This window comes from Lytechinus pictus, chromosome 3, assembly GCF_037042905.1.
Source record: "Lytechinus pictus isolate F3 Inbred chromosome 3, Lp3.0, whole genome shotgun sequence".
NCBI lineage: Eukaryota > Metazoa > Echinodermata > Echinoidea > Temnopleuroida > Toxopneustidae > Lytechinus > Lytechinus pictus.
The window spans coordinates 38436037-38724394 of NC_087247.1; the positions used below are offsets into that span (position 1 = coordinate 38436037).

Consider the following 288358-nt stretch of genomic DNA (forward strand, 5'->3'; position numbering starts at 1 on the left):
TCGAAACGAGACCGATGTCGTTCACTTCACCTAGACGTGAGGTCTTATCTTTATCTTTATTAATTATAAAGACATATTTATTGATCGGTATGCCATAGAAATAACAAACATATTCATGAATCAATTAATATGTAGGCCTTTACCTTGACTCACATTCAGGAATGGGGTCTCGAAGATTAATATCATTTTAAATGGGGATGTCATTTTTTTAACTGCGTCGCCCTTTAAATCGTAAAGGGGTCCTTGTGATATATGGTTCGTTCACCATGTTCACTTGACTCTTAGGCTAAAAGGTCGGGGTTTAAAATGAATAAATCCTTAGGCGGTACAGATAAGTCACATACATGTACATTTACAACCCTCCGTCCAGGTCATGTTGGCAATATTGGTAATAACCGCACTTCGCCTCTGGAAAAAAACATTGACAAATACTGACAAAAGTTTTGTAGGTGATTATACTGATCAATATCATTTCATTAGGTTAAATAAATCTCCAATTTCAATCATTAACTATGTCATTCGGGTTTAAATGACATTGTTGTAGGAAGGCTGATGACTAGATCGTATGTTAACGTCACATAACATGACCTCTTTCTCACTTTGACCTTAGCCTCCCTGGTGAATAAGCCTCGATACGAATGCTCTGACCGTCTGACATGACTGACGCATGATGGACCGAGAGAGAATATAATAAAAGGTTGTGGTTTGTGAAATCCCTTCTTCATTAATTGGTTCCGCGAATCTTCTTATAATATAAGACATGATAATCGTACTAAACTAAGCCAGATCTGCACTGAAATAAAATAATAGGCGTAATAACACAACCCTAACATGATTACATAGTGACCGTGTTTTTATGTTTAATTGACACAAGTTCAAAGCATTTCTTGTTTTTTTTCATAGTTTCTTTCTAAAACACAAATTACCTTCCTTCGAGCAGGGTGAGCTGTCTCTCTAATGAAAAATATATACTTCGTTATATTAAAGATATTCTGTCTAAATCATACCATAGAGGTCGTCCAATTTTCGAAAATAGCCTTAATCACTTTCCATGTTAGGCCTACATCGTACCCTGAACATGCTGAAGTCTGTGTTTCGCTCCCCGGGGCAGTGAACCTCCAAAACCGGATCGGAAATTGCCAATACTACTCCATTCATAAAAAGAATCAACATGTCATTTATAACCATGGATATAATATAGAAGAAAAATAGATCTAAACATACACAAATAGCTGGACCTTGATAGCGAGAGAGCGCACCACGGTGGCCGATGTTTTGCTATCAGCATGTGTTGTTTGTACATGTATGCATCCTACTTCAGGTGCTTGGAGCTTGAAAGTTTTGAATTGCAGTGTGGGGTCGATTACTTGCAAGTCAACATGGTCAGAGGCTGGAAACATAAAGTCTATTTTCATATCGTACCCTCCTTATTGTCAGCCCCGAGATGGAGGCCATTGTAGGTTGGTGTAGGTTCCAAAAGACAAGAACGATGCCGAAGGGCCACAGCCACAGGTCTAAAAAGAATTTCATACAGGCCTATGAGATTTGGAGGCCATTAAGGAGCCATATGAATACAGGGACATGGCAATGTGTTTCTCCTTTTAAAAGGAAACATGAACGAATGCAAAGAATACTGTAAATGTTTGCACTATCAGTGAGCCTGGTAAGAGGACAGAATGGAAAGTCGTAAACAGACAATTTTCTCCCTACACTACAAAAAAAGTTAAAATGTTCAAGAAAGCATTACTAAGAATGACAGATTACACAAATTATACTAATGAAAGATGCCTCCAAAAATGAATATTAGATTAATCTAAATTAATAACTGAGAATTACAACAGGTTGCAGATAAGCATCAACATAAATCATCGCTTTATACATTTCATGAATATTGGTATACGGAATCAATTAACAATAGCACTGGTAAAGTATCATAATGTGGAAATATACTTCATGTACTAGAAATCTTAATTCTTGACCACATTACTTCAATATAAGAATACCGATCTCTGTAAGTTAAATATTAATTCATAAACAAAGACTCATCAGAAATAGCATCACAATCTGAATGCCAGTTTAAGTGATCCTCTATCTAAAATCGAATAGTTATTCAAATCATTTGCCATTCATCAAATAATTTACATTTCGTACAGTTTTATTGCCATTGCAAACACTTCTTTGTTTGCTCTCTGTAATCAGATATCAATTTGACGACTCAATCATATTCAAAATTAGAGTACGGTCTTCAATTCTTTAAAGATAGGATCTGATAAATCTGTAAATCCATATGGCATGGCAAAACCTGTTCAATTCTAGTTGATCCAATAGGGGTTCCAATATCTTAATATCTCGAAGCAAAGTTCGTTATGCAAGTGTCCCCTATGAATAATACTACGAAATGTTCAATTAACTTCTTAGAAAGTCGTATTGGAATAAAATGCACCACTAATCTAAGAGAAATAAAGAACATGTACAACAATCAGAAAGTGATTAGTACGTTTCTTGAAAATTTGGAGATTGATGCATCGAGACAATGAAAGCAAACATTTCGATTTTTGAAAGTAATTGATCCTGGTCAATTAGAGACATATATTTCTTTTTTAATAGCAAGCATTTTATCATCAAACTCATTATGCATTAACATTGCTTGTTTTGACGGCGACTCCTTCCTACCTGAAAAGCGTTTATACTCATTAGAAGAAAAAAAATATGTTTAGTTTTCCGCCAAATTCATATTTCTCACAATAGTGTTTACCACTGATGGAGCCAATAATGATATCATTACGTTTTAAAAATTATGATGGTCATAATGATAATAATAATGATGATAATAACAACAATGATAATAAATTACAATAATAACAATAATAATGATTTTATAGCATTTGAATCTACTTCTTGTAATTTCAATACCATCTCGGAGGGGATGGGAATATGGGGTAGTTAAATGGGAGGGGGTGCATTTTACCCTGAACCTCCCATGAATCGTATATGCATGACCATACCACTTCTCCCGCAGAGTTTCTCGTTTACATTACCCACACCATGATCATCCCGTTATCATGATAAGAGAGGTGCAAAGATTGAAATACTGAATATTCTTCTTGTCTCTTAGACAATAGTAGATCTATCTCTGTATTGTATTTACTCTCGAGTGAATACCCCCATATCGCAGACAATAGTTTAAACTAACAATTAGCCAAGTGTTACATTACATATAATTTATAGTTGTATTTGTACAACCCCGAACTTTCTTTGATATACGTGTATGATACAAAAAGCTTGAATGTAGCATGTGAATGACATGGAAATGCGATAAACAACATATTGTCGTTTTTGTTTCTTTCAAATTCAAAGGCACGAATATGTGTGAAAATAATGAAATACAGTGCGGTTAATTCCCGAATTAAAAGGGGGGGGGGGTGAAAGAAAAATTACATCTTATTTTCATTTATTTTTTAAATGAAAGATGATAACATAACCTTACACGTTTATCTTCTGTAATAGAGGAATAGGTTTACATGTAATTTATAATAAGGGCTTCCTCTGTAAAATACAGTTGTATATATTAATTGAATTAACGCTTATTATAGAGCAATCCATCCGTCTTTTTACTGATATTTTCTTGGTAATCATTAATGTACCGAATTGTTGTTTTTAATTGACAAAATGAATGAAAAAAAAGCATATAAGGAATAGAATTATCGTAAAGATAAAATAATATTAGTTGTAGCATAATATTTTCTTTTCTTTCATGAATATGAAATTTTCTAGCTCAAGTTTGTCTCAAGGCTCTCATTTCTCTGATGTATGTCTTGCTGCACGCAAAACGGTCTAGTGTAACCCCATTTTAACGATGACCCAAGGCCTGAAGCTCTTGACACCACGATGACCCAGGCTTTCCTCGGCAAGAACACATTTTGAGCACCATGTTAGCAATCATCATTGTCAGTTTATCTGTCTTTGTCACTTGAGCTTATCAACAATGATCTAAATATTTATCAAAGTTTGAAAATTCCACGCTCCTATGAAGTGTGTATAGTGTCTACATCAGATGCTGAATTATCATCGAAAGCTGGTGATGGTTTCTTTTCGATGTTTATTTCGGAGGTCATGCAGCAAATATCGTGGTTCTGTAAAATATCTAATGACGTGTTTCAGGGATGACTACATCCCATGATGTCCTATTAAAAAAAAATTTATTTGAAAGTAGTTTATTTATGGAAAAGACCTACAAGTAGGTCACTGTCCTTTCGAGAACTATATGATTAAGGATAGGGTATTTCTTTTCTTGTTGTTCCTATCATCATTTTTGCCTTTGAGTTTGCACTGAACTCCAGCTCAACATCACATTAGACCATTGATTTATTTATGTAATAGTAACTTCTTTTAGGAAAACACAATTCAGATTAGTTAAGGAAGGTATGTCGATGTATAATAAGCATCGGTTCTATCTTCAGTTTTCTGTTTAAGATAATTAATTATCCCATTAACATAACAAAATCAACAATAATAAAGTCATTAGCAATAGAGGCCTACAGATAATTATAACCACGCAAGAAATAAAATCGAATAAAGTATGTCCTTCCTTTTTTTTTAATCTAGATATTTTGGCGTACGAAACAATAACATTGTCTAACGATGTGGCCTGCATATCGAAAATACCGCCATGTTCTTTAAAAAAATGTAAAATGTATGTAAGTGAGAGGAATTGCTAGATAGTCTCCCGATATAATTCACTCAAAATTCTTTCTTGAATGACGTTCTTCAGTCACATGTATTTTTTAGATGTCCATCTGAACATAAGTCATGCCACGTACATTATGAAGAAAAAAAATACTTCCATAAATTATCAACATCCGTTAAGAAATAAATATGTCGATGTCCCACAGAATAATGACATCAATTTTTTGAATGTCCATTTGTCTTATTCGCTCTTCAAATTTTAGCAAAATTTTGTCTTGTTTCGAATGTATGGCAATGTTTACATGCTTCTAAAATCTGTCACATAATGTGAACGATTTATGTGTGTTAGCTCAGCAATGTAGCACAACTAGCCCTATTCACACTAGCTCCCTTATAAACCCTTTCAATATACCTTAAAGCGATAATTTCTCTCCTTCGAATTTCTGTTATTGGTATTACTCTGTTCGTTCGTGGTATTTGCTTATTTGCGGAGTATCACTGTGACCATCATTGTTTCTAATATTAATCATTGAATATCAAATTGACCAAGCAAAATTTCTAGGATTCCCAGCCCCGCAGTCTGACTACCATAATATACCTAATCGGTTTCTTAGAAAGCACACTTTATCCTTCCAACTGTATTTCTTCCACTTATCTCTCTCCCTTTCTTTCTATCTATCTCTACTCTATCTTTTTTTTCTTTCTTTCTTTTCCTCTCTTCCTTCTCTTCGTCTCTTTTCTCTATGTCCTCTCTACTCTTCCTCTCTTCCATCCCAGTCTCTCCATTGCTGATGGCAGCGTTTCTCCCTACAGACCAATTGACTCAAAGTCTGACAAAAAGAAACCCGGCAAATCGACATGAAAAATGATTTTCTTTTTTGTTTTTGGAAAAATAAACAATTTTGAGTGGTATTGTGAAGAAATATTTCAGAGTTGTGCATTTTCCTGGCCTCTGTCATCACGTTGACGGCAAGAAAAACATCATTAATAACTCAACACTACATTTTTCCCCCATTCCGGATAATTGCGTTGCAGAACAGATAAATCGTTTTATACTATTGCACTTTGTATTGCTATCAAAAAATGGAAAACAAAATGTTTTGTTCCCTAACAGAATTACTTTTTTTAGTGGTGTAATGTGGCTAGCTTTGATACGTTTAGAAAAGGTAAAAAGGATAGAAAGTGTGCAATATAACTTTGTAAATTTCATGATATTTCCGGTATATTCCAGCTTTATTATGAACTTCAATTATTCTGAAACGAAAAGAATCGAAAGCAATCACAGATAGTAATTAAAGCTAACCGTTCTAAAAGTGATTATTAAGGAAAAAGAATTAAGATCTTTACAGAGAAAGAGAAATGGAAATAATGATCGATCGTATTTTGAAGTTCAGGCACTTTACTTTTTGACCCGTAACCCACCAGAGAGAATCACTGTCGAATCTTTGTTTTTGATAGCACGTATTTGTCACTTCAAAATAAACAATCTTACATCTTCTCTCTTCGTTTCATTAAAAGAGAAAGTTATGGAAAGAAAACGAATGAAAATATTTCCATCGAAACTATTGTGTTGTTATGAGAGTGCAACCGTTTTACCTTATATTACGTCTTGAAAATTGTTCTTAATAGTAGAGTGTATTGTACAGGAGGGGACGTAAATCTATGCAAAAATGCACAAGAATAAATAAATGACAACGTTAAAGTATATGACCGACCAATGATGAAAGAGATTGAAGGGTTGTCTACAGGGGTAGAGAGAAGCAGAAGTGACAAAAAGGATCGTGAGCTTCAAACATGGTAATATTTTTTCTCATAATAAATTTTACCCCTGTGACAAATCGTAATTCCCCCTTCAGAATGAAAGTCAAATTAAACCAACAGTCTCTCCAGATAAATCGATCAGTTAAACAATTGTGGTCCCTTTTGAATAAGCATCAAAATGATTTCCCGCATAATTATCACCACCCCATCCCCTTATATTTTGAACTTTGAAATAGATTTCCGGAATCTTACAAAGCTGGGGCAAGCTTTTGAATCACGTTGACAAATTCGCCATCATAATAGATGGCATAATCATGACACTGTTGTCAACTTCACGTCTTAGAGTACTTCAAAATGAGAATGGTTAAGGATGGAAATCATGGAATTATGTTAGATGAAAACATAAATTCGTGATCATCCCAAGTGACTTGTAAGGGGCATGCTTTATTTGGCCTTTCCTACAACTGATTTCATTTTTCTCTCTTTTTGGACAGTTCCTCAGTGTTCTCATTATATTTTCATCATCTTTATTACCTTGTTTATGTCTACTCTATCATATTTTCAGATTCATTAACTTCTAGATGTTTTTTCTGAATATTCAAGAAAGGAATAAATGGCTGAAAAAATTTGTGCTGAATAAATTTTATTTATTCATTACCATGTTCGTAAAGGCTTATAAAAAAAACACTTCGTATTCATGATCTAATTCTATGGCTCAACCTGTTGACAAAATTGGAAATGTTCTCACAAAATAAGCCGTATTTTAATGTGTTTTGACCAAATGGTTGTCCAAATCAAACGGGAATAGGTCAGGGGTGGTGCTATATACCGGGCCATTGGACATGATGGAGGCACATTATAGGGTATGACAGGAATAAGTTGAAATTAATCAGCCATCTTAGAGAAATCCCCTTCAACACCTCTATTACTTCATATTTCTCTTCTTATTTATTAAATTCATGATTTATCCCCTTCCTCACTCCGTCATTCCAGCCCTTTAATTCCATCTCGTTTGTCTCCCCCAAACTGTTTTTTCTTTCATCCACATCAAGTCCAACTAGGGAGATGGGAGTTCCGTTACCTGTTCTCTCCTCTTAAGCATTGATGGAATCCATTGCATGTCTACGCCATGTCCCCGGTAGCTATATTTTCACCTCAATGTTTGACTTGGATGTTATGTATACGGACTAACGGCTTATTCCGATGTTTGTTCTGGGATTATGAGCGCTGGTATATAAATCATTTTACATTTGATGTCAATTTTTTTCTTCCTCAGGCAATGTAAAAATGTGAAATATAAAGAATTCTATTAGGAGGGAATGAAGACATCTTGGGCGACATTTTCACACCTCGCTCAAGTAGGCTTACTACATGATGCTGTGAGGGAAGGGAATCGATACATCATCACTGTGAAGACCTCGAGGATGGATAGGGTATTATAAATATTAATGGCTCTCAATAATGTTTATTATCATTTCCATTTTCGATTTGCATTCTGTATGTCATCTTGGTCCTACCATTATACTGAAATGTCATATCAAAAGTAACAGAACACCAGAACACTTCGTAACGTTCTGAAGTTATACACATTCTTACCACACACATTCAACAAGTCAGTTACTATTTTTACGTTGAATGAAGATTATGCAAAAAAAAATCTTAAAAGGCAGGCCTATGTATATACACCTTAGTCAATTACTTTCAAAGTCTGTTAGACGTACGATCCTGCACTAATTTCGTTTCCTCTCAGAATAATTTAAATTCTCTGAAAAGTCGATTGATGAAAAGTGCATTAAGGTTGCAATGAATGAAATTACATTAACAAATTTCAGAGCTTCTATTTTCATTAAAAATCGGTAAAGAGTTGTAACCTTTTTTGACATTTCAACAATTACCTCAGATTAGAGCAATAGGAATGGCTGACATATCAAATTTCAGTCCACTGGTATGTATCATGCAGTATAATGTATGATGATGAAGATGTTTATGCCAGCGGCAACATGGTTTATCGTTGATGGTGAACTACGCGTGATTTATCTTCAATTTCATATTTCCGCTCGGAGACGTTCAGCTCCTGGGGAAGAACGACAGAAATCCATAAAAAAAATCTTTCTGCGAAAAGTTCACTAACATACTATATTATATCAGATTGTTTACCAATGTATTAGATTTGTTTAAAGAATAAATTAAAACAATCGTTATTCGAGGTGCATTCAGGATTGTATGGGTGATGAGGAAACTGTCTCTGGTGATGAGCATGTATAATGGGCATAGAGTCTGGGATAGAGGCCTTTATATATTTCAAGAAATGGTATTTTGTTGAACTCTTTTTTTTTGCCTTAACAATATCTTCGTACGGTGTTATTCATAAATGGACTATTCTAATTAGATAAACAAATTATTCAATAATTCTTTCAATTGTACCTCATTTACATTACATTTACACCTATCATGTTATTTTGAGGGATTTCCCCATTTTCAAGGGTTAAAGTCATGTACAACTCATTCCCAAATCGTTAATGTAAGAAAAAAACCTTCAGATTAAGAGATTTAAATTGTTACAATATATTCTGCTGGATTGTACAAGTCAAAAGAACACCAAAATTTTTCCCTTAAAAACCGTTTTCTAATACTTTGGAAAAATTCCAATGCAAATAATTCATGTATTTTCTTTTAAATGCCAGCTCATGTCTATATCTGAAGAATAATAAAAAAACGAAATGCAGAAATGATTTAACGAAAATAACATACTTCGTAATTTCTAGACCCCACAAAATCAGATCAAATTAAAACATCTGTGAACCAAAAATCAAACAGTTTCCTGTACTCGAAGGACTTTATCCCACTTTTTGGCTTCTCATTATCATAAAAAATTGGCAAAATCATAACATATGAATATCATAACCATTCTTGTTAAAACTTTTGACGAATCTGATGATACGATGTTGCCAATGTGTATATTAGATTCATGTTCATGGCTGCGTTGCAATGCTTTGGTTCATCCAGGTAATTGTCCATCCAGGAAGCAACAATTGCATTTGAACTACAGTTTTATTGACAATTTTAGTTGAGGGCGAGGAAAATAACTTGGCTTGTGATGCTTGCGGAAGTTTGTCAGATAAACCGTTCAACTGTTAATTCAAATTTGGAGATATGTATAAAGTAAAATAAAAGAAATAACACCTGATATCTTTTATTTAGGCCCATGAAGATCGAATTAATATTTCAGGTTTTTTATTGTTCCATTTTATTCAATGATAGACTTTACTTTCTTTTTTCTATTATTTAATATCGTACATACTTCTGTTTTTTCACAATTGTCAATAAGTAGCTTATCGAAATGTACAAAATATATAGATTGAATATATATATTTAAAAATCACAGATTCAGCTGATAATTCAGTCATAATTGCAATCCTTTAGATCATCAGACAAGAATGGTAACAGCTTTGTAAGCCAAGTGGTCATTCATTATCTATGAAAACGCAATAGTGTACAAGAAGCTCGGCTGCCGTGGTCTCCGTGGGTCGCATGCCGCTACGCTGTTCCACCCATGCGGCCTGCCCGCTGGATGCTCTTTGGCATGTTGTACGTTGAACCTCAATTTTTTATATGTCGCCTTTCTCGATAGTTAGTGTTTGTTTTCCATGCATATCGTCTTTAGAGCCGAGGTATTGTTAAGAATACGCTTGAAATATATCTCTCATTCTGTTTAAGGGACTTTTTCTACTTCTGACAGAGGTTTATCCATTACAGCATCTACGTGCCACATCCTCATGATGATCCAGGAGCAGTTGGCATTCTTGCCTCATTGCATTACCACTTTAGTCGAAACCTGGCATCGTAAAAGGCACTGTTGCAGAACTCTCCCTCACGCATGTTGATAATAATTTTAAACAACTGAAAACCTTAGAGTGATATCATTTTGTAAACTTAAAAGACAACTTCCGCCACATCCACTCTGAATAGTACCAGCTGTTGTTATACACGGCTCGAATAGTTCCTCGTTTACTACCCAGAATGCAACAATTTTATTATTCATTATGATAGCCGAAATGCCTTAAACAACTAAAAACTCTTTACAATATTCATACAACAATATCCCCCCCCCAAAAAAAAAGGTTATGCAAGCATGTATGTGTTTTTGATAAGGATGAAATTACCATGTGTTGTTTCTCACCAGGGGCCCGTAACACAAAGCCTAGCAACGATCGTAGAAACACTTTTCTACGATTGATTGCAAAGACTACAATACACAATTAATCGTGGGATTCAAGCGTACGATCAATCGCTAACCTTTGTGTTCCGGGACCCAGAAATTACTTTGGTTGGTTTTTTTTCGAAAATGCGTAGTTTCGTGTAGCACGTACAGGTTTATTGTACAAGACTCGACTTGTGCCAGTTGAGCCTCTTGGAAGTCCCTTTCCCTTTAACCTTGGCCATAATGTTGGCAGTCGTGATAGTCAAATCTTTATTACCTTTCCACCGCAGTCTGACACTCTTGTCATTAACTAATAAAATGACTTTTTTCCATTGTATATCTCATATTCTGACAACAAGAGAAGGATAATGTGAAATGTTACACCTTCCTAACGGGAGAATGTTAGACATTTGAGGCTCAGTAACAAGTAGGTCGCCATGTCTGATTCTTTATACCCTCTAAATTTGACATTTGAGAAAGCATAACACCCACAGGCACCTAAAATTGCACAACGCCCCACCCCCTCGAAAATATCTAGAAAATGTAAAATGGGACAAATATCCACGCACTCGCAGTCTACTGAAACGAGTTGACATCCTGACGAGATCCCTTCAAAGTATGGCTTACTGAAAACTTCTAAAAAACATCTCAATTTGGAGATATAACAGCAAAATGTGTCATACGGTAGCTAGCTAGACGTTATGCAAGTCATCATTTATTTTCTATAATCTTCTTAATATAACCATGGACCTGTATGATTGGTCAAACTAACCAACCAATGCGTTGGTGAAGTCATGCGCAAGAACTCACAAAAAAGGGTAAAGATAAAGAAAATAGTACAAATTTGATATTCATTATTTCCAAATTATTGATTATTATAGCGTATCAGGTTACGAATGATTCTAGCTTTCAAGAGGGAGGAGTCATACAAAATTAATATTCACACCGATATATATATATTTTTTTCATTTTTCATTATTATTATTCTAACTAATACTCATTAAGAATATATCCTGTAAGCACTACGATTGAGGCGTTGAGAAGGACAGTTACCCCTCCTTCTAACACTAACCGACCACAACTCATCCCATCTTACTCTGAAATTACAGTGGATGTGAACATGGTGAGTCAGACAATGATCGAATCATGATACTAGATTGTTTTCTTGCATGCACATCTGTGGAACATTACTCTTGAACATGATTCATAACATACGTTATCTCATTCCAACGGGTAATGATGCCAAAACAATTTTTTTCATCCAAATCCTTCAGGCACGGTAGCTCGAGCTCCAGGTTTTACAATACTCATGATGAATTGACCTTGGAAAATCTTTCGCAATCATTTGGAGAAAGGATCCTAGTAACATGCCAACAATGGTTGTAAGAACTATTACTGGTCTTGTACGATCAAGATGGAGAGATATAAAACGGGAATCTTAGTTTCATCCAGACTGTGGATACTAAATAACCATTTCATAGTTTTTGGCGAATTTCGGGGCAGAAAAAATATTCTTATTGGCCAATAGTGACGTCTAGCTTTGCCGTCCGAAACATCTGACAGCACAGTAATGGTAAACACATATTCTAGGGTGGGGTTAAGGATGGGGGAGGGTCAACAGAGGCAGTGGTCCCATCAAAGGATATGCGAATGAGGTATATGAACATCGAGCTAAGGATTTGGTAGAATGAGGAGGAGTAAATGGGATTTGGATAATGTCAAAACAAATGAGGTGGATTCCATTCTGCGATTTCATTTTTACATTCTTACTTGAAACATGGATCTATTATAAAATGAATTGGAAACCCCAAAGCGGTGTACCATGCACGCTGTCATAAAGTTTGAAATCGTAGCATGGGAGACGTCGTAATCTTGTCGTTATTAAGACTAAATGCGAAAATATTTATTTCGGATAAGAAAATTAAAAGCGACAAGAACATTGATCTTCACCGAATATGGCATGCGATCAAACATTTCTCCGCATCACCTGTTCTTGGTTTCCATGGTGATCGCCTCGTTGACCGTCTTGGCTCTAAACAATACTCTACGTGACATTCGGGAGAACAACATGCATGAACATGGAGATATCGACTAACCCTTCCTCATTAAAATATAGATATTTTATTAATCTCGCCGTCGCACACTGCGATTCAGGCCAGCGTACGCCTTCTTACCGCTGTCAAAATTGAGGTCGCGAATCTCATAATGCAGAGATTCTGATTCTATTATAGTTATAAAATTACAAAGTCCTTCTTGGATAAAAATGCCAAATCGAATCAAGCCATTTATCTGAAAACTATTTTTAATGACTTACAATGACAACAAGTCTGATAGGACTTGACTGTCCATTAGATTACGAAGAGTCAAAAGTCATCAGTCTGCATCAGATCTTTTAATATGCAGATAGTAAGTTAACCAAGGATTCGAAATCAACATCACCGATTCCACCGCTTATTTTTATCTTATTCGCAATCATATAGGTCAGACAAAATGGTCAGAGCTATATTAGCCAATCGATCAAATATTCCTCAAGAAATTGACCTTTTTGCGATCATACCATTAAGAATTCGTCAACATTTTAAACAAGTTTAAATATTGCCCACTAGCATGTCAAGGAAAAAAAGTGAACATTGACGCTGACAAGAATGATACCTATACTGTAGTGGAATCCGGAGTTCAAATCTGTCTCAATTGTTTTTGCAAGTGTACAATTCAGTAGCTGTAATATGTAATCAATATCGAACGGAGAACACAAATGTTATGAGTTAGCTACCCAAGTCGAGCCCAAGGACACACATAGATGTTAAAAGGTGGCATCATTCAATGCCAACATGAATAACAGTCAAAAGCAATCTCACATGGAGGTACTGAAAAACAAATGTGGGAAGGGGCGTGCAGCAATATCGCCAACGGTGAATTTGAATTACCATGTTTACGAAGCGTTTATTATAATGCGATTTGTAATAATTTTTTTCATATTCGTTAAAGTGTGTATGTGATTAGAATTGACATAAAAGTAATAAGCTTATTCTTCATGCGCATCTTTTACATTTGTCGATTTTGGTAGTCAGCAGACAGTATGTTCATTTAGAATGAGACAGGGAAGGGGTCGGGGCAGGGAGGATCAGAGAATTGAGGGAGATTTCAGCGGAAGTATTACGAACTGAAACAATATTTAATCCAAACCATTTACGAATAACCATTTGAGGCAGGTATGGGTAAACAACATTTATAATAATTTGGCAAATTAACTTACCATGAACATAAGTTAAAACAGAGAACGTACACGTTTTTCGTCGAGGCTATTGAGGCAAAACTAATTTCATTAAGTAGCAAAGCAACACAAAAAAAAAGTGTTATGTAGCTAACCGTATATTTTCAGAAAACGAAATTGATTTTTTTTTTCATGTTCGATGACGAATCTTGCCTCCCCCCTCCCCTCTTCGTTTTTTTTCATCTGTGCGAGAGAACAAGATTGTGGGATGGGGAAATAAACAGGATCTGATCCCAGGCAATGACACGGTGGCTGACGCTCAAATGTTGCTGTGTTCCCTGCCAAGAATTCCTCTTGGGATGTTGGGGGAGTTATAGAGCGTAAAGAAACACACCAGGTTGCCCTCGTTTCGAAGTAAAACATTCAAATGATAAGAGCTGAGGTACAGTCAAATATTCAGTGGATTTAGAGAAACGTCGAAAATGTTGCACGACACGAAATTTAATTTCGAGGTGATTTTTGTTTTCAAATAAAGGTCTATTTGAATTTTACGGTGGATTTTTTTATATGTTATTTCATTTTACTGCCATCAGTTGGTGTCGAGTTTACGGCCATTGGCATATTCAATACCGTTCGATTCACTTTTCCTTTTATATATGGGTTGTAACTAAATACTCAAATAAGTAAAAATTTGTGAAAAGTACTATCTAATTAGAGTTAAAGTTAAATGACTTAAAAAAAAAAAATCATAAACTATTGCCAGCAATGTCCCTCTCTTTTCTAGCTTTTTCTGTCTTCTTCAAAACCGCATATAGGGATGCATTGACATGCGCTGTATAAAAATGTTGGTATTATTATTATTATCCCACCATTTCATCAAAAAATATTTAAAATAAATGTACTAGACGTCAGGTACAACCAAGAAATCCAAAATGTCATTTGGAAAAATGTTTGTTCAAGACCTGCTTGGACTCTCTTACAAATTGACTTCGAATCTGAGACTTAACCCCAATACTATATGACATCTCGACCTTTTATATGTTTCCAGTTTGTCAAACCGAACTCGTTTTAAACTGCATGCAGCCTAAATTGTCACAAATAGACGGCTCTTGATTTTGTTTTGTTTTACCTCTGTCATACTTCGTTTTTTTTTACTTTAACGTTTTTTTTTATTTATTTTTTTACAAAACGATATAAAACAGTAACCCTTAATTGATAAGATTGCATCGCAATGTTTGACTGGAGATATTACCTACAATGCTACCAATCTTGACAAATCTTTGAATGCCTCTTTAAGAACTTAAGAAATTGGCTGCTATTACTGAAGCATTTTGGCTGCTATTACTCAAGCATTCATTTTGCTTATATAGTTTGCCACTGCATTTGTTTTGTCACTACTTTGTCTTATCCTTAAATTGTATTCATGTCTAAATTTTGTTATCACACTGCTATAAATTTGTCACATTACAATGTACTTCAATGTCATTCTACGATTATGTTTATGTATTGTAAATTCATTTTGACTTTACAATAAATGCAGAAACCCCTGCAAAAAAAATAATTAAATCCTGAACCACTTAATAATTTCCTTATCCTTACTCAGAATACAACAGCCTGATCATGTAGTTCATAAAATACCCATTAGAAAATTCTCTGCTTATCTTAACAACATGCATGCCATAATATTTGGACAAGGAACAACAAAATATCGTAAGCTTTGAAGGATACTTTTTTTTTAAATGAAGGTCAAAAGTTATCAAAGACTAAAATTGGCAATAATTCTTTATTGCTTGGAAGACTTTCAGTGAATACCATGCGCTTACAGAAGGGTGCCCATTGTGACATTGGCACTTTGGGGACAATTCCCCCTTTAAAACAAAACTGGGAGCATATCTCTGAGGAACTCTGACTGAACTAGTGTACCTGTTCTCCCGTATCCGATAGCATCTTAAAGTTTGCTTGGTGTAATCCAGGGGCAAGGACCAAGTGATTTGTTAAGTGAACCCTTGCTAGTTATTAAAGCCACTCTGGAGATTAATTCAAGTACAAGTACTTTGACCTTCACAGTGATGGAGATGGAACGCCATTTTGCAGTGTTTTGTTGGAAATTCTGTCCGATACCTCAAAGAGTTGTGGGACCATGGCATGCCATTGTTACATTATCACCAATGACCATTGGTGACAGTGTTTTAAATACCAGATTTTTTATACTCCTTCAGAGCTTTCTTGTTCTTCTCGTTTTTTATTATCGCACACATTAATATACTGAGTATCTTAAATAAATCAATATAAGGCCATCGACGACAATTCGTCGCTTGCACGTTTGATCGTGAATAATAGAAATGGAACCTGGATTTCATTCTTTTGCATACACTAAACATTAATCGATAATCGTAAGAGATTATGATATTTCTGAAATTAGACTTGTGAAATCCCAAGTCTCTGAATGTCAATGAAGTCGTACATCTCCATCTCGTCTTGTCATATCTTTGACCCTGGGCTTACTTCCAGATTGCATTCCGATATCACATTACCATTTCATGGTATTATATTTCTAATTTTCATATACATCATAATAATTCTTAACCCTCCACGGACACGCGGCCATCGGAACAAAATCTGTAGCCGACCCAGGCGCCTAAAGTTGAAACTGTAATCAATTATTCGCTGGTCCAGTTATAAACAAAGTTAAGACTGAAATATAGATTACTATGGTAACCAAAGATCATTTGGTATATTTAGTTTATAACTGGATGATAACAACATTAAACGAATGACAATTTGAAACTAGGTAAAAAAATACATTCGTCATCAAGGTAATAAGAACAAAAGAATTTGCCCAGTTTACGATGCATTACATCCAAATTGATGGGGGGGGGGTGGGTGGGTGGGGGTACCATACGAGATAGAATATAACGGATCATGACGATGGATCAGCGAGAGGGAAAGGGCTATATGCCAACTGCCAAATGAGACCTGATGTTTGCACCTCACCAATAATTATTTGTTTTCCAAAACCATTCCGTATTTAATAGATATTGCATGCGAATGAAATGAATGATGAAAATTAAGCACTCCTTTTCTTTGTGAAAATGGTCGGTTTTATATCAACTACTATTAAATCTGCCTGCTTTCTGGAACCATCGGGCATCTATCATTTTGTTTAAGCCACCATGTTACATGGTTTACCGACCGACAAATGAAAATTTCCTTTAGAAGGTACTTCCAAATAAATTTTGTGATTCTTATCTTCCTGTAATATTTGTTAGTGCATGGACAGGTGCCTTGAACGAATTAATTATTTCTATGCTCGAGCGTGGCGAGCAAGAAATTTTTAGAACGTCACATTGTGTATCTTCTATCTAACCATAATGATGATAATAGATTAGGCCTACTTGATACTTTGATTTACAGCAGTTAAGACTATTGAAATAAATATTACAGTAAATTATTACATTTTAAAGAAAGGTTTACCCAATATTGGGTAAAATGGGGACATGCATGTTGGTTGGGTGAAAATATATTTTGTAAATTTCACGCAAGGTTGCGTTGAAATAGCCCAATATGGGGTAAAAAAATACCAAGCAAACATGCATGTTCCCTTTTTACCCGCCAATATTGGGTAAAATTCAAAATTCATAAAAAAAATTGTATGTAATGGTGAGTGTGAGAGTGTGTGGGTGTGTATGGGTATCAGTCAGGGGCGGAAATCTCTCCCAAAAGGTAGGGGGGACACAGGGGCGGATCCAGCCTTCGCCAATAGGGGGGGGGGGCGGAAATTTGTTTCAGCCATATTTTCCCCGATCGGCAGCTCGAAGATGATTTTTGTTGTTTCTTTGAAGGGGTAGTCCTCATTAATCACTTCTTAGCTTTATTCTTTCTTATAAATTAATATATAATATCATAATCCTTATTTATATGATGCGAGCGCGAAGCGCGAGCTAATTTTTTTGGAAATTTTATGTATTTTTTCCTAATCTTTGAACTGATTCTGGGCAATGTTTGCTATCCTGAAAAAGATGTGTATGCAACTTAATAATTACTACGAACGCAAAGCGCGAGCAGAAATGAAATGATGGAAAATATACCTGTTAAAGTAGCATTTAACAATCAAATAATGCGAGCGCGAAGCGCGAGCTGAATTTTTTTTTGACATTTCACCTAAAGAATGGAAATTCTAAGCACTTTTTGTAACTCAAGCAGAATAGGTATATAAGTAAACAATTAATGCGAGCGCAAAGCGCGATCGGAAAATTTCGAGATTTTAGTCCTATAATATTTACTGAACGAGACACTCTATACATGCTTTGTAAATCCTGAAAAGGATGAGTATTAATAATGCGAGCGCAAAGCGCGAGCAGAAAATTTTTATATACGTTTTGAACTGGTACCTGTTGAAAAGGTACCTGTTAAGGACTGATTGCATTTAGCCATGAAGGCGTTACATATTTCAACAATTAAAAAATGCGAGCGCGAAGCGCGAGCTGGAAAATTTTGAACTTTCTAAAGAAAGAATTGAAAATTTTAATCAGTTTTTGTAATCGTGAACAGGATAGCTATATAATTTAACGATTGATGCGTGCGCGAAGCGCGAGCAGAAAAAAAAATCGAGATTTAGACCTAAAATGGGCCAATCTGTTCATGTTTTGTAAATCATCAAAAGGATGAGTAATATGGGGTCTTCCTACAATAATGATGCGAGCACAAAGCGCGAGCAGAAAATTTTTGATATTGTGATCTGAAACTGGATAATGATTTAAATTAGAGAACAAGTTGAGTATCTGAATAAACATGCGCGAGCGTGTTTCATATTTAGACCTAGTATCTAGGCATTCTAAATACAAGTTTAATCATGAAAATCATGAAACTTTGATATTCCGATCTGAAAAAAGTGTCAATTTCAGCTTTATATTTCAAGCCCTTTGTAGAAAAATTGTAAGGTGGATATGGATCGCACTTTATAAAAAAGAGCTGATATTATTATTACTTTGAGTTTTGACATAGGACCGGGACATTCTTACGACATGTCATCATATGACAATTATGACTATCTTCCTAATCCTCTTGCTAAACGCGAGATGAAACAAAAGGGACAATTTAATTATTAAATTAATATCATATTTATTAATGCCTTATGATGAGGGCGCGAAATCTGATTATATATTGGCATAAAAATTGGACATTTCACTTTTGTGATTATGAATGGGATGCATCAGTTAATATATTTTTAACCATTAATGCGAGCGCAAATCGCGAGCTAAAATTTTTGATAGACTGTCATGAAAAGGGGATTTTAAGTAGTTTGTTGTATAATCAATATTGAAACATTTATATAACTCGCCAATAAAAATGCGAGCGTGCAGCGCGCTAGCTGATACGTCTTGGTCTTGACAATCAGACCTGAAAAGGGATATTTTGAAAACTTTATGGAATACACGAAAATAATAGGTACCTGATAAATCAAAATTTGCGAGCGCGCAGCGCAAGCAGCAAATGTTAACATTCAGACCATAAAACTGACATTTTTACAGAGCACTTTTTAAAAACCAATTTGTAAATCACACAAAATAATGAAAGTTCGATTTCCGAGGTGAAACATGTTTTGTATATTGACTTCCAAACTTGATATTCGAACTCCATATTGAACAAGATATGTAAATCACCTAACAGGCAATGCGAGCGCAAAGCGCGAGCGAAAAATTTTATATAGTGGCACGAAAAATTCGTTTATTTTCCAAGTCTTCCCCTCATCTTATTTTATGCACTCGTCGTCCTCTTCTTTTTCTCTTCTCTTTTCCCTCCTTTTTTTCCTTCTTTCTTTCCTTTTTTTATTTTTTTGCTCCGCCAAGAGGGGGGGGGGGGGGGGGGGGGGGGGGGGCGGGCCCCTCGGCCCCTGGATCCGCCTATGGGGACAAGGGGCGGGACAATTTGACAAGCAAAAAATGTTATCATCGCCAAAGTAAGGTCATATCTCGTCCCAAAATACATGTTTTATTTCGATTTAGAATGATGTATTTCTTACCATCATAAAAGACCAAAAATAGTAGGGGGGACATTTGATATTGTGTCCCCCCTACTATTTTGAGTAGGGGGGACACGTCCCCCCTGTCCCCCCTGGGATTTCCGCCCATGGTATCAGTGACTATTGTCATCAGTCTGTCATAGATTTTGTATGCATATATTACGTCAAACCGATCTAAGAAAATTATGTTGAAAGATGCAATAGCTTGAGACATCCTCCAAAATAAAAAAATGGATATATCAATTTGAAAAAAATAATAAAATGAATTAAAACTTGTGCCAACATTTTTAAGCGGCTGGCATTGGCTAGATTTAAAACGTAAATCAAGAAAGCTATGAATACACCATGAAACTTTTTTTCTCTCTCTCTCTTACGATCACATTTTGATGTCTGGCTGTGTTGTCCAATCTATTACTTCTATCATTTCTGGATGTTTGCCTTTGCATAAGAGATAAAAGTCATAATTACTGTCACTTACAAGTTATCGTTAACCAATACTGAAAGTTGCCATGGAAACCAAATGTTTATATATGGAAAGACGCCTTATCAAACATAAGTAAAAAGAGTTTTTGGTGTGAAACTATTTCGGAAAATTCATGAAATAATTTTTTCCCCAAATGTTTCGCAAGTTTTACAAAATACAAATATCATTGTACTACTTTAAAAAATGAATAAATGTATTTGTTGTGTAGAGTTTATCCTAAAGTTGTCGGAGATTTCCATATGAAAGCGATTACAGGAAAACATTGCAATACCTTTCAACATATGAAATTACAAATCCAATGATATTTAAAAACAAAATCCGATAACATATGATTTTATGGAAGTAATGTCTTACAAGCACGTGTCTTCGTTTATCCTCTAATTGTTTACACTGTAAAAAAATATTGGGTAGATTTTTTTACCACCACGAGGGTAATTATGTGTCCAACCAATTTGGTGCAGTATTTTACCCAATGTGGGAAGCATATTGTCCAGTAAGGTTACAGAATAAGCAGCGACTTTAGAATGGGCAAAATTTTCATCACACTGGATAAATAAAAATACCCCAAAGAAGTGCCCAATGTTGGTTGGACACATAATTACTCTCAAGGAGCACTTTTACCCAATATTTTTTAGAGTGTAATATGTAGGTGAAACAATGGAATAACTTCAAAATTTGTTTTGACAACACCGTATGAGGTGGAGAGAAATTCCCAAAGTATAGAGAGAAACGTGGGGAGACAGAGAGTCAGAGAGCAACAGACATACAGACTGACAAAGTCATACACATTCATACAGACAGACAAACATAGAAAAAGAGTGGGCGAGAAAGACAGAGAGAGAGAGAGAGAGGGGGGGGGAGAGAGAGAGAGTGAGGGGATAGAGATGGGAGGAGTTAAGAGGATCCAGTCAATCGGCATCATATCTCTGAGATTAATGTGTGGCTGGTAAATGTCAAACTCAATTTCAGAGGGTCTGGTATATTTTGACCCCCTGCATTAACGTATCAGTTTACGAAAAGGGAACGCCAGAAACCAACAAGATGATCTCTTTACCGCCGTTTCAGTAAAGTATGACCATGTAATGGCCATAAAACAGATTGTGCAAATGTATTTCGTACACGTTACCCGGAAAACGTGGAAAAAGCTATGAAATTGTTTTCATGATACATACTTGCAAATGGTATGAGTTACGTACTCATACATAATTTTTGCTTTATACATTAGCTCTTGTCACGTAAATATAAACAAATCCCACTGAAATATGAAAAGTTAGCCCATGTGCAAACAATGACGCGATGTGAATATTGAAATATCACTAAAAATCCTTTCATAACGAACTAATATCACTGGAGTTGTTTGATCATAAATATATATTACAGGAATCAATTTTAACTTACATCAATAACATTTACATGGTTTAGCTGACATATAGATATAGTTTTTACTCATATTACTTGCCCAAATTCCATACAACCCTGTTTAAGACTGCAAGACATTCGAGAGTGCTAAATGCTCATTTATAAAACACATGTTATTATTATCATTGAATAAATTTATTGTTGTCCATACAACATGGCAAAACTCCAAAAATGTTCATGAATGAATCCCAAAACCTGAATGATTAGGATCTCACTGAGTCTAGATAATATACGTGGGGTAAAGTTTTAAATGGACATCCGGGGGCTTGGTTTATGGATATCATCCAGGATTAGCCGAGTGAAATACAAACATGTACATGTAAAGGTTATTTCGGCCTGCTTTGTGTTAATTTTAATAGACGGATTAGATATGACATGTTAGGTTTTTTTTTATTATCCTACACCATTTACGAAAAGTGAATGAATGGAGAAAATACTATCAACATCTTGCAGCGTGTTGTCAAGCTGTTTTTTTTTCTTGTTTCTCAGTTACACGAAATTTCCCTAACATTGATTTTAAGATAAACGAGGAAAAAAAGTAACACGCTGATGCAATTTACTCTTTTGAACTTATCATTGTGCATCGCGTACAAAATACTTTTTTTCTGAACGAAATCTCTTTATTTTGGATGGATAAAAAATATGTGTAAGTTCAATCAAAACATATCTGCACAATTGCGATCGTACAAACCCGAGGTTTGCGTCAAATATTTTGTTTGCATCACAACTCCTCTCAAAGCGAGAAAGATATTTATAGAATCTAGTATTACCATGACAACTAGCAAACTCGGTTTAGGTCTTGTAGTTTGATGTGACGTCACTCATATTTCAGCAATGCGATCAATTCCAACAAGTAGAACGAAAGCGTGGAAAAGCGATCAAAATAAATAATCGTGTGAAATTTGGACTATTTGTCACCTGATTGTCTGTTGCCAATTACATGTATCATGTTATTTCCAGCTCCATCCTAAATATTTTAGATCATTGATTGATGGTATCTTTGGAAGCCCAAACAAAATTATGATCAAATATTACAGCGCGATTTTTGACAATTATTGACAGTTCTATTTGATAAAACAGGGAAATGCAATTACAATCAATTAAAAATGGTACCGTGTTTAAGTTTATTTATTTTTTCATTTTTTTCAGATTGAGAAATACCTCAGGAAATGGACTTGACATAACAATTTGACTCAAAGAATGCAAAGAAAATGTGAATTATATATTGAACAAAGAGATTTGTTTGAAAGTAAATGCGTCAAAAAACGAACCTATTCGTAATCAAAGACATACATCATCAAATAAATGTAATGTTGCCAAAACTTAGGTCAAATTGTTTATGATTTGCCAACAAATCAATCGGATAAAGAGTCTTGGATGGTAGGTCGCAGGTGTGTGACTTACTCAGTTCAACTTTATAAGATATAGGAGGATAAGAGATGCTGTATCCATGGAAACACCTCTACATCCAACACATCACAGACCACACACATCATCGTATGAAAGATAATTTTCCGTTAAAGAATTCGAACAAACATCTCAAATGATGGCCTATGACTGGGGGGAATATTTCCGCTCGACCTCTTTATATTAATATTTGACGAAGGAAGTTAAAAGGGTAAGATGATAATAGAAATGTCATTTGATCCATCTCACTGACACTTGTGTCGCCAAGGTGAGAATAAAGATTAAATAAAGAAGATACCTCACCTCGTGTCGGGAGCAGACTTGTTATGTTTATGTTATTTAATGTTAAGTCGTTAAAAACACAGATAAAATGTGACTATAATACTTGTAAAAAGAAAACATTCATGTTGAAATATTGAAAAGGAATAGTAGTGTACACGGCAGCGCCCTAGATTTGATAATTACATTTGCAATAAATATAGGTTTATGATTATTCCTTCTACAGATCTATGGGACTATCTTCATATGTTAACTGATAAAAAACATGGGAATTGAGAGGGAATAGAGTAGGTATCTGGCTCCATTAGGATATTAAAGTAAAACAAACTTATCAAAAGCGTAATGGGGCAAACTTCGAGGGGACCGAGTTGCGGGTACGATGCACACTTGTAGGAAATTTGCGAGTAAGCGAATCGAGCGAGCACAAAAGTAAAAGAAAATGACCTGATATTAAAGAAAATTCGACTAAATTAATGACGCGGATAAAATCAGAATTCTTTTAGACTTAAACATAGATGATTTGTGAAAATGTCGAGGTTTCCAGTCCACCTAAACCATATGCTTCAAGCATGTCAATTTCCAAACAAAATCTCGACAAATCTCAAATTTCAAATAGTATAATTCATTGAATTTATCATTGAAGAAAGATATATGACCATGAAACTAATTTAGTGAAATTAATAAGGAGTCGAAAATCGAAACACACACCTGTTTATTCACCCTCGATAATAAATTGCTCAGTGGACCGTATCTCCCAGTCCTTATCAATCATAAATATGATTCTCATATCAAACTACTCTAACTTCCCTTACTTATTTTTCAACATTCAGGAAAAATGGTAATAAATCGAAAATTGGAAGCATGATAGGTCTTCCATGTGAGTTGTCACGACGTTCATTTCAATAAAACTTTAACGGAAGGGTTATGAATTAAGCTTAACATTTAGATTTATTTAAGGAAAAGTGCATTGTACTTGTTTGGATTTTGTGTTCATTCTGCGTCGAAGACTGCTCACATGTTAATTAAAACGTACACTTTTGCAATGTGGGTTATGTGCCAGAGACCTATCAGTTTACCAATTACTAGCTGCTAAATAGAATGAGAAGAAATGTAAAATTTTGTCCTGAATATGACATTCAAGTTGAAATATTGCAATTGGATATTTGAACCTGTAGTATTTCTCTTTCATTTTTTGAATTTCTCTCTCTATTATGAAGCCCCTACGGGCCAATAGAACCCATAAAAGCACCAATGTAATCAAATACATTGTGGTCTTGTCCTCTAGTCACGAAATGTCATCGTCTTCTTGTCTTTTTGACCAAGTTTAATTTATCTTCTCGTCCTAAATGATCTCGTCATATCGGTACACTTTTAAGCCTAAATATCTTCACTTTCTGATTTAATTTCGGGTTTCAGGCGATTTCACGTCGGCTTCATTTTATTAAGATTAAACGTTCCCAACCATGAAACCGTTATGTTCATAAAATAGCACCTGTTACGTAATGTACGTTTCATTCAAAAGGCACATCTCACACTTTAATCTAATTAATTTATTTTTTGTAACCATGGTAACAGTTATACATAATTATCAAATTAATGGCCATACGCACAGTAGGCCTATACAAAATAATTAACTATAAAAGTACTAAATTTTATTTAGTACACGTGTAAAAAAAATCGACAATGCATATAAAACAGCTTACATTTTTTGATAGAAATCATTATTTCTTCAACGTAATTAATCATTTTATATTTAAAGTCCAATACCCCCTTTTTTGTTATGATTGGTTAAACGCGCGATGATAATAAAGTAAAAACACACATTAATATTCTTCGAACGGAAATGATTATATTAATATCGAATCGGTAGCCGTCAGCTCTAATTGTGTTAATGCAGCGTCACAGCAAATGTATAAATTACTTCGACGTGCCACAGCAGGGACGGTCCATAACAAAAATTAAATGGATAATATCAAAGAAATATCGATGACAACCAGCACCAAATAGGAGAATTGTTAAAAGGTATATGATTTTGAGACCAATGTATACCATATATACAGAATGTCCGGAATTTAAAACAAAAAGGGGGCAACAGCAACACTAAACAGACGAAGTGAATTATGATGTTTCTATAGATGTGATGATGTCAACCAATATGACAATGACCAATCGGGATCATCGTTGCAAACGCACATTGGTCAACATATCCATCATAAACCAATCAGAATCGTTCTCTTAATCGAATGAAAATCGAAATTCTTTTTGTTGAGTGTCCATGATTGGATTTCAATAATTATACCTCCTACCATTGGATTCGGATTTGGTTGGTGTGATCAAGGTTAAAATATCGTCCCCCAAATTGTTTTCTGAGATTAAACAATAACATTTTTGGACCTACACGATCGAAATCGGGAAAGCACTAAAGTACATTTGCACGTAGGAAACAATTGAAGGTGGACAGAAGTTCATTCAAAGCGGAAATTGAAAAATAACATATTTGATATCAAAATTGTTTTTTAATATACTGAAAAAATAAACATCCTAAAATAAGACTTGTATTTTATATCAAAAGGAATGGACATATATTATGACTTGCATTCGAAGTTTTTCGAACAAAAACAAGTACGTTAGAATGATCTGCTATTTATTTTGGAGAATGATTTCTGCGATAGTATTTTTATATAGATAAAGTGTGTGGAAATGATAATGATTTGTCAAGTAATGCATGAGTAAACATATATATAAGACAAATTGTCACATTTTCAAAAGCCATAAGAGTTATTTCTATTGTCAAAATAATAGTAAATTATAACCTGCTCACTTAAACCATGCCATATCTACAACATATATTAGATTTGATTAAAAAATGTGACAGAAAACTCATATGTAGGTTTTTAAAATGAATTTAAGGTGGGTCTATATCATTCGAGTGATAATGATTGATGATGATTTCATAGTACATAATTGTGCATGTTTCCATTCCAAAGTTCATCACAAAATTAATGCGAGTTCCCTGAAAAAAATACTGATGTTGTGAAGACTCTACTGTTTTCTCTTCACGTTCTAATTTCACAGTTTGTGACATTTTTGTTTTTCATAATGTTAGTTCTGTCTCTCTAGAACTCAAACTATAATCATGGCTGTACGAATGATTTTTCGTGGGGCGCAAGATTATGGAATTTTCCGTAAACCTATTTAAGCGAACGAGCGAAGCGACCAGCTGTGCATGAAATATTTTTTAGCATATTTGAATTAAAAGTGAGCAAATTGGTGCACACTTGGGGGGTGTAGGAAAATATTGCATTGAACAAGTTGGTTCCGAAAATTTCGGGCAGGGTGGGGGGGGGGAGGGAAGGCTGTGTCTTCTGCCCCTCCTCCCCCAGTCCCCTGTACGAGGAGAAATGGTCATGAACAATATAAAATCAAATTAAAATAAGCCCAGACAGGGAGACAAATCAATGGGGGTATAGCTTGATTTTGAAAGGTTCCAAAATCAATATGATTCACAAAGAAATACTTGCTCCGTTAATCCCTGGTGGAAAAATCCTTCTTTATCCCCCAAGAAAACCTCTCTAAGCCCCCTTTGTATAACCTTAATCCATTCAACGCGTGCAGATTGACTGGGGCGCTGTTTGCTTGCAGAAAATGATCATCGGAGTTTATTATTTCATATTCACAAGAGAATAGAGACAAGTAGGTCAAGTGTGTTAAAGGTCTCGAAGAAGGGTAAGCTAAGCGACCGAGATATCCTAGAACCCCTTCAAAATATCTCTAAAATATTTAGAATAATTTGAGTCATCTCTAATAATGCCTTATTTCATAATAGATTTTGATGCGGAAAAAAGTTGGTTAGAAATTATCTTACTCTGAAAATGTCATTTAAAAGAACATTACATAAACGCACTTGTAGTAAGTTAAGTAAAAATTAAGGTAAACAGGTGCTCAATTTAGAGCTGGGTTGGGGATTACTGAAGACAATGTGCAACAAATATATACCCCCAAAATGGGGTGAAAACTACCCAAAGTCAATGTTACTCACGTTTTTATAATGAATGTAATAATGTTCCACATCTCTATTTCTCTCTCTCTCTTTCTTGTTAAATATATTTTCAATAAATAACAAACAACAAGCAGGGAAATCGATATGAAAGCATAGCGACGGGAAGTATACACGTTCAATCAAATGCATCAAGATCTTACATGCAAAAACGAAGAAAACAAAACAAAACAAAAACGGTGATAATGATATCTTATTCAATTTAGCCCTATTTATATGATGGAAATGTTTAAAAGGGCATTGCAGAATACAAGTAGGCTTCCTTCAGAGTCAAATATAAATGAAGAGAGAATATTGAACAGTTCATTTTCCAATCATGCCATCATGATTAACTTTCCCGATTCCATCCACCATTTTCTAAGCAATCAGTAATTGATTCATTTAAATATTAATCAACAAACAAACAAATCAGAAAGTAAATGTTATAGCCTACACATATATATATATTTACAAACTATTCGACATGGGAGAAAAATATGAGCAGATGCACAGTCACCCCAATAATAGCCTTAACAAATTATGAATTTGGAATAAAAATGATATCAAGACGTTATCGAACTTTCTGAACTAATTTATGAATATTGATGGAAACAATATTGGTCCGTATTTAGTTGGGGATGAATGACTCAAATTGTCTCAAGACATGAATGGTATTCATCCGATGTTCTTCATTTGACCTAAATGTCACCATGGTATCATTTGATCATGGTAAAATACACCACTGAAATATCAGTGTTTTCAAACCATGGACTGGCACCTTTTTATATGAAATTGTCGCGTAAGCATATCCCGGGGTGAGTTGAGCCTTTCATAAAGTTCACCAACAATTTCCCTGAAATATGAAGTTTATAATCTCCCGCAGTCACAAATGAATGTCACATAGTCTTATGACCAAAGACTCAAATGTGACTTTTACAAGAACTTTACAAAGACACGCACAGCATTTATTTTTAAATACGAATAAAAAAGTGTACATTATACAAAATCAGCAATCGTAAACGCAGCTTTTCTCAAGGTTTATTCTTCTTTTTTTGGGGTATAATTTGTATTCAGTTGTCTGCAATAACATCTGCACATGATTTCTTAAAGACGTACAGAACTTTGCAAAAGAAAGGTTTCTGTTTATCAAGACAATATTAAATAGATTTTTGACGCTGGCGTTGAATGCGTATACGCTTGTCCTTTACTGAAATGAGGTTTATATCATTGTTATTACAGGATACATTAATTTACATAATCCACACCAGTACTGTTGCAATGTCAATAATACTTATTTTAAAGTGCATAATTCATACTTGTGATTGATAATGATGTAGTTTATCATATGAAAAGTTAAACACTCTAACCACTGAATGTTATTACCTCGACCCCTAATTTTCGCAACCTCCCTGGTTCATGTTTACGCACCTTTGAGCTCGCGGCACTAATTCTGCGAGTTCATTCTTTTCATTCCATTGTAGCCCCGACAAAGCCCCTAAAATCATAATCATATCGGAAATTGTTCTTTTGTGGTGACCGACAAATAGCGTCAGAAAGAATCCATGGGCTTGTAGGTAAGCTTGACAGGTTCCAGTCCAATGCGATATTTGAAGATCCGATATCAAAGTTTTCTTTCCCCGTACACTGTGCAAGGTCTAGTAACGGCCAAAACTAGCGGAAATGTGAAATTTCCTATTTTTGTACTCATTAATTTGATTGGTTGTGGGATAGCCAACGTAATGGGTTTGTATCCTTGATTGGTGATGCAATTAAAGCTAAATATATAGGTCGCTAAAAGTAGAAACCAATTTTCTCGCTGTGACATAGCGTTGCTTTGCGAACATAAATCAAGTTTACGTAGTCGTTATTTATACGCATTCAGCTGTATGATAATGATGAAAATGCTTAACAGATGAAATATTGGTGTAAATGGTATATAGTTGCGATTATCATTCACATTTACTGTTAATTTCAATTGAAAAAAAACTTGTTCGGCCTCTGTTTTAAATAATTTGAAGCACATCTTTACACGATAGGTTTGATGGGGAAAACATTACTTTGTTTGATGAATGTAACTTCGCAGTGTAAAAAGAAACACCTCGCACGCTCCGTTACGTCATTAATGAGGTATGCACCATCACAAGCTGACAAGTGCATCCAATAAATGAAGCTGATATTTAATTTGCACCTGTTTCGTCAAAATTAAAATGACACCTGTCAAATCAAGGCTTATTCGATTGACAATCGAGTCAATCAGGATTGTATAATTTGTTTTTGTTCATGATTCTCGAGATACATCAATGTACTACTGTTCCTTTTGAAATCGACTACATACTGGATGCGGGATTTATCAATCTTTGTCTAACGGAGAGACGAATCAGAACAAATCGATCTAAGGATAGTGAAAATCTTCTTCTATTGTTTTGTAAACATACCTTTTCAGCTTTTACATCTCCTAAATTTGCTTTATTTCTGGGCTTGAGAGGGGGAGTAATTGTTTAATTCTGTTTGCCTCTGTTTGCAAGCAACACACTGACTATCGGGTGAATAGGTGGGACTACTAATAGAGTCAAGGGTCCTAAATGGCTGGTGAGTGGCTGCCATATTTACATTGACGCCTTGGCGATGAAATGCAAATGACTAATCCCCGGTACATAGTGAAACCATCCAAGCACCATCAAATTGTCTTGATGAAACACCTCTCTCTGTTTGCTCTCGTTGATTCATGGATGTCATCTTTAAACAAGATACTGGGCAAATGAGCTCTAAGTGGCATCGAACTTCTTTAAATAAGCCCTTCCGTTTTAATCCAAGAACAAAACTGTGATCATTAGAAGTGACTTCAGGGTTTCTCAAGAAGCCGGCCAAGTATAGGACTAGCATCAGATGAAAGGTCCTTTCTAATGACTGGTTTGAAAGAAAAAAATATCTCAGGAATTTGAGGTCATTGTCAATAGGTACCTATTTTGATTATGTTCAAGATGGTAACGTCGGAAGTTGAGTTCCGTTTAGTGTAAAAGTAATATCTGAAGTAAACGAAGAAATTTATTATTTTTAATTTGTTTCCAGAGTTTCATCGCCAAGCTATAGGTATGCCATGTCTACAGGGAGTAAGAGATGACTAAGAACAAATATAGCAATACGCGTGGCTCATAATTATAAAAACAACCCTCATCAAAGGAAACATCTTTACCATCTAAACATGATTGCAACGAAAGTATAATTCACTTGTAAAGATATAGTAATCAACCTCAAGTACTAAAACAGACAAGATGAGTCCTAAGATATTATTTCATTTTCTTGCAAGCTTACAAACCAATTATAGTGAACTATTCAAATTTCAGAATTTTAGCCAACATCATCCTGACTAATTGATTTCGTCATCATGGTCATCTAAACATGCTCAATGAATCTGTGACTCTACCCTATTACCGAAACCAGATGCTCAGCGGAAAGTCTTGGGGGTTTATTCTCGCCATTATTGATCTCCAAGGAATCTGCACAAAGATAATTCATTAAGATTTTGATATCGGAAACCGAAGTATAGAAATTGTTTTGTACAATATGGAAGGGTGGAAAGGGGTAAACTAACCTCTAAAATGGCCGAGGAGGGACATCATTTTCTGTAAGGATGGGAAACGCTGTTATTCCTCAGCCCCTTTCCACCCTTTCGCCTTTCATGTTTTTTAGAGTGTCTCTTTGGTTGTCACAAAATATCGCTTTCTTTCATCCGCAAGAAACGACCCAGTACATATACTTATATAGAGAACCTTTAAAAATCATAGGAGGTCTTTCATTGTTTCATCGTTAGGGGACACAGCACATAAAAACACTAGAAATGTCTGGGCGACCCTCAGACCAGAATGATCTTTTCAGCCTAAAAAAATCGGTCTAACATCGGAAACAGATTTCTTTCTACCATGTTCTCTCCCATATATATCCTAAGAATATGGCACTCGAAGGTGATCCGATTAGGCTTTAATGTCTCGATATTTGACTTTAATATCAATACGATGGCTTAATGAGGACTTAATGAAACACTAACAATCTATAACATCAATGTGGCTCTCATCAAAGTATTGTTCGAGAATGATTCCATGGTCAACGCAAGACTTCCAGACAAATACCACTTGACCGTTAGAAAGTGTCTCTTTATATACCATTATTATGTAAGATCGTGTGGTCATCAGGCACTTGACCATCAGTCGTCATTAATGTATCCTTTCCGAAATCTTTCGACTCGGTTGGGGTCCCATCATTATGGGAATTGCATGCTGTGATCTCAGCGGGGGAATGACTCTCCTTCAAATAAGATACTGTATAGAGATACAAAGATCAGCGTATAACTTTCTGGTGTACTTGGAAATGATATCATTTGATGTACATAGACAGGGGTAAGAGCTTACAAAAGACGCCAAACTTTGAAAATAAGGTTATCTGGATATGGCAGGTCGAATTCAAAGTCACATTGAATTTGATCTCTCCTTTATTCATATTTTCTTTTTGTTTCTTCATATTTATCTTCATCAACTTTAACCTGCGAGTGGTGGAAAATATGATGTCCTTCCAGTCAGTCTCTTGTTTTTCATATCCCCTAATTAGTATTGGGTTCGTGTGAGAATGATTTATACAAACAATCTCTCTGGCTAACTGTCCCACATTGCCCAATACTACTATAATGTTGATCTTTAGATCTTATATGACCCACTTGACTTCCATGACGTTCTTTGAAAATCATTCAAACTAAAGTACTCGACGGATCATTCAGACATATTATAGTACTTGACTTAAAGACGTGTGTCATTGTCATGGTCACTCTCAATGGTTACCATTAATAAATGGTCACTAGTAAAGTTCATTCAAATGGTTTAACGCTTGAATGTGACTTAATGAATGGCTACAGTATTTGTGGTCAATTCACAGGACGTCAACATTCCTAAGGACTTGTTAAGTCAAGTGGGTCCCTAAAAGGTTAAGTTCATTCTTTTTCAAAGAACAGTGGACAAAAAAGTGGACAAGCAGAGGAAAACATCGACATCCACTTTTATACTAGTTATAATTCAATAATAGCTTTAAGGGGTCATTCAAACGCGTTTCATCTATAATAATCAAACATCTCTCTCGGATCACAACTCCATCATCTGACGGCAGGATATGGTAGTTTTCTCTATCATGAATTATCATTGCGATTACAGAATAAAATTATACTGTTGATACGCTTCCGACTTATCAATTTCTCAGAAATATATTATAACTATGTTGCCAATTAGACAGCCATGGTGCTTACCACAAGTTGGATTCATCTTGACACTTTTAAGTGATTGAATTAAGGGGCATATCGCTTGCTTAGAAGGTGGTATCAAATTTACTGGAAATCACCTTTATTCCTGCTGGCAGAGAATGTGATCCAAATTCGATCAAAGACCGTGAACACCGTTCAAACCTCGGCGTCCACCCTTTCTGTCTTCATCTGTACTTTAAGGCTGCGTTTATGCGACCTCAAGCCAGAATCATGATTTGCATCATGATTTGAATCATGATTCAAAACACAAACATGAATCACAATATGACAGAATCAGCGTTTAGACGACCTTCATTCCAATGCTGTTTCTCCTCAGATTCGGGCCAATCCAGTGCGCATCACTAGTGCGCAGTTTGACAGAGGAAGTTTTTCGCACGTGTTTCGGCTCTCGAAAAATCATTTGCTTCCAGAATTCAGTCTATACCTCATTTTGTTTACTTCTATCATATAGGGTCCATATGCTTCTATTCATCTTGTTAGTTTATCCAAAATGGTGTTCGGAAGTGAATTTCAGGGTAGATCCAACTTAATGTTGATACTGTAGGCCTATACTCAACAACAACTGAGATCATTGTCTGTCCAGTTAATTCATTTACTAGAACTTGAAGTTGAAGACATGACCAAAAAATGAAAAGTAGTGGACGATGCGATGACCAACACAGAATTTGAACATGACAAGAAATGCATGCATAGTACATAATCATGTACATACAATGAGCATATAGAGCACCCTGAGCTTGGCAAGAGTCAAACCGAAAGTAGCCAAATGAGGTCATAGAATCATGATTGTAATCACGATATCGTTTATTCGAACATTTTCGTACGTGATTCTGCAGAAACGTCTTTCCAAACGCCCTTTTTTTCGTAGTTCATGTTTGTGATTCTAATCATGATTATATTCAATTTCGACTAAACGCAATCGTGATTCTGCAGAATCATGATTTGAATCATGATTCAGATCATGATTCTAGGGTAAAAAAGTGGCGGATAAACGCACCCTTATTCTCATCATCCAACCAACATATATCACCTTGCGCCATTAGCCTTGCTTCAAATTATATTCGTATAATCAACAATGTATTTCATTTTCGCGCTCGACCACATCAATACAATTAATAGCTCTACTCTCGAAGAATGAGACACGTTGTTCTGTAACATCACTTCCCACTCATTTTTATTCATGTTTATGTCTTTCTTCTACATACCCACGCATCTGCCAGTCTCGCCGATGATGAAAATAAATGACTGGGACCTGCCCTTAATAAAGCGATGACAGTAAACTATTAAATCACCATCAAATTAACACCCTCATGCATGTACATCGCCTTGTCTATCATGATCACCGATGGTGAAGTATTTAGAATGTTAACATGGATTGGTGGAGCCAATCTTGATGGTCTCTTTCATTTTGAACATCAGCATCATCTGAGTGCATCCTTATTGGTGTGAATCTGGAATGACACAGGTGCACATTCCTCTGTCACATCTTTCTCTGTTTACATTATCACCAACTCTACAATCACCCCTCTCAGAAAGATTTCATTCTATACAGGCCTATATTGCACATGAACATTGCATCTGCTTAAGCCCCAGTCACATATAGACACGGATCCTCAAGGATCAACACGGCAATGCCGGCATGATCCGGGGAGGTCCGGGATGGTTTTCCCCCGGATAGAGCGTCGACGAGCGTTGATGACTGTACACATGGCATATTTACACGGATCTTCACGGACCATGCCGGCAGAGCACGTCGTCTACATGGATCATCAGGTCGTCAACACGGACAAAACACGTCAGTTTCACGGATCAACACGTCAGCTGCACGGACCAACACGTCAGCTGCACGGACCAACACGTCAGCTGCACGGACCAATACGTCAGCTGCACGGACCAATACGTCAGCTACACGGACCAACACGGCAGCTATATTGACCAGCACGGCAGACAAAAATCTGCTATAAAATTGAGCTGATTTTTTTTTCATTTACTTCATTCTTTTTCTCTTCCTCGTCGCGTCAACATCTTGTTCTCTGGGTGAACTACAAAAACAACTCCAAACTTCCTTAAACAGGAAAAACGCTGTTTTATTTTTTATATAACGTATTTACTATTTCAACGTAGTTGTTAAGTGCTTGAAATCTTAAACAACATAGTTTAATTTTGGATATTTAATCTTAAATAAATAAAGCATGTCTATTTCAACTGTTTAACAACTACTGGAAAGTTCATAAAGCTAAACAGCGTTGTATAAAATTTAAGTCCAGGCAGCCACACGGACCTATAAGGCAACTACACGGCAGCTACGCGGACCATCCCGGATTTCTTTGCCAACATGCATGGCAGTCCACGGTTGACACCGGATGTTTTGTCTGCCAAAAACTGCCGTGTTGGCCTCCCGGACATTCAAGGACCAACACGGACACCTACACGGACCTCCAAGGATGCCCAAGGCGCCAACACGGATCTCTCCCCGGACCCCCCTGGATCAGATCCGAGATGGTCCGGGGTCTATATGTGACTGGGGCTTTAGGGGAAATCGTGAAATTCATGTTTCAAGCCTACCCCTGGCTAATCTATTAAATTGGTAGGTATATCCAAATTTGTGTTCAGAATCATTGTAATCTGATATTGTCTCACACATGGAAAATTTCCCCTTTTTTAAAGGAATCTTTCTTATTTTTACTTGAGCGAACTTGGAATTGCTAAAAAAGATATAAATGTTATACATTAGGAACTATAAGGGCGGATAAGTCCCTTAAGTAGTCAAAGGTCTACGCCATCTAGACCATGACTTTCTTCTGACACCATCCATCGTGTATACAATGAGATAGCACATATCTCCCAAATATCAACAATATTCACTCCTCAACATGTAAATAAAGATAAGGTCAGTACACGTAAATCATAGCACGTCTCATTTTATTTGATGTAACCGTGATTTACTGCCTGAAAATACCTTTATTTCATAGTTTTTTCATAAATTGGCAACCATTTTGGGGGTAGAGAATGTCTGGTGCAGTATCGATTTCTTCCCAGGTACATCGGTGAGAAGAATGGGAGTCAAGTAGTGAGGGTTGGAAGTATGGAAGATTGAAGGATGTTGGTTTAAAGTCATTAATGATTTGCGCGACAAACCGTAGTTGAAATTTTCAAAGGATCCCCGTAATATTATACAAAAAATGCGATTGGATTATTAATTAGCGTACAACGGAATGTACATGTTTAATGTTAATGTCTTAATTATCACAATTCAGTATAAAGGGGGTACTGACATGTTTGTATAGTGAGAAATTTCGCGCCTTTTAATAACAAACATTCAGTTGGTGAAGGAATGTCAAAACAATTTTTATCCCTTCGATGAACAAGTTAACTACGAGTTTTTCATTTGAATACTTTATCATTAAGTCAGATAATAAAAATTGCATAAAATGGATAGACACACTACACATATCAGCTCAAGATATATGGATTTCTTTGATTGCATTCTTCGTTTTGAAAGCCTCATGATATTAGACTTTGGTATAGCCAAACAATTATTAACCCTGAGGGCTATGTTAATGACGAGATCAAACGGTGTATATTAGAACTAATATCCATCAAAACGCATTATAAACTCATAATGATGACAAAGACAAAGTATGAAACATCGTTAAAATACTTCTTTATGACATGCATGGTATGCTAAGTTTGGAAGGGCCTGTTGAAGAGAGAGAGACTTGTGATAAATACCTGTAGGATACGATGAATTGTGGAGGGAAAGAAGTCGGGTAAAGATGGGCATTGGCATAAAGAGTGGGTATCAACAATCTGAACATGAAGACACTCTTATATCTTAAATCAAACAAACATGTTCTCTCACACTAAGATTAATAAAACCTAAGTTGCCTTTTAATTCACACCCCTGACATTGAATGATGGTGTAAAACATTTTTTAATCAAATAAGAAGGAAAGTGTTGACAGGGCCACTGAATTTATTTTCCTTAATATTCATCACTAAAATGTTTTATTTTTGACGTTTATACGTCATTTTCTTTCACAATTCTGCTCGTTATCTTCACCTCATATTACAAACATGATATCAATCTTTGTCTAATCTTATTTCTTTGCGGTTACAAATAGCCTTTCATTTACAGGTGATTGCGTCAATTAGTGTTAAAATTCCAAAGAGCTAATTTTTAATCATCATATTCACCCTTTCTTTCATTATATTTTTTGTCTTAATGGTTGAATGTGTGTGGGGTGTGGGTGTATGTGCTATGGGCTATCCTTACTTCTACGCTAATAAGTGGGCCACTGATAGGTTACCATTTAGGACAAGAGCAAATTGTATGCGATTTTCTTCCCCCAATTCCACCTGATTATCCTATTATCTTTGACACGTTTTATCCGCCATCATCGCCGTGGTAATCGGTGATGTGGGATCACTATTCAGGATGACGGACTGGTCGACATCTCATACACGACACCCGAGTCGATGAAAATATTTAGATGCCTCTGTGGGACAGGTGGCGCTGTATTTTGGGAAACATTCTTTCTTCGACTTTCATATCACTTTAAAAGACAGTGCTTGTTACATGTGATACGTCAGCTTTGGATACAGTGACCTACCGTAAATAGGTACTATGCATAACAGCCCTTTTCACCCCCTCGTGACGATTAAAAAAAAAAAAAAAACTTTTCTATATTGCACTACATGGAGCGAACTAAGATTCCAATAAGTTAAGGGTCACAGAAATCGGGTGTTTTAGTTATTCTTTCTTCATTTTCTGGCAAACCAACACAAAATCAAATAATGTTTCGAAAAAAAAAAATCTGACAGGCAAAACATACAAAAATATCAATTAAAAAATGGATGGTATATTTTTCATGGTGTCCCCTTTCATTCCTGCGCAGCCCCCTGGATCCGTGAATGGCATAACCAATATCATTTTGTAAAGGATATAATAAATACATAGTGCAAAACTTGTAATTCGTGAAATAAAATACACAAATAATAATTTATCATACACTGGTGATGGGCAAAAAAAAAAAGGGGGGGGGCTTGGTTCACGATCAATATAAAAGGAAAAGAGAACGAAAAGAAAATGGATTAGATTATATTATGTTATTTTTTGGCTTGCTCCGCTCAATTGGTATTTTAAACAGATGATGTCACATGTTTGTGCCCCCTCATTTTTGGCCTATTTCGCTACTGGTGCATATGTCTCCATGTCTATGATTTCATTAATAAATCTATTTATTATTCATATCTTTGATAAAAGTATGAAGATTTACAGCTTTAGCTCAAATTTACAATAATTGCCTGATTTGTCGTAAAACTGAATGAATAAAGGAAGAATGTCAAAATATGATTAAAGTGCCCTCTTTCCGTAAATTTTACTGAGCAACCTGCATCCATAATTTATGATTCTAAACATCAAACATGCCTGTAATACCCTAGAAAAATACTTGACAAGTACTAGAGCATTAAATCTCTATTCAATGAGGAGTTACCTCAATATCTTCAAATGAACCAGATAGGTTTTTTAAAGTCATTTTCTCTTAAAAAGGAAAAAAGACTCGAATAGTATCAAATTATTATAATATTAATAAGAAAAATGAAGACACGGGTGATAAATTGCTAAGTGAAAAGATTTGTTTTCTATTTCTTTCCACCAAAAACGAATCAAATTACCACTCTATTTCCTTACTGATCACAAATAATAAGTTATTAAAATGGCTTTTCTGATCGCCCGTTATAAACTGTAACAAGTCCATTTTCGATCAGCTTTATTTCTTCCTACACGATGTGTCCTTGAAAATCTCATTATGAACGTCAGGTGAAATTGGTGTTCATGTATTCATTGGGGAAAATAGATTGAAAATGTGTTTTTATTCAGTGACCTCAAAGCACTTTATCTCAATCAACAAAACTATCATATTTAGACTCAGCATATGGAATTGACTTTCAAGCTATTAATTCCTTTTGAAAATGAAATGATACAACTCTTACAAAATAAAAAAATGCTTGAAAAATGTTTATTTCTCTGATAAAACCAACATCTTCCCAACATGATTACCGGTAATCTCTTTATATGTATTATCTGTTTAATTTGTCATTTATTTACCAAATCAATTTTTCATAGATTTAAAAATAGTGTGATGTAGTAAAGTGTCAAAATGGTTTGAAATTTATAATCATATACCCCTGTGTGGGTAGAGGTGAGAAATTCCCATTTTTTAATGGATGAAATATTCCTTGATAGGGAAAATGTTTTAAAAGCATTCCCTTACAAAAGGCAGCTGTTCCCATCAATTAAAATGAAAATATTATTGTATTTTGTGATGTGTTTGGGGAATTATTGTAACTATTTTCTGAATATGTACAGTCATCAATTACTTATGACAATACAATCCAACCGATTTGTATTATTTTTTCAAGCCAACTGAATTTTGAGGCAAAATATACAACATATTCAAGAAAATGACAAATATTACTTTACTGTTCAGTTATTGGATGAATGGTCGAGTGAGCAATTTAGAAGAGTATTTAGAACGAGCAAGTGTATCAAAAGCTAAAGTGATTGGGTAAGACGAATTTCCGATTGACAGTCAGTCAACCATTATCAGAAAGCGAATGATTTATGCTTCAAACATGGAATAATAACATCAAACAATTTAGAAATGTTTTCCTGTTATTTACTTGTTTATTTATAATTCTTGGATTGTATTCATAAAGTGATTGGCAATACTTCAAATGTTATTGTCAGCTATTACAAACCTATCCATAAAACGTTGCCATACAGGTAAATAATTTCCAAATGCTCCAGATATGTATTACTTCTCCTTACTCACACCCAACCCCAACGTTGCCAGACGACAGTGTTTCCAGCCTTGAGGTGCAGGTGTGTAGTGTGTGTGTGTGTTTGGCTGATAATGACAAGCCAAATTTTACGCGCCTCTTTTCTTTTTTTAAATCTGCAACTTTGCTACAATTAGCAGGTGTACAATTTCATGAAAAACTCAGAATGAAAAACAAGATCACACACTTTGAGTGTGATGGAAACTAAATTAAGTACTGCCATCGCACCTCTAACATGAATCAAATACCAAAATGAATTTTACTTTATGATTTTATGTGTGATCCTTGATCGGAGCTTCATCTGTCGGTCCTACAACATTTGCAGTCTTACAATGGCATATTCACATCTAACAACAATAATTGAACATTGTATTTTGTATAAGGTATTAATAATTTTCCATAGTTACAAAGTTTTGGCTATGAATTGTCGAATGAAGTTTCATTTAATTACTAGACAAAATTAATTATCTATCTCAAATTCTAGGTAGCTGTAATGTTATATATCAAATAAAAAATAATACTATTTACATGCCCTGAGGACTACCACACTCCTTTCTTTGTGAGTATGGTCATGTTTGTTTGTTTGTTTGTTTTTTGCTATAATCACCTTCACTACCAACACCACTTATTATGCTTAACATCAGCATCGGTACTATCGTCGTAATGATTATCCACCTCTTTCTTCTCCTCGTCCTCCTCCTCCTCATCATTATTACCATCACCACCACAATCACCACCACCACCACCACCACCACCACCATCATCATCATCATCATCACCATCATCATCATCATTATCAGCACCGTCATCGTCATCATCGTCATCATCATCATCATCATCATCATCACCATCATCATCGTCATCAGTCATCATTAGCATCGTCATCATCATTATCCACGTCACACTCCTCCTCTTGTCCTTAACCATCATTGACGTCGTCATCATCATTGTCATGATTAAGAATGAATATCCTAATCTTTTATTTGTAAGCTTCTCTAAGAAGTGCATTAAACCAACCACATAAATACGATTATCCATGAACATGTACTATGCAAGCATTGTAGATATGTATTTATTCTTCCTAATATTTAGGGCCGCCCTATATTTCATTGATTTTTGTATGTAACTGCTGCTTTTTAAGTCATTCTCTGATTTTGTAACTGTTGTATCATTCACCAATCAGACTAATTGTTTGTAAATTTTGTGATTTGTTATTGATTTACTAATAAAACATAATTATATTAAAACACCCTTTTCTTATCCTTTGTTCTGCCACTCACTTTCTGTAGCATTCTACGTTATTTAAACATCTTCAGTGTTGTTTTATGCGCATGACACATTATGTCAATATTTATCTCATAACACTAACATTGTGTACTTTTCTGAGCGTCAAAACAAATATAACTTCAAGTGACATCGTAAGTTAACGGATCATTACGGATGTAACAAGCACACAATAACTATATAGAAGGTAGAACATACCTAATATCTTGAGAATGTTTTCTTCTGTCTTGACGTCATAGTTGATAGAAGCTCCCGAAACACTATCATGGCTCGCCTCAAGTTTTAGCCCTTCCTTGGTCATCATCCTCGATACATCGACAACGCCTCCGACATCAGACGCCACCTCCATATCTCTCGGGCTCGGATTCGTTGTCAGGTAGAACACATAGTTCTTTCCTGGAATGACATCGTCCCAGCACAGCCGTTGATCACCGAACCGGTCGATACGGTAAACGTGCGGATAATAGCTCCTGTATTCCGCTTGTATTTCGTCTTCTGGTAACGATGTTGCATTATCGAACAACTCATACCCCTTGTAGACATCGGCGACGAGGACATCGGCAGGGTAAGTAGAGTCCCATGCTCGTTGATGTCGGTGAACTCGGAGAACAGTCCCCGAGATGATCACATCAGCTAAAGCAGTCCTTTTCTCCACTGATATCGGCTCAAAACCGGGCAATTGCATTAGAACACATCCGTCAACCACAACGACAATTGAAATCAGAACGACGAAAAGAACACCTCCTAATGCTACTGGTGAAAGACTTCTAATTGATTTTCCGCGAGCCATTCTACTCTTTGGTCCCTGATCACTAGGTAGAGAAAATATAAAACAGAAATCCATATGTATTTCCAGCTCTATAGTTGACGTCTGACCGTGGCTCAGTTTACCACCTGTATATATTCTATTTTTCTGAGCTTATTATGATTTAAAAAAATCATCATCCCTTCATCTCGACGTTAATATTTAGCTTCAGGTTATCACAATCAAACAAATAGGAAAATATCAAGCGGAAATTTAGATCTCATCATTTTTCTCCATCAAAAAGTATCTACGATGGTGACTTTGGCTTAAAATTTGCTTCATGTGGTAAAGTGTTTCATGAATGAAGAGAGGGTTGACTTTTCTCTGTATTCATGAAAAGCTTAGTCCAGACTGATCCGAAAAACGGGTATTCAAGCTCTTGAATGAGACTTGGTTCTAAACTATTGTTCCTCTGAGCATCCGATATCTCCTCCCTGATATACAAGCTGTTCATGTTAGTCAATACCACTTGCTTTGATCCTTGTTTAAAACCCTAAATTTGAAATGACACGTCATTGTATACCTCTAGGTCCAGTCGACCTCAGTCCCATTCGCTGTCACTCTTGTGTACCCTCGATGAAAGAGCAATGACTGAATGAAATATTTAGGACACCAAAGCTCTGATCCCTGGAACGCTTGCGGTGTCTCTGCGCGATGCGAGAAGTGCACTCGACTGGACTGAAGTTCAACAACGCATCGTCTGCTTCAACGAAACAGCCACTCACAGTGCGCAAAAGTTCTCAACTAGTGAACGCATGCGCAGATGAAGACATTCGCTCTGTCGGCTGCGACATGCATAAGAAACAGCGGGTAACAATTGATAGTCAGATTCTAACAGTGGAAAAGGTAATGTCATGAATAATTTTATAAATCATACGGATAATATATATATATATATATATACACATATTTTTGAGTTACATACTCCGGTCATCAGATTTTAATCTCTGTTCCACACATAAAGTGTAACGTCTCCACTGAGCAATAAATTGGAAGAACGATGGAATTCGTTGTTAAAAATTATGTTTAGTTTTTATTTACTCTCATGAACATTTGAAATTAGGATATAACAACTACGAATAAAATTAAGCTTTCAAATATAAGTAGTTATCCATAAATATTTCACATAATTACTTTGTTGATATTTCACATTTTATACTTATATTGTCTTTTCTTCTTTTTTTGTTGTTGGCATGATCGATCGACATGAGGGATATTGTGAATAACCAACATCATCCTCGAGATACCGAAACTATATATTATATATATAAAAAAGATCTTCATTATGATGACGATTGCGATGATGATGCGATTAAAATGATGATGACGGTGATGATTAAGGTGATTATGAAGATGGTGGTGACGATGGGAACGGGCTAGTGTATAGGGGAGAAGCGAAAATTGAATAAAATTTTGCAAAGAGCTAGACATTCATAATCAAAGAAGGAATGTCCGAATTTGTCAGTCATGTCAATTGGTCTATTGGTATGCAAGGTGCGTTTGAAAAGTTCTATGACGAATATTACACAACTTTCATCATGTAACGAAGCAACAAAATACATTATTTCACAAAGCAAATATTTCATGCACTTTCCAATCTATATCTTCAAAGCATTGCATTCTAGAACGCCCCCTTCTTGTTCTAGTTCACTTGTCTTCAAAATGAGTTCCATGGACGACCCGTGTACTAAAAATTATGTGACACGAGTCCTGAAACTTTTCAGACAAACCTCGTATATACTAGGGCGGATGCAGCATTTACCTGAATTAGGATGAGGACACTTTAAAAAATGAGAAGTAAAACAAAATAATGTATTCACCGTTCATGGGGAACATTTCCATGTGAACTATCTTATGACAAGAAAAGGAAGAAGGTTATTGCCTCAAAACATAATTGGGGGAGGGGGGGGGGGGTAGGCAAGGCCCGTTCGCCCCCCCCCCCTCTGGATCTACACTCATGTCCATGACTTCATGAAGGTGTACCCCTGGTTCGTGAAGACGTTCATCACAATGCTTCTCTGTTGATCATATCTTGTTTTAGTAGTCCTGCTGTGACGTATCATCAAAAGGTCGATAATTCACATCTCAGCGTGGAATTCTACCTTGATTATTAGATCACTGGCAAATGTATAATGATAGTATCCTAAAATTTATGGAGAGCGATGGATTATAACAAAGCTGCACTATATATATATATATATACATATATATAATATATATAAAAATATATTGTGGAAAAGGATCTCTAAAATTATGTGTAACGTGTCATATTAGCGTGAACATCAGCACGCCTGGTGCACCAATCTAAGTTATAGGAATAAGAAAATTATTTTGAGCTAATTAAATTTCGTTGGGCAAATCCCAATGAATCTGAGGTATTACTATATTCGCCAATCTGCATGTTAGTCCGTCCAAGAAAGTGTTCCAATAAAAAATATAGCTTACCAGTAAAAAAAAGAAATATATATTTATCTCTTGTCCCATATGAGGCATATAATGGTAAATGTTCTGAAACTTTAACAACAGTGTTGAATTATAGGGATTTAAAACTTTCTTAATAATGCAAAATGAAAATTCATGAGATCGGGATCCAAATTCGACTGTCAGTTCACCAAGATATTTTTAAGCTGAGAGCCCACGAATGAGAGCCCAACACCAAGACACAAACCCACAAGAATCAAAGAAAATGATGCTTTTCGAGAAATGTGATTGGGGTGCATCGGTCAAGATCAAGAAAGTGTGCTTTCCGGTATATTATAAATATCGAATTTATGTATATTTATAATTCCTCCGTACTAATTTTTTTTTAATGCAAAAACTCGGCTCACGATAACCAGCAATAATTATAGGGAAAATGAGCGATCTTAATCGTGTTAATGGCAAACTTTTCCATGTGAATTCTCCACCATTCTTGTGTAATAATACTCACAGTTGTTTTGTGACTGTCAACTGACAACCCCTGCCAACTAACCAAACCAGTATGTTTATGTTTAGGCAGACGATCCAATGTGAGCACGAAATCGAGTACATACGTTTGCACTGTTGACGGCTACCGAATTTCATGGATAATCTTGCTGGCTCGTATCGATCTACGACTCGTAAAAAAAGAAATCGTATTTTTATTTTACTTCGTGTAACAATGTTCCCGGGATGTTTTCAATAAAATAATTAAGAAAAGTGAAACGATTCAATATTGCATGTTGCTTAATTATTTCCTGTTGTATTCACATACTCTCTCATTCTGTCATATTAATGTCGAATATAAAACACATTTCCATGATGTGAAATCCCTCTGTAAAATATTTTCTGAAGTTGTTACATTTTGTGAGTAATTATGACAGCCTGGTAGAATTGAAAATTGTAGACCCCCAAATACTAATGTGTTTGTCATTATATGTACATGTATATGTCTGACCATAAGTATTCGTAAAGATTGACAGACAATTAACGTAAAACGCTACAACAGTTTTGGTTTATATTTTACCACTTCATGTATGACAGGCGGATCGAGCTTTATACTCTGTAGTAAGTATAAAGGGTATTCTATTTCCGTGATCTTCATAATTTACTAGTCAATCAATAAGGCACAAATTTATTTTTCTTTAATCCAGGACGTTCACTTAAGATTGATGTATATAACTATACTGTACTAATGACAAGAAATGTCACATATGGTTGATTTATCCTGCCAATCTTTAAAATTCAACCTCAATACCATCTTCTATGTGACTAAAATGTGTGAAAATAGATCAACATTTTAATACTCAGGAACAATCGGACAACATGGAGGTCTTGAATCGTCAGGATTAGTCTAATTTTCAAGCAAATAATCTTCTGCTTCACGGATCATTCCCCTTTTGGAAGTCGGAAATGTGCAGTAAAGGATTCAATTGAGGATATCTACTTGAAATATGATTGACTTCCACGCAAGAAGCAGTACATTGAAAAATCAACGCTTAATGGTAGTTTTAGATGATATGAAATTGATAAGGGGAAGATAAATCTCCAGTAAAAGAAGAAAAGAAATATACTAAAAAGCAATAAAGAAGAAGAAAAAAAAAAGAACGAACGAAAGAAAGAAAGAGAAATAAACAAGTGAATGAATAAATAAATCAATGAATGAAAAGGTAAATGAATAGATGAGCAAATAACTAAGTGAATAAATAGAAAGTAAGATAAATAAATAAATAGATATATAAATAAATAACTAAATAAATAAAGTAATACAGAAATGAAGAAAGAAAGAAAGAAAGAAATAGATGAAGAAGAACAGACTTGACAAATGTGTTAGATTATACAATTTACCAGTATAATATTACGCAGCCTATACTACACCTCATAAAGTTAAATAATTCATAATAGGTACCGTACCATGTTTTTTCTTTCTCTCTGACCCGGCAATGACCTGCCCCCTGCAACGTCATGGCGAAGATTTTGAAGATTTTTTTTTCATAACTTAACAGGACTTTTGGAAATAATCAATAAAAAGGTGTTGGTTAGGATTCAAATAAAAACTATGGAGTTGATAAAGATGACTTATTGCACTTTTTATTCTATTCTTATTCATTCACCGAGAATTGATTGGGACATAATAGACCTATCTAGTGCCCCTTTGCGGTTAGACCAATGCACATACGAGTTAAAAGAAATGACATGTCTGTTAGAAAAGATGGATAATAAATGAAAAATTGCTCTTGGTTGTGATGAAAATATTGGATTTTATGAGCTTTTGTCAAAGTTCAGCTTATTTTGCCCCCAAATTCTGTGATTATCACAATCTTTATGTAAATAGAAAAAAAAATCATGGTGCCCCAGGGATTTCGTACGATATGACAATGCCATCCTCGGTATCAATTACAAAATAAATACAAGAAATGAATGGATCACGATAATTGTGTATCTACAACAATTTTCTGAAAAATTTTAAGATTTTCAGTAGTAGAATATCGTCAGTTCTCTAACAAAATCTAAATCCAACTTCCCTCTACACGAGGGCTTACATTGGTAGTTTAATTACCTTTTTTCACGTGCTTCTTCAAGGTGTTCATTTACCATCAATAATATCGAGTCCGTAATCATTGTCTGTATCCAGGCGCGGATCCAGGAGGGGGCCGAGCCGGCCCCGGCCCCCCTATTTTTTGACAACCTGCAGAAAAAGTGTACTATAGGAAAAACAGGAAAAGTAGGAAAGAGGTATCATACCCAGGATGTGTAATTTACAACCTCGTAACGGCCGGCCCGACCCCGAAAGGAAACAAGAAAAGGGTGAGGGGAAGAATTGGAAAAAGAACTTTATATAAAAAAAATTCGCTCGCACCTGTGCCAATGAATCCTATTCAAGAGGATTAAATGACACTTATATATCCAGATCTGAAATCAATTTGCACACAATATTTTAGCTCGCACATCAAGCTTTAATTATTTTGTTTGTTTTACACAAATTGTTTATATCAAAATTTTCAGCTCGCGCTGCGCGCTCGCATTGTTTGATTTGTGAGTTACCTATCCTCTTTGGAAATTCTTACCAAAATTTGTCAAAATGCTCAATTATCATGTCAGTATATAAAAAAAATTGAGCTTGTGCTTCGCGCTCGCATTTAATTGTTTGAGACACACAGCTTTTTCTGTATTTAAATAAAAACGCGCTTAGACTGTCCAGTTTTCAGGTCGGAATATCAAAACTTTTGAGCTCGCGCTTCGCACTCTCATTATTTAATTGGTGATACTTGTATCCTCTTCATTAATCACTAAAAACAGTCCTAATTGAGTCCCTTTTCACGTTACCATGATACAATTTCGGCTCGCGCTTCGCGCTCGCATTGTTTAGTTGGATACCTATCTTTTTCATGATTATAAAATCTCCTCAGAATCTTCAGGTCTAAGGACATAAAATATCAAAGAATTTGATCTCGCGCTTCGCGCTCGCATTATATATTAAGACCACATGAGATACCTTATCTTGTTTATAACAATAAAAACTAACATATATTTAAAACTTCAGTCTCTAGTTAGGACTACCCCCTGAACCCCCCCCCCCCCAAAAAAAAAAAAAAAATCAGATTATAGCGGCCAATCGAGAAAAATGTTGATGAAAATATTTTTCGGCCCCCCCTATTGGCGAAAGCTGGATCCGCCCCTGGTATCAGTATATGCCTTATCATGCATTTTTAAAAATCATTACTGGAAGGTAGGCCTGTTGTCTGCTTCAAACTAGTGGAAGATATAGTCCTTTTCATTTTACCCCATTTTGCAAAAGAGTCCTTCATGCATAACATGACACGACTTCATTGGGTGGAAAATGCCCTTGTGCCATTACCAAGACACAAGTTTACCTGGCAACCGCATTGGACTACAATCCTTATGGGCTATTCATTGTCATCATGAACCGTAACGCAAAGCATCTTTGGTGATGATTGCGATGTCGGAATGTAAGACCTAACTCAATTACAGAACACGACGTCACCGACCACGATAGGTCAAGGGCGATACTGACCGATGCAATCGAAGGTTCGCTTCTCTTTATTGCAGATATTAACCTTCTAATAGAGCTAAAGCAATCAATTGTGGCGTTTTGTTTGGTGGAGGGGGGGGGTACAACATAATTTAAATGTATTCAAGCTTCCTCCCTTCACCAGCAACTTGGTTTCTAGAATTGTTTAGAATTGAATATCACAGTGTTAAAGTTTGCGAACACCCAATTTGTTAATTAGAGTGACATAAAATCCAAACTTTGAGGGACAGACTATGGGGTAGGGAAAATGTTCTAGATAGTTGCAAGCGAGCCACGACGAATTTTGATCTTTTTCTGATAAGGTAAATCTCATTTTGTGACAGATTTCATGATATCAGACAAAAATGCAAAATTTGACAATTTCCGTTGTATTTCCTTTCATTCTTTTTTCTAGGTCTTGTTTGTTTGTTGTTGTTTATCACCTACATGTAGTTCTCTACAATTTTATTTCATTATTGTAATATTAACCCTATTGACACATCATTCTAATTTTCCTAAGCAGGGCACTCGATAGCTTAATATAAAATGTTTTATCAAAGACACTCCTCAAAATTATAACGCATCTAGTCTAAAAATTTTCTTTGAATATGAAAATAGAACAAAACTTACTATATTTTCAAATTCGATGCGTATTCCTTGGGTAAGGGGCGGATCGAGGATTTGCCAAAGTAGGGGGGGGGCACATTTTCCCGAGGAAACATTTGACAACCCCAAAAAAATAAACAAGTAAAAAATATATAGGTTTTTAACAAAAAATTAAGGATATTTCGTCCAGAAAAAAATTTGACAAGAAAAAAAGGTCTTGACTTTCAAAGGATGGGGGGGGGGGGGGGGGGGGGGGAGTAGGCACACTTCTGTTTTAACGGCATTTTTACATTACAATTTTTAATTGTGCCTCTAAAAAGGAGGGGGGCACGGGCGGGCTTCCCCCCTGGTTCCGCCAGTGATAGAATCAACAGCAAATTAACCTGATCAGAATTATACCAACTTCTTTTTCCATGATGAATTTTAACAGCATGTACGCGAGATAACATCTCATTGCGACATCTGATCCAAGTATAGAACGGGTGGGTGGTAGGTTAAGTCTCTCATAAAATTCCTTGAAATTTACCATCATCTATTGAAGAATACTTGCATGAACATCCAGTTCGGAACCCGATGCCTCGTTGGGAGGTAAATTGAAACCATACTTGAAAATTTCGGAATGGAATTTAGTCTTCGAAGCCAAAAGGAATGAGTGCCCCCCTTTTTTAATTTAATTCATATTTATTTTAAAACATTAAACCTTTGAAATAAATTGTTTGATAGGGGTGTAAACATCTGATTGATCCGTCAATAGCAACATGTCTTTTTTTTTAAGTCACAGGGGTGTATTCTTATGCCCAAACAACAGTAAATAAAAACACTTTTGAAATATTTAAAACTAGGTGATCATATATATATAATGTACTCACTCAGCCATGACTTCACCTTATGACTTATGCCTGTACTTATGAATAAACTTTTTTTGTATAAAATTGCTAAGTTTATCAGGCACATTAACATTCAGTTACTAACATACTAATATACCATGAACTTTACATATTTGTATTGAAGAGTTATAGAGAAAATGCACTTATGAGTATAAATAACAGACATGACGTTTCATGTCATGGAATTTTGATGTTCATAACAGTCACATTCTTTACTGTCCTATGAAATATTGGAAATAATGTTTGCAAATGTATGTTAAATGTCTGATGATCAAACTAAACAAAGGCTATTTGACATCTCATGAGCAATGCATCAAGCAATTACTAAAATTGAACACCATTTTTCAAAGGGATCAATATATTGGAAAACGTAGACCTGTAGCAGAAGGGGGGGGGGGTGTTTACAGAAAGGGAAGAAATCATCATCTTCATTAATCCTCCATACACTGATGCAAGACTATCAAATATTTAGTATTTACTGTGCAGTCTCTGCTTGCTTTACTTTTCACAAGTGACGAACATTTTTATCATGACTTGCACCCGTGATGGCGCTCTTTACAAGTTGAGGTTAGAGTAGATACACGGAACAGTAATGCAAACTCCCGATTCTAATGCCATCTTTGTGTCCAATATAATGTGATGTATCCTTCCAGTTCATGAACACTGTTCATCTTCTTAAAAAAGAATTTGGATATCCAAAAAGTAACTCACCCATGTTGCTACTCTTATTATAATTATAGAGGTATCTAGTCAAGGTCAGTGCCACATATCCCTGGCTGAGGTGTACTTTGTGACAGTTCAATAAGGAAAGGATCAGTTTTGGAATAGTTATAGTGGTTTTTTTTCTCAATGAGGAATGAGGAGTTACAAGTTTGGAGTGTGATGATATTAGTTCTCAGTTTACAAGCTGAAAGAAATAACAAAAGATAAAGGGTGAACAAACTGGCCAGTGTATCAAAATATTCATTTCTGTGATCAGATAGAGACATTATTTAAAGTGGCGACAGACAGTCAAATAAATAATACACAGCTCTTAAATTTAATATAAGAATGATATACATATGTATTTATTTTCTATTCAATATTTGATCAAAATAACATAACTCATGATGAAAATGAAAGGATAAGTGAAACATCTTATGAAATACTAAAATTTGAACATCACATCATGCATGATATATTAGTTATGGATAACATAATTGCACAAAGACCTATACATGTTATTTGTTGTAGGTCTGATTCAGAAAGTAGATATTGATGGACCAATACATGTCTCATTTATTAAAAAAAAAGAAGTCTTAAAATATAAGTTCAGCAAAAGAAATCTTGAAAAACAGCATGTTCTCAAACAGCCTCTAAAAGTAATCAACCTCTACTATTTCTACCCACAACTATCTTCTTACAAAGAAATGAATTGCTTGCTAGTACTTGTAGGCCAATTTCAATTTTATAGTTTCCATCATTGATGGTGGATTGCCTTTGTTTGGCAGGGGTGTTGTTTTCATTGACACAAACAATTTTTTTTCTAAACTGTGCACTGTTTCATGCTTTAAATATTTCTCTTTGACAGTTGAGATTTTATTGTGTGTGTGTTAGAATTTACATCAAGGGGTAATGTCAGAAATAGTTGATAAAATCTTCAATTATGATTTGGCAAACTTTATTTGATGGCCTAAAAAGAAAATTATTCAATCCAGAACTTTGAAGGTAAAAGGTCCCCCTCCCCCCAAAAAAACAACAACTTTGACACACTTATTCAAGCGTGAAGACACAATGGCAAGGATATTATGTATGATATTAACTTGCTACCTGCTAAAGTTTATGTACAGGGATATAAGGATAATAAGGAAACCATGAACGCGATAACATATACAGTAGAAAACCAATCATTTCACAATGTGACTTGCTAAACAGATAAAGTCAATTCATTTTGGGTGAACTTGTATACACACAAGACCGCTAGCCATGCACATACAGCGATTGCCAATTTCTTAATATATACACAGCACTCCAAAACATATTCAGATACAAATATATTATGAAAGGTATGAATGTATAATTTTATAAGTTGAGAATGTATCAATTGTGGTACAGGAAATAATGTACATTTAAAAGAAAATTGATAACTCTCCACAAGCCGAGAATATACAGCATCACATACATGTATTTTGAAAATATCATCATCATATTCAGTTACAGTTGAATGTTACATTTACTATCACAAACAACTTGAATATGTGTGTTACAAAATTCTATAAATCTACAAAATAGAGAATTCAAAAAGTTTTGTGTATTTCAATGATCACTCATCAGTTGAGTTTGTAAGGCTTTGTGAAGACTAAAAGAAGCAATAATTGATTTACTATAATTTTACGAATTTTTTTTTAGAATAGTAAGAATGTCAAAATTTAAAAAAATGGAAAAGGTCTAGTATATGAAAGTGCATCTGCCAGGCACTGATGAAAGTAGATCATGTATGCATGGAAGGTATGAAAATGTGGGGAGCATTGTTTTTATTGTAAATCAAATATCTCTCTACATAAACAGTTAAAAAAGGGCAGCATATTTCTATTTGTTATATGAATACACCACTTTTTCTCTAGGGATGAAGTTACCAACTTACAATGTTACATCAACACAATTTCAATGTGTTATGTTTGAATATATTTAACTGTGTTGTCTGCCAATAAAATGCAGAATGCAATTTGAGATCTTGCTGCCCTTTTGAAAGAATCTTGAAAACCATTTCCTTTGTTATATACCTGCAATAAGGAATACACTTTCATATCAATGGCTAGTATGACAATCTATTGCTCCCACCTACTTGGGGCATTACCATATTTTATCAGTCACTCCCTGACTTTATCTTTGTGACAATTAAGTTTAAAATCCACTGAATTACAAATTGCAATGATCTTACACGAACCATGTGGAGTCCAAACAAACATTTGACATTTATAGGAATACAAAAATCAATAGCATGAATAAGATATGAACAGTTCCCTGTTTGGTATACATTTAATTATCATGTTATACATTTTAATGTTTTCTTGACGAAATCATGTAAATTTCTGATTTGAAAATTCAATTTTGATTAAATTTCAAAATATACTTGCTTGATTTCTTTTTCTTTTCTTTTCAATTCAATACAAGTAGATGTTGGGATGGACTTGGCCTTTGATAAAGGGTGCACCGAAATTCAGTAATCATTGCATTAACATTTAATCCTCTCGTAGCTGACTATATGACTCTATATTACCCTTTCCTATTTGCAAATATTTCATCACAAATGTATGTCAACCCTGAACATCTCATAAAATAAACACTTAATATACTAATATATTTATATATAAATTTATTCTATAGTACATGACAGTGTAAGTGACTATATACATATGACATGATACGTGAAATCAAGTAAACCATGCTATTTCTTAATATTTTGCACTCTCAGCATTATACATGGCTAGCTACTTAGGGGATTATGAAATTAAGGAAAATTATAAACATTTATTTGAGAAGGCATTCATCCAGTCTTACTGACTACTACATGTACTACAAGAAAATGAACTATTTTTGACAGACAATGATAATGAAACAATTTCCCATAAACTGACATGAAATCACTGGGATACTCCTCTACATCCATATTCATATTGTGGTATTATACAACAAAAACTATTACCTTTCCCCAAAGATTTTACACTTAATAGATATATTCAAATTCTACTGACTATTACAGGTGATAGAATTTTCACTACTAAATCTTAAGTCATTTTTTATCCCAATATATGCACTGTGATTCACTAGTGTGCATGTGAACTGATATTAGAGCTTGACTCATCAAACTATTCATTATCTACGATGAAAGAATCACCTGATCAGCTTAAGAGGTCACATGATCACTTTTCCCACCTTCCCAATAGGGGAATGATGATGACTCTGTGGGTAGAGCCAGATCCTAAGATCACTTACTCCCACCAAACAGGGAAAGGATGATGAGGAACAGGTATACTATGTCCACATACAGGTTCATAGCACCGAATATGTATTCCTCAGGATCCAGCTCGTAACGCCGACCTCCAATCAGTAGCTGGGTGTCGTACGCAAGGAACTGTGTGGAACAAAAATGGTACAATCAAATATGTGACTCGGAATGGTACACACACCAAAAGCAATGACGAGTGTATTATGTAAATAATAACAGATATCAAGTGTGTGTTTTGCATCATGTTTTGCAAAATGCATCATAAATTGCCCCTATGCCCTCCCATATTCCGATATATTTCAATTCAACCAGAACTTTTTTTAGAGCCATCTCAATCTGATTTGATTGCGCATGCGCAATTGATGACAAATAAATTATCTCAGCGCAGCATAAACGTTCAGCCGAGTAAGGCTCAAACTGGGCCTGGGATCAAAATAAACAAATTACTGGCAAATAGGCATCACAATTACACAGAAGGTTTCATTTTGGAAAAATATAATTCAAGTAAGTAGTAATTAAGTTAGACATTATTGTTTATTTTGATGATTTTATGTACCAAACGAAAAGGTTGTATTTCTTTCCTTCACACTGTCTTTTCTCTAATAAGATTTTGCACACTGATTTTAAAATAGATTTTACTCAGGCTTAAATTTAAAGCATTATCTCCGCAGAATCCAAAAATTGTCATATTTCTATTGACTTACCATGGTAAATAACAAAGCTGCCAGCCACGCATAAACTGTATAGAGAACCTGAACAACAAAGATACAAAGAATGTTAGAAATACAAAAGTGCCATTACAATCAAATCATAACGGTTATATGTGTAGACCTCCTGATCTTTATTATGAAAAAAAAGGATGATTTAGCTCAAAATCATGAGAGGAATAGCACTATGAATTATCAAGAAAAATAAGCAAATTATAACAGAAAAATATGGTCAAGCTTCAAATTCTTTCCTCAAAAATGAAAATGATTGAGAGGTCTGTAAGTGATGCATTCCACTTGTAAGCAACATTATGTGAGGCATATTAATAAAATCTGTAACAATCAAGCCGTTGGGAGACGAGAAAAACAAAGGCTTCGAGTCTACCCAACAATAACTATATTTTACTAAATGGACAAAAACAAAAACTAGAGGAAAAAGATGACTGAGTGGAGTCACTAGATAAATCAGTACCTGGGGCATTCACACATATTGTGTCGCTTCAAAAATATGATGCCTGGGGCCAATGCTGAAATCCCCCCCCCCCCCAATTTTGGCAAGAATATCTTCTTTGGTTGTTTGTCAGATTGGTCCTAAAAAATGAAATTCCTGGTATTGTCTTTAAGTTTGCACCCCTCAGAAAGTGGTGCACAGGTGTCCCGCTCCCAAGATACACCACTGAAATGACTTACATTGCTGCGTGTAAAGATGGCAATGAATCCAAAGAGGAAAAGAGAGAGGCTGAAAACAAAGAGAAATCCTCCGCAGGATGTAAAATCAAAGCGTGTCTGGATTGCAAACAGACTCACTCCAAGAGTAACTCCCTACAAAAGATAAAAACATACACATATTCAATCATTATTAAATTCAATGGAAATGAGACAATGTATTCCATAAAGTCATGCAAGATGGTCACTCTTAATGATATTTTGTTTTTTTCTCAGTAAAATTTCACTACAAACTTATCTTTTGCATATCAAAAAGTAACTTGATATGGATAAGTTTGATCGTAGCTGGTGTGTATTATAATTAAAATATTCATGATTTTAATAGATTAATAAATAAAATCATAAAAGAAATGAATGAAAATGCACAGCATTTATAATGTTAAGAAACACAGACTGAGTATCTATAATGTTGGGAATTCATAAAATAATGGAGAAGCCAGAAGTTTATATCAAACCACTGAACCAACAAAATGATAAAAAAAATAAAAACTGTCCATGAAAACCCACAGGTTTAATTTTGATGAAATAGACAATTTTAAAGTGATTCTGCAGCCTGTCACATATCAAAGCAGGCCCAAAAAGACAAACATACACACACACACAGACAAAAATTGCTAAATTATGGTACGGAAATACTAGGACCTTACAATATGTTAGGACACGCGAGTGTACTTACCGCACAGATACCCATGCAGACCAAGACAGACTGACCAGCATTAGGACCATAGTAGCTGGATTAACAGAGTGGAAAATAAATTATGAAAATATATACTCATTTTACATCAATCAGAATTTAGATTAAAATAGTATTTCGTCTCTCTCTCTCTCTCTATATATATATGAATTATTCTACCTATAAATTCTAGACTATCATGATGCACCCAAGGTATTCGACACAAAAAAGAAAAGCCAAATAGAAATAAAGAATTACAACATTACATATTTGGTGTACTACTCAAACATTGGTTTTTCTTTCATTGGTTGCTTTTCCTTGCAACATAATGTACAAGTAAGACTGTACACTTAAATTTTATTTCTACATTTGCACTGTATAAGTGTATGGGAGAGGAATGGGTTGGGTGGTATCTGCATCATATTTACAGATTTTCTTACCTTGAAATAGTTCCCGCCATGTACGAAAGACAGAGAGTCTGATCAGAGAGTGAAAGAAAGATAAACAAATAAACAAATAATGCAATGTGTTGTTCACTAAACTATGCATACAGTATTACAATTGCTACAATTTCTCAATGAACGGGCTTTGATACAATTTGAATAATAAAATAAATGTATGCTTTGACCAATACTCTTTTAATCATGAATCTATCTCTTTGTGGTTTTATGGTGCTAATATGTAAACATATTTGGACATTACTCTGGATCATATAGAAGAACAATAATTGGATCATATGGAACAAAAACAATAACTGGCCATGGGAGACTGGTAAATTTGTGCATTACCAAATATATATGTGCAAGTTGCATCCTCACTGTGACATTATTTATTTGTGTTAATCCTGCAAGACTGGTAGGCTACAATGTACAAATAAACATTGGATTACAGATTGCACCCATTTAACTAAGACAACTTTCATAGTATATGTTTTCACCAAACTGTGTATGTATCAAAACTAGTCCACAGCACAGAGGTCTCTAATACCTCAGTCACATTTTCTCTACGGCGGTTGTACAACGAGTCGAAAACAGCTGTTCTCTTCAAATGGTTCAAATGGTTCTATTCTTACTTGCATGAGCCGTCGTAGGAGAAATGTGACTGAGGTATTAAGGACACCCACTGTGCAGGAGAACTCTGTTCCTCCAATTAACAGAAATGTTTGGAAGGGTAACTGTATTAAAATTGAGACAATGAAGATGAACCATCATCAGCTTCCTGCTAGATGCTAAGTGTGATGCATTACCAGTGGCATTAAGGTGATTTGATCATATACTCACAAAAGCTGCCAGTGCAATGACATTCCCAGGGTACTTCCTGCGAACACTAGGGCAGCAGGCAAGCATGAAGTACATCACCAAGAACAGTCCACTGAAAATAAATGAAAGAAAAAATGAGAGTACTCAACCCATTCAGACAAAATGGTCCCTGTGTTTGGAACAATTTAACAAGATAAATTAAATACATGCTCATTCTGTATCCCAAAAGAATTTTAATACAAGTATATATCGTAAAAAAAATATAGATTGTCATTATCAAACATGTGATTCACTGACATAGAGTAAAAAAAAATTCTTTGGAAAAAAGTATCATTAGAAATAGAAAACACAAATTAATTCCAAACAATTGCATTACTACTCTAGATATCAAACATAACACTAAACTCTTACTGGCTACCATAGCCATTTTTACTTTCACAAAAAGAAATATAACAATAGCATTCCATTGCAGTCACAGATAATGCAATCATTTGAATGTGAAGGAAAAAAAGCCAGTATCTGAAGTTTTGATAAATTGAAAAAGTAATTCACTTTCAAATATTGAATAATTCAAGTAAAGAATATGAACACACCCACGACGTGTTGGCATTTACAGTTAAAGGGTCAAAATAACCAAAGAATTGAACTTACTAAGAGCACCAATACAGCCAACTGTTAGTCCTCACATAGCCATTGACAGGCTCCCTGTATATTGACATAACATAAGAACTTGAAAATATGGATTTACTTAACTGTACTGAATGCACAGCTTCATGGCACATTAACAACTTGACTGATTTTTTTTAGGGTATCTCTTTCTTAGAATAATATAATAAAATAAATATAAAATAAAAGAGCATACTCAATATTAAACTGCGAGATTCAATTTATCGAAGTGAAGAGAAAAACTGTATGCATTTCATCATGAATATGCAATTAGTGATCTCAAACCCTACCTTCTTTTTTTTTCAGTTTGATAATATGGAATCCTAATTATTAATTTATTTATGCCTACCAATACAATTATCTCTCTTGTTACAGAAATTATGTTCTCATTTAATCTGTAGAAATCCTGTTTTTACAATAATGGAGCAGAATATATGAATAATTGTAACATGATATACTAAAATACAAATTACATCTTTCAAGATTAACATTTTGCTTTTTACTTTATTTATTAAAAAATCACATTATTTTCAGCGTGACCAACCCTTTAAGTTTACTATTCAACATTGGGATATTTTATAGCAAGTCATGAAGACTTATGGACTGAACTTCAAAAATCATACTATTAATGGTAGAATTAAGCTGATATATTCATACTGCCAATCTACTATCAGTCAAAATATATTCTTACTGGATAAAAAGCCAATGATTATTTGCATTGAATAATTTTCATAGTTTATCGCATCCAAATTTGGTATATATTATTTCCCTTTGGTACAACTGCAACATGTCTTTTGTGTCTTTCGCGGGTTTTTGAAAAAAATATTTTCCCAAAAGATAAACAAGGAATAACCAAGTTACACACATTCTGATAAAAGTAGGCAACCCGAACGAATCATCGTTAACATTTCATAAATATTAAAAGCTGATCAGCATTATTTAAAAATCAATTCTTCATAATGGAGTTAAATACATAATAAACTTACACAAAAACAAAGACGCAAATAATTCCAAAGGTCACTAGCAGCTGGATGAAGAGGATGAAATACACCTGAAAGAAAAAAAAGAAGAGATTAAGATGAATATTACCATAGCCAGTGAATCTGGAAAACAACCAACTAAATGTGAATGAAAATTTAAATGATTAAAAAAATATTTGGATAGTAATGTAAATGATGCGAAACAAAGAAAGAAAAAAGAAGAAGATGTCATATTTAACTTTTTGATTATTTATTCTAAAAAAATGGAGAGTGCTAAAATAAAAGAGACTCTTTAAAATAAATTTAATCATACCAGTAAGCAGGCATGAAAATTGGGTATGAAAAAAAAAGCTGAAAGGGTTTTGGAAATGTCGTTGACAAGACGGTGGGCGAAGCCCACCGGGCGAGCCGCTCCCTGCTAACGGGTGGGGTCCAGGGGGCAACGCCCCCTTAAGCTCCTGGGTTTTATCAATTTTACAACTCCAAAAACCTGTTTGAGTTGAATGATTGTAATGAAGTATTTATATGGATTTTTTGTCCAAAATTCAATTAAAAAAAACTAAAAAATACTAAAAAATAGCAATAGCACTTCCCTGGTTTAAAAAAAATTGATTTTTTTTTTTTTTTTTTTTTTTTTTGGGGGGGGGGGAAATTCAGCAAACAAAAAAACGCGGAAATCCGCGGAAACGCGGAGAATTGTCATGCCTGAGTAAGGCTTATTTTGCTTGTGATTTTGATGCTAGTTTGATTATCTACATTTATTCAACTAAACTTTTTGTAGGGGTAGACTGACTTTTACAATAAAATATGGACTTTCATTCTTTTTCTTCATTTTTCATAATAGAATCATTAGTAGAATATGTCACATCCAGGGGGCTCTAACATTAAACAAACAACCACTTGAAAAATTAAGTATTACAGTAAATCTGTAGCAAAAAAAGAAGAATAAATTAAAATCAATTCTATTGTGTTATGCATACAGGGGACAAGTGTCATCACCTTCTTGATGAAAGCAGCTCGGATGGCCTTGTTGTTGAACCCTCTTCCTGCAGAGAACCCTTCTTCTACATCACTACCGGGAGATCCACCTCCTCCTTGGAAAAAAGAAGATAGAAAATAGCCAACAAACATATATCACTAAATAAGTCAATCCAAGGGCTTGGGGCAGTGAAAAACAATAAAAGTGATTGGTAAACATTCTTAGATTTCTTCATTTTTTTATTCTGAGAACTTTAATTGAAATAAACACATGACATGTAGTTTGAAATATACAAGGCTTTCATTAGTCCATTGAACCTTATGCTGGAGAACTCTCACTTGGTCTTTGAAAAATTTGTATCACATAATGAAATCAAGACGTGGTCAACAGATTAATTAATACGATTTTCTCGCTCTCTCTCATTTGTGCTTTCATGGAAGACTTCCCCATGGATTGCTTAACTTACCATAACTTGCTGGTGGAGGTGCAGACTGATAGCCAGCTTGCTGTGGTGCTGGAGTAGACTTGGGTGGGTAAGCCTGACCAGTTGGTGGGGGGTATGCTGCACCTTCTGTTGGTGGGGGGTATGCTGCACCTTCCGTTTGTGGTGGGTAAGCTGCACCCCCTGCAGGAGGGTATGCTTGTCCTGTGGCTGGTGGGTATGCTCCACCCTGTGTGGATTAAATGAGTAATGGATTTCAGGATATATCATAATTAAACTTTGATTTGATAAAACTTGATTGTATAGAAAATAGAGAGAACACTCTTAGTAGTGAGTTATATGTGATAAGAATTTATTTCTTAAATATTGTTCATTGTAATCTCAGAATTTTGTTAGTCTGCAGTAGCGAGCCAGAACAAATATACATTTATTGTTATCATTTATAAGACACAAATACATGTGGTTCATTGTTGGAGGACTCAAGGCAGGCTTTCCAGTCCTCTGCCATGGCCTTGTAGTCAAGCGGCTGGGAATGTAATTGAGTGACTGGGTTTTCTTGGCATCGTGGAATGTCTTGCAGCCTCTGTCTCCGGTCCAAGTCAAAGAAAGGCTGCAAACAAATGAACCCTGTCTTCTTCCTTGCAATGTACTTTATAATATTTCCCAGAACAAGGTCTTGGCTTTGAATGTCGGTGACTCGACTGTTTACACTGTGGTTTAGACAATAGATATAATCTCTCACACAATATGAAATCCTATATTTCTATTCTACCCTCTTTTTCTTCTTGACAGCTACTTATTTAAATCAAATGTGATACAACTATTCATCTCCATTCATCTCCATTCATCTCCATTTTCTTAATCAATTCAAACCCCTGTGGGGAACCATGCACTGTTTTAGTTCTTATTTTTCATCAGTTACCATCTGCTGTACATACATATATATATATATATATATATCTGACCCAGTAAAGCACTCATCACATACAAATTACATAAACAAATATATATATATATATATATCTGACCCAGTAAAGCACTCATCACATACAAATTACATAAACAAATATATATATATATCTGACCCAGTAAAGCACTCATCACATACAAATTACATAAACAAATATATATATATACACAACAAAAAAAGTAAGTCCCCCCTAAATCAAATTGCTGTAACTTTTGAACGGAATTACTTTGAGATATGATATTTCGTAGGTTGTATTCTACACTCATTAAGCAACTCCTGGTGAAAAATGGGATTGATCGGTTGAGTCATGCATGAGTAATTAAAGATTGAATTAAAAATGACCATTTTTGAAAGTCACAAGAGTCGTTTTTCAGATTGTGCAAATACAAAGTTGGGCAAAACTTGTTTTTAGGTGAATTTTATGGCGTTATGCTGTTTTACTATCCATCATTTAGCCACTCCACACACAATTTTGATATCGTATGTTCATGGTTGAGTGAGCACAATGTATTGCAGGGGCCGCGGAAGCGGGGGGGGGGGGGGGGGGTTTCAGCCCCCCCCCCCCCCGCTGACCATGCAAAAAATCACAATCGTACGGTCATTTTTACATTTTTGTACATGCTTTTGGAAAAGGGGGGGGGGGGGTTTCAGCCCCCCCCTTTTCCAAAAGCATGTACAAAAATGTAAAAATGACCGTACGATTGTGATTTTTTGCATGGTCAGCCCCGCCCCCACTTTGAAAACCGTTCCACGGCCCCTGTATTGTTAAGTACTTATCATCATAGGGGTTTATGGTAGTATACTCTGCGTTGGTGTCTCCCCCGATTATAGGCCCCTCCCCCATTTTGAAATTCTGGATCCACCACTGATTTGTCCATACATTAAACTGATCATGAGAAATTGTTAGGAAAAGAATACATTTATGCAGTATAAAGAGTATTCATTCCTAAGTTTTCGAAGGTGCTCGCTCAACCATGAAAATGTTTAAAGTTCGGAAAGTGTGTGGTGATAGAAATGATGGACGATAAAACAACAGCAATTAAAGTCACATTTGAAACCGAATTTGCCCCCAATACTAGTATTCACTTTATTACCCTTTAAAATGAGTCTGTGACATTGAAAATACAAATTTTCCCACTTTGATGCGTGCTCACTCATCCATAAATAAACAAATCGATTTCATTTTTGCACAGATTTCTGCCCATAGATTGATAAACATTACTGTCATCCATAAATAAACAAATCGATTTCATTTTTGCACAGATTTCTGCCCATAGATTGATAAACATTACTGCCAAATGACATTGCTAAAGACAGCCTTGAAAAAAAGTTCCACCATATTGAATAAGGGGTTACTTATTCTTAAAGACCCTGACCGGTGTAAAAACAGTCATATATCAAAATAAAGGTAATGATTCATACAATACAAATATACCAAAAATATTACATATATCTCCTTCCATTTCTGACAAATATTAAATAAAAATCAAAGAAACTGCTCCTCCAAAGTACGCTTCGATTGAGCACCCCCACGTCGCCTGGAAATGATGACGTCACGTTGTGTCAGGAGGGTTGTGATTCCATAGGTTTGTGTACAAAAGCATTGGGTATTTTCTTCCATTTCCATGTTATGAATCCATATTTTTTTTTCGTTTTCAGATGAAAATGGCACTCAAAATTATTCACTGTTCAAATTGTTGTAAACCTACAACTATTCACTACCTTTTTTGTGATTTCTTTGTTTGGCTCTTATTGGGCCTAAATTGCTATGTCAGGAAAAGTTGTTATACATAATCTAAATGCAGATAGAATTGAAATCTGCGCCAAATAAGCAGGAAATAAAATATGGCAAATACTAGTTCAAAACTGTAGATTTCATAAATTCAAGCTTGTGGGTAAAAATATATGTGATATCCCTCTGTGATAGAAGTGGAGAGAATGAAATGCGTTATCTGGAAAGCAAAAAATCACCCAGTTTTTCTGTGTACAAACCTATGGAATCACGACGCTTCTTACACAACGTGACGTCACGGTCTCGAGGCAGGTGAAAAGCACAATAAAGCCTATTTTCTAAGCGGGGTTCGAAGCCCGATAATTGGAATATTCACAAGCAAAATACTCAGCTGGGAAGCGGTGAAAATGCATAAAGCATACCTTGCTGTATTTAGTAGCTTATAAGCTTTCGATTGGTATATAATTTATCAATTTCATTTTCGGGTCCGGTCTGGATCTTTAAACATATGCACCCATAATGTACACAAGTCTATGAGAGAGGAAGTCAAAATTTTAACAAATATGAAATGAGGGTTTGTTTCATGGACGGTTTTTGTTACTTCTGCCAACAGTTATTTCATGAAACTTCGCATATGGCTTCAGAGTAACACTATCCAAAAGGCACGCACACAAAAATAACCATTCGATACGGCACAGAGTGGGGCCAAGGCATTGAACTTTCTTCTCATTTGCATAATTTTCGAATATTGTGTGCTCACTGATGCATTAAACATCGGGATTTTCATAAAAATCAAATCAAATGAACTATGCAAGGAGGTTTGTGACAGATATCCATAGTTACAAATTGCATTTTTTCAAATAACGTAAAAAAGAGCTAATCACATTCCACATGTTCATTCAAGCGTGAATGTTTAATTAAACGCCTTTGAATCATTGAAGCATGTTAATTGGTCATGAAAATAACGAAAAAGTTGAGAAAATATCATTTTCAGTTACCAAAATGAAACAATACATGCCTATGATATTTGAAAATCATATTTTTTCAATAAATGTTCATTGAACCGTGAAACGATGAATATTGTTGCTGATACTCTTCCCAAAAATAATTGTCATCATATTCTATCATTTTTATTGTAGAAATGTGTAAAAAAATCCAATTATAGCAAATTTGGACTTGTGTTTATTCAACCGTGAAATTTAGCCAAAAAAGTTGTATCGTCTTTTAGAAAGTACCTTTTACAAGCCTTCTGACTATTTTTCATGATGAGAATGTGGAATTAGTTCCAATAAAATGGAATCAAAGTAATGATATTTGGCTTGTGACTTTTGAAAAGTGACATTTTTGCCTTTTGACGATGCTCACTGAAGCATGACGTAAAATACGTCCATAACATTTACTCAGAGGATAGCTTATAAAATTACCTACACGCTCATGTAAAAATATATTAAAAAAACTTGCATTGGTTCGGAAATTATTGATGTTTGTTTAAGGGGGGACTTACTTTTTTTGTTGTGTATATATATCTGACCCAGTAAAGCACTCATCACATACAAATTACATAAACAAAAATTTTTATGCATTTCAAATTATATTTCTAAGTAAATTTGATTAATTGCATATAGAGATTTAAGAGAAGAAAATGATTAAAGGAAATTAATTGCAGGAACCCTTGTCATTGGTTGTTCATACTTGAATGGATAGCACCCTCGATGCAACCTAAATCATTTTGATAGGTGATCATGTGGGTGCACTGCAGATGCTTGAGCAGGTACATGTACAGCAGATGGTAACTGATGAAAAATAAGAACTAAAACAGTGCATGGTTCCCCACAGGGGTTTGAATTGATTAAGAAAATGGAGATGAATAGTTGTATCACATTTGATTTAAATAAGTAGCTGTCAAGAAGAAAAAGAGGGTAGAATACATGAAACACTCTTGGGACATAGTCTCCTTATCAACTTTAAAGAGATTGATAATGAACTCACCTGGTAAGGGGCTCCTTGTGCAGGAGGATATGGGGTCACTCCAGGCTGTCCAGGGGGGTACTGCTGATCAGTAGTAGCCTCCAAGTAGCTGGGAGGGGCTGATGGCTCGGCCATCTTTACTCACTCAAATTTGTCTCTTTTTTCCCCCAACAGATACACTGAAATCTGAATAAATATTAAGAGAAGAATTGGTATTAAACACAAATAATGGCTTTCCAATGGATAAGGAAGATCTTTGAGGTGATATCATATTTTTAGAGCTTTTAAAAATAAATTAACCAGTTCCTTTCTCTACTGTTATGGAGATTTCAGCTTGCCCTTCCATGTTCCAATGAACAATCCAATTGTTGCTTGAGAAATACACCTTTTAATGCACTTTGTACATACATGTATATGATGATTTATCAGTCACATATACTTCCATTCAGATGGCTTTGTGGTACCCTTGTAAAACACAATGTTCTGTGAAGGGGGGTACATGTAGTGTGGATTTATCTGGCAATTTTATCACTGGACTATCAATTGCATCACCAATTCCCTGTAATAGCAAGAACACAGGTTGCAACTCTTGAATAATATCAGATGATCAATATTAATAGTGCTCAAATACATGGCTGAGAGCGGGTCTGGTTTGAAGCCACAGTACCTGAAGTGACATGAATGCAATTACATACAACTTCCTGATAATTATCACCCGGAAAACAATTGCGCAGTGCTCTAGTACAGCGCTTCTCAAACTTTTTTTACTTGAGGACTCTTTTACTTTGACTCTCAAATTTTTTTTGAGGCCCACCTACCCAAATTTTAAGAAAGCGTTACATGTATGATTACTTGTCTCGACCCAAAGATAGACAATGATTATAATGAACATATTTGTGCATATGACTTTCAGTAGCCCGGCCTTTGAGCCCCTCCTCCAAACATATACAACCATGACAACATAACAACTTAATAACAAGAATACTGAATACCTTCAACATTCGACACACATTGCATATGGTTTTGCATCACTGCCAGCCATAATGAATCCAAATTTAATGTATTCAGGGTCATATTTTCTTACATTTACATTCAGAGACTTTTCAATTTGTTTCCTCCCTCGCCCTTTTAAATCGCTTTTTTTTTTTTAAAAGTCAATTTTGATGAAAGTATGTTTTCGTTAAATTTGAACACAAAGCCCTGAAGCATTTCGAAACAAACAGTTCAAGAACTAAATGCATTCACAAAGGTCCGGTTAATGGGCGACAATTAACTAAATGCTACACAATATGCATACATGAGGTTCACATCAAAGTTAGATCGAAACCATCATACTGTGTATGCATATTGCAACATGCATAAAGCATGCTTTAGCTTTGTTTGACCCACGTAGACCGATCAAACATAACATATTCGGGCTGTCGGACAGGTCCAGGTCTGTGAAACATGCTATAGTCATGATAGTTTTTCTTCCTCTGGAGCTTCTCGCGGCCCACCGTTTGAGAAGCGCTGCTCTAGTACATGTAAGACCAGTCTTTTTCAGGGTCACGTATTTGGTTTACATCCATCATCTTCTATTCAAGGCTTTCGTTCCCCTTGAAGTAAGGTCACACATGCAATCACAGTTTTTCTTCCGTTGAAATTTAGTAGTTCCCAATGTCTTCACAAATACCTAAAGAAAAATAAAAATTTGATTTTAATCGATACGGAATAACGGGAAGAAAAAGGCATTAAATTTGCCTGTATAGTAATCACTGTAGTACACTTCTTTGGCTGCATTTGCAATGGATCTAAATGCATCATGTATAATCTTCAGCTCTATTGGCCCTGAAAAAATATGCATACAGTGTATTTGTAAAAGAGAAATTGTTTGATCCTTTAAAAACATTATGAGGACATACAATTTACTTCAAATGTGCACATGCCCTGTAATGTAGAAGTTCACATGTGCCCATGATGATCACAACCAAATATAATACTTTCCTGTTACTTTCATATTGCTGCTACAGTCCACAATGTAGAAACACGGATGTCAACTGAACTATCACTTTCAGTCAGATTATGAAATAAACTGATTGCTGAAGTGTAAACAGATACTCTGCTACTGGTACTTACATTTCATACTATTTTATTAAGTCTCAATCAGTTTAGATTCCAAAACTATAGCCAATTAAAAGAAAGTTGTAAACATAACCAAATATAAGTACTATTACCAGAGAACATTAAAAAAAATCACACAACAATTTATGGAAACACATTATCCCCTTGTAGACTGTATGCTATCACACACATTTTCTATAGATCCAATGCAGGCTTACATGTAGTCTGTAACAGGATTTCTGTGTGCAAGATGAGTAAAATAACATTAAAAATAATTTAAATAGAAGCCTACATAATTTGTAAGCACAATTGCCAAATCAAATACAGGTATGATCATGTGACTTGTGAAAATTATATATGTACATAGCTAAATTTATACAAAGTATATAAGTGAAAGATGTTGAAAAGTCCTGGGCATTGAGTTATTTGAAATTTTAAAGAGTTTTAAAGCCTGAATTTTGTTGAAGAAAAAAAAAGGTAAGATTTAACCAAACTTTATTACTAGACCTGCCAACCTTCTACAAAGAGAAAAGTATTCTTAGAAGGAAAATATTGGGGTTTTTTGACAAAAAAAAGTATTTAAAAAAATTTGTCTCAACGTAACAATCGCCAGCCTGTTGTAGTGAGATTGGTGAAAAACATGGGAAATGACTGTACTTGAAAAATTGATAATTCACCCTTTTAAACATGTGCTCGTAGGCAAGACTTTACTTGTTCTTTTCATGTAAGAAGTTACTAGTCTGACAGTGATTTTTACCAGTATGGGACTGTCGCGACTGCCGCTAGTGTCACGTGCTGTGTATAATACATACTCCATGATCAGAAATTTAAAAAAAAGTAACAAATCATACAAAAACAGTATTGGTGTATACATAGGAAAAAAGAGGAACATATATTCTAAAAAGGGAGCGGTTGGCATTTCTGTATTACCATATGACCAACTTTTTCTAAAATAAATTCCATGTACATGAATTAGGGGAATAGTATGGTTGCAAAATGTAAAATGTCATGGGGATAATCCACCTCAAACTACCTTTGCTTAGCACTGGAGAACCTGGCTATGGACAAGGGCACTCACACTAGTACAAGGTTAGTATATGTATACTAACCTCAACCGGACCGCGTTTGACCCTGGATTTCGAAGTAGTCAAACATCGCTTCATTGCAGAAGTAATATTTGCCGAAACTCCTTCTCGCTACTCACAGGGGCTCTTTCCGGTAAGTAGCAATACAATACTGATTCAAAATTTAATTTGGAAATAAAAATCGTACAAAAAAGCAAATTTGCTTACCTCGGCCTGGAAAGTGACTTCGCATGTCTCTTCTACGGAAATACAAGGAAGCCCATAGGTGGCGCTAATAAATTTCACAACCTTGATTCAGCTCCTCGGTAATTTTATAACTGTGTCTAAATTCTTTGAATGCGCAATTCTTATGATTACTTGACTAATTATGGGCACCAATAAATGAAATACCTTCAAAAACACAATTCAAGATTATTATTGGCGATGATAACACTTTTTTGCAAATAATTGAAAACAATGACTAATACAAAAATAGAAAAAAATCTATGTACATGTACCTGGAACGAAACCAGCAGTACAAGCTTTTAACGAACGTCAATAATATGGTCTACCAAAGTCTATACAATGAAAAGATTGGACACTTCACGGACTTCGCGTAATGCTTTGCGTCGATTTGCGTGTAAAATAGTTTAGGTGCCTAGTCTTTCCCTTGTCGTGTCTTTGATATGAATATAAATCGCGCGCCCTCTTTAGGCCAAAATTGAGGTTGCGGATCGGCAATAGGCAGCGACGTCAAGAGCAAGAAAAGATGAGGAACAGGGTGCTCAAATAAGTCACCAAATGGACTTCATATGGATCGCTAAGTGAAATGGAACAATTTTATAAGATTATTATACATGTAGAAATATCGATTCGTGCAATTGCATGGAAGTGGTTTATCTGGACTCCAGGAATCTCCAAATTCTGTGGAAGGATCAGCTCATAGAGAGAGTTGCATGCGCCGTCACGTCGTGCCTTGATTTTACCGTGCACGGCGGCAGCGATGCACCCATGGGTGGGACAAGGGTATTTACAGTGCAATATTGTGCCACTCAGAAGCATGAATAATCCAGCTCTGTGGTCGCGCTCCCATTAGCTTTCTTTTATTCAGCACAAGAGGGCGTTACGGCACTCTACATAGGATTATATGGACAGACAAGGATAATGAAGAATTTCCTGACAATTTTACACGATTTCGAAAACAATCATTGAAGAAAGGATAATATTTCTTGGATGTGAGTTACAACAGAGCTACAGTGGAACCAAAATCTTTGTTTGGTTCTTGACAATAATTGGTAAGTCCAACTTCAGTTTTAGTCTTTTCTTCATAAGTAAAAAATTTGCCTGGAAGCAGGCCTAGACACTGTACAGTCCCATCCCACCCCCTACCTTTCGCTGTATTGTATGGCGAATGGTCGGGGATGAGGAGTGTTATATTATAAGGGAGACATATTATTCACATAAGTATGAAATAATGAAACAAGGCAAACGCCAAGCGTTGTCTCGCCTGCATATTGCAGTCCTGAAGAGACTGCATGTCAAAACTATGCTATATGACTTCTGAGGCTGTCAGCAGTTTAGGGGGTGAATTGTGGTTTTGACAGTTTACATATGCATTAATGGTATAGGCCTACTTTATCCCTAGAAAATCAGATAACACTAAGAATGCTGTTAATACTATGAAGCTATAATTATTTCCATGCAAGTAAGGAAATGAATGTTAGTGAAAAAGAATGTAATTAATAATAATGTGAGTAAAATTGTAGAATTCAATTAATTATTAAGGTGTTATGGCAAACTTATTGTTTGAAAAAAAATGGAGGAAAGATTGTGCATGAAAGATAAATATAAAAACTTATTGTGTGTGATTTTTAGCCATCTTGCCTTCATTTTAGCAGTAGGGTTTTCTAAATTGATCTGTGTGCATATGATAAGTAAATGATGCAAGAGTGAAGTACTACAAGATAAAATAAGTAATAGGGTATGAGTAGGAAGTTTAAAAAGCATTTGAACTTGACCTGCACCTTCAAGAGATGGACCTCTGTTATGAATTTGGTGACCTCACCTCGAAGCTATAGAAAGTTATTGTGTGTACGACACAGCACAGTGCTAGTCATGGAAAGTTCATTGACCTTTGACCTTATTCAAATTTGACTCATATTCGAACTTGACCTGTGCCTTCAGGAGATGGACCTCTGTTATGAATTTGGCGATCTCACTTCAAAGCGTTAGAAAGTTATTGTGTGTACAACACAGCACAGTGCCAGTCATGGAAAGTTCATTGACCTTTGACCTTTGACCTTAATCAAATTCGACTCATATTCGAACTTGACCTGCACCTTCAAGAGATGGACCTCTGTTATGAATTTGGCGATCTCACCTCGAAGCTATAGAAAGTTATTAAGTGTACGACACAGCACAGTGCTAGTCATGGAAAGTTCATTGACCTTTGACCTTATTCAAATTCGACTCATATTTGAACTTGACCTGTGCCTTCAGGAGTTGGACCTCTGGTATGAATTTGGTGATCCCACCTCGAAGATATAGAAAGTTATTATGTGTACAACATAGCACAGTGCCCGTCATGGAAAGTTCATTGACCTTTGACCCTTGACCTTATTCAAATTCGACTCATATTCGAAACTTGACCTGTGCCTTCAGGAGATGGACCTCTCTTATGAATTTGGCGATCTCACTTCGAAGCGTTAGAAAGTTATTGTGTGTTCAACACAGCACAGTGCCAGTCATGGAAAGTTCATTGACCTTTGACCTTATTCAAATTCGACTCATATTCGAACTTAACCTGTGCCTTCAAGAGATGGACCTCTGGTATGAATTTGGTGATCCCACCTCGAAGATATAGAAAGTTATTATGTGTACAACATAGCACAGTGCCAGTAATGGAAAGTTCATTGACCTTTGACCTTAATCAAATTCGACTCATATTCGAACTTGACCTGTGCCTTCAGGAGATGGACCTCTGGTATGAATTTGGTGATCCTACCTCGAAGCTATAGAAAGTTATTGGGTGTACAACATAGCACAGTGCCAGTCATGGAAAGTTCATTGACCTTTGACCTTTGACCTTAATCAAATTCGACTCATATTCGAACTTGACCTGTGCCTTCAGGAGATGGACCTATGGTATGAATTTGGTGATCCTACCTCGAAGCTATAGAAAGTTATTGGGTGTACAACACAATTGTTGACGACGACGACGCCGACGGAAATAGTGATACCTATGTCTCGCTCCGCTACGCAGGCGAGACAAAAATTATGATTTTATGTAGGCATACTCGTGATATAGGCCCCGCTCGAGAAAAAAATTATAATCGATCATACCTCAATATCTAGGTTGCTAACTTCAGCTCACTATATATACTCGTGATATAGGCCCCGCTGCTGTGTTGAATGGCTGTCCGTTTGCGGGGCCTGTTTCACGAGTATAGTACTATAATCGTTATATAGGCCCCGCACTACGGCACTTCAGACACTCCAACACAGTAGCGGGGCCTATATCACGAGTATATATTAAGCTTGCATCCTAAGATAGTCGCGAAACTGGCCCCGTCTAATGCGCTTGTCCCAGCATTCGCACGTGTGTGGGGCTCGGATGACGGCTATAGTAGTATACTCGTTATCGATGCCCCTTACGCTGTTATATAATGGAAAATAACGTGGTCGTGGGGCTTGTTTCCCGCTACCGGTGAAAATTATCATGGGCGGCGGGGGGCCTTCAATTTATTTTCCTAGTAAACAAGGAAAGAATATCATGGGCGGCGCTGTAGGGGGCGGGGGAGGGGCTCCAATTTATTTTCCAAATAAACAAGGAAAAATATCATGGGCGGTGCTGTAGGGGGTGGGGAGGGGCTCCAATTTATTTTCCAAAAAAAACAAGGAGAGAGAATAATAATTTACTTCTTCGGAAATTTATTTGTCGATTTATTTTTGTATTAATACAGTTATTAACTTATTCATTTATTTATCAATCTATTTGTATTAATTAATTTATGTATTCATTAATCATTCAATTTATTGTTTTCAGTGTTTTTTTTCTTTTGTGATATAGAGAGTCAGAGGTATCATTCGTTTTTAATCATTTTTATGTGCGGAAGTTCATTTATTTCAATCTATTTTAATTGATCAATTTATATTGATTAATAAATGCATTTATATTTATTCATTAATCATTCAATTTATTTGTTTTCAGTTTTTTTTTTCTTTTGTGATGTAAAGAGTCAGAGGTATAACTATCATTGGTTTTTAATTACTTTCATGTGTGAAATTTCGTTTATTTATTTATCAATCTATTATTTTAATTGATTAATTAATATGTATTTATATTGATTAATGAATGTATTTATATTTATTCATTAATCATTAATTTATTGTTTTCAGTGTTTTTTTTCTTTTGTGATATACATGTAGAGAGTCAGAGGTATCATTCGTTTTTAATCATTTTTATGTGCGGAAGTTCATTTATTTCAATCTATTTTAATTGATTAATTTATATTGATTAATAAATGCATTTATATTTATTCATTAATCATTCAATTTATTTGTTTTCAGTTTTTTTATTTTGTGATGTAGAGAGTCAGAGGTAGGCCTATCATTCGTTTTTAATTATTTTATGTGTGAAATTTTGTTTATTTATTTATCCATCTATTTTAATTGATTGATTAATGTATTTTATATTTATTCATTAATCATTAATTTATTTGTTTTCAGTTTTTTTTCTTTTGTGATATAGAGAGTCAGATCGAGTTATTATTCGTTTTTAATTATTTTCATGTGTGGAAGTTCATTATTATTCCCCGTGTTTTTGGAAAATAAATTGGAGCCCCCCCCCAGCATTTCATTTTAATTATTTTTTTGCGGGGAGGGAGGTGTCATCAATAATCAAATTACATAGTTCTTGTATGATTTTCTCCCAATCTTTCACTTGACATAATGCTGCGAATGAATCCATTTATTCATTCATGTATCATAAATCTATTTATAATCACCTGGATGTAAGTAGTCAATATTTTTTTTTCAAATCGGCTTTCTTCTCTTAATAAATTCAATATTGAATCACTCATCTGGCTTCCTGTGTGTTATCAATTTGGTTTTTTTTCATTCCTTTCATAAATGCCTTCCCCCGGCTCCCCACTTTTCATCCATTTAAGATAAAAAAACAAAACGAATAGGTATATTCATTCGGGGAAGATTTATTAATTTTCTTTGGGTCAATTTCATTATTGCTTGAGGGATATTTAAATTAATCTATATTTTACTGAGACTTACCCCCCCCCCCGGTCCCCACAATTTGAGATTATATGTATATTATTCATTTTGCGTATAAAAGTAGGCCCTACTTTTAAAGTACGTTTTGGTTTTTTTTTACCTTAACACAATTTATTAATCTTTTGTTTTTTAAAAAGCTTACAATACCGTTTATTGATATGCCAGTATTTCTTCAGCTAACCTATTTTCTCATCCTGTATTCATTTTAAAACTGAAAGGGATGGTCCGGGTTGAAAGTATTTATAGCTTAATAAATAGAGTAGAATTCGCTGAGCATAATGCCGAAAATATCATCAAAAATAATATTGATCGATCGTCATTTCATTAATTCACCATCCAAATATTGCATTTTTTTTCGCCTATATGGTATTCATTTATTTACTAATTCATACACCCTCGCCCCCCCCCCCCATTTCCCGTTTTTATCAAAAGATTTAATAATTTCGGAAAAAGTGTCTCAATGTATTCTTATAATTTATTTTTATGTACGAATTATTCTACTATTTCCCTTTCTGTGATATAGTATTTCAGGAGTTTAATGTGTCCCCCAGATCCGAGATTTCGTAGCGGGGGGGGGGGGGGGGGGAGCGCAAATTTGAGAAGACAGTTGGTGGTACAGAGGTCTGTCTGGTTGAATGCGTCAGGAAAAAAATATACACACAGGTACGGGTTCAGTATTTTTAAAGGGGCGTGGATACAGGCTGGTCGGACACATTGCCATTCATGAAATTCAGAGTCGGCCAGTCAAAGAGGAAGAGGTAAAAGAGTTTTTTTTTTTTTTGGGGGGGGGGGTTGTGCTATGGAAGTTAATGTACATTTTACTTTAATTTTTACCAACAAGATATGCCTACCATGATTATACGGCCGAACTAAACGAGATAACTGTGAACATTTAAAAAAAAATTATAATCCATGTGTTAAAAGCTATGAATGGAGCACACTAAGCTCTCTTTAACCCTAAACAGCAAACATTTATTTAATATTTAATTACTAAACGGAAAATGGGAAAAGGACTTTACAGTGACGCATGAACAGGATATGAAAGAGGAGCGCGAGCTGAATTTTTTTCACACTTGAAAATAGGATGCGAATGCGATCGAAGTTCGAGATGAAGTTTGTTGATATATATCGACACGAAAAGGGTATGTTTTTAAGCACTGCTGACATGTAGGAGTGAGAGAGGGGGGGGGGGGGCATCTTGTTCAACACTTTACTTCATCTGTAAATATCATTATTTTACATTGATTTACATGTAGTTTAATTACCACTTACATAGCACCCTGTTGCTAGGCGACATCCAACAATTCTATAGGCGCTGTTTGTCATGCAGTTGCATCGTACATTCTTAGTTGACAGTGAGGTCATGAATCGTGGCATGTTCTGATATTGTTTTTTTTTATATATATAAACACAAATTTAGAATGAGAAACCAGATAAAGCACAAAAGTATTTCTAATTTCATTGTTTTTTTATATACAAATGCCAAATCACAACACGTTTTTCTCGTTGTGATTTCGTTTTTGTGTTTTCAAAAACCAAACTAAGGGGCTGATTTCCGTTTCCGCTTCTACATGATTGGAACAGAAAAACAAATTATCCATTAGTACCTTGATTGTGCAGGTTACTGGGCAAGTGAAAGTGACATTCACAATTGATCTTAGCAAGACATTCATTACATAAATGAGTAGAGTACTATTTCATATGATAAAAACTAATTTAAGTATGAGAATGACAATATTTGATTAGAGAATATCGAACTTCTTAACCGAAGTGCGTGACAATCAACAAAATATATATTTTCATCAAACGTTTAGTTTAAGAATATTTTTCTATGTTTCTGCTTTAATTATCATCAACTTTGCGTCAGGGTAAACTGCCCCCTTTAAGGGTAGGCCATTCGTGTCAATTAATAGACAACATTTTTTCCCCAAACAGTGCAAACGTGAACGAATAAATGAATATATGAATAAACCAGGAAATGAATAAGTTAAACAATACGAAGGAGAACTTGAAATAGTGATGCATTAAGCCTCTCTCTCCCACTCTCTCTCTCTCTAACGTTTCACGTATTGGCTTCAGTGAGGTAACAAAATATATTTGTTTATATATATAATAATATATGGTATACAGAGAGATCAAATCCATAAGTAAAAAGAGAAATTAACGATAATGGTTGGTCTTACATCAAATAAAACAAAAAGTTTAATACAAACAAATACATCAATTGTTTAATTTAAAGGACAAGTCCACCCCAACAAAAAAGTTGATTTGAATAAAAAGAGGAAAATCAAACGATCATAACGCTGAAAATTTCATCAAAATCAGATAAAATAAGAAAGTTATCACATTTTGAAGTTTAGTTTAATTTGAAATAATAGTTACATATGCACATCCAGGTCGGTATGCAAATGAGGAAACTGATGACGCCATCCACTCACTATTTCTTTAGTATTGTATTATATGAAATATGATATTCTCCCATTTTCTTCTCATTGTCAAGTGCAACAATTTCTCCCTGAACATATGGTTCATTCACGTTGGCCCTTATTGTAAAAAATGTGAAAAATGAAATATTGTATAATTAAAAAAAAAAAAATAGCGAGGCCGGAACTGTATCATTTGCATGCAAATGAGTTGTGCATATAGGGCCTATATCACTTTTTTGTGAAAAATAAGCGAAACTTTAAAAATATCACAACTTTCTTATTTTACATCCGATTTAGATGAAATTTCCAGCGTTATGCTAGTTTGATATATCTCTATTTATTCAAATCAACATTTTTTCTGGGGTGAACTTGACCTTTAAACAAAATATAAATTCCTTTTATGTAACGAAAAATAAGGTTATAACACCCTTCAACTACGACTAATTCAAAGAAGGTAAACGATAATTTTTAAATTCAGATTATACTTTCTTCAAATTTTCAAAGTCATTCATGCCTGAATGATCGAGGAATCTTCTAAGGATACCAGGTGAAAGAGAAGATATTCTAAGCTTTACAATGAGTGCCGTCTTCATTTTGTATAGCCATTATAACTTACAGAATGAATAGAAATAAATGAAAAATAAATGAAATGTATGGCCCTGTATCAACATAAGACCTCAGATAACAAAAAGATGAAAATATAACAAATAAATTAAATGATTAATGAATAAATATAAATACATTAATCAAACAATTAAAATAGATTGATAAATAAATTAAATGAACTTCCACACATAAAAAGAATTAAAAGCGAATGATACCTAACTCTGACTCTCTATATCACAATGATTAATGAATAAATATAAATACATTAATTAAACAATTAAAATAGATTGATAAATAAATTAAATGAACTTCCACACATAAAAAGAATTAAAAACGAATGATACCTAACTCTGACTCTCTATATCACAAAAGAAAAAAATAACTGAAAACAAATGAATTAAATGATTAATGAATAAATATAAATAAATCGACAAATAAATTTCTGAAGAAGTAAATTATTATATCTCCTTAATTGTTTATTTGGAAAATAAATTGGAGCCCCCCCCCCGCCTCCTGCAGCGCCGCCCATGATATTCTTTCCTTGTTTATTTGGAAAATAAATTGAAGGGCCCCCCTCCCCCCTACAGCGCCGCCCATGATAATTCTCACCGGCAGGGGAAACAAGCCCCACGACCACGTTATTTTCCATTATATAACAGCGTAAGGGGCCTCGATAACGAGTATACTACTATAGCCGTCATCCGAGCCCCACACACGTGCGAATGCTGGGACAAGCGCATTGGACGGGGCCAGTTTCGCGACTATCTTAGGATGCAAGCTTATTATATACTCGTGATATATAGGCCCCGCTACTGTGTTGGAGTGTCTGAAGTGCCGTAGTGCGGGGCCTATATAACGGTTATAGTACTATACTCGTGAAACAGGCCCCGCAAACTGACATTCTAAGCTATTCAACACAGCAGCGGGGCCTATATCACGAGTATATATAGTGAGCTGAAGTTAGCAACCTAGATATTGAGGTAGTATAATCGATTACAAGTTTTTCTCGAGCGGGGCCTATATCACGATTTTGCCTTTATGTAATAACGTAAGAAAACGGAAAATGGGGATGTGACATCATCAGCCCACCTAATATTATTAATAAATATTCATGACGACTGTTTTCACAAAATTATTATTTTATATTGCTAAACTTTATTTAAACTTCAATAACTTATTATTTGTTGTCCGATTTTGATGAAATTTCCGGCATTTTTCTCAGTGAATTATATTCTATGTATTAAGATATAAATATTTCCAGCCCGGACCATCCCTTTAATAATTAATTTGAATACATCGATGGAGCCCGAGTCAATAACTTCCCCTCAGGAGTCCGTCTTTATTTACAGCGTGTGCAATTCCTTTCGCACGCAGGTGAGTGTGTATAACCACGATTCCGTGACACATATACTTACGTATCACATGAGCGAAATCACGGTCGGAGTATATTCTATATACGGTACCGGTACTTGATTGTTGAGTGAGAGTAGATCACTGCCGACACTGGTACCTCAATCATTTACGGTAGTTTCAGTGTGGTATTTGTTTACCTTTCTTATTAATTCCTTCTCCTCAATTATCACCAACAATTACCCTAGCTGGAACTTCGAAGTTAGATAAATCAAACAGCAAATGTTAGACAATCATTGGCTTCGGATGTGGAGAGACAGTCTTCTCGTGCATGCACCGCCCGTATGCGTACGGTACTTCCGCCTAGCCTAAAAACTAGGGGCCGATTGCACGAAAGGGTCTTTCCAAGGACCGTCTTTCGTGTCGCCCATCTTTTATGATACGCCATGTGAAACGCATTTCAAATAAATTATCTGCAAATATATTTTATTTGTCCGTTAAATTAAACAATATATTTGTTTATAAAATGATGTGATATCTCATGAAATTGTATAAAATTTGATTTAAAAGCAAGCTTACGAATTTTATTTGTTTATCATAAATTTCAGAAACACCCCGCTTATAGCGCATCATAAAAGATGGGCGACACGAAAGACGGTCCTTGGAAAGACCCTTTCGTGCAATCGGCCCTAGGAAGCAATATGCGCAGAGCAGGGGGCGATTGCACGAAAGGGTCTTTCCAAGGACCGTCTTTCGTGTCGCCCATCTTTTATGATGCGCTATAAGCGGGGCGATTCGGAAATTTATGATAAACAAATAAAATTCGTAAGCTTGCTTTTAAATCAAATTTTATACAATTTCATGGGATATCACATCATTTTATATACAAATATTTTGTTTATTTTGACGGACAAATAAAATATATTTGCAGATAATTTATTTGAAATGCGTTTCACATGGCGTATCATAAAATATGGGCGACACGAAAGACGGTCCTTGGAAAGACCCTTTCGTGCAATCGGCCCCATATAGCCAGCCAAATCAGCACTAGCGCTAGCCAGAGCCTCGTACCGTACTATATACTCGGTACCGTGGCGCGCCATTTGATTGTGAGCGCGGCCGAGGTCGATCGAGAGCTAGAGCTAGAGCGGCACACACATTATATTACGGTAATACGGTATACCGGGGGAGCGTTTCATCAATATTTTCATCCGACAAGTTGTCAGATCTGACATCTTTCCATCATCATCATCATCATCTGTACGGGAGGGTAGGTAATATACTATATAGTCCTGTAGATCTCCCGGTCGTAAACACTTGATGCATAATTAAAGTCTACTCTAAGTCTAACCTAGACAGCTGGCAGCCGTCTGTTTCGAGGAGTTTTTTAACATTTTTTTATTTTTTTAATTTCTCCTCATACACAGACGGCTCGCTATCGTGCAGCCACCATTAGGGGACTTGCAATGCAAAATCCCCCCGTCGGGGCTCTTCAATTTTTGTCTTTAATAAATAAAATTTTTGAAAATTAACGCGACCAAAATGCAAATTAATATTCCCTCTTGGCATTAATTGCCAAAAAACAGAGAAAAATCAAGTTAAAAGAAACAAAAACAGTGACTTATCTCGGCTGTCGCGCAAATTCACTTCCCCGTTTTATCCGCTCTTAAGTACATAAACATATGGCCATTGAGTCCCCTGTACAGATCGCGCTAGAACTTCGGTCTCTGTATTTGGTGAGTGAAGCCAACGGAGTTCAGCTGAACAACCAACATAACAGAGACTGAAGCTTTTGGTCTAAGTCTAACCCAGAGAGCTCCCGCCCGCTGCGCGGGCGGGAGCCCAGAAGCTTACCGTGTATTTGACCATATTCAGCGGACTAGGGTGATTTATGGTCTAAATATTTCTCCAAATGAATTGTGAAAACAGAAAGTATACAATTACCACGATTATATGGATGAAGGTCTAACGAGTGGCAGTTTCCTGACATCTGGGCACAGACTGGAACCTAAAAAAACCGAAAAGTTCTGTCCTCTACCCCAGTCTCGATCGGCCATTTTGTTACGATTTTTAACAAAAATGGCCGATCGAAACGGGGGTAGAAGGAGAGAACTTTTCGTTTTTTTGAGGTTCCAGTCTGTGCCCAGATGTCAGGAAACTGCCACTCGTTAGACCTTCATCCATATAATCGTGGTAATTGTATACTTTCTGTTTCCACAATTCATTTGGAGAAATATTTAGACCATAAATCACCCTAGTCCGGTGAATATGGTCAAATACACGGTAAGCTTCTGGGCTCCCGCCCGCTGCGCGGGCGGGAGCTCTCTGGGTTACTCTAAGTCTAACTCTAAGTTCAGTGCGCGCGGGCGTGGATGTCAGACAATTTCAAAATGTTTGCTTGACCAAAAAGAATCTAATCCGTGTTTAAAATAATAATGAGTTGATGCTGGAGGACATTATAATACTAGTGTTGCAGGCAAACTATTCCAGGATTGAATCACTCTTTTACTGAAAAAGCTGCTGCGGGCATTCAACCGACAGTGAGTTGTGAACAGTTTGAAGGGATGACCTCTTGTTCCCTGATACTAGTATGAGACCTCATGAAGAGGGATTCTGTGTCGACTCTATCTCCTATACCATGTAATATTTTAAATACTTGTTGTAATTTTGTATCATGTCCCCTCATTCTCTGCGGTAATGTAAGGAGTACAGATTCAGTCTAACAAGTCTTTCAGTCACTCATAAGATAAGGAGTTAAATCCTGGAAATAGTCTTGTTGCTCTACGTTGTACAGATTCAATTCTTCTGTCATCGGTGATGAATCTAGGGCTCCACACAACACTACAATACTCCAAATGTGGTCGAACAAGAGCCTTGTACAGCCTACAGGGGCAGAAATATATCCGGTTTAATGTTCACAAATGCACGTTTGATGATGCCCAACATTTGGTTAGCTTTTTGGATAGATGCAGATACATGTTGATGAAATGTGAGTTCACTATCATCAATAAGAACACCAAGATCCCTTTCACAGTTGACATCAACCAGTGAACGATTATCCATAAAACGTTAGAGTATGAACGATGGATATTGTTATTTCCTATATAAAGAGTCTTACATTTATCAGAGTTCAGAGGAAGCTGCCATGAGAGTGACCATTTCTCAATGCCATTCAAATCATCTTGCAGTGATTGACTACAGTCAGGGTTTGGTACTCTGGCATAAATCTTAGCGTCATCAGCATATAATAGCGTAGAGCTTGAAGTAACGTCTGGCAGATCGTTTACATACATAACAAAGAGGGTTGGCCCGAGCACACTACCCTGCGGTTAGACCAAAAGCTTCAGTCTCTGTATTTTGGTTGTTCCGCTGAACTACGTTGGCTCCACTCACCATACATAGACTGAAGGGGATGGGGCCCCGTACCTACAGCCAACGTATAGTGAACTAGCGTTTTATAGATCGAGATTTTAAACTGTTTTTTAAGCAAAATTGAAAGTTTCATGGTTTCCATTATCAGGGAAATATAAATAACTTAAGTAATTGCATACCTTGGGCCGGAGTTATTGAAAAAAATCCTCTGGATGATTGAGAAATCTGTCATCTAAGACATTTTCACCTGACCTGACGGTTTTTCTTGCAAGTTGCCATCTTGAATGACGTCATTATCGTTATTAACTTAATGTCTCGAATCGATATATCGCGATTATAACTAGTACTAGTACTAGTATAACTAGTATCGTTTATCTTCGATTTCGTTCGCATATGGAGCAGATCGTATAATATCGAAAGCAATATCGATATCACATTCGTGATTGTTGACGTTCGTTTGTAATATTTTATAGTTTGGCTGCCATTTTGACCATTTTTATCGTGTTCAACCCAATTAAACATCGGTAAAGTATATTTTTCATGCCTTTTTCATCTATATCGTTTAAAGTATTTTGATAATTAAATATCAAGTTTTAAAAGTTTGTTGGTTATACATCCTTAGATTGTAAATTCGATGTGTAAAATTACATCAAACTTTGGACTGTGAATTGACAAAAGGGAGGGAATGAGAACACATGCGAGCCCACACGTACACCCTACCGTCGGTAAATGGGGATTACAGTAAAATGTCAGAAATCGTTGAATAAATCCCCAGAAACGACGGTTATTCCTGTCTACCCTGCGGTATGCCACTAAGTACTTCACTACTTGTGTCCAATCTGATTTACAATCATCAACAACAACACGCTGTAAACGTTCAGAAAGAAAGGCCTTGACCCATGTTAAAAGCGGATCACGTATTCCAAATGATTCAACTTTTCTTATAAGTCTGGTGTGTGGAACAGAGTCAAAGGCTTTTCTGAAGTCCAAGTATATCACGTCAACAGGATCACTACAATCAATACTTTTGGTCCAATCTTCAAGCTGGCAAAGCAACTGTGTTGTACATGAACGACCAGGTACAAATCCATGTTGTGCTTCACAAAACAGCTGTTGACGACTCATGTGCTTAACATTGGCGTCTCTCAGAATGGATTCCATAACTTTCACCACCACCGATGTGAGACTTATGGGCCGGTAGTTACTGGCATCCTTCCTGCTACCTTTCTTGAAGATGGCGGTAATATTTGCTGCCTTCCATTCTAAAGGGAGGACACCTTCCATTAGTGACATGTTGAAAATCATGGCAAGTGGTTCACTGATCTGGTCTACCAGTTCCTTTAATACACGTGGATGCAATTTGTCCGGGCCAGCTGATTTACTGTTCTTTAACAATGATAGCTTCTTTTTCACAGAAGCAGGTGTAAAAGTTACAGTGTCAAGGAAAATGCCATGTGAATACTCAATGGGAGCTGGTATACATGATGTATCTTCAACAGTAAAAACACTACTAAATTGTAGATTTAGTTCATCAGCTTTCTCCTGACTAACAGTAGCTGTTGATCCATCACTTTTAGATAGGTTGCCTATTTTGCTTCTACTCTTCGTCTTGCTGTTAACATATCTCCAGAAAGATTTAGGATTTGATTTGACTTCCGATGCAAGCTGAAATTCAAAGTTATTGCACAGATCCCGAGTCATATCTCGCAGAGAGTTTCGTGCACGAGCATAAACATCATAATCAACAGAACTCCTAGAATCTAAGTATCTTTTCCACAATCTCTGCTTCTTCTTGGAGAGTGTCAAAGCCTCATGAGAGATAAAAATGTTTCTTTTTTTACATTTACCCTTCACCTTCACACGTTTAGGAATATTTGCTTCCATGCATTGATGAAGTTTGGCAGAGAATTTGTCCCATGACTCATTACAATTTAGATTGGCAAGAAAATCATTCCAATTTACATCACATAATGATTTCCTCATTTCAATATAGTTGCCCTTGTTGAAATCATAAACAGAGTCCTTTCTCTCAATTTGCTGTTCATATCCTAGCATTGTGTTAATCAGCAGGCAGCAGTGATCACTCTTCCCCAAGGGATGTAGGTATTCAATGTCATGGATAAAATCCCGATCATCAGAGAGTACAAGATCAAGTACATTAGCTTGTTGCCCTTCCCTGAACCTAGTAGGTTTCGTTATGTGTTGGAAAAGGAAACCATCTTGCACTGTACATAGAAATTGATGCGCTGGTTGACCTTCACCACAACGTGGATGCCAATTAATCCAGTCAATATCTGGGAAGCACTGTTCCTATGGTAAATGTCGGATAAAATGGGACTTGTCGGATAAAACGTCCGACAAGTCCTTTCATGAAATGCTCCCCGGTACGTGCCCAAATCTTTCACGGACGTGGACATACCGGTAATTAAAAAGGTGATGGCTTCCAAAATGTTGGTTAAGGTTCAGTCTTTGTTGGTTGTGTTAACTGCCGTCTGCGTTGGCTCCACTGTGTGTCCGGACAGGTTGTGTGTCCGGCATGTCCGGACGATGAATTTTATATAGAAAGTCATTTGGAAAAATTTACAAGCGAAGTTTCCCAAGTTTCATCAATTTTTAGTCCAAAATGTTAGGAAATATTAATTATTGAGAACAAAATAGTGAATTGCAATCATTTTGATCCCTTACATACTTGAACAACTTGGTATCATCAGCAAAAAGATAAACATTACTTCCAGTCAGTAGAGGCGCACGGCCAATATTGGAGACTGTCTCCAATGTGGGAGATTATCTCCAATATCAGAGACTTTTGTAAAGAATTTGGGTATCCAATTTCAGAGACAGTCTCCAGTTTTAGAGACCAATTTCCTTTGTTTACATTTGCTGCAAAAGGATTACCTTGGCGGCAAATAAAAATGTGATAAGGAGATTCCTCATGAAAAATTACCCCTTTTCACCTTCTACTTTAAAAATTCACCATCTACTTTTGTTTTGATAAGGATTTTTGTTGTCAATCACACACAAAACAAATGGGCTTCTGACCTTAGTGAGACAAAATTTTGGGTGGAAAAAATCATGCTTTTGTTGGTGTTGTTTCTTTAATCCTTTTGCAAAGCAAGTCTCCAATGTGGGAGATTGTCTCCCCTATTGGAGAGTCTCCCATATTGGCCGTGCGCCTCTACTGCCAGTAACAACATCTGGGAGATCATAAGTTCATAACAAAAATAACACAGGTCCAACTCCAAGCATGCCGAGGACACTCCCTTGGCCTTGCGGAATTCCGCCATCTAACGTTACATCTCTATTGGCCTGACATGCACCAAAACAGGAAAAAATAAACTTAAAATAAAAGGGGAAAAAACAGTGACTTCGGCTGTCGCGCAACTACATGTACTTCCTAGTCATGCTAAAAATTGCTAGTTTATCTGAACTTAATACAAAAGCATACCGGTATGGCCATTGTCTTTGAGTCCCTGTACACTACAGTCTACAGATCGAGCCCGGGGGGCCACTAGTTACATTGACGAGTGGATACCATTCACGACTAAAAAAACATGTAAAAAGGGTGTTTTTTTCAAGGTAGGGCACGTTATGTACGTAACGTAATAATACGGGTGCAGGTGTCAAAAGCACTAAAATAATGGAAAAAGGGTATGGGTAGGCCTACTAAAAAAGTACTAGGAAATTTTGTGTTTAGGGTCGAATTTAATTTATAAAGGATTTTTGCCCCAAGAAGAGTCAACACTACGTGTTATGGTTGGCGCAAGATTTTGGAGGTGGGGCTGTAGGATGGGGGGTCGGGTGTCCGGACACTATGTTTTTGAAGCCTTCTTTTTTGTCTTTGGATTACACTAAAAATGTGAATTCAATTGTTGTAATCATCTACTATTTTGTTCTCTATAATATTACCTAACATTTTGTACTAAAAATTGATGAAACTTCGTTTGTAATTTTTTCCGAATGACTTTCTAAAATTGATCGTCCGGACGCACAACCTGTCCGGACACACAACAACTGGGTATACTAAACAAAACCCAATGATGTGTAGGTAACGCCGACGTCTGTGACATATATATCGCTGTACTTGTTTAGGGGGTAAATTCAGGGAATTTTGGCAAGAGTATCGTTTTGTTAATTGTTTCCATTTCAGAGAGTAGAGTAAACATGTAGATCTCTACCTCAAATATGCATGTAAATTATGTGATCTACCGGTAGATCAATGTGAGAATGATTTAGAAGGAGAGTGATATGATGACTTTTTTGTGTGTGTGATTAGAGATCTAGGCCTAGTCCATAGTTGGGGGTGTGGTCAATCCACGGGTGCGGTTTATAGTCAGTTACCTACGGTATAAATAGATACATGTTGAAAAAGAGAATCTTACGCTGAATTACATAATGATTGACAACTGGGGGGGGGGGGTGATCACAAAGATTCAAGTACGGTATGACTAAGAGTCTCATTTAGATCTAAATGCCAACACGTACATGATATATATGTATATTAATCAATACGCAGTAGTGCGCGTCCTCTTGGCATGATCTAGCTGACCCCGGGGGGGGGGGCACTCGACCAAAAAAGTGGTAGGGGTGTGCCGCGGGCGAGACAAAAAACGTGGGCCTTGGAGGGCTTATTATATTCACTCGCGTTCGTAATCACTCGCGTCGCGTTGGTAATCACACGCGATTTTGATTTTTGGCGATTTTTTTTTCATTTCGGTGCGATTTTTTTTCTAACGGTGTCTTCAATGGGACAAACACGCTGGGAAAATAAAATGAAATTGAAATTCGAGTTTCGTTTTAAGCCGGCAAGTGCCTTAAATAAGATGTACTCGACTACTGTTTTAACATAACAAACAAGCAAATCAGCCATGTGGCTCAACTAACTTAGAATAGATCCGGACTTCTACTGTGTCTTATACGAGGACTCCGAGTCGGAACTTGCCATATCTGCCACATCGATATTACATCGTATCATTCCCATATGCGGACATGCCTGCATGCAATGGTCCCAAGGCGGCCGGACCCGGCCGCGGTCGGACACGACGTGCATCGGTAGCATGGATCAAGCTAACGTGAGTCGAGCTGAGTTAGATCCCACGTTACATATGAGGCGCCGATTGTACCAATATTATATAGAACAATTATTTGTCACATAATCATTATTTATTAAATAATTACTATTATTTATATATAATTTACATTCTATTTGTAAATAATTACTATTATATAAAATAACATTTCTAATTATTTATATATAATTCCAAGTAATTCTTCATTATTTGTAAATAATAATAGTTCGACATTCTATTATTCATAAATAATGATTATTTGTTTTTCATTATTTATAAATACTGATTATTTGTTTTTCATTATTTATAAATAATGATAATTTGTTTTTCATTATTTATGAATAATGATAATTTGTTTTTCATTATTTATAAATAATGATTATTTGTTTTTCATTATCTATAAATAATGATTATTTGTTTTTCATTATTTATAAATAATGGTTATTTGTATATAAATAACGATTATTTGTATATAATGGCAAACTGTAAAAATCGTTTATAAATAATGATTATTTATAAATAATGGGATATTCAAACAAAAATGTTATTTATAAATAATGAAACACGATGAATTTTCATTATTTATAAATAATGGGAAACTCAACAAATTATTTATAAATAAAGAAATGTGCAATGGCATTGTTAATAGATAATTATCATTTACAAATAATAGAAAACTCGACAAACTTATTTATAAATAATAAAAAAACGAATTGCAATTATTCATAAATAATGAAGTATGCAGTGTCATTTTTTTATAAATAATGAAACACAAAAATTATTATTTATAGATAATGAAAAACAAATAATCATTATTTATAAATAATGGAATGTCGAACTATTATTATTTACAAGTAATGAAGTATTACTTGGAATTATATATAAATAATTAGAAATGTTATTTTATATAATGGTAATTATTTACAAATAGAATGTAAATTATATATAAATAATAGTAATTATTTAATAAATAATGATTATGTGACAAATAATTGTTCTATATGATATTGGTACAATCGGCGCCTTATATGTAACGTGGGATCTAACTCAGCTCGACTCACGTTAGCTTGCTCCATGCTACCGATGCACGTCGTGTCCGACCGCGGCCGGGTCCGGCCGCCTTGGGGCCATTGCATGCATGCAGGCATGTCCGCATATGGGAATGATACGATGTAATATCGATGTGGCAGATATGGCAAGTTCCGACTCGGAGTCCTCGTATAAGACACAGTCGAAGTCCGGATCTATTCTAAGTTAGTTGAGCCACATGGCTGATTTGCTTGTTTGTTATGTTAAAACAGTAGTCGAGTACATTTTATTTTAAGGCACTTAATTGCCGGCTTAAAACGAAACTCGAATTTCAATTTCATTTTATTTTCCCTGCATGTCTGTCCCATTGAAGACACCGTTAAAAAAAAAAATCGCCAAAAATTCAAAACGCGAGTGATTACGAACCCGCACGCGACGCGAGTGATTATAAACTGCCCCTTGGAGCGGGCTAATTGTAAAAAGGAGGGTCCTCGGAACATGCTTCGGAACTACAAATGTTTGTGAAAGCGGGGGTCCTTGGAATGGATCGCCAGCGTGTGATGAGTGCGTATGCATCCCTATGGAACGGGCATTCGTGCATGATGCAGCTAGCGCGGCCTCCGCCGGGTGCGCTCGCGCAGAGGCGATGGTCAGACAGCGCTCTGCGGCCGCTTTTCACCAAAATTGCAGCTCCTTGTAGCAGATCAATGCGACCGGAACGGCGTAACGAAAAATATGCGAAGCTTTGGAGCGGATTTCTTTCTTCTTTTTTCTCGATAAGAAGAAAATGCTATGCTTTGGAGCGGCTTTCTTTGTTCTTTTTCTCAATAAGACAAAAATGCTATGCCTTGGAACGGAAATTTGAGTGTAAAAATGGGGGTCCCCTCCGCGGCACATATGGTAGTGGATCGTATTACCGAACACTTTTCATGAATTCAATCATATCAAACACACTATTCTCATAAAATTCACCAAACTTTCACCATGAATACACAATTACCTACAAAATATAAATATGTAAAAATTTGGCCGAAATCGTTTTTCCTATTTACGATATTAGCTTCCAATCGGACCCCTCTTTGCATGTGAAATATTTTGGTCACTTGAAAAAGGTATCGTATTACCAAATGTGTGTTTTCTATGGGAAAAGTTGAGAAAACAACAAAGTCACTGATGCGCTATTTTGACCATATCTTATTGTTTTTCGAATATTAAGACTTTGAAATTGTGTTTTTGACAATTTTTCATCATCTTTCTATTCAAGTTCTCTTTGAAAGGATGTTGCAAAATTTTGAGCGTATGGAATTATTTTCTGATGCGTATGATGCGCACGTTCGGTAATACAAGGCCGGTCGGTAATACAATCACTCACTATACCCACTATGCATTATATACTGAGTGCCCCCCCCCCCCCCCGGGATCTGACCAATGCGGTCACGCCTTCTACATGTTCTATAACTCAAAGGCATTTAAGTACGACTCTTAAGTCATACTTAAATGTTTGTGAAACACCTGATTGCATTTTCTCCCAGCATAGATGTCAGTGCAGACAGCAATTAAAAATTTTTGTCTATTTTCTTTTGTCCACATTTTTATTTCTTTTTTCTTGTTTTAATATGTAGGAGTGATGGCAGCAAAGGGGAAATCAAGATTTATTGATGTGAAAGCTCTTGCAAATGAGCTGGAAGAGGAATTGCCATGCAGAGGGAGACAGATTGCATTGTTGTTATCACTAGCAGGCCAGGTAAAAAGCTGCTTTGAAGTTTAAAACATTTATTATTTTGTAAAACTGTAATTAAGTATGTATTTGTCATTTCTTTTTAAGTCCTGAGGAAGTTGGGGTGAGCTTAAGGCTTGTTCCCACTGCACTTACGGATGCAGAGAGGATTGGGGAGGCAGTGTAGCTGGGGAGGCAGTGTAGCTCAGTCGGTTAGAGCGCCTGTTCCGGATAAGATCGTAGATCTCAACGTGCGTGGGTTCGAGTCCCGCAGCATGCCGGAAGACGTCTAACAAAAAAACTGATGCTAGCGTTGTGTGTTAACGTGCCTCACCGCTGTGTTCAGTGCGGGTGTGAATGCAGTTGGAAAACACTCCGTCCATCGGAAAGGACGCAAATGTTGGTCCCGTGTATAGGAGAGTCACAACCTATGCACGTTAAAACCAATACACTATTCGTCAAAGAGTAGGGTGTTCACCTGGTGTATTGCACCTGCCGGTCCCCGGTACTACAATACTGCAAAAATCTTCAGGATTGAAGGAGGCAGTGTAGCTTGAAGAAGAAGAAGAAGAAGATGTAAAACGGAAAAGAATCTTGCCATCCATTGGAAAATGTTATGTATCTGTTGTGTACATGGTTCATATGCTCTATATCCAATGAGCATCCGTCCACTGTGATTTCATTGTTCGCCCATTTTGTCCCATTGTCTGGAGAGGATGAAAACGGATGGAGCCAACCCGAAATTGCTTGGCTGCTGTATCCGTTATGAATACGTTTTGTGTCCGTCGGCCAGTGGGACCAGAGGCGGTATTCTGCAGTCATTTTATCTTTGAAATATTTTATTTTATCTCTTAAAATGAAATTGGTATTCTGAGATGACATTTTATCTCTCAGATAAAATTTACAATTTTATCTTGCGTATCTATAGATGATATGCAACAGAACAGTGCCTGCGTAGACATCCACATCGCGTATCTGGCCATTGCAACGCGGATGATGTGCTTGCGCCCATGTTACTTTGAAGAAAAATAAAATAGACTTAAAAAGGGTAGGGGATATTTTATCTCCGCGACCTTGATTTCACCAATATTTCTAGGTGAATCAACCCCAAATGTTGACAAGAAAATGAAGAAAAATGATATATTTATTGAGAATAACATCTTAACGTTATTCCTGTACAATCAGGAAGTATTTCTAAAACTTTTCTTGACTAATATTGTCTTTGAAATGATGCTTGAAAAGATGCGATATAGACTTCGAAAAAAGTTGAGAGTATTGTCATTTTTGTTTAAAATAAATCTCTGTAAAGACGCGCAAGCGTATATAGTGCAAGTGTAAGTGAAGTCAATGAATTGATGCAATCTCACCCCTTTGCCACACTGCCTGGCGGAATGAATTTGCATTGGTTGAGTGACATGAGAGAGCTATAAAAGCACGTTTCTAATTGGATATTGATTAAAAAGCAGGTGTGTCTTACAGAGATAAAATGAAGATCAAATTGTTCACAGAATACCAATTGGGAGATATTTAAGGTTATTTTATCTCACTGATTTTAACGAAGATAAAATATTTATTTTATCTGAGATAAAATGGATCTCAGAACACCACCCCAGGCCTTTGACCTACAGTTTGAAATGATCAAGATTTAACATAGTCACACCTGCTGCTGTATGTGTTGGTGTACAACATTTTATTCTAAAACCCCATGAATGATGTTTAAATTAAAGCTATCATCAAAATGATATTTCTTACTTCTGGTCTAATTTTATTCAAACTTTTCTGTATGCTGGTCAGATATTGTTTTCTCTTAGCAGTGAAAGGTTTTTGTTTTGTTAAAATTAATACTACTTTCATGTAATTGGAAACCTAGAAACTAACCTGGAGCTCTGCATTGAAGTCTATTTCTATTCATGACAAGTTTGATTTTTATTTCAGCCGAACCATACTACCTGTCCAGCCGTCTTTGGCTATGGCCACTCTGCAACGGGAAAGTCTGCTGTTGTGCAGTCTGTGCTGGAATCCATCTCTGCCCCAAGAGCCATTGTGAACTGTGTAGAATGGCAAGGTCAGAAGCAGCTTTTTGAAGAGATTCTCAACCAGGTAGCAGAGGCTGGGCCTAGCCCTGAGAATGGTTTCACACAGTATGCTCGGTGTGACAATGCCAATGACTTTGTCAGGTTGCTCAAAGGAGTGGTCCAGGAGAAAGAGATTGAGGAGACTGTGTATATTGTAAGTCATGCCAATGTATATTTAACTGTAACTTCAATTCCATAAGTTATCACAGGGGAAGTTCACCCTGACAAAAAGTTTTTTGTAAACATAAAGAAAAAAGCCCGGGGGGGGGGGGGCCCACTTACATTGACGAGTGGATACCATGCGCAACCAAAAAAAAAACGTAAAAAGGATGTCTTTTTCAAGGGCACGTTACGTATGTAATGTAATAAGGGTGTCAAAACACTAAAATAATGAAAAAAGGATATCTATTTCACTAGGAAAGCTACGTATTTAGGGTAAAAAAGACTAAAATAAGGATGTACTTTTTTGCCCCAACAGTCTTATACTACGTGCTTAGAGTCCGATTTGCGCGAGTGTGGGAGGTGGGGCTGTACTAAACCCAATGATATAGGTAAAGATAAAACCGACGACCGACGTCTGTGACATAATCAAAATATCACTGTACTTGTTTAGGGGTTCAATTCAGGGAATACTTAATTGCCGAGGGTATCGTTTTGTTTCCAATTCTTGTTAAGGGTAGGATTTTACACGCCAATACTTGTTAAGAGTTGCATTTTCAGAATATGGAAAATACTTGTTTAGGGTGCTTTTCGAGACCCCATGGTCAGGCATGGTATCCACTCGTCAATGGAAGTGGCCTTCCGGGGGGAAAAAGATATTGGTGAAGATTCAAGGAATATCCATCAAAGAATAAAATCAATTATTAGAATTTTAATTTCTTAATTTCATTTGTGAATAAAATAGAATTAAAATATGCACAAGCCAAATTAAACGATTTGTTTATTCATTTACATTTATTAATTATTACAGATAAACATGCATGCCTAAGTCAACCTTCCATACTGATATGTCAAATATTTGTCCATGAAAAAGCATTTTTAGAAAATGCAAAACATGATGGTTGACTCTTATTGAAGTCAAATTTCTCCTAGGTTAAACAGATTTCAATGGTCCTAAAATATTTGACTCGGGCAAAGTTACCTCTGAGATTTGTGTTTATTATCTAGTGTGTGATAATGGATAGTAATCTGTGTTGTTAAGTCTGGTTGTTGTTAACACTGTAAGGATGATATTCCAAAAATACAATAAATGATCTGTCAAAACAGAATATGCATACTTGAAAGGTTTTGATATTTTGGTTTGAAATTATATTTTGTTGATATGTTATTTTTATACCGCTTTCACCTAGGTCTTAGATAAGGCCGAAAGGTTAAGATTCATGGAGGGACACATCCTACCAGCCTTTCTACGACTGTCAGAGCTATCTCAGTGTAATGTGTGTGTCATCATGCTAAGTCAGATAGTGTGGGAGAAGTTTAGATGTGGCACAGGCTACTGTGAACCTGTCATTGTTCATTTTCCTGACTATACCAAGAGTGAGTAATTGTAGTATTTTACAAGTGTTTTATGTATTAGATGACATTGTTATTTCAGATTCCATGTCTTGGAAGTTTGCAAGTTTAGCATAGCAATGTATGTGGCGATAGCTGTTATATGCTGCATATGTAAAACCAAGGCAATGAATATGCTGAATATTAAGAAAACCTTGTACAAAGTGATTTTGGCAGTCAGTTTGGTGAAGGCCAGGTGACAAATTATTATATTCAGGTAAATTTGGATGTAGCCATCTTTCTTAATGCCAAGCTGAGGAAAGATAACCTTTTTTGTCATATTGTCAATGAATTGATAGTAAGACTACATTGTAGTATATAAAACAATTAAATTGCCCCCAAAAACAACAACAAGAGAAATATCAGATATTTTAGTGCATTTATTGATATGTAAATGTATTTGCTGTTTCAGATGAAATCTTGGAAATCATTGCATCACACCCTCCAGCTGGCTATAGGTGTACCTTCTATGCTTCCTATGTGAATCTTCTTCTAAGCATCTTCTATATGGCCTGTAGGGACCTCAATGAAATCAGGCATTTGGTAAGTGATCTTCTTATGGGAAATAAAGAGCGCTGTTTGGAAGGGAGATAAGTATTATGCTGTTCTTTCTAAATTACCTTTCATATTCAACTCAGTGGCAATATACTGGGGGCTCTTTTGCAACTTTCAGAATATGCCACATTTATCCTCTTCATATATGCATATTTCTCAGCTATTTTGCTCATAGTTCCCAAATCAAAATAGTGAAGTATTACCAATTTGCTGTAAGCAAACTCCTACCTTGTTCATACATGTCATACCGCAAATGTCTTTGCATCGACGTGGATAACAATAAATGCTCACTTTATTTGTGAAATTATCTAATTCTTACAATATATCTTGGATGAAGAACTTTCAAGTACCATCTTGAGAATGAGCAAAAGGATATATTTTTTGGTATATTAACTATTAACAGTGTTCAAAACTTAAAGTTTTACATACTGTTTAAAATCATGCATCTCAGTAACATGACCAATATAAGGATCTTCATAGTATTCTCTACATTTTTTTGCCCATAACTTCTTATTTGTCCAATTTTTATCAAAATGTCATTGATCGTAATATTTGATTTTTCTGTTTTCACACAAGCTCACCTAGTCCAAGGGTTTCATTCATCTATGTCCTTCATTGACAAATTACATTTAAACCAAGGGATGATTGATGTTTCCAACCACATGTTTTTTTGTTGTTTCTCCCCTCTTTTTTATCACCATTACTGGTACTACTTGTCAGATAATAGGGAAAATCAAGTCATGGAAACTTAAAATATAAGTTAAGATGAGTAGTTTGTGACACAAATAGTCAGTGATTTTCTATGACCACTGTTATAAGCTACTGATATCCTTGTATCTGATTGGCTTAGAACTAGTAAGTTAATGAAGATTACTGACAAGATGCTTCATGAACACTCTCTAAATGTACAGGTAGTCATGAAAAGCTGTAAAATAACAGCTATACAAAAGCTAGTAGAATAGTATTTGTCTCCCTTTTCAAAGAAATCTCTAATAATTAAACTTGCACATGTACACAAGGGAGATCATGAATTAAGTTCTATACTTTCAATAGGAACTTTCGGTAGTGCAAGAACAATGAACTTCCTGTTCTTTCATCTATTCACACCTTTACCTTATCAATGAACAGTGCTCACAGTATCTTATGTCTAGTAAAGACCTATTATGCATGAGTGTACTTGTTTACAGTTCATTGTGTATGAGGGCAAGGGGATGGGGTCTAAGAAATTACTTATTTTTCAAAATGATAGCCATCCCCAATTAAAATCATGCACTCTTATTTTGTGTGTGTGTGTGTTCATGCATAAATGTCTTTGAATAATAATAAGCATTAATTTATATAGCGCAGCTTTTATATGGATATATTCAGCTGCGCTTGTTCAGAGCTCTTTTTACTTATGTCTACACAGCATATTTTCTTAACTAAAGAGATATGTTTTTAATTTTGATTTGAAGAGAGCCAAGGATGGAGAGCTTCTTATATCAATTGGCAGGCTATTCCATAGTTTGGGGGCAGCAAGTGCAAATGCACGATCACCAAGTGTGACTTTTGTTTTGTGAAATGGGATCTGAAACAATAATTTATCTGTGGAACTTCGCAGGCTTCGACTGTGTGATTGGGTTTTAAGTTTGAGTAATTCTGTAATGTAATGTGGGGCTTGACCGATTAATGATTTATATACAATTAACAGAATTTTGAATGAAATTCTTTGACGTACAGGCAACCAGTGGAGTTCTCTCAGAAGAGGTGTAGTGGAACTGAACTTTGGGACACGGTAGATAAGTCTTGCACATGAATTTTGGACTCTTTGTAGCTTAGAAATGAGACTATCAGGCATTCCAAACAACAAACCATTACAGTAATCAAGCTTACTTGTAATCAGAGCATGCGCCACCAGTTTGATACTTTCTTGATCAAAGTATTTGCGAATGCGCCGAAGGTTATAGAGGAGATAATATGTTGATTTGCATACATTCGTGACCTGGGTTTCCATATTGAGGTTTGTATCAAAATAAACTCCTAAATTCCTTGCAGTATCAGATGATTTGACATTGGATACTCCAATTTTTATACAGTTGATATTAATTTTAGAGATCTGCTGTGAGGTGCCGATGAGCAAAAATTCACTTTTGCTATCATTTAATTTCAGATTATTGTTGAGCATCCAGCTACGAATGAAACAGATACATTGTTCCAGCCTTGAAACACTTGTGTCTGCAGAGGTAGAAGATGGCCTAAAAGATATATACAATTGTGTGTCGTCAGCATAACAATGACAGGAAACTTCAGGAAAATTATTCTGAGTGCTATTAATAAGGCTACTTGTGTATAAAGCAAAAAGCAATGGACCGAGTCGTGAGCCCTGGGGCACGCCAAAAGGTACTGGGAAAGAATCTGAGACAGTACCATCAATAACAACTTTTTGATGCCGATCAGACAAGTATGACTTGATCCAGTTGAGAGCAAAACCATTGATACCGAAACAGTTATGCAAAATTTCCATAAGTCTGGTGTGGTCTATAGTATCAAATGCGCTACTTAAGTCTAGTAATACTAGAAGAGTGACTTTCTGATTGTCCATTGCCATCAGAATATCACTCTTAATCCTAAGTAGCGCAGTTTCTGTACTATGATATTGTCTATATGCGGATTGGTTGGATGGAAGAAGTGAATTGCTATTGAGGAACTGTAAGATTTGTTGAGTGGCTGCACCTTCAACCAATTTTGAAATATATTGTAAGTTGCTTACAGGTCTTAGATTACAGAATTCAGGATCTAGACCTGGCTTTTTCAAAAGAGGTGAAACTAGGGCTACTTTCCATTCATTAGGAAAATGACCTGTAGACAGTGAGACATTGATCATAGACGTAAAAACAGGAAGTATAACATCAATATGTTGCATAATAATATTTGTTGGAAGTGGATCAGCAGAGCAAGACTTCTTAGTGAGCTTCATTACAAGTTGCCTTACTTCTCGTTCTGATAAAAGTTTAAATTTATCAAACCTAATATTTTCGGGTGCTGGAGATAGACCAGATGAATCAGTATCAATACCATCAATCAAATTTATATTGGATTGAATATCACTGTGAATACTAAGAACTTTATCATGAAAGAATTTTCCTATGTCATTCACAAATGTCATCCTATCAATGTTGCATGGCACTACTGGATGTTTGTTTGAGACATTCAGCAGAGATTTAACAACGGTGAACAAGCCTTTGACGTCATCCTTGTTACGTGCTATCAAGTCTTTGTGATAGGTTTTGTGAGCAGCATTTAAAACATATAATGCTGTGTTACGAGTTTTCTTATACTCGTTCAGACATTGATCGGTTCTTGTTCTGTGCCATTTCTTCTCTGCTTTACGTCTCTGCCTTTTTGCTTCTCGGACCTCGTCTGTATACCATGGCACATGAGGGCGAGCAACTACTCGCTTCATAACCAAGGGAGCATGCTTATCTAAGAGGTTCCTGAGTGTGATATCATACAAGTTTGCTAATTCCGAAATATCTTGTGATACATGTAAATTTCTGCATAGCATACTATCTGCAAGCTCTTTGTTAAACACTGTAGTGTTAATACGGGAGTATTTACGATACGACACAATCTTGTCAGTCAAAAATGGTTTACATGTGTTGAGATGGCACATGACTGGAATATGATCTGAAATAAGATATTTACATGGCCATGGCTGACCAACAATTACATTGTCAGATTGGCGACAAATAAGGAGGTCAAGCGTGTGACCTTGAGAATGAGTACTAAAATTTACAAACTGAGCACAACAGAGTGATTCAAAAAGATTTTTGAATGACTTTGATTCTGTTGAGTTTACATCAACTTGGATGTTAAAATCACCAGTTATTAAGAGTGGAACATTGGATAGTAGGTGATCTTGGATGTATTCGTTAAATTGACAAAGAAACGATGCAACAGACACCGGATGAGACTCTGAATATGGGGGTCTGTACACATTAATCAATTTAAGATGAAATAATTTGCATACAATATCATACTCGGCAAACTCAAATGATTCCTTCTGACCAGCGGCAACCTGACGAGCATCGATAGGATTTTTGAAGAGAAGACCTGTACCCCCGCCACGGCGACCAGTCCTTGGTTGATGGAGAAACCGATATCCAGCGGGAACAAACTCTTGCAGTACTGCAGAGTCGTTCTCAGTCAACCAAGTCTCCGTGAGCGTAACTAAATCAGCTTTACTTTCGTTGACAAAGTCATTGATCGCAATTGTTTTGTTACGAACAGAGCGCACATTGATGGAGCAAAGTTGAAGACAGTCTAATTGTGATGAAGTTCTGCTTGATGTTTGCTTTGCATGTTGAAGACTATTCCTTTTCCTTCCTCCTCGAGTTCCCCGCCTGATTTTCCTGTGCAACGTCTTCTGAATTCCATATGATGTGATTGCTTGGCATACATGATGTGGAAGAGGTGCGACAAAGTCTCTCCATAGACAGAGTTCAGTTGGAGTGTACTTGAAGACAGCATCGGGATGATCATGAAGACGTCTTGTAGCATGTAGAGTGTCATCGTGTAGCTTGTCTGGGCCGGGGTTAGGCTGGACATCGCCGGCATGAAGCAGTTCCAACTGAAAGGAGGCATTGCTGTTTACACTATATGGGATCCTCCTTTTAAGAAAATGTTTTCTAGTGAAAAGTTCACAACCCAAAGGATGTACAATGGTATGTCCACTGCAGTCCACAAAGTCAATAGCACTAGCAGAGTGGCACAGAAGGATGAATAGTCCCAGATGAACAGCCTGCATTGTGGTTTATTTCAGTCTAGGCATTCAAGTTCATTGAAGTAAACAATGCACAATAGCTACACAGTAAAGGTATAGTGATGCATAGAGGTGCATACATACAACATGGATGTTTACATACTATGTAAAGCATAGACAACCACCAAAAAAGTAACTTCGAAAATACACATGAAATCATCAAATAATAAACTTGCAAATTACCCAGCTGATGCCATGCAACTTACATATTCACTTAGTAACAATATAAAAGATCATATGCAACAGAATAAAGTAATTAAGAGCTCCTAACTGGAGAGCCGCAAAAGCATGTGCACATGCTCATGCGCTCATCCACATCAAAGCCAATCAAAAATAACTGAGAAGCTTCCTGTGGAAATTACAACAGGAGTATTTTGGAAGATCAACTACTAATTACCAAGTACCAAGCCAAGAAACTCTTTTGCAATATAGTTGCCCTTCTACCACTTAGAACTGACAAGCTCCATAAGCAACCTGGAGTTAGAGTCATGACTGCCTATCGAAAGTCTTCAAATTTATTACGTTCCTTACTACAATCTTCATGTATTTTGCGCATCGAGATATAAACTTTCAACGGGTCTGGATAAGTAGGCATTTAAAATTTTCTACAGTATGCATGGCTAGAATATAGAAAAGAGTGACAAATTTACTTTTCACCCTAGGCCGAACTCAACTTTCCAAAGTACATTGAACCCATTACCAAAGGGGAAGCCACAGTTGATGATGCACATAAACTGTGGAGGAATATTGAACCTCATCTCAAGAAAGCTCTTCAGACCATCTACCTCAGAGAAGTCTCCAGGTAAAATTTAAAATAAAACTGCAAAAATATATGTTTTTTATGTTTCTTAATTGTTAACCAGAGTTTACCTCTTAAAGAGGATTACATATTGTTAGAATTGGTAGATTTTTGACATTATGTTGATAGTGATAAAATTCTCCCTGTAAATAACTCAAAGGCTATAAAGCAGAGATGGGGTTTACAGCTTCCCATATTTTTTTGTCTAAATTCTTGTATTTATTTTGATATTATTTATTAACCTCAACCTCCTCGATGCACAGTGGGAGAAATAACCGCATAGAGATGAATTCTTAAATCTTGGGCACCATTGCATGAAAGTTGTCACCCTATTACAATTTCAGTAAAAAAGCTTGGTTCTGATTTGATAAAAAGCATAGGTTACAGATAACAATGACAATTTGCCCATATCAACAATTTTTGGTACAAATATAAAATTATCTCTTAGCTTATCAATTACTCTAAAAACATGATCGCAAAATGAATTCTTGAAAATATGTAATATAAGATATTGGTATTACAATGGATGTCATGGGTAGGGTATTTGCAAAGCTTAAGTCTTTGCATGTTATACTCAATACTCGGATCATGTAGTTATTTTGTAAGTAAATAAATCTTTGTGCTAAATTGATTTATTTGTGAATCTTCTCAGTGCACAGTGGGAGAAATATCAGCAGGAAGTATCTGGTCAGGCTTGCCTTCCCAACATGCTCTCTGCCCGAGCCCATGTCGAGCTACCATTCTACTCTAAGTTTCTTTTAATAGCAGCATACCTTGCCTCCTATAATCCTGCCAGGACGGATAGGCGTTTCTTTGCAAAGCATCATGGGAAAATCAAGAAGACTGCAAGGATATCCAAGAAGAAGGAGGTGATTTCAGCTATCATTTCCTTTTATTGGTTACTTTTTGGAAATTACTGGCAAGTCATAACAGATTAGGCTTGCATAATCTGTAGGCATATAGCTTAACTTCCAAATGAGAAATAAGAAACATTGTATGACCATGTACAATCTGTCGTACAAGAACTTAAAACAATTAATATGTCTGTAGGAATTCATCGAGTTGTTAATCTACTGGCACACTTTCATAAATTTACCCTTTAAGAAATGAATAGGTGCATATTTGAATTATTTCATCAAAGAACTCTTTATATTTATATAATGATTACGTTGATTACATACAGACCAGCAACCAGTTACTGGGTCCCAAGGCATTCCCTCTAGACAGACTAATGGCTATCTTCTATAGTGTTGTAGATGCAAGGGTCGCACCATCTGCAAATATCTTCTCTCAGGTAAATATATAGATTTTACTTTGTGTCTCTGTAATGTCAATGGCAGTTCCTTAACATGAAAGATTTTGTGAAATTAAAAATCCACCCAACAAGAAGTTGATCTGGAAATAACCAAACAAGCATAATGCTGAAAATTTTCATCAAAATCAGGTTTAAAATATAACAATATAAATGTCGCTTAATTTTCACATAATTGTGTATGCACAAAACTGTGACATGCAAATGAGCCAATAACGTCACGCTCTCACTGTTTCTTTTGCATGAAATGTGAATTATTGAATGAATTATACAATATTTCATTTTTTTTCAGATTTGACAACAAGCAACTCTTCATTAATTCACAATAAATTACAACAATCACAATTCTACGGAGGAATCAAAATTTTGTTTCAGATTGCTTCGAAGAATTTTGAAAAGAATATCTAACAAATTATTCAATAAAATACTAAAGAAATAGTGGGTGGGTGCTATTTCTTATACTTGCATGCTGACCAGGATGTGCATATAACTGTTTTGTGAAATGAAGCAAAACTTCAAAATATCTTAACTTTCTTTTCTTATTTTGTTTTTATTAATTTTTCAGCATTAAGCTTTTTGGATATTTTCCCTTTTATTCAAACCAAGTTTCTGTGTGTGTGGACATATGATTTCAGGAATCTTCCCCAAACTTGGTTTATGTATGGTATGCATATTTTAGGGATGATCTAAATAGATTTTTGAGTCACAAACTCAAAGGTCACATAGGTTGGTAGAAGCTAAAAATATGTTGTTCTCATGACAAAGAACCGTCTGATGGTTCAACTTCAAACATGGCTCATATATGCATACGTGCTAATTTAGTGATTAGTATTTTGGATCATGAGGTTAAAGGTCATGGGGGTCATTATATACACTAAAATATCTCATTCTTGCAATAACTAGAACAGTAGTTGGAGTTTGAAAGATCATCATCAATATTGGTTCATATATACAGATATGCAAGTGAGGGTCATCTGATTAGATTTTGGGGTCACAAGGTCAAAGCTCACAGGTCATTATTGACATTATTGGACAATTTTAGAAGTTTGTGCTTATTTATTTTTGGTCTGGCAATAGCATTGGCATAAATTTGACTGCATGCAGTGGAAAATTCATGTATTTACACTTGAAAATTTTCCTTGCTTTTCCTTACCAAAATACATTTCATATTGTTTTGGGAAGTGAATTTAAATGAATGAGAGAAATATAAGTAATAAAAGACTGATACATGCATAATGCTATGATTGAGGAGTAATGAGCAAAAAAAAAAATATTTGTTCAAGAATTTCATCCCTTGAAGAATGTCCCCATTCCTTTAGATATTTCTCCCAAAGTCTCAACCCTTTTTTCATTTTTATTTTACTGTAGATCTCTTCTTTAGTGACCTTGCAACTTCTATCCCATGTTGGACATGATGATCAGCTAGATGTTCCAAAGTATAAATGCACAGTCTCTCTGGACTTCATCAGGTCTATAGCAAGGTATGTATGTCTCTTTTTTAGATAAAAAGATTTTTGTAAATTCTCTGATAATTTTAAGATAAAGCCACTTTGTGAAAATATTCATATGATCAAGAAAATATGATTGTCTATTTTTACTGTCAGGCAGTGGCTTTCCTGGAAAATCTTATCAGGAGAGGTAAAAATTTTCTTACTAAAAAAAGGTCAAATATTACCACCACTACAGGTGCAATTTTCTTTAATTTTTTTTTTAAGGTTATCAATTTTTTGGGGGGAGGGGGGGGGGGGCGCTCCACACCCTCTAAACACTTCCTTACAGTAATCTATTGCTGTCTGGTTCTAAAGAGAAGAGAAAATGAATAGTGGTTGTCACTGAATTCATGATATTTACATAGTGAAATGATCATAAATTAGCCTTAAGAACAGACATAATGAAGCTTTTTGACGTACACTCAAGTGGCCAACAAACTTTCGCCATGCACTCAAGTGCATGTCAGAGTAAAATGATGATTTGGATTTTTGTTTTAAAGGAAAATGAGCATGTGCTTCATGAACTTGTGAGCTGGAACTTCATTAATATGCATATGCAACAGAAAAAAAAACAAATGTTGATACACTATCCTTCTTGTGGTACTAGTTTACCTTATCACTCATTTATTTTTCAGAACCATTTAAAGATAATGAATACCCTAGTAACATACCTGGCAAATGTCTAATTTTCATGGCAGACCTCATTTTCAGTTGAATATCCTCTTTGTATTTCTACAGGACAGTGAATTTTGACATCATAAGATACCTGTACGACTTTGTATGAAGAAGTCTACTTGACCCTCCTGGTATACGTGAGTCTATGAAGAAATGTTGGAAGTGTGTGTTGGTGTTGGATGGATGACTGTCTGACTTGGGTACATTGCTAAAGATCATGTTATGGAAAAGAAGTAACTACCTTAGATTGCCTAAACCCATTCTTAAACAGTTCACCTTGATATTTTGCTATAATTTGTTTGTTTTGAAGGTAATAAAATTGCCAGAAAGGCAAACATTTTGTGTATTTTAGGTGCCTTATTCACTGGTTAATAATGAAGTTGATGATTTGATAATCAAGACTTGTAAGTAAAGTGTGTAATCGTCAAAAGCAATGTAATTGATACATTTTTAGTTTTGAAAGAATATTTGATAAATATTTTCTTGTCTTTTCAATTTTCCGATTAGTTGGCAATTAGTTTGGTTTTCTAATAATTAGTCCATGAAAGTTAATGGGAGGATATTATTAAAAAAGACATTCTTCATACAGAGAGTAAAATGTATTAACTGATCAAATGTTTGTCCATTTGGTTTCAACTCTTGTGGGATTTCAAAGGGGCTTTCTAACCTCCCGTTGTTTGTGTCTTTGTTGAAAATGGTGAATTTAAATGGATACATGCTAGGCCTAATCAGAATTACTGTTAAAAGCTGCTTGAAGTTGTTTAAAATTTCATAATAAAGAAATGGATGACTTTTAAAATGCAATGGACAAGATGCCTTTTGAAGGCTAATGGACTATAGCAGCAAGATAAGCTCATGCAATCTTCATTTTATCTGTCTAATATTGAATAGTTGTCTAATAGTTGTCACAAAGGTAGTTTGCATATTACACAATCATTACAACACCTATGGTACAACTTTATTTTACATATTTTTTAGTGTGACTTGGGCATTATTTTACCTGATCAGGGTCAACAAGGCTTTAAATTTTCATTTTCACACTTCATAGTTTGGTTTTGAACAGTGGTATTTTTAGAATATCTCTGATTGTCATGTATGTATATTAGGTCAAAATATTTTTTGATACATGAGGCTTACTATCTTATTATGATATTGTATATGGAGAATAAAAGAAATGAATTTTTGATAATGAAAATGTCTTCCATTTCCAAAGCATCTTCCCACTCTTTCTATTGGAATATGGAGCTGTTTCAGCTTTACTTAAATTATCAAAGGTTGAAGTGCTAACATTATATATCTATTGTCAATATATTTAGTGCAAAGTGTCTCCTATTCCTCATTCTGAATGAGATTATGAGAAGATCTTTCACACTTTTAAGCCATGAAAAACTTTTAGCTAGCATTTTGGCTCCTCATATTTCAGTATTATATAAAGTTTAGTTGTGCAAAGCTTGTTAAAAAGCTCTCAATTTTTTTCTATGTTGATTTTTGATTGACTATCTTTCTGGTATCTCGCCAAGTGTTGTACCACCATATCCATTGTAGAGTGAACATTCACCTTATCATTCTCTGAAAATGAGTGAACTTTCAACGTACCCTAAGAAATTATCTAAAAAAACAAAATGTTCAAGTTTCAAATTATTAATGATCCTTCCAAAACCTCAAAAGGGCGTACAAGGGTGCAATACAATGGTTTATTTACAATTTGTCTAATTGCCAATTCGTCCACACTCCATTATGTCTAATAATCAGTTGGTCCAATAGCCATTTAGTTGGTCTAATTCGATAAGTGTTAATTGGGCGAAATTAATGAAAAGAAAATGGGTATGAGACCAACTTGTTATTAGATGAAATGGTCATAGATGAACTGGTGATTAGACGAAGTGATGATTGGACCAAATGGTTATTGACCAAATGGTTGTTAGACGAAATGTTGATTGACAGAATGACATGAGACTGAATGAAAGTAGACCATGTGGTGAGTGGACGAGTAGGCAGTAGATGAATTGGCAATTTACCAATACAATGAATACATAAAACTAAGATGTCGACCTTAGGTTCGCGAAAGAGCCTCCTGTGATGATCTAGAGACACTTGCACAACTTGTAGCTCCTGTCTGACATTTTTTGATTGGGTCAAGTTTTTTCATCAAGTTTTGTGAGCACTTTGTCAAAAGCAGATTCAACCAGCTTGATTAGGATAAATACCATGATTTCAAGCGTAATTTTCACAATGCTCTAGACAAGGCTGAGATTCGAAGATCGCTGCAACTGAGCTTGAGCCTGAGGCAAAGCTGTAGTAGCTTTATCATTATCCAACAATGAGCTTGCAATGGATAGCTTTTTTTGAAGAGTGGACTTATTAGTTAAAAACAGTTGACTCATGAATAAAATAACATACTTAATCATGGCAACAGGTGTCAATTTGGAGCACTGTGACAAAATCGTGCATCAGAATTTGACATTTTTTAATATACTCGGTAAATAAGCATAATTCATACAGGAAATCTGCATAAAACATGGGTTCAACCGATGGTTTTAAAAACCACCTTTGTGGGTGAATTCCCACTGTTCACACTCCCTAGATTCAGAGAATTTGAATTGGCGCTCATTGTCAGTCATAAGGAAATCGGGAATACCAAATTCCTGAAATGAATGACTGTGTGGGCACGCCCCTGGGAACGATTTCTTTTACTGAGGGTGCTGATGTAAATTTGAAAAAAAAAGCTTTTCACTCCGAATTGGAGGTCAAATAATCGGTCTCGAGAAATTTGAAAAGCAAAAAAAAATATTTCACTACAAAATGAAGCCCAGTTTGGTTACATTTTTTTATATTTACACATCTTCCAGAATACTTGGGGGTGCTGCCTATGGAGAATAATAGACTCAGCACCCCCAAGGAAATTTTTGTGCCATTTCAGGCCCAAGGCCATGTGTCTGTGCTGTTGAGTCTGGAATTGTTTGTCCCTCTGCAAACTTTTAGAAACCAGTAGTAGAGTACTACAGTAGGAAATTTTTTTCAGCTCATCCGGCCCGATTGGCGAGATGAGCTTAACCCATGGTGTGGCGTCCGTCGTCTGTCATCTGTCGTCCGTCCACAATTTCAAAATGATTCTTCTTCGCTATTTCAAGTCCGATTTAAATTCTGTTTGCTTTATATGATAGCACTAGGTGGGGGATTCAAAATTTCTACACAGAATTTTGAAACTCATTAAATATGCTAATTTAAGCGCATTTTTCAAAATTCACAAAAAATGCTTCGTCTTTATTTGTCGACCGATTTTGATTTTTTTGCTTCCATCTGGTAGAGCTTCATGAGGTTCACCAAACTTCTACACAGAATTTTGAAATTTTGACTAGAAAATTATTTATGCTAATTTATACAAAATTAATTCATAAATCACAAAAATTCCTTTCCCCCTTGTTGATCAATTACAATTTAAACATATAATTTTGAAACTCATTAAATATGCTAATTTATGCATATTTTTCAAAACTCGCAAAAAATACTTATTTATTTGTTGACTGATTTTGATTTTTTTCGTTCCAACTGAGAGCTACATGAGGTTTACTAAGGTTTTACACAGAATTTAGAAATAATTACCAAAATACCAACCCATCGATGTTTGTGTCTTGAAACTGATTATTACATGTATTTACAATGATAACCTCAGAGGGAAAAAATGAAATAAAGAGAATAAAATTAAGTGAAAATCTAATTTCGATTAAACTCAAGCACATATCTCGATGAATGGGCATCCCTGGGCACTTCAAATGAGTTGGGTTTTGGTGGAAAAAACATGCTCATTCAAATCAAGATTAATCTCTGCTAATGATCCAAAAATATGAAATTAATACTAAAAGTTAATGAGAATTTATAAAAAAAGGGACATAAATAACCTATATTTTAGTGAGTCTTGGCGAAACATATATGGTTTCAATTGTTAAAATAAAGATAATTCAGTTTTAACAACTGCACAGGCTCATGATAATTAGCTTTATAATGTGCAATCCCAGTTCATTTGCTTGTTTGCAAATAGTTACTCCACTGAATGAGGATTGCTTTGGACAGCCAAGGACAGCAGCTTTGAAGCCTGTACATTACATAGTGACATGTCTGTCGCTTCCAGTTAAATTGCAATAAGCGACACTGTCGGTTCTTAAACTACTGTGTTGAGCTGAGTAACACAAAGATTAGCGATCAATTGCTGAATAGACTGACAAATCAAGATCAATGTTACACACGCATTTAGTTGAAAATTCTGACCTGGAACCAATCAGAAGTGTCCTTTTATATTTGCTATTCATCGCTAAGCTTTGTGTTACTGGGTCCTGATCGTAAAAACATTGGCTGAATATCTAGTGCTGGTAACTCCTAGGTTTGACTGGCATCAATAAAAAATGATGCATAATTCCTAGGGGTCAGTAGGGGTGTCTAACAAGTGGCTGCTGCATTATACACACTTTGTTTATCATAAAGTTTAGATGGTAGTGGTAGTCTGTATGTCGATCTCCAAAATCAAAAGCTTCATGTTTAAATTTTAATACAACTGGCATTAACTGACCATGGCATGATAATATAAAAGTCATATTCAATATCAATGTCATCAACAGCTATATATTACCTTTCCTTTGACATTCAGAAAAGTGCAAATAGTATCTTTAATCAAGTATTTTTTTGCAGGACTCAAAGATCTTGTGTTTGACTATCAAATGCAGTTTTGCGATTTCTGTATGGACAGAATTACACTTCTGTAAAAGAAATTGTTAGCTTATCATTGTGTCAAAGTTTTTTTAAATATTAATCTGAGAAAATATTATTGGTTTTAATTACTGATTGTGCTTCATTTACAAATTAGAAATAAAGGGAAGGTATTTTTTCAAGAAATATAAACTGTGGTTGTCTGTATTTGTTTCTCAAACATATTAGTAGTTGAATGCTGATCAATGAGTTCTATTCAGATTATTTTACTTGATATGAAAAGTTGTCGACAGAATTGTCTTGACGAGCAAGCAAGCAACGCACAAATTTTTCTCACTTTCCAAAATGTCACGATAGCGTCAAGTAAAGGAACCAAATGCCTCCCAGAAATCTGCCAAAACAAAAAATAGAAAATAGATGCCCCCTCTTCTGGTGACCCCTCCCCAATGAGCGATGACCCCTCTACGGTCTCCACCCTCTGCACCATAACCTTATACCATTTGGCTCACTGTTTAATGAACCCTATAAAATGAGCAAAACAATAGGTTCACTGAACTACATCTTAATCTATTGTTCTGAGATTTGAGATTGTTAGAGTGTGTCATCATGTAATTTCTGAAGTGTGTCATGTATTATGTGAGTTATTGTAGTCCTTCCTGCTCCTTTAGATTAAGGGTGTGTTCAATGTCGATTTTCAAATTTAATCAGCAACATGAATCATGATTGAAAACTCAATTCCAAAACACCAAACACAAACACGATCAGCGGTGCACCGTTCAGTGTCGAAAATATAAAGCCGTTTATATGTTGATGGTCTTTAAATTTCCTGCTTTCGTTAGCGCAGCTTTAGTGCTCAGTTTGACCCATCACAAGAAACGCCACTTCTGACACCTGTTTGTGTAGGCTTTCACTGCGAGAGCAAATTTAAAGACGTTTCAAAATGCAATTGTGTTCAATGTCGCAAATTTGAGCTGATCGCGTTTACAAACGCATCTTTTTTGACGTTTAAATTTTCCTCCGAATCGTGATTTGAAAGACGTTTACTTTTACGACCGGGAATAGTGGACATTGAACATGTACACCCTTTGTTTCTCATTAAAACTGCGTTTTGTAATCACGTTTTCAATCATGATCCATGTTGCCGTTTAAATTTTGAAACCGACATTAAACATGACACCCTTAGACACAAAATGTCAAAGCCAAGGTTGTATCTTTAAAGAGGAAGTTCACCCTGATGATAAGTTAGTTTTAATAAAAGCAGAAAAACAGTGAAGAATGAGATTTGATGAGAATCCATCACAGCATATGAGAAAATTATCTAATCTTAATTTATTTTTGTGACGTCATGTGCTACCAGCTCCTTCATTCATTATGTAATATAAATTCCATAACTTCAATTTTTTTAATGAAACATGATACAGAGGATATGGAATGTCTGATGATATATTTTGTACTGCACAAATAAAATCACTTCCAAATTCTAGAGGAAACAGCATTTTAGGGAATTTATATCACACAACATATACAGTGCGTCCCAGAAAAAACGAAACCGAGATTTATCGATGATTTTTCATAATTTAATCACAAATACTATAGACAAGTGACCTACCATTGTAAAGCTTAGAATCTCCTCTTTCATCTGAAATTACTTAGATTATTTCTCATTCACGCGTGAGTGAGCAAAAAACAATTTGAAGAGGGGATACCAAAAAGTCACTTGGCGGGCTGTATCTGGGTTTCAAATAGAAAACCACATTTTAAAAAAGTTCAATATCTGCTCTTTAATTTGATACCTCAATTACAGAAAATGGTCAAAAAATAACAAAGTTCTGGTTATTTGAAATAAAGCTTGAATTCCAATAATTTCATAAAATGAAGAGGTTTTACAGGCTAGCGTTCCGAGTCACTTGACACTCCGTTTTGTTGACGATCAGCCATGCATTAAGTCTTTTGTTAACCGTGCGATAGCTTCTGTCGGAAACCGGTGAAAACTCGTTTATTTAATGAAATTATGGAAATACAAGCATTGTTTCGAGGGAACAGAACTTTTTTACTTCTTGACCATTTTCTGTGATTAAGGTATCAAATAAAAGAGCAGATATTGAACTTTTTAGGCATGAGATTTTTTTTAGAATTTCAGATACCCCCGCCAAATGAGTTTTTGGTATCCTTTCTTCAAATTGTTTTTGCTCACTCGTGCGTGAATGAGGATTAATCTAAGTAATTTCAGATGAAAGAGGAGATTCTAAGCTTTACAATGGTAGGTCACTTGTCTATTGTATTTGTGATTAAGTTATGATAAATCATCGATAAATCTCGGTTTCGTTTTTTCTGGGACGCACTGTACAGTTGAGACACATGACAAACCACATACAAAATTATGTTCCTATTCATCCCATCACTATTTTTATTCATCCAATTTTGTGGTAAATTGACAATCTGCTTTCTCTTAAATTCGTTATTTACCATGTTTAAAATAATTTCATTGGAATAACATTTATTTATTTCATATATTGGCATTTTGAATTTCTCTTTCTGTCAAAGATTTGTTGAAATTTGTAAAGAATATTGTTCAGGTCTTTTCTCCCTTAATCCAATCAGTCGTGTTATCATGGAGAAAGTTGGTTATTTTTTTAATGTAGACTGGTGTTTAAATGAACCATTGTACTGACCCATTGAAGAAAGGGCATTTCATTACCCCTTGGGTTTCAAATGTCTTTTCATAAAAAAATATATCCCCCTTTCTTTCCTAAAACCATGTGAATTACTGTGATAAGATTTGACATTTGCCTCTTCGCAGCTAGCAAAGAAGTCAGGTCTTACATGTGTTTGCTCCAAGCTTTAAGTCAACAACACGATGTGGAATTTAATAATAAGTCTCAATTGCATTTGGGAATAATATGAATGAATCGTGCTCTGTGACTCACTCTTGTCACTTCTATAGGATTCTAGTGGGACAAAGGTCTTCTTTCACTCGATCAGAAAAAAAATAGTGCTAAATCTGGAGGAGAGGGTAATACTAGTTTAGGTTGAGCCCTTGCTTAACAATCATCAGTTGGGAGGCTCCTCTGGACACTATTTTACTGGTTTTACGTGTCTCCAGTACCTGTTATTGTAAGGTAATGATTTCATTTTTTTGCACAAATAATGAACTTGTGAAATTGTTATGTTATGAAATATTATTTTGATATTATGCTGATTAAAAATACCCATAGTCTTGAGATTTCTTTGATTTCTTCTAGAGTAGATTACATTAATTAAGGGGTATGATGTCATGTTTGTACCCGGTGTACAGTCCAAAAGGTATCTTCAAATTAATTTGAATATAGAAATTTTAATATACATTAGGGTAATTAGATTTAATTTGAATGTGATCTTGAGACAAAGAAAGAGAGGGAGAGAGAGAGAGAGAGAGAGAGAATAAGAAACAAAACCTTGATATGCTTGTAAACTGATTTTTTTTAATAAAAAAGTGTTCACCAGCTCAAAGGAAACTGGTTCTAAAAACCAAGTCCCAGCTATCTTTGATTTCAAACAAACTTCCATGCATAAAGAGTTTTAGTGTGTACATGAAGTTTAGTAGACATACAATATGTGGTTTTGCACCCGTTTTCCTAAATAAAATGATCATAACAATCATTTACCTGTCACTCTTGTCATATTTTCTACCTGTTACTTCAACCCTAATGCTTACATGAATAACACAAAAAGTTTTATGGTGCAGGTTATTTGTTTAGAAAGAAAAGAAGCCTTCAAATGAATAAGCAATTTAATTTTCCTCTTGGCTGCTCATGCACAGTGCCAACAGGAAAAGGAAATAGCACCTCTCTAACTCTTTCCGTCGTCGAACAGTCTCCATCAGATGTCCATTTTTGTCTTGGTAGCTGTATTTGTTCATGTGTTTATATAAAATGTTCCAATGTCCTGTCATGACTTTAATGACTGTCTTAAACACAGACAGACTTTTACAAAAACTCAATTTACTCTGTCTATGGACTGATTTTCAATTTTATTCTTCCGCTTTCCACCATAACTGGGATAATTGTTACTAAAAATACATTTGAAATCTTTATCCATTTGCTACTTGGATATAGGACAGTTCATAATCATTTGTTAAAATATGTTTTCTGTGAGATGCCATAAATAATGAAATAAAGGAGGGATATAGAGTATACAAGTTTTGAAGTATTGACTAGTTAAGTATCCTTTGAACATTTCTATATGCTGATAAAAGCTAGAAAATAATTCAAAAGCATATTTGTTTCCTTGGTGAAAAAAAAGTCTTCTGTCACAGCTTCAAAGTTATAACAATAAATTGAAATGTTTTGTACACAGCCTCTCACAGTTCACAGAACCTGTATGTAGGAAGTTATCTATGCAATGAGTCATGTCAAAGAATATGATTGGTGGAAAGTCCATCATATAAGGAATGGTTTGATCCATTATTTTGGGAGGGGTGAATACTGCTATTTATTTCCAAGGAAAGTGTCCTTGCTCATCTGAATAGCAGAAAGATAACGATACAGATAAATAGATTAGGGAGGGAAGAGAGCAGGGACAAGAGGGAAAGGGAGGGGGGTAAACAACTTGAAAGAAATAGATGGAGAGAGAAAGAGATACAATTAGTGAAAGAGGGCGAGAGAGGGGGTGGGTGATACTTGGTATTGAGTTTTAAAAACCAATGAAATTGCATGTGGATGGGCAAAAAGTGTGAAAAAGAAATGGGAGAAATTGAAGGGATAGATGGATGGTTAGGGAGAGAAAGATTGGTAAGAACAGGTTTAATAATGAAGTATCAGAGAGCTGAAAATAAACTGAAAAGAAGGATGAATAGGTGGATTGGGTCAAACAGGAAAAACCAGATAACAGAGCTACAATATGTAAATACCGGTCATTAAACCACAGTGACAAACAGAATTGACAACCAATTGCCACAATTTCTGGTTCTTTGTCTAGTACATTCATTCTCTTCATTTTTCTATCAACTATCTTTGACACTGACAGTTGATTGATATCCAGGAAAGGGAAATGCAATCAGGTTGTTTAATGGTGGCATATAAATACAGGCTAGACAGCTTATGGTACGTCATGCATGAAGCTGGTATCTACTCGTCACCCTTGTGCAATCCTGTCTTCCCCCCTCCATGTGGAATGAGCTAATCTGTCTGAGCGATTGAGGTAGCAGGAATTAGGTCTGTGCTTCATCAGGATAAGACCAGGGTTTGCAACCGAGGGGGATGGATCCATTGGAAGCTGAGGTGCTTGGAGACTGGGTCAACTGAAATAGGATCATTTTTCAGACATAGATCCTTAGCTGCTGATGTACAATTTCTTCTACTTGTCCTGAGTGCTGGGGTCGAAGCAAGGACCTGTCAACCTGAGACTGGAGCTTCGTAAAGACCTGTGTCAAGTCTTTGGTTGATGTTATTCCATTGATTACTTTATGGGAAATGACACATGTCTAAAGGACGTAAAGGATTATTTACACCAAGGTATGTTGATTAGTACATTGAGTGATAACTTCATGTTCTTTCGATCATCAAATTTTCAGTTTCGGTTTTATTGTAAGTTTTAGTTGGGGAAAAATAGATATCTTTAACTTTACCTCAGAGACTAGATTTGAATTATGTATATATACGTACTTTTGAAAAAGTATTATATCATATATTTTTAGGTGCATGATGATCAATCTTTGAATGTTTCTTTTTAAACAAGTCAGAGAAGCTAGAGTACAATCATGAAATTAAAAAAAGATTTGAGATACATCAGAGTTAATTTGTTATTAGCTTTTCTTAAACATTGCTATTATTGCTTTTAGAAATAACATTTTGGAAGACATATTTTCTCTGTAGTGATATAAGAAAGTTGAAGTTAACTTCAAATCAATTTATTTATCAATGGATGTTGAACTCGTGTACATGCTTAAATTTATGACATTGTCCATGTTTTTTCACTTCTTCTTTCCCCAGGAAACAAGTTTTAAAAAGGAAGGAAAAGGAATGCTTTAGAGTCACAATTGATGTGTCTTTGGTGGACCTGGGATCGGCTGAGCCAACTCTATTGTAAATGGAATCATAAATAAACATAGGAAGAACATAAAATGCGCAAGGTGTTCCTGAATTTGGTATTATTGTGAAACACAGATACAAGTTGGGATTCTCTTGACTCGCTGATGCAGAGCTTGCCTATTAGAACTTTACAGCTATGGATGGGATCAAGAAACTTGTCTTTATCGGACTTGAGCTGCTGTTCTTTATGAATCTTGCCGCCACCCAGTTGATGCCTTTCACCTTCCCTTGCTCGTACAGCAGCGCATCAGATGAGGGTGGAGACGAGGAAGGGGAAGTTGCTCTTTCCATCAGTATCCATGGAAACCCTAGTCAATACATTCCTCAAGATATATACCAAGGTAAGTTACCTAATATATTTTGAAGGGGAAAATGTGAAGGTGTTCTGAGAAAAAGAGGAAAAATTGAAAAATAGAAGAATGTTGTTGATGTAACTTTATAAATGCCTCAGAGATATGTTTGTGAAAAATACTATGTAGAGTTAATTGAAAAGGAAATTCATAATAAAGCCAATTTATCTTATATCAGGAGGGGAAGAAACCTAACAGGTTTAGTTGGCAGTCACAAGTAAACATGTCTTTTTGGCAATATGTTTTCATTTCTTTGTCTGCAATTGTTTGATTTTTTAAATGTTTTTTTTTTGTGAAGTTCTCTTTGAAGTCATGAAAACGGACTAATTTTAAGTGAAAAAGATGGTAAAGATTTAACTTTTTGTCATGTAAAGTCTATTCAAGTTCTTTAGTTTAAGTGAAATTCCCATTTTCTTCGCTATATTCTCTCACTTCAACCATTTACATGAAATAATAGTCTAACATAGGACAGTGCCCCCTAGATCTACTGAATATCCTTGTGTTAAAGGATTTAATTCATCAAGGTAAGTCCCAAGACATGTCTTGTTTCCAGATACCCAGGAAACCAAAACATGACTAACACATAACATGTCAAACAAGAGGAACTCATCTTAATTTCCACCAAGGGCAGTTGCTCCTTCAGCAGGCATTTTACATGTTTGTCAACCTGTTTTGTCACATAATTGGTAAAAATCAAACAATTGAGTTTCCTGGATGAGGCTAGCTAGCAGTGATTATCATGTTTGCCTGGTGACATACCATTAGTTGCCTGAATAAACAGTGTTATCATTGCTTATTATCGCTCATTTGCAAAATCATTTTTTATTCAATTTTATGGTATGTGTTCCATGTTGCATTATTTATATGCAGAGGTTTAAAGTACACTTTACCTGATGTTGTTAGATTCTTAATGAAACAGTATTAGTTACCAGCATGTTTGACTTCAGGTGTGTTGAGATATTCTACTGATTTAGGCTATTTTGGTAGGACAAGGTCAATCTACTGTATACTCTGATCTTCTGTTTTTCTTGAAATTTATTAAATGTTGCATATTACTTAAATGAAATTTGTTTAAAGAAGCATATCTTAAAAGACCCGTTTTTTGTTATCTCTTTTAAACAGGCCTACATTCATATCATCTGCATGATTTAACCACTTCTTTCTTGTATAAATGAATATGCACTGGTTGTTTTTCTAGAATTATTTGATATAAATTGGTCCATTAATAGACATGAAAGTTTTGCGTTTCTTATAGGCTTTTATAGCACTTTAGCTCAGGAAATGTCAGTTGATGCAACAGATTTTTCGGGGATAAACTGGGTTTTTCCACAAACTCAAGGGTGTGAGGGGTTATCAGAGTGAAAGCTATTAGTTTCTCTATTCAGCCCTGTGAATGTAAACAGTTTGAAGGAGGTGAGGACTGATTGGATGAGAGTTTACAGGTCAAAGGTCAACATAGCTGTCACCTGCTATCTCTGACAAGTGATAATCTGGGGAAAGTTTTTACCTCATAATACCTATTCACGCGGACCTGATCAGAAAAATACCAGATAATTTTTTATGACACTTAATTCTATCCCTATCAGAAAAACAGGCATTTTGCCAGAGTAAAGGTAAGTTTGTGAAAGCCCAAGCATGGATAGATTTACCTGCAAAGTAGCAGACACTTATCAAACTTACAAAATTGAGATATTTCAAAGGAAATTTTCCAAGGTTGCAGGATACATGTGCATTGCAAATGGAAATTGTCGGAGACCTTTTGAGGTAATACAGGAAGAATGTGTATCATTCATCACTCTATGAATGTGAAAGATTTGTTGCATGCTAATAAACTGATAACTTTTTTTGGTTTAGGCAGGTATGAATGCACAGCGCAAATGTGTATGCACATGGTGTATTAATAAGACTTCAACTTAAAAGGTGTCCTTAATGATGATTCAGAAGGATTTTTTTGAAAGTTTTTGAACTCATTACACTTCCATCATCTGATATTTTCTGACAATCTACAAAATATTTTTTTGGCTTATACTCTAGTCAATTGTACTCCCAAAACACCTCTGTGATTTTGTTCAGGTTCTGAGCTTTCATTTTCAGTTAAGTTCAAGTCATCACATGTATCAACAATTTTACCTTACATCCCTTTGAAAATGTTTGTATAGATCTCTGTTTTAAGCTACTTGTGCATAATTACTTTTATTAGTTCAGAGTGTTTTTTTTAAACTGAAATATATAAGACTTTCACTTTAACCACTTTATGTTGATTTTCAACTACCCCCCCCAAGAAAAAAAAATACACAACAAAATCCTGCTTTTATCATTGTACATTACCTCTCATTTTTCTGGGGAAATTAAATCTAAATTTGGTTCATATTTGTGTTAATATCTCCATGATGTAATGTCCATTGGTAACTTTAGCATGTCAACTTCAGTTCTGTTGCAAATAATTACCGTGGCAAGATAAAGTATAAGATTCTAAAGTTTATGAATAAGGGTAAATGGTGAATAATTCAGGCAGGTGGACTTGTGGTTTTGATGTGATGAGAATGGTTTCATTGGATTTAGGCTGACAGTGGCAATGGCTGAAGGGATTATCTAGGCACCATTCTTTCATCAGACTCTCTCAGGTTCATTCATATCATGACATATTTCATAGAGTTCACAGAGAGTATTCACATTTCACCATATCTTTGTGGTTAGTCACTCTCATACTTTCGAACATTATATCGAGCATTACTCTATTGCGTCTTTCTTTCAGGAATTTAATGATAAAAGGCCTGGAGTTGTCATCAGTTTCCATGACAACCTCTCAAGTATGCAAACACACTTTTGGGAGTTTTGGTAGAGCTAAATGCAAGAGGAGAGTAATATAGGATGAATTCAATATGATTAGTGTGATTGTTGAATGTTATCCTAAATAAGAGGTCTTGGTAGCATATAGTTCTTGTTTTCATCATTTCATTAAAAATACAATATTAGCATCTTGCTATATGCTAACTATGATTAGGGAGGGAATGTCTCATTTAGACATACATGTAGAGCATCCCTCCAGATGTGAAAGGATAATTTTTTCAACATTAGATGGATAATCAAGAATCCATGTTCAAAATTATTATTTTTAAAATCTCATTCTCTTACCCTAAAATGGTTGAAGGATGAGTTCTAGGTTTGAAATAACCAGTAAAAATATTTAATATTTGTGAAGCACATAGAGAGTCTTTACTGATTATTGTGTGCTATATAAATTTTAGGTATTGTTGTGGTTATAATTATCAGCATTATTAATACTATAAATAACACCAGTTGAACATAAAGGCATGTGTAAGTTATGAACATCTCTATGCATCAGCCCCCTCCCCATCATCTGTATGACTATTATATCTGGCTTTCATTTTGCATTAAGTGTTGATTTCATAAAGAACCCTGTATGTCTTTTCTTCAATTCTTCCAGTGACACTTTCTAGTAGCAGTGACTTCACCCAAGTCCAGGTTATTGGTCTCTATGAATCCTCTAAGACCCAAGACCTTCCGCAGCTCTCGGCCTTTGGTCTTCTAAGTCCTGCATCATCGGTCTGTACCATGGTCCATCAGTATCACAGTCTAACAGCACAGAGACACAGTACTTTCTTGTGGATGGCACCCCCTGCTGGAACAGGCTGCATCAATTTCATGTGAGTTCACCTGTCAATTTTGCTTGAGAGTATCCTATCAGTTTGTTGTATTTTAGTAGAAGCCTGTTTGGAGTTGCAGGGCATGTTTAGAGAAAGACCTGTTGGTAATGGTAAATTGGGTAACCATTCCAATACACAGGCAGCCTCACCATATTATTGTTGATTTTTTCCCCATTCTTTTGTATTTTGTTTAGAAATTTCAAATGAATGATAATTAAGAATATCCAGTGATAATATTAGTAATATATTAGTTTAATATTGATAGCTTCAACAGTATGTAGTCTATCTTTCATAAGAATATTAGTCCTATATCTTTACATTTACTTTGTATAAGCATTGAAAAATATATTAAGATTTACCATGTTTTAATGAGATTACAGGCATTTTATAAGCCTTGTATATTATTCAGATATTGACTGCAGAGTATAATAGAAGTAGTTTCTTGCTCTTGAATTTTAGTTACATGTAGGTGTACTTTTTTAAATCACACTTCTAACATTTTTTTCTTACTTGAAAGCTATTGATTCCCCTCTTCTGTCAGATCACTTCATTCTCTTGAAATTGTTTTTTTCTTTATTTAATATTTATCACATTACCATTTACAATTAAAGGCTGAAATGATAGGAACTTGGGTGGTTTATGATACAAATTCCAAATCTTGTAAAAATTTGTATTGATCCCTACATATATCTATTTCGCCAATTCTTGCTCAAAGTTCCCATAGAGCAGGTCTGCTGGCACCTGTAAACAGTGTGCTCTTTATTTATTAGATTATAGCAAAATTTAGTTCTCTTTGTTAATCTTTATTTCCACCTTCCTGTCAGTATCATTTACTCTGGCCTGTAAGGAGCAATCACTTCAAACAATTGTGGTTTTGCAGGCTCCAAGCTATTTGCTAACTCAGCCAAGAGCTGTGGTAAATACTGCTTCCTGTTCAATTGTTAGTTTCTAACTGTAAAGTAATGAAGGTGAGGGTCTTATTTTTTTAAGGAAGGTTTATTAAAAAAAAGAGGAAGGGATTCAGAATTCTATTAAAGTATAAGATCTTCAAATTAATTGAATTTGTGGGAACCAAAAAAGAAGAAGCGGGATAATCATCAGTGGACCCATAACATTTGATATTGTTTCAAATTTTGAGAATTTGAAAATATTTTGTTTCATGAAAAAACAAAGAAGAGAGGGGGAGACAGTACGTAGGGCAGGGAAAAAGGGAGGGAGGGAGAGATCGAGTTTGGATGAATCGATCAAAATAAATTATGTTCAATTTCTTATTTGATTTTGATTCAGATTCAAAGTTTATTGATTAACATTTTGAATTCAAATAACAAACCTTAATATTTTCAATTAAAATTGTCAATAGAAATAAGATTTTTATTCTGTTTTTATTTAACATTTCATTGCAAGGACCAAATTTTTTACAAAATGATTCATGAATATCATTTCTTTAAATTCTCAATAAAACAATATGATTTTTCTTGTTTTTATTCTTCAAGGAAACTAGCCTTTCATTGTGATGGGTCAATTTTTTATATAATTTATGAAAATTATTTCATTTATTCTTCTTGACAAGATTAAAAATTCATTGTGAAGTTGAGACTTGAGAAATGACTAAAAATTTTGTGGAAAATTTGATGTCTGGATATTTTCCCTAGGGTTAAGTTGAGGACTGGTGGTACTCACAATAAACTTTGACACAAGGAGAAGAAAACAGATCATAAGATTACCCTTCCTAATTAAAAGTCTCTTCAAAACACCTTATATCCAACCTTGCCTCCAATAAAAGTTTTTGCAGGAAGAATTAAAGAGAAAATATTTTTGAAACAATCCTTCCTCATTTGTTTTGCCCATGCATTAGCTCTGTCTGTATACCATGGCCAAACTGATTTCCTCAGAAAATATTGAATAATCTGGTTAAGAACGTGGTTAATTAGTGACTAGTAGACACTAGACAATGTAACATAAAATATCAAATGGAGAAGAACTGTCTAATCTTCAATTCCCCCAAGCTTTTGGTGTTTCTTCCAGTTTCATTGCACTTTTTAATAACCAAGGTCATCGAGTTGTGGTAAGGGTAGTCAAAAGTTTGAAGTCTCTTTATTTAACAAAATGAGGGGGTATATTTGAAGTACCTCAACAATTTTCAAGAGTACCTTGAGCAACATATTTTTTGCATACCTTTTACAATATTACTTGTGATTCTTTTTTTATGCCGTATGATATTTGTTAGTTTATCCATTCATCATATGAGTAACGTTTTGAATGTTGTTTTAGGCCAGAAAAAAAAGCTGATGAATTCTAAAATTATCGGTAATGAGGTCCCAAAGGAATGCTTGTCTTCTGACATCAATTCAGTGTTTTACATTACATCAAACACTGAAATCTGTATTTTGCAAGATCTTCATCCTTAGTTGAAACATTAGCCAATGATTGACATCATTTGTTATTTGGAGTTTTCCATACTTTTTGCTGCCCTCAGGATGTTTATGTTGCCCCTGACATTTAAGCACACACATTTGTTTTAAATGTTGGCAGCCAGCATTCTCTTTCTCTTTATTTTGTGATTTTTTCCAAGTCATCTCAGACGACATGATTTGAGATGATATCTTTTAGCTCATCTTTGACCTTCATTGTTTGATCCAGACAACTTCCAGATGTTTTTATCTCAATTCATGAATGTTTTGAGGTTGGTTTCTTGTGTTGTTGTTGGAATTTATGCATTTATTTAACTTTAACATGTTGATACTTGGTTGGTTTAGTAATAGAGCAGCCTGAAATATTGAATCAACAAGACCCCTGCCCCCCCCCCAAAAAAAAAAAAGGGAAAAGAAAAGGAAGATAAGAAAATGAGATATGATATTGAAACTTTATTTAATTCAAAGTATGCCTTATTTTATTCTTATGAAAGTTCTTCTCCTCTACACCAAATCATCTTTTTTTATGGGTCCATCACATAAGTTTTGAAACATTTGTGGATCATATCCCTTTTGCTTCACTTAGTTTACCTTACTCTCTTAACATAACTGGCTGATATAAATATAGTGTTTCTTTTTTGTAACAAAATTCTTATTCCCTCCCCTACCTGCTCTCTGTCTCCCATTCTCTTTTCTTTCATCTCTTTTGGTCTTTGTTCTTTTAATACACTTTCCTTTTGGTTACAGGATTTTATATAAAATTGTATTATATTTCCCTTCAAACGATTTATCTTACAGTGTTTATGTCAAAAGAGGGATAACACAATACAGTTTAATGATTAAGGTCATTTTGGCATATTTGCTTGATGATATGAAGCCCTAAATATTTGAACCAATTACCTCCCCTTTCTCCATGTCTCCTTTCTTCAGGGTGACAGCAGTGTCATATCAACATCTTCTCTTCAAGGATGTAATGGCCCTACAGCTATGTGAGACAGGAATGCCTACCCCATCTCCCTTCAGACCACAACTAGGTATGGTATAAACCTCGCTCTTACCGTGTATTTATCTACTAATGCCCAAGTTTGGTGAAGAAACCCTTAATCTAAAATGTTCAGGAGCATTTTAGCAAGCTGAGTCCTAAATGGTAATGGCAATCCTTTGACCATCCTTAGTACAAACAAAGGACAGGGCCAATTGTTGAGGCTTGATTGAACTCCTTTTGCTTTTATTTCATTTTTTCATTCTTGTCTTTATGATGAATTGCAGACTGCCTGTCTCATCTCCTATCGAAGTTTGTTTTGATAAAGGTTCCTCTTATATTACTACTCTTTTTATTTCAAGGATTGCTTTTCAGAATTATAGGTGTCCCCCCCCCCCTTTGATTTGAGATTGTAGGTGGAAAGGAGGATCACAGTCATTAAAGTTCAAGTAGTTCAAATACCACACATATCAGGAGGTTATGTAGTTAGGTAGACCTGGGCCCCGCCTCAAAAAAGTTGCGATTGATCCCATCAACCAAAACTATGGAAAGCCAGCAATGACAACATCTAAAATGCATATTTATTCAAAAGATCTTTAATATGATGTATATTCGTACATTCATTAGTTTTGGGTTTAAAAAAAATAAGTTTGCTTCTTTTTGTTTACATAGGATATTATGCAAATTTCCTGCAGAAAAAAAAAGACATTGATGGATTTCCATACAGTTGAGGTCAATCGTAACTCTTTGTAAGACAGGGCCCAGGAGATCACTGTAATTAAGGCAAAAGGATGCATCTTAATGTGATCAATGTTGTATAAGTAATATACATTTTTAAGTGTATGAATAATTATGGTGTCTGTAAAGTGAAAAAATGTATTTTTTGTTATTATACATACTTATCATATTTTATTTTAAATGCCAGGACAAAAGAGGCAAAATAGCATACTTCTCTAATCTTGTGAACCTGTATGAATGTGTACCTCCATGAAAATGAGTGTTTAAGAATGAGAATATAATAAATAAATCATGGTGTTTTGCTTAGATACATTGATACCATTTACATTATTCAATAATCCATTGCTTTATAATGATCTGGATCTCCTAATTCTCCTTCCTTTGGTGTCCTTGTTTAGCCATGATACACAGCGATGGTGTAATTCTCAGAGATGATTTTGATTCCTCACCTGAACTGGACTACACAATATGGTAAATATATAATGTGATGAAAACAAATGGTATGAAAGTTGTCAGCACCAACAAGTTGTCATCATCAGACAGTTACCACAGTAACAGGCTGTCACTTCTGCTTCCTTGCCAATTAAACCATGGATAGTTGTCATATGACAAATGTTGAAGATCACCCCCCCCCACCATATCTTGTAAATAAATACTTGTGATCTATGCAGTTTAATACTTGGATTGATCTCAACACGCCAGGGTCCTGTTGTATAAAGAGTTGAGACTGATCCAGTCAATTTCAACTTAAGAAAGTCATTGATGTTATCATTAATTGTCAAGGAGTTGTATGTACTTGTCCTTTGCAAAACAAAAAATATTCTCATGAGTAAAGATAATGATACACACATGAGTGCTTGCTTCGTTTCATAGACGCTTTGAACAGATATATGCTTTGTGATGATGGTGCCTCCTGCTTTTGACGATGAGATTAACTGGATCAGTAAAAACTCTACAAGATTAGTCATACGCATTAAATGTTAAATAAAGTGTTTTTAGATAAAATATAAAATAAAGTGCACAAAAAAGTACAGATAAGAATGTTATGGATTACTAATCTGACATATATATCTATATCTGTTGTTGTTTGATTCCACTATCAAATGATTGTGTGTATGTTTATTACCTAGGTCAGAGATATATGGAGGTAACATCAGTGATACATGTGGGTCTGTTCTTCATGGTAAATCTGCTGTATTTTGTGATTCATTTGGACAACGAGAACTCAATACTGTCCATCTCAATACAACTACTGCTTCAGCTCTCCAGTTTGCTATCAGTAAGATTCAATCAATTTGTTTATTTGTTTATTAATTCATTTCTCCATCCGTCCGTCCGTCCGTCCATCCATCCATCCATATCCATCCATTCTGCCATCAATCCACCCATCAATCCACCCATCCATTCTTCCATCAATCCACCCATCAATCCACCCATCCATTCTTCCATCAATCCACCCATCAATCCACCCATCCATTCTTCCATCAATCCACCCATCCATCCATCCATCCATTCTGCCATCAATCCACCCATCCATCCATCCATTCTTCCATCAATCCACCCATCCATCCATCCATTCTTCCATCAATCCACCCATCCATCCATCCATTCTTCCATCAATCCACCCATCCACCCATCCATTCTTCCATCAATCCACCCATCAATCCACCCATCCATTCTTCCATCAATCCACCCATCCATCCATCCATCCATTCTGCCATCAATCCACCCATCCATCCATCCATTCTTCCATCAATCCACCCATCCATCCATCCATTCTTCCATCAATCCACCCATCCATCCATCCATTCTTCCATCCATCCACCCCCCATCCATCACCTCCCCCAAATAACCATAACTTATTAAAAGTAGAGCATAGATTCATTGCAATCAAATTGTGGTTTGAAAAATGATTGCATGACACATTTTCTTAGCATTCTATACAGGATATTTGTTAATTGCTTGCTTGCTGACGTTTCTCTGCGAAAAAAATAAAAATTAGATTGGTAATTCATTCATTGATTTTTAGACATGCAGGACTTCATTTTCATTCATGTTCATTTTTTTTCAGGTTCAGGTCACTGTAGACCAGGAACTGATGATTACAGCATAACCATTTCCTATGCCGTTCATACCAAGGTTGATTGGCATATTATAGATAAGATCAGGTGAGGAGATATACTCATACCTGCCATTAATTTCTGACAACTGGGTCATGTTTCATAAGAGTTACTCGTTTGGTAACTTTGTCATCCAGTCCTAATCACTACTGTAATAGGATTTTTAAGCATTGCATTGAGCAATTAAGTTACCATTACCAATACCATTTAGTATTTTTTTTAAATTGATCTTAATTGTCCTAGAAGACATTAAAGTGATTTTGAAGTACTTTAGGGAAATTGTTAAAGACTGACAGGATTAAAAACAAATTTGAAATTGTATGTCTGACACTGGGGAAAGGCAAATGGTCTTTTATTTTTTGTTATAAATGTTGGAGGATATTTACATATGGGTACCCAGAGACATGATTTATTCATTTTAGATTTTAAGAATGAAGAGGTTTATTAAGAGCTTCTTACCTCAAAAACTTTGTAAATTTGCAATCAATTTTAAAGGCTTGCTTCATAATTCTTTAATCATCATTCAGTTAATGTTTCTCCTTACACAATTCATCATTCCAAACTCATGAACGATTGAAACTAATAAGATCTCTCTTGTAACTCTTTAGGGCCCCCTCTGATGGCAGCACAAGCATCCACATTGTCCATCTGCCTCTAGCAGCGAGGACTGAAGAGGTCTCCCTTCGCTTTCATCAGGATCTCGCTATGGATGCCCATCATTACAGAGGCTGTTGGGCATTAGACAATGTCCTCATTACTAACATGGCTCATAGACCAACTTCACTACAAGAGGACTTTGATCCTGTGGATCCTACCAGTTGGCTCTTCTTTCCAAACGGTGCCATTCAAGTAAGTTTAGTCTTTGTTTTGCAACTTTTTGTTGTGACATATGATTATTCTCTTACTATGGCTAGGTTCATCCTCTCTATATTTCATGGCATGTCATCTTATCTTTTCTTTGTCTGAATTCTTTTCACTTAGATTAATCCATTTAATTTATCTTACATGTTTATTTATTCTGTTATTCTTTCTACATTTAATTTATCTTTTTCTCTTGTATATTCTTACTTTCTAATTCATTTTGTTTCATTAACATTTCTCTCTTCCAAATTTATTTAGAGTCTACTCTCTTATTTTTTGTTCATTTGTGTTTTCCTGTATCTGTATCAATTTCTTTTCTTCATTTTCTATCAGTTTTCTTGTCTCTTCTATCAGTCTTCCCCTTCTCTCTCTTTCTTTCTCTCTCACTCTTCCTTGTATTCGTCAAGTCCTGTCATGAAGTTGCATTGCTGGACAAGCAGATTTTTTTAAAGATATTGATTTATTGTATCAAAATAACAACAGTAAAATGTGTTATCAATATTCTCTCCATCTCTCCAATATTCTCTCCATCACCAAGGAAAAGTGTCAATCCAGTGGGAATACTCTTTATTTTCATGGTGAGGAAGAAAAAGAAACCAATGAATACCAGTTTGTAACATCACAAGACCTCAATCTGTTGCAAGATATTGGTAGACCAGGCTTTTCAGAGGGATTTGAGACCATGGATGATCTAAATGAGTGAGTTGATAAAATATTTCAAATGTATTCTTCTCATTGGTAGAAATGTGCAAAGGAATATTTTCTTTTTTCATAATCTGTGGTAGGGGCAGGCGAGGTAAGTTGAGCATAGGGGCAAGTTGAGCCACCACCCCCAGGCCAATAATGAATGAGTCAGACATTGTGGTGGTGTCATGTATTGATGACCCATTGCATAACCCCTAACCTCACCACATTGTTTTCAACTTTGAAACAAAAAGTACTTCTTTAGAGGGAAAAATACAGATTTCAGCCAAAAAAGTAAAAAGGGGTGTGAAATAGATAAGTGCTTTTTACACACACACGTCTTTAAATATAATCAGGGATGCCACTTTTCCGTCTTTATATGGAATTACGTCTTTTTCCCTGCTATCTGTCTCATTTTCGTATTTCCGACTTTTCCTGTTTTCTGTGTAATAAAAATGGAAAGTCCTCCTTTCCCCCCCCTTTCTCTCTCGATTGTGATGCATGTCGATCGATCGAGTGAGAGATATTTCCCCGAGATATTTGCTATTATACAGTACATAATTTATAAACGCACGCACTACCCACTACGTTCATTGAGTTATGCTTTTATCAAGGCTTTCCGATTAGAATAAATCCTGGCCAATCACAATGCGAGCAACAAGTTCCGAAAGCACGCACATAGACAAGTGCAAAGCAGCGGCACGAATCGCGATATAATAGCGACTGGTATATACGTCTGTAAGGGATGATGACGTCATCCAAGATGGCAACTTACGATGACCAATGAAAGGATCGAGGATGACTATGTTTTGATCATCATTTGAAAGGAATTAGCGGTAACTGTGTCTAAGGAACGATGTTTCTGAATTTTATATATTTTCCTCGTAAATTTGGATGTAATTATTTTTTTTATAATGTGACATTTTATGTACAAAAAACGATCCGAAAATCAAGTTTTCGCCGAATGTTAGATCTAATGTTACTGCTGCATGCTGATACGTAACCCAGGGAACTCCAGCCCGCTTCGCGGGGCCGGAGCTCCCTGGGTTAGCTGATCCGTTGTCTTTACGTATGGGCCAACAACTCTTCAGTCTATGTATTGGTGAGTGGAGCCAACGTGGTTCAGCGGAACAACCAAAATACAGAGACTGAAGCTTTTGGTCTAGCGTTCTAGGAGCAACACACAACAACTAACTACCGTCAGTTTTTCAAACCTTGCCTTCAAAGTCATCGATCACAACAATGTAAGAAGCCACTTGGTCCTTCCCCCCCTAATTTTGAGGTGGGGAACGGACCCCCCCCCCTAAAATTTCTGTTGATAACTTTTTTTTTTTTTGGTTGCTTGTCCAATTTTTTACCTGTGTCCATCCCAAAATTTAAGGTGGACCCCCCTAAATTTTTTGGCTTCCGCCGCCAATGCCCCAATTCACTGTTCTTGGACACTGTCCCTGTTTCAGTATTTTTGTTTCAGTATTTTTGGAGGACACCTAGTGGCATCCCTGTATAATAAAGACATACAAATAACATTGTTAGCCCAGGTATCGATCTTCATTCTTGTCATAGTCTGTTACATGATGGATGCATAAGAAATGTGTGGATGTGAAATTATGGCATTAAGTTTGGACTGGGGTAAGTTGTGCGAGCCAACATGGGGCAAGTTGAGCTATGGTAATTCTTATAGTAATGTATATATAAAAAAAACAGACAAAACTTAAAAAGCCATCGATATACAGGCAGAAAGGAGCAAATTTATATGACCGTGCTCTTCCTTTTAGAGGATGATAGTATTTTTAGAGAATAAGCAAGTGAAAAGACTTTAAATAAAAAAATTGACATGCTGGTTCTTCCCCCATACATTTTGTACATAGTTTTTGTGGCTCAACTTACCCCAGAAGGTGGCTTAACCTACCCCACAGATGGGGCAAGTTGAGCCATTTGACATCTCTTTTTTCAAAGGTGACAATGACTTTCAGTGTGGGGTAGAAAGTCATTTATAGGGGAAAAATATTTCAGAAGAATTAAATTTTAAGGCAAGGTACTTATTTCTACAAGATTATCAATCATACCAATTCTAACATGCAAAAAGCAAAAAGTGTCACAACTTACCCCGCCTTCCCCTACTGTTTGTTATTGCTTCCATTGATCTGCTAAGCTTCATACATCTATGCTAATCATTGTGTCATTCCTGATTGGCATTAAATAATAATAAATTATTTTCAATCATGAAATATTACTTCGGCGTTTGATTATCACTATAATCATCATTATCTCCATATAAATCAACTTTATCGTCATCATCATTTTCATCATCATCATCATCAACATCGTCTTTATCATCCTTCTCCTCTTCCTCCTCCTCATCATCACATTGGTGTTTTACTTGTCTTTTTGATACATTTCTTTAAAATCATTTTCCAATTCCTATGAAAATCACCAGGCACAATTCTTATTTTTACCCCACAGATGGGAAGTATCTGGTGCAGAGATTGGTCAGATGTGTGATATTGTGCATACCAACAACTCACTTGTCATGAATGGCTTAGATGAGAGACAAATCTGTACTCCATACCTCAATACAACCAACATGGGTAACCTTCGCTTTTATTACATCATGGGTAAGTGTAATGGTTGATGTTCTATCTTCTTCTAAGTACCATCTGCTTCAAGATACTGAAGATAAATGCACTTCTAGCTATTGAGATAGTCAAATCCCTTTATTCCATTCATCATTCAAATGCCAAAGATGTAATATCTTTTCATATTACAGTCAGTGAAACTTTTGTTATAATTTCTTGTCATGTAGATGGCATGAAAATCGTTACTTCACAAATTCATGTAGGGTACCTATTTTTTTTCTTTCTCTCTTGATTCGCTTTTTCTGCTTTCTAACTTGAACTTAATTAACCTCTCCCGCTTATTGCTACCTCTCTTTTTATGCTCCTTGCTCCTTGTTAGGTGGAGGATCATGTGACCCTGCAGATTCCGAACAAGTCCAGGTCTCTGTATATGCCCAGGTGTCTGGCCACAGTTCACCGGTACTGCTGCACATCTTACCCCATGATTCACACAAGGTATTGAACTGATGTAACTAGACCTTATTAAAGGTCAAGTCCACCCCAGAAAAATGTTGATTTGAATAAATAGAGAAAAAACAAACTAGCATAACGCTGAAAATTTCATCAAAATCGGATATAAAATAAGAAAGTTATGGCAGTTTAAAGTTTTGCTTATTTTTTCACAAACAGTTATATGCACAACTCAGTATCAAGCAAATGAGTCAGATGATGATGTCCATCATTTACTATATCTTTTGTTCTTTATTGTTTGAATTATACAATATTTCATTTTTTTACAGATTTGACAATAAGGACCAACTTGACTCAACCATATACTATTAATCAATGCTAATTCCACATGTTCAGGGAGGAACTAATCATTGTTTCACTTGACAATGAGGAGAAAATTCGAATATTTCATATTTCATATAATAAAATACAAAAGAAAGTGAGTGGATGACGTCATCAGTCTCCTCATTTGCATACCGACCTAGATGTGCATATAACAGTTTTGTGAAATTAAGCGAAACTTTAAAATGACATAACTTTCTTATTTTACATCTGATTTTGATGAAATTTTCAGTGTTATGCTCGTTGGATTTTTCTCTTTTATTCAAATCGACTTTTGTTAGGGTGGACTTGTCCTTTAATGTACATCCTGTTAAATCATGGATGTACATGATATTAGTGACATGGAGATGGAGCTTATATCATTTGATTAAAACCATTCAATTTTCTAAGGTAACACATTGTTAAGTTTGCTTATGTTTAACATTCAAAGTAGGAAGATGCAATTTTATCTGACAGAATTGTAATTATTCCTTTAATCATTGCATATTTCATAGTTTATATGTTATGACATTTAGTAGTTAATTCTCTTTTGAATAATGTAGTCTCGTTGTTAACCAAACATGTTTTGAATTTATTAAATTTCAGTAAGAAGTCTCTTAGCTTGCTCCTTTGTTTATACAGCAGCTAGCAGCTTTCGTCTTAAGTATTTATAAATCTTTTTTTTGTTTCTTGCAATGATTTGGATAGATCCACCTTTATCCTCCTTGTTATTGCAATCAATGAATGGTCATACTTTATTCTACAGAAGCCACAGCTTGTGTCCGTTGCCCTGCCACCCACAATCCAGTCTCCATCTACCAAATTCTGTCTCTCTCAACCCCGTCACAATGGCTTGAACCGCAATGTTTGGGCCATTGACAACCTTGTCCTTCTGCCGACCCACCCATCACAGCCAATGATGCATCTACAGTTTAGTCTGAACCTACAGTGTGGCTCAGAAGCAGAAGACACTGAAGTGAGGGTGGAGTTTTCAACAGACATGGGACGATCCTGGTCTCTCGTTCGTCAGGAATGTTTGCCTGGTGTTTGTGATGGTGTAATGACTCCTGATGATAGTGTGTACTCTATGGGAGACTTCTCTGGAAAGTATGTTTGTTGGTTCTCGGGACCTGTCCTTTGTTATACATAGTTGTTAATTATTTGCCATGCATTATTTCAGAAATTTGGGTGAAAGGAATATATTCTTATTTTTCTTTTCTTATCTTCTTATTTACTGACTTTGTACTTAATCGTAGTGGCCACAGCTCCTGTTTATCTTATGAAATCTTTGGTATACATGTAATGAATCACTTTTTCATTTTGTTAAAAGAATTATTGTGGACAGCTTGTAAAATAACTTAGATTTCATTGAAAATATACACAGGAAATATATTCTTGTCTTCATAGTTTCACTTTTTAATTGTTTACTTTCTCACATTCAGATGGAGAAGAGTTACAATTCCACTGTCTACAGCTGCCTTGATGAAGCAGACAAGGTTTAGATGGCGACAAAATACCCATGATTCCTCAAATACTAAATGGGCTGTTGATAATGGTAAGATTTATATTCGGGGGAAAGTCCACTTTAACATGTACAGGTGGCTTTGGTTAATCCATCTTTTTATGATGACTGTGCTGCTAGCATATGATGTCACAAAATTGAAATTTGATATTCATAACTGTTATTTTTAGTGGATTACTGTCAATTTCTAACATTTCTCTTATTTTCATCCTTATATTAAGACCAATTCTAAACCATCATTAAAGAAGCTTTTTTTTTTTTCAAATTAAGCTTTAAATATGTAATGTTTAAAAGCATCTGAATGGAAAATTCAATATTTAAAAGAAAAATATGGTGATTGGAAATAATGCATTCCCATTAAGTTGTCTGTAACTGATGAACAGCTTTGTGAAACAGTCCATAGTAATAATAAAAAAGAATATCAATGCAAATATTACATTAATATATTGATTTGTTTTGTAATGTTTTATTGCGTACAGTTTACATTGGTGATGCTTGCGGACCTGTAATGTGTAATGGACATGGCAGATGTACACATCTCGGATGCAGGTGAGTTTGTAGCAAAGTAATTCACATCACTGTCCTGTAACGTTAAAGGTTCAAATAATCATACATTAAGCCCATGGCAGCATCATCTTTTCTGTTATCTAATCGTCAACACTTCTTAAATGGATTTCTGTCAAAAATATGAGTATGATTAAGTTTTATAGGCCTAGCTTTGTCCTCTGTAGAAATAGAATCGTTTGTACCATGATTTTTCATCAAATAATTATGATGTACGACAATACCTTCTAAAGAGAGCTCCACAAAGGTATTTGTATGACCTTTGGTTTGCCATCTTTGGTTCTAAAATGCTCTTCTACACCATAATATGATTACAGGACACTCATGTATACAAATTAAGCTTTCATCCTGGTAGGTTTTAGAGTTGCGACATGTACCAGTCCATGAGTAGATGGTATCAACCAAGTGGCTTGATTACTCATTCATATGTTTCCAGGTGTGATCAAGGATACTCTGGTGTCAACTGTCAAACCTCTGTGAGTGTCTTGCTTGGAAACCTGACAGAAAACTTTGAGACCTTCACCCCTGAGTTTGATGAGCATGAGAAGTTCAGTGTCATCCAGGGAGGTTCTATTGGGTATGGCTGTGGTGTCTTAGCTTCTGGTAAAGCTCTGGTGTTCAATCAGCAGGGTCGTAGGGAACTCATCACGCAAGAGATCAATACAACTAATGTCAGGTAGGCCTATACATTGACTTGACATTGAAATATGCCTTCCATCATGTTTTGGTATTGAAATCATACAGTTTTTAGGTATACATTTATTATTTATGTTTTGTTCTATCAATTTCACCGTCTTCTGATGATGGTATAATACAGGCCACGAGGTTGGCATATCTTCATACTTGTCAGTTCTTGTTATATCTCATTAAGTTGTATTTTATTTGTTTGAAAGGCCAATAAGTCCACATCAAAAGTAAGTCAATTTAAAAAGAGAGAGAAAAAAAGAGCATATAATGTTTAAAATATTATCAATATCCAATGTAACATAAGAAAGTTATGACAAATAAAGTTTTCTTTTTCTCACAACATAATTATATGACCAACACACTGATATGCAATGGAAGCTGGGATCACATTTGTACTGAAAAAAAAGTTTGTAATCTCCTTTTATACATCAGATATTTGAAGTTCACAGTTCGGATAGGCAGTCATGGATCAGCAGGCTCCTGTTCTCCAGCAGTCAATGCTTCTGAATCTGTTCTTGTCTTGTCATCCTGTGATAATGGTATTCACTGGAATCTTATCAAGGTCATGGACTATGATGCCTACAGGACAGCCAGGTAGGGAGAACATTTTGATCAGTTCCTGCTCTGAGATTTTCATCACTGATCAGAATAAATGTTAATGACTAGGATGCCAACTTGAAACTTGCCATTTGTCTTTGGAATCTGAGATTACCTAAATTCAACATTGTTTTCTTTTGAGCTTTTAGAATATTATAATCCACACTTTAACATCAATAATAAAATACTAAAGATTCAAGTGGGACAAATAATTTCAGGGCATCACCCTGTTTAAAGGTTTAAGACTTACCTTTCTATTTTCCAATCTCAATTCTTTGTTCTAGTCTTTAAAGGAATGTTTCAGTTAAAATGTTAAAATGGAGTTTTAACACAGAATTGTTTCTCTCCTCCACACCACAGAGCTGTCCTGATCCATCTCAACCCAGTTGCCCAGGGTGAGGCTTGTATGATAAGATGGTGGCAGCCTTCAAACAGAGGAGAAAACCAAGGGGTGTGGGCTCTGGATGATATTGCCATGACAATGACTCTCCGAAACAACATCAATCTGGATTTCAGTGACCACAGGGAGGTCCGAAGAGCTCTCACATTCCATACTGGTCAGATAGGAGAGGCATGCAACATCAGTCCTGCACTTGTGTAAGTTTGCCTAAGGTTGAAATGTTCTGTAGTTACCTTGTAGTCGTGAAGTCCTGTCATGAAATGCTTCCCTGATGATGTAGAGGGATATTAGAAAAGCTTAAATCACTGGTTCTTTGACAATTCCATTGACTTGAACATAATTATCTTTGATAAGAAGCAACAAATCAAGCCCAATGTGCTGATGCAAATAGTGTAGCATTGGATGTTGCATGATGTACAGTTGTGACGAGAATATGAATTTCGGTGTTGTTAAATAATGTCTTTTCATTGTGTTTCACAGTTTACCAGGCCAATCCCATTCCAGCGGTGCTTCAATCCTTGAAACTCAATCGCTTCAGGTTGGGGCTTCCTTCATGATTCAATTCTATCTTGCCGTAGGTTGTGGGCAACATCAGAGGCTAGGTAATTAATATTGATAATTAATGGCAGTTAACATTTTGTCTAGGATTCAAAATCAAAATCACAGATTCTGCTGCTAATTAAATAGAAAATAAAATCCTTTAGGTCAGACTGGAACTGCAAGACTTCATAAACCAATTGTTGAGTTATTCATGGAAGATATAACCACCACACCGTTAAGAATTATGGCATGGAGATCAGTCATGGTCTCCATGTGTCATGTACTGCTGTTCTTGGGCCTTCTGTGTGGTATGCCTACTGGATGCTCTCAGACAGAGTGCATGGCGAAATTAGATTATACATGTATGTCACCCTTTATGATACTTATTGAGTTCTATTTTATCTTACAAGTTAAGTTATTGCTGAGAAATCACTAGGATGAGACTCATTCCATCAGGAGAATATTTTCTACTATGACTACCTCTGTTAATATACTGTTATAAATTCTTTTTATCATTCTTGTCTGTTCCTCTCAGGGCATAATTACTCCATTAATCTGGAGTATTCTACAGACCATGGATTAACTTGGCATGATGTGGTCCCATCCTGTATGCCTGGTGATGTAGGATGTACAACTTATAGACAAGGCTCTCAGTATCATTCAACAGAATATACAGAATGGACCAGGATTAGTCTCCCTCTTCCTGCAAGACTTAGGTCAGATATTTAATATGAAATTGATATTGCTCACTTATGGTATGAAGTACAGTATCTAAAGGCCATGTTGATTCTACTAGGCTTTACATTGTTTAATATTATTACCATCATAGCTGAGTTGCAATTATTGATGCTAAGCACTTAGTGGTACCCATTTACTTCACCTGGGTTCAGTGCAGCTCTTTGTGGATGAAAATTAACACCCGGCAATGCATTATACACCACATACAACTGGAAATTTAAGCAGTTGTTAGATAGACCATAACTATTGTGATACACCCCCAATAAAATCAAACTTGAGATGTGATATAGAGCTGTAATGGAAAGAGTTGAATTTCCTTTCTTGAGATTCCTTTAATGAAGTATCAATGTTGTTATTCTTTTTAATTTAGGTTTTCCGTGACCAGATTCAGACTGCGTCAATCCCACCATGTGGATGAATCAACATGGGCTATTAGACATCTGTATGTGGGAGAACAATGTCCTGATATGTGTCATGGCCATGGTGTTTGCCAGGAAGGCATATGCAGGTATAAACATTGATGGTACAATTACCTCACACTTAATAAAACAAATAAAATGGAAGTTTACAAATGATGATGAAAATAGTGATGGTGATTGTGATGGTGATTATGTTGATGATGGTGATAGTTGATGATGTTGGTGATGATGGTGATGATGACGATGGTAGTGATGATGGTGATGATGATGTTAATGGTGATGATGGTGATTGTAGTGGTAGTGGTGGTGGTGTTGGTTGTGATGGCAGTGGTGATGTAAATGTGTCAGGTTTTCATGACAATTAAATTTCTTTTAAACTTAATCCTGATTTCATTATTATGTCATGACTCATACCATATGATGTCATGATGTAATTTGCCATGTTTGCCTTGCAACTCGATACCAATTATTTTGTGCCAAATTTTTTATAGTAATGTGTTTGGTACACATTTATTTTGTCACCTTGAGGTAAGACAAACTTATATTTGGACATGTCATAACAGGAAGATTGATATGTTATTCATTCTCTGAGATTCATCTTTTGATTCCAGTTGTGACAGAGGCTACAGTGGAGCCAATTGTCTGCCAGATGACCCTCGACTGAATGCTATCCAGTCTAACTTTGAGGATGCATCTGCTATCAATGCTGACTGGACCATTATCCAGGGTGCTAGCATCAAGTGCACTGGTCATGGATGTGGCACAGTATCATCTGGTTGCTCTCTTTACTTCCATGGCGTAAGTACCACTAATGTTGTTACACTATCCAAAACTTTTGTTTATCAAACAACATCCTGACTCTGATACAAGGTCACAGTAGAATTTAGGCAGCTGAAAGTAAAAGTTGTTCCGCATAACCACAGAGAGTACCTGTATTGCTTCTCAACATGGTGAGTGTAGGTGGCTTGTTATCAACTAACAAAGCTTAGCAGAATACTGATCTGCTAGGCATGGTGTAGCTTCTTGTTGTATCAATGCTATTGACAATTAATGTGATGTCTGCGACTTTCCCAATGCCAGTAGAATTGGACTGTTGGGTCATGCAAGAAAACTCTGACGGATTGATGGTTCAGTGATAGTATTATGTAGATTTATTTTAAGCTGACTGCTTGAGGTATTTATAGCTGGGTGTGTTTTCGATATGTTGGTGATAGCGGAAGGTCATAGGCTGTTGGGGATCATGATCCTCCTGTAGCACATCTTGCAAAACCTGGAGGCTAAAGTCAGAAGACTGATGATTCCACATCAAGGATTTTGTATTTTGGTTACAACTTAAAAGATTACAAGAAGTTTTTCATAATCAGACTTTCAAAATGATTCCTTATTCTTCATCCATAGCCTGGTGTGAGGCAGCTAGTCAGCCATGATATGAGTACTGTAGAACCTAGCTACGTCCAGTTCTATATCCAGATTGGTAGTGATGAGGGGAGGAGCGCCTGTAGGAGGGCCACTGAGAGATCGGAAGGTGTTCTCTTGCAGTATTCCATTGATGGCGGTGTTTCATGGGTGGACCTCTTGGAATTATACTACCAAGATTACACCATGCCAAGGTAAGTTCTTATAAAAACTGTTAATCATTTATCAAGTTTGGTGGTGATGGTTCTCATTAAGCTTAGTTCTCATCAACTATCCTGAGTTTGTGCAGCAATCAAAATCTAGGAGGAAAAAAAATACATTGACAGACTTGCATGTTGTGTGTGTATGTTTTTTTTTTGTATAAAGGAGGGGGTGTAAATTTAGCTATTGACCTCTATAGAAATTTAGGAATAAAAAAATGAATATTCTCAATTGTTTGACCCTATTTCTTTAAACTTGAAAGTGTATGCTGAATCCACCACAGTGGAGGCCTGTTTATTTTTCCAGGTAAAGAAGTTGTATGGACTTAATGTGGCATTGTCATTCAGGGAAAAGTAGGAATTCCTAATATTCAAACATAGGAAATACATTTTGTGATTACAAATGGGTAATTCTGAATGAATTTCATACTGTAGTGGCACCCCTGATAATGATTATGCACACCATGAACAAAATTTACTGTGATGTAATTTCATAACATCTTGATCTTTGTTTATCTTAGATTTGTTCGCAAGGAGCTACCACCTGGAGCTCAATCTCCTGCAACCCGTTTCCGATGGAGGCAGCCTCGACATGCAGGAGCTTACACTAGCCAATGGGCAATAGATGATATCTTCATTGGAAATGATTTTAGACTCCAGTCATTGGAAGCTTCATTCGTGGTAAATGCAACATACAGTTGAATTGAGATTAAGGCCATGTCACATATTTTTGTCTCAATTCAGATCCTATCTGAGAAATATTGTTTATGACTATTTGACTAAGTTATTTTGTTTTTCTCCTGGGTAATAAATGTATATGGAAATTGAATCTTTAGATATCTCTGTCTGTCATTTGACAATAATTGGCAAATTGATCATGTAATTAACAATGCAGACCTTATCTTAGACTGTGGTATGTGGCAGTACCTTGATAGTTGACTGCTGAAATTCTTACGTGGAGGCCATTTCATAAAGCTATTCATAAGATATGCATCACTAGTAACAGTTTAAAGTGCTATTTGAGTTTTCCCCAATTTTTCTTGTTTTAACACAATATTATTTCCTATATCCTTATCATATTTGGAAAAATATTTAATTTTCCAATCAGGTGCTTGTTAACAGTGAGAATTTATGATCAAATTTCAACTTTAGACAATAGGAATAAAAAAGATTGAAGACTTTGAATTACCTTCCAATGAAGGTCATTAGTCATGCATAAAGAATTAAGTAATAATGTATTCTTATGCTAATACTGATCCTAAAATATTTTTGCCATTTGTTCAGAATGACAGTCCCTTACCAGATATCTGGATGTCGACTAGCAGTGGTCAAGTAGGTACATTCTGTGGGTCAAGGGGTCCAGCTCTGTACTTTGATGCTGTAGGTGAGGATAGGTTTGCTGTAACCAGGTCCATGCAGCTTACCACCAGAGATGTCGTTCAGTTCAAGGTCGGTAGCATCTTTCTTTCTCACTATTGAATATTTGGTCCCTGATATAATTTAACCACATTATGATGAGTGAAGTCCAAGAAGTTTCAAGCACTATACAATAAGCCATTATAAAGTTACTTTGATTAAGTTCAGTTTAATATGAAATATGTTGATACTAATCCTCGGTAGCAAGTGAAAACATGTACATCATTTTCCTGTGGTGAATAACGTAGACTGATGATGCTTGTAGTGACGATATACATGTACATCAATCCTGAAAGAGAATTCTCTTTTCCAACTTGTCTAAAACATGCAATGATAAATAATAAGAAAAGTATAATAGTGTAGACATTAATACCCAATAGAATCAAATACATGCAAATGTTAAGATATAATTTAGATACTGTGTGGTATATTTTGTCGTCATCACATTGTATCATGAGAGAATGGTGGAATCACCTGCAGATGGAATCTCATGCAGATATAATCACAGATGTCTGTGCCTTGTAACAGAAGAGATGCAATCAATTGTTCAATAAACTACTAGATAACCCAGGTATAAAAGTTGCAATAAATTGTAAATATTAATCATATCTCTTTATGTAACACCCCCCTGCTCCTATAGGTTGTGGTGGGGTGCCAAGAAGAATTCTCTCACTTTGCCCCAGTCTACCTTGAGAAATCCACTGATGGTGGTATGCACTGGGAGCTGGTAACCACTCCCTGTTATCCCTTCTCAGAAGGAGAGATACAGTGTGATGGACAGGGAGGAGAGCTGACAGATGGGAGCATTTACCACTCTGGAAAGTACAATGACTGGGGACTGATTGTCATTCCAGTCCAGAGTGAGATGACACACAGGTAAACATACTTTAGTTGTTGATGCATGTTCTTTAGTGCCAAAGGCAATTTCTTCAAACTTTGATGCCATTAATGTTTGCTCTTGTTCATGGAACAATAATTGAATAATATGGAGGAAAAGCTGACCACTCCAGCTTTAGTGATATGAATCAATAAATTATATACTGCTTTCGATGATAAATTTTATTTAAATTGTTTTTGTTGTGAATGTTATTATTGTTAATGTAAATAATGTTATGATATAATACATGAGGTGTATGTAATATATTATATTTAGAACTCCTGCAAAGGTCTGTTGTGAACAGAATGGGTAGGTGATGGGGAATTGGGAGATAAGGAAAAGGGTTATATTTTTCAGAGTTTAATAAGGAGTGGTAAAGTGTGGAGAATTCCCTTCTCTCCTTCCAACAATCAATTTTTGGGGGGATTCCAAATAATCACTTTAGGACTACCCCATATAATTTCATTACAAAAGGTGTTCATTGTACATTATAAACCGAGTAATTGTTTTGATACTTGCTAGTGACATAAAATCTCTTTCTCCCTTCACCACAGCAATATCCAGTTCCGTTGGTGGCAGGCTGGAGATCCTCTGGCCCCGGCCTTTGGTTTAGATGATGTGTACATTGGTCAATCCTGCCCTGGTCACTGTAGTGGACATGGTGTGTGTAGGAATGGAGACTGTGAATGTGACTCAGGATATCATGGTAGGTTCTCATGTGACCTAGTCAGGAAATTCAATTGATTGATTTTGAGAAAAGTGTGAAGTTCTTTAATACTAATAATACATCAGGGTTTATATCAATCTAAGGCCTTGGCTGTGGATGTCTTATTTTCTTGCCCGATGCTCCCTTTTATTGGTGTTGGATAGTTTTGTGCTCTTTTCCAATTTGTACTATGATTTAAAATCTGCCCTGTAGGAAGGTGACATTACCTTTAAATTGTATAATAAATAAGGCCTAAAACATGTTAAATTACTAAATTCTTGCTTCATGCATACCCAAAGGGACCAATTCACAGAATTTCATTGATGGCTTTGATTCAAAGAGACCACAGAGTGGTAGTTATTGGCTTCATGTATTCATCGTAGGTTGCAAGGTCATCAACTTCCATCCATCAATTGGAAATAATATGCCTTTTCGTTATGATTTGGGGTTATTATAATGAAATAAAATAATCCATGATCATTAATTGTTCCTATCCTTTGTTATGTTTATCCTGCAACATTGATGACTTTGATTCCATAAGACCACAGAGTGATGGTCAATGATCCTATATTTTGGCTGCTAGTGTTGGTTTAAGGTTTTAGGGTCATTATATGATCTTATCAAACAAAAGAATATGTAATCAATATTTTTTTCTTTCTTTGTTAGGTTTATCCTGCACACCCAAAGGATCCAACCCACAGAGTTTCATTGATGGCTTTGATGCCATGAGACCACAGAGTGATGGTCAATGGTCCCATACATTGGGTGCTGATGTTGGTCAAGGGTGTGGGATCATCAAGATGGACAACTCTCTCTATTTCAGTTCCACTGGACCAAGAGAAGCTCAGACTGACCCTGTCAATACTACTTCAATCAAGTAAGTCACCATATTCTGTAGGCTACTGTGTTATCATATCTCTTCTTGCAGGAACTTTTCCTGCTTTAAGATATTATTTTGAGGTGTTGTGAACTAATGGATATATCCTTTTATTGGATTTTGTACTTTTATTTTAAGTCTAACTTCAGCACTCATACCCTGTTACAAGATGATGTAAAATATGCATTTTTAAAATATAAAGTATGAGACCTGAATATAAATCATTCATGCCATGGCATGTATAGAGGATGAATTCCAAAATATATGTACATCACAATAAATTTGCAGGTCAGATTGAATTTGTGTGAATTCTAACTGATTCCTGTCATTATGACATCATTTGTTTGTATTTGATGTCATAATTAGCCTGCAAATATTCATGGACATGCTCTTCCATTACAATATTTACAGAATCTGTTTTTATCACTTTTAATTCAGGATTGTGCAGTTCTATGTCCAGATTGGTAGTATAGACCAAGGTGACCAATGCATGCCAGCCATTGATCGTAGTGAGGCGGTCATTGTCCAGTACTCTAATAACTCAGGAATTATGTGGCATACGCTGAAGGTTCTTGACCCCACTCAGCTGGGTGAAAGGTCAACTCAGGTCACCATTAACTTGCCCCAAGGGGCTAAGACACCAGATACTGTCTTCAGATGGTGGCAGTCTTTTGTGTCACTTGGTAAGCTAAAATTTGATTCAATATTTAATCATTATTTGGATTAAGGATAAGTTTTAATAAATATGCTGCTGGGCTAAGAAATTAATTCAAGTTGTAGAACTGTTGTTTACAATTTGATTTAGTAATTACATTATGTTTAAATTAAAATTCCTACTGAGAAGCATTGAACTATGAACTATCAAAGATGAATAGATGCGAATGCGGAGAAGAACAGACTGCTGTATATCTAGTGGATCATTGCCCAATCCACCATCTGGCATTGGGTGGAGAGTACTGAGAACTAAGGTGTTACTCTATTATTACTCCGCTTATTGGACCATAAAGTTTCCACACATATAATATACCATCTCCATCCCTGGGGGAGAAACCTGGCCTGGCAACTGTTCTTTACAATGATATCACATTGACATTTGTATCCTACTGAGTTCCCATTTCACACCTGGATGGAGATTTACAAACATGGATTAGTGCCTTGCCAACAGACAGTAGTGCCAGGTGGGATTTGAACCGTCAAGGTGACTGGACCACTTCACCTACTTGTGATTAAATATACTAAAGGAAGAATAATAAGAATATATATGAATTTCTGAAGTGTCATTAATTCACCTGTACCTGCATATCTGTATCCACCATAATAGCAATCAGCTCAACTTCTTGTTTATAGTCATTACCATAAAGCTAATGTAAAGAGAAATTGTATGATGTAAAGATGATGATGATGGTAGTGAAAATGATGGTGATTATGATCATGATAATTATAGAGAGGATGATTGTGATGATGCCAATGTTGATTATTATGATGATGTTGATTCAAATGTGATTCTGAAATGGTGATAATTAAAAAGTATATAAACTCTAATGATTTTATTATTTTCACAACTAACACAGGTATGCCAAGGGCACAATGGGCCTTGGATAACATAGTGATAGGTGCTAATGAGACCAGATCATATGGCTTTGAGGATACCTTTACTGATGGTACTAGTGATAGTTGGTATATGACAATGGGAGGCCAGGCAAAACCATACTGTGGAGCCCAACAAGCCCTTGTATTTGATTCAAGTTTAGGTAAGGATGATCTTTGTGGGTTTGGCAAATTTAGATAAACTTGAGACAGGTAGGAAGGGCCTAAATAGTCAATCAAATGGTAATACGTTAAGAGAAAGGAATACACCGGTTGATAAATTTCTTTAAATATAATCACCTTTTGGGAATATATGGTTTGTTGCTTTTTGTATGTCTCAAAGAATACTTTGTAGAGTTATTTTTCTAATTTTGACTGAGATGATTTATAACTGCCCTAAAGATCTTAAAATAAGATACAATCGATATTGACATTTCTTTTAAGAAAGTAATCAGGGATCTTCTATATTGCCTCCATATATAATCATTTTTTATCACCATTTGAGATCCATATGGCTCAAAAATCTAAATGTATTGGTAATGATTGAATATGTATAGGTCTTTCATCAAATGCAGTGCCCTGGTGCTTCTCTTAGCAAAGTATAACACCTAATGAAGTTTTGATGAATGCCATTTTACAGGAGTACCTCGCTACACCGAGACCTGGGACTTTCATGTCACCATGACTGCCTTCCTGCAGTTTGAACTGACCATGGGGTGCGGGGGCTCGCCCTCCTCTCCATCCTATGCCGTCATGTTAGAGTACTCTTTGGACATGGGCCAGACATGGCACCTGGTTTCCGAAGCATGTAGTCCTCCTGATATGGGGTGTGGTCGTTATGGGATGGGCAGTGTCTACCTCTCTCAGATGCATCTTGATTGGACAAGGGTCACTGTGTATCTGCCTGAAGCTGCCATGTAAGTACTTAGGAATATCCAGTTTTGAAATTCTGATCAATGCATACCAATTCCCAAGCAGAGAATATATATGAATTATAAAATAAATACTGGTTATATTTTCCTTTCACTATCCATACTCAACTCCATAAATTCAGTTTGAGGAAAGTGTCTAGTAAAACTGTGTAATATAGTATTTTTGCACAACACTTTTAGGAAAATCTGAGCTCTATTTCATAAAAGTTAATAATGGTAAGTTTTTTATGCAACAGGTAACAATTATGAATAGCCAATCATAATCAAGAATTCTGTGCCAGTTCCTTCTGGAAGTCAATGTTACTGATGTGGTAACTTCTATGGTAATAGGCCCTGATGATAAGCTGCTTATTATTCATTCTCTTTTACTATTTTACTATTTCATTGTTTATGATCATCTTCCTTTAGATCAACATCCACAAGGTTCCGATGGCATCAACCTGACTTCCGTAATGGCCGTGATGTCTGGGCTGTTGATAATATCTATCTAGGCAGTGGGTGCCCCTGGATGTGCTCTGGACATGGGCATTGCAAGAGAGGAAACTGTGTGTAAGTTGGTTTTATTTTTCATGGTTTGGATGGGCATAATGTTTGAGGACTTCTATAAAGATATCATCTACCCATTTTTTCTGATTTAGAAGTTAAGTTAGATCATGACCATTGTATCATTAAATCAGAAATTAACACATCAGATTCAGGATACAAAAAGAACATCTTCTCTATTGGAGACCGAGGTTGAACATAGTGGCTTATAACCGTTATGTGATCAGGTGATGCAATAAATTACCCTTTGTGAAAGTGAACTACTTGTGATTTGCACCATGTGAAATCCTCTTTATTTGCAGTAGTATACCTGATTGAGAAAAACAATTTTATATGCTGAAGGTTATCAACACAGAAAGCACAAATAAAAAGTGTATCGATAATAACTTTGGAAATGACCCATATACTGACTGAATACATTGTATTTTCCAATTACTCTATGGAGCAAATAATCATTTTCTACCCAAATCCCTTAGTACAACCTATTGATTAATAAAAATACAAACACTTTTTTAAAAGTAATACTGTTGAATTAAGCTTAAATTTATTCTTTGATTGTCACCTCAGCTGAAATTTGCCATTGTTGTGATTTCTTATAGATGTGACCCAGGCTATTCTGGAAGCTACTGTGTTCCAAGTATCCCCCTATCGAAGCAGCTCAAAGATAGTTTTGATGGACCACCAAGGCTGGACACCTCACGATGGCTCTCCCAGTATGGCATGATACAGGGTAGCACTCAGTGTGATGGGGTATTGGTGTCTGGTAATGCTGCCATTTTTAATCAGGTAAGATCAGGTTTGCAGAAATGCTTGTGATTGACATATTGATTGAACATCTGGGGCCCATCTTACAAAGAGTTGCGATTGATCCGATCAATTGCAACTATGGAAAGCCAGCAAAGTCCACATATAAAATGCATGTTTGTTCATAATTTGTTCTAGATAAGAATGTATATCCATAAATTCATTGATTTATTGACAATTTGGTGTGTTCTTGTTTGTTTACAAAGGATATTTCACAAATTTCCTGTAGAAAAAATTATGACACTGATGGATTTCCATAGAGTTACGATTGATTGGATCAATCGTAACTCTTTGTAAGATGGGGCCCAGGAGTATGCTTCAGGATTCGAAAGTCTCTTACAATGTTGTAAGCTCCTGACGTTTTTTTTAGAAATATTTAGGTTAAAAAGGTAAAACTTACTTTAGCGACCACCTGTACATAAGGACCACCTTGGTTTCCCTTGATTTGTATTCCCCATTGTTTTTGTTTTTTAATTTTTAATTATTCAAATTGTTTTTTTTTTTCCATTGTAAGATTTGTCTGTTTTAATGGTTGAATAAATAATAATAATAAAAATAATGTATTGTAGGAGCCTATTGAAAAAGACCACCTGCTCATAAAGACTGTTTTTCTTGTCTTTCTTTTGTGGTCTTTATGGACTCGGTTCAGTGTATATCAGTTTGAACATCTCAAATTGAATCAGTGTTCAGTGCTTATGAGCTAATGATATTTTTAGATGAGACCACATTTATTACAGAAATATAGATTTTATTGTGGCAAAATGATTATAAAGTGATGCTTTTTATTTATTTTAACGTTCTTGAATTTGGAATGCTTGCTGAAGTAAGAACAAGTGTCTCTATATTCTTTAGCTACAAGATTCTTATAAGTAAAGTAATTGACATTTATGGGGTGTTATAGGTGACAACATGCCCTGATAACCCATGTAAGCCCATGATTATGATTTTTTTTTCAAAAACAGAGAGGGATTAAAGATGTTAATTTCACTTGAATATGTGACTTCAGATTCGTAGGTGTATGAGTTATTATTAGTTATAGATGATTAATAGCTATTAGCAATGACCATTAAATTCTTTATATCAAATGGATTGAATCATTGACCCCACTTTTAATGTTTTCTTCTGTTCCCAGCCTGGCGTGAGGATGTTAGTTGCCCAAGACGTGGATGCTACTATGATGGAGTATATCCAGTTTATATTCAAATATAGTTGCTATGACGACCCATCAGCTACTCGATCGTCTGCAGTTCTCCTTCAGTATTCAATCAATGGAGGTATCACATGGGAGCTACTGCAGGAACTTTCTTTCACACCCCTTCCACCAACATTCTTCAATATCAAGGTACATCTAGAATTGTCAAAATAAATGTTTTTACCTTAAATGTCGTTGATGCAACATTTGCTCTTGTCTAAATTTCTTTGGAAGATATATGCTCATGGTGTAGGTTGTAATAAAGGTTGGGTTCAGAATAATGTTAGTGTTAGGTTTGGATTATAAAAAAAACATATTTGACCATATATGCAGACTCCATAAAAAACTATGTTGCTAGATTTGAAAATTAACAGGTTTTTCACTTGTTGCAAAAAATGACTGTCTTTGAATTTGACTAGTAACCCGTAGATGAATATGAATATGTGTGTAATTATCTTATTTTCTAGTTTTTAAGAGGACATTTGAAATCATATGTTCATGCACTCAGTTTACTTTAATAAATAATCTTTTCTTTGTAGAAATGCCAGTGCTTTAGTTAGAGGCAGTGTGTTATTTATGATGTCTGTAAAATTACTTTACTAATCAAATGTAGAATATATGCTGATATGATCACTCAAATCATGTAGCTCTTTTGCTTGACACATATCTTTTGGCCTCTATCTTATTTTGCCAGTCAAATTAGTATTTTCTAAAACAAAAAGTCTTTTAATTTCACTTTTTTGATACAGCTTCCAATGTTGGCCAAGACCAACTCGACCCGCTTCAGGTTCTGGCAGCCTCAGCACTCTCATCAAGGCAATACTTGGGCCTTAGATAACCTTATCATCGGAGGTAACTTCATGACCAGAGGGCCGCTCCAAGATTCCTTTGATCTTGTGAGCATCAACAACGATGACTGGTTGTTCTATCCAGGGGCGACTACACTGACAGATCATTGTCCTCAGCATCCAAGGCAGGGAGTGTCTTATCTACCACCGAGTCGATATGAGCTTCCAAGGGGAAATGGGCCCAGGTATTAATGATATAAATAGCTCCTTGAAAATTTATGTTGTGTAGTTACAGTATAAATTTGGTCTTCCTTGCTATGTTGTAACAAAGTTTTTAATTGTTACTATATAGACAATCAAATATCTATTTAAATCTTTTTAGGAGAGGAAGGGACGACACTTTTCTTTTTTCATCAAGCAGTTTTTGTAGCTGCAAAATGAAGACATGTATCCCAAGAGTTAATTCTATTATGATATAATAGGATAATATTTCAGCTTAAACTTTGCCTCATAAATATAATTACTGATCTCTATGTTAGTAAGTTTAACATTGATATTTTGTTTGTAGCTATCAGATTGGTAAAAGACCATCGTTAGTGTTCCCTCAGACTATTGGAGAACACTCAGTAACAACTAGGGATATTGATGTTGATGAAAGTAGCATCCTGCAATTTGAGGTAAGAATATAACTATATCCAACGTGTCATTTTAAAAATGCTTAAATATAGTGTTAATTTATGAAGTAAGCTGTTAAGTAACCTGGTTGTTGGTTTCTATTGTTTACATATCATAAAGCTTTTGGGCACACACAAACACAAATTGTTCAATGTTTTTTTTCAGATAAATTGGCTCCTATTGTTTGACTGGTATTAGCCTATTGACACAAACTGCCATAATTGCCCTATATGTCATGTATTTTTATTAACATATTTGGGATGAAAACACGTAATAATGTCTGACAAAGCATTTATTTCAAATATACTACCAAGGCACAATTTCTATTTTGGCAAGACATTGGTTTTCATTTGCCTCACTTGAGTCAGGTTCAATTGATTGGTAAGATTTATTATATGCCTTTCTGGAATTTAGGGAAGTCAAGCTTGGGTAATGATATCCTCCATTTTTTATCAGGGTACTTAATTTATAACTAGTTTTCTTTAGTTAACAATGTTTGGCTTGCTCAAACTATGTCAAAACTTACTAGATCCACATCTTTGATGAAATGATAACAATTTACTTTTATTTAAAAGACATGATATAATGTGTACTATAACCACTAGACTTAAGCTTTGATATTAATAGCTTTATCTCAGAAAGTACATTATTAGTGTGTGTCTTGATTTTCACAGATCAACGTTGGATGCAGCAACCAATCGAGTGCCACCCATCCAGTCAGACTAGAGGTATCAAGAGACTATGGTACTACCTGGAGTTTACTATCACCTGACTGCTTCTCTAACCAGTCTACCTGTCTCTCTTGCTCTGAACATCTCACTACTCCTACTGTCTACTACAGTGGAGAGAATGAGAGATGGGTTCGCTACACCATTCTCCTCTCAAGACTCCATGTTTGTGGGTTAGTATAGCCTATGCCTTCAAGATCTTATATATGAAAAATATGTCATTAGTATATTTTAAGCATCATACTAGGCAATTAGGAGAAATATGAGAGGGGATGTGGCCTAAATTCTTTTAATTTTGCTTCCATCACAATAATTGGAAAATTGCTCAATTTACTACTAAAGACAAATCTAAAAAACATTATTTCTAACAGTAACTGCTAAAATATTATATTATCATTTATAAAGATGTTTCAGTCCCTACTTTCCTGATACGGTTGTAACCACAATATCATGAAAGTAATTAAGCAATCGGATTATAAAATATAATTTTTTTCTTAGCATTGAATGGAAACAGAATGTAGGTTTTAAAAAAAATTTGTTGGCGACAGAATTACATCACACATGTGGAATTGCACACTGATGATCTTGCTTGGGTGTTTTACAGAACAGTACGATTCCGTTGGTACCAGGGCTTCTTCACGGCCCAAGATAATCCCAAGCCGTGGGCCATTGATGGGATCTACATTGGACCAGGTTGTCCTTTCAACTGTTACGGACATGGCTCCTGCGTTAATGGATTCATGTGCCAGTGTGATCCAGGATATGGAGGACAGTTCTGCCATGTCCTTAGACCAAACCCTTTCTTTCTCAAGGAATCATTTGAAAGTAAGTTAAGTGTCTGTTCACTGATTTAGATCCTGCATGTGACAATAAAGTAATACCATTCTCACCCATGTAGAGATGAGAGACTGGGGGTATTTCATAAGGCTGTTAGTAAGTTGTGTATGACCTTACACTCAAATTGGCATATGAAACAAAGCAGGACCATATTTACTATAATTCTAACCAATTTATGACAAAAAATCACATTTGCACTTAAATGCTTGTTCAATGCAAAAGTTTCATTGTACAAAGATCATCTCAGCTTCAGCCTATGGGATTTAAAACATTTGAGAATATGATTTATAATCTAAGATATGCTCCAGTTATTCATAAAATCATTTGTAACTTTAAGTTTACAGACTACTTCATGAAACAGTCCCTGGGATGAACATTGCTAGTGGGTGCTGTATTGAGTTTTAAAAAAAAATCTGAAGTCTTGTGTGAGCAAGCTAAACTTGATAGACAGTAGGAATAACAGACTTCTGTGCACTTGTGGTTATTGTGCATCTTGGATTATCTTGCCCCATATTCTGTTTTAAGAAAGAAAAGTGCATCTGGTCACGTCTTCCAGTTATTAATCATAGGATACTTGAGTACACAAGGGATTTTGACTAACAGTGCCTTATTATTATGTGTCGATTTTCAAAAAAAGAATGATATCGTGTTTATAAACGCATCTTTTTTTACAATTAAATTTTCCTTCAAATCGTGATTTGGAAGACGTTCACTTTTACGACCAGGAGTGGAGGACATTGAACACACCCTTTGTTTCTCATTGTATCTGCGTTTTGTAATCACGTTTTCAATCATGTTTCATGTTGCCATTTGAATTTGGATACCGACATTGAACACACCCTTTGTTTCTCATTGTATCTGCGTTTTGTAATCAGGTTTTCAATCATGTTTCATGTTGCCATTTGAATTTGGATACCGACATTGAACACACCCTTAGTTGGTCAAATCTTATTGAGTTGCATATACAGCCAATTATCCTGTTGAACATGATTAGGAAACACTACAGATCAATGATAGTAGATAATCATATTGGAAAGTTACCCCATTTAGCATCAGACTAGCCCAATGAAGAAGGTTGTTGATATGATTGTATTTATGAATAATTTTAGCATTATGTTTTATCTCCTCTTCTTCTTCTCCATATTTTGAAAAGGTTCAGGACCTTTAAACAGAAATAAATTTTCCCAGTGGAGTGGAGCTGAGGTAACTAAGAAGTGTGGAACATTGATCACAGGCAAAAGTCTTCATTTTACTGGATCTGGGAGGAGAATGCTCACAACTGTTGACATGGATCTTACAATGGCAAGGTAAGCTTATATCTGGATCTCCAGTGTGCCCTCCTGCTTCCTCTTCCTCCCCTCCTGAATTCCTCCTCTTCTATCCCCCTTCCCTCTCTTCTTACCCCTCCTCCCCCATCTCCACTATCCTTCTATCTAGGCCTTTGGAACTTTTATATATAATATATGCCACAGCACCTATTGCCATTTGGATTACAGCAATCTATTTTTTGCTGCTCTCCACCCAGTGATAAGTTGACTACTGCTTGGAAGAAATGGTTGATTTGCAATATTTTGGTTTTACATAAATGTTTGATATGTATTGGCAACCCCACAAAGTATGTGTTTCTGACCCCCCCCCCCTATATGTGGGTCCTTCCCAAAATGGTTCATCTCTGTTTTTTAGTTTGTATGAAAGATTGTAATGCTTTTAGATTATCATGGCTTGCAAGTGGAGCTTCACGTGGGAGAGCCAATCACGCCTCTTGTACAGAAAGTGACGTCATAAAAAATCCCCAATATCGCGGACGTAATTATGCGTGTTTGAAGCATTCAGAGAGAGAACTTTAAACTATCAATTAACTGAGTTCCATCGGTCTCCATGATAAATGCTGTACACCATCGTGTTCTCCTTATTTTCTCCTTTGATTTGATATATGATTCTCCATTTTTACGATTTTCAATATATTTCTCCTTTAAGCAGTTCACAGGGTGATGTAAGAATGGAGCAAATGTGCATTAAATCTGAAAAAAAGGTTTATTCTAAATAATTCTTTCCCAGTTCTTTCAGTATATTTTCAGTGGACTCAGGTTATGCATTTGCCTATATCCAACCTGTTACTACTGATTATCTCTTAATCCATAAATAAGAAATTATCAATATAAGACAATGTCTTTGCTATGATCTGTTGACATAAAATATACTTAAAGAAAGTCACTGAATCAACTTGTTCATTTCACCTCATCTTAACAGTATCATCAGCTTCTACATCCGTCTTGGCTGCTCCCAGCATCCTCCATCTCTCTTGAACCTACCCATCATCCTCCAGTCCTCATCAGACGGTGGCATCACATGGGATACCATTGAAGAAATGACCTTTGACCCTCAGAGTAATGACCCAATGTATGTAGCCCTTCAGCTTCCTGTGAGGTCACACTCCAATGCTACTAGGATCAGATGGTGGCAACCATCTAGGGAAGGGGTCTACATGGATGAATGGGCCATTGATCAGGTTGGTTAGTTTGTTTGCTATCTAAAAAAAAATTTCTTTCAATTTTTCAATTAAAAAAAAAAAATTATTATTAAAAATTTACAGAAATCAAAACTATAATTACAATGTATTTACACGATTACACAAAGCAGCATTAAACATTCAAGAGAGAACAAAGGTATTTCAATCATTGAAATCAAACTTCCATTTTTTTTAATGTAGAGGAAGTTTTTTTTTTGTCTAATGCAAACTAATTTGATTGTAAAAATGTTATCTCTAAACGGATGGAGGAAGGGCAGGTGGCTATCTGTAACATTTGAATGAATGCTCCACCTTCCTCACCAACATTATGGCCCAGATAAGGTAGATTGTCTATGGTAAAGAACTTAAATCAATGTATCCATATTTCTCTCAGTGCAAAATAATTACAGGAATTTGATTATTTATGCATGAAATACGGGAAAGCATAGAGAGAGAGATATATATATATACCCCCCCCAAAAAAAAAAAAAAAACCTGATTTAAAGTTTTTATTAGTCTGCAGAACTCTGGTTTATATGTTAGTAGAGAAAAAGAAATGTTCATCTCCAAATCTATAATCACTTACGTAAAAATGTATGCATACAAATTTGTGCAACTCTTCTTGCCTTCAGATATTTATTGGTGGTTACATCCATGGTCAGACGGTACTAGAAGATGATTTTATGACATCACTTCAGAATGATGGTGATCAGAACTTCTCTCTTCATGATCAGAATTGGCTTATCTCTCCCGGTAGTACCATGGGTCAGGTAAGAAACTGCATTGGACTAATGCACCTCTGCTCCTCTTTAGGGAAAATATAATTTCAATTTCACAATTCAATAGAACAATCATAAAATGTAGAAAATTATTTTTTATGTTTATCACTGTACAACTGATGCTAAAACACAGCTATTGTGACATCCTCTAGGATTAATACTTCATTAAAAAATCAGATTCTCTTAGTAAATTTCTGAAGAATAATTTTCATAACTTTCTTTTCATGATAAATATTGTATACAGAGTGAATAATTTTTCTTCCGATGAGGCTTCTAGCATGAAACATTGAAATAAAAAAAAGCAATTAATTCATTTCTGGTTAGGATTATTTGAAAATCAAAGTTGTTTGTTTTCCATGCAGCACCTTTAAGATTTTAAATGGATTGATGGAATGTTTTAATACGTTTCATCTTTCAGGTGTGTGGTGTCGCTCACAATGCTCTCCACTTTGCAAGCAATGAACAGATGAGATACACTATCACCTCTGATGTCATGGTAACTGACCACACCTTCCTTCAGTTTGATATCGCTCTAGGATGCAATGAACAAGAGTCATGCTATGGTCAGTTCTACTTTACTTTTTGTCTTTTTTATCTTGATTTTCTATTGTCCCTCTTCCCTGCTTCAAACAAAATAGATTCCTGTTATATTTAGATTTTGCTTTCAAGTGATCTTAGAAATTAATTGTTAGCTTGATTATAATAAAATAAATCCAGGAGAGACCTAACTTTAACTTTTAAGAATTTTAGGGGGGCATACCCTTTTTAAAAAGAAACCCCCAGATGCAAAGTAAATTGGGGTAAACCTTAAAACAAAAAAGATCTCTACTGGGTTGTTACGCAAAAAGTACCCCTATACGGGAGAATTCTGGAATGGACATTGGCCCCATCTAATCCTTCCATGACAAATTGAAATTAGATTTTAGATACACTCAAAAGAAGGTCTTTCAGGAGGGATAATTTTTGTTTCTTCTTTTGTGATCTTGTTTTTGTTTTCTAGGTATACTGCTTGAATACTCTCTTGATATGGGTAAGACATGGAATCCTCTCCTCACAGAGTGCTTCCCATCTCAGGTAGAGTGTACTGGATATCACATGAGGAGTGTCTATCTAGCTGATATCTACTATGGTTGGAATAGAGTTACTCTGCCTCTCCCACAATACACAAGGTACAATGAAGATTCTACAAGTGATATTTGCTCTGGCAGCAGTTGCTCTTGTGGAAATTCAGCACAAAAACCCAATCAAACCTAATCCCAAATCTCATATTGTTCTGGACCAAAGGCCCTAACCTAACCTCTAACTCAATGGGTATTTATTCAAAGAAATTGTATATTCAGAGAAATTATGGCAGGAATAGTCATCTCAGGAGGTTAGATCCCGGCCAATTTGCGGTGACTCTAAAAAATTGACAAATTTACCCATGAAAGTCTTCAAGTTGGGATTTAAGACTATGGTTTCACATATTACACTTTATGCACTGTACTAATATTTGTTCATGTTTCATACCAAGTTTTTGCATTAGATATTAAACTTAAATATTCACTGTTATCCCCACTTGCCCATGCTAAAAATATACTTCAGCATACCCAGTCTGACCCTCCCTACCCTAAAGTTAAATCACCTGTCAAGATCCTATCCCAATATCCTTAAACAGAATAAAGACATTGCATTACTGCTTTATTCCATTGTTCATCTTTTAGAGTCCCCTTAAGAAACCTGCCCCAGATTTTGAGATCATCCTCATAGCGTAAATCTAGTATTTTTACCGTACACTTGTCAAATCTTCTTATGATTAAAAAAAATAGCGTAAAATATCATGTCTTTCAAGTTTTTTAAATCTCTGTTATAATTGTTTCAGGTCTAAGAGTACTCGTTTCCGATGGAGCCAGCCACCTCGCTTTGATCCTGGCCATGAATGGGCTCTGAGCAATGTTTATATTGGCTCAGAGTGCAGTGATATGTGCAGTGGTCATGGACAATGTAGCTCTGGTATTTGCATGTAAGGGTCCAACCAATTTATTCCAAATCAGTTTAATCATTAATATTTTGTATGTATGAAATCTTATTGGTCCTTGAATTACATTCACATTGGTGCTCATCTGTTCCATACCGAGATAAAGTTCTTAATAAAGAAAATAAGTGTAATGAAATTGTGAGACATTTTCCTCCTATGTTGCTGTCGGCCTTTTTAGTCTGCGACTGCTGTGGCTGGTGTTTTTTTGTATCCATTGAAAAGTAAATAACAAATAAATATGAATAAAACTAATCTGCCAATAACAAATGAGTAAGATATGAAGAGAGAAATATATAACATGAACTACAAAGAGTTGAAGTAATGCAAATAAAATTGGGAAACTACCAAAAAAGAAAACACATGTACAGGTTCTGTTGAGGCAGTCAATACAAAGACTTGCACTAAAGAGAACCAATTAAAAAGTGTACAAAAAGTATTAAAAAGTTACAAAAGTTACACTCAGTGGAAAAAAATTGATTGTGTCTCTCTGTTTTACACCCCCAGATGTGATCAGGGATGGACCGGACCATCTTGCCAACGGCCCTCTGTGCGTCTTCCTCAATCTCTAAGGGACACCTTTTCTGTCCAGCCTGTGAGTGGACGGGGCCATTGGTCAAAGGTCATAGGTGCAATGACCTCAGAATCCTGCGGACCTGTTGCATCTGGGACTTACCTTCATTTCACAAAGGTAGGATGGGTAGCCAGGAAGCAGTCAGCCTTGCTTCAAAAGATGGTTTGATTTAGAATTATGCATTCCATTTTTCTGCTGACATGCTTTAAAAATGAATGAGTTTCCCCTGATATTTATCTCTGATTTCTTTCACAGTAAGAAAGAGTTTACCAAAGTGATGATTAGGAATTCTCATTGATGTACATTTCCCAAGAAATATCCTTATTTTTTTCTATTCAACCAGTCCTGCAGCAGACAGTTGATAACCTCAGACTTCGACCTGACCCATGCAGACTATGTCCAGTTCTACTTCCGCTTTGGTTGCTTGAACCCGCCTCAACATCGGGATGAAGGTGTCCTCCTGGAGTACTCATTAGATGGTGGTATAACATGGACTCTTCTCTTAGAGTTATACCACCACCAGTACCAGAGAGCAACGTAAGGCTTCCATAATAAAACATTGTAATAGAACTATAAAATAGAATTATAAAAAAAAATGTAATAGAAATATAAAATGGTAATCTGATGGCCACTATCTTTAGAAAGCAAATTAAACTCTTTTTTGCTGTGTATTACTGAGCCCAAGGCTGCTAAAAGTTGTTTAAACTTTGGCAAACTGTAAAATAATAGCAATTCTCTTTAAAAAATCCAAAATAAAGAACAATTTGATGTAGTAGTGAAATCTGTATATTTTGGTATCATTATAAAGCTAGCACTATTTCTCATACTGAAGAGAGAATGTTAACAAGAGTCGACAGGAGTGAGACGGCACTGATGACAGTGATTAACTGGAGTAGGGATGACTTGAAATGTCTGTACACTGCTATGATAGTCACAGAAATTGATTTAACCAATATAAATATTTGGTTTTAATATGAATTTGTTATTCGTGTCGCTTCTCCTGAATGCAACATTTGGAAGTTACATTAGTTCCTTTATCGAATTATGTCAGATGATTTTAGCCCAACATGAATTAATTTTAATTTAATATCTGATGGTGTGCTAAAATGTACTTTCTTTCATCCGCCTTTTCTTAAAGCTTTGTCTCACTGGCACTCCCTCCTGAGGCACGCCACAATGGCACCCGTCTGAAATGGTGGCAACCATCTCACTCAGGCCCAGACACTGCAGACTGGGCCATCGACAATGTCTTCATAGGGGGATCAGCCACCTTACCCCACCTCCTGAGGGACTCCTTCCTGAATGAAAATGTCCGGGATCACTGGCTCTTCTCTGATAATGCTGATTTGGGAGAGTTTTGTAGCCGTAATGCGGGACTAGGTGATACAGGGACGCAGCCAAGGAGGGGTGGGGTATCTTGGATCGGAGGGATAGACTCGGCAGAGAGTTCATCATTGACTAGTCATGATATGATACTGAAGAAAGGAGATGCATTAGAGTTTAAGGTAATGAGTCTCCTATATAACCAGGGCCCTGTGACTTTACAAATATCATCAATAGTACTATCAATAAATTGTAACTCTAAGTCTATGACAAATGATCAAAACGTTGATTGTAAATTCTAATTTTAAGAATAAAAATTTGCCATAGTTATAACAATTACAGTTGTTGATTATGAATATCAATCTAATTTCTCAATGTTATATCCCAAATGGTGAGCAGCGGTTAAGAGGATTTACTCTCAATAATTTTCAAAAGCAAAATCTTTAGGTAAATTGACCATGGTATCTTGTCTCTCTGTATAGATCAGCATAGGTTGCAACACGTCTTGGGATAGTCCGATCCAACCTATCCAGTTAGTCTACTCCACTGACCATGGATTGACATGGTATTTGGTCACTCAAACTTGCTTGCCTTCTGACCCTAGTTGTGGTCATGTGACCCTTCCCAGCATCCTCTTCCCTTTCAACGGATGGAGGAGGTTGGTTATACCACTGACTGAAAAGATGACAGGAAGGTGAGAAAAAGATGATGGTAGTGGTGATGATGAGGATGAGGAGGAGGCAGTGATGGAAATGCAGTGTTTAATATTAAAAGTGATCATAATACTGGTGCAAGTGATGATTGTGATGATGATGGGGATGATGATGATGGTGTTGGTGGTAGTGGTGGTGATGATGATGATGATGACGATGATGATTACAGTAGATGTTGATGATGATGATGATGATGATGATCAATGCGGACATACATGTATATCACACAAATATGGACCATGAGAGAGGCAAACAGAATATATGTTGACAATCTGTGCAGTTACAAGGGTGTACTAATGAGACTTTAGGTGCTATAGATCAACATTTGTATTTATTCACTCGTTCTCTCCCTTAGACCAATACGATTCCGCTGGTACCAGGGTGCTTCATCTTCTCCCAATCCTTCCTACCAGCAGTGGGCCCTTGATGATATAAGGATAGGTCAAACCTGTTCTCTTATGTGTAGTGGCCATGGATCATGCGACCATCCAACGTGCATATGTGATCCTGGTTTCCATGGTGATTCCTGTGAGGAGAGCTCTGGATTACTAGTAATGATACTTTTTTTATTTTAATTTCCTAATTGAATTGTGTAATTGATCTAGAATACTAAAATCTTGCAGAAATAAATGAAATAGATGTCACAGGAGAGTCGAGTTATCTTGGTTCAGTCATCATTACTAGAAACTAAATTTCATTTTTTTTTTACTTAATGAGAAGACATGGAACTATGTGAGAAATTTGGGCCATGAGAATTGAAAGTCTCACCAAAACATGGAGGAATTATTTCTGTAAAATTAAGGATAGGGAAAGGGAATTGTCGACTCAAAATATAAGAGTTGCTTCTGGCACAAAAGATGTGTTTGATGAGTTAGCATATAGCTATAGACTGTTTAAATGACTTATTTTTGCTCAAATATAATGTTATCCATTATAACCGTTATATGATCTCATGTCTATATTACTGATGCATACTCTGTTATGGCAATGTTATTCAATTTTATTTGTTTGTGAGAAATGAAAATTAAACTGAAGCTGAACAATTGAATCTATTTTGCTCTATTGGTACCAGCTTCACTCATTCCATCTTATTTTTGTGTAACTCTAGACTCAATTGAAAGAGGAGGTTGTGGGTAGCGTAATGTCTCCTAGTAGTTGGCCTCTCATCCAGGGCGGGGTCATTACCAAAGGAAGCAGTGAGCAGACTTGTGGGGTGCTGAGAGAATCAAGGTCATTGTACTTCAGTGGGAGTGGTGCAAGACTAGCCATGGCGTCACCATTAGATCTCAGAGATGCGAGGTAATAAACATGGACTTGTGGAAGACAAAAATTATTAAATCCCAAATCTCCTAAAATATAAGGCCTTATCTACTGAAAATAATAAAATAAATACATTATTTTAATATGATAAGATAATTTTGATTGGCGCATATATTCTTTTTTTTAATGAGAGCGCCATTAAAAACCAATCAACAATAACAAAAACTATTCTTAGACAATTGCTTAATTTGTTTTCTGCGAGTTTGTTTAATTACATTTTTAGAGAATTGCACTGTAGGCTCCCCTTTCTTTCTATAATTATATAATCTCCAATATGGAATATAAAGCAAGTCACTATTTTTTTTCAATGAATTAAGCACATTTCTTCATGATTTTGATGTAGATGGCTATCTTTCTAAATATTTTCCAAGAATGATAGCAACAGCCAAATCGACTCTGAAACAATAATCACTTCATTTTCACCAACAGTAATTATTTGGATGATATCAAAGAAGCATACATCTTCCTATATGCATGTGTGTTTTAATCTTGTGTGTATTCAAATTGGAGAATTGTTTAATCACAAGGAGTTCCATCATAGAAAACACCCTTCATGTATATTAAGGGGCACATTATTTTCCATGCCTATTGATTCAGTGAAATCCATGCATGCACAAAGTTTTGCAAATATGCAAATTTTTATTGTAATGTTTTACATAACTTTTGATAATTTCCAGATTTATACAATTCTACATTGTGATTGGAAGTCAACAGAATGTGGAGCATTGTTTAACAGCAACAAGTAGACTTGAGTCTGTAATGCTGCAGTACTCCACAGATGGAGGTGAGAATTCTTGTTATGAGTTTGTGTGTTATTACCTTGGTGTAGGGCAGGGGGCTGAGGGGCAATGGCCCCTATTATTTTTTTTTTCAGGGACATCAAGGTAAAAATGAGAGAGGAGAAAGATTTTGGTAAAAGATGGCTTATTTGAATAAGCATTGCGATAAAGTTAAGCAATTGTCTAAAGACACATCGCACAGCAGAATGACTTTGCTTAATTCTGAAGTCATTGAATGTGATTGTTTAAACCAACATACGAATGAGAACCAATACAAGATTTCAAGATTCTACAAATATGTTTATATACTCTTTCACATAACCACTACATGTAACTATTCATCTGGGAGAAGAAGAATGAAGAGAAACACATTATTATAATCATTTTTAAATGGGTATCTGTTTTATTTTCTCTGCTTATAATTATGTATGTACATTGTCAAAATGCTTTCTTTGCTAGTTTGTAATTATGTATATTATATCAGAATAGTCAAAGTATATTATTCTTGGCATTTCTCACATGTAGGAATCAGCTGGACCTTGCTGAAAGAATTGTATTATCAGCAGTACCAGGTACCCAGACTGGTATATATGGTCCTTCCTTTTGAGGCTAGGACACATGCTACACAGTTCAGATGGTGGCAGCCTCTTGATATCACCAGGATCCAGGCTCAATGGGCATTGGATAACATCCTTATAGGTTGGTTTTTATATATTTATTTATTCCTTTCAATAAATAGTACATTCATATTTTGTTGTATGTATAATTGTTAACCATGAAAGTAGGTTTCATTACCATTATACTTATTGTTATTCACATCACCATAACCATCCCCCTTTTCATCTTCTTCCTGCTCATCAACAATTATCATCATCATTACCTTCATAATCTTCATCGTACATTCACCATAAGCAGCACCATTGTCATCATCGTCCTCCTCCTCCTCATCTTTGTCGTTATCATCATTGTCACCTGCTTCACCCACTTTTATATCACCTTCAATAATCTTCAATAATTATGTCTTTGTAATCTCTGTTGATTAATTTCTAATACTTTTGACAAGGTTTCAAAACATTCTTCCCATGTCAAGGGAATTAGGGCTTTATTCACTAAATATATTTGTATTTGTTTTCCTTTAAAATACAGGTGGTTCTGAGATCAATCCAAGCTCCTTGTCAGAGTCCTTTGAACATAGCCAACATCAGAATGGATTGTGGGAGTTTTACCCATATGGACAGAGACAACAGGACGTCTGTCATCAGCGTAACACTGCCCTCTTTTGGGCAAATGAGAGGAATGCTGCTTTTGATAATGCAGCCACCACTCGGCAGCTCATTGTCGACAAGAACTACATGATACAGTTCAAGGTAAGTTTGTGAAGACTTAAATGTTGATTTGTAAATTTATCATCAATGGTGAGTTATAACTTCACAGTCATGACCAGAGGTATGTAGATCTACACATCTTCTTTGCCGTCAGTGCCCTTATGTACTAGTTTTCCATCTTGAAAGTGGAAGAGTGAAAAGACATCTTTGTCAGATCTACCATCATTGGTCTTCAAATTACCATTGATGTTACTTGTGAACAGCTTTGTTAGGGCCGGAACCAACTAACCAACCAGATATTCTTCATGTTTTCTCTCTTATTGTTCAGATCGTTGTTGGATGTCAAAGCACTCCATCTTGTAACTTAGAGTATGGTATTGTGTTGGAATACACAACTGATCCTCATCAGGATCAGTGGACTATCCTCAAACCGGCTTGTCTCCCTGGAGATGAAGAGGATGTGAGATGTGATCCATTCAGTTACCATGACAACAGCTCCTACACAGAGAATGAGTATCATCAATGGCATACTGTCACAATGGAGCTTCCAATGGATGCAGTTTCTAGGTAAGAGTGAGAAATTTTATTGACTCTCTTCTTTAATTGTCAGTCTTCCAGTACATGTAGAGTATTTACCACACAAAGGGCACAATTTTCATCATGTTTAATTGTACATATGTATATTCATGAGAATAGCTGTTCTGTCAAACGGAGGAATGGTGAAAATGTATTTTGTTTGGCCAATTTCAAAAGAGTTTCTCTTATTATGCAGTCCAGGAAGTCACAAAGCAAACCTGTTGCTTGTTAATCAACTTTGGAATTGATAAATTGACTAGAGTATCAACCTAAATGCTGTCTGCTCTGTGGATTTCAGTGTACAAGTAGGTTTGAGTCATTGTGTACAGATTATGCTGTTCATTGGATATATATATACTCCAGTACCATCACAGATAAATGAATGCAGCAGATCACGCAAAAGAATGACTCTGCAATCTTTCTAGCAATTTTGTTACTGATCTTGCATATAAACCCCTCAAAAAAAGTTTGGAAATCTGTGTTTGGCCATTAATTTCTCCCAACTCCCAAGTTTACAAAATGCATATTTTACATCTTTCAAAAGATCATTTAATTCTCTTTAAAATGATACTATACTTGTTATAATCATGCCATCACAAAAAGAGCAGGATTCAAAAGTGTTGGATGAGGTCTGAATTGAAAAGCTGCAAAACGAGCAAAAAAGGTTTGGAAATCTGAGTTTGGCCATTAATTTCTCCCAACTCCCAAATTTACACAATGCACATCTTACATCATTCAAAGGATTTAATTCTCTTTAAAATGATATCATGCTTGTTATGATCATGCCATCACGAAAAGAGTAGGATTCAAAAGTTTTGGGTGAGGTCTGAATTGAAAAGCTGCAAAACGAGCAGAAATAGTCATGAAGGGTCAATACAGAACATGATTTTTTTGTCTGTGTCAATTAATAGAGATGAAAATCCATTCAAATCAAGCCCCTGCTTTTGTAGTGGTTCTGTGAGATAACATGGTTTGAGTGGTGGTTTGATATACCCATGCATGTTTGTTTGTTTGTTTGTTATGTGTTTGCTTGTGCAGAGGTGTGTTTGATTCCATATTAATGTTGATGTTAAGGTGCATGAAAATAATTGAAAGAAACCGCTGAGAAACTCACTCATCACCACTGAAAAAAGAACAGTGACTTTCAATATTGTGTCATTTTGCAACTTTTGAATTTTGACCTTGCCCCACATTTCAAGGCACTGCACCTCCATATGAACGATAATCACATCATGTAGGGTATCATTTTAAAGAAAATTAAATGATCTATTCAGTAATATTAATTACACATTGATATTTACTAAAACCCATGAGGAATTATCGATCAAAGTCAAAAGAAACCGCTGAGAAACTCACTCAAGACCACGGAAAAAAAAACAGTGACTTTCAATATTGTGTCATTTTGCAGCTTTTGAATTTTGACCTTGCCTCACATTTTAAGGCACTGCACCTCCATGTGAATCATAATCATATCATGTAGGGCATCATTTTAAAGAGAATTAAATGTTTCATTGATATCAATTACACATTGATATTTACTAAAACCGAGGATAAATTATCGATCAAAGTCAGATTTCCAAACTCTTTTTGAGGAGTTTAGTAATAAGATTATTAGCTATAGTACTGATGTTTCATTCATGCATTTATTTAGTTAAAATTTCAGTTTTGGTGGGAAATTGGATCTTTAATGTTTTATTCATTCTTTTGTCACCAGCTCAACACAGTTCCGTTGGATCCAACAAGATGCATCTAGTTTGGCACCCTCGTGGGCTGTGGATGATGTATACATTGGAGAGAAGTGTCCAAACATGTGCAGTGGGCATGGACAGTGTGTAGAGGGTCCATCGTGTGTATGTGATCAAGGCTATGAAGGTGGGTCAGAGTTGAAGAATAAGTTGGAAATATCTTCAGGGTCATGGAACGCTTATCAGTTGATTCAGAGCAATTGCATACTTACATTGTTCAGAGTTATATATAGGATCATTCTCAGGGCTGGAATCAATTCAAATGACAGTTTTGGCATGCACCCTGGAAGTCTTAGAAACTCCTGGGACTCTTAACACAAAGGTTTGATAGATAACATATATGAGAGGAAACATTTGATTGGCTCTTGATTGATTGAAAACCATTGTGTTATGGATCTCTGTGGCCCATTTCATAAAGAACTTATGATTATAACATCTTTGCCATTATGGTAAATACCACATGAACCTTCATTTTGAAGGGTTCCATGGAAGAGTTAAATAACCTCAATGAAACAGTTTTCTGATATGGAGACAACAAATATTCTTTGTTCGGCAATCTCTCAGGCTGGGAACTGTCACTTGTTTTAGAGATGATTTTGGGGGGATGAGCAAGAGTCTCTTTATGTGGTAGTCTCATGCCTTAACACAAGAACCTTGGCCTGTCGTGGGAAAGGTTAAAGAGCAATTGCCCTTCTGTCCCAATTTGTTAGTACAAATCAGTGATACTGTAGTTATTTCAGTGATTTTCCGGAGAAAAGTAAGCTGTTAATTTTTCCTATTCTTTGACTTTCAAGGTCAGTTCATTGTGTGTTTTTTTAATATTTCTCAGTTTTTTATCATGACGAATAAGTGACATACTGATGCAGAGAAACCAAATCAACAAGGCAGGCTAAGGTCATAGAGAAAATTTCATTACACGAGTCAAACATGATGTTATTTTCGATTGCCTATTTTCTTTTTTTTCTTCAGGAGAATCATGTACCCCATCCATGCCGCTCCCGACATACTTTCGCTACGGTGTTGACCGTGGTCTCATCCCATCTATGGACCCGTGGAGTGAAGTCAGTGGAGGGGGTGAAGGTCACGGGTGTGGTCCTCTTACACCCCATGCTCATGGTATGGCCCTGTACTTCAGTGGGTGTGGTCTCAGACAGGCAGTGACTGTCGAGCTGGATACACGACTAATTGTGTAAGAACGTAATTTGTAATGATAAAACTTGATAAACATCACCTCATAGGAATTATGATATTTAATATTTGTTGTTGCAAGAGTAGTAAAGTCTGACTAGTTGCCAGATAAATACAATCACCCCCCCCCCCCCCTTTGTGGGTCTTTTTTTTATGGTACAAAAAATAAAATGGGGATGTTAATGAAATTTGAAGTAACAATGAATTGTTATAAATATCATACTTATTTATTATAATAATAATATTCGGCTTTTATATAGCGCTTAATCCATCGGAACGACGTGTCTAAGCGCTTTACAGATATATTATTACCTGCGGTCATCGGATTCAATCAGTAAGTCCCACACACAATGTTTGCACATCCTCCACTCCCTGGGGAATATTCCAGTCAGCTGCCGGTGAGGCGCACACAGTACTGGACAAGCTACAATGACTTTCACCTCCTACTTATTCCCCATACTCATTAGATGAAAATATTTCATTGAGGAAATTGTGATAATTAAAAATACAGCTAGAAAATACAGAAGAATACCTGAAAACATGGAAACATTAGTACCTGTTCTAGCATTATTGAAACATGTTATTAGATAATGTAGATTGTCATTAGTGGTAGTTGAGAATGCCTTATTTCTATTATCAGAACTGAAATGTAAAAAGATACTTCCTATCATTGAGTAACTTTGCTAGTCTCACTGAATTGATATAGCAAATTCAAAATGTGTTATGCACATATTTGTATGTGTTTATGATACTTTCTTTTCCCCAAGTGGTCCTTCATTATCTCTCTTGCTTTCTTTCATTTTACCTCTACAGGGAGATTGGCTTTGTGTTGCAGATTGGAAGCAGAGATCCAAACAACACTGCTTGCCATATCAACTACTCTCCAAACATCAGGAGTAAAGCCATTCTGCTTCAGTACACCCTTGACAACGGTATCCACTGGTATCTGATCCAGAGCCACACCCCTCGAGATTACGGTGAACCTACCAGGGTGTCGTATGATCTACCCCCTGAAGCAAGGGGGGTTGGAGTCCGGTTCAGATGGTGGCAGCCAAGACATGATGGTGTGAACCAAGACCAATGGGCATTGGACAATGTAGACCTTGTCAGGTAAGGTCTTGATAATGACAATGATGTTGATGATGATGAAGATGGTGATGATGATGATGGTAGTGATGGTGACATTGTTGATGGTGATGATTAATGAGAATTGATGATGATGATGATGATGATAGTGACAATGTTGATGGTGATGATTGATGATGATGATGCTTCCTTTAAAGACAACCTGGAAATATATGGTCAAAACACTTTGTTTCTTTGTGTATTTCATGTTGATTTTTTATATTTCAAAATTATGAATAAAATTGTCTCTGTCAATAAAAAACTTTCTTACAAATATATTTTATATTCACAAAAACCAGCCTGTTATGCATACATTTTTTAATTCTTATTTTGATGTTATATCTATCTTTTCCCCTCAGTTGATATACAGAATAAATGAAGGACAGGTTTGATTTTTTCAATTCACAAGCCTTTTAATAAATCTGTGTTTATTAATAAAAAATCTATTACTATGTGAAATGAAATGTCTTTCTCACTTCAATTTTATTTTTATTGTTTTCCTTGTTCAGTTTCATCCGCAAGAAGCGTTCATCACCAGCTGAAACTCTCAAGCTGTAAACAAGTCTTCCTTCATATTCTAATGAAGATCACATGATCAGTGAAGTGACATCAATTGCAAATAGAAAACAATGATTCTGATTCGTCAATAGTATAGTGGTTCCTTTATTGGCCACTGACCCATTTACAATTGATTACAAACCCTGGTGCTCTTCCAAATGTATACATGGTGCTTCAAAAATAAACACAGATGTTATGAAAAAATATATATTCATTGATTTGTTTAAAGATTTGTTAAATACCAAGGTTTAGTAACCTTTGTACATTATTTAAGCCAACCATTCCACATAACTACATTGGACCTCCAAGTATTATTTTGTATGCTATGCTGTAAAACTACTGTATTTGATATATGGATTTTTCTAATTTTATTTATGTACCACTAACAGCTTGTGATATTTACTACACTTGCTTTTTACCTTTTTTTTTACCTTGCTTGTATTAAAGTTTTTAGAAAAATAGAGTGAAAAAATGTGATAATTTAACATCATAATTTGCATGAATCCTGGTCTTAAACAAAAGAATCCTGTATTATTGCAACATGAATATTTTGAATGAATTAAATTAATTGATGAAATGTTTTGTAAATGATACTAGGTGTGTTATAGATTTTAGTGCATTTTGATAGGTGGGTTTGTATTTCATTTTGAAAATCACATTTTAAGATTTGTTGTAAATAGGATTGTATAATATGAGTAATGTATGTAACATGTGAGTATATATATACATGTGAATGTTAATGTTTTGAGAAGTTGCCTCACATTCATTGGGCATTGCTAGAAATTTGGAATCGATTTCACATCCTAAACTCAATCATCAGTCTTGTAAAATTTTATTTTTAATTGGCAATTGATTACAGGTCCCTGTAACAAAAAAGATTTGTGCTTTGTTTTAGGGCAGTATTTTCTTTTGTTTTGATAAATTTTTATTGTATGATCTAATATGAAATGAAAGGGTCACACACAGATGAGCATGAAGACTTTGACATTTTGAAATTTACACAAAATAATTGGTCAAGATTTCCATGATACAACCTTGCTCAACAGAAGGATCTCTTTCATGAAATTTCTAATTGAGATTCATGATTCACAAAATATTCAGTAGCGAATCAAGAAACTGTAATCAGTATCAAATTTGAATATTGTCATGTATCATCTATCTCTGAATACAGATTTCCTGGGACACACTGTAAAATTGGTTTATTGTCAGCTACATAGCTTGTTTGTTTGTAATGTGGTGTGTTGCCAATTAATTACCTTAATTGCTTTTCACACAACGATTGTCATATTACATTACTTCCCAAGAGAAATGAATGAGAAAATTCTTATTGTGATTGTTTATCCAGTTTGCAATGATGACCCTCATGTACAATCAGTAGTGTGATAATATTTTGAATATATTGTCTACAGAATGGATGTGTAACTTCAACACTGTTCTTGTGTCGCAACAATTTGTTTAATAATAAATCGAATTCATACTAATATTCACCTGAGGCTGATACCCATATTTGTACTTTACAAATTTATTCTGAGACTGTTGTTTTAGGATACATAAATGATGTACATTTTAACAGAAAACAAAAAATAACATCTTAACACACAATATGTTTGAGTACATACAGTACACCAATTATTTATTTTCAATTGATCATTTTTACAAGAATGATGTGACTTTACTAACTAAGATTGTGAGTGTGCTTTGCCAACTATTAAGAGTATAAATAATGGTACAATATCACAAATATATGGAGCCAAGGTTTTAAGCAGACTAGAATAACAGGTTTTAGAAAATCACATTCTAATTTTAACAAAAAGAAACTTTTCCAAAATGACCTTATTATAAACGTAATAAATGATCATATAACTTTGGTACACATTTATATTAACCACTACATGGCAGGGCACAATTTCTAAATGCGTCGATTCTTTCTAGAATAAGATAAGAGGGAAAACTAAATCAATTTCATTGAACTACTAAAAACTATTAAATCAGCAGACTAAATATTCAAAGGTTGTTCCGCTTTTCCAGCTCTGATTATCACCATTTGGAACACAATGTAAGGATGTATTTCCAATAAAGTACAAATCAAAATGAACAAACAATTGCGGTTTAAAGCATATAAATACCACAAATCTGTATAAATAGAAATACCTACCCTTGGTGTTACTGCATTGTAGCTAAAGAGAATAACAGGGATTTCACAACAGTGAGAAGTTACTGGCCAAGTAGGCATGGCTAAGGTACCTAACACAAAACATTACCGGGTAATTTCTATTATTACCTACATGTATACAAGGTATTTTTCTGTGGCAATCATTTGCCATATTTTCTCTCTTCCAGGTTTTCCCATTGACGTTACATATAAATTCTGCAGCAGGCAATGTTCTTGAAATCTAGTTGGAACTAGTTTGTGAAATAATGCAATGTAGATCACGATGCATGCATTCCAAGCTGATCAAACCCAATAGAAATATTTGTAGGTGTTAAGTGTATCTGCTTGCCTCTGCAGCAGTTAACGTCTCAATTACTTTACGAGGATTATTTAATCAAGTTCATGAATGACCTGAAATCAGAAGTAGTGACAGGTGTAACACAAGCATATAAATTGTACCAAATAACTTGAATTACACTTTATAAAGCAGTAGGAAATGATAATATTGACTGCCATTAATATTCGGGAGATACCTGACATCTCTCAGGAGACTGATATTGCTCTAGTCAAGACTCTGCAATATGAGACTACTTGGGAAATACATTTGGTATTTCCTTCAAAGCTAGTTTATTTCCTTCAAAGCTAGTTAATATTATATAAATATATTTTCTCTTTTTTATGGAAACCGTCATAACCTGGGAAAAACAATTTTGGCATTTTGATGTTGAGCATCATTTCATAAAGCAGTAATTATCTTTACCTTACAAATGTGCAAGTTGGTGATATCATAACTTCTTTTCTCTTGTGTATTTTATCAGAAATGTATTATTTCAAACTGTCATACTCTCTCAAAAGATGTTTATTGATGTTTCATAATGAGTGACAATATGGATTTTGCACAGTCCATAAAGAGTCATTCTTGCAGCAAAAGAAAGAGTGAATGCATGGCATCATCAGCTTAGTTCTTTCCATACAATCAATCACATTGAATATTTACAACTAATGCCAAACTTGAAATTTCAAATAAAAAAAAGGTGTGTTATCTAATTCTTATTAAATTTTCATTATCCCATTTCTTCAATATTTATTCAATTGATTTATCCAGACTGACATGAATGAACTTGGCCTGTATATATGTACACATAATAAACAAGATTGTTTAACATCATTGAGCAAATTTCATAGAAAACACAATTGATGACAATTGGTAATGTCTCATCTGAAATACAATAGCTTATACATGCAGAAATACAAAAGAAAAAGAAGAAAGTCCAGGTATTACAACGGGAACTACAAAACAATCATTTTGTCATCATTTTGTCATTAGACATATTGCAAAATTATTATTCAGGAAATGATTCGCAGTGCTTAATAACAATACTCTTACCATATTGACGCTCTCATTTAATTTAACAGTAGGACATTTCTGCATTTTATACAGGCTAAGTATTAAGTAGAAAAATCAAATCAAACTATTAAATATAAATATCAATCACTTCAACATCAAAAGACGGGTATTTAATTAGTAGAAGAGGATATTCAAATGGGTTGAATCTTGAATTACCAAGTGTACATGTATGTCCTTAGAAATAAAAAAATAAGATTCTATAAAGAATACTTGAGAAACAATGGTGAGATATCTGAGGAGCTACACTTTTTCCATGTTTGTCTAAGAAGCTGACCATGATAAAGCTCATTAAAAGCAAACAAATTCTTTAAATAAGAATACAGAAATATACTTTGCACTAATCGTATCCAGTTTATCCCGGACTACTTAATAAGGAGTAAAATCCATTCAATGGTGACTAGAGATTTACTAACTGCATGTCAGCAATGGCAAAAATCATCGCATCTAAAGCACCTAAACATAATTTAATTATAGTTTGCAATTACGTGATGTACTTGAAGCAAATAGTTCATATAAGTACCTCTACAGACTATCTTCAGCATATTTAATTATCCTTATGATGTTCCAAGGCAGTTATGATCAAGACAAAGTAATCTATTTCAAGTGGTGCTGGAATACTGAGAACAAAAGAGAACTAGAGGGGCAAACTACTGTGGTTTAACAATACATTGCAATTGTGTACTCATTATGGGACAGCGTTTCCTTTTCTACACTACACATGATAATATCACACCATGTGCCTTATGAAAAAGCTACAGAAAGTAGGAAAAATGCTTCAATAATGAACAATATTTGTTTGGTAGATCGAATACAAATGGGGTCAATCTCTTAGCCATATATGACACTAAATATAAACTAAATCAATGAATATAAATAGACAAACCTTCACATCATGATTGCCTTTACAAAGCTATAATGGCATTACAGCTATTGAGTATAAAAAGTATGATGATATTATATCACAATCATCCACCCTTCATCCTTTTTTCTATTGATCATCATCTACAAAGTTGATGCACTATATTGTTGTCAAATAAACAATGTATGCTCATTGCTAGTCTTAATATACATGTATGTCAAAGCCAAACAAGAAACTTTTGACAAAAAAAGTGTTCACCACTCTCATTCTGCAGAAATCCATGCACCAAAATCATTAAATCTAATTTAGATCGATGATTTTTTCTTCTCCGGCAAAATAGTACATGAGTGAATGTAAACATTTCATATTGTCAAATGCATTTGAGTTTTCCTTTTATCTTAATGTATAAATTATCACCTCAACCAGAATATGTGAATACAGTAATTATGTTAATGAATGAAAACAAAATTTCATACATCATATAATTATACAATCATGTGATGTATGCTAGTTTATTTTCATCAACATACATCTTTACAAATACTCATAAATGTGCACTTCTATTTTCATTGTTGATACTCTTAAAACTAGAATCCTATGACATGTACTGGTATAAACAGGGGTTGATTATATGTACATATCCCATACCAACAGTTCCATTTGGATTGCACTTGCTAGAAAAGGTAAAATGTCATTATTCTTAACTAATTTAGCAAGTAAAAACTGCAAAATACAAGAATACATAGTAAAGCATGAGAAACAGAGGGATAAAAAGGAAATGAGAGAGCCTTGAACAATAGAGCTGAGATTTTGACAAGTAATTTTTGTAAACATAACTAAAATTTGGGCATTCATTGATTATCAGTTTCAGACATTGTTTATATTTTTTATGGATAGCTATAAATAATTTAAAGAGAGGTATTCTGTGACTATTCTTAACAAAAATCAATGCAAGCTTGACACAATTTGACTAATACCCTTGTTTGTGAGAAATAAACTTGCAACTGGCAGAAAGAGTTGGTAACATATTTCTGTAATTCCATTAGACTCTGTACATGGATCACCTTGTTCAAGTATGCAATAAAACTTAATAATGGTATTGTATATCTCATCTACATACATTCAGTCTTGCATAGAATACAAACTACATGGTAGATGAAAGTAAAACACAAATTAAGTTGCAAACATTGTAATTACTAATTTCATATTTTCAACCTAAAAGTGCCCTTTCAGGAAAAGGTTAAATTTGAAGGTTCTCCTACATGTAGTTCCATAATGATCTTTAGACCTACCAAATTGAACTGAATGTACAGATGGCAACAACAGGCATAAATAATCTTTTAAAGATGTCATAACATCAAACAGAATAATTCTTGAAGATTATTCAAAATTTTGACAAGCATGCAAATTTATATAATATAAGATTGAGGAGAATTTAACACCCCTCTCACCTAATAAGGAACTTGAAATATATACTGTATAACTAGACAAATTGAAATACAGATGTAGAAAAGAACAACAACAAAAGTTACTGTATACAAAAACACAAAAGATAATCTTTTCATTCATATATTTTACCTGATGCATCATTCCTGCTCCTCTTTCCTCCTTATAAATGTCTTCCATCTTTCCCCCCAATTTATCTAACATAATATACACAATAGACAATAATTATATTATGAATATTTATATTGGTCTTCTCGTCTTTGAAGCTGGTTAACAGAAGTGGATGGGTAGAACTCCCTAGCGACCACCCCCTGACTTTGAATGCTGTATCAGCCATTGCAATGTGATATCTAGGGAAGAGATGAAAAAGGAAGGAAAACATCTGGTAATAAATTGGTCACATGAGAAGGAAAATCATATTCTTACATGTAACTACATGGAGATATCGATCAGGCAGAGAGTTTTAAAACTCATTTCTTGAGTACTCATCAGCATAACAAGATCATGTGTAACAATGAGTGCACCTCCAGCATCATGTACACTCCATAATGAAGCATAAATTTTGACAAGCTTTAATATTTCTTCCATGCTTGTTTTAAACAGTGCTTTGTATCCTTCTGAAAAGGTACTACATAAATCCAGTTAATGTTGTTTTTATTATTTGACATAACTCAATCTAAAACATCATTATAATTACCAATATTTTCTTTCTCTTTGCATGAGATGGAATAACAGCAGATCTCTCTGTCTTGAATAGCTGATAAGTTCATCCTTTCTATGAGTTCTTTCTCATCGTACGCTACAGGAATGTCTCTCTTGTTTCCAAGCACCAGAACCTGAGGAGGGTTAGAAACAAATAGTTTGCTGTAGCTTATCAGGAACATTTAATTTGGCATTTTATTGCAATATCTAGAAGAGAAGCACCAACGGAAAGCGATGAAAGTGAGAGCCCTTCAACATCTGACATTATAGGCAGTACTACTTAGGCGTGCCACTATCCAACTTTTGATGCCGATTGTTTTTTTAAGCTCAAGTTCATATTAAACTCTCAAGGTTTTTTAATGTTTGCCTTTTTAAGTCACCATAAGTGGCCCTTTCATCCTGCCTACATATACATGCAAGCCACTGTGCGAAAGCCTTCAGTCTGATATCCCCTTGTAACTTACATGTAGCATGTACATGTAGAAATATTGATAAAGGGAAACTGGATCATTGACATCATTGTCATTGGCAGTGGCATCATTGTTGTGTATTATTAATTTTCTTATTTTTATTCTTATTCCTATTGTTGCCATCATCAACATCATTGACAGGCATCTTCACCAGCATCAGTATCATCATCATCATCATCAATATTACTATTATTTTCCCTCCAATCATCATAATCATTAATTGGCATATTGTACAAGAGTCATCAAAGACAAACAAATATGGTGAAAAAGAAAATCAAATATACACAATAGGAGATATTTATGGATGCAACAGGGTGGGATATCCTGGAAATTGAAGAGGGAATAGACTAGCAAATGCATTGCATACATGCACAAGTACCAGGTATTGTCCCCAAGTTATCCTCACTGAATCCACCATGGTGCATCCAAGACTTATCACAAACAATAAGAAAATGCTGACCATACAATTGTATAGTTATGTATATAGTTAATAAATGTTTGATTTTCATTTACTACAATTAGCAGATAGAGTATAGTTCTTGAATGCCATACATGCATAAATTGTATGCTGCAGAATGTGTGCATGTAGATGCCCTTCAAAAACAGATATTTCATTACAGAGAAGGTATCTTGTGATAGGCAAAAGGTGCATGTACATGTAGTACTTGTCTGTATATTGAGCCAAGTATATTTGTTTAATATCCTTCACAGCGACTTTCCATTCTTCCCAGATATCCCACGTGTGAAATTGAGGAAATGACCGCATCACTGTCTACCACAGTTCTTCTATAAGAGGAAGGAAGTATCAAATCACATGAACATTCACATAAAGAATGATTTCTGATGACTGATTTAAAATAGAAACAATTGATACCAGACAGTTCTTGGGATTTGAAACAAATGAAGGAATCCCTACCGGAGGATTACATGTAGGTATTATGTAGGGGCCGCGGAAATGTGTGTGGGGGGGCTGGGTGGACTTCAGCCCCCTTCTTTTTTTCCAAAACCACGTACAACTAGATTTTAATTCGTCATGCGGACGAATTAGGTGGTCTGTCGTAGAAAGATAAATACTAGTAGATAAACATGCACAATTATTTAAACAAATGAGTAGATATAAGATTGAAAGATAAATAGACAGTCAGATAGACATACATATTTAAACAGATACACATTAAAGAAAGATTGATAAACATACATAATAATTGAAACACATAAATATATATTAAATTGAAAGATAAATGGATCGATAGACAGATAGACAAATTCAAACAGATAGATATACGAACGATAGATAGATAGATAGATAGATAGATAGATAGATAGAACATAGCTAGAGAAAATAGATAGATAGAGAGACAGACAGACAGACATACAAATAGAGAGATATATAGAAAGAAAGATAGATAGATAAATATATCATGTAGGTAGATAGATAGATAGATATAGACAGATAGAAAGATAGATAGACAGATAGATAGATAGAGAGAGAGAGAAAGAGCGAGATACAGACAGATAGATTGATATAGAAAGTATAGACATTTTCAAACAGATAGATATATATTAGAGAAATAGATAGATAGATAGCCAGACAGACATACATATAGATAGATAGATAGATGGATGGATAGATAGATAGACATATTTAAACAGATAGATATATATATTAGACAGAGAGAGAGAGATCGATAGATAGATAGACAGATAGATAGATATACTGTAGGCCTACAATGTAGGTAGATAGACAGACAGACATATGGATAGATAGATAGAGTGAGAGAGAGAGAGAGAGAGAGAGAGAGACATATTTAAACAGATATATATATATATTAGACAGAGATATATAGATATGTCATGTAGGTAGATAGATAGACAGACAGATAGATAGATAGAAAGATAGATAGATTTATAACATAGACAGCGGATAGATAGACGGATATGATAAGATAGATATAATATCAAAAAAGTAATTATAATCTGTTTTATTTTGCAATATCTTAGCTATTATTTATTAGAATTCTTATTGATCGTGCGCAAGAAAGTAAAAATCATGTTCACCCGCGGACTCGAACCCCTGCCCGCATGATTGAATGAGATGCAAGTCTGACGCCTAACCGATTGAGCTAGAATATTTCCCATAGACTTTACGCGTAAGCAAAATACGAGAATCTCAAATCCAATTTTGCAAGTGAAATACGGGCATGATCCCGGCATCTGATCTGAAAATGAAGGCAACCCTCCGAAAGCTTAGAATCTCAGCTACAACATACTAAAAGCTCAGGGATAATTGACGAGAAAAAATGGAGATATAGCTCACGAAATAGAGGAATGTAGAATCTAGTTTTGACAAAAAGTCAAGTCCCATAGAGATTACACGCAAAATGAGTAAAAATGACATGCCTTTATTATTTGCAATTTTTCAGGATGATCCGTTTATCAAAATGAAAAATAACGGCAATAACTCAGAAAGAGTAGGACCTAAGCTACAACATATCCAAAATTGGGCAAAAATTGACCAATATTCACGGAGTTAGAGCCAAATTTGTATAATTGTAATGACGTCATAACACGCAAAATGGATATTTTGACTTCCGACGCCATTTTGATGACGTCAAAATATACGTTAGGGTCCAATGAGACATGAAATCATATCTATGATTCATACTCTATTGAAATATGAAAAAAAAATTGGGGGTCCCCGTTCGTTCTGAAGAGCTACAGTGAATTTTTAATAGGCATGTTTTTGCCCATATAGAGCCTATGGGTGCTCATTCCCTCATTAATGATTGTAGAGAGCTGATCGAGGTATCAATTTGATCAGAATTATATCAATAATAGATACACATAGAAAAAACAGCAAATTTATGCTGCGTAACGCTGTTACGCACGAAAACGCGCGCGCAAAATCTTGAAATGCTTAAAATGACCTGAAACTTACCCAAAAAATTTTATAGGCCATTTTGAGATTTTTTTTAGCTTTGACGCGCGCGTACGCGCACGTCATGACCTTTGATGACATTGACAGACGACCTTTGACCTAAAGTTTATTTGATGTGAATATGATTGACTATTGATTATTCGTTATGTAGATATGATCAAATTAAGAATTTTACAAAATGGCGCGTAGATGACGTCATCATGACCAGGTGACCTTGAAAAGCTACGTATGCCGTCTCTATGATGGATTCTATACATGACCAAAAATTCAGCAAAATTGATTGAGCCAATTCGGAGAAAACTTGGCGACAAACATAGGTGCGAAAAATAAAGAAATAAAGAAATAAAGAAAGAAAATTCTGACGAAATCAAGAGGTGATCTGTCATAGACAGACCTCCTAAAAACGTAAAAATGATCATTCGATTGTGATTTTTTCCATGGGCAGCCCCCCCCCCCCCATTTTCAAAACTGTGGCCCGTGTTACAGTCACACTAACGAAACAAACTGTTACATATAATATGTCATTGGAAATAAGGTAATAGGTTTGGTCAGCCTTGAGTTGGTTTTGTTAGGGTAAATGTGGTATTGCTATGGGTGATTTTTATATATTTTCCATCTCAAGACAGTCAACATATAATCATTGTAGAAAGGATTTCTGGGATAGTGATCTTAAAAGCAATAATGTATTTGGCCTCTCATTAGCTTTCGATTCCTTACTCGAAAGTATCTCAAATAAATATACTTCAAGAATTGAACAAGGGCACTGGCAGATTTGACACCTCACACTAAATATCTGATCTTGTAAAATTTACAGTTACAGTCCTTTCATACTTGTAAATTTTAAACTGCTGCCTATGGAAGTGGGGAATTAGACGGTTCAGTAGTCAATAAACAATGTGTTTTACAAGTAAATTAATTACTACAATCACTCTTATTTCAAAAGATCCTTTCCTGCTTCAATTACTACATGTAATAACTGAGTTTGAAGAAGTTCTTTACTTACTGGAATTCCTTGGAGTTGTGGTTTGTCCAGTAAATTGTGTAATTCGTTCCTTGAAGCTTCTAGCTTTTCATGGTCAGCTGCATCTACCATGTATCTGTAAAGAGTAATAACAAACAATTGAAGAAAAAAAATCTGGAAACAAATATGTCACTCATTGAAAAGTGAATATATAACAAAATATTAATAGTTTTACACTGAATTTATGCAATACCCAGGCAATAAGTCAGCTAATATTTTTCTTGTACTTTTGAAGGTTAAAAAAAAACAAAAAAAATATCATCTACCCAACAAGATCATACAAACAATAATTGTATTGAACTCTTGTACAATGTTCCAGTAACATCTTTAGTATTAAAGTCAATGCTGAATGTGTGCCATTGTTTTTTTTTTCATTATAGAAGTTGACCAGTCTCCATTTTTGATAGCTGAAAGAGAATCGACGTATCAAGTTTACTTTAACAATATCTGCCCAAATATTGAGATTGTGTAATATTTCTAACATGATGGTTCAAATCAGCCACATCTAGCTTTTATATCAGCAGACTCGTGAATAATTCATGATTTTTTTTTCTCTCCACCACCTTGTGATTGCAACCTAGTCTCATTTTAGTCACTCATCACTAGGATGTATCATAGCCTCCGTCGAGTGACTTAGGTTGTGCATTAAATTTTTACGGTGGCATCATTTTTATATATATATATATGACATAATCATTAATCATCTGGCAAATGAAGCAGGATAATGAAAGCCCCCCCCCCACAAAAAAAATTAGAGATCACCTTGATTTAAAAAAAAACAACATATGTTTCTCATTGATACATGTATATATTTTTTTTAATGACATTTTTAATGTGATTTTATGAAGAAATAATAATGAGAAATATTCAAGCAACTAAAATACATGTAGGATTGCACTGCAATTGATCAGTGCAGTGCAAGTAAACATGCCATTGAATGTTACTTGATATCAAGAACATAAAGCTGTAAATGCAAATGGTTCTCTAAATCCGATCCAATCCAATCCAAAGGTCATTTGATATAGACCTATTCCTTTCAGTTACAAAGCACTGCGCATACACTACTCCATGTTTGGGCCACTAAAACAATAATTAAACACCTCAGAATGGTCAGCTTAGTCCATGCAATTCATTGTCCTTTTTTAGCAAAATGTGATTTAAAGGCTTTCTTGAATAATTCAACAGAGGAGGCTGTATTCACAGTAGCAGGGAGGTGATATCTAAAGATATCACTCTTTGAAAACATTTTAAAGAATACCCTGCCACCAAAGCTTTAATGGCCTGTAAGACATAACTTACACAATACAATTCACCCCTCTGCAGTATCTCTCCCACATACTCCTAAACCGAGGCTGTCCTCCAATGTCCCAGAGCTACAAGAAAAACAAAAATCACACAATAGACACAAAGAGTACATGTAGTTTCTATGCTACAACTTGATCATAGGAAGTCAAGACTGCTTCAGGTTCATAAGGTGCTTAACATTTAAGTGAAGCATGAATTATGGGATGCTCGATTTTTTTTTATTGTTGCTCCATCCTTTTTACTCTTGAAAATTCATGCTAACCTTTGGGAATTGGTTACAAGGAAATTTGGAGACAAATGGACCATAAAAATAAACATTCAGACATTCAATGAAGGTGGTTTTAGCAGGGGTTTCAGTTTCGGCTCATATAATTTCGGTAGTGAATCATTTTTTTAAATAACCAATAAACATGGATCAGGTTTAGGTCTTTCTGTAATATTGAAGAAGAAACATTAATTCATTTGTTCTCTGAATGTCTGATAATTTTGGAAGGAAGTTACAATGATTGAGAGAAAGTTCAAATATTAGCAAACAGTTTGAGAATTGCGTTTATTTGGAAATAGATGATTTAATTTATGTGCTTTAAAGAACATTCTATAAATCTATTGCTTTGACATATAAAATGAAAATTAATGATAAATTGCCAACTTTTGATCTCCTTAAAGGTGAAGTTCAGAGATATTTTGTTCTTGAAAAGTACATTTTTCTGAAAATTTTTAAACCAACATGAGAAAGTTCACAAAAAATGGGGGTTATTTATGAATCATTTTTATGAAGTAGGCATCACTAGTATCATTTCATTCATAAAAAGATGTTTTAAATTGTATGTTTTGCAGAAAATATGTAAAACAAAAACAATGCATGCATTTACGTAAAATTATTTGATTTGTTATTTTTGTTCATATTATTATGAAATACATGTAGTTCTTTTCGTTCTCTGGAAAAAAAAGGAAAGAAAAAAAAAACCTTGGGAATTGTCCCTGCATGAATACGGTCAGCAAAGGAGGTCAGTTGCCAATACGGCAATTCACCTCCCCCTCCCCTATTATAAAAATGTGAAAAGGGTGAAATATCAAAGTTGAGCAAAAATGTCAAAGGGAGTGAGAAAGATTATCATTGAGATAAATAACACTGGAGTTGAGGGCATTGTTAGTGCCATAAAATGTCCAGAATAGCCCCCTCAGGTTGAAATAAAGCCCCTTTACATGTAAATTAAATTACCATTTCAAATTATCAGCAGCAAAACAAATAGCCCTCAATTAATTTGTATTTCATATATGAACATATAATGAAATAACCTACAAATTACCTTTATCGTGACATTTCCTTTTGTAACTTTCCTCATATTGAAGCCTACTGTAGGGATCATGTCTTCATTAAATTGTCCAGACTGTTGAGGGAAAAATAAGACAGGAAGTTCATGATTAAAGATCAGATGATTAATTGATGGCATCACAATACAAGAACAAGTAGATGCACTCACTCATATCATTTATAAAAGTAAAAGAAAATAAAAAAGAAAATATAATGGACATCCGACAGTGATCATGGAAAGTTGGAACCCATGCATCATTTACGATTATCTCTATCATTGAACTAGGATTAATAAACATCTAGAGCTGTAGATCTCCATCACCATACATGTACATTGTAGAATGGAAATTTTACTTTGAGCCGATGAAATTTAGTTACACAATAAAATAATGTAAAAATCTGTAGAACAATGGTAATAAACTAATAAACTGAAACTGATTTACAAGTATGGCTGCATGGTGTAATTTCATTGAAAAGACGGTAAAGTTTCAAGTTCCAAGAAATCTGCCTTGAAATGCTTATAACAAAATTTAAAACCCATAATCGTATATATTGTTCATCAGGATCCTAGGGAATGGTCAGACAAATATCACCCCAATAATCATTTCCCTCTGTAGCTGAAATAAGTGGTGGTACAATGTACAGTGTATAACATTGTTTGACATGATTAGTCAATAATTCGTGAGAGAGACAGAGAGGGACAGACAGACCTTGGAACCTCCAGTGAAAATCAGAAATAAAATACACAAAGTATAACAAAAATACTGGTATTATGATAATGATGATACATGTAGTAGTAGTAGTAGTAGTAGAAGTAGTAGTAGTAGTAGTAGTAGAAGTAGTAGTAGTAATAATAATAACAATAACATAATGATAATAGTAATGAAAATAATAATAATAATAATCATAATAACAACAATACTAAGTTACGGTACTACTACTACTTCTATTACTACTACTTCTACTACTACTTCTACTACAACTACTACTACGGTACTACTACTACTACTACTACTATTAATAATAATAATAATAATAATAAAATATTACAAGCAAGAACGATTATGATTTTTTTTAATTTACAGAATCAAAAAGATAGTAGGAGAATGAAACATTTGGAACAATAGTTAGGGTGAAACTCGTGAAAGCAGAAAATTCAAAGAATACGATAAAAAAAGTTTGAGCAAGAGCATGAGCATTTGAATGTCATAACCACTAATGCTATAGAGATCATCCCAATGGCAATATGAGTTCACAAGATCTATAACAAGTACAACTTTCCCCTAAGTTGATCACTGAAAATATACAGTACCCCAAAACTTTTTGCTTTTTCTAATGATGGGACAAAAATTATACACTGTAATGTGAATAGTCTCTATTACATATCCTCTCATGAAATACTCGATGATTTTGCAATAATCTGGACTTCATAAAAGAAAAAACCTAAGTGAAACATGGTAAGTCAATGGGGAACTTGTACACATGGTTCATGTTTGACATCACCACTGATCTATACAGATCAGTAGACACCACGGATCTAAAGGCCTGATCCCACTGGCAGACGGACACAAAACGTATGCATAAAGGATACAGCAGACAAGCAAAATCCATTTTCATCAGCTCCAGAAATTATGGAAAACAATTGGTGAACAATGAAATCATACTGAATGGATGCTAGATGGATATAGAGCGTATGTAACAAGTATGCAATGAGTATGCAATGGATGCATAGCATTTTCTAACGGATTGCAAGATTTGTTACGTTCACATCCGCTTCACATCAGTAAGTGTATTGGGACCAAGCCTTAAGTTGCATTACCAGTGGAAGAATCTACATAGTAGTAATGATCTCAATATTCAAATGCTCATAACTTTCTTATATGTCAATTTTCTGCAAACTTCAATTAGTTTAGATGATTTTTTTTAATGTGAATTCAGCTCGTAGTTTCAAGGGTTTCATTCTCGCGTAAGGAATAAGTCAATAATGTCTTCTTTTTCAATTATGTTTATCTGCAGTTCAGGCATCATCTGCTTCCTTGAGGTATGAACTGCTTCATAAAGTCTCCAAGAAGTTTTGGTACCCCCCTAATTCCCCGACCTCGTACAAGGAGTATTTCACTGTAGGCTTGTTACTAAATTCTTTAATTCCTCAATCGTTTTTAGGGAGTGTAGTCAGTGGATTAAATCAAATAAAAATATGTTTGAGTGGATCATGTATTTTATGATTTTGCATGGATTTCTATTTTGAATCCTTTATGTTCCCAATAAAAATAAAAATAACTGCATAGCTTTATGATACAAAACCACTTCCCAAGTTGGGAAAGGGCTCAGTATGTAGCTTTCAGCGTGCATTTCACCAAATTCCTAAAAATATGTTTCAAAATTCAAATGGCCCCTTTAAAAGAAAATAAAAACATTAGTTACTGAGATGGTGCTACATGTCTTCAAAGGTAGCATTCAAATTTCAAAAAAATTAACAGATTTATGTTTAAAAAAAATCAACAGCTTTAATAAAGGGGAATCCAAACCATAAAGAAAGTCATTTTTAGAAAAGAGAAATTCAAATCAGAGTACAAGTAACAATTTTCAAGTAATTCTCACACAAAAAAGAAGAGTTTATAACTTTTTGAATTCTGTAAAAGATTACAAATCACTATAGATTTACCTATATAAGAATTTCAAAATGGTCATGATGAGTTGTGATGTCATGGTGATATAGGGTAGCCTTACAACTCTGAATTTGTTCCAATGCCTTTAAAACACATGGTCCTGCCAACCCATGGGTGCATTACATGCCGCCGTGCACAGAAAAATCGCAGGCATGACGCATGCAACTTTCTCTCTGAGCTGATCGTTCCACTTTTTTTTTAGATTCTGGAGTCCAGATGAAACACTTCCATGGGATTGTGCGAAATTTGATACCGGGTACTGTAAACGAAATCTCAAATCTATTAAAATTGTTCCATTTCAGTGTATGGTAGCGGTATTGAAGTGGAGTGGAGCCTGCACGAACATCACCTGAGGTAGATTCTATAAATACCTCACCTTTAGAGCCTGTGTTTTTGTTTAAGTCTCCACAAAAACTTTGGTCCGTGAAGTTAGGCCACATTTTTTCAGAACGGATTTCCAGCACAGCGCGCAATTGTCGATTGGAATAGAATTTTGAGATTTGTAATACTGGGGAAACCCCTTGACCTAGACTCTACTTCACATTTTCGTCAATAATTTTAGTTTACAATCTTGCCATCAATTTGATAGCTATTTATTTGAATTGGTTTTTTAATAAAATGTGAATATTTTTCAACGAATTTTAGCCTAAAGAATGTTTTTTTAATGTCCCTAAAGTTTGGACACCCCATCTTATTATATCATGAATAACTACAGTCACGTCAATCATTCAACACAATCTATGCAAATCATGCAAATCGCAATCACTATACTACTTTACTACTAGCAATCATGTCTTAAATTTTTTTTTTTTATCAACATGATGTAAGTTTCAAAAAGGCGAGAGGATGAGTTGAATAGGTTCTAGTTACATCATTCACATAATTCTGTCACACTTTCGGTGAATCACAATGACATCGACACAGACATTAAGACAGAAGAACTGAAGCTTGAGTTGAAGTAACAAACATGAAGAGGGTGTTTTCTTACCGAAATCACATTAACAAATGTTGTTTTCCCAGAATATTGAAGACCGACTAAAGTGAGCTCCATTTCTTCCTTCCAGAAAAGGCTTTTAAGCCAGTCAAGGAATCTGTTGATCACTGCTAACATATTGAATTATTTTATTTATACTAGTGAGATGAACTAGAAAACAGTCAATTGCTGCACATTGCACGTCCCAATTATGATGTTTTCCGACGTCTCCGTAATTTTGCATTGACGATGCATTGACTCTCTTGATGCTGTATTCATAATGAATGAGCTTCTACGGTGACCTGAAGAAGCACAGGTCATTGATACAACTTACAAGTAAATTGAAACAATATTTTTCAAATGTAGTATTTCAACATGTAAATCATCAATAATATTGTGATTTAATTCTACTTGAATTAATTTGTTACATGGATTATGCTTCATAGTCAGCTGGGAAATTTAATTCTGCAAATCATTTTATTTCCAAGACCTAAGGAAATAGTAGGAGTGTATCCCCCGCGCAGTGTCATATGATCATGTCACCTGACACAATGTCTCGTGAGTTGCAGTACATTTGCAGCTACAGGTATTAATTTTAAGCCACTGTGCGTGAATCTCATGCTCAGCCAAAATCTCTTCACTTGCCGTACTCCTATTTCCACTTGAATTTCCAAAGGAAAAATACGGGATTCAGTCGAGTCATGAGGGATTTTGCTGTAATCTTGCTCCTGGCGACTACAGTGCCTGTTTTTGTCGTCGGCGATACGCCAGCAAATTGTACCTACGAAGACGTCGCCGGGGAATGGGTTTTCGAAGTCAGCGGCTATGGCGGTGACAACAAAATTGATTGCGCAAAGCCAGGTAAAATCGTTTTTTTTTTTATATGCCATGAAATAGTATAAATATAATATTCGTTTTAAGCAAAGAATTGACATTCAAATAAACAGACATGAAACATTCATGATTTTTTAAAGTCTGACTGCACTCGAGATGATCAAGATGATTGAAAGTTATTAAGTGAGATATTTTACTCTGGCATTTGTTGACATGAGCTGAGTGATCATATTCATACTATGTGCAGATTCATTTCAATTGGAATATAACATGTTATTTTTATATATACATGTATTTTGGTTAGAAACAGAAGTCATTTGGAAAAAAAGGGCTGTCTTTTATTAACCATTTTGATTATTTTAAAGCCAATAAATGTTGGCTTTTGTACTATATCGTCATCTCATGAAGATAGCATTTCCAGATTGATGTCGCCCTACTTCTAATGCAATTGAAATGTATAAAAGAATATATTTTAAAGGTTAATTTTGCATAATCTGTTACAGAGATGTCCATTATCTCTTACAGATTCATTGATAAGGATTAAAATGTTCACTTTTTATATTTTTTACATTTAGTAAATACTGTACTTATTTGAATAATTTGAATACTTTTTGTAGGAAGTGGTCCTTTATAAATTCAAATTTAAAACTTTCAATATTTTAATGGGAGACTTACATTTATTGCACAGGGAGGTCTATCCTAATTTAATTTTTTTTTGTCAAGAATGTTAAGAAATTCATTCGTAGGGCCTACAATTAATATGGAGATACAATTCAATGTGAATGTTTATTTCACTTCTTCATTGAATAGGTCCTGTTACATATAAGTTGCATGTGCAGTTGCTTTTCCCTGATGTGGCAGTGGATCTAGAATTTGGCACCAAAGGATTCTGGACCCTAATCTACAACCAGGGTTTTGAAGTTGTGCTCAACAATAGGAAGTACTTTGCTTTCTCAGAATACACTCAGAATGGAAGTCAGGTAAGTTGATTGCCTGTCCTTTCACCCCAACCCCAACCCGCCCCTCCTCCATCACATACTGTCTGTATGTGACCAAAGTCTGCCTCTTTTATTTATTACACAATTTTATTTTACATGTGTATTTTCATTTTTAAATTCTATTGATTAATTTTGTTTGTTTTTTACTCCAATTGTTCCTTCACATGAATACGTGTCTTGAAAATTATCCATCATAGATTTTCAACAAGAAAAATGTTGCATGAAGTACAAGTAGTCATAAGTCATGTAATCTGTCAATAGATATGCCTTGTATGTGTGTGGTATTTCTGTGAATGATATTTCTTTTGATTCCGTTGTATTTCAAAGTTTTGACCATGTGTGTGATGATATTTCCCAGGTCACCATGAACTGCTCTCAGACCTTACCTGGTTGGTCACATAATACCATGGGAACTGACTGGGCCTGCTATGTAGGCAGGAAAATGGGTCCATCAAAGGTATATCAACACACTGTCAGTAAACAAAGGTAAGGCATGGTTTCGAACACTCGACCCTCTGATTATAAGGCAAGAGTCAGAACCGTTGGAAACAGTCCCGTTTTGGGCAAAGTAAAATGGGTGTTGATGCACTATTATCAAACAGAATGTAAGGCTGGGAACTGGTGACAAGTTATTAATTCATCTTCATTTTGCATGAAATGTATTTTGAGGAATAAAGTGAACAATACATAAAATACAGAAATCATATTTCTCATAACAAGTAAATAATAAGTTGAATTTTCAACAGTTCATGTACTTAGTTTATAAGTTAGAAAGCAAATCCCATTGTAAAACATGAACAAATCTCATAATCATTAGGACATTATCAATTCCAAAGTCCCATGCTTTTTGTGATTTGCAATATTACTCCTCTTTTTTATTACTTTCATTTTCCTTAAACTTTCCATAAACATTTTTCTAGGATTTCTGCTTCTACTCAAGCTTGGGGTCAGTCTTCTTTATAATCTCAGGGTTTTGTTGCATAAGCTTTTTCAACATTCAAAGGTTATAACTAGTCCATTGATGGTAGAATTTTGTTTTATCATCATTAACTCTGTTGCCTTTTATTTCTGATTACACCCAGTGCATTAATTTCATGGATTAGATAGTAAATATACCGAGTATAGACCTTAAAGTCTTAGTGATAATCACCATGATGGTGTTCAAAGTCTTAGTTATTTAGAGCCATTTACAAAATGCGTATATAAAGATATATCCATCTCCAGACAGATTTATATTTGCATGAAAGTTGTCTTTATAATTCCCTTATGTGCTGCTACCCATCATTCCCTCAGTTCCCCCCTATAAGGCAATATTTTCTAGATGATGATGAAGAGATGGGAGTCAGAATCAATTCATCATAACATAGATGTCTATCTTACATACTTGTACAGGCATCAGTACTTCAGCCAGAAGATGTACCAGAATGATAAGAAGATGGTGGAAAAGATCAACAGAGTTCAGAAATCCTGGAAGGCAACAGTCTATCCCGAGCATGAGAGGTATACAGTGGAAGACATGCAGAGGAGAGCAGGTGCCATGAATGGCCTAGGAACTTTCAGGTAATTACTTTCATTAACACCTTATGTGATTTCAAGTTTGGTGTTGACAGCTGGTTTGGTGTTTGGCCAATTTTCACCTTGGTAAAAACACCAAACTTGAATGAGGTTGGTAAAGGGACTGATGGTCATGAAACACACAAGGTGTTGAGCTGCCAATAATGTGATTGATATATTGTAAACTCATGTTTGGTGTAAGGACTAGGTTAGGCTTCCTGGTGTACACTCTCAACACACACAGACACACACACACAGAAACCCCAGCACCAACACCGAACTTGAAACTACCCACTTTCTAACGAATGTGAATGGAACCTTCTTGAAATTATAGTATTGTCGGTTATCGGCTGGAACTCTGAAAGCATATCTTCTTGATATATCTAAAAGTTGTATTTGGTCTAAAAATCTTTGAGTTTTAGCTTTTTGATGAGTCCATAAGATTGAATTATATCCCCTTTTTGTACATTCATTTGAGAAGGCACAGGTGTTCAATCTGAAGGGGTGGATTAATAATCCATTCCCTTAATTAAAATTTTCTTGGTATGCTTTTTGAAAGTTGCTTTGCTTGCTGCCTTAGTTTAATTGCATATGTATATGTCCCCTATTTATGGAAATTGGAAATCAAAGAGTTATTCATTTAAGTATGAACATTAAAGTTTAATAACATGTATAAAAGTGTTTGTCTTTATGAAACATAATGGAAAATATCCCCTTGAGTAAAATAAAATGCAAAATGAAAGGTGCTTGCATATAGCATGGGATGATATCATTGAATTAAAAAGGAACAAATTTAAAAGAGTCTTCAAAGCATATAGCACATTCCTAGTAAGACTAGATAACCTTCCTGTATTCGCATCAGACCAACTCCAGCCACTGCTAATGACCAGGCAAAGAGGGCAGCATCCACATTGCCACTAGGGTTTGACTGGCGGAATGTGGACGGCCAGAACTTTGTCTCTCCTATTCGCAATCAGGCCTCTTGTGGCAGCTGCTATGCATTTGGTTCCATGGCCATGCTGGAGTCTAGATTACGTATAGCGACGAACAACAGCATACAGCTGGTCTTCTCAACGCAGGATGTAGTATCATGCAGCGAGTATTCACAAGGTAGGTTTCTTCATTGTCATTTATTTGGATTATTTTCACTGATTTTCACTCTGTGGTGGCTTTCCTTTGTAAGTGTTCTCAGTCAGGGCATAGATCAAGAGGACATGTGAAAGAGGACTTTCACTCCCATTTCTGAAATGGTGGATTCCTTGTCCTCAGAACAAACTTGCTGCATTCTACCATTATCATATATAGTATATACACGTATGTCTCATTTAAAGTTAAAAGAGATATTTCAACAAAATTGTTTTGGATGTATTACTTGATAAGTGATTAAAAAGAATGTGATCATTTTATTTTACCATTAATACACCTTCACACTGGTGTGGTTAAAATGAGGAGATGAGTTTGGACTACCTTGTCGAAGTGCTTCTGTACAAAACACTTTGTTTGGCACAATGTATTGTGATCATTATACTGATTGCATCTTTTACTTTATTGGTTATGGTTCTGAACTATATAGGTGTTTATTCTTCAATATATACTTGGTAATACATAGGTTTAATTTTTTTATGGTTTCAAGTGCTTGTTATATGCCTACCCATTTTTATTCTTATGACATAATCCATACATTTTCATCACAATCATTAAATAATTAATTTACATACATTTTGCAAACACTAATTCCAGATCTGAGCATCAGATTGTTATGGCAATCTGAAATTAAAAATGCTACTCTTATCATTAACATTTAAAATCAAATTTTTGCAGGTTGCGATGGGGGATTCCCATATCTTGTCGCTGGAAAGTATGCAGAAGACTTTGGTGTAGTAGAGGAATCATGCTATCCGTATGAAGGAAGCGACATCTCATGCTCCAAGGAGAAATCCGGCTGCCGTCGATATTATGCCACCAACTACAACTATGTGGGTGGTTTCTATGGTGGCTGCAATGAGGAACTGATGAAAGATCAACTTGTCAAGAATGGCCCCTTGGCAGTTAGTTTCATGGTTTATGATGACTTCATGCAATACAGTGGTGGAATATACCACCACACCGGTATCAAGAATAAAAACCTGAAGTTCAATCCGTTTGAGATTACCAACCATGTTGTCCTGGTTGTTGGTTATGGTGCTGATGAGGGATTAGGGGAGAAGTTTTGGATTGTCAAGAACAGCTGGGGTAAAGACTGGGGTGAAGAGGGCTATTTTAGAATCAGACGGGGAACAGATGAATGCGGGATTGAGAGTATTGCAGTAGAGTCCTTTCCTATCTATCCATAGGAAACTGACCATGATAGTTAAGATTATACAAACAACCTTTTGCATTTTTGTCATTATCACTGGTGGCAGAATAAGATACAATTTCAATTGTTGGAAATATCCAAAGAGGTTCTAACAGGTATTCAAAGTGCAATTTTGATGATGAGAAATTTTGAAATTCTTTTATAAATCATTTTATGTCAATTGTAGGAAGTATGAAAAGAGGTTCCGACATGTATTCAAAATGCTGCTGTGATGATGAAAACAAATCTGAATTAGTCATACAAATTTTCATCTCATTTTATGTGCTTTCCTTTTTGAAGAAGTCAATTTGACCAAGTATTATTTCACGAACTATTTAATCTGCCACAAGCACTGCTCATTTGCCATAGAAACTCCAAGATTAGTAGTACCTGGAGAAATAAGATCTCATCTAAGATCTCATCTTTACCTTACATTACTGTCTAGTCTTTTGTCTGCTCATAGCTTTGAAAACAAGGTGAATATATGATGTCTTGCTATTTAAGTTGGGATGATATGATTGACCATCCCCCTGACCAATCAGGATGCTGTTCAATCTTTGCCTCTGTCCATAGGATTATGAATATATATGTCCTGTCAATATTGAAGCATGTATTTCAAAGCCATTAGATAAGAGGACAGTCCACCACAACACAACCATTGAGTAGAAAGATTAATTTTAGTGCTAAGATTTAAACAAAAGAAGATTGATGAAGAATCAAATTTTCATATTGGGAATTTTCAAACGGTTAATATATCTATCTGTAAGCATTTCAGGATCAGACATGATTTAGAATTTTAATGTAACCAAAAATGGTGAACCAGTTTGAATCATGAGGTGAAACTCACAAAATTTTCTCTTCTTATTTATCAAGATAGCTTTTAAATTACTGTACCTGAAAATCTGGTAATGTTAGAAAGCCACCAAGTTTCAGCTTAATCCAGATATCCCTTCATAGTGGTTATATATAGTGTTTTTGTTCAATCTTGTAATTACATGCTGCTTTGTCTATTTGATTACTTTCACTCTTGAGGGAAGTTGATTCATGGTTGGTTTTTTTTGCTTATTTTAGATATTAAATATGTCTGACTTTTTCACATTCCCATAGACATTCCCAAACGCTTTCATTGTCAAGACAAGGCAAGCTATGTATAATTTCAAAGCTACAAACTTGTTCCAACTCATCCAAATACAAATTTCTGTCTTAAGAATTTCATAGTGGAGGGTCACTTATGTATCCCACTGCTGCCACCATTAAAGATTTATATAAAATAAAAGTTGGATTTACGATAGCTTGTTGTCCTAGACCTTCTTGATTGAATTTGCCATGAATTAATTAAAAATCCTCAAAATGTTTGTTTATATGTGTGCATTGCTGTAGTGATATAGTCTGTACTCAGGATTATTGGATTGATAGAAAGACCCCCCCCCCCCCAAGAAAAAATTACGAAACCATTTTTGATGAAAAGATGGTAATAATAGTCACTATATTGTATATGATAAACAATTTTTGATTATTCCCCCTTGGTGTGATGTTTGTTTGTGGTTCTTCTATTAGAGTATAAGTATGAAATATTGTACAAAACAAATAAATCATTTATGGTGAGCTGCTGCAGTAGTGGTTATATGAAGGTGCCATGATACTGAACATGGTTGTAATGCTCATGAACACTTTTTTGTTTTAATTCAGTATTCTAAATGGTGATCATGGACATTACATACTTCTGACAAATATATTTTTCATTTTAAAGAATGCCAGTCATTCAGCCATTTTCCCCCATATTTTTCCATATTTCAAAGTCTTTCTCTCCATGTGCTTGGTTCAGTATAAGCAAAATATGGTCAGCTAGTATAAAGCTATGATTCTTTCATACCAATGAACAAAACATTATTTTTGTATAACTTTGTATTTTTATATCAGAATAAATTGCTAAATCAAACTTTATTAGGAATCTTACTGTCTTGTGTATGTATATTTCATTTTGGTGGATTGAACAAATAATATAGTATGACTTAGAAAATAGATAAATATAGAAAAAAATAATGGACAGAGTGATATACATTTGAAATATCCTTTATTATCTATACATTTTTTATCAAGAATTCAAGAAGGATTTACTGAAGCTGTATCGTAGTATACATAAAAAAAGAAAGAAAAAATATTACAATGCAAGAACAAAAAGATAAAGTGAGATATAGTAAACAAAGAGGAAAGAGATACAGAGAGGTGGGGCTGAAGGAGGTAGAGATAGATTCTGCAAGGTTTCCTTTTTAAGACCAACACAGGCCCAATAAGGAATCACATGGTGTACCGCGAAGCCTAACTTCTGAACTTGTGCATTCTCTTTTTTCCAGTCAAATGATTTGTATTGTAATACCATTATTTAGCTCCCATTGTGAGTGTCATACATGTATGTGTTGGTATATCATCATGTATCATCTCGCTGATGCACATCTGTATTAAGAACCCAAACATAAACAAGACTGGCTTGACGCAAACATTCAAGCTTTTTGGAAGATATACGCTCACCTGGTTGGTTCAGTAACTTTCCATCTGATATGTCTGGTATGTATGTCTTTTTGGTAGGTTTCACAGTATTACAAAACCTTTATAATCAATAATTTTCTCTTCTTTTTTGTTACTATAATAGACCTCACCCTTCACCTGTCACATCTAAAACATCCATGGCAGCATTCTCACTGCCAGAGTCATTTGACTGGAGAGATGTAGATGGGCAGAACTTTGTATCACCAGTTAGAAACCAGGCTCAGTGTGGAAGTTGCTTTTCCTTTGCTGCGTTGGCAATGTTGGAAGCTAGACTGCGTATAGCAACCAACAACACGGTTCAGAAGGTGTTTGCTCCTCAGGATGTGGTGGCCTGCAGTGAATATTCACAGGGTAAGTACGTGGAACTTACCCTGAGAAGATTTCAACTGTTACCCTTATCATGCATTCCCTTTGTCACATAAGCTTCATAATGGAACTAAAAAACTTTTATATGTATATGCACTTTCAATGCCGCAAAGCAAATTTTGTACATTTGTTTCATTGAACATGTTTTTATTCAATCTAGAAACTTATTAAAGTGATCTTTAAAGACATTTCAAGGTCTTTGGAATGGTCTCTTTGGAACAAGGTCTTTGTCTTGGGTTGCCTTTGCTAATGAGTGATAATATCAAATATTTTTTGGAGAGGATGGGTTTCAAAACTTGCCTACTAGTACTTGCATATATATATATATATAAATATATATACATACATCCATGTAACTTGACATTTTAATTTTTTTATTGAATGAATATGATACTTGATCCCAAAGTAGTCAGAGTACTGGTAATTTTTTTTACTTTGAAAATGAAAAAAAGTTTGGAGTCCAACATAAGACTGAATACATATCATATTACATAGTACAAAGTCTATACCTACTTCAACCTACTTTAACCCCCCCCCCCGCCCGCCCCTTCTGGACCATTAGGCAGTAAAAGAGCATATATGTAACACGATCCCCAAATAGTGTAGATTGATTGTTATGTTTGAAATCTGCATTTTTGGGGTATGTGTAATAAATCTTTAACATCCTTGTTTTTTCTTCCACAGGATGTAATGGAGGATTTCCATATTTGATAGCTGGTAAATATGCTGAGGATTTTGGTGTGGTAGAGGAATCCTGTTACCCATACCAAGGAGTGGATACAGAATGCAGCAAGGAAAAGGCAGACTGTCGTCGATACTACGCCACTGACTACCAATACATCGGAGGATTCTATGGGGCCTGCAATGAAGAGCTCATGCGCCTCGCCCTGGTCAAGAATGGTCCGATCGCAGTTGGGTTTGAGGTCTACGGTGATTTCATGAGCTACAAAGGGGGTGTCTATCACCACACGGGGATCAAGAATTCTCTGCTGGGATTCAACCCCTTTGAGCTGACCGACCACGCCGTGCTGGTGGTTGGGTATGGAGTGGATGAGGCTTCTGGGTTGAGCTTCTGGACTGTAAAGAACAGCTGGGGTACAGGATGGGGCGAAGATGGTTACTTTAGGATCCAAAGGGGTACTGATGAGTGTGCTATTGAGAGCATGGCCATGCAGTCATTTCCTGTCTTTCCATAGCTTCCTTTTTCCATTTTGAATTTAACTTTTAGGTATACAAAAAATTACTTTTCTACATATCGGCAATATTGAAAGTTATTGTGTTAAAAATCTTTCTCTTATTTTGTCATAGTTTTCACTATATCTGTATCCTTGTCTCTCCTTTCTAGTCATCAGTGAGGTAAAAGTTAACTTGTCTAAAGGCATTTCATGTCAATCTTGTCTTTCCATGAACATATTTTTTTATATGATATCATTGATATTGTGTGTGAGTGAAATGAAACAATGCTATTTATTCATGATAAATAGTATTTTCAGTAGTATGATCTCTTTCTCTCTCTCTCTCTCTTTCTATCTCTCATCTCAAGCCCCCACCTTTGCTCCCATGTCATCAAACTGACCTGCATACAACTTTTTCTCAGCCATCTCTAGACCATTTCTAGTCGATGAAATTGATTTAATGTTTTGTGTTATAACTAAATATGACTTTTAAGGAAGTTCCCAGGATTTTTGCACATCGATCCTGATCTGCACATGTTTGACGCTATGCACATTGACATCACGAGGACTTAACATGTGATTGATCAGCTTAAAAAGTGATATGTATGTGATCTGTATTCTTACTGCCAATCTGTAATGATTGACATAAGAAATAGATTAGCATGAGTGAGTGTATGGGCCACTTTTTGCATATTTTGCTGATGTAAAGATACCAAAGCAACTCTGAATAGTTTGGTAAAGATAACATGGATTTCATTTTAACTGCGGAAAATCTTAAGTATGTCCGAAAGCCTTGAAGTGAAAATCCTTCAATTCTATTGAAAGGACAATGCTTCCAAACACCTGTGCCAAAAATCTAACATGATGATTATGTTTAAGAATATTATATCCACCAAATATAATGTATGTAAGAATCACACTCTATGCCCACAAATATTTACTCCTTTCCTTGTCAAATACTTTTTCACCACCAAGTGATAACATGTGTAGTTTATTGCTGATTTATTGTTGAGGAAAATAATTGTTAGTGATCAACAGATGATAATGTGGTTTTCTCAATCAAATTCCTCTGTGATGAATATGTTAATTCATATAATTATTGGATAAAAGAAGAAATTTGACTCATGATCTCTCTCTTGCCTATCCAAATATTCATGCTGTGATGTGTTTGTTTGAATTATACTCCTATAATATTGCTGCAATTTCCTATTTTTCTCAGATTAAGAAATCATCATTCTCTTTATAGAAACTTCTCAAACATGAATACTCTCATAAGTTTGTATAATTTGTTGGTTTAAAAATCAGTTTGCAAGGAAGCATAACTCTGAGGTTGCTCTTGTATCTACATTTGATATTTATGTTTGTGTTTGTGTAGTGTTTATGCCAAAGACCATTTTATCATGCCAAATACCATTTTATCAAATATTGAAAACAATATGCTTACAATGAAGCCTGCACTTTCTGAACGAACAAAACATTGGAATTGTAAAACACAGTGTAAACCCTGGCAAGCCCCTCCAATCCTTTCATCAAAATACTATGGTTCAACTGCATCTTATTACTGTTTTTGTCAGTCTCACTAAACCTGTTGACTACTTCATTCTTTAATTCCCATTGACTTCTAGTATAGAGATCACCATCCATCCATGCAGTTTCAACATGTTAACTTGTCCACTTATCTTTAGCCCAATTTAAGTGATTGATGTAATATTTTTCTCGTTTGTCAGCATATGTACTTTCAGATCATATCCATCTTGCCAATGTAGTTTTTACCGCTCCCCTGTCCCTGCTCAGAGAGTTCCAGTGCTACTGTCCCTATATACTTCCTTAGTCTGAAATCTTACTTTGAGGCTTTCAAATCAAAAGTAGCAGAATCAGATATTTGTCTCTCACCTCTTCTTTGTTTGTATTTCATCACAATTGATTGGATTAGGTGTATCACATTATTTATGTAACAGTACTTAACTACCGGCACTTTTTACCTGTAATCAATGAATATGAAAATGAAACTATTGATGTGAATTGGTAATTTTGTTACATAATTGCTGCATTTATGTTGGATTAAAGTTATTGGAATGGCAGTAACTTTAAATTACCTTATAATTTCATAGATTGTGAATGGTTGTGTGAAAGTATAATTATTGTAGTAAAGTGGTTGTCTGTCCTATATCTCTATTCATTTTTATGATTTAAAATCATATTTCATATGTGCCCAAATTCTAATGTTATGAAATGATTGATGATAATTAAAAGAAAGTATTTGATATTTAGGTTCTAATTTTATGTTCTGATACAGTGTCGTCTGTTTTTTCTCTATTATTATTATTATTTTTTTTGGGGGGTGGCCATTCAGTTATATTGGAGTACACACGGGCAGCCCCAAAAGGTTTTAAATAAAATTCCTTGATTGGTGTATGTTTTAAAGATATTGCACAGTTTGTTTAGGTGTAACATATAGAAAGGAAACACTTTTGGATACTTGAATAGGGTAATATTGACTTGTGAAAAATACATGTTAATGGTGTTTTAACGAAGGCTAACTTTTCATTGCATACTAGTACATGCAGAGCAATAGAGTTGAATATGTGTGTCCCCTCCCCATGTGGAGGGGGTGAGGCTCAATTCCCTTTGAATACATGCAACCCACCAAATCTCTATCACTATATATATTATATTCCTTTATCTGATTGGTCCATTCCCTTCTTTCTGTATATGTGCAGAGCAGTTTGTTATGTTTCCTAATTAATTATGTACCTCCATGTTTCTCTCCTCGTTATGAGTTATTAATCCTGATAAACACAGTATCACCCACTGTGCATCCAGTGGCAAAAATAAATGATGTACTTGAAGAAAGAAGAACTTTTAGTCTTAAATCGGATAATCAGAGTTTCACATCTATGCATTAATGCTCTAATTCATGAAGGCAGATGCGTGGATAGAGCATTAATGCGAGGAAGATTCCCTACAAGGTCAAGATTACACAGATGAGAAAAGGATGGAAAAGAAGTGAGGAGACACTGAGAAAGGAAGCATGACAATAGATATGATGATGACAGGCAAATTGGACCGAGGAAGAAGAGGATGAGAGAGAGTCTGAAAGAGATGAGGGGGAATAGGAAGGGGGTGGGATAACATGACTGTGTAAGACAGAGGGAAAGTTGGCGAGTGAGAGAAAGAGAGTTGGTGAAATATAGAGTTCGGAGAAGGAAGAGCAGAGCTTGTAAACAATGGGAACACAAAACATCAATCGGTAACGAGAAAATAGGAAAGGGGAGATAGAAAGAAAGAGGAAGATATATGTAGATCCAATTTTTGATACAAAAACAAAGACAGAATGATCAAATAGATGGAATCCTATTCAATTTCGGAGACGAAGCAAAATAAATTTTGTTGAAAAATCATCTCCCTTTTTTCATCCAAGATTGGTTCATTCGTTTTTATGTTGCGCTTTAATTTACAATAAAAAAAAAGATTTTACCTCTTGATGAACATAAACGATAATGAGCATGAAAGTTGAATGACAAAAGCCTCTGAACCGGGCCTCTGAATGCTTACATGCATCTCGGAATAAAATCAGTTTGGCTTTATTCTTGCTTGAACATGTGCAAGGGCATGAATTGAGTTTTCCAGTGGAAATTTGTTTTTGCCGGATGCAGTGATCCCAATCTGACTCCGAAGAATTAAGTGATGACAAGATTATGCGTGTATGTGAGAATCACTTTGCAGCAGGATCAGTAAGATCGAGGCATTCATGTCGGACCGGCGATGAGTACATCGCATTTGACATTGATTTTAGGAGGGTGGGATGGTTATTTCTTACTGTGAATATATCAGTATGAATTAAGATATAGCATGCATTTAAAATATTGAAACTTCATTCTCCTTTTATATCTAGGCCTACATCTTTTCTTTTTTCTTCCATGCCCTTCGAGATTTCATCTACCACTACTTTACACCCGTCTCACTCTCCCCGCCCCTCCTCTCTCTCCCCTCGATCTCTCTCATCCCCCCTTCTCCTCCATTGTACTCCCCCTCATCCTCTCTCTCTCTTCTGCCATTTTACTTTCCATGATACTTGATGGCAATAGCTTAATTCGGTTTGGCTCTTAAAAATCACTGTGTTCTCTTTATTTTAAAAGAATCAACAATTTGCAATTATATTTACGTAAAAAAATACAACTAACCTAAAGTGTGTAAGATAGTTAATTAAAACACTGTTCGAAGTGTTACTTTCCCTATTTTTATCACGCACATATAATGATATTCTAATTGAGACCAATTATACTACACCCTAATCAAATTATTAAGATATGTACATTTTTTCAATCATGACATTGTACTAGATAGAATATTATATTCTGAATACAGCACTTTCTGATTTATCAGTCATTGGCATTACAGTATCAATTCTTAAATGTTCGTGTTTGGTATTATTATCATTACTAACGATACTGTGCTCATTGTAAATAATTTTTAGCTATTATCCGTAACACCTCGGAATATATGCAGGCCGTCGCGGGACAAAGGGGCACGTACCCCCTGCCAAATTTATGGTCCCACTTCATGAAAAATATTCAATTTTTTTTTCAGAACTTTTGATTGAAATTAATCGTTTCTACTATTTCTTGCGTGTCACAAACATTCTGAAGAAATCGACCAATTTCACTACCCCCCCCCCGCCCACTTGTGAAAATCCTCAATCGGCTCGTTCATTGATTTGACATGTCTGTTGTGGATGAGGAGAATTTAAAATGCTTAAAAGGTTGTCATTGCTCCATTACTTATCACCTAATAACATATACGGCTTTAAACCTGTAACTGGATTTGACATTTATTCGCTGTGTTTACCAAAATATTAGCCTTGAATTGATTATAAAATAATCGACCAAAATAGTATTTTCAGGTTCGAAATTAAATTTCTTGATTGCTCTAGACCATTTTAATGGCTTGTCAGATCGTAAAGAAGGTTGTCACGGTAAGGTCTATGTTTGTCTGGGCAATCATATACCTTCTACACTCTTAAAGAATCATGTATGATTAATCAGCAGTTCTATATTAAAACCAAAATGAGCACAGTTTAAAGGTCAAGTTCACCCTGAAATAATCTTATATCAAAAAGGAAGAAAATCAGTGACAATTTAAAACATGCTTAATTTCGCCGAATGTAAAAAAAATAAACGATGAATGAAGCCAATGGTAATGCATATACTATTTCTTTATCAATTCATTACATAAAACATAAAAAATGTAATTTCCGTTTCTTCTTCTTAACTTCCCTTCTACATGTACAACATAGTTCCATTGCTCCATGAATATGGAATTCCAATTATATATAGCTATGGTCAAATGAAGAGACTCTTTATTTATGAATTTCACAGAATAAATATTTCAAAGTATAATAGCGAGTGTTGTAATGTCATCGACTCTATAGCTCTCATATGCACACTGTTCATTTTATGTATAACTTTGCAATAACGGGAAAGCTTTGAAATATCAACTTTATTCATTTATTTATTTGTTTTCTTTATTTTATACTGCAGGGTAGGCCTGTTCAGTTATGCAGAAATGCTTTCCAAAAGCGCCCTGTACTTTAAACAAATAACTCAACATCATAGCAATTCAATGTATGTAACATACAATTAAGTAAAACAGAATACATTATACACAAAAAGTGAATCAACAAGTATCATTACACCCACCGAGTTATTCGGTGTAATTACATGTATAACAGTCAGAATGTTAATGATTTACAGTGGGTTTTTTTAATGCATGGGGGGACGTGCATTTTGTATATCACAAGCCGGGAGCGAATTAAATAAGACGGAAGCAATATATTCAAAAGATTTTCTTAATAATCCGTCCTTTCTTATTTCACATCCGATTTTGATGGAAGTTCTATAGGTATGCTATATTCATTTTTTCTGTATTCATTCAAATCATCTTGTTGTCGAGGCGCACTTGGCTTTTAATGAGAATTCTAAGATATTTTCATATTTCTAATTTTCGGGACATTCTGCTTCGTCTGATACTGTTTCGATTCACTATGGAGCAGGCCTTGAGCTTGGTGGATCTTTGCGATCAAACTTAACTCTTTCTGCAACATGCTCCTGGGCTCCTTAACACAAGAAAGGTTAAAGATTAATCCCTAATTTGAAAGAGCAATTCTAATTGGTTCCTAGTCAGTCTACAGAGCAAAATATGCATGCGACGATTATCTTGATAGCCCATATTATCTAGCGATCAATCGCTATTATATTAAGAGTAAAATATCACCATCGTCGCACTTTGCCTATGATTATCATGTCAAGAAACCTTTTTTATACTGATTTTTTTTCGTAGTTGCTTTAGTGAGATCGTAGTAATATTACACTTGAAATCAAATTGGAAACGAGAGAATGTTCTGCAATCATGACTGTCGATGTCGCTTTTAGCCATTATCAACAATTCCACCCTACGTTCATAAAGAAACTCAAGAAAATATAGTTTTGTATGATGTTTCTTCTATAGATCGTAAGTTACATTCTGCCTAAAAATAAAACAAACGATCAAATGCTCGTTATTCATAATTCATGGTAACATCATAAAAGTGTCTGTATTGTATTTCAGAAAAAAAATTGACATCAGTTGACGAATTTCAAACCGCTAACTTCGTTTTTTTACTTGTTAAATTTACATTATGTATGAATTAATTTGCTGAGCTTCAAGTCCATGTACTTGTTGTACATGTATATACATTACTTCAAATTTACAGCAATGAATTAATGAATTCCATTTACAAGCTGAATAGTTTTACTTCCTAATTCGATCCATAGTCTAAAATATTTTTTTATACATCTGAGATGTTGCGTCAGTAATATGTGACACACAATTTCAACGAATTCTGTACTTTATCTGATAACATGACGTTGAAAAATAAATATCTAATGATTAAATACAAATTGACGAATGAAAGAGCAATAAAGAGTTCCATTATCTTCATATATGTACATAAATTATGATTATTTACAAACGATCCGCATGTGATGTTGCAAATTTACAGACGAAAAACACAAATTATATTTGTTTTCATATTCATAAAGAGTAAGAGAAGGTCCTTTACTTTCCCTCACAAAATTCGGATAAAACATGAAATAAATTTTGGAACAAAAGCCCCCCCCCCCCAAAAAAAAGGGAAAGTATTCGTTTGTTAATTATATCTGGTATTATCATCTCATCTATATTAATCGTGATTTTGTTACTTGTACCTGAGTCAGTTTCTGTTCATAGAGAATGATCTTGTAATGAACTTATAGTTCTGGTTAACAACACAATGAAAAATGAGAATGAAATAAAGAAGCTCTCCATTTAGTAAAAGCTTATTCAGCAAAGAGAAACACTATTGCTTATCACAATCTTTAATCATTCAGGAAGTAAATATGTCTTCTTTAGTGATAGCCCGTATTGCTTGCCAGAAATTTATATTATTGTGCCTTCTTTTCTCTGAGATCCACTCCCGATTTAAAGGATGCAGTTAACCTAACTACGGATTGACTTTACAGAAACAATATTCAAATGTAACAAATAAAAATATGAAATAAAGAAAGGTGGGAAATGAATGATTGTAGTATGTGGCAAAATTTAGTAACAATAAGTTATTTGCAAATTTGAAGTTCATATAGTAATCATCGTTGACATAAATTTCGAAATACCTACAGTGTTAGAACAATAAAGTATATATGGGCCTAAACAAGGGCGGAAATCTCTCCCCAAAGGGAGAGAATGCATGTTTTATTTCGATTTTCAATGATGTATTTTTTTCCATCATAAAATACCAATAACAGTAGGGGACATTTGATATTGTGCCCCCTACCATTTTGGGAAGGGGGACGCGTCCCCTGTCCCCCCTGGGATTTCCGCTCATGGGCCTAAATAAAGGAAGTGGTGGATCCAGAATTTCTTAGGGGAGAAGGCCTAAAAATTAAACCATTTGTTCAAAAGAATTCTGACAAGCAAATCAAAAGAAGAGTGTTTCACGGTACACCATCTTCGTGGGAAGTTGTTGGCCCACGAAATATGCTGATGTAGGCCTACCGTGAAACCAACTACACTATTCTTCTTCGCCATGGAAACCTTCAGAAGTTGTCTTTACATCACACCATCTACTCCCCCCATGGGTCCGCCACTGAATAAAGGGCCTATGGTCCAGTATCAATGAAAGGAAGGCTTCGAGTAGATACAATTAATAACATCAGTGAATTAGAAAAATAAACTTTAATATACGTTCATGTCATAACCCTTATTTAAAAACTTAAGACGAAATAGTACTTGGTTCAATCTACTCATTGGCGTTACCAGATTACACAGTTATGCCAAAGAGTAGTAATAAGTCATTTTTATTTCACTATCAGCGAGCTGAATTTTCATAAAAACTCGATCTTGTTGTCCTGCTTGTTTCTCTCCAGTATTTCAATGCTTCTTTAATATTCATAATGGGTTTCATTTTTGATAACGCCGATGGTGCAGACAATGGCAAGGGTCTTTCTTTTGATGGTAAATATGCACCTCTGCTTCCCCAAGAACGAAAGGGATTCGAAAATGTCAGAGGCTGAACCTGACACTGGCCTTTGTACATTATTGCTAACGTGGTATCGCCCGTGGTGCACCGAACTACGCTTAGAACACACTCATTGGCGTAAGTTTGGCCATCGGACCCGCAGACGAAATCGAGAACGACAGGGCACGATGACGGACAGAATGGTTCCGTGGGTGAAGGTGTGATCGTCGGGACCGATGTAGATCTAGGGATGTGCGAAATCGGTGGTGAGGTCACTCTGGAGCCACCAGATGCATGACCAGCAGTCGTTCCGGGATCTGGTGATAATTAATAGGGGAAATAAATTAGGCATAATGACTGTGTCACATTATGACTGTATAAGCATACTAGTTTAGAGCATTATTTGTAAAATTTGTACCTTTTTCTAGGAAGGCATCTCAACCTACCCAACTATCATGTTTAAAACGATTCGATTTCTAGTATTTCCTTTACTTTTTGGGGCTGTTCGGTTTGTGCAGGCCTACTATATTATTGTGTGAAAATGGTTTGAATAACTTGGTTACAAACCTACCTGATGTTTCGGGGACTGAACCACCAGATCCACCTTGTCCACCTCCGGGTCCTCCTGTTGCACCAGTACCGCCACCGCCACCGCCGCCACCACCGCCACCACCACCAGATGCTCCCCCAGCACCTCCACCATTTCCACTACTTCCACCAGCATCTCCTCCTCCAGATCCACCTGTGCCACCGGTTCCACCCCCTCCTCCATTTACTCCACTATCGGCACCACCACCGCCGCCAACACCGCCGCCGCCTCCTCCTCCACCTCCACCACCACCACCGATACCACTGTCAGTTGTGCCTTCTCCTGTTCCTCCTGCTCCACCGTGATCTCCACCTGTCCCTCCACCGTTTCCACCGGCTTCTCCACTTCCAGCTCCACTACCTCCTCCAGCTCCTGACCCACCATTACCTCCACCATTTCCACTACCACCTGATCCTCCATCTGGACCTACACCACCTCCACCATTTCCACCGCTACCTCCTGTTCCTCCACCTGCATCACCACCAGCATTGCCTCCTCCGGTGCCCCCATTTCCCCCTCCTCCTCCGTCTGGACCCCCACCTTGTCCCCCTGTACCACCTCCTGTTCCGACACCACCTTCTTCTCCTGAATGACCTTCGCGATCGCCACCATCAAACTCCTCATCATCTTCTTCGCTTTCCTCTTCGTCGTCGTCGTCCTCCTCCTTTTTATGTCCTCTACCGGGTCTTCTTCCACTGTGACCATGATGACCAGCATTGGTAGCTCCTGATCCTGCTCCATCCTCTCTTCCTGATGATGAAGACGGTGGTCGTGTTATCCTGTGCCCCACATGGTGTCGGCTCTCGTCATCGTCATCATCTTCCTCTTCATCGGCATTTACCTTCACAATGGTCAGGAAGGCAATAATGATGACCAAAAGCCGGGATACTTTTTTCATTCGCATTATGTGAAACGATGATTCTGTGAATATAATAAACACAAGTTATTAATAGACAGAGATGATGGAAACCATTCCAGAAGGATGGTTTACAAGATCATCGTAGGGTATCAACCGTAGAGCCATGGACATAGAACCAAAACTGAGCCATGATTTTGATTTATCCTAATCAGCAACGGATAAATACATAAAGTTATCAGAACTAATTTCCAGTGAGCAAAAATACAAAATGTTCGATTCGAAGGCAATAAAACTTAAGAAATGAGAACCGTTTCAATGGAATCCCTTAAAACTGTATAAGAAGTGACGAGAATAAAGTGATTGTCATGTGAGATCCCCCTTTTAAATCCATTTGGATGACTGAAAATAATTACAGTGATGGGATCATACACATGTTTACTTCTGGACTTCATTTGTTGCCTTGGCAACATATGATTCAAATCGTAATCAGCATATATGATTTAGAAAGGCAAAGAAGCTAAACAATCGTGTAATCTCAAAAGCCAGGGGATATTATTACTGAGACACGGATGGTCATGTCCGATTTGTATCGTATTATGCATGGGGTTAGCTTATTATATACCGGGATTATATACCATACAATGAAATTCTATTGTTCAATGTGACACATCATAATTCATTTCCGTCCGCCACTGTATATCAATATGGACGACGAGCAAGTGACAAATGATTTTTTTAATATATATATATATATTATATATATATATTGCATTATTAAAAAGCCCTTTTAAGAAATTACAAGTAGGGCCTACACCTTAAAAATGCACAGCATGATTCCACTTGTTATGAATTTAGTAAGGATGATATTTGACATGATTGAGGGCTGTGTATCATTACTACCATTTTAAACCGATCTTAATTATCCGAGTGTGAGCCTTTTTCATTCATTGGTAAAACAGGCCGATTAGGAAAAGCGAACAAGGTCAACCACTCAGACAGGATATTTTCAAAGTTATTGTGAAGTGACTGACCTTCAGACTAATGACGTCTGCACGTGATAATTACTGGTGTACACATCATAACTACTTTCTATTATCAATTTACCATGTATTATTTTCAACAAATATAACTTCATTGCAATTTATAATTTTGTAGACAAAAATTGAAACAATATAAGTAGTAAGGGAATTAAAATAATGATGATGATGAAGACGACGATGATGATGTTGTGTATTATCATTATATGTTGCTGGTAGCATGTTTCAGTTAAGGGGCATGAATCGTTGGAACAAGTAAGCGTTTGTGAAAGCAGACAAATCAAAGAATAATATAAAAGAAAGATTTAGTAAAATCTGACAAACAATAAGAAGGTTATGCATTTAAATATCAAGATAAATGCTGTGGAGATCATCCTATTGAAAATGCATTGTCACACATAAACATGACAAAGAACTCTCCCCTTTGGACACTGAAAATGTAGGGCTACCCCAAAACATTCCCATTCGCTTATATGAAAAGTAGTTCATCTATGAACTAATGTTGTGAAAGCTGTATATTACATGTCCTTCCATATGTATAATTCATTCATTCACTTGTTTATTCCACTTATAAAACAAATAACATAATATACATAACAAATGTATTTGTAAACATAGTGTATCAATATATATATATATATAATATGATATATATATATATTAAGAACACTTGATCTTCTGATAGATCAGATAAAATAAATATTTCAGTGAAATGCAAATTAAGGTAATGGGAACATGCGTCACATCACAAATTTTGGTCGCATTGCCAATAGAAGGATATCCATAGCTGCAGTATCTCGATGATAAAATATTAAAATTTTCCAATAATTCATTCAATTTTGTTCAAAATAAATTTGTTTCTGTGATTTTCACTTTAATATTGAGCAATCAAACTTGCTTCAAGTGCTTCGTACCCCTACAAACTTGATCATTTCACAAGTACGTAAATTGAAATGAGATCACTCTGGAAAGTGTATAACCAAAGATGTAAAAAGAATTTCCGTTGCAATGTAATCAAACCTATAAGGTTTGTCTTAAGGTGTGGTTGATTCCTTATTCCAGTTCCAATTATCACAGTTCCTGCACGAGGTGGAAGGTAGTCGAATGAAATAGTTGTTTTAGTGACTGAAATATCACAATTTCGCATACTATTGTGATGAAGACTGTATCCAACAACCAAACTGATAAGATCTTAACTAATAGACTTCCTTCCACATAATTTCGCGTCATGTTTTGTAAAACGATTGCATGATTCACACTTTCACAGTAATAAACACGCTGGAATTATAGTTACCATATAATCATTTTCTTTGTGAGGAAATCCTACACTGGGCAAAGGAGTTCACACATATAAGATTGCAGGGGCGGATCCAGCTTTCTCCAATGGGGGGGGGGGTGGGGTTATTTTTACCCATATTTTCCCCGATCGGCCGCTAAACGTTAATTTTTGTTTGATTATTTGAAGGGTTAGTCCTACAGTCACTTTTTAGCTTTATTCTTATCAAACAACATAAATATGTAATAATCTCATAACCCTTATTTCAATAGTGCAAGCGCAAAGCTCGAGCAATTTGTTTTGGGGGAAATTTCATGTACGTTTTGTACATTGACTTCAAAACTTGATATTTTACACTTGATATCAGCCTATATTGAGTAAGATATGTATTTCATCGAACAGGCAAGGGGAGTGCGAAGCGCGAACGAAATTTGTTTGTAGTAACATGAACATGATGAAAGATTCCCCCCCCCCTAATTTTCCAAGTCTTCCCTTCACCTTTTTTTTTCATTCACTCGTCTTCCTGCTTTTATTTTCCTCCTCTTTTCCCTCCTCTCTTTCATCTGCTTTTTTTTTCTTTCCCTCTTTTTTGTTCCTCCGGCATTAGGGGGAAGGCGGGCCAATCGCCCCCCTCTTGACCCGCCTATAGATTGAATTCCATGGTTAAACTGACAGTGTCATCGTATGAGAGCAAAAAGTAAAATGAAACTGAATATCATATTTTCATGTTGCCTCTCCGAGTGTGAACACAACTCAATTTGATGACTGACTTCATAAACATTCGAAGTTTGCCTTTAAAACCACATCTAGACAGCATTATATTGGTGTAGGCTTAATGTCCTTAATGCAATTAATCACATAATTTGTTCATAATACTTACCAATGTGTTCAGTCAAAGTGCACCAGATACAGCTCTATAACGCCTATTTCTCCTAAATCCTGCATGTGTTATGCCATTGGATAAAGCACAGTCCACGTAAGTATAAACAACTTTATTTCAATTCTGTCATGTCTCTGAGTAAACTGAGTAATTATATAGTAAAATCACAGTTCAGCTGTAGCTCACGTTTGTGGTATGAATTAAGCCACAACAGCAAAAAATTAAGTTAAATCCCCAAGTTCGACTTCCTCTCACGATCGGCTCACGATATTAAGCCGACGTGTTGATTATGATCTTCCAAGCAGTTTCTAAAGAGTCGTCTCCTTCAAAATATCAACATCCATTTCAAGTATTGGCAAGAGGGCTCGATTTTTTAGCCTGACATTAAGCTCTAATTCCACGTTTCTTTTCTTTTTCCTCTTCAATGATGCTTTTCGCCGTCAGTCGCTGAACTTTATATATACAGATATAAGGAATAAACTGCTTGTGATGTCTAAATGTTTGTGTATCAGAAGGAAACCAAGCTGAGCTGAAATCACTTGATTGGTTCCGGTATGAACTGACGATCTTTCCCGGTACATGTTCCTTTGATAATAATGGACTTGAGTTTTGATACAGGGATGTGTCATTTCCGGACCTCAACATCACCCGCGCAACCATTGTCAAAAACACCCCCCCCCCCAAAAAAAAAAAAAAAAAAAAAAAAAAAAAAAAAATCATACTATTTCAGAAGAAACACCCTCATTCTTTATAGTCTGTGGAGCTATGTATTTCAGTCGTCGCAATTTTGGCCAAGACAACCATCAAGGCTGAATACTAATACTAATAGGGTGGAAAGGGGGCTGTATTTCAATCACTCTATATCTTATGACATTCCGTATAACCTAGAATATTATCCCCTTTTATGAATTGTAAAGAACATACTATTTCTTTTGTTTTTCATAATACAATATTTTTTTTTTTTACAGATTTGACAATAAGGACCAACTTGACTGAAACATAATATAGCATTGAAACAATGCTAATTACACATATTCAGGGAGGAATTAATCTTTGTTTCACTTGACAACGAGGAGAAAATTAGAATATTTTATATTTTATAGAACAAAATACAAAAGAAATAGTGAATGGATGATATCATCAGTCTCTTGAGACTCATAGGGGAGACACAAGCCGAGCATGGAAATCAATCAATGATCTATTTCATAGTGGAAATAAAAAAATAAGAAAACAAAAGACACATGTAGATCATCTTATAATGCATAGGCGGATCCAGGGGGGCCGAGGGGCCCGGGCCCCCTCCCCCTTATTGGCGGAGCAAAAAAAGAAGAAAAAAAGGAAAGAAAGAAAAAAAAAGGGAAGAGAGAGGAGAAAAAAGAGGGGGAAACATAAGAGGAAGAAGACGAGTGAATGAAATAAGATGGGGGGAAAGATAGTCTTCATTTTCATATTATGTCCTAAGGATGTGCCGGTACGTCCTATGTCAAAACTCAAAGTAATAATAATGAAAATATCAGCTCTTTATTAAGTGCGATCCATATCCATTTCACAATTTTCCAACAAAGTGCTTGAAATATAGAGCTGAAATTGACTCTTTTTTTCAGATCGGAATATAAAATAGTTTAAGCTCGCGCTCTTCGCGCTCGCTTGATTTTCACGATAAAAGATGTAGGCCTATATATATAATGCATATATTCTATATAGGTCTAAATATGACACACGCGCGCGCATGTTTATTCGATACTCAACTTGTTCTCTATTCAAATTATAATCCAGTTTCAGATCACAATATCAAAAATTGTCTGCTCGCGCTTTGTGCTCGCATTATTAATGTTGAACGATCCCCTATTACTCATTCTATTCATGATTTACAAAACATGAATAGAGTGTCCCGTTTTTAGGTCTAAATTTCGAAAAAAAATTCCGCTCGCGCTTCACGCTCGCATCAATTGTTTAGTTTTAAAGCTATCTTGTTTACGATTATAAAAAATTATTAAAATTTTCTATTCATTATGTAGAAATGTCTAATTTTTTCAGCTCGCGCTTCGCACTCGCATTATTTGATTGCTGAAATATTTAACGTCTTCATGGCTAAGTGGCAGTCCTTAACAGGTACCTTTTCGATCAGTTCAAAACGCATATGGAAATTTTCTGCTCGCGCTTTGCGCTCGCATTATTGATGTAAGGAAGATACCCAATTACTCATCTTTTTCATGATTCACAAAGCATGAATAGACTGTCTCGTTCAGTAGGTCTAAATCTCAAAATTTTCCGCTCGCGCTTCGCGCTCGCATAAATTGTTTAGTTATATACCTATTCTGTTTAGGTTACAAAAAGTGCTTAGAATTTCCATTCTTTGGATAAAAATGTCATAAATTTCATTTCTCGCTTCGCGCTGGCATTATTTGATATTTTAAATATGTAACGTCTTCATAGCTAACAGCATGCAGTCTTTAACATGTACCTTTTCCATCAGTTCATTTCTGCTCGCGCTTCGCGTTCGTAGTATTTATTTAGTTGCATACACATCTTTATCAGGATAACAAACATTGCCCAGAATGTTCAAATTTTAGGAAAAAATACATAAGATTTCCAAAAAAATTAGCTCGCGCTTCGCGCTCGCATTATATAAATAAGGATTATGATATTATATATATATATGTTGATTAATAAGAATAAAGCTAAAAAGTGTCTATTAGCACTACCCCTTCAAAGAAACTAAAAATCATCTTCGAGCGGCCGATCGGAGAAAATATGGCTGAAATAAATTCCGGCCCCCCCCCCATTGGCGAAGGCTGGATCCGCCCCTGTAATGGACGTGGCGTAGTCGTCAATTCAGCCCCTGAGATAGCAGAAACTTTTAACAACTTTTTCGTGAACATATAGGTCAAAATCTTGCTAACAACATTTTTGAAGATCCTAATAAGAAGACTTTTGATAAATATATTCGTAAAGAAGTAAACAATTCTTTGTTTTGGACACTAATAGCATATTAAGAAGTTAGAGATCACCTTTTCTCACTCGGCGTAAATATATCATGTGGTTATAATAGTATCCATGCACGCTTGTTCAAGGATGGTGCAGAGCCCATTGCAAGGATACTCTCTTATATATTCAATCTAAACAAATCGTAAACAATATACAAATATACAAATTTGTCACAAATTGAATAAATGGTGTTGTAAAATCTATCGATGAGGGCAAACTAACACCTGGTGTTTTTTTTAGACTTCAAGTAGGTATTAGACACAATTGAGCATTCAATTTTGTGTGGAAAATTAGAGTGTTATACGGAATAAGGGGACTGCCACTGATGTGGTCTCAAGATTATTTATTCAATAGATAGCAGTTTGAAAAATATGGTGAAGTAAGCTCATCAAGGAGAACTACAACATGTGGTGTATCCATGCAGGGATCTGTTTTAGGTCCAACAATATTTTTGATATATATCAAAGATTTACATAATTGGGGTGTACAGAATATTTCAGTTTCAGACTATTCGCTGACGATTCTAATTTGTTTCACACTTTTCCAGTGGGAAAAGTGCAATTGATTTAGATGAAGCAAATAAACATCTTGAGACGGTGTCAAATTGGTTTATTAAATTAATTTATCAAAAATAAATTACATGATTATTAGCGTGGGTCGAAAAGTTATTGAAATTATGGGACAGCTGAAAATGTCAAATACTTAAATGAAGTTGCCATTGCATCATTGTAGGTTTGAATATTGAAAAGCACCTTACATGGAAAAGTCAGATTGAAAGTGAAGAATTAAGAAAGAAAATTGGTATCATTTATCGTCTAACATGTCTAAGAAGCTTTATTATTTTTGGTATTACTGTACAGCCACATATTACATATGGAATTGAAGTGTGGGGGAGCACTTATGAAACAAATCTGAAACACTGTAAATCGTTAAAATTCTGACTGTCATACATGTACATGTAATTACGCTGAATAACTTGATGTAAATGTAATGAGTCCATAATTGTTGATTTCACTCTATATGTATATAATGTATTCTGTTTTTACTTTATTATATGTTACATACATTGAATGGCTATGATTTTGATTGTTTTGTTAAACTAGCGCCTTTGAAAAGCAGTTTTGCATAACTGAACAGGCTTACCCTGCAGTATAAAATAAAGAAAACCAATAAATGAATGAATGAATAAATAAATAAATAAATAAATAAACCCATTCTTAAGCCAAATGATGGCGGTACGCGGTATTACGTTTAGGACTCATTAAAAACCACTATTTCATAAATTAGAACTCTTGAAATTATATCAGTTACATAAACTTTGTGTATGTAGTTTTATGTTCAAATTGGTATCTGGACAACTCCCCCATTCAATCATTCAGTATTGCTCTTTTATTGAACATAAATATCAAACAATTTTTTTTAAACGTTTTTATTTAGTATAACCATCTCATACACATATTACAAAACAAGTTTAATAACAATATAAAATAACAGTGTACAGTATGGATAAGTTACATTTTGATTTAAAAAATACATACAAAAACAACAAAGGGAAAAGAAAAGAAAAAAAAGCAATACAGGTCTGTTCGTCTACATTACCCAAAATCTAATAGATTCCATAAAAAAAAAATCTATACATAGTAGTGTCCCTATATATAAGCAATACACTTTTCTGTTTGGTACACTTGTTTTAATTTACTGATAAACAAGTCAAAACAAGGAAGGATATTAATATATCTACACAGATATAAAGTTTTCTTTGCTACAATAAGGCAATGATTCAATGACACATCTTGCTTGTTATTAATTCCGAATAAAATCTCTTCATCCTTTACTTGGATAATTTCTTTTTTAAATTTAGTATGCCACCATCTTAGAAATTCATTCATAAAGTCTCGAGCATGCGAATATTCTACCAACAGGTGTTCAATTGTTTCCTGTTCTTGTTGACAAAAATAACACATCTCATTGTCTACAACTTTCATTTTCTTTAACTTTGCATTTACTAGTAGGCATCTTGTATTTATTTTACATTGAAATATTCTTGTTCTTGTATCTGGAATAACTTTAAAAGGCAGCTCATAAATAAAACTAAAACCATCTTCACTTATATCATACCTTGATCTCCAATATATTTCAGAAGTAGGGGTTTGGTATTTATTTTCTTTTAATATCATATTTATGATCTTGGTTGACAATTTTGATATAAACATTTTTTAATTACCAAAAACTATAAAAATATCTAACTTTTTTAACAAATGTCGCCTCTCGAAACAACGAGCTTTAACTGTCTGTGGGATAGCAGAAACAATTGAAGAAGATAGTTTTTAAAGCCAATTTGTTTTAAAGCCAATTTGTTGCCACTTTAAAAAAGGGATTAATTGACCATTTTCATCAAATAAATCTTGTATAAACCAAATACCAATATTGAACAATTCCTTCACAAAACAACTCACACCAGCTATTTTTATTTGTCTATTATTCAAAATAATACTTTCATGAGAAAATGCATCATGGTTACTCAGATCTCTTAACTCAAAATAGGCATATAAGACCTCTTTATAAAAAGAGGGTACAAATCTTAGTTTTAAACAATCTTTTTTTCAAAATTACAATAGAGTAAAAAGTGCCCACCATATTTTCTTATAAAATGATTAAACTACATTTTCCATGAAGAAAGTCCTTCATAAAAAAATCTTACTACCCATTTTATTTTGAGTGCCTTAAACATTGAACGAATATCGATCATATTCAGTCCCCCTTTAGAATAAGGGGCAATCAGTGTTGACTTCTTTATATAATTCTTTTTTCCATTCCATAAAAAGGTATGTATAATTTTCTCAAGTTCTTCCACCACATATTCAGGGACAGACAAAACTGAGGCACAAAATATGAACTTTGACAATGCAAAAGTTTTTAAAATTTGTATCTTTCCTATCAGAGTAAGATTACGTTTTCGCCAAATATTTAACAATACCTTTACATCCTTGATACATCTGTCAAAATTAAGCTTTAAAGTTAAATCAGTATCATGAGAAATTTTTTTTTCCAAGACCCTTAATTGGGTTTTCTTGCCACTCAATATCAAAATATTTATCTTGAGATTCTCTAAACGAGCCCAACCACATGGCTTTACACTTATCTCTGTTTATTTTCAAACCAGAAAAAGAGGAAAATTTATCTATAACTGAAAATGCTTTCTCTGCGGAATTTTTGTCCGCTAAAATCAATGTCGTGTCATCGGCATATTGGGCCAGTTTAATCATATTTTCATTTGTAAGAATACCTTCAATATCATCCCTTTGCCTTATCTCACATGCAAAATATTCAATACAAAGTATGAATAAATACGGGGACAAGGGGTCGCCCTGTCTAACCCCTCTATTTAAATCAAAATATCCTGATGAATGTCCATTACTACATATGCAGCTACTGATATCTGTATAAAAAGACTGAATGTACTTTATAAATTTCTGACTAAATCCAAATTTGCTAAGGGTGAATATCAAACAAGACAAAAAGAAAAACACAACTTGTACATTTCTAAAGTTAAAACAACGAAAGAAAATATTTCCATTTCATATGTATAGGTAGTTCTCTGTGGAACGATTTACCCATTGTTATTAATCAGAGCCAGCCGTGTTTTCTTTCAGAAGAGTTCATTAAAATAATGAATGAATGAATGAAGAATGAATGAATGAATGGATGGATGGTTGGATGGATGGCGAGCAACTTAAGATTATTTTGTACATATATTTTCTATTTATAGTCATCAACCCACTCTTAATACTATAAATTTAATTTGTATCGTAGTTCATGTCAATAGTGGAGGTGCCGTGGCCGAGTGGTCTTAGGCGCCTGCTATACATGAAAAAGTCCGGGATTCGATCTACAATGCTCTTTTATCCTGCTTTCAAATGAATGGAAACGCTATATATGCATTATTGGTAACTAGGTGTGAACTTGTAAGAAATAGTATATTCAACTTTAATTGTGTGAGTATAAAGTGAATATAATTCATTAATCTTTTTTTTTTCAACGAGACAAATATATTGGATGTGTGAGCATTCAAAGGTACCAGACCCGACTCGCATTCAAGTTATTTTCTGGTTCCTATTAATATTAACCTTTAAACTATTATGTTTCATTATACTTCTTTGATGTACGGTTTTTATGCTGTAACTGCTTTTTTTATACTAAAATTCAAGTTCAGTTCTTCATTTGCATATATACCTCCCAGGATGTGCAAAACCGTTTTGTGAAATTAAGCGAAACGTCATAACTTTCTTATTATACATTCGATTTTGATTTTGCACTCGTACATGTTGTAGTCGCACTGAGCAATTTTCCATTTTTTTGCCATTAACTTGTTTCCCTATATATGCCGTTAGCAGTTTTATAGCCCTTTTGAAAAACGGATAGAAAACGGCGAACTCCCGGGGCGAACTTTATCAATTTGGTTTTCTCCATACGCTTTAATTCGCTCTAAATTCCAAGGATTTAAAATAAATCCGGATTGGATGTAAAACCGGCGAATTAGTAGACTTCAATTTAAATCTTGAGAACAATGAATAACTAAAGATTTAAAATAAAATCTACTGAGATTTATTGAAAGAAAGTTTTAAGCTAAAAAATAAATCCAAAATCTGTCTGGTCACTTTTCACAGCTAGTCGATCTGGATTTATAATGATAATTCCAGGCGTTGAAGCAATAATTATGGTGCGGCCGCGCGCGGGCCGGCCTACCCATATGAATTCTAGGGACCTACATGGGCCTACCTCAACCAGAACGTACCTGTACTTTTTACGCGATAGCTCAGTCGGTGGAGTGGGGGTTTCGGATTCCGGAGACCCGGGTTCGATTCCCAAGTGGTGCGCTAGTGCCCTTTTGGTAAGGCATGTATCCTCATTACCAGGTCTCTCGGAGAGGACCTTAAAGGGATGGTCCGGGCTGAAAGTATTTATAGCTTAATAAATAGAGTAGAATTCACTGAGCAAAATGCCAAAAATTTCATCAAAATCGGATAGCAAATAACAAAGTTATTGAATTTTAAAGTTTAGCAATATTTTGTGAAAACAGTCGTCATGAACAGAGGCGTCGATCCTGGGGGGGGGGGCGATCGCCCCACCAATGAAAATATTGGGGGGGGGGGCAAACATATCGTTTTGCCCCCCCCCCCAATAATTCGGCATGTGCAAAAAATAAAATAAGATTGTAATGTTACAGAGAAATCAGCAAGCGAGATTGAGATACACAACTTGTTCTTTATCTAAAATCGTGCTCAAAATGTCCGCTTTTCAGATTGGCCTATGAAAAATGTTCAGTTCACGCTTCGCGCTCGCATCATTTCTGTAGCAAAACCCATACTTTTCATGACCAAATAGCTGAATAGAATGTCCCATTTTCAGTTCTAAGCCTCAAAAGAACTCCCACTTCGATTTGCAATAATCTTTTGTTGAATCTATATCTCGTTCTTTATTAAAAACGTCCATTAAACTCAATTTTTTTCAGATCGAAATATCAAAATTTTCAGCTCGCGCTTCGCGCTCGCATCTATTGCTTTTTAGATACCCATCTTAATCATTGGTACCAAAAATTCTTAGAATATCAAGCTTTCAGGTCTGAATATAAAGAAATTTCAGCTCGCGCTTCGCGCTCGCATTAATTTGTCGGTGAGATATGTGCCTCTATCTCATGAGTCACATATATATATATATATATATGAACGTCTCTAAACTCAGTTGGAACTAAGTACAATGCATTACCATTTTGCCTCATTAATATCATCTATGTCCAACACGCGGATCGCAATATCGTTATATATATATATATATATATATATATGTATATATATATATGTATATATATATATATATATATATATATATATATATATATATATATAGGCATATGTGTGTGTGTGAGTTTGTTTGTTTTGTGTGATCGAGCGCCTTTCGAAATTTGATTCATGATTTTGCCCCCCAATCTGAAAAATGGATCGACGCCCCTGGTCATGAATATTCATTAGGTGGGCTGATGATGTCACATCCCCACTTGTTCTTTTGTATTTTATTATATGAAATTAGGTTTATTCAATTTTTTTCCTCCAAGAACTAGAACAATTGGATTGACAACTGATTTAGTGCATTAGATATTTATTGCTGCAACTTATTTCATTATAAGGAAGACATTATTCACACAAGTATAAAATAATGAAAAAATTTTGATTTTATGTAATAACATAAGAAAACAGAAAGTGGAGATGTGACATCATCAGCTCACCTATAATGAATATTCATGACGACTGTTTTCACAACATATTGCTAAACTTTAAACTTCAATAACTTTATTATTTGTGATCCGCTTTTGATGAAATTTTCGGCATTTTGCTCAGTGAATTCTACTCTATCTATTAAGATATAAATATTTTCAGCCCGGACCATCCCTTTAAGCCGTTGGTCCCCTGGTTGCTTGCTCACAGGCATTCGTGCTTTCTTATATAGCAGTCAGGTAAAAAACCTCGGTATAACCGAAACCTCCTTGGTATAACGGTATAACATGATAAAACGGAAAATTTCGTCCCACTTAATTTGCACAGATGGCGCTGGCTTACCAGTGGGAAAATTTCTAAAAAGTTGCGAGCGACTGTAAATGTTGGCCTTTTTTAAATGAAACCCTCATTCTGATAGAGTTTGCTCGTGAGATTTTGATTTTGACATTATGTTCAACGGATATTATCATCAAAATACTAGTATAATTTTTTTTAATCATTGGAAGTATAAAATTGCTGTCCTGCCGAGTTCCTACGGGAGTTACCATAAACAGAATTACTACCAAGGACGGGACCAAGGATTTAAAATAAATCTGGGGCCGATTGCACGAAAGGGTCTTTCCAAGGACCGTCTTTCGTGTCGCCCATCTTTTATGATGCGCTATAAGCGGGGTGTTCCTGAAATTTATGATAAACAAATAAAATTCGTAAGCTTGCTTTTAAATCAAATTTTATACAATTTCATGAGCTATACATCATTTTATAAACAAATATTTTGTTATTTTAACGGACGAATAAAATATGTTTGCAGATAATTTATTTGAAATGCGTTTCACATGGCGCATCATAAAAAATGGGCGACACGAAAGACGGTCCTTGCAAAGACCCTTTCGTGCAATCGGCCCCTGGAGTTCGGCTAGGCAGCGCTGCGCGCGCGCTGATGCCGTGGACCTGATCGATCTGAGAGGACGCTGTTTATTTATACAACTGAACGAAAGGAAATGTGTCGGAAAGGACCGAAATCTTCGTCAAATCTCGGACTGGTTATCGTAAATAGACAGAAAAAGGATTCAAAGGTAGGCTAGCCTAAGTGTCTCTATGATGAATCAAAATTTTATTCATTATTGATTGAAATTATGGAATAGAGTTGATCCAATTTCCTAAGTTCTGTGCCCCACATATTTGTTTTTATGTTTGTATTTACTATATCCTACCTAACGTTGGGCATGTTAGGCCTACGGCTACGCCCATTTTGTAATTGTATGAACACGAATATGTATTATGAATGGCAGTGAAATTCGACACCCTTAATTATTATAGCACTCTCAAGAACAGTAAAAAAAATGATAGAAAAATCTTAAATGTAAGAACCGGAAGTCTCTCTCAACAATCTTATTAATGATTAATATTATTTTTGGTGGGGGCACTCCTAGTCCTAGTACCAATGTCAATGAGGTCCAAACATTAACATGTATGGACCTCATAGGCGACAATGCGTTAAAAACAGGTTAGAACTTCTAAACGTACTGTTTCCTGCACCCAAGTATGATATTACTCCCAAAATATGAGTTTTGTCCTCGTTTGTTTATCATTTATTAAAAGATTGCCCATTAAATATATTCCTATTCCTAATTTGAATTTAATAAAATAAAGGGAAACTTACATTTGAGTCATTTTTCGATCTTTTTTTGGCAGTCAGTCCGGTCACCGTCGAGTGCGATCAAAGCGGTATGAAGCTGATTTTCAGATCACGTGAAACGTGTGGTCATCACCTGATCAATCGACTATCCTTTTTTAAAGACCGCAATAATTATAAATTTTATTATAAAATATATATAGAATGAATAATTGCATGATATTATATATATTTCTACAATTAAAAATATTTTGTGATGTGAATTTAATATTTGACGTAAAAATCGCTATTTAACAAAATATTTATTAAAAATAAAAAATCAAACAAAATAAAAACGCCTTGGACACAGTGCAAAAAACCTAACAATTTGGCCGCGTTCTTAACAACTATCGTAAGGGGCGCTCTATTTATAAATAAAGTTGCATATGTAGCTGTCTACCGCGACAGGAACAGCCGCAGAATTGAAGCCAGAAGCGTGGGAAATTGCCAGAAAATTCAAGAAAAGAACCGGTGAGTACCGATTTAACAGTACTAATTTATTAAGTAACATTTATTGAATCATTACAAGATTTATTTTTTAGTAAAACAAAGCTTAGTTCTAAGCTAGGGCGGCCCAAATGCGCGTGAGTGGAGTCCCAGTTTATTAGCACGGGTAAGTATTGGGGTGTCGCCTAGAGTGGGTGGGGGTGCATCACTCGCACGTATTGCGAGGTTAGTATTAGTATACTAACACGTATTGCGAGGTTAGTATTAGTATACTACTGGGGGTGCATAGCCAGGCGGCTTCTAGAGAGTAAAAATCATTTACTAACGTAAGGTTACTCTCATACGAAGCCAGGCCTTCTATCTCATAGACCCACACAAAGGAAGCCAAAACCTGAAACTTTCACCCCCGAGATTTCTACTTTCCTTCTAAAAGATCCAGCTCTAATTCTAAATCATGTACATGGGATTAAACTTCATTTTCAACATTTCTACGCTCTTGTTGTTATTTTTAAAACAAGAATTCATCAAAAAAATGAAAAAATATTGTGAAAAGACGGAAGAGGCTTGCCCGATGTTTACGCCGCCATCTTGTTTCTTATTGTACTTCCCCATCGTTACGGACGCTCGAGCGTAGAAATGTTGGAAATGAAGTTTTATCCCATGTACATGATTTAGATCTTTTAGAAGGAAAGTAGAAATCTCGGGGGTGAAAGTTAGTAAATTATTTTTACTCTCTAGAAGCCGCCTGACTAGGGGTGCATAGAACTCTTCACTTTCTTTGCCACTTTGGACATCTTTGGCTCTGCCAATTAATTGATGAATAGGAAATTTTACCTTGATGTTTGGCATTATGCACTCACACTAGTACGAGGTTAGTATGCTATACTAGCCTCATACACCGAACCGCGTTTGGCCCCGGATTTCTAATTAGTCGGCAAACATCACTTCATTGCAGAAGTAATATTTGCCGAAACTCATTCTCGCGACTCACTAGCCTGGAGGCTTCTGGAGAGTAAAAGTCATTTACTGACGTAAGCTTACTCTTCATGAAGCCTGTGACTCTATGGCCATTGCAGTACATGCACCATAGTTTTTCCCACGGTGAAACTACCTAAATCAAACATTTTAGTTTACTTAGGGTTTTGAGCCCAAACTTATGTAAATGGGCTAAAACAATATTTACCCCCCGAATCCACTACTTATTCAATAAATAGGAACAAATTAGAAAAATAATTAAGAGCGCAAGCGTTTACTTACTCAGTCTGTTATTTTCGCCATCTTGCCGTCTTTGTTATCAAAGCCTACATGTAGATACAAGACGCGTATAGGGGGCGACAGTATCATGAGCAGTGCCAACTTAGATTTAAAAAAATACTTGGATCGGTCGATGAATATCATAAAGATTGATTTATGATATTAGGGAGAGCGAGGGGGAATTACGGGACTGTGGAGACAAGAAACAAAGAATGAGAGACGGCGGAGAAAAAGAAGTCAAGGGGAGGAGGGTTTAAAGGTTTAGGTCAGAGACGTAATTAAGATGAGAGAGAGGGGGGAGAGAGGTCAAAACAATGACATCAGAAAAGTTACGAGACGTCTTGAGGTCAACAAACTTTGAACCTTCGACGAACACATTGATGTGAACTGTAACAGAGTGAGTGTGTGGCTAAACTTGTGTCAGGGAAATTTAAGCTGATCTTTTTTACTGTTTCACCAGGGAATTATGTACTAAGTGATTACTTGTGAGTGCTGTGGCTTCTTGCACAAATACAGAACTGCAAGTATGGGTATGAAAGTGGAATTTTAGTGATTAAAACTTGTGTAGAACTTAGAATTAATGTGAGGCTGTGAGCTTGTTCACTTGTTTACAACTCCCACGCAAGTCTTATGCAGATGCTACCGTGTACACGGTCATGGAATTCAGTACATGTGCACTGACTTGACTGTGCGTGTACACGTGTACCCAAAACGGGCCTAACACTATTAATCTTTTATGGGCGAGTGTTGGTCCTGAAAAGGATCACCCAAGCTCGACATTTCTGTGTTCTAGTTCTTAGCAATACTGCTGAACACTGCTAAATAAAAATAATGCAGGTTAATTGTAAAATAAATTATTCAAATAAAGTTGCACCATTTCCCCCAACAAGTCACAGCTTAGCAAGTCAATGCTTTTAAACATTCAAAGAGCTCCAACCATGGCTCAAATACCAAAGGATGTTTGAACAAATAAAATAGAAATTGAGTTTTCTTTATCAAATGATTATCAGTCCATGGCTTGAAAATTGAGAATGTTTCTCTTTGGAGAATGTGAGTGTCTGAGTCATGGAATTCTTCCAAAGAAACTGATCTTCATATCATGTTTACAGTTTTGAATAGGAATACCAAATTTGCAGTATAGGCTGTAGCAAGACAGTTCCTCAACTTGACCGAACCAGTCAGTAGGAGCTACATTGTAAATATCCTACAGCAGAGGATGCAGAAAACAGCATCTTCATCATGACTTACATATTCTATATAGATTCTATTTTAGAATCTAGTTCATCTATTTTTTTCTTTTAGTAATGAAACTTTCTTCGAGTGAAATTAGTTATTGCAGTTTAGATATCACGTGTGAGAGACTAAGGTAAAAATTTTGATTAAATATACATGTACATGTATGTGGATTTTGTACAGTGGTGCTTGAAAGGCTGACTACTCTGGCAGCTCTTTTCAACCTTATTGAGGTCCCAATGCCCCCAAGAGTACCCTAGAGAGACTAGAGCTGCATCTTAAAAGAACTTTTCCTTGGCAGTGTTGTGTCCAAGGCTGGCTTATCCAAGGCCAAGGCTGGATTGCTCAAGAACAAGGCCAAAGCCGGAAGGGTCGAGTCCAGACCAAGGCCGAATATTCCAATACAAGGCAGGAGAGCCAGAAAAGGCCAGCCATGGCAGCACGTTATGATATTCTATGGGGCAAAGGCCAAATATTTCATCAGAACCCTAAATACCTGTTATTTCTTTGCCTAGTGCTGCTCTTTGCTTTGATGAAGAATGTAATATTTTTTCACACGTCCATTAAAACATACATGCTCATGTACATATACATTTCATTACACACACCCATTCATACATGTACATAACTACTTACCCACTGACCATAGAATTAACCCTTTGAGGACGACTAGATTTTTTTTTTACATGTACTTTGCCTCAAGTTTGCAGATTGTTTTGAAATCAAATTGTCTGGGAATCTACAGACAATATGATTTCAAAACAATCCAAAAGCCTGATGCATAGCGAAATTTTTCACTCTAGTTTGATGAAAGGTGTAAGGGTCATCACTTTGAAAAATTGCTCCATGTAGCTATAGAATATGACATTTTCTTTTTCTATTACTGCAATTTGCAGGTAGTGTGGAGATTTATCATTATCGAGACATTTAAGCATTTTAAACTATGGGTGAGCTGTCCATGTCAATATCATAAATGGATCAGCAAAGCATCTGTCCTTGAACTGCAAAATTTCTTAAGTATTCTCAACAGTGAAAACTGAGCTGAGATATGTAGAAAGCACAGAGAGAGTACCAGTTGAAAGTCTTTTTGATCACTTTTGTACAGTATTTATGTAGGTTTCTTCTGTAATAATCATACATTTACTTATCATTTATGTCTTTTTTTTACTTTTTGTTATGCAGATGTGATTCATCATCCAAGTATGAAAGGATAGAAGGCCATTCTTGGACAAGTATCATCAGACTTCTCCACCTGCCAGTGTATAATCTGCTTGCATTCTAATGACGTCAGTGAAGTATTTCATAAGCCACTGTTTAGCCCTCCCCTTTCAAGCAATGAAGTCCCTGAATGATAGATGCAAGCTACAGATCATCGCCATCTTAGATGGCATAGTACTGTTTGCTGCTGTATGTGTGGGTCTGTACACCTGTTGGCAGCTGACCGGTGATTCAACCATCATCCTCTTAACTGGATTTGGTCTGCTCATTTTTGCTTTCTCTGCTATTCTTTACTACTACTTTGATCTAGTCGACTACACCCTTAGCTTCACTCACCTTTGGTATGGCTGCCTTCTCGGAATCATCTCCTTCATGGATGTCGGGCTCAACGAGGCTGCCCCTATCACCAAAGCCACAAATGGACTTCTCGTGAGCAGTCTTGCTGTCAGGATGGTCTGGTCTTTCTCAGAGAGAGTTTGTGGCCAGACTAGCTACACATCTCGTCTTCTCACCACAGTAGAGAAATATGAATGTATTGGCTTTGGTATCGCATGTATGATGAAATCAACCTACATGGTCAGCCTCTGGTTACTGGTTATTGCATTTTCATTCACCATTGCATCTCTACGCCTGAAAGTTGCTTGTGCAATCCCGATTCTTGTACTGTTTGTAACCCTGTCGGCAACTTTCTTCTTCCGTGCCATTGAGGTCCCAATAAATCCATTTGCTCTTAGTTGCTTTGCGGGTAGACTGCTCGTCGATCCTGCGCTGGACCTATACTTTTGTGGATTATCAGTCCTAGAGAGGTGGAACTGTCTCATTAATCGTAGTCACCTTATTCACAGACTAGTCCTGCTTCTTGCCATAGCTTTTGAAGTCCTTTTCTTGTTGCTGGCAGGAGAAGCTACACTGACTCATGAAGAATGGTACTTTGCCATCCCTGCCTATGCTGTTTTTGGCATCTTATGGATCAGTCTTCATATCGTCTTCATGATCACAGCTTGGGGCTTCATTGGCAAACTGAGAGAATGCAACCGTGCTTACCACGCTGTCAGCGATGAAACAAATAAGAGTTTGAGTGTAATCATGGCCTCCAAAGGATTACGCTTCTTTACAACTATATCACGGCGACTGGTGGCTTCGGCTCTTCTAAGCACCCTGTTCTTGGGTGCAGTGATGTGGCAGAACCATAATGCAGCCTTTATGGCTGGCTGGCTCATTGTGCTGTCTCTTGAGGGCATGCTGCATGGACTTCTTTATGAGCTGGCAGGAGCGTTAGGGGGAACGTGCACAGCATATGCTGTTGTTGGCCCGTCCTCATTCTGCAGGTAATTTAAAGTAATTGTTAGTTCTTACTTAGTAACAGCCAATACTCTACTTAAGATGAACATGCAATTATGTGATCTTAGCCAATTAACTTTACTTGTAACACTAATGGCCACTTTGCTGCTCACATGTTTATTGTTAGTGATTTGCATTACCAGTTACATGCATCACATGTTATAGTCATGCATGGTGCGTGAGAGGAACATGCCATCAATGTTATTCCATGTTAAGATTGTCATTCAATAAGATCAGTAAATGTAGACCAATGCTTTTGAGAGAAAACTGTTCATTTAGCATGATTACTAGTAACCAATTTAACATTATGCTTGTAAACTGTATGAGTAATGTGCACCAATCAGAAATGCATTAATGCCTAAATGACATTTTTATCCTCAGAGCTGACGGATCTGCAGTCCCCCTACCCATGACAGCAGCTGAAGAAAACAGCAACCGCTCAATGGGTCTCCTCAACACCATCCAACGCTTCTTCCTCTACCACATGATAGACATATACAGCTGTGACTTCTCCACCAGTGGTCTCTCCATGGAATCCCTCCACACCAAGCTCAGAAGTTTTTTTTCTCGATGTACGGACGATGGGCCAAGGTTTGACACCTACTTACTGTACTACAGTGGACATGTTCATGCTAATGGTGATTGGGCTTTGGCTGGTGAGTTTAATGAAAAACCTGATGAAAGCTATCAGCAAAAGTGTGCAAATGTTGTGGTTATTAATCCTTTTGATGGCATGTAAGAACAGGGTCAGTGAATAAACCTGTATTTTGCTTTACTACACTTTAACACTTTAATAATTTGCAGCTATTTTTTATGGATAGGACCCTAGACAAAATACTGTGAAATGACTTTAATATTATGGTGAAGAAATTCATATCCTGATCATACATGTATATGCCATCTCACAAATATTGCACCTTTCATGGAGAGAAAATGTATTATGTTTGTTTGATTTCTTTTGTTACAAAGATGAAGGGTGTTCTATTTTTGGTAGATAATGCACATTTGTTAGTGTAGATTACGGTATTCTGACTGATCCCTCCTGTTCATATAAGCATCTGTCAAAATTGTGCAATATGTGCATCAGCAATGTCTCTGTTATATTGCAGGAATGGGAAGACCAGTTTCATACTTGGCCTAGGGATTCAGAGTGTATATTGTGCTACTGGTGACATACATTTGTATTTGTCTATTTATACACATTTACGATGGTTTGTTAACCCCATTTCAAACCAATAAAATTTGAATAGAAGGATCATAATTAAAGCCTTTGCAGTGAAATTATGATCTTGCCAATCAACATGCACTTACAGCTGTCATATTTTAAGAATGATTTAATGTTTTGTATCACCTTGAATTCAATCTTCCATGTGCAGACAATGGTGTGCTGAAATTTGATCAGCTGTTGGAACTGTGGTCATCCTTGGACCAGCAATCCGGATCAAGATTAATTCTTGTCATGGACACACGCAGCGGAGGTGAATGGCCAAAGCGAATCCAGGGTGACGGGGACAACTTCATGGCAATCCAAGCATCCATTTTGAAAAAGTCTACAGACCCTGAGACGGGAGTCACTACATCTGTTGGGGATTTTACTAAAGAATGGGTGGACTTCAACTGCACTAAAGAAACGGATATTTCATGGCATGAGCAGGGTCGGCGCACTAAGGCTGTCTATGCCGTCTCTGGTCGATGGAGTGAGTTTATGTTTCATCAACCAACAGAGAATGATATGGAAAGCCACTGGCAGAGTAACTTTCCACGTACCACCCACCCACTTATCAAGCTTCTGCAGATACCTAGTGCATTTGATTGCTTATCTTTGTGCTCTGGTTGTCTCTATTGTATTAGACGCTGGAAACTCAAGTGGCTGCCGCCAAAGATTATCAACACGGGGCACGGTTTCAAGTTGGTGCAATCTTGAATTGGATTGGCCACATCTAGAGGATTGGTTATAGATTTATTCACTTGTTCATTTTGTACAGAAATTATTTATTATTTTTCCCATACTCCCATCAGATCTCATTCCAATTCTAACTTGCTTCTGCGATCAAACCAAATGGATGGATACATAAACAATAGACTCTAACTAGTTGTGAATGCCAATATACATTTGTACATTCTAAATTGACCTTCACAATTACCCTTCATTTACAATGTTTTTGATACTCCTCAAAATGGAAACCCGAAATCCTGTGTGTGAAATTATGTTCTGCATTATGCTGTGTATATATAAAGATGCTGTGAAAAATTGTGAACAGAGAAATACATCAGTGGTTTACAGATTTTCTTCATACAGGAATGCTCCTGCATACATGAGTTTCATCCCCAAAGAATGTCTTACTTTCATTGTTTTAAGTCTTTATTATCGAAACACTGGTGGAAAAGGCCATACTTTGAAGAAGTTGAAATAATTGAATTTCTTGAAAGAAGTTACTTGAACATAGGATATTCATAAACCATAACTTCATGAGAGGTAATGTGAATACTTAGTTTGTGCATATAAATTTTTGAACCTCATATGCCCTACTAATAGCTTTGTTCTATTGCATTGTTTCCAAAATGCATTTTAATTTATGCACCTTGTGGTGAGCAGTATGTCTGTGTTGATATATCTAAAGCTCCATACATATTTTAATGTAAATGGGCATTTTAAACTTTTAAATCTGTCTTATATAAGATTGCTCACCTGAAACTATATCAGCATTGTAGTTGCTTGTATGAAATTGTCTCATCAATTGATTTGAACACTTGAAAGGAATTCAATATAGAAAACTGTATGAAGCTGCCAAGGAGGGCACGGAAGTTTAAGGTACATGCACCTATATGAAATTGAATGAGATGGACATTTAGTGCTACACAAAAAGTACCTGTATGAAATTGACAGGGGAGCATGTACCATTAAGCATTTTACACAGGGGTAACCTTCATAAATTTGATGGGGTGGAGGTGGGGGCATAATGCACAAAAGATACTGGTATAAATTGGAAATTGGACAATTACTGTTGTACATGTGGATCCAGATATGACTTTACCATGAGGACATATCGAGTGCTATACAATATACTTTACCTACATGATAATGACAGATATGGGGTATTGGGTACTACATGAACATACCTGTCTGAAATTTATAGGAATGATTTGGAATAGTCATGAAGGGTATAATTTCTCTTACATCCAGAAATGCTTATGAAATTTGAGAAGTGAAATTATTCCCTGTCGTGTTATTGTTACTGATTAAACAAACTGGGAGTGATTTGTAAAGATTACAAGATCATGACATCAGTTACATGTACTTAAGTGTCTTTTTAGTGAATTGCATATATGCCCAAGTATGTGATCTTGCTGATAACTTTATAGAGTCGATGTGTAAGCATAATTCCTACCATGTGTCAAAGAGAAATATAGATTTTTGTAGTTCTGTCCATTTGGTATCAGCAATGACGACTATTATGTTCTGAAAATTTCATTCATGCTGACGGTGCATTGATGTCTGCATAGTGTGCTAAACATTAGATACATATTAGTGACATATGAATAAAGTAAATATATGCATTTAAAAACTTTTTTTTAGTATTCATTGCCATGTGGTTCTTGAGATAATACTGTATGGCTAAAAAAGATCCCACTCTTTATTTGGGTTGAACTTTTTTAGGTGGGAGTTGTCAGGTATATTAAAATTCCTACTGGAATAAAAAAAATAATTGATAGAAATTATCATGTTCTTATTGCTAATGTAGTTTTTTGATGAATTTAAATGAAATTGTGTATGCTATCACCAAAAGATGAAAGTGTTAATTGTGCGCTCGATTTGAAAACAAAATTATATTAAAGAGGCTTCTGTTATACATGTATGTATAACTTTTTATACATAGAATGCAAATGAGCATGGTTGATATGCATGTACATCTGTCTTTGATGGCTTATGATACTTTACATTCATGTATTCATTTTATATTTTTTGTACTAAATTATTCCTTCTTAGCAAAGATATTGCAGGAACATCTCATTTGTTTCTAATGCAATTTTTTTCTCAAAAGTGTTTTATATGCCAACAGCAGGTATATTTGGCAAGATCCGTTTGTGAGTCAGCAAAATGTTTCACCAGAGGCTTGTTTCCGAAAGATTCATAACTATGGTAACTTTTCTGTTATAGTAACTACCATGGTAACCTTGATTGTGAATGGCTGCTGAGCCATGCTCCCATGGTTGTTAATGATAAATAAGGTGCAATTGTTGTAACTGTTGATGAACAGGCCCCTAGCCTGCATTTGGCTTTTCTTTTTAAATATGCAAGGTTGAAGGATTAGTTACAAGGTATAGCATGCATGGGTGAAGTTGTTTGTTTGTTGTGTGGTATCTTTTTTCTTCCATATTAAAAGGACTAGAAAAAAGAGTAAACAGCCAAGACTGACAACCAATGATTTCACAGATATATGACTGTGTTTTGATTTTTTCATTCGTGTATCAATAATAATAATAATAACTAGATTTTAATTCGTCATGCGGACGAATTAGGTGGTCTGTCATGATTTTTCATTCATTGTCGGCTAATGTTGTATAAAATGAATCCCGGGAATGAATCATTCAGATATGATTGATAATCTTGATCATAGACATCAAAGGAATAAATTTTGACCATTGCTGAATGTGATTATAAATATAGTGATGACAATCGTGATGATTATAATGATGGTGGTGATAATGCAATATGTTAAATACGAAATAAAGTTAGGAGCACGTAAAATGCCGGCTTAAAAACTCTCCAAAAATCTCAGACGATTTTAACCGTAATTGGCTTTCCAAAATTGCGCAATGAAAGGCGCCTTAATTTTCACAGCAGCTAATTTTTAATCGACAGTTTGATGTTTTTTATGCAAAATCTTGTAAAAATTCTTTGTACTTTTAGCATTTTTTTTTAAATTTCACCCACTGACATTTCACAATGTCAGTGGGTATTAATTTCACAGAATACTTGAAAATTCATAGGTGATACTTTTTAAAAGCTAAAATATCTTAAATATTTTTGTTCAAATTTTCTGCTACATTTCAATAGATTTTAATGAGAAGTTTCATAATGCTATAATTTCACAGCATTCACATCAAAATTCATCAGTGATGTATTTGATAAAAGAACCAGATTTTTTTGTAAATCTTTGCCAAATTTCTGAAAATTTTTAAACATTTCAAATAATATTTTCCGTCAAAAATTTTCAATATCCATTTAATTGTGTATGACTTTGACATTTACTTGAAAATTATTTCTTGATGATTTTTACTGAAAAAAGTCAGGTAAAAGATTCAAATACTGGCAATTTTCCCGCAAAATTTCGGGAACATGTGTAATTAACTAAATTGCACAATTTTTTTCATTTCACAGAAGGTACCTGAAAATTTGTTATATGTTATATTAAGTAAAAATGAACAAACGGAAAAAATCCAGGAATTTCCGCAAAATGTCCGGAATGAAAATTTTCAACCCAATAGCGTTTAAATATTGCAGCGTTTACTAAAAAATACATAAATGATGTTTTACAATGTTAAAATTGCCCCTTAAAAAATTCCGGCAAAATTACAAAAATTGTCCTACATAAAAAAATGCAAGGCAAGTGGGCTTGAAATTTTCAGGAAGACTGTACAATTGGTTAATAAAACATTTCTCCAAAGAATTTCGCAAAAATTACGTCCAGAAAAAAATTGCCAAAAATTAAACACATCATAACACATTGATGCTGTGGTCAAAAGTCAAAATTATTCACACGTTATTTGTAGAGAATTATCTTCACTACATGATATCAAAATTTGAGAGAAAACTGACCAGTAATAAAGAAGATACAGTCAAGTACGTTGACGTATGTTGCGAAAATATGTAATTTTCACTGATAACTTAATATTAACGTAATTACGAAATCTACAAATGAGATATTGATTATATCAAAGAGTGAGAAAAAATTTGGGGTCAACGGACTCCCTGAAGAGCTACAGTGAATTTTATATAGGCATATTTTAGCCCATTTACGCGCGCGTAATGCAAATTTGAATGGACGCGCATTCCCGTATTATTGGTCGTAAGAGGCTGAATGAGGTATCAAATTAATCAGAAGATAATGGACAATGGAAAGACATGAAAGAAATGATGACTCGAAGATGCATAACGATGGTAGGTGCAAGAACGCGCACGCATACCTGTGCGCGCGCAAATTCTTGACATGCTCAAAATGACCAGAAACGTACCCAAACTTGACCACGGTCGATTTGGGGAAATTTAAAATTTTGACGCGCGCATACGTGCGCGTCGTGACCTTTGCATGACCTCTGATGATATGTCCTGATGACCTGTCACCTGAACTTGATATGATGCAAATATGGATGATTTTTGATGATTAGTTGCGATGATATGATCAATCATTTAATTTTACAAAATGGCGCCTAGATGACGTCATCATGATTTGATAACCTTGAAAAGCTTCCATTCCCATGTCCATAATGATGCCCATACATGACATGAAAATCAAGGAAATTGACAGGCCCGATTTTGAGATAGAGGTGGACAAAGATTTGGCAATAAAAATAAATAAAGTAAAATCTGACGAATATAATAGGTGATCTGTCATATTCATGACAGACCACCTAAAAAGGACCAAAAAAAAAAAAAAAAAAAAAAAAGGGGGTCCAGCGAGGTTTGAACCACCGAACCCTGGTATACCAGTCAGGTGTGTTATCCAGTCGGCCACAGTGTGTTCGACAAGCACAGAGAGCAAAATAGGAAACATATTGTCAACTTGACATTGAATGTACATTCTTGCAATTCCAAATTGGCATGATGACAAAACTCTACAAATTCTAGTTTTGAGAATAGTACAAGCTTTAAAATGAAACAGTGGAGATATTGTCTAAAGGATACATTCTAAGCTAAAACATATTGAAAATTTGGCGAGAACAGACCAAGATTTACGGAATTAAAATCAATTTAAATGACTGTGGTGACATCATGAAACAGAAAACACTTGTTCTTAGTTCCGACGCCATTTTGATGACGTCACGATGTAATTAAGAGTCAAATGTGGCATGAAATCATATCTCCTATTCATACTCTATTCGAATATGAAAAGAAAAATTGGGGTCAACGGACTCCCTGAAGAGCTACAGTGAATTTTATATAGGCATATTTTAGCCCATTTACGCGCGCGTAATGCAAATTTGAATGGACGCGCATTCCCGTATTATTGGTCGTAAGAGGCTGAATGAGGTATCAAATTAATCAGAAGATAATGGACAATGGAAAGACATGAAAGAAATGATGACTCGAAGATGCATAACGATGGTAGGTGCAAGAACGCGCACGCATACCTGTGCGCGCGCAAATTCTTGACATGCTCAAAATGACCAGAAACGTACCCAAACTTGACCACGGTCGATTTGGGGAAATTTAAAATTTTGACGCGCGCATACGTGCGCGTCGTGACCTTTGCATGACCTCTGATGATATGTCCTGATGACCTGTCACCTGAACTTGATATGATGCAAATATGGATGATTTTTGATGATTATAGTTGCGATGATATGATCAATCATTTAATTTTACAAAATGGCGCCTAGATGACGTCATCATGATTTGATAACCTTGAAAAGCTTCCATTCCCATGTCCATAATGATGCCCATACATGACATGAAAATCAAGGAAATTGACAGGCCCGATTTTGAGATAGAGGTGGACAAAGATTTGGCAATAAAAATAAATAAAGTAAAATCTGACGAATATAATAGGTGATCTGTCATATTCATGACAGACCACCTAAAAAGGACCAAAAAAAAAAAAAAAAAAAAAAAGGGGGTCCAGCGAGGTTTGAACCACCGAACCCTGGTATACCAGTCAGGTGTGTTATCCAGTCGGCCACAGTGTGTTCGACAAGCACAGAGAGCAAAATAGGAAACATATTGTCAACTTGACATTGAATGTACATTCTTGCAATTCCAAATTGGCATGATGACAAAACTCTACAAATTCTAGTTTTGAGAATAGTACAAGCTTTAAAATGAAACAGTGGAGATATTGTCTAAAGGATACATTCTAAGCTAAAACATATTGAAAATTTGGCGAGAACAGACCAAGATTTACGGAATTAAAATCAATTTAAATGACTGTGGTGACATCATGAAACAGAAAACACTTGTTCTTAGTTCCGACGCCATTTTGATGACGTCACGATGTAATTAAGAGTCAAATGTGGCATGAAATCATATCTCCTATTCATACTCTATTCGAATATGAAAAGAAAAATTGGGGTCAACGGACTCCCTGAAGAGCTACAGTGAATTTTATATAGGCATATTTTAGCCCATTTACGCGCGCGTAATGCAAATTTGAATGGACGCGCATTCCCGTATTATTGGTCGTAAGAGGCTGAATGAGGTATCAAATTAATCAGAAGATAATGGACAATGGAAAGACATGAAAGAAATGATGACTCGAAGATGCATAACGATGGTAGGTGCAAGAACGCGCACGCATACCTGTGCGCGCGCAAATTCTTGACATGCTCAAAATGACCAGAAACGTACCCAAACTTGACCACGGTCGATTTGGGGAAATTTAAAATTTTGACGCGCGCATACGTGCGCGTCGTGACCTTTGCATGACCTCTGATGATATGTCCTGATGACCTGTCACCTGAACTTGATATGATGCAAATATGGATGATTTTTGATGATTAGTTGCGATGATATGATCAATCATTTAATTTTACAAAATGGCGCCTAGATGACGTCATCATGATTTGATAACCTTGAAAAGCTTCCATTCCCATGTCCATAATGATGCCCATACATGACATGAAAATCAAGGAAATTGACAGGCCCGATTTTGAGATAGAGGTGGACAAAGATTTGGCAATAAAAATAAATAAAGTAAAATCTGACGAATATAATAGGTGATCTGTCATATTCATGACAGACCACCTAATTATATGGAGCTTTTATATAGCGCTTAATACAATACCGTTTCTAAGCGCTTTACAATTAAAAGAGAATGTAAATAAAACAAGTACAACATAATGAATTTAAATAGAAACCAAGTATGAATTATAAGTGTACAACATTAAGATGTAACTAAATACCAATCATATAACAACAAATCAATAAATGAAATAGCAAGATGATAACAGATAACTGGTAATCAATAAGTGTAAAACATTAAGAGGTAATGAAATACCAATCATATAACAACAAATCAATAAATGAAATAGCAAGATGATAACATATAACTGGTAATTATTAGTGTAAAACATTAAGAGGTAATGAAATATCAATCATATAACAAATCAATAGGAAGATTACAGATAATTGGTCAAAGCAACAGCTTACTTGTTTTGTTGATTAAAAAGATGGGTTTTGAGTCGATTTTTAAATACATCGACAGTAGGAGAATTCTGAACATAGGCAGGGAGATTATTCCAGAGAGCAGGGGCACACACCGAGAAAGCGTGATCAATCACGTTCAATTCCCCACATGTAATACTTTTTTTCTGCATGCATTAAAGCATGGAGGGGCTGCTTGATGATGGAGCCAGGCAAAAAGTGGCAGATTTAAACATAGTTCTGCCATTTTTACCCTGTACCTTGATGAGCACGTATAAGTCCACATTGCATATGTGCACAATCATGTGACTAGAACAATTTCAGAATGTACATGGTGCATACTTTAAAACCCGAGAGGGTATTTAAGCCTCCGTGAATTTGGTCTACTTGTCCCTTTTCTGTTAGTCCATGAATGGTTCTATCAATTGTGACATCATATTGAACGGAATGAGCTATTCTATCTACAGTGTGAATGTGGTGCAAAATATGTGATGCAAAATGTAAATATTTCTTTTTATCTTTTAATGTAGGTGTTTTTTAAATGTGTATTAAATATCTGACTCACATTGGACATCATGGTAGATATACATGTATGTATGATACCAGAAAGATGTTTAATAGGAATTTGTAAGACAGCTGTATTTGTAAGGAGTATAATTGTTGAAAATATATGTATTATTCATAGTGATTTAGTGCCAAAATTCTTTTATTCTGTACAAAAGAAGAAATAAGTTTTACACACCATCTACTTATTGCTAATTGGATTCGTACTTGAAAGCCGCTATGTGAGCACTTACAAGCACTTTACATGTCAAGGCAATGTATTAGAGCAACAGAGTTCACTAGTCAATATGTTAGGGAGTTAATCATCATTTCCGAACTTTGAGTTAAGCATGTTTTTAATGTTTGCTGGCAAGATAAAGCCCTTTAAATATGACTTTAAATATAATGTGGCTGAGTAATTTCTGCCAAGCAATTCAAATGTTGTTACATTACTTTTAGTATACACAAAAGGTAGTTTAATTGACTTAAGGCTTTCTTGTTACTGATGGTTGGCACCAAAATCTCATAATAGCCAAAGGTTAATTACTCCCTTAAGTTTGTCAATCCTAATAGGCTTGGCTGAAAATCATTTAGCGCAATTATTAGTTTCAAATTAAAGTATATACAGTGCATATCAATTATAAAAGCTGACGATTTGAAAAAGTTCTGGTAATTGATTCAAATTTCAACACGAGATATTTTTTAAACATTTATTCTTGGGCTTTTGTCTCTTTAAGGCAGTGTCATCATCAACTAAATATTATGCTTGAGTGAGCTCTGCCCACTTTTGTACGGAATTGGTTTGCACATAAATGTTGAACTTCACACTCTATCATGGAAGCTGGTGGAATGAACTCGCCTTACATTTCTCACTATTTCTTTGCATGTTTTTATAGCCCATGAAAATGAAAGAGACATTGCTACTAGTGTGAATAACCTCTAAGTCATTTGTGCCAGCTGAATCATAAAATGAAACACCTTTCAGACATCTCTAGCATTTTTCTTCAGTATGTCTTTGTACTAATGGAGTCTAATTCATTTCTTACATGTTTCTCTGGTTCCATGACATTTGCTCAGGCGACAATTGCTCAGATGGAAAATCTGCATGTTAAGCCAAACATAAATCCTAACCTCAAAAACTAAATAAACCCTAATCATTTTCATTATTCTGAAAAATCTGAACCAAAAGCTCTATTACAATCCAAAATCTAACCCTATGCCATCTGAGATGTAAAGACCGGAGCAAATGTTGTGTCACCTGTTTCTCCACAATTTTCAGTACATGATTTCAAGGAATAACCCCCCAAAAATCCCAAAACAAAATAAGTCTATTTCATGTGGTTCACAGAAACATTACATGTAAAGCAGATTATCACAATGATCTAGATGTGATAGGTTGCAATGCGGCTTGACAGAATGTGCTGGGCAAGGAGAAAGTTCAAAAGCATAAAGACCTTCAAATCAAAAGTGCTTCCCGGAAGCAGTGCTTGTGCTCTTTGTGATTTTTGTCCACTTACATCCACACTACTCTTTCCATTTTTTGTGCAAGTTTTTTTCAAGATCTTTTTAAAGGTAAGTGGTGCCAGTCAAGCGGAAACTTTTGTTGACAGTCATATTGTCATTCGCTCAAAGAGACTTGTACTAATATAAAAGTGGAAAAAGATTCAGGATATTACAAATAAATGTAGTTCATTTATTAGGATTATTTTTTTCAAAGTGTAAACTTTTTTTGGTATGCACTGAACATTGTTTAATTATGTGTTGGTATGCTACCTGACTGAATTGATTTGAATTCTGTCATTAGTGTTTTAATGCAAATAATTTGTTTCTGTTATGATTGAAAAATATTTCCACTTTGTAACAAAAGAAAGATAAACTATATTTAGGACTATAAACAGTGCGTCACAGAAATGGGAACCTGTTTTAAGAGGTAATTTTCACGATTATTAATGGTGTTATGATTCCAAATTTGACACTAATATTAAGAATGAAATCTCGTTTGTAACAAAATACTTTGTATTTTTTCATGCATGGTAGATATCAAACAATGAAGACTGAGGCATGTTAGAAATGATTTGCATTAAAATAAATGCTAATGAGGCACATCTTTCTTATGCCAAGCTCTTGTATCCTTTAAAAAATTGACCCATTTTTTTTTACAAGATTTGGTTTTGAAATTGAAATTTAGAATACTTTTTGCTTATCTATGAGTGAATTGTTAACTTGTTCATATCATAATAAGTTACCAAAATGGAGAGGAAAATCTGAATTTCATGATGCTGTAAATGAAATACCGTAAATCATGTGCCACTTCAGAAAAACATTTCAACTAACTATGACCCAATCTCCTTTATTCTGTGACTCATTATATAGTGTACGTATAAACAATTCTTGTTGAAAATTTAATTTTTTGTAGTTTTGGGCAGGTCAAAGCAAATATTGTTCCAATGTGTAATATTCTAAAGTTTGTGTTTGTGAAATCATAATAGAATGATACATTCTACGTTCGTGAATAATGTGACATCAATTGAGATTGTGTATTAAAATTGCTGCTATTTATGTCTCGATTTTCATTTCAAGCATTTGGTATATGTATTGACTGTTACTTATAAAGTACATGGCATATATTTCTGTGCAATGTCCATTTTATGATGTAAGATTTCTATCTATATATGCATATGTTACCTGTAATGTCTTCACTTGTTTTATGAATCATTGGTATATCCCTAAAATCACAAACATTATCTTTGCTTTAAATTGAATATTAATGAAAATTTTGTTTTGTTTACTTATGATTCTCATAGAGAATAAAATACTTGTAAGAGAGAAGTCGCTTTGCATTCTTAGATTTTTGCATTGTGTGTAGTGAATGTACTCTTAATTGGATTCTGGGAACAATTATAATTTATACACTTTGAAACTGTTCTCTCTGTATTAAAAAAAATATCAAGGAGTAATAAACCTTGACATTAATTGAATTGAATTGAAATATGGGTTCCAGTGCACCATTGAGAACATTCTAAACAACTCTGTTGCATTGCCTGAAATGTCTAGTTAATGAATTTTTATTTAAGCATTGCCAAATCTTGTCCTGTGTTGTTAAAAATTAGATTTTGGGTGGCCGTCTTAGAATTTTTGAAAAATAACTATTTCCCCCAGACAATGAGGAACATTAAATATTAATAAGCTTTTCACTCTGATTTTGATATTAATACACTACCTGACATATCTCAAGCACATTTTGTAAACCTGAACAAGAAACATCTCATGAGAGAAATATGGGAGCCGAACGCGAAGCACGGGCTTAAACCTTTTGGTATACTGACTTGAAAAAATTTCATTTTTTTCTAAAAAGTAGAAAATCCATCTTGGTTGCCTTGGTGTGGATACTAGAAGTGCGTGACTTCATTTGTCTATATTCATTTGACATTAATTTGTAAAATTAATGCAAATGTCTATATTTAAGTAAAATAAAGGGAAATGCTTTACGCATTATAAACTAGGTGTGCACTTGTTAAAAAAATGCAATGTCTAGTATATAATTCAATTCTAACATGCTAATTTGCAAGTGTGCAATTTGTTGTCGTAGCTCATCTACTAAAAATGGGAAAATCCAACTTTGGATGCCAAATGGTATTTTATGCCATCTTTCAACACTGGTTATAATGTCATGTCACCCTTTCCAACCTTCAGCTCCAATGATATGAAAATAGGATTGACTTTTGATTTAGTCCGCAATATAATTTATTCAATTCAATTCTGGTTTTATTGTGAGAAATGAATACATGACAAAAAGTCAGAAGACTATTATTTTTATTAAGTAAAAACACATACATCTATATCATTATGACTTTAAACACAATGAATAAAAATGACAGTGTTAGACTATTAATCAAGATACATTATAAGACTATATTATTGATTTTTTGATTGATTGATTTATCTAATTTCAACACGGTAAAATAGCCCTCGATCAGCCAATTGCTGGTTTTCAATGTACAAAACAAAACAAAGAATAATAAATCATAAGAAAAGAAACCAGGTAAAACATTAACTTATATAAAAAACCAAAAGAAGGGGGTTGATGAAACAAAACCAGAAAAAAACCCAGAAAAAAAACTATAATTAGGTAAAAAAAAGATGAAAATATTTCAGGACTTGTTAAACTTCTGATTCAAATAAATTAATATTTTGTAATGAGCGAATATGTTCTGCCAATGACTTGAACTCTAGTATGAAAAGACAAAGGCTGCTATTTTGTGCAGGCTGTTTTCATTAAAGCTTATGTTTTTTTCTGCTTTTTTAATTTTTTTTATTTTAGGAGCCATGTGGGAGGTAAATTGCTTATTAAATGTAGGCCTGGTACCACTGGCCGACGGATAGAAAACTTATAATTAAAGGACACAGCGGACGAGCAAAATTTCGCGGGTGGCTTCATCCGTTTTCATCCGCTCCAGAAATGGACAAAATTGGCGGAAGACTTGCGAAAACATAACGGAAAAGAACGGACGTATCATACATGTAGGTAGTATGTAGCGCAGATATATATATATATATATATATAAACTCCTCAAAAAAAGTTTGGAAATCTGACTTTGATCGATATTCCCTCTTCGGTTTTAGTAAATATCAATGTGTAATTACTATCAATGAATAGATCATTTAATTTTCTTTAAAATGATACCCTACATGATTACAGGCGCGTAGCCAGGGGGGTGGTGGGGGCGGTCGCCCCCCAAAGCGTCCCCAAAAAGAAAAAAAAAGAAGGGAAAAAAGAGAGGAGAAAAGGAAAAGGGAAGGGAAGAAAGGGAAGAAAGGTAGCTTTGTGGTTTTTTTCTTTTTATTCTTTTTTTTTCTCAAAAGAGAAACTCCTTCACTCTTGCTCTAAATTTATATATGAATTTTGCTTCCGCGCTGCGCGTGGTTAAATGATAATATTTTTCTGATTTATGTATGTATATATATATATGTGTGTCAAGCATCTCTCCGAGAAGGCCCACAAATTTCTCTCCCCTACTAATGCTAAACCTGCCTGCTTCTATCTCCTCCCCAAGATCCACAAACCTGGCAACCCCGGTCGACCCATCCTCTCAGGAAATGCCCAACAGAGAACATCTCCCTCTTTGTTGATTAACACATTAAATCCCATGTCTCACGTGCACCCTCTTACATCCACGACACTCCAGACTTTCTCAGGAAACTAAATGACATCAAGGACCAGATACCCGAGACTGCGATCATCGGCACTTTCGATGTTTCTTCACTGTACACCAACATTCCCCATGATGAAGGTATCCAAGCATCATGTGAAGCCTTGGCCGCCAGTGGCCATTCCAGTCCCCCCATATCCGATATCAAATCTCTGATGTCTCATGTACTAACGAAAAACAACTTCACATTCATGGGCAAGCACCACCTACAGAAATTCGGTACAGCAATGGGCACCCGGATGGCTCCTTCATTCGCCTGTCTCTTCATGACCAAGCTGGAACGGCAAATGTTAGATTCAGCCCCCTGTCGCCCATGGATTTGGTGGCGTTACATAGACGACATTTTCTTCATCTGGACCAGGGAGGAAGATAGCCTCCATACATTCATTGACCACAGTGGCGTAACAGGCGGGGGGCAGGGGGGCAAGCTGTCCCCCCCCCCTGGCGGAGCTCACCGGGAAAAAAAAAAAAACGGGGAAAATAAAAACAAAAGGGGGGAAAGGGAAAGGGAAAGGAAAGAAAAAAAAAGGGAAAGGGGAAAGGGAAAGGAAAAGGGAAAAGAAAACTAAGAAAAAAAAAACATTTAAAAAAGGGAAAACGGAAAGATAACGGAAAAAGGAAGGAAAAAACAACAAGTGAGAAAGAACAGTTCGCCCCGATATACAAATACATTAGCATGATTAGTAAGACAGGGAAATGAATTAAAGATGACAAAAAGGCAAACAAAAGCGGGAAATAAAGGCAGAATGGAATTAGCCAAAATCTAAATTGGAAAATAAAGAATAGGGACAAGATAACGTACACTACCGGGCTGCCGAGGATTGAGATAACGAGCGGGAAGAAAAATTGATGGTATATAGCATAATGTCGTATGAAAGTCTATCATAAACTTGCTAAATCTCCAAATAAGAGTCAAGTCCCCGTGCAGTGGGGGCTCTTCATCTGTAATATTTAATGGGTTAGATAACGGGCCCCTATATGGACCCCATATGGACCCTTCCTGCATTAAGCTTTACGTTGAAGCACTGGCGTACCGGGGGTGGTTCCACAGCCAAGGGGAAATAAAAGAAAATAAAGGAGGCAGCGAAATGAGATGAATGAAAAAAAATATATGACATGATATTTGCTATAATGATGTACAAATCTATCACATAATGAGAATTTCATTTTAACAGGCCTTTTTTTTCTGGCTCGCTTCACTCGCTGGCGACTTTTTACAAATTTTCCCACATTTGATATGGTGTGCCCCTCACAATATTTGGATGATTACGATACACAACTGCATTGAATTTATGTGTTGTGTTAAAGCTATATAAATATACACGCAATTTGATTAAAATAAGTGGCCATCTGTAAGGTTTAAAATGGCGTTGATATCAAGAGGTTCCGGGGCTCTGCCCTGGACCCCACCCATAAAGCACTGTTATATATGGATGAGTTTGGACAATGGCCCCCAAAAGTTCTACAACCAAACAAACAAAAAATGAGGAAAGAAAGGAAAGTGTATTATATTTTTCTGAATATCACGTTGAAATCTATCTTCATGTTAGATTCTCATGAAAAGGTTATTTTTTTATCTCGCTCGCTTGGGACCTATATTAAGCTACTTCTTGCCAGAAGCGCCATACTCGGCCTCCTCGAGCATATAGAGCTTCGCCCTGATGCTCACAATCCTAACAAAAATCCTGTTCACCGTGGCGTACAAAAAAGAGAGAAAAAAGGAAAGAGAGGAGGGTGAATATGATATCATCTTTTTAACATTATGTCAAAATCTATCACAAAATTGGTTTTTTGCAATAAAAATGTCAAATTTTTTTTGCTCGCTCGCTTATATATATATATATATTTGCCCGATACGCCATATCGCCCCCTCAAAATTTTTGCCTTAAGACGCCATTGCCTGTTCCATGATATGACCGGGAAAATGTTGGCTCTTGCCCCCCCCCCCCTGGCCACCGACCAGTGGCGTAACAGGCGGGGGGGCAGGGGGGGCAAGCTGCCCCCCCCCCTGGCGGAGCTCACCGGGAAAATAAAAAAAAACGGGAAAAAGAATAAAAAGGGGGAGGGAAGGGAAAGGGAAAGGAAAGAAAAAAAGGGGAAAGGGAAAGGAAAAGGGAAAAGAAAACTAAGAAAAAGCTCAGTCGGTAGAGCGGGGGTTTCGGATACCGGTGACCCGGGTTCGATTCCCAAGTGGTGCGCTAGTGCCCTTTGGTAAGGCATTTATCCTCATTACCAGGTCCCTCGGAGAGGACCTTAAGCCGTTGGTCCCCTGGTTGCTTGCTCACAGGCATTCGTGCTTTCTTAGCAGTCAGGTAAAACAACCCGCGGTATAAAAAAAAATAAAAAAGGGAAAACGGAAAGATAACGGGAAAAGGAAGGAAAAAAGAACAAGTGAGAAAGAACAATTCGCCCCGATATACAAATACATTAGCATGATTAGTAAGACAGGGAAATAAATTAAAGATGACAAAAAGGCAAACAAAAGCGGGAAATAAAGGCAGAATGGAATTAGCCAAAATCTAAATGGGAAAATAAAGAATAGGGACAAGATAACGTACACTACCGGGCTGCCGAGGATTGAGATAACGAGCGGGAAGAAAAATTGATGGTATATAGCATAATGTCGTATGAAAGTCTATCATAAAACTGGCTAAATCTCCCAAGGCTCTGTCCAAGAGTCAAGACCCCGTGCAGTGGGGACTCTTCATCTGTAACCTTTAATGGGTTCTATGACGGGCCCCTATATGGACCCTTCCTGCATTAAGCTTTACGTTGAAGCACTGGCGTACCGGGGGGTGGTTCCACAGCCAGAAGGAAATAAAAGAAAATAAAGAAGGCAGCGAAATGAGATGAATGAAAAAAAATATATGACATGATATTTGCTATAATGATGTAAAAATCTATCACATAATTAGAATTTCATTTTAACAGGCCATTTTTTTTCTGGCTCGCTTCGCTCGCTGGCGACTTTTTACAAATTTTCCCACATTTGCTATGGTGTGCCCCTCACAATATTTGGATGATTCCGATACACACTTGAATTTATGTGTTGTGTTAAAGCTATATAAATATACACGCAATTTGATTAAAATAAGTGGCCATCTGTAAGGTTTAAAAGGCTTATTATAATCACTCGGGTCGCGTTCGCGTTCGAAATCACTCGGGTCGCGTTCGAAATCACTCGGGTTTTGGATTTTTGGCGATTTTGCATCATCTTAAAGGCGCAAGTGCAATTAAAATGTAATAGAAGTCGCAAGCACGCGCGATGATTCGGAACATGTTATTAAAATTCTTTGGGGAGCTAACGTTTTCAAATCAATTTATTACTATCTTCAGAAATTAACTTTTGATAACCAAGAACAAATATAAAAGAAGCGGGGTCCGCTATCACCACGAGGTTGAAGAGAAGTGTCTATCATCATAAAGGAGGTAAGAGAGTAGTGCAGTGATGTCCGTCAGTAATACGACCTTTAAAAGTTCATGGCGGCGTCCGCTATCACCACGAGGTTGAAGAGAAGATATCTATCCTCGTAAACATCGTCAGAGATAATACTGCGTCTTTCTCCCTGATTAATGCGACCTCTAAATAGCTAGCACCTCAAAAAAATCTTGAAATATGTTCTGAACGATCACGCACTGTAACTAGATCTACGCCGATATTTTATATCCGATTTTTCCTTCAAGGGGCATAATCGAAGATTGGCAGGTGATCGCGTAAAATCGGGTAAAATCGGGAGCCGATTTTAAAATCGGTTAATTAGAACAGGTACAATTACGATTTTAAAATTAATTTAAAATCGATTTCCAAAATCAATTTTAAAATCGATCTAAGATCAATTTTAGATCAGTTTTAGTATTAGTTTTTAAAAGCCCATTCACATTTTTACTGATGCTGACGAAAAGTTAGTTTGGTTGTCAGAGCATTATTTGTCCTGCGTCTAAATAACTATGTCCGATCGAAGGACCGTTTTAATTTCGGAAAGGTAGGAGAGACAGAGAGAGAGACTGATCCCCGTTCAGCTCAACGTATACGTTTGGCACGCGAGCACAAAGAAGATCAATTAAGCACATCACCTAATGCAATGTTTCGAGAATTCAGGTAGGGATTTTTTTAGGTCTCCAGTTACTTAAAACATGATATGGCCATTTTATCTATAAAATAAGACAAATTTTATGAGAAATGGACAATAGTTAAGAGCAGAATTTTAAAACGCCTATCGGAAAGATTGTCCTCAAAGCTCATTACGTATTAGACAGCTGGCAGCCGTCTGTTTCGAGTTTTTTAACATTTTTATTTCTCCTCGTACACAGACGGCTCGCTATGGTGCAACCATCATTACGGGGTTAACAATGCAAATTCCCCCAGACGGCGCTCATCGATTTTTGTCTTTATTTCATAAAAATATATGGAAAGAACTGTATCAAATAAATATTATTATTCCGTTTTGTCCTAAAATGCACCAAAAAAAGAGAAAATAAACTTAAAAGGGGAAAAACAGTAACTAATTGCTTCGGCTGTCGCACAACTTCACTTCCCCGTTTTATTGGAACTTAATGCATAAACATATGGCCATTGAGTCCCTGTACAGATCGAGCTAGAACTTCGGTCTCTGTATTGATGAGTGGAGCTAATGGAGTTCAGCGGAACAACGAACATTACAGACTGGAGGCCGGAGCTTTTGGTCTAATTACGTATATATATGCATTAAACCACGGATGGCTGGCTATATGCATACCGCTGAATAAAATACTTTCGGACGAGCTGCAGACTGACTGGCACTGTAACGTGGGATCTAACTCGGCTGGACTCACGTTACCTTGCTCCATGCTACCGATGCACGCCGTGTCCGACCGTGGCCGGGTCCCGCCTTGGGGCCATTGCATGCAGGCATACATGTCCGTACATGGGAATGACGATGTAATATCGATGTGGCAGATATGGCAAGTTCCGACTCGGAGTCCTCGTATAAAAACAGTAGAAGTCTGGATGTATTCTAGGATAGTTGAGCCACATGGCTTATTATGCTTGTTTGTTATGTTAAGCAGTAGGCGAGTGCCTTTTATTTAAGGCACTTGCCGGCTTAAAACGAAACTAGAATTTGAATTTCATTTTATTTTCCCAGCGTGTTTGTCCCATTAAAGACACCGTTAGAAAAAAAAATCGCATCGAAATAAAAAAAAATCGCCAAAAATCCAAAACCCGAGTGATTTCGAACGCGAACGCGACCCGAGTGATTATAACAAGCCGTTTAAAATGGCTTTGATATCAAGAGGTTCCGGGGCTCTGCCCTGGACCCCACCCATAAAGCATTTTTATATGGATGAGTTTGGACTATGGCCCCCAAAAGTTCTACAACCAAATGAAACAAAAATGAGGAAAGAAAGGAAAGTGTATTATATTTTTCTGAATATCACGTAAAAATCTATCTTCATGTTAGATTCTCATGAAAAGGTGATTTTTTATCTCGCTCGCTTCGCTCTCTCGGGACCTATATTAAGCTACTTCTTGCCAGAAGCGCCATACTCGGCCCCCTCGAGCATATAGAGCTTCGCCCTGATGCTCACAATCATAACAAAAATCCTGTTCACCGTGGCGTACAAAAAAAGAGAGAAAAAAGGAAAGATAGGAGGGTGAAATATGATATCATCTTTTTAACATTATGTCAAAATCTATCACAAAATTTGATTTTTACAATAAAAATGTCAAAATTGTATATATATATATATATATATATATATATATTTGCCGGATACGCCATATCGCCCCCTCAAAATTGTTGCCTTATGACGCCATTGCCTGTTCCATGATATGACCGGGAAATTTTTGGCTCTTGCCCCCCCTGGCCACCGACCCCTGTTACGCCGCTGCCACCGACCCCTGTTACGCCGCTGATTGACCACATCAATTCCTTCCACAGGACCATCAAATTCACTTCTGATTTCTCCCAACAGGAAACCCACTTCCTTGATGTCACAGTCCAGAAAAAGCCTAATGGTATCACCACTACCCTGTACACTTAACCCACAGATACCCACCAGTACCTCCACTCATCCAGCTGCCACCCCCGTCACTGCAAAACCGGCATCGCTTTCAGTCAAGCTCTCAGACTTCGCCGCATCTGCTCCGAGGACCCTGATTTTTCCCTCCATATGCCAGGAATTTGAAGAGACATCTCTGTGCCAGGGCATGCAGTCCGACTGGCAATTAACAAAGTTCGTTCTCTCCCCAGATCTGAAGTTCTCAAACCAAAAAGTGACAATTAAGGAGACTACCGACAGAATACCGCTTGTGACCGCCTTCCATCCCAATCTACCACCTCTCCGTAAAATCCTGTGCGATAACCACTACATTTTGCACACTTCTGATCGTCTCCAACAGGCCGTTCCCGATACTCCTCTCCTAGCATACCGATGCCCCCCCCCCCCAATCTCAGGGACCTCATTGTTCGTGCTGAAGTGCCCTCCCTCACTAACCATTCTTCTCCCATACAGCATGGCACCTTCAAATGTACCAACAACATGCGCATCATATGTGAAATACACATTCACGAGGGCGACACTTTCACCAGCAACTCTACCAGCCTTTCTCACCAAACCAAGGGCAACATCACATGCACTACCACTAATGTTGTATATCTCATCACTTGCAGAGTTTGTAGGGTACAATACATAGGGGAAACCAAGACCACACTCAAGAAACGATTCTATGGGCACGGATCCGCCGTCAACACAGCAAAGCTTGACACTCCAGTTGGCCGCCATTTTAACCTTCCCAACCACTCCATCCGGGACTCCATCAATGACATGATGCTACAGGGCATCGAATCTTTAGGTACCCGTCCTGACTCAGTCCATACTAGTAGAGAGAAGTTCTGGATGAGACGACTTCGCACCACCCAACCTCCTGGCCTGAACATCCAAGAGGGGGACGACTGATTAGTCTTTTCTATCCACTTTCTTTATATATATATTTTCCCTCAGCTCTTTTAGATTAGTTATATTATAGTTTCTTCCTCTACATTCCTCCCATATCTCATACAAGCTCAGCTCCAATTTTTGCTTTCCACATTCAGGCGATATAATATGTATACATATATTTTTTTCTCCACTCACCTCTACATTTACTACATATTTATTTAGTTGAGTTACGTGTATACTATAATTTCTTCATATACATTCCCCCTCTCTCATACAACCTCAGCTTCTATATTTACTCTACCCTTTTAGGCAATATGCTTCTCCCTTTTCATATATACATTTCTTATTTCTATTATATAGTATTTTGGGTTTTTTCCCTCACCCCTAGCGGATTTACAATACTAGTTACACTATATATTTATATATATATATATATTTATATATATATATATATATATATTTTTTTTTTTGCTTTATCATCTATACTTATACATGTATGTCTTTTGCACATCACCAGTTGTTCCCCTTTCTTTCCTTTTTCCCCCACTCTTATGCTCCAGTTTATCATGCCTTTCTTTGTTACCTGTTTGACCCACCTCTCACTAATTCTCTTGTTATTCATCTCTTCCTCATACCCCCTATCACTGTTTTGTTCCAGATCCTGTTTGATGTTGCCTGCCCAATTATCTTAATCCCTCACAGCTTAAGGTCTTTTACACTAACTTCCCTTTGTGTCTGCTTACTCCTTTGCTTCTATCCCCTTCTCTAACCTGATTGGTCATCACAACTCTCTAATGCCCTTTTTGTCTCCTTGTTTCTAGTGTTGCTGTTGCATGTCTATGGTCTTTATTATGTTTGATCCACTTTATATGTTTGTCATTTTGCCTCCGACGAAGATTCTGCTAGGATCGCCATGCAAGCTTAGGCCCCTTTTGACTCTCTCTTATTTACTCAATTGGCTCTCTTTTATTAGATAAGCAGTTTTCAGCAGCTTTTTTCTGCCATTGAGCTGTTATTTTAATATATTATTTAGACAATATCAATATCTATATATTTACCGTTCACTGTCATCATCATCATAAATCAATATTTTTTTTACTACATGGACTCTCACCCTCTTCATGTTGTTTGATAATTTATGACAGTGTATTTTAGTAGGGTTTGGGTTTCTGAAGATTTGACAAACAGCCCAATATTGGCAATAAACAATTCAAATCAATAAACACTACTTCAAACCTTTATACTGTATATGAATTAATGAAAGGAGTCTGTAGATTCATCTGTAATGTAGTAGGCCCTACGGACTCTGTCGGGAGACTTGAGCTGTGTCATGCGATTTCACTACGGAATCCGTGCGGGCAACTCAAATCTGTACGACTCTGAAATACAAATATTAGTTGTAAGCCCATAGATCAAGCTTAGATGGCATCAGATTATCAACGATACAAAACCAAAGGTATCTCTCGTTCGATAATAGGGAGTTTATGCAAATGCAACGGGGAAGTATTCAAGAACACGTACAGTAAATGTATTGAAAATGCCCGTCAACCGACTATAAAAACCTAGCTGGGAGGTCTTTGTCGACAACTTATGAACCGGAGCAGCAGTTTCGGAGTTGACGACAATTTGCGAATAGCTAGGCCTATGTCGTCCGTCAAGAGTCCAAGGCGAAACTGCTATTTTGATTCCCCTATTTTCCACAAGGACCTCTTGGTTGTGCTTTGTCACAAAGGGCATAGTATTCGACAATACATTTTCTATGTTCTTGAGTCTGTCTAGCTTCGTAGAAGTGAGACCTCCCTATTGTGTTGGTACAAAGTGTACGATATCGTGCGCTTTATCCAATTAGGGGAGGTGCTATGGCAGAGTGGTCGAAGGCGCCTGATGAGACACACCAAGTTCGGAGTTCGATTCTTGGTCACTGCACCTATGCCCCGGCCCAGAGCAAGGGATTTAATCAACAGCGCCATAAATGGAAATGCGAAAGCATTCTTAATAACTATGTGTGCATTTATTAAAAAAAATAATAATTAATCTGAGAAGACTATAGGGGTTTGGATAATTTTTGTGTATACATCCTCTTACTACCTACCCCATAGGCATAGAGTCCATAGAATAAATTGAGCTTCAGCCTATATGGTACAGAATATCGCACGATATTGAGATATTTGTGCAAAGACTTACATAAATCATGCACTGGTGATTTTGATCGATCTGCTGATTATGAGTGTTCAACATGTCTAAAGCCCCTTTCACAATTGACGTACGACCTGTTTACGACCACCTGCAACAGTTTTTTCTTGTTGTTGCACGATCGATCCCTTGGTGTCTTGCGAGCACTCGCAGTCGTTGTAGACGATCGCACAAACTCGAGGTGGTCGGAGGTGATCGTGACTGGTCGCATCTGAACTTTGAACATGTTCAAAATCCAAACGCGATCAAATACGATTGATTCACTCGCAACAGGTCGTACCATCGGTCGGGCGATCATCGTGTGAGTGTTGTTCAACGTTGTACGACTTGGTGCGAGAGGTGGCACAACTAAGTATAGTCGCATTTAGTCGACTGGAGGTCGTACAACACTTGCACATGTGCTGGAGACCTACAGAGACCAGTCTTGCGACTGGGTGCGATAATATGAGACTGTTGCAAGACCGATCGAAATTACGGCTTACTACATTCCACTATATACCGTTGCATTCGCATGTATGCGACCGTTCAGCCCCTTTCACAATTGACGTCCGACCAGTTTACGACCGCCTGCAACAGTTTTTTTCTTGTTGTTGCACGATCGATCTCTTGGTGTCTTGCGAGCACTCGCAGTCGTTGTAGACGGTCGCACGAACTCGAGGTGGTCGTGACTGGTCACATCTGAACTTTGAACATGTTCAAAATCCGAACGCGATCAAACACGATCGATTCACTCGCATCAGGCCGTACCCGGGGTCGTACCATCGGTCGGGCGATCATCGTGCGAGTGTTGTTCAACGTTGTACGACTTGGTGCGAGAGGTGGCACAACTAAGTAGTCGCATTTACTTGACTGGAGGTCGTGCAACACTTGCACATATGCAAGCGACCTACATGTACAGAGACCTGTCTTGCGACTGGTTGCGATAATAATATGGGCCATAAGACTGTTGCAAGACCGATCGCTTACAACATTGCACTACCGTTTCATTCGCATGTATGCGACCGTTCCACTCGCAATCCCTCGTGCAACACTCGCATGTGATCGTACGAGCACAATAAGAGCATATGCGACTTACTCGTGCAACGGGGTTTACTGGTTGTTTTTGTTGTACGACAGCTGTTGCAACTGTGAAAGCCTCTGTGCGATCTTATGAGATGACTAGCGATTGATGCCTGTTGCAGCCTGTCGCACGACCAAAAGGTCGCAAATGGTCGTACGTCAATTGTGAAAGGGGCTTAACCAAAACCGAATGGTCACTACGATCGGTTATGTGTCCCTGCGACAAAATGGGTATTTGGGCGTTTAACTCTTTAAACCCTTATTATTCAATTGTGAATAAATGACATCACCTTCATGTCGTCTTGTCCTCTTACCAACTAATAACATCTTTGCATATACCCTGTCCTGTAATATCGGGTAGTTTTCACAACCACAGCGCAGATGATTTCTGAAACGTACGTAGAAAATCCCTTCATGATAAATAAGTCTTTGTCTAAAATCGGTAAATCAAAACAGCAGTTTCGTCTGTGACTCGATCTGGACAAACGTTTGCAATTTTTCGTCAGCTCCGAATCTTAATACGATCAGCTGCCCCGGATCACAAATTATCGACAAAGGCCTCTCAGCTGTTCATTGTGATTCGACGGGCATTTTCAGTACATTTCTTCCGGTGAATAGCGAAAACTTGCTAATCGTACAACGTCATCAACAAGAGTTTTATAAGGGATGCTTTTATTGTCGTTGATATCTAGTTCATCCATTCACTTATCATAGACAACGAAACAGTACACCCCCTTTTTTTTTGAAGGTGCACGAATCCCAGATTCAGAATTCGCTTTTGGACAATGGACATACATACGCGGTCCTGACGGCGCCAGCCCGGGGGGCCACTTCCATTGACGAGTGGATACCATGCGCGTGACCATGAGGTCTCAAAAGCACCCTAAACACGTATTTTCCACACTCTGAAAATACACCCCTTAACAAGTATTGACGTGTGATTGGAAACAAAACGATACTGTTGGCAAGTATTCCCTGATCGATTTGAGCCCCTAAACAAGTACAGAGAGATTTCAATTGTTATGTCGCGGTTGTCGGTTTTACCTTTACCGACATCATTGGGTTTAGTACAGCCCCACTCGCGCAAATCGTACTCTAAACACGATAGTGTTGACTCTTGGGGCAAAAAGTACATCCTTAATAAGACATTTTAGTCTTGAATTTTTATATCCTCGCAAATTTGACCCTAAACACGTAGCTTTCCTATCAAAAATAGATCCCCTTTTTTTCATTATTTTAGTGTTTTTGACACCCTTATTACGTTACGTACGTAACATGCCCTATATCATGAAAAGGACAACCTTTTTACGTGTTTTCTTGGTCGCGCATGGTATCCACTCGTCAATGTAAGTGCCCCCCCCCCCCCCCGGGGCGCCAGCTGCCCATTGACACGACGCGTACGCAGATGCCATGTTCTGAATGCCCAAACTCTGACAACTCTCAGTTTGCGTATTTACGATTCGGCTTCTGTTCTAAGATTTCGGCAGTTATGTGAAGATACAATAATTTCGCTTCCTGTATTTTACTTTTGCCTGCTATACTACCTGATGAAACGGAACAATTTCTGTGGGTAGCAAGTACTTTTTTTTTCAATTTGAATTTTTTATTTTCATTAAATGCTGCATAACTAACAACTTTACATGGAAATGTGAGAAATAAGAAAACACATTACATTGAGCATCAATTTAAGCGAAAAGTTAAATTTATAGTATGAATTATGCAACTAAATGATATAAGTGAATCTGGGACTTATTACATTAATGTCTAATACACAGTAAAGATTACATTTATCAAAATGTTTTGATATGTTTTTTTTTTACATATACATGTAAATTACGCTTGAAAAGTATATAACAAAAACGGTATTTATTCTTTACTCATAGCTTTCTATATGAAATAGTTATTTGCACGATACTCTATTACTTTCTCTACATGTCTACATGCCTATCGTTGAGACAAAACATTATACTTAACATACTTCAATCGTACAATTTCGTAAATATAAGATAAATACTATGCAACTGTATAGTATCGTTCAATATGTGTGTTTGATTTTTTTGCAGAATTATTATTTAATCGTAGGCCCTGTACATATCTACTGCATAATATGCCTATTGAACTTATTTCAAGGATGAGTTAAAAGCGATAAAAATTCAATTTCTTTTCCGTCGCAGGAGCCTATTTAAGTGTCCATCACGGTATTAGTCATATATACAAGACTGATGTGCTTTCAAAGTAATTTTTACATATTTTAGGCATCTATGTCAAAACTTATCCAAATGAAGTGAAATCTAGGAGTGACATATAGCTGGAAAAGTATCAGTTACACGTGTACTTTTAATTTGTCCATGTAATAAGTCATTAAAGGGATGTTCCGGGCTGAAAATAATATGATATAAACAGATAAAGAAAAATCAGACAAACAAAACTCTAAAAATTTGATCAAAATCGGACAGGGAATAACAAAGTTATGGCATTTTGATGATTTAAATTATTCCGGTAAAACAGTTATATGCATGTCTTCATGAATATTCAATGAGCAATTTGATGATGTCAGTTCCCCACTTGTTATTTTGTATTTATTATATGAAATTATGTTTATTCAATTTTTTTCTACCAAGAACTGAAAACAATGGATTGACAGCTGACGTAATGCTTTAGATATTCAATGCTCAGTGCAAAATTATTTAATTATAAAGGAGACACATTGTTCACACATGTAAGAAGAAATGACACAATTTAATATGATTTCATGTAATAACACAAGAAAAAGGAAAGTGGGGATGTGACATCATCAGCCCACCTATTCATGATGACATGCATATAACTATTTTTACAAAATATTGCTAAACATTTAAAATTCAATAACTTCGTTATTTGTTATCCAATTTTGATGAAATTTTCAGCATTTTGCTCAGTGAATTTTACTATTTTGTTTGAATATAAATATTTTCAGCCCAGAGCATCCTTTAAGTGAACTGCTATAGACACCGTTGCAACATTATGAAAATGAAAAAAAAAATGAAAATCCATATTCTATTGTTCGAAATAGACATGAACTGAAATACTCCGAAAATTTGCTTTGCCCAATTGATCGTGGGCCCGGCAGCCACTGTGCAGCGCCAGATCGACGAGGCTCTATCATTTTATATTAATACATGTAGTTGAACGCCAAACAGGGTAGCAGCAACTCCCATCTTTTAACGTCTTTTGGTCTGACGCGGCCGGGGTTTGAACCCCCGACCTCCCGGTTGTGAGGCGAACGCTCTACCAACTGAGCCAACAAACCAGTTATGCGGCGTTCTCTTGAGCTACCAGACGTTGTTGCTGACGAGACATACTCGTATTATGTTCGTCGATCACTTTTCAGTCGCTAATCTCTGGTAATTATGTGAATTCGTGCATTGTTTGGTCTATACAGATTTTTGTTTTTATATAATACCATATCTCCACGCTCAGTGAGCATAATTTATGCAAAGACCCCTAATCGCATGGGCCGCCGAACGGTTGACCATCAGGCGGCAAATTTAGGTTTTTGTATACGGTTTGGGGAAAATTGAATCCCTCTCGACCGGTTTAGCAGCCCCTTATTCGATCGAAAACCCATCAAGATATTCTCCCCCAGATCTTCACAGATTGGCAATACGATCGGGGTAAATCTACCTTGGTCGGTGTGGTGTCAATTATAGTCCAGTTCCCGTTAATTTGACATTTTCAAAATATTTAAGTAACTAGGTAACCAGTGTGTTGGCGATCGAGGTATAGACTTATGCCGATCATGGTAGCTTTGACCTCAATTTCCTTGCCAATTACTCAAGCAGTGAAAGCTAACAACCGCGTTCAGTGGCGTAAACTACGGGGGGCATGGGGGGCACGTGCCCCCCCCCAATCGGCTGGCAAAAAAAAAAAAAAAAAGGGGGGAAAAGGAGAAAAAGAGGGAGAAAGAGAAGCGTATTTGGAAAGAAGAAATTATTGTTCATTATAATGTTATGTTATAATTAGCTTATCTTACATAAAACGCATTTTTCTTTCATAACTTTATGAAACACAATTTGCTCAGGGCCTATGTCTTTATTGTTCCTGGTGCTCGCATTGTCTGTTTAACGAGATATACAATCCTGTTATACTAAAACCTCCCGTTTTCAAGTCTATATACACCAAGCATATTTCCTCGCACTTCGAATTAATATTGTTTTATGAAGTGACATGCTTCTTTTTTATGACTACTTAAAGTGATTGCCCCATTTTAAGGTACTAATATAAAACATTTCCTGTCCGTGCTTACGTTCGCATTTGTGGATTGGTGAGATATGTCTGCTCTTCATGAAATCCTAAAATCAGTCCTTAAAATGTTCCTTTTTGTGATATGAATATAAAAAAATTTCCGCTTGCGCTTCGCACTCGCATCATTTGGTTAAAGAAATACGTATTGTCTTCGTGAATTCCTACAAACAACCCTTAAAATGCCCCTCTTCAGGTCTGAATTTCCTAAATTTTCAGCTCGCACTTCGCGCTCGAAATATCTGATGAGTGAGATGCGTATGATAATCATGATTACAATGACTACAAAAAGTTATTCATGTGTTTAGATGTAATTATAACAAAATCAGGATGCGCTTGGCACTCTCATTAGATGACTATGGCAAAATATATGTTGTGTACTTTAAATTGATTCCTCGAAAAATAGTCCTTAAAATATTCCTGTTTGGGGTCAATATATACAAAAATTTCAGCTCGCGCTTCGCGCTCGCAGGTTTTGGTTAGTGATATACGTATGGTCTTCATGAATTCCTACAAACAAGCCTTAGAATTTCCTTCTTCATGTCTGATTTTTCCTAAATTTTCAGCTCGCGCTTTGCGCTCGCAATATATGATTAGTGAGATGTGTATGTTAATCATGATTCCAATGACTACTAGTGCTTCATGTATTTAGAAGTAATTCTAACAAAATCAACAAACGCTTGGCACTCGCATTAGATGACTATGGTGAGATATGTATACTCCTAATGGATTCCTAGAGTTCTTAAAATGTCCGTTTGTGGTCAATATATACAAAAATTTCAGCTCGCGCTTCGCGCTCGCATTGTTTGTTTAGCGAGACAGATGCATATATTATGATTACAAAAATTTGCTTATCATGTCCCTTTTTAGGTCTGAATATTATAAAACTTCATCTCGCACTATGTGATAAGTGAGATACATATCCGTTTAGTGACACTGTCTTTAAAATGTCTATAGTAGGTCAGTATACCTTGCTACTGAGCGCGCTTCGCGCGCTCACTAAGTTACTCAAAATTTTTGCTGGTGCCCCCCAATGCCGTGACCCACGGTACGCCACTGTTGATTATGTTAGTCATGATAATAACTTTATACATAAATGAACGAAGAAATATATTTGATGAAAAGTTGAAGACCAATTAGTTTCGCTCGACTATACGAAGAGAGAAGCCGCTAGGGGGAGCAATAGTTGCCCCGGTTCCCAATTTTGGCGGTATCTGTAAAAGAAGAAAAATGAAAATTAGATCAACCATTCCAATTGACAATACTTTAAGAGAAACAATACAGTTCAATTCAATTTCCCGATTCAAATCAATTAATGGCTTAATGCGTATAAGAATCTGCAATACGTGTTACACAGCAAAAGGCTGAAATTAGCATGTTTACAAATTTGTTTTACAGTTTCTTCAAGTAATAGTAACAATCATAAGTAATACGGGTTTTAATTCTATGTTAGAATTAATTAAGATGTACATTAATCGTTAAAGTAAAAAAATCAAAGAGTAATTGTAAACAGGGATTTAATTCATCGAATAAAATTGAATGCATATATATTTCGTGCAATTTAAAAACTTGAAATGTTAAATGAATATAAATCAGAAAAATCAGCTATCGACAAAAAGCTTCCCGTTGTAATTTTCATACTCCATAGACGTACCAGTGTGTTTTATTATTGTTATCATTTCATTTTTTCATTTTATTGGATTTTATTTCATCTTTATCAATTATTCTATTTTAGTAATTCATTCATTTATTATCATTTTTGTGTTGGGGTGGCTGGCTATAGCCCCCCCCCCCAATAAAGCCTTCAATAATGTTTTGTTTCTGGGGACTCAATATCCACATCAGCGGTGTAATGAGCCAAAAAAACCAGGGGTGGGCAGCACAACATGACGTATGTGTGAAACGTAGAAAACGTTGCAACAATTTTGAATTGCCTTTTGAGAATGAAAATATAAATTTGTGGTAAATTTTGACGTAAAAACAAACAATATCATTTTCCCTTTACTTTTCGCTTTTCGTTCTGTTTCTCCTTTTTTTTTATTTGGTCTTGGAATTTTTTGCCTATCTGTACGACATGAATTTACAGGCTATATAAAATTCGGGTTAACCTTCATGAAGGAACTCTCACTTCCCTGCTTATAGCCTATTATATTGGCATGTAACTTTTGATAGATATTACATAAGACCCTCATTTCAGTTCAAATCGTCCGTTTAATCCACTGAAACTCAGTGGTTTAATCTGAAAAGCGCCATCTTCAATAAAAATAGCAGACGTATATAAACTCACCTGGGTTTGAGGGCAGGTCTCGATCCGGTATTTCTGCAGAATTCTAATGACGACAATTTTAATTTCCATCATAGCAAACCTCATCCCGACGCAGTTCCTAGGTCCTAATCCAAACGGCATCCAAGCGCATGGGTGGTGCTTTTCACGATTTTCTTTGCTGAATCTGCTCTCATCAACAAAAATTTATATCGAATGTTAGTTCGTAAGAGAATTATCATTATGTTTGGAAAGATGTTTTCCCAACGATCATAGTGGTTTTTTTCTATCTAACAATTAGTCAGTCACTGTCTTGGCATAAGGTTCTTTGACTCTGTTTTTCCCCTGTGCTACTGACGTCCTAGCAATCTAGCATTCATCGAAATTTGTGATCATTCATAATTTTGTATTAGTCAATGTTTGAATTAAAAAAAGAACCAACGAAAAGGTAAACAATTTGCCAAGTTGAAGCACGCAACTCGAAGAGGTTACGTGCTTTGGATTTTTGAACAAGTGATGGAAAATAGTTAGAATAGCTCGATAATGATACTTAAAGGACAAGTCCACCCCAAAAAAAGTTGATTTGAATAAAAAGAGAAAAATCCAACAAGCATAACACTGAAAATTTCATCAAAATCGGATGTAAAATAAGAAAGTTGTGACATTTTAAAGTTTCGCTTAATATCACAAAACAGTTATTTGCACATCCTGGCTGGTATGCAAATGAGGAGACTATGACGTCATCCACTCACTATTTCTTTTGTATTTTATTATATGAAATATGAAATATTATGATTTTCTCCTCATTGTCAAGTGATACAACGATCAATTCCTCCCTGAACATGTGGAATTAGCATTGTTTAATACTACAGTATATGATTCAGTCAAGTTGTTCCTTATTGTCAAATCTATAAAAAATGAAATATTGTATAATTCAAACAATAAAAAACAAAAGAAATAGTGAGTGATGGACATCATCAACTGACTTACCTAGTTGTGCATATCAATGTTTTGTGAAAAATAAGCGAAACTTTAAAATGTCATAACTTACTTATTTTACATCCGATTTTGATGAAATTTTCAGCACTATGCTAGTTTGATTTTTCTCTATTTATTCAAGTCAGCATTTTCCTGGGGTGGACTTGACCTTTAAAGACAATAAAAAAGATATGTTACAACAACGTTGAATTGAATTATATTTAATCGATAATATTACAAATCAACGCCACAATCACAAAGTTGTTCAAAATAAACAGTCATACCTCTAAAAAGCAAATTATTGTCTTCAGAAGTCACAATATTTATCCTTATAATTTATGTTACAGGGGCGGATTCAGCTTTTTATAAATGGGGGGGGGGTTGGGGTGGTATGCGAGGGAGCGTAGCGACCGAGTCCAAGCGAGCGAGGGGGGAGGGTGTGGGAGGGGGGTGTCCCCCCTCCCACAGTAGGGAAAATTTTTGAAAATCTGTGTGTGAAAATGGCGTTTTCTTGCATCAAAAAAGATAAGATTTAAAAAAATGGTCCCCGGATTTTTTTTTTTTTTTTGGGGGGGGGGGGGTTGCAACCCCCCCAACCCCCCCTCTAGATCCGCTTCTGTGTTATGTTTATAACTTGTATCATGTCCCCTTTTTGTTACTAGAGTATTGTATAGCGCCTCGAGTTATAATCATTTCAGTAAGGGCGCGTCAAGAATACATGAAAAATCATTCTCATTTTATCAACTGACACTACTTTCATCAGATTTGATCTGTTTTCAAGAAATTTGGGCGTTTTAGTGTTCTTGAGAGCATCATGTGCTACCAATTACATGATAATAATGTGCTTACCTGTCTGGATCAAATACTTCCGGGTCAGGCCACAAGATTGGGTCACGATGGATGCTAAACACAGGAATAAAGATTCGCATACCCTTTGGAACGGTAAATCCGTTGACAACAAATGGCTCGTTAGCAACACGATCAATACTGTAAGATTGAATTTAGTATCAGGGTAGTTAAGGGCTGATGCATTCCTCGTAACAGCGAAAAAAAAGTTAGGACGGGATTTTCAAACAGAGCACAGAATCGTTATAATCACAGAACAAATGCTATTCACCAAAAAGTAAACAACAATAAACAATTAAATGGAGTGCAGTGCAGCGATCCAGAATGATAGGATAAGTATTTGATTGGATTTCATGCATATCTGACACAATGTCAGCAAGATTCCCGTTCTGAATCGTTAACTCCTTATTATATCCTTAATGATATACACATCATTCTGTTTTGTGCATGTGTCTATTTGTTGAGGTTTCATGTATTTCTGAATATTTCACACAATATTCTATAATACTATTTTTACATTATAAGTAGCACATATGATGATACCTGAAAAAAAAATTGTTCTACTCTACTGTTCATACCCCATTACACCAGATGAAGTTTCCGCTACGTTGTTAAAATTCGAAAGAAATTCTAGGACGTGGCGCCAACTTCATTTGATTTTCTCGAAAGATGTGAAATTTTCACGTGCTCCTGTTACGTAAACTTTTGACATGTTCAAAGTCCACGTAGCTGAAATGGGCCTGCGGAGATTAGGGGGGGGGGGCAAATCTAACATATATGGACGTAGAGAAAATGTTAATTACATAGGGGCTGATGGGTAGATGCGAAGTGTCTCACTGAAGACTTGATCAAGGTAAGACATCTTCGAGATTGATTGATAGCCAACATCCTCCACGGAAGGAGCTACGTTGTCGATTTCTTCAACAAGTCTGTCTTGTACATCGGGATGTGTAGCAAGAAGGTATAACATGAATCCGGCAGCAGTGCTTGTTGTCTCGTAACCAGCCAAGAAAAAGATGAGAGCCTGGTTGAATTTAATTACATATACATATATCAACGAGACAAGCCTCTTAAGAGATTTTCTAATCAGTAACAGGAGCACATATTCTGCAATTTTAAAGTAATTAAACTAATTAATATATGGTTTAGGGATTTTTCGGTTCTTGAAATTTTGTTGTTAGAATATTTTAAGAAGAAAATTGGATGAATTTATTGTTCTCTTGGACTTATATCAAAGACTATAATGATTGTTATTTTCTCATTAATGAATTACAGACAGTAAGGATGTTATTCAAAGACAGTCTGATTACTATTCTTCTTGTTTTTTTTTTTTTTTTTTTTTGGGAGGGGGCTATTTTTCTTTACCTGGCTTATTACTTCTCTTTCATTTAAGGTGCTTTTCTTGGAACTTTTTTTTACTACTCCTCCCTGTGCAAAGGCCTCGTCATTGGGGTCACCGTCAACATCATCTTCCGTTGTGTCATTCGTGTTGCTGGATGCCCTTCCCTCATATGAATTTATGAGAAGCTGAAGATAATCGATTTTCTAATCAAAGGCAATGGGAAAAACCAAAACCATAAATTTACAGCACGGTATTATGATATATGAGTTGTCGCTTTCCTGTTTGGCGTTCAACGATTTAAGGATATAGGGCAAATTCGAACGGGGCAAAATGTATTTTGTTTCCGATTTCTATTTTGAACAATATAATATGGATTTGGATTTTCATGTAGATCGAGAAAATAAGAGGGTAACATGTGAGTATTTAAATAATGTATTATTTCATCATATTGGAGACACATAATTTACACATGTATAAAAAAAATGAATCAATTATGATTTCATGTAATAACATATAAGAAAAGGGAAAGTAGGGACATGACATTATCAGCCTACCTAATGAATATTCATAATGAAGTGCATAGAACTGTTTTCACAAAATATTGATAAAATTTAAAATTCAATAACTTCGTTATTTATTATCCGATTTTGATGAAATATTCAGAACTTTGCTCAATGAATTTTACTTTATTTATTTAGATATAAATATTTTCAGCCCGGACCATCCCTTTAAGGGACCCCATTTCAATCCCCACTTCTAACATAAGGTGTGAGAACAAGGCACTGCATAACACAGGATACAACGGTGTTTTGTGCTCTCTGGGCCAACCTGGATCTGTGCATGCCTGTGCATGGATCATCAAGAGACTATCAAATTAAGCACTTTGGTAAGATGACTAGATTAAGTAAAATGGGACTCAAGAATTTAATCATGGTGAATCTGCCGTTGTTGCTGTGGGAAAAACTTCTTACGACTTGAAAATTCATTTGTTGAATGGAATATTATACAGGCTACATTTATTGAGTAATTAGAACCGTGTGCAAGATGCTCGGTAGGAGCCAAATATATGTTTGGCTATATTGGATATATGAGCCGGGATATAGGAATCGGTTTTTTTTTCTTAAAAAATGTAGATGTGTCATGTTGATGTGTTTGACTGTGTATATTGGTTATAGTTTAACTAAATTTGTTTGACATGGACGTGGTGTTTATAAAACAGGTTGCCTGAAAAGAAGATGTGTAAGAAGGCTACAAACCTTTCTTGCACTCGTCGACTCTTGGCGTGTTACAATCGTCCGTTTGACGATTTCAGAAAAGAATTGTGTTGATTTCTTATTGATGATATTAAATCCGAAATATTCCAGGAGAGGAACAGTCCAAGGGAAGAGATCTGGTGGAAATTAGAAGCCAGCAAATGGAAAATTATTACTTTTACTCAAGCTGTATATGAATTGCAATACATTTATAATTTACTCTGACTTTACCAGCATGATTATCAGGCGCGGATCCGGGGGGGGGGGGGGGACAGGGGGCACGTGCCCCCCTTTTAAGAAACGAAAGTAAAATTTGTAATGTAAAAATGCTATTAAAACCGAGGTGTACCCCCTCTTTTTAAATTGAAGACTTGTTTTTTTTTTGCTTATCAAATTTTTTGGGGTACGAAATGTCCTTAATTTGTAGTTGAAAACCTTTTTTTTTTGGCTTGTCACAATTTTCCTCCGAAAAATTTACCCCCTCTTTTGGAAAATCCTGGATCCGCCCCTGATGATTATGTATCCACTTGTAGCAGTAGATACAATATTTCATTAGTACAGGGGCCCATGAGTATATAGACCCAGGAAAAGACGTATGACCAGTTTCAATTTCCTAATCGAAAATTGAAAAATAAATGGACATGATTATTTTTTTTAATGTTCATCATACATCGAGGGGGGGACCATGTGCTTTTCCTAGCCCCGCCAATGTCCGCTTGTCCAAAAGAAAATGGGGATCTTTATTTTTAATAGGTGTTTTCAATGGACATAGGAAGATCCAGGGGGCCGCAGGCCCCCTCCCACTAATGGCGGCGTAAACAGAACAAAAAGGGAAAAAGAAAGAAGATGAAGGAGATGAGAAAGAGAAGGAAACAAAATAAGAGGAGGAAAGAAAGTGAAACAAACAAGTGGAGGGGAATAATTGGAATGTTAAAACAGGTAATTAGGTGTGGGGATACTAGTGTGTCGTAAGAGAACGATACATACTATTGAAATTATCCCTAAAAGTAAGTACATTAATTCTTTATTAAAAACTTGCTTAAGTAAAATCAGCTTATGGCCGATCAGGGATGGTTCAAAATACACACCCCCCCCCCCCCTTATTGGCAAAAGCTGGATCTGCCATGGAATGGAAATATTGATCCAGATTAAAAAAAAAGCCCAAATGGTCACCTACTTGAAAACAGTACTAAAGGACTGGCGAATGCATTGGATTCAAACGCCGTCTTTGCATGGGTTACGAAAGGATCATTACGGTTTTCTTGTGAGTCAATCTTGAGTCCAAATGCACAGCTTGCGATACTGTCCATTGCGTATGCTCCGATTAATCTGAAATGCAAATAAAATAATAATACTACTACTACTACTAATAATAATAATAATGATAATAGTGATAATAATAATAAGAAAAAGAAGAAGAAGAAGAAAAATAAGAAAACTAATATTAATGATAATAATAATAATAATAATGAATATTGATAATAATAATGAATAATGAATATTGATAATAATGATAATAATGATATAGGTAATGCATCTAAATGGCAAAATAGTATTTATGAAATCATAAACGAAAAGTATAATAAATGTAAAAGAATGTGAATCACAGATGATAACAGTAAGATTTGGAGTGCCCTAAGGTTCAGTATAAGGCCCATTATTTGTATTATTTCTTAATGACATCAACAATCTGAAGTTTTAGAGCTAATATTATTTGCAGATGACACGAGTGTTTATGTCACATCAAGACATTACTACTTTTCGAAATAAGTTCAAAATATTTTTTAAAAAGTTAATTTGTTTAATAATAATGGATATGGACCTCTTTCTATAACAAAAGTACTATTGAAGTTTACAAATGAAAAAATCAATAAATAAACACGTTTTCATAGCCAATAGTTTGCAAATATCATGCCATTATTTTTTAATCTAAAAACTTGAGAATGTCATGTATTTATTGATATACAATATTTATTCATGAAACCAGCCAAGTTCTGGTTTTTTTCTTCAATATTTCCAATTTAATAGAACGGGGGGGGGGGCACTTCCATTGACGAGTTGATACCATAGGTGACCAAAAAAAAACACCTAAAAAGGATATCTTTTTCAAGATAGGGCACGTTACGTACTTAACGTAATGAAGAAAACTACGTGTTATACGGTCCAATTTGCGAGGGGTATAACTTATCTCTTTGCCCCAACACTGCAGCCCGTATTCTGAAGTCGGGTTTAACTTAAACTCAGGTTTAAAGTTGTGGTTTAAGTATGGATAGCAAATTGTTACATACATCACTAACAGTAGATATATAATATTTCAGCTTATTTGGCTCTCAAATCATTCATAATTGTCTAGGAAGTATAAATAGATGATTGTCTTCACCATCGATGAATCAGGAAAGAGCACAGTAAACATAAGAATCATACAAATAAATTAAAAAAATGACACTTTTGGCTTCCCATAATTTTAGCATAAAGTTAGACCATGGTATAAGCGTGTTTAGGGTCCGATTTGAGCGAGGTGTGTATGTGGGGTGGTACTAAACCAAATGAAAGTAAGGCAAAGCCGACGTCCGTGACATAACAATTACATGTAAGATATCGTTGTACTTGTTTAGGGGCTTAGTTCAGGGAAGGGTACCGTTTTGTTTCTAATACTTGTTAAGGGTAGGGTTTCACACGCCAATACTTAAGGGGTGCATTTTCAGAACATGAAAATTACTTGTTTAGGGTGCTTTTCGAAACCCCATGGTCACGCATGGTATCCACTCGTCAATGGAAGTGGCCCCCTAGGCCATGAGCATTAAAGTGGATATTCTAATAATTTTCATATTCCTTTAACGAGAAATTCAAAATACTATTTTTTATAAAGGTCTTTTAATTTGGAATGGGGTGTTAATTGCTAAAAGACTTATTCAAACACTAAATATTTTCACTAGAAAATGAAATATCAAAATATTCAAAGTTGAAATGATAACCGAAAATGTATGTGTGTATGGGGGTGTGGACGTTGATGGGTATCTGTATACTTGTATATTTGAAAATATTTTTATTGTGGTATGGTTTCAGATCAACAGCTCAAAAAATATATATATTTTACATGACCTTATGGAGACTGGTTTTGATATAAGACTCTGTTTTTCTGCCTTTCCAAATAATTTCTTAAATTTTGTACATGATTATTATTTGTTTTATGTTGTTCTTTACCTATTATATATATGTTTTACATTTGTACATCTTCTATTACATTTGCATGTTCTTAATGGAAATGTTTCTTGATCAATGAACTGAATTGAACAGAATTGAAATAGTGTACATTAATCTCATCAAGTGTAAAAATGTAATTGAAACCAAAATGTATCTATTTCCAAATCTGCTTAATTAATTATGCCATTTTTAAACAAGTCACTACTTACTCTTTAAATTCAATGAATCCATGAAGTTCCTGTCGTTTCTTTAAGTGCTTCATTAGCGTACTAGCACAGTCATTTACCAGCGGTGACATCTATGATAATAACAAATATATGATATAATGAAGAGCAAGGCCAAGAATATAAGGGGAAATTGGACATCAAGGAGCGCTATTTTGATATGACTGCGATTAATTGAGGCGAGAAAGCCAATTACTTGAAATTGAATTACAAAGTTGTCCCCATCAAAAATGAAATAAAAATGAACACTATCCCCAATGCCGTACCAGTACGGTCTTCGAGAATGTCACGCGTTCAATAAAGAGGCTTATAAATCCAAGTAAAGTACTGATCATTGCAATTTTACAAGTAGGCTCATACGCTACTATAGTAGCTGCCCCTTTACATTTCTTCTGGTCTTTAATAGTTTGTGAAACTGAATAAACTAAAGACGAATCCATGACTACCAATGACTTTGCTAAAAAAATTGTGATATGTATTTGGGGAAAATCGATTTAGGGCATTTAGAGAGGAATAGAAGCGCTCAGAGAATGGAAGAATGAAACGAAAAGAGAAATAAAATTACTTGTTTCATCTTTGCTGCGCTGAAGGTAGGTGTAACAACGTTTCTGATTCCCTTCCAGTGATCATCTTTGGTCACGAATAGGGCGTCATTCAAGTCATTACTGAACAATGGAACAACCTGTATGAATGATTAAAACTATATTCAAACCCTAATACTCTCGGGGTGTTATGGTCCCCTCGACGTTTTGCGGTGCAAATTCGTAACCCGAAAAGCTCACGCCAAGACGTTTCGGGACTTAAAAAAGTGGCAGAAGTAGGCCTATCCGTCGTGCAAAATGAAAGCTCCATCACTTGTCAGGCCTATATAAAGAATACATAGGCCTACATATTCCCAGGTCGAATATGCTGTAACGTTACATTAACCTTTCGTTTTCTCGCATCTATTTCTTGTTTCTGCGGGAGTTGGTCCATGGTCATACATCATGAGCCAAGAAACGAGGGGGGGGGGGGGGGGCTTTCGCCCCCCTGTTTTTCCGTACAACACGTGAAATGACCCAAAAAGTTGGAATTGTGTGTATGTGTACCCCTATCCCTATTTCGAAATTTGTCCGCGGTCACTGTCTATGTCTAGAATAGATTAACATTTCAAAGTCCATTTGAAATATCCAGGTCGGCAAAGTGTGACGTTAAAGCCATAGTCCCGACCTTTCGTTGGAGAACGCGAACGCTTATTTACGACGTTAGTTGATTTTGGAAGAGACTTTTGGGCCCGTCGTCAAGGCCGTAAAACTCTGTCCTGCAATGCAAATTGTGTGACATGAGATTTTTTTTTTCGTTTCGCCTCTGCAACGGAAACATTCAATATGCGTTTCGTGTGCAAAATTCTTGTTGCTACTATGGTAACAGCGATATATCCGATCTAGGACGACTTTCCAGAGCCACATTTGGTTCCTCCCAGAGCTCGAGAGGCCGCCTGGGGGGCCCACTTCCATTGATGAGTGGATACCAGGCGCGACCACGCGTAAAAGGGGACAGAGTAGGCAAGCCTTTGTAACGTTATAAGGGTGCCAAAAACGATGTTTAAAATACTGAAAAAAGTGATATATTTCCAATACTTGTAGGGTTTCACAAGCCAAATACTTCCAAATACTTGTTAAGAGATGCATTTTCATAATCTGGAAAAGCCTTGCTTCTCTTGTTTAGGATGCTTTTCGAAACCGCATGGACGTGCCTGGTATCTACTCATCAATGGAAGTGGTCCCCCCGGGAATTTGAATCTAATCCCCCATTTCAGGGGAAAGTAAAAACATAATGCCCATTGCATTGAGTGCTAGAGGCATATCGTTTGTGTAGCGGGAGTAAACAACAAAAAAAAACCCCGCAAATTTGGCTGGTACGTGTTCAGACCAACGAATTATATTGTATTTCTGTGGTTCAGACGTATACATGCTGTGTACATAATCAACGCATACGAAATGGTTTCGGCTGGAGAGGTGATCTGACCCATGGAATCAATTGTCAGAGATCCACCAATAATCCACATTAAATGCAATATCAATTCGATGGACTGTAATGATCTATATCTAAGCCTTAATTCAGTAAGTTTTTTCCTCACTCAATATGTTCTCGATTTGTTTGAAAAACCACTTTCTTATCCATGTCATAATCTATTGTGGGCCCTGCATTTCGAATATCTCCAGCCAGCTATCATAGTAGAGGCTCGATGATGACCATCAGTCGTAATGTACATGCATGTATGGTGCGGGTGTCGCGGGAAAGAATTTTGCACACGAAAAGCAGATCTGTAGGGCCTGTAACCCCCCTGTAACACAAAGCTTAGCATTGATTGTAGAGCAGTTTTCTACGTTTGATTCTATTGACTATAATGTACAATCAATCTTAACAATCAAGACTAGTGTATGATTAAGCGTTAACTTTTGTGTTAGGGGACCCTAATATTAGCGTCCGTGATGATTGCGAAAGGTGGCTAGTCACAAACCAGTGTGCGGTTATTGTCCGTACGTTGTTAGTTTATTAGGCCACGGTCACCACGGTTGTTTTTTTTTTTAAGGTGAAAGTGATGAGAGAGTGGCAGGTGTAGGAAGGGAGTACGTCAACGTATGCCACAAGCAGGGCCGTAAGTCGGTCCGTGCATTATATTTGTGCGCGTACGTGAGCTGTATGTGCCTACAACGTGCTTACAACTTAGTACGATGTCCGTGCGATCGCCAAGATCGTTCAGAGGCTGTATTCACTCGCAAGTTGTAAGTGCGTGCAAGTGCGATGAACGTTGGCACTAGAGGGCACGTGGGTCACCCATAGAGATGGATATATATTCACCTCTATGGCGTCACCCGTAATGGGGGTGAATCCATAGCCCGCACGCAGACCGCACTCAGCGAGAGTTCTTCATGCATCAATATAGTGCTACGTCGTGTCTGCGATCTCCAAATCGGTACGGTGGCAGTACCCACCACATACGGATCCCCAAATTTTGCCCAAGCATTATTTTGTAGACGGCACGCACCTGCAAGTACGGCCATATGGGACCAACGCTTAAATGTAACGCCGTAGCAATACGTACCCAACGATTTGTGAAGCTACTGAAACTTTTCACCATGATTTCCTTCAGCATGTCGACATCACTAATAGCGAGGCCAGGTCGATGAAAATCGCACAGGCTGATATGGATAACCAAAATAGAGAAAGAGAAAGAAAGAGAGAGCGGTAGGAAGAGGTGGGAAGCAATAATATGTGGCAGTAAATACACTGATGATAACTGTAATAAATATGAATCGAACAACATTTAATAAAAAAAAAACCTGGACAAATATGAAACTGAAATTGAAAAAAAAATCAATTAAGTTTAACAATTAACGAAAGTATGAATGGTATCGTAATTATCTATATTTTTATTTTAATTTTACTCTTGTTTTGCAAAATTGCCTCAAGAAATAATCGGAGTCAACACAAATAAGAAGAAAAAACAACAACCATGATTACATGCATACCCATAGATGTTCCCTAGTTTCTGGTTGTACTCGAGAAAGGCATGTTGGATTCCCTGTATAGTATTAATAAAATAAAGGTGAAATTGGCCGAGAAAGAGACGGTGGAGAGAGAAAGAGAGAGAGAGAGAGAGGTGAGAAGAGGTATGATGATAGAGACGAAGTGGTATACAGGTATACACGAATGAGAATAAATAAATCTCAGATTTTTTTTTACTCTAAATAAATGAGTTTCACCCATCTTACGATTCTCAAGAAAATAAAATCCATTAAATCCAACAACAAAAAATGTAACTGCAATACCTAAAAAAGTTGTTAGATGGCTACCACTCTCATTAAGATTTCATTAAAGAAAGGTGAGTTGTCATTTCGATAATCTTTTTTTATTGACCAGATCGTGTAATTTTATTTTTTTCTTCAGGTAAATTATATGTTGATTTTATAATACGATTGTTCGTTTTGTTTGTTGATTTGAGCTGTCAAAAAAAAACATTTTGTCTGAACTATATGAATTCATAATACTATCAAAGATACAAAGATGACTGATCATAAAATATTCTCACCTTTAGCCATTGAAGCGTATTACCAAAGATTGGAATTGATGGGGGAGACTTGATACCGTGTCTCTTCCAGTATGAACGAATCCAAAGATCGTTGCTGTAATAAAAAAACCAATCAAAGTCAAGTAGCAATATTGTAGTTTTACTATTCAGGTATGAATCATAAGATATACGAAGGAAATTATATATGGGGAAGTTTGTTATGTTCTGACATGTTCACGGAATGGGGGGTGGGGTACAATTAGTCAGGTTCACTACGTTCATATTTGGGCTTTCGCCGGATTTTTTTTGAGAACTTGGAAACTATACATTTTTGGAAAGGTTATTGTATGAGGATTCAGAATAACAATGTTTCCATTTGCACCGTGACTTATATGGCCGCCATCTTGGATTTTTCAAAATGGCCGCCAAAAAAGGGTTTTCGACAATATCTCAGCTTCCAAGTAACCTAGGCTAGAATCATGATTTTGACACCTAAACCACCATTTCTGAGGTCAAGGAATCTATTGTTATCACAATAACTAACTTTATTCGAGAAATAAAATCATTTTCATGATATTTTTTTGCATTTTTCTATGTAATCCCAGACCAGAACTCATATCAAATTCCAAATTAAGTATTCCAAATTAAGGAACCTGAACATATCTTTCAATAAGGGAGATGTTAAATCAGTGTGTCATACACATGTATATGCTTTTTCTAATCATTTATCATGTGTTTCAGGTTAAGTGATCAAGGTCAAAGGTCACTTAGGGTCACTGAAATTTGACCATGTTTGGGTAAATCTTAACCAAGGTTAGAGAGGATATGGGTAATAAATTATCATAGATCATCTTGCATGAGTTTCAAGTCACATGATCAAGGTCAGGGTCATTTTAGGGTTAACTCTGGATTTCTCTACCCAGCAAAACTTAAGCATTGCTAAGAATTTGATTTTTCAAGCTAGGCCTACTTTTTGCAAGTCCCTATTCTATAAAACGTCCATATAATGTTCATCAAGTGTCAGCAAATAAATAGATGACTTTCAGTTCTTCATGTGAAGGTCAGTAGTCAATAGGGGGTAAAAATTGCAGAAATCAAAAAGAGATTAGATTGTAGATTTTCAACAAGTTTGAAATTATCAATCAGTATTGAGTTAAAGATGTATATAATGATTAACAGGTATCTGGAATTCAATTACTGTGATTTCAGGTTACTGGGTCAAGGGTAATTTCAGATCTAAATCGGAATAAGAATATATATTTTGCTCATAATCTTTAAATACTTCATCACAGTTAATGATACTTTTATAAGATCTTTTTTGGATCACAAATGTCAAGTCAAGGTAAAAGGACACATTAGGTCAATGAACTTTGAATGTAAGATGAATTTCCTTTTTTTATTTTTTAATCATTCATCTTACATGAATGGTATTTGTTTTTTTAAGTCAGTACTTGTGCTATATTGAATTATTTTATGCAGGTTATGCTGCCAGAAGCATTTTGTTTAAGTTATAAACAATATTCCTCAAAATAACCTTTTACTTCCTACTGACCTGAAATTTCATTCATCAATTTTCTTGATAACTTTTTTTTCATGAAATATGTCCTTTCACTTACAAAGTTATCTTGACACTTAAAAACCTCACATTGGATAAGACTTCAATGTTGACACCACGAACATGGCCAAAGTTCATTAACCGTAAATGATCTTTGGCCTTGATCATGCATGTGACAGCCTTAAACTCATGGAAGTAGATCAGTATTACCCATATCATGTTGTGGTATCAACATTTTAATATTAACCAAGGATTAGTTTTTGAAATGTCATCACAACTCTGAAAGTACAGACATATTTCATGAATATTAGATATACATACTAATAGTTATCAAGTAGGCATGCCACCAAATCGACTGGCTTGTCTGGTCGGTGACAGCCCGCGAGACCGAAGGCCCGCGAGAAGGCGCCTCGATCGTTGCAGCGGCGTATCAGGTGCCTGTTATGAGAGGGGGAGGGGGCAGAGCCAAATATTTCCCAGTAATTCCGTCTAGAATTAGTGGCATAAATAGGATTTCAGTTAAGGGGGCAGTAGTTAGCGCGGGAAGCGCGTTCCGGGGGGAGGGTGCAGGGAGGGAAGTGTACACCCCCCGCGAGAAGCGCGGAAGGTCCGACGTTTTCTCCGAATTGTTCCTTGCCCGCTCCTGCTCTTCTTACGTACTCTGCCTGTTAACGGAGAGGGGGGGGGGATTAGAATTGCGGAAGCTCCGACGTTTCTTTGAATCCACAAGTTCATGAAGCAGAATTACCATAAAAATAAAAGTTAAATGAGTAGAGTTAATGATTAAGTAGTGTCAGTGAAATTAAGCAGCGTAAGTTTATACTGTAAGTAGCGGAAACACCCCCCCCCCCCGCGAGAGCCGTTTCGTGCGCGTAGTAAGTGTTTCGCACGATTCGCGTGCTTACCACCGCCCCGTAAAATGAAATCCTGGCAACGCCACTGATTCTAAAGTTAGTTACCGGGAATTATTTGGCTCCCCCCCCCCCCGATAACAGGCAGATAATGTAAGAGGAGCGAGAGCAGACAAGGAACAATTCAAATAAAACGTCGGAGCTTCCGTGCTTTGCACGGGAAGGGGAAAACTCCCCCTTATAGGGAGCACCTTTCACGCGCTCAGTATTAAGTGTTTTGCCACTCAGCGTGCTCACTACTGCCCCCTAAAATGAAATTCTTCTGGACTTAGTTACCGGGAAATATTTTGGCTCTACCCCCCCCCCCCCCCCGAAAACAGGCAGAGGAAGTATTAAAGGTATAGTGTATGATTGGTTGTTCTCAGAAAAGGGCAATGAATCAATTTCAAAATTATTACATTAATTAAATACCTATATTATTGCTCGATTTTATCACGGAAAAAAAACTTGCATAACTTTTCTATTTTCATGATATTGAGGGGTGAAACATGTATTATATATTTCTCGGTTAACCGTTTATACTTAGGACCTTTCTATTGACGCCCTCTCGGGTTAAAAAATAAATTGATCTTAGAACACTGTTCGAATAATGCATATTCATTACGACGTCATGCATATTGATGAATACGTCATCGCGCATGCGCAGTATCTAGAAATCCCCGTATGTGTGTAGCTGAGAAAGCAAACGTCGAACGGTGCGTGCAAGCTCAAAGCGCCGATGCCAGCCGGCTAGCGACTTGTTTACGCTTTGCACACAAGCTACCGGTTCACATCACAGTCACAGGACATTATCATCGCATGCAAAGTACGTGAGTATAGTCTACACATATAGACCGAATAGTGCGTGTATGCGAGTATCGATGCACGTTTTGGAATTTTAATTCACAAGCAGATGATGAGCAGAGAAAATTGAGGGATGGGGCAGACATGACGTACTCGGCAAGATTTCAACAACAACAAAAAACAGTGACAAAATAGCTATTAATTTTGCAGCCCTGCAAGGAAACTTGCATCTCGATTTTTAATAATGAGAAGTTCAGTATTGCTCAGCAGTAAAAGTGTGATTTTTATCTGGGGATATATATATACAGGACCGAACTCTGTGCTATAGACCCAGAGTTATTAATTCTTCTTTATTTGCTTGTTTAAAAAGCACAGTCACATGCAATCATAAAAATATACACAAAGTACAAATAATAACATGAGTACAGGCAAGATACAATGTGTATTTGGGTCTCATTCCTAAGACGGTATTTACAATGAACGCGTGGGGAATCCGGGAAGCAAGGTACGTGAAGAAGACTACGCAAACTTGGAGAAGCAGAAGAGAACAGACCAACGTAATGTGTAAGCATGGAGCTATTTATAGCCCCATGGTGTATGATTTGTGTATCAATTTCGAGGAGATCAACTCGCTCACACACACTCATGCGAGCCCATGAGCCGGAAAGTTGGGGGCGGCAGAAGAGAGGGTGGTAGCCTTATTACCAATGGACAGATCTAAAGCTATATTCTATGGACGGATGGAGCAATCTCCTCGGATGGAGAAATGACTGAAGATCGAGTGAAGAGAATGAATGATGGATTGATAGCTGGGCCTGGGTATGGGTGTATTGTATCATCCGCCCGATCATCCGATGGATAGGCCTACTGATAACCCCCCAGGATGGACGGATTGAATGGATGAACGAATGGATACCAATGATAAAATGATGAAATAAAATGAATTGGTGGCTGGACAGATGAGCTGGTCATGTAGAAAAAATAGCAGAAAATACGCATTCGCTCTATGTTTATTTGAGAAAAAAATGTAAATGACTGCTTGTACGTGCTTGGCGGTGAAAATGACAATTACATGGCTCACACTTTGTTTGGGGGCATGAGAGGAACCACTTGCTACGGTCATCGCAAATAGATTCTCTGCCTCTTTACAAAATGAAATGGAAGTTACAGCACTGTTAGGTATATATGGGTTTCGGGATGGGTTTACCCCACTTATGCGTACATGATATGATCTTGGTACAGGTAGAGGCAGCTGCATGCATTGGCCTTCATTTTTTTTCATAGTCTTACGGATTAGACGTAGGCCTATAGCTACCGTTTCGTGTTCTACCAGTGGTATGGGGTAATAGGTACGGCAATATGGGTCGCGGAACAGTTTTCAAAGTGGGGGGGGGGGCTGACCATTCAAAATATCACAATCCTAATGTCATTTTTACGTTTTTTGTACACTGTTTTGGAAATAAGTGAGGGGGCCGGGGGGCTGAATTCCCCCAGCCCCCCCCCCCCCCCGGACCCGCTTCCGCGGCCCCTGAGGCATGGGTTGTAGGGGAGTTGCACCATGGTCGCACCAAGGAGAACTCCTTGGTCGCACACAAAGTGGTCGCTAGCTACTTCCACATGCTCGTCCCAGCCTCTGCCAAGATTGAAACTTCATAGAGCAAGGAAATTCTGAGATTTGCTATGTAAACAATACCGTACTGTTTCGGCACGACCAGTGGCGTAACAGGCGAGGGGGGGGGGGCAAGCTGCCCCCTAACGGATTTCACTGGAAAAAAAAAAAAAACGGGGAAAAGGGAGGGATATTTTAACAAACATAAGGGTGAAAGGGGAAGGGGAAAGAAAAGGAAAGGAGGAAAAGGGAAGGGCAAGAGAAAAGTGAAAGAAAACGAAGATTTTTTTTTAATGGAAAAGGATGGATATCGGACGGAAAAGGAATGAAAGAAGAACATTTGAGAAAGAAAAAATCATTCCGAAATAGGCCTATATTTAATGCAATAGAAAACATAGCGGTAAATGAAGGTCGGAATGGAAATAGTCAAAAGCTACATTGGAAATCAAAGAAAAAAGACAAGAAAAAAAATTAATGACACAACCGGGCTGCCGAGGAATGAAAATAAAGAGTGGGGAAAAAGAAGGACTGCTTACAACATAGTGCTATAAACTTGCTAAATTTTATTCAAATAAGCTACCGGGGCAGTTGCCCCAGACCCCACGCGGTAGGAGCTCTTCATCTATAACCTTCAAATGGCTCTGTAACGCTCCTTGTAGGGACCATTCCTTTAAGTTCAATCACTGGCCTACAAGTGGTTCTACACCCAAGAAGTAATAAAATAAATTATAGGAGACAACGTATGATGAAATGAATGGAAACAATGAAATGTCAATTTCGATGGGCAATTTTTTCTAGCTCGATTTGCTCGCGTGCTGGCGACTTTTTACAAATTTTCCCACATTGCTATGTTTGGCCACCTCAAAATATTCGGTTCAACTGGGTTGAATAAATGTAATGTGTAAAAGCTATATTCTGTATATACCTGCGATTTGATTAAAAAACCGGCAATCTGCGAGGTTTAAATGGCTTTGATATCAAGAAGGGGAAAGGGGCGTCACATAAATAGAGTACATGCAATGTCACTGCATGGCGTACATGTTGGGGGCGGGGGCTTGGGGACCATCCGCCCTCAAGAAAGAAGATCTGTGACCAAGATATAGAAATAGAAAAGATGTAGAAATAGAAATTGAGAAAACAATGACATGAAAGAAGGAATAATTTTCTGGATTCCCTCGCTTAGTTCACTCGCACAAAAAATAATGTTGTTTGCGTCGAGTTGTTGGGTCATTTAACGCTAAGGCAGTGGCAGCATGGAGTTGAAAGTGTGGGGGCTGAGCAGAAAGGGTGAAGGGGGCTGGCCATAAAAAAATCACATGGCATTTTTTTGCGTTTTATCTTGCTATATGTTTAAAAGATGTAGAGTAACCCGAACCCCTCAATTCATAGGTTCCAAAATATGATATGCTGCCGTCGTGAAATAGGGGAAAGAGAATGAAAGAATTATCTGGACTATTGAATACACAACCGAAAGAATACGAGGTCGAGACGGTCCGAAGTGATAGCTGGGTGTAAATAAACAAAATAAAATACCAACGAAAGTTACACAAAAACAACAACAAAAAACAATCAAAATGGTAGAATACATGAAAAAGTGGGTGTTATCATTAAAGGGCATAATTATCCTGTAACGCATTTTTAGAGTATATATAGAAAGACGAATTAAATGTTGTATTATATCCGACGCCTTTAGCTCCACGGCGTCATCAACATTTTACAACTCAGGCGGAAAATAATGTTGAAATCATTATTGATGATAAAGTAAATTTACTCGTCTATATATGGCTTGTAAGAATAGTTTGGGGCGGGAAAAGCCTACCTTTGGAAGTAAAGATGACATTCTTGTTTGAAAATGATGGGCAGGTCCCGAGGTTTAACGGATATGAGATGCACATTTTTCATGTTGCCGATGAAAATATTCTTGCCTATTATGTTTTCATAAACTCCAGGAGAAAAATGATAATTATACTTGTGAATCCTCACTGAGCGGTAATTCGATATGTAGAAGTATATGAATGCACAGCGGCCACGGGGCAATAACTCACAAGTGATATATTTCTTTGAATCTAGGCATATACCAAAATAAAGCTCACACTTCACTTTTGGATTCCTACTTTTTTCCCTTTCTCAAGGGCGCGAAACGGATTGGAAAGTGTGATGGGGTGGGGGCTGCCCATGCAAATAATCATAATCCGATGGTAACTTTTACGTTTTTTTGCAGCGCGTGGGCCGCAGCCCCTCCCCCCGTTTCCGTGGCCCCTGTAATACTTTGATTATTTGTGACATTAAATTTTTCTTACGGACCAATTTAATTCATAAGTTTCCGTGTAGCCCTTCTCCCCCTTTTTGGCTGATACGTTTCAAGCATTTCTTTGCTTTTGGAGTTTTACTCTGCATTTTCTGCATTGTTCATGATAGTTATATGCTTTTACATTCTTTATGTCTAAGTCCTATCTTCATACAGTTAAAACATTGTCAATTGTATTTCAGGCCGTATTATGATTATGCTACATGCATTGTAAATTTATTTTGTTTATCCAATCAATAAATCGAAAAAAAAAATTCCAAAAAAGAGTTGGAGAACAATATTGAAATAAAAGAAAGTCCCTTTGAAAATGTGAACATGAAGACTATAGACACAACCGGATATAGGAATTGTATAGCAACGAAAATACAGAAAGATAAAAACAATACTGAATTAATCAAGAACTCATTAATTCCAAATTGACAATGATAAGTGACCAATAGCGTAAAATGGGCAAAAATTGAGTTGGACAGAATGGCGTATCGGGCAAATGTCTTGACATTCCTCATAACAAAACACTGATTGTGATAGATTTTGACCTATTATTGAGATGATAATTTATTTCCTATTGTCTCTCAGTTCTTTCCTATTCTCTTCTGTTTTCTTAACGGTGATTTTTTTATGGGCCGGGGGAGGTGTCCGTGGCCCTCACCCCATCTGTAATCCAGCGATTTCAACAGAATATAATTGAAACAAAATATCTACATGGTAGACAAAAATTTTAGTCATAATAGTTCATATCATTGATAAATGATAAAATAATGACGAAATACCATGTGTGGTGAGCGGAAACAATGATGGAACGTTCTGTTATTTGACTATAACAGATATAGGTTTCGATCCCGGGGGTGGGTGGGGTATATATCCAATATAATAATAATGATAACGATGGTGTATTAATAATAGTAATAATAATGTACGTAATTATCATGACGTTGGAAGTGATGGATATCGGATTTACGCACTAATGACCATTTATATTGTTTTTCTCATTATTTTTCTCGAAATCAATTTTTCTTCTAATGTATTGCTATTGAATGAAAACATTCCTTTCGGGAAGTGATACTAACTGTGAATTTTTTTTTTTTTAATCCAAGATGAAATGAAATAATATCCTCATGTTTATATTTTTATACATGATATTATCATTTTGAGATGTACACATCCACGCAAGTAAGCGCATTGCATGGCCTGCTTTTTGTGTTCCGTTTATTTCACCACCCTTTTAAATTTTCTCGAAGTTTCCTTTATTCAGGTTCATGTTGTAAAAGGGTGGAGAATATATAAAAAAGAAATGAGAAGTGAAATTTAAAAGAGTGCATGAAAGGTTTTTTTTTCATCCATGAAAACCGATGACAGTTCATGCAGGGCTGTCGCGCTCGACGTATCATCCATTACATGTACGTGAAAATTAAATGCTCGGGTTTGTATAAAAACTATTATCTTATGCTTTATCTTATGCGCTGTCATTGATTACTCATCGACATACATAGATTGTGATTAAAATCTACAATTTTCATGTCAGACTGAATATAAAAAAATAAGATAGCGCTTCGCGCTCGCATTATTTGAAGAGTTTAGTTGCAAAAGGGGTTAGGTCCACTTTTTACCATTCCGAGAAAAACCATGTTTTTTATTCTCACTTACTGCAATACTCTTATGAGGAACTAAATTGTCATGATGTACTACCCTATCATGTGAACATAAAATTAGGTATGAAGTAAATCTACCTGTCTTCAATTTTTTTCTATATATTCTTTTAAAAATTATCATTGTGGACCTAACCCCTTTTGCTACTAAACTGGAATGAATCCAATCTATTTTGATTAAAAAGGTGATTTATTTTTGCCACTTTTATTCACGTTTTCATATGATTCGAATTTCAAAATTTCGTTGTTTTCATCAGAACGACTAAAATTTTAGAGGATTCGAGACAGAAAACAAAACAAATAATGAACAATGGACCTAACCCCTTTTGACAAATGAGCTCTTCAGAATAGTTTGTTTGCAAAAGGGGTTATAGGTCAACTCCAAGAATTTTTTTTTTTTTTTTAATTCTCCCCTATTGCAATATTCTTATGCGAAATTTGATGTTTGTGATACCCTACCATGAGAACATAAAATTGGATATAAAAGAAATCAACCAGTCTTCATATCTTTAAAAAAATTCTGTGTGGACCTAACCCCTTTTGCAACTAAACTGAAATGGACCTAACCCCTTAAAAAAAGTGATTTTTCTTTGCCATTAGATCAATTTTTAATGGAAATTTCAACTTTTTTGGAATCACCTTATAGAGCTACTACAAATCTATACATTGAGACAAAAAAAAAATCATATTTGATGAAAAATGGACCTAACCCCTTTTGCAAGTGGGCTCTTCATTTATTGAGCATGATACTCTTCCTAATCATATTATGGTTATAAATAGTGGCTAGAATGTCCCTGTTTTATGTCTAAATCTTTAACAAAAGTCAGTTTGCGCTCCGAACAATATTCGAGATATTTTGTTCTTGGTCTGCCCGTATATTGACGAAAGAAGTAAAGATGAGGAACACTAAAGCCTAATGACTCATATCTGTCGGCAACCAATTACCTCACCCCCCCCCCCCTCCGCCACAACCTGCCCCTTCCCGGAGACGGCGCGAATAAGCATGCACCTACTAAACATTAGCACTATTGTCAGTCAGTTGTGTTTTTTTTATTGCAGCTCACGCGCTCGTAGGACTAAATTTAGTTTACTCAAGTATATACTCGACCCCCTATACATGGGCGTACAGAAAGGGCTCAGGACTCACGGTCCCCTCTAAAAGCTGTACCTCCAAGAAAGAAGGATGGGGGGGGGGCACTCAGTATATAATGCATAGTGGGTATGTGCCGCGAAGGGGACCCCCATTTTTTGACACTCAAATTTCCGTTCCAAGGCATAGCATTTTTGTGTTATTGCATGAGAAAAGAACAAAGAAAGCCGCTCCAAAGCATAGCATTTTTCTTCTTATCGAGAAAAAAAGAAGAAAGAAATCCGCTCGAAAACTTCGCATATTTTTCGTTACGCCGTTCCTGTCGCATTGATCTGCTACAATAAGCTGCAATTTTGGTAAAAAGCGGCCGCAGAGCGCTGTCCGACCACCTCTACGCGAGCGCACTCGGCGCCCGCCGGACTCGCTGCATCATGCACGCATGCCCGTTCCATAGGGATACATACGCACCATAAAAGCGGGGGGGGGGGGGAGGACAGGGGGGACTTGAGGTGGGGGGGGGGGACGGTTCCCCCACAAATTTTTGTTGATAACCTTTTTTTTTTTTGCTTGTCAATTTTGTTTCGTGCGTCCCCCCCTAAATTCACGTGGACCCCCCTGAAATGTTTGTGGTCCCCCCCTAAAATGTAGGCTGATGACCTTTTTTTCATTTTCCTTGTCAAATAATTTGGGTGATCCACTTTCCTAAAATTTAGGTTGATAACCTTTTTTTTGGGAGGGGGAGGGGGCTTGTCATATTTTACCTGTGTCCATCCCAAAATTTCAGGTGGACCTCCCCTTATTTTTTTTGCTTCCGCCGCCAATGATACGCACTCACACGCTGGCGATCCGTTCCAAGGACCCCCATTTTCACAAACATTTGTAGTTCCAAAAGCCCGTTCCGAGGGCCCTCCTCTTTACAATAAGCCCGCTCCAAGACCCCGTTTTTAGTCTCGCCAGCGGCACACCCCTACCACTTTGTTTGGTCGAGTGCCCCCCCCCCCCGGGGGAGAAAATAAAGACAGAAAAAAGAAAAAGGGTGAGGTATAATAATAATCATGAATATACTTTCAAAAAATTACATTTATGCTCGCCCGCGAGCAGATTTTTTAAATCGTAAAGCCATACACCCCATTGGAACGAAAGATGAAATGAAATCCCCAAAATATAACAATATTCGTGATGTTCTTCGACCCAAGCACGTAGGCAGCTTGACATGTCATTGATTGACTCGTAACCTTTATTATAGCTGGCCTCAAAATAAAAGAAACGGAATAGTAGGCTATATATATTACAAAAAACAGAGCACGCGGTATTGTAGGTGGAGGCTGTAATTTACTGATAGAGGTAGTCTATATAGGACGCACAGTTATTATTTTTCCTTCTTTTTTTCAAGAGTATCATAAATAAAGACATCATACAACACGTGATATGAATCATAATGAGCAAATCAAAAAACGTGATAACAGTTTAGTGAACGGAATTAGAAAAGGAAAAGTTGTGTATAATAAAATGTAACTAAACAGGAAGAAAGAAAGAAAGAAAATAAGAAAGAAAGAAAAAAAAGAAAGGAAGGAAGGAAGAAAGAAATACGAATAGCCATTTTCTTTCCCTTTCACAAGCATCCTTACACGCCTCCCGTCCTGCTTGCCTAGCCTTCCATACACTGAGGAAGTAATAAAGAGAGAAACGAAATATATGAGAGAAAGGAAAAAATCTCTCATATACACACACACACACAAACCCAAATCACCGCAATTTGAAAGAAGTGGGGGTAGCCGGGCTGAACATGCATAACGTCATTGTCGTGATGGTCACTGCACGAAGCACGTTTGACCAAGGATTTGACATGTCCGCGGTATCTGATTCTTTGAAAGTGTGCATTACAGGGGCCTGCACGTCCAAGGCATCTTCCGTATTTACACACGCTTTCTACGAAATCGAAGGAAATATAGGAACAGAACAACCCTGATTTCAGTCTGCGCGGTCAACGTGCAGCAAAGCGGGACTTTCCCCGTATTGTTGACAATGTGATCAAGGTCGATCGTACGTTTCAAAGTAAATGTTGTGCACACGGCACGAATCTGGGCGGTGTTGTCTTGCACTGATCGGAAGTTATCGAATCATTTGGTCTCAAGGTGGCGCTCTTCATATTTCCTTCCTTCGATTAACCATACTTCCAAATAAAGCAGACAATTCGGGACTTCTCATCTATTTTATTTTTTTGGAACAACAAAACAGTACATTCTGGCCAATCCAGGCATTGTTAGGAATCAGAACTTGTATATCAATATTGCGGAAAGCAAAGCGCGAAATATATTTTAAAAAATTGAATTAAACCAATGTCACAATTTACCTTTAAGATGAGCGGGAGCAGACAAGGACGATTCACAGGAACGTCGGAGCTTCCAAGCTTCTCGCGGGGGACACTCCCCCTCCCTGCACCCCCCCCCCGGGAGCGCGCTTCCCGTGCTCACTAAACAAAAACCTAAACAAAAATCCTAGCTATGTCACTAATTCTAGACGGAGTTACCGGGAAATATTTGGCTCTGCCCCCTCCCCCTCTGATAACAGGCATACGCCGCTGCAACGAGGCGCCTTAAACCACTCGGCACCTGATGAAGGAAAATAAAATAAAAAAGTCGGTCTCGCGGGCCTTCGGTCAAGTGGTCAGACCCTGTCTAGTCACTTAGATTACTTAGAAAAGATGAATGGTCATTTGGTGTCAATAAATTGTTGTCAACTTAAACTAAGTTAAATTCTGACAGATCGCCTGCACTAAACAATCCAATAAACATACATCAGCAGTAATGACTTTGAAAAGAACTACCCTACTTGTAAGATGACTATTTATTTTCTCTTAAGAAAAGAGAAAATCCCATTTATTTGATAATAAAGTTTATTGACTTGGAATTACTTTTGACCTTGACTTAAAACATTCTTTTCAATTCATATCATTTGTGATATCCAATATATCGGTTGATGCAAACAGGTTTCATTTAGTGTTATTAAGTATTTTCAGGCTATTAACAAAATGTTAATACCTTTCCAAGTTAATATCTGACATGACCTTTGACCTTGTACCAGTAAAATGAAATTATTCTAACCTATTCTCATCTCATTTCTAATATCTTTTAACCGTTATATGCATGTTTATCCTGACTGATAATTTCAAAAATTGGTCTAAAAATAAATAAAATCCTAACCTTTTTTTAAATATTTTAATTGAGTTGACCCCCAATTGACTTTTGACCTTCGCCAAGTAACCCGAAAGTTATTCATCGATTTACTGATGGCCTACTTGATTACCATTATATGAAAGTTAAATATTAACCTTGCATAAGTTTTATTTTAGTAATTAGTGAAACAACAGCATGGTGAAATTGCCTTAACCCTAAGTGACCTTTGACCTTGATCGTGTGACCTCAAACTGATGCAACATGATCATTGATACTGTCTTTATTACTGTTATTCCTCTCTATAGGTTTCAAACACTTAACATTGGTTAAGATTTAAAGTTGTACCCAATCATGGTCAAAGTTCACCCTAAGTGACCTTTGACCTTTCTCATGTGACCTGAAACACGTGATAAATGATTATAAAAAGCATGTTTGACACATTGGTTTAACATTTCCATTTCCAAGGTATGTTCAGGTCGCTTAACACTTAATTTGAACTTTAATGTGTGTTTGAGTATGGAAATACATAGGAAAATACAAAAATATCATTAAAATGATTTTCTTTCTTCATAAAAGTTGATTATTTTGATACCAACAGATTCTTGGACCCAATGGTGGTTTAGGTGCCAGAGTCATGGTTCTAGGGTACTTAGAAGCCGAGATATTGTCGAAAACCCTGTTTTGGTGACCATTTTGAAAACAAATCTAAGATGGCGGCTATATAGGTATCGGTGCAAATGGAAACATTTTTATTCTGATTCCTTATGCAATAACCTTACCAAAAATGTATAATTTTCAATTTCTACAAAAAAATCCGGCGAAATTACATAGTGAAACTGACTATAGACGTTACAAGCCGTGGTCGATGGATTTATCTTCTGACTTTGGATAAGAGGGTCATGTGTTTGAATCCCAGCTATGGCGTAGATTCCCTCGGCAGGAAACTGATCCACTTCACTCGACCCATGCAGGTGAGGTAGCTGGGCTAAAGATATAAGATAATAATATCGAAGCCCCTTTGAATGCGTATATAGATGTTAAAGGTCAAGTCCACCCCAGAAAAATAGATTTCAATAAATAAAGAAAAATCAGACAAACATAACGCAGAAAATTACATTCAAATCGGATGTAAAATAAGAAACTTATGACACGTTGAAGTTTCGCTTATTTTTAACAAAACAGTTATATTCACAACTAATTGATATGCTAATGAGAGAGACGATGATGCCCATCACTCACTATTCATTTTATTTTTATTGTTTGAATTATACAATATTTCATTTTTTTGCAGATTTGACAATAAGGACCAACCTGACTGAACCATAACATGTTAAACTTGTTCACGAAGAAATAAAACTTTGTTTCACAAGACAATGAGGAGAAAATTATAATATTTCATATTTTTATAATCAGTGTTGTGTCCGAGGCTGGCTTGTCCGAGGCCAAGACCGGATCAACCGAAGACAAGGACAAGGCCAAAGCCGACCCAACCGAGGACAAGGCCAAGGCCGGAAGGGTCGAGGCCAGATCGAGGCCGAATATTCCAATACAACAAACGTGCATAACTTAAATTGCATGCAGCGCGCGTTATTAGTTGTTGTTGATTCAAATTCAAATTCAAATTCAAATTCATTTATTTCACTTCCATCAAACAAAAACAAATTGTATACCATATATAAAACATAAATATTTGTATCCGTTGCAAACAAAATTAATTATACATATGTAGTGAAAAAAAAAACACTTAGACGATTTGGGCAACACATTGTAGGTTTTAAATATATATACTATTTTTCAATAGAAATTAAATTTAGATGGAAATGGAGGGACCCACTAAAAAGCAATGCTTGTACAATGTGGGCCCCTCAAGAAATAGATAACACAACAAATAACAAAATAACAAAGTATAAATACAGATAATCAAATGAAAAAAGAATGAATAAATGAGAGGGAAATACTCACAAAATAAATACAAAGTAATAAAATATATACAGTTTGGTGAAGGACAAAACAACCCGTCCTAAAAATATCTACCCTTCCCACCCCCCCCCCCCCAGAAAAACTTGAGAAGAAAAAAAAAGGGAAAAAGGGGGAGAATGCCCTGAGAAGATGGATGGGTGCTGCTGTACGTAGATAGAGCACATGCCGTCGTGGACTCAAGCAAACTGGATTCAATGATGTGTATAAGAGGAGAAAAAATATATAAAATAACCTGGAAAGAATATAATGCACGAAAAATGTGATTGATGCCGTTAAACAAATAACCGTGTGTGGTGTTGATTGTGTGGTGTTGCCAAATTAACGTAGCAACAATTGCCAGGGGATTGTTATTTTGATTTTTTAATTTTTACAATGAATAAATCAAATGAAATTAAGAACAAAATACAACGAAATGTTGATAAGATTTATTTTGAAGACACTCGTGACAAAAAATGACCCGAGGTTTGTGTCCGAGGCCGAGGATTAACTTCCGTACTCGAGGCCGGCCTCAACACCCAAAACACTGCATACAATAAAATACAAAAGAAATAGTGAGTGATTTCATCAATCCCCTCGTTTGCGTAACGATCAGGATGTGCATTTAACTGTTTTGCGAAAGTTGAAAATATAATAACTTTCTTATTTTTCATCCGATTTTGATAAAATTTGTAGTGCTAAGCTTGTTGGATTTTTCTCTTTTTATTAAAATCAACTTTTTGCTGGGGTGGACTTGTCCTTTAAATGGTACATGATATGCGCTATACAAGAACTGCCTTTATTATCATTTATTATGATTATTTCTTTCACTTTGTCTGTTCTTTCTTTCGTTCTTTCTTATTATCATTATTATTGTTATTATGATTATCATGATGATCATCTTCATCACCAATATAATCAATATTGTTATTACTACTAAGCAAGACCCAACTTGAAATTGCGGATAAGATGGTTAATAAAATTCTTAACGATACAGATGATATCAAAATGTTATAATGTAATCGTAGAGATTTAGTTCAAGTTTTAAGTTAAATATGTTATAAAATTCCGTCAATTGTCCGTCCTCTCAGAATTTGCTGTACTTATATAAAACAATTGAAGGGGTAGCTTCGCCCACCACCCCCCCCCTCCCGTCATGACACAAATTTCAACATGTTAAAGAAATCGTCGATCCCAACTATGGTCATGATGGTAATATACGCGATGACCACAGATTTTACACGTGCAATATTCATTTAAAAAATGGTGGAAAAACAATGACTTTCGGGGATTTCATTTGACGGCCTCACTGAAAATACAGCCTTTTCATAAAAATGCCCGAATCGTGTGTAAAATGAATGGGTGCACAGACATTTGAAACCATTGTTTTGTTCAATCTCAAATGACTTGCCTGGGTTTTTTTCCCAAAAAAAATCATATATTTCTCTCAAATATTTATGAGATTTTTTGGCACATATACTTATACGAATACAAGGAACATTATCAACTGATTTTTTTTAATTAAAGATAAATATATGATTAATATTAATCTAACTTGTTAGGTGCGCAGACATGGGGCCCTCTTCATACATTTATGTAAAAATGTAACATTTATGTGTGATTTCAACTGATTTATTAGCAGGTATATCCATGCTGATACTTACCAAATGTAGATAATGATTACAACACTGACAAGAAGCCACGTCAGTGAAATATCAAAGCCAAGGAAATTCATCTCCATGATGATGTCTAAAGAAAAGTCATTAGAATCTCACTATCATGCCTATTCGACAGGAAACTCAAAATATGCTTCGTCATGAGAAGCCAATTGAGATATGAACTATCTATGGAGTATGGAGATGCATGTCAACACTTAAAGTTCCTTTACACACGAATTCTTTTTTTTTTCATAAGTTCGGACAACATGGACTTTTGCCCTCTTCATCTGAAAGTTTGCTTCATAACATGCGATTATGATTGCCATCGTGATTGCATGTAGGCGTATGTCTCTAGTGTTATTCATGTTTTAGGTTAGACTTTATTTTATCGAACATGATAAGCAAGCAAGAAAATGATGACTGATGTAATGGCGTTGAAGAAACCCAATCAATCAGCTCGCTGTATTGAAAGAGAACCCATTGTGACAACGATTCGATCAATATCTTTGACTCTGGTTAAAACTAGTTTTTACTGCTTTCCTCATTGAACAAATAAAGATTCCCTTACTTTTCAAAAATTGGTAACTCTCAGAATTCGTATTTCAGTTATTCATTCCTTCATTCATTTTGGCCCATATTTTACTTCATTCTTTGAAAATATATAGAATGTTACATAGGTTCCTTTGGAGAAAAAAAATTTCTCGAAATCCCGCAATGAATAACAATTTCCTTTAAAAGGTCACATGAGATGAAAAGAAACAGTTTGAAAACACGAGTGACATCTAAAAGATTTTTTTTAATAGTGATGTGGTTCAAACGAATTTCAAACGCTCTATTCTATACCCATTCTATACCCATACATATCCTGATGGAGTGAATTCTTATTTACCATTGCATGATAGACAGCAGATCTTCTATATCCGAAAGGCATGGTAGATTCAGGAACTTACGATTGAGGAGGGGATGTCAGGGGCCCAGGAACTATTCCATTTTCATGATATTGTTTGGTTCTTTCGGGCGAGAAATGACGTCATTGTTGCTGAAAATTTTAATCAAATGAATTAACAGGTCGTTATTATTCAACGGGGGGGGGGGTGTCTAAGGGCCTTTATTTCTATAATGATATTATAGTAGACCAATATATTTTCTAGGGACGGTAGTATGCAGGAAAATACAAAAATTGCGGGAAGGTCTTTGGAACGGAAAGTTCTGGGGCTTTTGAAATCGTAATGGCCTGGAACTGATTTATTGGCTGCAAATGTTAGGCCTATAATTCATTGTTCGACCCCCCCCCCCACCCATTCCAGGCACGATCCTTCAACTATTCACGTCATGCCAACTGATGCATCTGGGAAATTGTTGCCTGATTAAAAAAACCTGCCTAAATAGTAATTTTATGCCAAAAATAGCAAGAAGGCCCACTAAAAGACTGAAAATTTTAGCTTTTGTCGAAATGACCACTGCAGACAAAATCTTTGAACATGTTTTAAAAAGGATGAAATGGACAATGGAAAAATTGTCAAGAAACATTTCCACGCTTTGTGTTTTTGTGTAAATTGAGGAAGGGGGCTCAACCAAATCACTTCCTTCAGAATCGGGGATAGTTATGAAAGCATTATTAAAATACGTCCATGGACCTGGGAAGCGGGAGTGCTTGGGGTGCTGAAGCACCCCCAAGATTTTCCCAAGGGGTGCTGCGTATATTATTTTTCATAGGCAGCACTCCCTATAAATTCTGGTTAGTGTGTCACATAGGAGAAATGTATGGATAATGACCAACATCTTGTGTTGAAACCCTTTTTTTTTTGCTTATCAAATTTCTTGGCACCAAAACGACCTTCATTTTGTAGTGAAACCTTTTTTTTGCTTGTAAATTTTACATAGGCGGATCCAGGGGGGTCAAGGGGCCCGGGACTCCCTATTGGCGGAGCAAAAGAAAAAAAGGGGAGGCACTTAAAAGAAAGAAAGGAAAAATAGGAGAAAATAAGAGGATGAAGAAGAGTGAATGAAATAAGGTGAGGGGACGACTTGGAAAATAAAATATAAAACCCTTAATCTCACTATATAAGGTTTTCGCTCGCGCTTCGCGTTCGCATTGTTTGTTTGATGAGATAGGCCAATATGAGATTCTTCCTCAATAGGTTGATATGGATCTTAAAATATCAAGTTTTGAAATTAATAAACAAAACATAATTTTTTTTCTGCTCCGACATCGAGCTTTAATCATTTTTTTGTGCTCTGTAAAATGTCCGTTTGGCTCAGTATCAACATTTTCAGCTCGCGTTGTGCGCTCGCGTTATTTGATTTGTCAGGTACCTATTCTCTTCGTGTATTCCATAAAGTTCTCAAAATATCCCTTATCTGGTTTGATTGTCAAAACCTATCAGCCAGCGCCCCGCATTTTGATTGGTGCGTAATGTATACCTCAATAATCTCCTCTATAATAATAAGCATTTCTATAACAAACTTCTAAAATCCCCTTTTTCATGACATCGCGATTTGCGCTGTCATCAATTTGTTAAAAATATATTAACCCATGCATCCTATTCATAATTACAATAGTGCTTAAAATATCAAGTTTTCAGGGATTAATATCAACAAATTTCGAGGTGTCATTATAGACTTATTAGATTAATAAATAGAAAAATAACATTTTCATGAATTCCTAATAATAAAAATTGTTTTTTTTAATGGAATATCTCGCGCCTTAATAGGAAGAGGAAAAGAAAAAAAACACAATTTTCATATGATGACAAAATATCCTCAGAATGTCCAGGTCCTGGGTCAAAATAGAAATATCAGCTTGCGCTTCGCGCTCACATCAATTATTAAGAGTGATCCATAATATCCACTTCACAATTTTTTCCTACACAGTGCTTGAATTAGTGCTTTAATTAATCCTTTTCAGATAAGGATATCACATATTTTCATGATGAAAAATGTATTTAAAAAGCCCAGATACTAGGAATAAATCTTAAACACACGCACGTATGTTTATTGAGATACACAGCTTGTTCTTTACTTAAAACATGCTTATTCTATACACAGCTTGTTCTTTATTTAAAAAAATACTTAAATTATCAAGTTTCAGATTGAAAATTTTCTGCAAGCGCTTCGCGCTCATATTATTGATTTAGGATACCCAATTACCCATTCTTTTCATGACAGGTCATGAATAGAGTCACCCGCTTTTAGGTCTAAATCTCTTTTTTTTTCCGCTCACGCTTCACGCTCGCATTGTTTAGTAAAATGCCTATCCTGCCCATGATTACAAAATATGCTTATAATCTCCTTTTTTTAGGTTGGAATGTCAAAAGTTTTCAGCTCGCGCTTCGCGATCGCTTTATTTGATTATTGAATATGTATCGGTTTATGGCTAACTACAAACATCCTCAACAAGTCCCTTTTCGAGCTGTTATATACACATTTTGTTCAGGATCACATACATTGCCCAGAATGTTCGATTTTCAGGACAAGCTATATGAAATTTCCAAAAAAAAAATTAGCTCGCGCTTTGCGCTCGCACTATTTAAACATGGCTTATGAGATTACTATGTTTTATAAGAATAAAGCAAAGAAGTGACTGTTACGAAGAAACAAACAAAAATCATCTTTGAGTGGCCGATCGGGGGAAAATTCCCCCCCCCCCCTTAGTGGCGAAAGCTGGATCCGCCCCTGAATTTAGCCCTACTTCAGCACCCCCAGCCAAAAATTCGTTCCCAGGGCATTGAATACGTCAAGGCTCAGTCATACAAAACTTCGCAATCATTCATCAAATCTCAATGTGCAATCTCATTCGCATCATTGTTGCATACGCCATTTTTCGAAACACCAGGAATAAATAATAATATTCTGTTATCGTCTGTAATCCATTTTGCTAACCTTTTCTGACGATGAAAGAGAAATCCAGTGTATAATGTTTTAACTTTCTTGATGTCGACCTTATATTTGAACAAGAATTTGACATCTATGATGATAATAATAATAATAATAATAATGGTAATAATAATAATAACAATAATAAACTACAACAAAAACCACAGCAACAGCTATACAACGACAACCGTATCAACAACCACAATAAAATAAAATAAATTAGACCACCATGTCCGTCTATCAAAAGAAGACAGTCCAAGGAGGGTAGGGGGATCCGGAGATAAATAAGGTCATTTTTGTTTTACTGACTGGATGACGTTTTTTTTTTCGTGTGCCTTGTTAGAGTTTTTCCGGTAGATACAATTTTTCAACACTCTACAGCGCGTCCCCCCAAAAAATGTCCCTCTGACAGAGGGCCGAATTAATACCAAAACGTGGTAGTATTCTCAATTAAATGTACAGGAGTAGAAAGCTCATTTCATGATCTAACTTCTATGAAAATTTAATTGGTCTTGCTTCAGCGGTTTTGATTATACACTTTGTTTCGTAACAGTGGTGCATTTTAGTCCATTCCAAGTTTGCAGCATTGATGTATTCTTGCATTATCTATGGCATGTTAACCCCCATTTTGACATCCAGGATCTGAGCATGGACACTTCCCTAATCCTTTCCAGACTCTTCAAATCATAAACCTGGGCATGTTCAAAAGGACAAGAAACACAAAAAATTAAGTTTGTTAAATGATTAACATGATTAAGGGGAATCAGCAAGTGCACCAACATGAAAGAAATTGTGGATGATGGATGAGTAAAATAAGGCGAACAATAAAGGGGAATCCACAAGTTACACTTTGCCTAAGGGAACTTTACCAGTAAAAAAGAGACTTTTTACATTTAAAAGGGTACATTGAATTAACTTGACCTCAGTAAATTATTAAGTAAAAAAAGGTAATGAAACAGGAATGCAATATTCTTTGAATTTAGCATGAAAGAGACATGACCTGTTGTCTCCACCATTGTGCATCTCTCATTATCAAACATTAAATTAACTGTCAAACACTGTTGTTGCCCTTCTGAACATGCTCAATGTTGTGATTTGATGAGCCTGGTTAGATCATGGAGATTTCCCTGGTCAGATCAGGGAATTCCCTGGTCAGAATGATCAGTTGGAGTTGATAATGCTCGAAAGTGCATGGGCTGAAAAGCACCATTGTTACATAATAGACTGCAGTGGCGGATCCAGGGGGGCACAGGGGGCGCCCCCCCCTCAAAAAAAAAGTAAAAGAAAAAAAAAGGCGCCGCTTGAAAAAAATAAAGGAAAGAAAAGAAAAGGCGCCGCTTAAAAAAATTATACACTGATATAATATTAGCAACAGTAAAGGAAAGACTATCCCCCAGCAAAGCACAATCATATCATCTTCCTTATCTTTTCTTTTAACTACCCTTTTCCCAACAACTAATTCGCCGGTTGAAAATAATCAGCAGTGCGCTGCCTGCATATAACTGGCGCCAATCAAGAATAATCAGCGCCACCTAAATCTAAATCGGCGCCGGACAAGAATAATCAGCGCCATTTGGTTATAAATCGGCACTGCCAGAGTCTTAACCGGCGCTGATCAAGGATAATCAGCGCCACCTAAATCTAAATCGGCAGCGGACAAGAATAATCGGCACCATCTGGTTATAAATCGGCGCCGGTAAAGAAAAATCGACGCTGCCTGAGCTCTTAACCTAAATCTAAATCGGGGCCGGACACGAATAATCAGCGCCATCTGGTTATAAATCGGCGCTGCCAGAGTCTTAACCGGCGCCGATCAAGAATAATCAGCTCCACCTAAATCTAAATCGGCGCCGCGGACAAGAATAATCAGCACTACCTGGTTAAAAATTGGCGCCAGTCAAAAATAATCGGCGCCAGTCGATTATGAATTGCCGCTGCCTGAATCTTACGTGACGTCGGTAAAAATAATCAGCACTACTTGTTCTAAATCGGCGCCGGTCAAGACAAATCGGTGCTGCCTTTGTCTTAACCGGCGCCACCTAAATTTAAATCAGCGCCGGTCAAGAATAATCAGCGTCCCCTGGTTCCAATAAATAGGCGCCGGTAGAATAATGAAGAAGGGCCTATTGCCAACCAAATCTAGATCGGCGCCGGTCAAGAATGATCAGCGGCACCTGGTTATACATTTTATTGTTGAATGGTCATAACGAATAACAAAGCTTATCGCCCTTACAGAGTGGACTGGGGCGGGGCAGTTGCCCACAGATGTCATGAAATCTCTAATTTGTTATTTAAAAAATCCCAGAATCATACAAAAGAGTAGAGCAAATCCTTTAATTTTGATCTTATTTTCCAATGCTTTAATAAAAAAAGGTCAGTCACTTTTCTTCTTTACACATTCCACATTGTGCCACCTCTATGGCCTTTAGTGTAAGACAGCTACTATCATGACTATAGTGTTTTATGAAGATGATTCGATATTTTAGTCCAAAATTTTGCTAAAACCCGTTGCTAATACCGGGAGTGTATATAATTACGCAACCAGACGTATATTCGTTAGACCTCAACCCACTAAATATCATTTTCAATGTATAAATACAGTTTGTCAATACCTTTGTTTTAACGGTTTAAATGTTTACGCCACAAAATTTGATTTATTTTCATCTTCCATTAGCTTAAATATTATTCATCTGATCACTCAGGAAGAAGTTAAAAAAAAAGATAACGATACCTGTAAAACTGGAGAACTATTTCCAAAGCTCTGTCTTGAATGATCTCTTTCTGAATTCAGGTCATAAGCATTATATCCAGTTTCATCAAAGTAATTAGATAAAAATTACTCATCATTACAAATTGCATTATATTTAGTGTAAAGCATCACAATATATATATATAAATATCAAATCTGTATATAGGCCTATACATCATGTACATGAAAATTGAATGATAATATATAAACCTGGATTGGTGATGTATTCCAAAGGATTCATGATGTAGTATCATTGTATATACAGAGGCGTCGATCCTGGGGGGCAGGGGGGGGGGGCGATTGCCCCACCAATGAAAATATTGGGAGAGCAAACATATTCTTTTGCCCCCCCCCCCAATGATTCCGCATGTGCAAAAATAAAATAGGATGGTAATGTTACACAGAAACCAGCAAGCGAGATTGAGCTACACAATTCGTTCTTTATTTAAAATCATGCTCAAATTGTCCGCTTTTCAGATTGGAATATAAAAATTTTCAGCTCGCGCTTCACGCTCGCATCATTTATGTAGCAAAACCCCATACTTTCCATGATTAAATAGGTGAATAGAATGTCCCGTTTTCAGTTCTAAACCTCAAAAGAACTCCCGATTTACAATAATCTTTTGTTGGATATAATCCTGTTCTTTATCAAAAACTTCCATTAAACTGTCTTTTTTTTTCAGATCAAAATATCAAAATTTTAAGCTCGCGCTTTGCGCTCGTATCTATTGCTTTTTTAGATACCCATCTTAATCATTGGTACCAAAAATGCTTAGAATATCAAGCTTTCAGGTCTGAATATAAAGAAATTCCAGCTCGCCCTCGGCACTCGCATTATCTGTGTAGTGAGATATGTATCCTCCTCATGAGTCACTACAAACAGTCCTAAACAGGCACACTTTTCCTGTTTTCAGGTCAGTATACTAAAAAAATTCAGCTCGTGCTCGCATTAATTTGTTGGTGAGATATGTGTCTCTATCTCATGAGTCATATAAATAAATAAATATAT

General features: G+C 35.8%; 8 protein-coding genes across 15 annotated transcripts; 4 read left to right on the top strand and 4 right to left on the bottom strand.

Moving 5' to 3' along the window:
* Positions 1–50761: 50761 nt before the first annotated feature.
* On the bottom strand, positions 50762–78016 carry LOC129257297 (protein lifeguard 2-like). 3 transcript variants are annotated; one of them, XM_064096987.1, is made up of 12 exons: positions 77716–78016; positions 64840–65004; positions 60173–60377; positions 59727–59821; positions 58734–58798; positions 57733–57786; positions 57103–57193; positions 56263–56300; positions 55826–55880; positions 55114–55245; positions 54421–54468; positions 50762–53842 (listed from the first exon to the last, which is right to left on the bottom strand). In XM_064096987.1, the coding sequence occupies exons 2-12, from the start codon at positions 64951–64953 to the stop codon at positions 53696–53698; spliced, it is 1044 nt and encodes a 347-aa protein (XP_063953057.1). In that variant the 5' UTR covers positions 64954–65004; positions 77716–78016; the 3' UTR covers positions 50762–53695. The 3 variants fall into 3 exon arrangements, with proteins under 3 accessions (XP_063953057.1, XP_063953059.1, XP_063953058.1); XM_064096989.1 differs by lacking the exon at positions 77716–78016 and having other exon boundaries at positions 59727–59818; positions 64840–65037; XM_064096988.1 differs by lacking the exon at positions 77716–78016 and having other exon boundaries at positions 64840–65036.
* A 675-nt stretch (positions 78017–78691) lies between these two features.
* On the top strand, positions 78692–107189 carry LOC129257296 (origin recognition complex subunit 5-like). 4 transcript variants are annotated; one of them, XM_064096992.1, is made up of 11 exons: positions 78692–78920; positions 88740–88861; positions 90770–91063; positions 92259–92445; positions 92873–93003; positions 98479–98618; positions 99268–99484; positions 99799–99909; positions 101296–101408; positions 102156–106704; positions 106881–107189. In XM_064096992.1, the coding sequence occupies exons 2-10, from the start codon at positions 88745–88747 to the stop codon at positions 102199–102201; spliced, it is 1356 nt and encodes a 451-aa protein (XP_063953062.1). In that variant the 5' UTR covers positions 78692–78920; positions 88740–88744; the 3' UTR covers positions 102202–106704; positions 106881–107189. The 4 variants fall into 4 exon arrangements, with proteins under 4 accessions (XP_063953062.1, XP_063953063.1, XP_063953065.1 ...); XM_064096995.1 differs by having other exon boundaries at positions 78747–78920; positions 99412–99484; XM_064096994.1 differs by lacking the exon at positions 78692–78920 and adding an exon at positions 84579–84598.
* Positions 107190–109718: 2529 nt separating this feature from the next.
* Positions 109719–165117, top strand: LOC129255639 (reelin-like). Its single transcript, XM_064096990.1, has 58 exons — positions 109719–109912; positions 111798–112285; positions 112763–113202; positions 116660–116879; positions 120221–120324; positions 121409–121481; positions 122141–122289; positions 123082–123178; positions 123739–123979; positions 124530–124690; positions 127139–127290; positions 127631–127746; positions 128828–129168; positions 129504–129616; positions 130063–130132; positions 130584–130823; positions 131267–131428; positions 131792–132028; positions 132312–132433; positions 132907–133087; positions 133480–133617; positions 134140–134326; positions 134927–135138; positions 135666–135825; positions 136429–136593; positions 137201–137436; positions 137992–138143; positions 138810–139020; positions 139459–139703; positions 140592–140771; positions 141248–141524; positions 141948–142088; positions 142682–142868; positions 144019–144228; positions 144828–145111; positions 145435–145543; positions 146216–146442; positions 146874–147094; positions 148260–148413; positions 149357–149615; positions 150248–150385; positions 150813–150957; positions 151395–151563; positions 152256–152396; positions 152916–153099; positions 153326–153519; positions 154121–154487; positions 154788–154999; positions 155374–155569; positions 156127–156317; positions 157016–157122; positions 157643–157816; positions 158264–158484; positions 158771–159009; positions 160733–160890; positions 161733–161952; positions 162765–163061; positions 163586–165117. Exons 3-58 carry the CDS (start codon positions 112998–113000, stop codon positions 163632–163634), a joined length of 10341 nt encoding a protein of 3446 aa, XP_063953060.1. The 5' UTR covers positions 109719–109912; positions 111798–112285; positions 112763–112997; the 3' UTR covers positions 163635–165117.
* Positions 165118–165240: 123 nt separating this feature from the next.
* LOC129257295 (ADP-ribosylation factor-like protein 8B-A) lies at positions 165241–181725 on the bottom strand. The gene is made up of 6 exons (XM_054895583.2): positions 180908–181725; positions 177246–177326; positions 175930–176003; positions 174613–174706; positions 170197–170335; positions 165241–169849 (listed from the first exon to the last, which is right to left on the bottom strand). Exons 1-6 carry the CDS (start codon positions 181028–181030, stop codon positions 169797–169799), a joined length of 564 nt encoding a protein of 187 aa, XP_054751558.1. The 5' UTR covers positions 181031–181725; the 3' UTR covers positions 165241–169796.
* LOC129257294 (dipeptidyl peptidase 1-like) lies at positions 181164–192979 on the top strand. 2 transcript variants are annotated; one of them, XM_054895582.2, is made up of 6 exons: positions 181164–181753; positions 182537–182706; positions 183083–183210; positions 184117–184284; positions 189264–189511; positions 190211–192979. In XM_054895582.2, exons 1-6 carry the CDS (start codon positions 181594–181596, stop codon positions 190720–190722), a joined length of 1386 nt encoding a protein of 461 aa, XP_054751557.2. In that variant the 5' UTR covers positions 181164–181593; the 3' UTR covers positions 190723–192979. The 2 variants fall into 2 exon arrangements, with proteins under 2 accessions (XP_054751557.2, XP_054751556.2); XM_054895581.2 differs by lacking the exons at positions 189264–189511; positions 190211–192979 and adding exons at positions 185141–185388; positions 186100–188557 and having other exon boundaries at positions 181170–181753.
* Positions 192980–195898: 2919 nt separating this feature from the next.
* Positions 195899–204393, bottom strand: LOC129257292 (uncharacterized). The gene is made up of 3 exons (XM_054895580.2): positions 203876–204393; positions 199806–200744; positions 195899–199551 (listed from the first exon to the last, which is right to left on the bottom strand). The coding sequence occupies exons 2-3, from the start codon at positions 200725–200727 to the stop codon at positions 199085–199087; spliced, it is 1389 nt and encodes a 462-aa protein (XP_054751555.2). The 5' UTR covers positions 200728–200744; positions 203876–204393; the 3' UTR covers positions 195899–199084.
* A 9681-nt stretch (positions 204394–214074) lies between these two features.
* LOC129257291 (transmembrane protein 168-like) lies at positions 214075–224010 on the top strand. Of its 2 annotated transcripts, XR_010293073.1 has the most exons (5): positions 214075–214211; positions 218927–220290; positions 220685–220959; positions 221680–223858; positions 223962–224010. XR_010293073.1 is itself a non-coding variant. In XM_054895579.2 (4 exons), exons 2-4 carry the CDS (start codon positions 219026–219028, stop codon positions 222225–222227), a joined length of 2088 nt encoding a protein of 695 aa, XP_054751554.2. In that variant the 5' UTR covers positions 214075–214211; positions 218927–219025; the 3' UTR covers positions 222228–224010. The 2 variants fall into 2 exon arrangements, 1 of the variants encoding a protein (XP_054751554.2); XM_054895579.2 differs by having other exon boundaries at positions 221680–224010.
* A 23167-nt stretch (positions 224011–247177) lies between these two features.
* On the bottom strand, positions 247178–264142 carry LOC129256331 (cytochrome P450 3A24-like). The gene is made up of 12 exons (XM_064096996.1): positions 264054–264142; positions 263494–263546; positions 263067–263163; positions 260544–260660; positions 259964–260052; positions 257728–257879; positions 256554–256687; positions 255321–255500; positions 254759–254979; positions 253959–254096; positions 252156–252318; positions 247178–251082 (listed from the first exon to the last, which is right to left on the bottom strand). Exons 3-12 carry the CDS (start codon positions 263115–263117, stop codon positions 251005–251007), a joined length of 1323 nt encoding a protein of 440 aa, XP_063953066.1. The 5' UTR covers positions 263118–263163; positions 263494–263546; positions 264054–264142; the 3' UTR covers positions 247178–251004.
* Between the last annotated feature and the right edge of the window lie 24216 nt (positions 264143–288358).

What these genes read in the sequence shown, in the direction of transcription:
- LOC129257297 (XM_064096987.1), bottom strand. Translation starts at nt 64,953, where the DNA reads ATGGCCGAGCCATCAGCCCCTCCCAGCTACTTGGAGGCTACTACTGAT. An exon ending in CACAAGGAGCCCCTTACCAG is followed by an intron (nt 60,378 to 64,839) that starts GTGAGTTCATTA and finishes TAATCCACACAG; the next exon opens with GGTGGAGCATACCCACCAGC. An exon ending in ACCTCCACCAGCAAGTTATG is followed by an intron (nt 59,822 to 60,172) that starts GTAAGTTAAGCA and finishes CTTTTTTCCAAG; the next exon opens with GAGGAGGTGGATCTCCCGGT.
- LOC129257296 (XM_064096993.1), top strand. Translation starts at nt 88,745, where the DNA reads ATGGCAGCAAAGGGGAAATCAAGATTTATTGATGTGAAAGCTCTTGCA. An exon ending in TCAATGAAATCAGGCATTTG is followed by an intron (nt 93,004 to 98,478) that starts GTAAGTGATCTT and finishes TTTTCACCCTAG; the next exon opens with GCCGAACTCAACTTTCCAAA. An exon ending in GGATATCCAAGAAGAAGGAG is followed by an intron (nt 99,485 to 99,798) that starts GTGATTTCAGCT and finishes GATTACATACAG; the next exon opens with ACCAGCAACCAGTTACTGGG.
- LOC129255639 (XM_064096990.1), top strand. Translation starts at nt 112,998, where the DNA reads ATGGATGGGATCAAGAAACTTGTCTTTATCGGACTTGAGCTGCTGTTC. An exon ending in TCCCTTCAGACCACAACTAG is followed by an intron (nt 120,325 to 121,408) that starts GTATGGTATAAA and finishes GTCCTTGTTTAG; the next exon opens with CCATGATACACAGCGATGGT. An exon ending in TGTACACATCTCGGATGCAG is followed by an intron (nt 130,133 to 130,583) that starts GTGAGTTTGTAG and finishes ATATGTTTCCAG; the next exon opens with GTGTGATCAAGGATACTCTG.
- LOC129257295 (XM_054895583.2), bottom strand. Translation starts at nt 181,030, where the DNA reads ATGTTAGCAGTGATCAACAGATTCCTTGACTGGCTTAAAAGCCTTTTC. An exon ending in CACAACTCCAAGGAATTCCA is followed by an intron (nt 170,336 to 174,612) that starts GTAAGTAAAGAA and finishes AACCCTCCTCAG; the next exon opens with GTTCTGGTGCTTGGAAACAA. An exon ending in CAAAGAGAAAGAAAATATTG is followed by an intron (nt 169,850 to 170,196) that starts GTAATTATAATG and finishes TCTCTTCCCTAG; the next exon opens with ATATCACATTGCAATGGCTG.
- LOC129257294 (XM_054895582.2), top strand. Translation starts at nt 181,594, where the DNA reads ATGAGGGATTTTGCTGTAATCTTGCTCCTGGCGACTACAGTGCCTGTT. An exon ending in AATTGATTGCGCAAAGCCAG is followed by an intron (nt 181,754 to 182,536) that starts GTAAAATCGTTT and finishes TTCATTGAATAG; the next exon opens with GTCCTGTTACATATAAGTTG. An exon ending in ACACTCAGAATGGAAGTCAG is followed by an intron (nt 182,707 to 183,082) that starts GTAAGTTGATTG and finishes GATATTTCCCAG; the next exon opens with GTCACCATGAACTGCTCTCA.
- LOC129257292 (XM_054895580.2), bottom strand. Translation starts at nt 200,727, where the DNA reads ATGCGAATGAAAAAAGTATCCCGGCTTTTGGTCATCATTATTGCCTTC. An exon ending in TTCAGTCCCCGAAACATCAG is followed by an intron (nt 199,552 to 199,805) that starts GTAGGTTTGTAA and finishes AATTATCACCAG; the next exon opens with ATCCCGGAACGACTGCTGGT.
- LOC129257291 (XM_054895579.2), top strand. Translation starts at nt 219,026, where the DNA reads ATGACGTCAGTGAAGTATTTCATAAGCCACTGTTTAGCCCTCCCCTTT. An exon ending in GGCCCGTCCTCATTCTGCAG is followed by an intron (nt 220,291 to 220,684) that starts GTAATTTAAAGT and finishes TTTTATCCTCAG; the next exon opens with AGCTGACGGATCTGCAGTCC. An exon ending in TGGTGATTGGGCTTTGGCTG is followed by an intron (nt 220,960 to 221,679) that starts GTGAGTTTAATG and finishes TTCCATGTGCAG; the next exon opens with ACAATGGTGTGCTGAAATTT.
- LOC129256331 (XM_064096996.1), bottom strand. Translation starts at nt 263,117, where the DNA reads ATGCTGAAGGAAATCATGGTGAAAAGTTTCAGTAGCTTCACAAATCGT. An exon ending in GCGCAGCAAAGATGAAACAA is followed by an intron (nt 260,053 to 260,543) that starts GTAATTTTATTT and finishes TTATTATCATAG; the next exon opens with ATGTCACCGCTGGTAAATGA. An exon ending in GAAGTATTTGATCCAGACAG is followed by an intron (nt 252,319 to 253,958) that starts GTAAGCACATTA and finishes TGATGAGAGCAG; the next exon opens with ATTCAGCAAAGAAAATCGTG.